We start from the raw sequence: 287,494 nt of genomic DNA on the forward strand, positions 1-287,494 counted from the left end.
CTGATTTACATGGTTCAAACCAATAACTGTCATGCTTTTGAATAGTTCATGCTGTGGTTGGGCTCATAAAGAGGGGGACATCATACCCAAGTAGATCCTGGTTATGGCAGGCAGGAAACCAAATGTATACCCCACCTTCACAGCACAGGCTCCTCAAGTTCTATTTTGTACACAGGAACATTTGAAAATGATGGCTTGATATAGACCAGCAGGTGCAGCAAGCCTAACATCTGGAGAATCTTGATTAAAACCTTCAGGGGTACAATAGCATAATGGTTAAGTTAACTTGTTACTAACCCAAAGGTCTAGACAAATGATTGGACACATGGTTTCAAATTCCACCAGCACAGCTGGGGAATTTAAATTGAATTAATGGAACTAAAAGTGAGTAGCAGTAATGGACTCCATTAAATTAAGAGGTTGTCGTATAAACCCATCTGGTTCACTCATGTCTTTTAGGGAAAGAAATCTGCACTCCTTGTCCCGTCTGGCTTGTATTTCTTCTTATTCATTTCTGGCATCTGAATGTCACTGGCAAGGCCAGCAACTGTTGTCCATCCCTATGTCTCCTTGAGAAGGTGGTGGTGAGCTGCCCTCTTGAACCGCTACAGTCCATGTGGTGTAGGTACACCCACAGTGCTGTTAGGAAGGGAGCTTCAGGATTTTGACCCAGTGACAGTGAAGGAATGGCGATATATTTCCCAAGTCAGGATGGTGAGTGACTTGGAGGGAAACTTGCAGGTGGTGGTGTTCCCATGCAGCTGCTGCCTTTGTCCTTCTAGGTGGTAGAGGTTGCGGGTTTGGAAGGTGCTGTCGAAGGAGCCTTAGTGAATTGCTGCAGTGCATCTTGTAGATGGTACACACTGCTGCTACTGTGCTTCAGTGGTGGAGAGAGTGAATGTTTAAGGTGGTGGATGGGGTGCCAATCAAGCGGGCTGCTTTGTCCTAGATGGTGTCAAGCTTCTTGAGTGTGGTGGGAGCTACACTCATCCAGGCAAGTGGAGAGTATTCCATCACACTCCTGACTTGTGCTTTGTAGATGGCGGACAGGCTTTGGGGAGTCAGGAGATGAGTTACTTTCCACAGAATTCCCAGCCTCTGCTCTGCTCTTGTAGCCACGGTATTCGTATGGCTGTTCCAGTTCAGTGTCTGGTCAATGGTAACCCCTCAAATGTTGACAGTGGGGGATTCAGTGATGGTAATACTATTGAAATTCAAGGAGAGATAGTTTCGTTCTGTCTTGGGTCATTGCCTTTCACTTTTGAGGCACGAATGTTACTTGGCACTTAATCCTGAGTGTTGTCCAGGCCTTGTTACGTTTGGACACAGATTGCTTTAATATCTGAGGAGTTGTGAATGGCACTGAACATTGTGCAATCATCAGCGAACATCCCCACTTCAAACCTATGCTGGGGGGGTGGGGGAAGTCATTGATGAAGCAGCTGAAGATGATTGGGCCTGGGTCACTAACCTGAGGAACTCCTGCAGTGATGGCCTGGGGTTGAGACGATTGGCCCTCAACACGCACATCCATCTCCCTTTGTACTACGTACGACACCAACCAGTGGAGAGTTTTCCCCTTGATTCTCATTGAGTTCAAATTTGCTATATGTGACTCCAGGCCTAGGTGATTGACTTTTAACTGCCCTTTGAAATGGCCTAGCAAGGCACTCAGTTAGGTTCAAGAAAGCAACTCAACGCCACCTTCTCAAGAGCAATTAAGAACAGGTAATAAACCCAGAGAAAAGCACAAGATTCAGAAAAACAAAAATACCATCAATTACACAGCGGGCAGGGTTCTTAGGTTGATGCCGGGCGTGATCAGCGGGCCCAGGATCGACCGGGGAACAGACCACCGACCGCGATTCCACGCTTGCCGGCCAATGAACGGCCGGCCAGTGTGAAGCACGCGCCGAAATGCTCAGCGCTGCCGGGGTGCCCGACGTCATCTTGCGCGATTTCGCGTCCGATCGGGTCAGGCGCGCGCTCGCTCGCCAATGTCAAAATTCTGCCCGGTGAGAAAAGCTTCACGATTTAGCGTTTTTTAAAAATTCGGTGGGGAGGGCGAGCGCTGAACGAGAGCTCCCTGGAGGCAGAAAGCTCCCTCGGGGGGAGGTTAAGACTTGAAATCAATTGAATGAAGTTTTTAAAATCAGGAGAAAATGGGACAAGCATCACAATCGGTCACCTGAACGTATACGTGATAAAAATGCTGTCCATAGATTTTTTTTTTAATTTAATAATGGAGACCTCATTCCCACCCCTGGATGAGGCTTCATGGAAAATGCAAACGCCGCTCGGCCAATTCGCCCGTCCACCAACCTTAAGGCTGGATGGACCACGGAAAATCGGAGACAATCGCAACTTTAATTACACTAATTGGCCTCTTAATTGTCGGCAGGCGAGCCTCCAACTTTTGCCCGCGCCCGCCGACCTAAATATCACGCAAGCACTGGGTGGCGTTGGGACGCTCGCCCGACCTCCTATTGCCCGATTCCACGTCCATCAGTTCAGGCGCGTGCCCACATGCTAACGTAAACATTTTGCCCAGTGAGAAAAGCTTCACGATTTAATGTTTTTTTTTTATCCATTCATGAGATGTGGGCGTCGCTGGCTAAGCCAGCATTTGTTGCCCATCCCTAATTGCCCTTGTTCAGGGGGCATTTAAGAGTCAACCACATTGCTGTGGGTCTGGAGTCACGTGTAGGCCAGACTGGGTAAGGACGGCAGATTTCCTTCCCTATAGGACATTAGTGAACCAGGTGGGTTTTTACGACAATCGGCAATGGTCATCATCAGACTTTTAATTCCAGGTTTTTTATTGAATTCAAATTTCACCACCTGCTGTGGTGGGATTTGAACCCAGGCCTGCAGAGAATTACCTTGGTGGGGGGGGTGGTCACTGGAATACTAGTCCAGTGACAATACCGCTATGTCACCGCCTCCCCATAAACATGATGCGAAAACACTTTGGACATTTTCAAAGCCTCAAATAACGTTGAGAGGCTGCCAGTGTATCCTGTGATTTGGAATCTATATTTTGAAAACCACGTGATTTTAATGTTTGGGGCTGAAAATGAATTTTTTTTGTCAAATTGTCCAACAGGCCTTGGCTGCAAATTGGCTAAGCTGTCATTTTGGACTCTTAGGAAAGGATTTAGAACACTGCAGCATCTAATTCTGTTAAAGACTAAAGCTGTCCCCTCAGTAATTGATGAAGAGATGATCAGGCAAGCTTCCCTGCGCAATTTAATATCGGAGGGTGCATTTTAAAGACTTGGCCTCAGCACAGGCCTGTATTAGACATCTCGTGTCATGTGAACGCCAGTCGCTTGCTCTGACCCACAAGCAACCTGCTCTCCTTCATGTTGCACCTGTCAAAGGGCAGTCTTACAAATCCCCAGGAATGTCGGCTATGTCTTAAGCCTCTGCTTCGGGTTCGAGCGAGTGCACGGGACGAGCGTTTAAAAATAGCCAGGCCCCTGTCAGAAAGAGGGCTGTTGCCTGATTTAGGAGCTCCTGTCAGATTACTGATACCTTTTTCTCCTGGCAGTTATGATTGGAAAGTCTTCACCTGTCAAGCGGATGGTGCGAAGAAAAGAAGCACGGGGCAAATAAATTCACAGGCATCGAGTTTGACAAGTGACACCGGCAAGTGCCCATGAAAAACAAGTTAGACCATCACCATCGTAAATTATTCCAGATCAAGTACCATTTATTTTCGTTGCTTATTAAACTGGGTGAAGGAATGAGACAAAGCTAGAGAGAGAGAGACATGTATTTAAATAGCACTTCTTATGACCTCAGGGTGGCCTAAGGCCCTTCAGCTCCAATGAAATGCTTTTAATTTTAAGTAGTCACTGTAGGAAACATGACCGCCCTTTAGTGCACAGCACAATGTTCTTACAAACAGCAGAGATAAAGGTCATATAATCTGTTTTAGTGATGCTGAGGGATAAATATAGACCAAGATCTCTTGTGTATTCACCTGAGAGGGCAGGTGGGTTTAATAAGTCAGTTTAATAATTCATCTGAACAGAACGGGATCTCTGACACTGCAGCACTCCTTCAGTCCTACAGTAGGAGTGTCAACCACCTCAGGGATTGGGCTTGAACCCCCAGCTTTGAGACTTACAGGTGAGGTTGGCACCCATTGAGGCACAGCTGACAATGATGCAACAGCTCAGAGTACAGACCCTTTCTTAAACTCCAGACCCACAAGGTTTTCAACTGGACAACAGCAGCAAATAATAAAATAAAGGTGAAAACTAGACTGTCTTGCCTGGGTTCTCAAGGGCAGGTTACAGGGGCCATAAAGCACAGCAATGAGATCTGAACAGTTTCCAGCCCCACTTTATGAACCACAGCTCAAATTACGGTCCATCTTAAAAACGTTTATCCTTGTTTTCAGATCCCTTCCAGGACTCACCCCCTCCCTATCTCAGTAATCTCCTCCAGTCACGCAACACCCAGAGAAATCTGCACTCATCTAATTTCGGCTTCTTGTGCATCCTCGATTTTAATTGCTCCACCATTAGTGCCGTACCTTCGGCTGCCAAGATTCTAAGCTCTGGAATTCCCTCCCTAAACCTCCCTGCCTCTCGACTCCTGTTTCCTCCTTTAAGGTACGCCTTAAAACTGACATCTTTGGCCAGCGTTTTGGCTAGCTGTCCCATCACTTACGTGTCTCAGTGTTAAATATAGCTTTATAATGCTCCTGCGTCTCACATGACATTAAACCTGAGTCGTAAATTCAAGTGATTGTTAAAATAATTCTGCAGCTGCATCTATTTTAATTAATGTTTCCAATCCTGTTCGCGGACACTTTTGGAATCCAGAGTTGTGACAACTCTGCTGCCGGCTGAAGATGCAGATGTTGATGGTGTATATGGTGCATTTTATCTTACAAGCGGAGCATTGCTGAGACAATGTACCTCAATCAATTCATTCCCACCCTCTCCTTCCGGCAAGTCCAAAATGAGTTCCAGGTGCTGAGAATGGTTCCAGGGACGAGGAACTTCATTGGAAAAGTTGGGGCTGTTCTCCTTGGAGAAGAGAATGTTGAGAGATTGGATAGAGGCTTTCAAAACCATAAGGGGCCCGGGCAGACCAGAGGCAGGGAGAAACTGCTTCTACTGGTGGAAGGGTTGAGAACGAGAGGGCACAGATTTAAGATAATTGCCAAAAGAAGCGAGGGAGATATGAGGAGAAATATTTTGACGCAGCGAGTGATTAGGGCCTGGAATGCGCTGCCTGAGATGTGTGGTGGTAGCAGGTCCAACTGAGGTATTCAAGATGAAATTGGATCGTTGTCTGAAAAGGAAGAATGTGCAGGGTCACGGGGTCAAGGTGGGAGTTGCACTAGGTGAATTGCTCTCACGGGGGGGCCAGCAGAGACTCAATGGGCCGAATGGCCTCCGTCTGTGCTGTGACCATTCTCCAGTTACAACAGTGACTACACTTCTGAAGCCCTTCATTGGCTCTGAAGGGCTTTGGGATCTTGATAAATTATGAAAAACATTAAATGAATGAAAGTTTTCCTGTGCGGTGAAGAATGTGGAGTTTAATGTAAAATGTTACTTCACAGAAAGCAGCCACAGCACAAGGTACAGTTCTCCAAACAACTCACTCCAATCAGTTGATAAACATTGACATATCCCGAGGAATCATTACAGATAATTAGCGCCTCCAATTCTGCATTGCCAATTACCCACTATCTTTTTTTGTCTTTTGCTACAGTCACAACTGGAAATAAGGAAGTCTGAAAGCCATACCTTTAAGAAGCTAGACTGTTCTTTGGCATGCTGCTGTTAATTAGATTCTGCAAAATTGTTTAACAAATGCACGGGGTCCCAAGTGTTAAAACTTATTTCATTTGGCTCATGTGTAGTGTGAGTTGAAAAGAAATAGACAATCTTTGAGCAGGAACACATCACAGAAGCATGTCTATAATTCACAGAAGAATAGAATTAAAGCAGGAATTCAATAATTTTACTTAAACGATACTCATTTGCCCCTAAAACTCTGAGGCGAGTTGCAAGGTCTCCCTATTTTCGGAAAATTTTACAAGCGCATCATGACCGTTCTCTGGTCATGATGAGCCTACGCTGCCCTCTACTGGTTAATGCGCATACCCATGTGTCATTATGAAACTTCACAAAGCTGTGAATTTTGTTCCCTTATTCACGTCCTGGTTAAGAGTTGGCAACTCTGTTTCAGTGTGTGCCAGGAGGGTTCGTTGTGTGATCGCCCACATCTACTGCCCTTCCTCTGCCCCTCCACCCCCCCACAACATTCACACCTTTGGCTGCCTGGTAATTCCGTCATTGCGATGAACTGCCCGCCAATGCCATTTGGAAAGTAAACAAGAGGAAAGATTCTTCACCACCTGATTGGCGGTCCAGGATCACCCAACCAGCCTTACCCCCCAACTCAGGTATTTTTATTAGTAACAAACAAAGAAGTGTTCAAAGGTAATTTAAGTGAAGACACACAACAACATTCAAGACCTGGACACCATCTGGAACAACACAGTCTGCTTGACTGGCACCCCCATCAACCGCCTTCAACATTCACTCCCTCCACCACCGACGCACAGTAGCAACAGTGTGTACCATCTACAAGATGCACTGCAGGAATTTACCAAGGCTCCTCAGACAGCACCTTCCAAACCCACAACCACAACCATCTAGAAGGACAAGGGCAGCAGACACATGGGAACACCACCAACTGGAAGCTCCCCTCCAAGTCACTCACCATCCTGACATGGAAATATATCGCCGTTCCTTCACTGTCGCTGGGTCAAAATCCTGGAACTCCCTCCCTAACAGCACTGTGGGTGTACCTACACCACAGGAACTGCAGCGGTTCAAGAAGGCAGCTCACCATAACCTTCTCAAGGACAACTAGGGATGGGTAATAAATGGTGGCATAGTCAGCAATACGAAGACATCCTGTGAATGAATTACAAAAACACACAAATACACACAATAAATGTTTTTTCTCCTTGGATTACTCACAGTAATGCCTTGGGGATTAATCACTGATTCCTGGAGTTACCTGGAGTAAAAAGGGGTGGAAACTCCAATCCTGAAGTCACTTGATATTGGTGAAATTTGGAGCCATTGGCATTAGCGATGCTGCAGCATGTTCCCCATATGTGAACCTGGAGAGCTGGGTTCAAATCCCTCCATGGCAGATGGTGAAATTTGAATTTTAAAAAAATCTAGAATTAAATGTTTGATGATGACCATGAGACCATTGCCGATTGTTGTAAAAACCCATCTGGTTCACTAATGTCCTTTAGGGGAGGAAATTTGCCATCCTTACCTGGTCTGTCCTATATGTGACTCCCAATCCACAGCCATGTGCCTAACTCTTAAAAATGCCCTCTCAACCAGAGCAATTAGGGATGGGCAATAAATGCTGGCCTAGCCAGTGATGCCCACATCCCATGAATGAATATATTTTTAAAAACCGCGAGTCTATTTGTCACGGCAAATCCAAATAATTCTCACCACCAACATTTACACTTTTCAGCAAGGTTACAATCAGGAAAGGCAGGTTTGCCCGTCTCAAGCCCATGGGCACCGACTCCATCTCCAGCGGACATGACACTTTAAGAGAAGAGTACACTGCACCATTTATACACTGCAGCCACTAAACACGTTTGGTTTACATCGCATTGTTTATCTACAGAAAGTCACCAGTGTTTCTTCAGTGACACCTCCCTGCCACCTGGAAAAACAAGGGCAGCAAGTGCAAGGGAACATCGCCTCCTCCCAGTTCCCATCCAAGGCTCACGCCATTCTGACTTAGGAAGGTGTTGCTGTTGTGCCATCGATGCTGGGCACAATCCCAGAGCTCCCTTTGCCATAGCACTGCGGTAATACCTTCACCACAAAGACTCCAACAGTTCAAAAAGGTGGCTTATCATCTTCTCGAGCGCAACTAGAGATGGACAACCAAAACTGGACTTGACAATGGTGCCCGAGCTGAGAAGGGGTAATAACAAAAAGCTGCACAGTGAGCAAGCTCTATACCCACCAACGCAGAGGAGCCAATACTTAAGTGCAGGGCTGAGTGGCAAAAATGATGGCGGAGCGGGCATTTACATGAATCATTTTGCAGTTAACAGTGGCAACCAAATAGCAAGTCATCCAAACTCCATTGGCAGTGTAAAGGGAGCACTTTTATCTCCAAGTTCCTCTCTGAGTCACAGACCATTCCAGATGGACATATATCAATTTCATTCATCCTCACTTGTAGAGTAACCTGCTTCACTTCAGCAGTCCCCATCTCCTTTGCCAGCCCAACCAAAGTCCACATATATATCTCTGCCCGTAAACCTCTCTTCAGCTGCCTGAATAGTGCAGTGCATGACCTCACATCTCATATGATATGATCGTACCTCTTCAGGATTCACGACTCTGTAGAACAGGAGGTTTATAAAATACAACACAAACTCCTAACTAAGCTGTCATTACAATTAAGTTCCCATTGACAACTATTGAGACAACACTGAGTTGAATTTTTGGCTCAGGCTTATGAAGGATTTCATCGCTAGGACACATTTTCACATGTGGAAACAGTGACTTCCAGCTCTACACTTCCTTAATCCCTAATCCCACGGGCCGAAAATTCACCATTCCCACCTCTGAATCAGAAGGTTGTAGGTTTTAATCCCACATCAAAGGCTTGAGTGCATAATCTAGGATGATATTCCACTGCAGTACTGAGGGAGTGCTGCACGCGCGAGGCACTGTCTTTCAGAGGAGACACTAAAACCGAGGTCCCAACTTCCCTCATGGGTGGACATGAAGGATCCTGTGACACTACCTCAAAGATGAGTAGGGAAGGGCTCTGTGGTACCCTGATCAATACTTATCCCTCAACCAACATCACTGATACAAGAGACATGTTGAAGCTTTTCACCTCGCACTTCTCATCAGGACACCTGCAAGAATATCAATATAAGCAGGCAACCAAAAATTATACTGTGAGGATAGTGCTGATCAGTTAGCAAGTGGCATTGCCATGGAGAATGCACCATTGACGGTGGCTGACAATTAACTGCCAAGCATTGTTTGAAATTTAGACCAGGCAGCTTGACTCTGATTGGTCGAGGCATTGCCCTGAGGAATGAGTCAGTGAATGGCTGTCACTTATTGTTGTTTAGCTGAAACAGGCGCAATGTGTGTACATGTCTTTCTGTCTGCAAAGAACAGGGCCCTGTGTATTTATATGTGTAGCTTCCAGTACACGCAATTGAGCCACACTGCAAGCCCGACTGATAATCTTAAATTGGTTGTCAGTGTAATTCTTAGCACACTGAGGATTATTTAGCAAATGTTATCCAATCGCGGAATCACATCTAATGTTGGACACTGTGTTTTGAGTTTTGCAAGCACGGGCTGGTTGGGTACAGTCTGTACCCTGCCCATTGCGAACAGCGACTGGGACATGCTGTTTGATACAATCCGCCAGTCTTTGGGATGTACGGCTTACATACCTTTTGTTTTAACGGCAGCATCCTGTTGGTGGCGAATACCACTCATGTTGCTACTGCATAGTAGCAGCGTGAAACATAAGTGAGCAATGTGGTATATGAATTTCAGTGCCAGTGTGATGCTAGGCCGTACATCCACATCCATCAACTCCAAGGGCTCAGCCAGCGAGATGTCTCTGTTGCTCTTTGGTTTTGCGATAAATATATCATTTAAACGTCACACTAGTTCTTCCTCCCACCCCCCCTGCCCCAACCTCACTTCCTCAAAAGCTCACCTGGTTGATAAGATGAATAGTGCTTGTTCACTGTGCAGTTTATTATTATCACTCTTTCTCAGGCTGGGCACCACTGGCAAGTCCAGCTTTGATTGCCCATCTCTGAAGGTCCCTAGGTGATGGTGACATGGTAAAAGCAAAAAAATCTGTGAAGAAGGGTCAGACAGGCTCAAAACATTAACTTTTTTCCCTCTCTCCTCAGATGCTGTCAGACCTGCTGGGTTTTTCCAGCATTTTCCGTTTTTATTATCGTGGCATGGTTGTCTGGCTTCTGTTAAGTTAGTTGATATTATCTGGGTCAATTGGTTTCAGCACTTTTGGGCTTAGGCTTGTTTCAAACAGAGCTCTTGAACAGTTCGAATGATCACTTTCCGAACAGAGTAGATTTCATCCCTGAAACTTGGTTTTGCTAATTAGAATATGGTAAGACGACCAATCACAAATATCTAAATTAGCATATGGAGTCACCCCCACTTAAAAGGATAAAAGCAAAATACTGCAGATGTTAGGAATCTGAAATAAAAACAAAAAATGCTGAAAAAACTCAGTACGTCTAACAGGAGCGCCTCCCTCTGCAAGATCTGCAAACAGGAAGGGCACCAGACAAAAGACTGCAAACAGGCCAAGTGCTGCAACCTGTGTGGCGAGGCAAGTCACCTCTACAGGACCTGCCCCAAACGCTGCCGTACTTACGCACAGGCAGCCAAAGCCGACCACGGGGAAGCAGAAGAAATGTTCCGTGTCACTCCAACCACCAAGGCCCCCAGGGAGCTCAACGGGACAAAGGAGGACACAGAGAGAGACAAGGTGGAGAAAGAGATTGAGGCAACAGAGAGCCAATCAACAGCACCACCCCCTGAACCTTCCAGTCCTCAGGACAGCGAATCAATGGAGGAGGAGGCAGCAGTGGGAAAGCAGCAGGGGGAGTGGCGGACGGTGAAGAACAAGAAAAGTAAGAGGGAGCGAAGAAGAAGCAAAGGCGTTTCCCAGAGAAGCGGCAAGAGGCGTCTCCCATCCGACACGGATGACAAGGGCAGCAGCTCTTCGGATGAGGAAGTGCCAGAGCGGCACCGACAGAAGAGGCGGCAAAGCTCCAGGGCGTTGGAGGACGAGACACCCGAGCTCCAGAAAATTGGAGACAACAAGGAGACCAACGCACCCCAACTTTGCCTGCAACCTGAGGAGGCCAGTGCACCACAGCCCCTGGAATCTGGGAGCAGTGAGGCAATCATCGCACCCCAGCTCCAGGAAGCCGGGAACAGCAACCCCCCAGAGGGGGTGAGTTTTGGAGAAGCTTCTCCAGCAAAGGTCATCTCAAAATCCGCTCACTACGTGAACCTCCAGATGCCACTGGAGCAGAACACGGCCAAGGAGATCTACCTCAGCCCATCCAAAGTGAAGGAATTTGAGCTCACTACGGGTATGAAGGAGCAGACTAAAGGTCTGGGACTCTCAGAGACAGTGGGTTTGGTAGGAGAATAAATGCTTTAATATGGGTTTAAAGATTGTATCCATAAATGTGCGTAGCATTAAATCTACTACGCGATGTGTTGCGACCTTGGACTACCTAGCCAAGGTCAAAGCTGACCTGTTGTTTCTGCAGGAGTGTGCGATACCGCACCTCAGCTCCTACAGGCAATGGTCACGATGGTGGTCCCACGGGCCATCGATCTGGTCGGGCGGAAACGACTCTCGTTCCTCCGGCCTGGGTATTCTGCTGCGGGGAGGCAACTTCACCGTCTCCGAGGTCAAGGAGGTGGTGGGCGGGCGACTCCTGGTAGCAGACGTAATGTACAAGAACGCTCCACTCCGGTTAATTAACGTGTACGGCCCGGCACAAGGGGCTGAGCGGCTGGAGGTTTTTCAGCAGCTCCCACTGCTGCTGGCGACCTCCAGGCCGGTCATTCTGGGCGGGGACTTCAACTGCATCATCGATGCGGCTGGACGATCCGGCAGGGCCGGAAGCAGATTGGACGCTACGTCCAGATCCCTGATGGAAACAGTTAAGGATGCCAAGCTGCACGACGTCTTCAGCAACCCTGCAGACGGAGCGCAGCGTAGATACACCTGGTCGCGGCCAGACGGGTCCATTCGTTCCAGGATAGACTTCCTGTTTGTGTCCCGTGCATTCACAGTCAGATCCACCGACGTCAAGCCGGTGTTCTTCTCTGACCACTGCCTCCTACTGGCGGACTGCCACTTGGAGGAAGACCTGAGGGTGGGCAGGGGGGCATGGAAGCTAAATGTGCAACTGCTGACCCCAGAGAACATTGAGGAGCTCAAGAGGGATTACAAAGGTTGGAGAACCGTGAAACCCCTCTTTGAGTCCCTGACACACTGGTGGGAAGTGATCAAGGGAAGCATCAAGAGGTTTTTCATCCTCAAAGGCACCCAGAAAGCTAGAAAGGAACAGAGGGAAATGTCCCGACTCCAGGAAAAGATGCAGAATCTGCTCCGGCTGCGGTCGATGGGGGTCGATGTCAAGGAGGAGCTCCAAGAGGTGAAGGGCCAGCAAGCCTCGCACTTTGCCTCGGAGGCCTCCAAGATCATCTTCCGTTCCAGAGTCCGCTCCGTGGAGCAGGATGAGACGTGCTCACGTTTCTTCTTCCAAAAGGTACACAGAGAGCGCTCTGTGATCAGCAGCCTGAAGGAAGAAGACGGCTCAGTAAAGTCATCACGGTCCGACATTCTGAGGATCAGCAAATCCTTTTATGCCGGACTGTATGACGTGAAGCCCACGGACAGCACGGCCTCCCAGTCCTTCCTGTCCTCTATCACGGAGGTCCTAGACCACAGTACGCGGGAGAGCCTAGACAAACCGCTAACTCCTGACGAACTGACTAAGGCCCTCGAGTCCTTCGAGAAGAGTAAAACCCCCGGAAGCGACGGCCTGCCGGCGGAGTTGTATTGGGCTCTGTGGGACTTGATCGGCCCAGACCTGCTAGAAGTGTACGAGAGTATGCTCCTGGCCGGCAGCATGTCAGAATCCATGAGGAAAGGCATCATCACCCTCATCTACAAGCACAAGGGGGAAAGGGAGGAAATTAGAAATTGGCGACCCATTTCACTGTTGAATATGGACTATAAGATTCTGTCCAAGGTCATCGCCAACCGGGTCAAATCCGCTCTGGAATTGGTGATTCACCCTGACCAGACCTGCTCTGTGCCAGGCAGGAAGATCTCTGACAGCCTGGCGCTGCTCAGGGATACGATTGCCTATGTACAGGACAGGGGTGTGGATACCTGCCTCATCAGCTTGGATCAGGAGAAGGCCTTTGACAGAATATCGCACACCTACATGGGGGATGTGCTCTCCAAAATGGGGTTTGGGGAGGGAATTCGAAATTGGATCCAACTGCTCTACACTAACATCAGTAGCGCAGTCTCAATCAATGGGTGGGAAACAGATAGCTTTCCGATTAAATCTGGAGTCAGGCAGGGCTGCCCTCTCTCGCCTGTCCTTTTTGTGTGCTGCATAGAACCCTTTGCCGAGTCCATCAGGAAGGATCCGGGCATAAGAGGAGTGACGATCCCAGGCAGTGGAGGCACTCAGGTAAAAGCCTCCCTGTACATGGACGACGTCGCCGTCTTCTGCTCGGATCCGCTGTCGGTGCGCAGACTGATGCACGTCTGCGACCAGTTCGAACTGGCCTCGGGAGCCAAGGTAAATCGTGGGAAGAGCGAGGCCATGTTCTTTGGGAACTGGGCTGACCGATCCTTTGTCCCCTTCACTGTCAGGGCTGACGGCCTGAAGGTGCTGGGGATATGGTTCGGAGGGACCGGGGCATGCGTTAGAAACTGGAAGGAGCGAGTGTCTATGGTGAAAAGGAAACTGGGCATGTGGGAGCGACGCTCCCTCTCCATTGCGGGTAAGAACCTGGTCATCAGGTGTGAGGTACTCTCGCTGTTGCTGTACGTGGCGCAGGTCTGGCCCATTCCACACTCCTGCGCGATGGCGATCACTCGAGCCATCTTCCGCTTTATCTGGAGGTCGAAAATGGATCGTGTCTGCAGGGACGCGATGTACAAGCCTCTAGATAAAGGGGGAAAAAACGTGCCCAACATCGCCCTCATACTGATGGCCACCTTTGTGTGCGGCTGCATCAAGCGGTGCGTAGACCCTCAGTACGCAAACACCAAGTGTCACTACGTGCTGAGGTTCTACCTGTCCCCGGTGTTGCGAAGGATGGGTCTGGCCACGCTGCCGCGGAACGCTCCAAGTAGTTGGACCGTGCCGTACCACCTGTCCCTGGTGGAAAAATTTATGCAGAAAAACACCTTTGACCACAAGTCCATCAGGCAGTGGTCAGCACGTAACGTCCTAGAGGCCCTGAGGGATAAGGAGAGGGTGGACCCTGTGGGATGGTTCCCCGAGCAGACTGTTAAAGTCATTTGGCAGAATGCCTCATCGCCAGAACTTTCCAACAAGCACCAAGACGTAGCTTGGCTGGTGGTGAGAAAGGCCCTCCCCGTCAGATCCTTCCTACACGCCAGGAGTCTCACCCCCTCTGCACGATGCCCTCGAGGTGGCTGTGGTGGGGAAGAGACTGTTGTTCACCTCCTTGTGGATTGTGCCTTTGCAAAGAAAGTCTGGAGAGAGATGCAGTGGTTGCTGTCGAGGTTCATCCCGAGCAGTTCTGTGACACAGGACTCTGTGCTCTACGGGCTGTTCCCAGGGACACACACCGAGACAAACATCAACTGCAGCTGGAGGATCATCAACTCGGTGAAAGACGCGCTTTGGTCTGCCCGAAACTTGTTGGTCTTCCAGCACAAAGAGTTGTCCCCGACCGATTGTTGCGGACTGGCACAATCCAAAGTCCAGGACTACGTGCTGAGGGACGCACTAAAGCTTGGGGCAGCTGCCGCAAAGGCGCAATGGGGAAGGGTCGCTGTCTAAGACCTTTCTACCACAGCGCACCGAGAGACTGGGAACTGTTTAGAGCCCCTCGGGCTGTACAGATCAAAATGAAAGGCTGTAAATGACTGTAATATTGTTTGTACTGATGCACCTGGTGATACATTTTGTAAAAGTTTAACCTGGATTGTACCCTTGTAATGTTGTTTTTGAAATGGTTTTGAATGTGATTGAAGATTTTTATGAATAAAGTATATTTTTACAAAAAAAAAAAAAAAAAAAATCTATGGAGAGAGAGAGACCCTTTTTCAGAGGATTTAAGAGGAGCTAGTTTGTAACTGAGTCACTTTCTTTCCTAAGTAGTTGAGAGAAGAACTTCAAAGAGGTGGGAGTATGTTTTTTTTATATCCAGTGGGGAAACAGTAATCTGGAATTCACTGGTGAAGGAGTGGTGGAAGATGATTCATATTAAAGCTCAAAAGAAAGCTAATTTGTATTTGAAAAGGAAAGTTATGCAGGGCTCTGGGTAATGAGTGGGGCGTAGCAGGACTAATTGAATAGCAGAGAGCCAGCATAGGGACGATGGGCTGAATGATCTCATTTACTGCTGTAAGGTCCTTGGACAACAGTTCCTTTCCTGTTAGAAACCAACACCTTAGGTGTGAAAACCAACACTTATGTTAATCCCTTGAGGTAGATAACACCAACCAAACATGTTTGGCCATTAAAATTGGAAACCAGGTGCCAATGACACACATCAAAGGTCATCACGGGAGAGATAAGAAAAGGATATATTAAAGGCACACTCCTTTTCAAAGGAAAAATGCAGCTCATTAATTCTTGGAAATAAGCCAATTTGTTTGCTTGACCTAAAGCGTTTTCTGATCTTTATGCAAATGAAACAAATGATTCAAAATCTGTGACTTTCCCGGATAGGTGCTGTTTGTCTCTGTGTTTGCTGACCCACAGTTTTTTGGCCCATTTACTTTATTGGGCAGGAAATCTCTCTCGTAAAACCAGCCCCTGTCTTCACCACTCTACGATAGGCAGGCACCAATGTGTAGGTGGCATCAAATTTGGGTTTTCACATTTGTACATTGTAAGAGAACGGGAATATTGAAAACAGTTTTTGTTGCTGAAGTCCTGGGAAATAATGACAGAGTCGGCAACAGCTACAGTCATACATTACAGGCTGGCTTTACCCAGAGAGGTGGAGATCCCGCGCACCTTCAAAAATGACAGCCGGGACCTGATTCCGGGATTCCCAAACCCCATTCCCGGGGTTCCTGATTTTTAACAGTGCCTTTTAAGGCTGCGGCCTGGTGCGGTTCAGGTTGTGAGCCCACATCCTGCATTCCCGACCAGGCCGGCTCCATGGTGAGGATAAGCATGTTCTAGTCCTCCACAGTTTCCATGGAATCGGGCCGGCTTTTCAAAGAGTCGTGGTTCACGGCACCTCAGAGATGTCATGAACCATACTGTGCATGAGGAAACCTTTTGAAAGGTAGGTTCAAAAGGTCCTTCTCATGCCTCCCCCCCACTCCCCCATGCCAAGCTTTAGCACCTGCATGCCTGTTCACCCATTATACACTAAATAGAATCAATGAACCTATAACGAAAATAAGATATGTAAAAAAAGCTTTAAAAAAATAGCCATTCATTGGTAACTTTCCACTTCCTTAAAGAGAACTCTTTTCACTACAGTCCAATAAAAGTATTAATCATCCAGAACCTTTAAAGTATCAATAGCAGAAACTGCAAGCACTTGAAACCTCTTTATCCAAAGTAAATACACATTGTGCAATTGATAAGAGAGGTTGGAGAGCCTGTGCTGTCAATCAAACAATGACTGTTGTTTGCCCAGGGATCTGCTGTCTCTGTACTCTAACTGATTTCTGGGATCTCAGCTAAACCTCATTTTGCATTCATTATGCATTGGGAAAACATTGCTTGATTGACAGCTCTGGGTCTTTGATCTATGCTGTCAATTGCACAATGTTTATTTACACAAGATGAAGCGGTTTCAGCTGCTTGCAGTTTCTTATATTGATACTTTAAAGGGCCTGGATGATTGACACTTTTATTGGCCTGTAGTTAAAAAGTGTTTTTAAGAAAGTGGGAAGTCATCAACGAATTACTGCATTTTAAGAGCTTTTCTTTTTACAAATCCTGTGGTCCCCATAGGGTTCATTGGTTCGATAAAGTGCATGGTGGGTAAATGGGCAGTTAAGTGACATATCTTGGCATGGGGGCATTAGGGGCCAAAGGGAGTGGGTGCAGGGTACACTTTGGCATGAAGCCATGAGGGGCCATGGGGGTGGGTAGAGGGCATGAGATGGCATGGGTAGGGAATGGGGAGTGTGCGCGGGGTGAGGGAGTGTGCGCGGGGTGAGGGAGTGTGCGCGGGGTGAGGGAGTGTGAGCGGGGTGAGGGAGTGTGCGCGGGGTGAGGGGGTGTGAGGGGTGAGGACTGGAGAGCTTTTCTGTTTTAATTTTAACTGTTTAACTTTTAAGCCGTCTGCCTTGGCTGCCTGGGAACTTTTCCTTGGATTGGCCGGCCCAACCGTAGCCCCAGACTGGGAATGAACATTCCGTCTTTGCCGGCACTTCCTCCCGAGGCAGACGGGCAGAGGAGGGAATTTTCCTGACTCCTGCTACCCACCTCGAGGCTGGAAATGCAGCCCTACGTTGTCGCTTGTACCACCGGCTTGCCAACCAACTGGTAGCTGTTCATTCTCTGAAAGTATCCATGCCTAGTTTTGCTGAGACATGTCATGTATTCCCTATTGGTAGTGCCGCGCAAAAGGTTACAAATGTCCTACGGATGGTTAGAAGGGCTGTAACGCATGGCGGCGTTAAGGGCAAGGATCAGGTGCAGATACCAAGAGCTCTGTCATGAAATTATTTCTTCAAATGGGATTCTTAACATTGGGCAGAGAGTAGCAAAAGGTGAGCCGATTATAAGGTGCAGGTGATGGGTAACGTTCACCGCAAATGCCCCAAGGAATCAGGCCTTTGAAGCCAGGAGACAGAATTATTTTGCAGTTATTCTCGGATTTGTTCCATTTGAATTGCATGGGCCCACGATTTGAGATGGACTGGTGTTGATATACCTTTGCTTCATTAGTGGACAGATCCTCAGTTAGATCATCAAAATGTCTTTCTACCAGTATCCTATGATGTCTGTAAGTTAATGTAAACGTGTACTTAAATTTTATACATAACCTCACCGAGGCTCCATCAAGCAGCCCTACTGGCTCCAACGATGTTACATGATTGACTTGTCTAATGGTCAGCCATTGTAGCATGACCTTCCTAAGTCAATTGGATCATATTGGGGGCTGACTGGAGCTCGGTGAATGTAACCTCATCATTTAAAAAAGGAGGGAAGGAAAAAAAAAACAGGGAATTACAGACCGATTAGCCTAACATCAGCAGTGGGGAAAATGCTAGAGTCTATTATAAAGGATGTGATAACAGGACACTTAGAAAATATCAATGGGATTAGACAAAGTAAACATGGATTTATGAAAGGGAAATCATATTTGACAAACCTACTGGAGTTTATTTGAGGACGTAACTAGCAGAATGGATATAAGGGAGAACCAGTGGATGTGGTGTATTTGGATTTTCAGAAATCTTTTGATACTGTCCCACATAAGATAAAATAAAGCACATGGGCTTGGGGGTAATATATTGGCATAGATTGAGAATTCATTAGCAGACAGGAAACACAGAGTAGGAATAAATGGGTCTTATTCAGAATGGCAGGCAGTAACTAGTGGGGTACCACAGGGATCAGTGCTTGGGCTTTTGCTGAATGCATATTGGATGCTGTGTTTCCCTACATTACAATTCTGACTATGTTACTCAAAAATACTTAATTGCCTGTGAAACACTGTGGGGCAAAGGATATGGAGGACAATTTTTAAGGATTTAACAGCAGAATAGATAAGGGAGAACCAGTAGATGTGGTGTATTTGGATTTTCAGAAAGCTTTTGATAAAGTCCCATATAAGAGGTTAATGTGTAAAATTAAACCACATGGGAGTGGGGGTAATATATTGGCATGGATTGAGAGTTAGTTAGTAGACAGGCAACAGAGAGTAAGAATAAACCACTAAGATAAAAGCAAAATACTGCACATGCTGGAAATCTGAAACAAAAACAAAAATTGCTGGAAAAACTCAGCAGGTCTAACAGCATCTGTGGAGGGAAAGAGAGAGTTAATGTTTTGAGTCCGTATGACTCTTCTTCAGAACTAAAGAGAAGTAAAAATGTGGTGAAATATATTCTGTTTAAGGGGGGTGGGACAGGTGAAGCTGGACAGAAGGCCAGTGATAGGTGGAGGCAAGGGAGAGATTGCAAAAGATGTCATAAACAAAAGGTCGAAGGGGTGTTGATGGTGGTGATACTGGCTAAAGGAGGTGCTAATGGTGACATTAAGAGTAGAAAGCAGGATGAGCAAGTGACAGATGGCCCTAGTGGGGCTGGGGTGGGGGGAGGGGACGGTGTGGGAGAAAAGATTGAAATAGGATAAAAGGTGGGGATAAAACAATGAATGGAAATAATTTTTTTAAAAAATAATAATAAAAATAGGTGGGGAAAAATATGCATATAAAAATTAGAAAATAAATATTTGATAAAAAGAGGTCAAAAAGGGGTGAGGATGGAGGAGAGGGTTCATGGTCTGAAGTTGTTGAACTCAATGTTAAGTCGCAAAGCTGTAAATTGTTTTATTGGAAGATGAGGTGCTGTTCCTCTGCAAGCATTACCCAGACCTCCCTGTCGCTTGCCATTTCAACACTCCACCCTGATCTCATGCCCACATGTCCGTCCTTGGCCTGCTGCATTGTTCCAGTGAAGCCCAACGCAAACTGGAGGAACAGCACCTCATCTTCCGACTAGGCACTTTACAGCCTTTTACCTGTCCCACCCCCCACTTAAACAATATATATTTCACCACATTTTTACTTCTCTTTGGTTCTGAAGAAGAGTCATATGGACTCGAAACGTTAACTCTGTTTTTCTCCCCACAGATGCTGTCAGACCTACTGAGCTTTTCCAGCAATTTTTGTTTTTGTCGTAGGAATAAACCAGCCTTTTCCAGAGTGGCAGGTGGTGACTAGTGGGGTACCGTAGGGATCGGTGGTTGGGCCCCAGCAACTCACTATATATATCAATGATTTGAATGAGAGAGCCAAATATAATATTTCCAAGGGCAGAAGTTTTCGCTCGGTGGGCAGGCGTTTACCCGACCCGCTCGAGCGTGAAATGAGGTGAATTGACGTCGGCTGAGCGTGTCGACATCACCGTGCAGTCCCGCGGTCAGCGGATGTGCACCAGAGTCAGCAGCGTGTCCGCCGACAATTAAAAGGCCTGTTAAGGCCATTAAATAGTCCATTAAGCTTCATTTTTCACTGCCCGTCCAACCTAACGATTGGCAGACAGGCGCAAGGGGGGGATGAGGCTTCCAAAAGCAAATAAAAATAAAATAAAAGGTTTACAATTGAATTAATAAATGTCCCAGCTCAGGGGCATGTTTTACTACATTTCTATTTTCTTTATTTTATATCTCTTCAGCTCCCTGAGGCACGTAAAGTAGCAGCGCACAGCTGATTGTGGGCGGCAATCAGCTGTATGCCCGCCCACGCCCGCTCCCGCCCATCCCCCACCCCCCCACCGACGGGAAGAAAATTTTTCCCCCAAGGAGAACAGTCCCAACCTCTACAATCTACCCTCATAGCTGAAGTTTCTCATCCCAGGGACCATTCTTGTAAACCTCTTCTGCATTCTCTCCAATGTGTTCACATCCTTCCTATAATGTGGCGCCCAGAACTGTACACAGTATTCCAGCTGAGGTCTAACGAATGTCTTATATATAAGTTCAGCATAATCTCCTTGCTCCTGTACCTATTAATAAAGCCCAGGATACTATATGCTTTATTAACTCTCCCCACCTGTCCTGCCACCTTCAATGGCCTTTGCACATATACACCCAAGTCTTTCTGCTCCTGCACCCCCTTCAAAATGTCACCCCTTATTTTATATTGTCTGTCCATGTTCTTCCTACCAAGATGCATCACCCCACACTTCTCCCTATTGAACTTCATCTGCCACCTATTTGCCCACTCCACCAATTTGTCTATGTCCCCTTGAAGTTCCACACCATCCTCCTCACAGTTCACAACACCCCCAAGCCTCGTATCATCCACAAACTTTGAAATTGTCGTCTGCACATTAAGATCTAGATCATTAATATATATCAGTAAAAGCAAGGGTCCCAATACCAACCCCTGGGGCACTCCACTACAAACCTTCCTCTAGCCCAAAAATTATCCATTGATCATTACCCTCTGCTTCCTATTTCTCAGCCAGTTTTGTATTCATGTTGCATGAGCAATAACTTTTCTCACAAGGATGTTCTGTGGCACTGTGTCAAATGCCTTTTGAAAGTCCATGTACACCACATCAACAGCCTCATCGACCTTTTCTGTTACCTCTTCAAAAAACTCCAGCAAGTAAATTTCCCCATGTTAGCTCTTCTTTATCAACCCATATTTTTCCATGTGACTAATAATTCTACACTAAATTGTTTCTAGAATCTTGCCCACCACTGAAGTTAAACTGACTGGTCTGTAATTGCTGGGCTTGTCCTTACAGCTTTTTTTGAACAAGGGCGTAACATTTGCAATCCTCCAGTCCTCTGACATCACCCCTGAGTCTAGGGAAGACTGAAAGATTATGGCCAGCGCCCCTGCAATTTCTACTTCCTTCAATATCCTTGGATGCATCTCATTCGGTCCCGGTGCCTTGTCAACTTTAAGTGCCGTCAGTCTATTCAACACTTCCTCCTTGTCAATTCTGAACCCTTCTATTGACAGAGTTTCCTCATCTGTCACGATGGCCTGGATAGCATTTACCCCCTTGGTAAAGACGGATGTAAAGTACTCATTTAATACCTCAGCCATGGCCCCTTCATCCATGTGTAAATTCCCTTTTAGGTCCCTAATCGGCTCTACTCCTCCTTTGACCACCCTTTTGCTATTTATATGCCTGTGAAACTTTGGGATTCCCCTTTATGTTGGCTGCCAGTCTTTTCTCATAATCCCTCTTCGCTTCTCTAATATGCTTTTTCACCTCCCCTCTGAACCTCTTGTATTCCTCTTGGTTCTCAAATGTATTTTCTACCTGACACCTGCCATAAGTGCACTTTTCCTTCTTTATCTTAATTTCAATCTCCTCTTTCATCCAGGGGACTCTGGATTTATTTGCCCTACATTTCCCTTTCGATGGAATACACTTTGACTGTGCCCAAACCAATTCTTTTTTGTCGGTAGCCCATTGTTCAGCTACAGATTTTCCCGCCCATCTTTTGTTCCAGTCCACCTGGCCCAGCTCCGTTCTTGCCCCATCGAAATTGGTTCTGGTCCAGTGAATTATTCTCACTCTGGATTGCCTATCGTCCTTTTCTATCATTATCCTAAAATGTACAATACAATGATCACCGTCTCCTAAATGTTCCTAAAAGCCATGATCATATTGAATGGCGGAGCAGGCTTGGAGGGCTGAATGACCTACTCCTGCTTCTATTTTTCTATGTTTCTACAATAAGGCATTCTAGAACACCTACTGACAACAGAGCTGTCTGCATCACGCTTAATGACTACCCAGAATTTCAAGATTGATCTTATTAGCTGTCCTGTCAGTGCATGCGTATGTCAGTATAAACACACAAGAAAGAGGAGCATACGGCCATTCTAACCTGCTTCGCCTCATGACACCTTTCCCCAATATCCCCATATTCCTTGATTCCCTCAATACCCAAATGTCTATCGGTGTCATTCTTGGACGGAGATCTCCTGGGTAGGGAATTCCAAAGATTTGCCACATTTTGAGTGAAGAGATTTCTCCTCATCTCAGTCCTAAGTGGCTGACCCGTTATTCTAATGGGTCCATTAGATCTAGTTTCCCCAGCCAGAGGGGAAAACGTCACCCCATCATCCACCTGTCAAGCCCCTTAAAAATGTAATATTTTTCAATAAGATCACCTCTCATTCTTCTAAATTCTAGGTGACCTAGTCAACGCAATCTCTTCTCACAAAACAATCCTCTCACCCGTGCAACCAGTTGAGTAAACTTTCACTGGCTTTGTACACCCTCCCTTAGGTCAGGAGACCAAAATGCTACACAGTACTCCAATTGTGGTTTCGCCAAGGCCTTGTACAATTGCAGAGAGAATTCTTCACTCTTAAACGCCAATCCTTTTGCAATAAAATTTAACGTCTCATTTGCTTTTCATGACTGCTGGCTGTGCCTAGCCGTTAGCTTTCTGTGAATTGTGTAGAAGGATACTCGGGTCCCTCCGCACACCAACATTTCCCAATTTCTCACCTTGAAAAAAAAAATACTCTGCTTTCCTATTTCCCTTCCAAAGTGGATAACTGCACACTTTCCCACATTAGGGGCTGAATTTTACAATCCCGCGCGGTGGGGGGTGGGTCCAGGAAAGTGCGGCAAGCTGTTCAAAAGTCCGTTGACTTCGGCGAAACAGGAAAATCCCGCCGGCAGGAGGAGGGCCGTAAAATTCCGCCCCACATCTTGTTGCAGTGTATTTTTTTTAATCTCTTCAGGCACCTCAACGTTTGTCCGTGTTTCACACTATCATTCCATCAGCACGTCAACAATGAAGGAAGTGTAGACCCACTCTTCTTCTTCACTCTTCTGCCATCTGCCAATGTGCCTTTACAGACCTTTTGTGGATGGTATTGCCCCTTTAAGCACCAATTAGGTGGATATAAATGTTCCACACTGTACACAGGCTTGTTACTTATATTTATTACTGGCACAGTGGAAAGGATATTGAAATGCTTTGATTAATTATTAACAATTCCCAATTACTGGGAAAATACCAGAAACCGTAAATGAGCTTAGTAGTGAAGTGAAGTTGTAAATAAGTAATTTTATTGTTTGGCTTGCGTTATATTTACGGTTAATAGATTATCTGGTATAATAGCATTCCATAAATAATTCATAGATTGTAGGGCTCTGTCAACAGTGAAGTTAACTCTCCAACAACAGCCCCTCAGCCTAACCTAGTTAAACAGCCCACCAAATTTCACCACAGCAGATGGTGAAATTTGAATTCAATAAAAATCTGGAATTATAAGTGTTTTAATGATGACCATGAAAACCATTGCCGATTGTTGTAAAAACCCATCTGGTTCACTAATGTCCTTTAGGGAAGGAAATCTACCGTCCTTACCTGGTCTGGCCCACATGTGACTCCAGACCCACAGCAATGGGGTTGACTCTTAAATGCCCCCTGAACAAGGGCCATTAGAGATGGGCAATAAATGCTGGCCTAGCCAGCGACACCCACATCCTACGAATGAATAAAAAAAGCTTGACATCAAACAGGACAACATTTGCATCCAATATGCAGTGTAAGTTTGCAAATTTCACAAATTGAAATACTGTTAAGTTGTCAGTGATACCACCTCGATACCCGTGCAACTTGAACCTCAAGGTGTCAGCTGTGGCTCAGTTCATAGCACCCTTGCCTTTGAATCAGAGGGTTGTGGGTTCATGTCCCACTCCCAGAAAACCAAGAACTGTGATTGTACTCGAAAGAGTTGCAATCTGTGACTGTTGATAACTCGAAAGAGTTTGAACTAGACCTCAGCTGGAGAAATGCTGGAAGTGATTACCCTCCTGACCCAGCACACCGCCTCTCACCCTAACTACCTATCCCCTCTACCCCCCTGTCCCTACCCCCATCCCCCTCTATCTCCACAAAACCTACTGCTCTACCTTCCAACTCCCTGCCTTGCTCCCTAGCCCAGCCCCTCTACACCCCCACCAACTACCCACCTACCCCCTCTAGATCCCTATTTGCCCCATTCCTTTGAGTTATCCAATCCCCTCCTACACCCCACAATCTTCTAGACCCCCACCACCAACGCCCCACCTGCCCACCACCACCAACAACAAACACACCGTACCCCTCCGCCCAACCACCCCCACCCCGCCCCCAACTGGAAAAGACCCGTCAAAATCTGGCAGCGACACATTGCTGAAGTTTTCTGAAGGTGGCCTGGCCAGCAATTGCATCCATTTTTGTGGGTGTGAAGGGGTGGGAGCATCAGAGATTCGAAGAAACAATGGAGGTGATATGATCCCTTCCATCTCTCACCTCCAGTTGACCTGAGAAGGTGCTGGGTGGCGAACCTTCATACTCCTGTGGTGCTGATGGTGTTTGACGGTGTTAGATAGGGAATTCCATAACGTAATGAGGCAGGAGCAATGAATGGCTGACAACACACATAAAACCAGTCCTCCCAGCAGCAATACACCATTCAATCAATCAGTAACACAGCCATAGAATCATCCTGGAATCTTATAGCACAGGAAGAGGCCATTTAGTCCATTGTGCTGTACCGGTTTTGTGAAAGAACTGTCCCCTCTTCTTTCCCCTGTTCACTCCTCACACCCCTGCACCCTGTTTTCTTTCCATGTATTTATCCAATTCCCTTTTGGAAGTTACTGTTGAATCTGTTTCCTTTCAGACATTTCAGAGTTTTCAGGATCATCTCAAATTGCTGCTTAAAATTGTCCTTTCCCCTGATCCTTTTCCCAATTATATCCTCTGATAACCAACCTTCTGCCAGTGGTAACATTATCTCCCTATATACTGCATCAAAGCACTTCATAATTTTGAATACTTCTGTTGAATCTCCCCTGAAACTTCTCTGCATTAAAGAGTCAAATCCTAGCTTCTGCAGTCTCTCCAAGTAACTAACGGCTATCATTCTAGTAAATCCCCTTTTCCACTTATTCCAAAGCCTTAACATCCTAATCAAGCTATCAACCTCAATATCCAAAACAACAGAGCAGAATTAGCCCAACAATAAACCAGCGTAGGAAACATTCCTGAAGTGACCAGAAACATTGGGATTAAAATTTTTAAAAAAACATAAGCTGTATTAATGGGGACATGGGGCACAGGAGCAGGGAGGTTATATCGATTGAATTTATGTCAAACACTGGGTTGGCCTCAGATGGGGCATTGCGTTCAATTCTGGGCTCCGCGCTTTGGGAAGGATGTGCAGGCATTGGAGAGAGTACAGGAGGAATTTGCGGGAATGGTTCCAGGGATGGAGAACTTCGGTTTTGGGGATGAATTGGAGAGGTTGGGACTGTTTTCCCTGGAGATGGGGTGGGGGTTTAGGCTGGGTATGTTGTGTTGATGGGAGTGTTCAAGGTCATGAGGGACCTGAACGGAATAGATAGGGAGAAACTGTTCACTCTCATGAAAGGATCAAGGGCACAAATTTGATGTAGTTGGCACGGGAGGCGGGGGTGATGCGAGAAGATGCCTTTTCGTGCAGCGAGTCATTGGAGTCTGGAATGTGCTGCCTGGTAGCATGTCGGAGGCAGGATTAATCAGAACATTCAAGAAGGAATTGGACTGTTAAAAAGGGAGAGTGTGTAGGGTTAGAGGGACAAGGCAGGGGAATTGCACTAAGTGAATTGCTCATTTGGAAAACCAGTGCAGGCATGATGGGCCCAATGGCCTATTTCGGTGATTCTGTGGCATGTGCTTTGTGAAAGCTACTGTAAGGTTACTGCTCTAGCAGTAATGATCTTTAGATCCACAAGGTGGCAGCATTAAAAAGCTTTTTGAACTAATCTTCGATCCGGGTTTGGACAAAAAACAAATTATTCTTTCTCCCTGCCCATCATTATTTACTTTACTTTTTTTTTAAACCACTATTATTACTTTTTTCCACAGAGTTGAGAATTCAATGTAGGGTTAGAGAACAGCAGCTGAGTGGGACTTTTTACAAGGCTAACTAACAGGGCTGTATTCCAAGGTTGTAATCTACCTGAAGAGGACTAAGGTGCTGTTATAAACAAGCAAGAGAGCAGCTAAAGTGGTTGATCAAAACCACGAGGTTAGATTGGATTACAATCTTCAATCCATTTGCTGGTATCTATTTTTGACATTATATTGTTTGCACTTAACCTGCTTTTCCCAGAGAACATCTGTCAACATTCTTCAAGACTTAAACTAAGCAAAACCGTATTACACACTGGTGACATTATATAAAAGGAGATTAACAGATTGCAGTCCTTAATGAACTGAGTTCCATTTTATGTTCTGTTGAAGGGTCATGAGGTATTTCTGTTTCTGTTTTTGTTTTCCATTTCATGTCTTCCTTTTCAGGTTAACCTTTAATTTGCAGGGTAGAGACCCGGCACCATGACCCCCAACACCATACCCACGAGGCTGACTGGATTATAAAGGAGAGAAAATGACTTGCACTTATATGGAGCTCTTGACCCTCAGGACATCCCAAAGCACTTCACAGCCAATTGCATACTTTCGAGGTGTAGCTGCTGTCGTAATGTTAGGAAACGCGTCAGCCCTTTTGCGCACAGCAAGATCCTACAAATAGCAGGGAACTCAATGACCGGTTAAACTGGTTTAATGACGCTGGTTGATCTCCAGAATCAGGGGCTATCCTGACTGGGGACCAAAGGGGAGAGACTTTCCCTGGATACCATTTCATACTGACGCTAAGATATTTGTGTACATGCATCTCTTCACCGTAGATTTTTCAATTTCTTTTTTGTTTCTGAGCTCCAAGCTCCTTAACTGCAAAAACAGTGGAATACAACAATAAAAACCTCGAGGCTTGTAGATAACCTTGAACACCCACATACTTAGCTAGAACCATAGAATCATAGAACACTACAGCACAGATAACAGGCCATTTGGCCCTTCTAGTCTGTGCCGAAATATTATTCCGCTTGTCCCATTGACCTGCACCTAGTCCATAACCCTCCAGACCTCTCCCATCCATGTATCTATCCAATTTATTCTTAAAACTTAAGAGTGAGCCCGCATTTACCACGCCAGATGGTAGCTCGTTCCACACTCCCACCACTCTCTGAGTGAAGAAGTTCCCCCTAATGTTCCCCCTAAACCTTTCCCCTTTCACCCTAAAGCCATGTCCTCTCGTGTTTATCTCTCCTAATCTAAGTGGAAAGAGCCTACTCGCATTTACTCTGTCTATACCCCTCATAATTTTGTAAACTTCTATCAAATCTCCCCTCATTCTTCTACGCTCCAAGGAATAAAGTCCTCACCTGTTTAATCTTTCCCTGTAACTCAACTCCTTAAGACCCGGCAACATCCTAGTAAATCTTCTCTGCACACTCTCAATCTTACTGATATCCTTCCTGTAGTTAGGCGACCAGAACTGCACACAATACTCCAAAGTTGGCCTCACTAATGTCTTATACAACCTCACCATAACATCCCAACTCCTATACTCAATATTTTGATTTATGAAGGCCAGTATGCCAAAAGCTTTCTTTACAACCTTGTCTACCTGTGACGCCACTTTCAGGGAATTAAGTATCTGAACTCCCAGATCCCTTTGTTCCTCCGCACTCCTCAGTGCCCTACCGTTTACTGTGTATGTCCTACCTTGGTTTGACCTTCCAAAATGTAATACCTCACACTTTTCCGCATTAAATTTCATCTGCCATTTTCTGGCCCATTTTTCCAGTTGGTCCAGATCTCTCTGCAAGCTTTGAAAGCCTTCCTCGCTGTCCACAATGCCTCCAATCTTAGTGTCATCAGCAAACTTGCTGATCCAATTTTCCACATTATCATCCAAATCATTGATATAGACAACAAACAACAATGGTCCCAGTACAGATCCCTGAGGCACACCACAGCTACTTACACGATTGAGAGACAGGAGACTTCAGAATTGAAAATGGTCCTAGGTACTGAAGCCAAACACAATGTCTGCCTAATATCTAGGGGCTCCAGTCATAACTCATAAATCTTAGGTGACTCTTAGTTAGCTGCTGAAGTTGACCAGTCAAGAAGCCAAGAATTAATTGGCGTCCGGTTTGTGGAAAAGTGAGGAATCCAGTCCATCTTCAATGTTATTGACATTTTGGTTTTTTTTATTATTCGTTCACAGGATGTGGGCATCAGTGGCTAGACCAGCATGTTTAGAAGGCATTTAAGAGTCAACCACATTGCTGTGGGCCTGGAGTCACATGGCCAGGCCAGATAAGGACATTAGTGAACCGGATGGGTTTTTACAACAATCAGCAATGGTTTCATGGTCATCATTAGACTTTTTAATTTACTTGTGACCTTTCTTTTCCTTTTAAGAGTATCCAACATGTCACAAAGACCTGGCCTCAGATCCCTAAACTGCAAGACAACCCTGGTATAACCTTTTTAGTTGTATTAACCAACATTTGCGGCTCTGTTCATCGACCAGAATGTGGCTGCAGATTAAACTGAACTTTCACTCCCTGAATTCTTACCACCATCCCAACATAATTATAGGTTTGCAAATGTTTATTTTTACAATCCAAACACAGAAGGAAAGCCACATTTTACCAACCAAAATGAATACTTTAGGGTTTAAAGCACAGAATGTATGACATCCTTCACTGTTTGTCAGTTTTCTTGTGGAGTGAAGGAGATATTGCTGAGATTATCATCAGTGGCTAATATACCAAGAAATGGATCCACAAACACATTTAACAAGGTTTGGATCGTACTCAGCACAGCTTGATTTCTTGGGCTATCTGTTGTGTTTGAGGTAACTACTGTAGTCTGTATGTTTTGTTCCCTCGTCCTCATTATGCTTTTTTTTATGATTTGAGAGGCATCTTTCCCTCTGCGAGGTTACTCAAATATTCAAAGCACTGTGAACCGAGGGAACCCGAGTCTGGTAATAAACTCCCACGCTGTCTGGCATCCAACTGGATGCTTTGGATTGCATTGCACAGTGAGATAGTCTCTCCATGAGAAAGCGTCACCTGTCGCAATTCTTTAATTCAGCACTTTTGTCTCCTCTGATTTGAAGAATTCAACAAATATTTCACCTTCAGTCTAGGTATGTGAATTTGGCATGTTTGTGACTCTTGGAATCAAACAAAGAAACTAAAAAGGAAATATTACAAAACAGAAACAAAATAAAATGGAAAAACTCAGCAGGTCTGACAGCATCTGCGGAGAGGGACACAGTTAACGTTTCGAGTCCATATGACTCTTCATCAGAACTAAGGAAAAATAGCAGAGAGGTGAAATATAAGCTGGTTTAAGGGGGGGTGGGACAGGTAGAGCTGGATAGAGGGCCAGTGATAGGTGGAGGCAAAAAAGTGATTGCCAAAGATGTCATAGACAAAAGGATAAAGAGGTGTTGACGGTGGTGATATTAGCTAAGAAATGTGCTAACAGGTGACATTAAGGGTAGAAAGTAGGATGAGCAAGGTACAGGTAGCCCTAGTGGGGGTGGGGTGGGGGGAAGGAATCGAAAAAGGCTAAAAAGTGGAGATAAAACAATGGATGGAAATACATTTAAAAATAATGGAAATAGGTGGGAAAAGAAAAATCTATATAAATTATTGGAAAAAGGGGGATCGGAAAGGGGGTGGGGATGGATGAGAGAGTGCATGATCTAAAATTGTTGAACTCAATATTCAGTCCGGAAGGCTGTAAAGTGCCTAGTCGGAAGATGAGGTGCTGTTCCTCCAGTTTGCGTTGAGCTTCACTGGAACAATGCAGCAAGCCAAGGACAGACATGTGGGCATGAGAGCAGGGTGGAGTGTTGAAATGGCAAGCGACAGGGAGGTCTGGATCATGCTTGCGGACAGACTGGAAAAGGGAAATATTACCTCTTTCTCCTTTTCCCCCCGCAGCAGTCAGGCACAATATACTTGTTTGGCATGTTAGGATTATGAGAAAGCAGTTCCCTTCACATATCTTGTCTCTCAGAACCATCCAAAACAGGTTGCGCCATAAGTTATAGTGACTGTGGTTAGGCAGGTAGCTACAGCAGTCAGTTTGCAGAAGCAAGGATCCACAAACAACCAGTTATCCTGGTTGAAGTGTAGAGGGGGTTCAAACCCCATCTCATCGATCTGGTATCATTCCACATTGCAGGGGAGAAATTAAAATTCCACGCAGTTATCCTAGGTACTTTTCTCACCCATTGAATCATGGAATCACAAATGGTAACAGCACAAAAGGAAGCCATTCACCCCATTGAGTCCGTGCTGACTCTCTGCAAGAGCAATTCAGCTAGTCCCAATCCTCTGCCTTTTCTTTGTACCCCAGCAATTTGTTTTTTTTTTAAATCTTCAGGTGCTTATCCAATGTCCTTTTGGAGTCCACAATGGAATCTGTCTCCATCGCGCTCTCAGGTAGTGCATTCCAGATCCTAACCACTCGCTGCATAAAGTAATCTTTTCTCACGTTGCCTTGGGTTCTTTTGCCATTCACCTTAAATCGGTGTCCTCTCGTTCAACCCTTAGGAACATAGGAAGATAGGTGAAGGAGTGGGCCATTTGGCACTTTGAACCTGCTCAATAAGATCATGGCTGATCTGGTTGTGATCTTAGCAGGACTGAAAGTACCTTACGTTTCTTATTAGTACTGTCATGTCACAACTCCCCTTCCCACCTCTGCTCCTAGACACTTCACTTGATGGATCCCTTTAAATGACTTTGATATTATAGCGATGACCAATAATCTAGAATCGAACTTTAATGTTGGAATAAAAGCCTGAACTAACCTTATAGGAACTCCCACATTGGCCCATACAGCTGATCTCGCTGCTCTCCCTGTTCCTGTTGTGCCAAGCCACAATTTCACACATGGCATTGGATTCCACTGAACATAAGGAGATCCCACACATGAAATGAATAGCAAGTCCACAGTTCTTTTTGGCTGACATACCCACATTTCCTCACTTTTATGTTTAAACATACCTGTTAAGGTCTGTCGAATGTGCCTCTTCTTAGGTGGCATTTTTTTTTTCATTTACTTTCTACTGTAAATTGCACACCTGACACGACAGACTTGGCCAGTAAGAAGTAAGAGGTTACCATGGCACTCAAAAGCTTTTTTTATTCCTAATTGGGATGTGGACATCACTGGCTAGGCCACCATTTATTGTCCATCACTGATTGTCCTTGAGAAGGTAGTGGTGAGCTGCCTTCTTGAGCTGCTGCAGCCCATGTGGTGTAGGTACACCCACAGTGCTGTTAGAGAGGAACTCAACGACAGTGAAGGAACGGCGATATATTTCCAAGTCAGGATGGTGTGTGGCTTGGAGGGGAACTTCCAGGCGGTAGTGTTTCCATGCATCCGCTGCCCTTATCGTTCTAAATGATAGTAGTCGTGGGTTTGGAAGGTGCTGCCTAAGGAACCTTGGTGAATTCCTGCAGTGCATCTTGTAGACGGTACACACTGCTGCTACTGTGTGTCGGTAGTGGAGGGAGTGAATGTGTGTAGATGGGGTGCCTATCAAGTGGGCTGCTTTGTCCTGGATGATGTCAAACTTCTTGAGTGTGGATGGAGCTGCACTCATCCAGTCAAATGGAGAATATTCCATCACATTCCTGACTTGTGCCTTGAAGATGGTGGGCAGGCTTTGGAGAGTCAGGAGGTGAGTTACTCACCACAGGATTCCTAGCCTCTGACCTGCTCTTGTAGGCATTGTATTTATATGGCTAGTCCAATTTGTTTTCTGGTCAATGGTAACCTCCAGGATGTTGATAGTGAGGGATTCAGCAATTGTAATGCCATTGAATGAAAAAGGGTGATGGCTAGATTCTCTCTTGTTGGATCTGGTCATTGCCTAGCACTTGTGTGGCACAAATGTTACTTGCCACTTGTCAGCCCAAGCCTGGATATTGTCCAGGTCTTGCTGCATTTGGATTTGGACTACTTCAGTATCTGAGGAGTCGCGAATTGTGTTGAACATTGTGCAATCATCAGCGAACATCCCTAGTACTGACCTTATGATGGAAGGAAGATCATTGATGAAGCAGCTGAGGATGGTTGGGCCAAGGACACTACCCTGAGGAACTCCTGCAGTGATGTCCTGGAGCTGAGATGACTGACCTCCAACAACCACAATTATCTTCCATTGTACTGGGTATGACTCCAACCAGTAGTTCTCCTCCAATTCCTATAGTTTTGCTCCCTGATGCCACACTCGGTCAAATGCTGCCTTGATATCAAGGGCAGTCACTCTCACCTCACCTCGGGAGTTCAGCTCTTTTGTCCATGTTTGAAACCAAGGCTGTAATGAGGTCAGGAGCTGAGTGGCCCTGGCAGAACCCAAACTGGGCATCAGTGAACAGGTTATTGCTAAGCAAGTGCCACTTGATAGCACTGTTGATGATCTCTTACATCACTTACTGATGATCGAGAGTAGACTGATGGGACAATAATTGGCTGGGTCGGATTTGTCCTGCTTTTTGTGTACAGGAAGTACCTGGACAATTTTCTACATTTCCAGGTAGATGCCAGTGTTGTAGCTGTACTGGAACAGCTTAGCTAGGAGCACGCAAGTTCTGGAGCACAAGTCTTCAGTACTATTGCCAGAATATTGTCTGGGTCCATAGCCTTTGCAGTATCCAGTGCCTTCAGCCATTTCTTGATGTCACGTGGAGTGAATTGAATTAGCTGAAGGCTGGCATCTGTGATGCTGGGAATCTCCGGAGGAGGCCGAGATGGATCATCCACCCGGCACTTCTGGCTGAAGATTGTTGTAAATGCTTCAGACTTATCCTTTGCACTGCTGTGCTGAGCTCCTCCATCATTGAGGATGTGGATATTTGTGGAGCTTCCTCCTCCAGTAAGTCATCTAATTGTCCATCATCATTCACAACTGGATGTGGCAGGACTGTGGAACTTCAGTCTAATCTGTTGATTGTGGAATCTCTTAGCTCTGTCCATCACTTGCTGCTTATGCTGTTTGGCACGCAAGTAGTCCTGCGTTGTAACTTCACAAGGTTGACGCCTCATTTTTAGGTATACTTGGTGCTGCTCCTGGCATGCTCTCCTACACTCTTCATTGAACCAGTGTTGATCCCCTGGCTTGATGGTAATGGTAGAGTGGGGGATATGCCAGGCCATGAGGTTGCAGATTGTAGTCGAGTACAATTCTGCTGCTGTTGATGGCCCACAGTGCCTCATGGTTGCTCAGTCTCGAGTTGCTGGATCTGTTTGAAATCTATCCCATTTAGCACGGTGGTAGTGCCACACAACACAATGGAGGGTATCCTCAATGTGAAGATGGGACTTCATCTCCACAAGGGTTGTGTGGTGGTTATTCTTACCGATACTGTCATGAACAGATGCATCTGCAGCAGGCAGGTTTGTGAGGATGATGACAAGTATGTTTCTCCCTCCCAGTGTAGCAGCTTTGTCCTTTAGGTCTCAGCCTTCTCGGTCTGCGCTTGTGCTACCGAGCCACTCTTGGTGATGGACACTGAAGTCCCCCACCCAGAGTACATTCTGCATCCTTACCACCCTCAGTGCTTCTTCTGGGTGTGTTTAACATGGAGGAGCACTGATTCATCAACTGAGGGGGTACAGTTCATGATAATCAGCAGGAGGTTTCCTTGCCCATGTTTGACCTGATACCATGAGACTTCATGAGGCCCAGAGTCGATGTTGAGAACTCCCAAGGCAATTCCCTCCCGACTGTATACCACTCTGCCACCACCTCTGCTGGGCCTGTCCTGCCTGTGGGACAGGACATACCCAGGGATGGCGAGGGTGGTGTCTGTGATATTGTCTGGAAGGTATGATTCCATGAGGATGACTATGTCAGGCTGTTGCTTGACTAGTGTGTGAGGCAGCTCTCCCAATTTTGGCACAAGCCCCCAGATGTTAGTGAGGAGGGCTATGCACGGTTGACAGGACTGAGTTCTCCGTTGTAATTTCCACTGCCTAAATCGATGCCGGGAGGTCCATCCGGTTTCCACGAACATTCAGAATCATGTCAATGTCTTCCACCTGGGAAGAAGTAAAAACTGAAAACTGAAGGGGAACATTTTGTTTCTAAAGAATGTAAAATATGTTTAATTCAAGCAATAAATCCGATTTTCTGTTATCAATACTGTTAAACCTAGCCTATTTTACCCATTTACACTGAATGCTTTGGCCACTTTATTACCAGTACACGTAACGGGCCGTACCGGACTGTACTGTACCGGACTATACTGTACCGGACTGTACCATACCATACCAGACCGTAGTGGACCATAGCGGGCCGTACCGGACTGTACTAGACTGTACCGGATTACTTTCACCTCTGGGTCTCAGCTCCACTTTCCTGTCTGCCCCCCACCGTAACCCTTGACTTCCTTGTCTAACAAAAATCTGTCTAACACTGCCTTGAATAAATCCAATGACCCAGCTTCTGTTATTTTCTGGTGAAGAGAATGCCACACAGCAACGACACTTTGGGAGAAAAAAGTTTCTCCTCATCTGCTATCTGTGCACTTCTTTTAAGACCCTAGGATGCAGGCCATCTGATCCTGGGGTCTTGTCAGCCCTTAGGTCTCAACAGTTTCCTAGCACCCTATCCCTGGTAATGGTGACTGTTCTAAGTTCATTCCTCCCTATTGTCTCTTGATTTTCAAGAACCTTTGGGAAGTTTTCTAAGTTGTCTCCCATGAAGGCAGACACAAAATACCTCTTCAACACCTCAACCAGTTCCTTGTTTTCCATTACCAATCCACAGACTCACTCTCTCGAGAACCAACACTAGTTTTAGTTACTCTTTTCCTATTCAAATACTTGTAGAAACTTTTACTGTCTGTTTTTATATCACCAGCTGGCTTTCTCTCATACTCTGCTTTCTGCCTCTTTATTATCTTTTTAGTCATCCTTTGTTGGTTATTAAAATCTGTCCAATCCTTTAACCTATCATTAATCTTTGCAGATTTGTACAGAGTTTCCTTCAATACAATACTCCCCTTAACCTCCTTATTTAGCCACGGATGATGCATCTTTCTCAAAGAGCTTTTCTTTCTCACTGGGATAAATAATTTCTGAGTGCTATTAAATATCTCCTTAAAAGTGCCACTGCAACTCTGCTGTGCTACAATTTAACCCAGTTTCCCAGTTCACCTTAGCTAACTCTGCTTTCATACTCCCATCGTTACCTTTACTTAGGTTTAAAACATTAGTCAAGGACCCATACTTCTCCATTTCAAACGGAACATGAAATTTTATCATGTTGTGATCGCTGTCACCTAAAGGCTCCTTTACCATAAGGAAATTTATTAATCCTGTCTCATTGAGGATTACCAGGTCTAGGATACCCAGCTCCCTGGTTGGCTCGACAATGTACTGCTCTAAGAAATTGTCCCAAAAACACTCTATGAACTAATTTTCCAAGCTACCTTTCAAAATCTGATTTTCCCACTTTACATGTAGATTAAAGTCACCCATGGTTAACTCAGTACCGTTCTTACAAATCCCATTTATTTCTCCCTGTATGCTCTGTCCTACAGTGTAACTGCTGTTAGGGGGCCTATAAACCACTCCCAAAAGTGACTTATTTCCTTTGCTATTTCTTATCTCTACCCAAACTGATTCTGCACCTTGCCCTTTCAAGCTAAGGTCTTCTCTCAGTAATGAACTAATGCCATCCGTAATTAACAGAGCTATCCCACCACCTTTTCCTAGCTTCCTGTCATTCTGATATGTCAAAAACCCTTCAACATTTAGGTCTTAGTCTTGGTCACCTTTCAACCCTGTCTCTGTAATGCTTATCAGGTTATACATATTTATCTCTTTTTGTGTTAACAATTCACCCCTTTTGTTACAAATGCTACATACATTCAGGTACAGGGCCTTCAATTCTTTTTTTTTAAACTGTTTTTGGATTTACCTGCTGGTGCACTCTTACGATTGTATGTTCTGTCTTTTCCTGTCACACTCTGAAACTCCATAGAACCATAGAATCATAGAACACAGGCCATTCGGCCCTTCTAGTCTGTGCCAAAATATTATTCCACTAATCCCATTGACCTGCACCCAGTCCATAACCCTCCAGACCTCTCCCATCCATGTATCTATCTAATTTATTCCTAAAACTTAAGAGTGAGCCCGTATTTACCACGTCAGATGGCAGCTCGTTCCACACTCCCACCACTCTCTGAGTGAAGAAGTTCCCCCTAATGTTCCCCCTAAACCTTTCCCCTTTCACCCTAAAGCCATGTCCTCTCATGTTTATCTCTCCTAATCTAAGTGGAAAGAGCCTACTCGCATTTACTCTGTCTATACCCCTCATAATTTTGTAAACTTCTATCAAATCTCCCCTCATTCTTCTACGCTCCAAGGAATAAAGTCCTCACCTGTTTAATCTTTCCCTGTAACTCAACTCCTTAAGACCCGGCAACATCCTAGTAAATCTTCTCTGCACTCTCTCAATCTTACTGATATCCTTCCTGTAGTTAGGCGACCAGAACTGCACACAATACTCCAAAGTTGGCCTCACCAATGTCTTATACAACCTCACCATAACATCCCAACTCCTATACTCAATACTTTGATTTATGAAGGTCAGTATGCCAAAAGCTTTCTTTACAACCCTGTCTACCTGTGACGCCACTTTCAGCGAATTATGTATCTGAGCTCCCAGATCCCTTTGTTCCTCCGCACTCCTCCGTGCCCTACCATTTACTTTGTATGTCCTACCTTGGTTTGTCCTTCCAAAATGCAACACCTCACACTTTTCTGCATTAAATTCCATCTGCCATTTTCTGGCCCATTATTTCAGTTGGTCCAGATCCCTCTGCAAGCTTTGAAAGCCTTCCTCGCTGTCCACAACGCCTCCAATCTTAGTGTCATCAGCAAACTTGCTGATCCAATTCACCACATTATCATCCAAATCATTGATATAGACAACAAACAACAATGGTCCCAGTACAGATCCCTGAGGCACACCACTCGTTACCCAAATTTCTGCCCTGCTCCATTACTTTGTTGTTTTACTTTACTATATCTCTTCTCACTTGATCCCTTCCCCCTATTTAATTTAAAGCTCTTTCTACTGCCCTAGTTATACGATTCACCAGAACACTGGTCCCAGCACCGTTCAGGTGTAGACTACCGCAAAGTTCCAGCTCCCACTTTCCCCAGTACTGGTGCCAGTGCCCCATGAACCGAAGCCCATTTCTCCCACACCAATCTTTGAGCCACTTCTGCCAATGGGAACAGTTTATCTCTATCTACTCTGTTCAGACCCCTCCTGATTTTGAGCACCTCTATCAAATCTCCTCACTGCCTTCTCTTCTCTAAGGAGAACAGCCCCAGCTTCTCCAATCTAACTTCAAATCTCTCATCCCTGGAACCATTCTCGTAAACCTTTTCTGCACCTCTCTAAAGCCTTTACATCCTCTTAAAGTGTAGTGCTCCGAATTGACCGCAATACTCCAGTTGAGACTGAACCAGTGTTTTCTGAAGGCTCATCATAACTTTCGTGCTTTTGTACTCTGTGCCTCAATTTAAAAAGCCCAGCATCCTGTATGCCTTCTTAGCCACATTCTCAACCTGTCCTGCCAACTTCAATGATTTATGCACATATACCCCTAGGTCTCTGTTCCTGGACCCTGCTTAGAATTGTACCTGCTACTTTCTTCAGATCCGCTTGACCCACCTCATTTCCCAGAACCAGATCCAACAATGCCTTTCTCCTTGATGGGTTGGAAATGTACCAGTCAAGAAAATTCTCCAGAACACACTTGAGAAACTCTTCTCCCTCTCTGCTCTGTACACTATTACTATCCCACTTTATATTAGGATAATCAGCAACAAGGCTCCTTCGACAGCACCTCCAACCTCTAGAAGAACAATATTCGCATGGGAACACCACCACCTGAAAGTTCCCCTCTAAGCCACACACCATCCTGACTTGGAGATATATCGCCATTCCTTCACTGTCACTGGGTCAAAATCCTGGAACTCCCTTCCTAACAGCACTGTGGGTGTACCTACACCACATGGACTGCAGTAGTTCAAGAAGGCAGCTCAGCACCATCTTCCCAAGGGAAATTAGCGATGGGAAATAAATGCTGGTATAGCCAATGACTATATGAATAATGACAATGACATCCTATGAATAAGTAAAACCAGTCACTCTTATCACAATTCTATAGTTCTTGCATCTGTCTGTAATTTCTCTGCAAATTTGCTCCTCTATACCTTTCCCACCATTGGCTGGCCTATGGAATACATCCAATAGTGTAATGGCATCTCTATTCTTTCTTAACTCAAACTAAATAAATCTGTCCTTGACCGCTCCAGGACACCCTCTCTCCAACACTGTAATATTCTCCATGATGAATATTGCCACCCTTCCTCTTTCTCTCCTTCTCTACATTCGCTGAAAACTTTGTATCCAGGTTTATTTAGTAACTAGGCCTTCCCTTTTTGAGCCAAGTCTTTGTTATTGCCAAAACATCATGGCCAGAATTTTTACCTTGATGGGTGGGCGGGCCCCACCGGCTTGGTGGCGGGCGGGCAGCCGAACTCTGCTGCCGAAACGGGGCCCGCCGCCATTTTGAGTGGGCGGGCCAATTAAGGCCCCGCCCAGCGGCCTGCCCGACAGGAAGCGCTATTGTGCGGGGGGGGTGGTTCCCCATCTGTCAAAGAGCACACATCTCCCTGAGACTAAGTGCTGTCTCAGGGAGATTACTGACAGTATAAAAATCTTTAAAAATAGAAAAATATTGAAATTATTAACATGTTCCCCTCATGTGACAATGTTAATAATTAGCACATAAACTTTATTGAAGTTTTTAAAAATGCACATGAAACCTCTTCCCGCCAGTGGATGAGATTTCATGTTTTTTCTATTCTCCGCTGGGGCTCCTGGTCTGCCCGCCAGCCTTAAGGTTGGACGGGCAGGGCCTTTAATTGGCTTAATTATCCTGTCAATGGCCTCAATTGGCCATTGACAGGTCGGCGGGCGGACAGCTGATTTCGCTGTGCCCCCACCTTCCTCAATATTTAAATGGATCGGGATGACGTCGGGGATTCCCCCTGACATCATCCCGCGTCATTTTCCCGTCATCGAGTGGGCCCCGCCCCCAAATTGCCGACGGGAAAATTCTGCCCCATGTTTCTATATGGTTATTTGCGGCCACAACTTACCAGCCTTATGTACCATGATCCATGCATTTACATATATGCACCGTAAACCTGAATTAGATCTTAATGTATTTCCTCTTAGTCTGACCCCGCTTAATGCCTTACCATTTCTTAATCTAGAGAAAGCTGTCTCTCCCAATCCTTTGTGCATCCTGTTTGTCCTTCTTAATGGTACATCCTGGTTCCCATCCCCTGTCAAGTTAATGTAAATCGTCCCATGAAGACCCTGGTTCCAGCCCTGTTGAGGCCAACTCATCTGGGTCTGTCAAGGTCCACCTTCTCCAAAACTAGTCCCAATGCCCCAAGAATCTAAAGCCCTTCCCTCATGCACCATCTCTCCAGCCACACATTTACCTGCTCTATCTTCCTATACTCAGTAGTGTGTGGCTACCAGGGGTAATCCAAAGATGACTACCATTAAGGTCTTGCTTGCTACTTTCACGGTATAAGGGCATTGCTGGCAAGACCCATCATTTCTTGCCTATCCCTAATTACCCTTGAATTGAGTGGCTTGCTAGGCCATTTCAGAGAGCATCTAACATTGCTGTGAGTCTGGGGTCATGTGTAAGCCAGACCAGGTAAGGATGACAGGTTTCCTTCCCTAAAGGGACAGTCGTGAACTAGATGGATTTTTACGACAATTGATGGTGGTTTCATGGTCATCATTCCTGATGCTATCTTTTAATTCCAGATTTTTATTTATTGAATTTAAATTCCACCAGCTGCCACAATGGGATTTGAGCTCATGTCCCCACAACATTAGCCTGGGTCTATGTACTACTAGTCCAGTGACATTACCACTATACCACTATGCCACCATCCCCCTCCCCCCTAAACTACTCTCATTCTTGGCTCACTAAAATCTACCAGCAGGACCTCATCCCTCTTTCTACCTATGTCATTGGTACTGATATAGACCACGACTCTGGCTGCCCTCCCTCAGGGCTCTGCAGTTGCTCAGTGACATCCTTGACCCTCATTGTCCGAGGCATTCTCTTGGCCAATCAGTGGCAGCCATGATGCGGGGACATTGGGGGTGATGGGGGGGGTGGGGGTGGTGAGGGCATTCTCAGGATAGCTGATGACACTTCTCTGCACGATAAGGAGAAGGGTCCTTTATCAGGCTGACACACAAAACATTTGAAGATGCAACAACAGACAAAAGTCCATGTGACTGCGGAAAGAGCCATTCGAGAATTGACTGAGTTGGTGGTTTTGAATGCCCTCCTCAAAAGATCAAGGAATAGGATGGCTGCAGCAGGATTAATCAAAATGTGGCAGAAACTGCAGATTTGGGTGGCGCGTGTGCCATGTATCTGAAAGATGTAATTAATTTCCTCGGTTTATTCCAGAATTAACAACGTAGAGCTAACTCATTCTGACTGACTGCACAGAGGTCTAATAAGATGTTATGAGTGTACCAGCTGGGCCTCATTACATCGGAATTGAACACAAGGAAAAATTCACTTTCATCAGACAAAGTCTGCACAGCAATGGCAAAAGTCCACTAATTAAAGGTACGTCTTTTTTTTAAAAAATGACCGCAGTTTGTGAAACAGGACGACTTAGACAAAGGGATCAAGACTCTCCCTGTTTGTCGTCGATGGATCTGCCCTCAGCCAGGTAGGAATGTGCAAATTGCACGTTAACAGAAGCTCATGGTTGCTTAGCTCTGACCTCTCGTCCCCTACCAACACTCCCACCCCCCCTCCCTCCACCCCCACTCCCAAGCAAGGAGGAACAGACGTAACGTGGGTTAGGGAATTGTGCATTAATCGGAACTGGCACATGTCCCCCGCGACACTGGAAACACTTCAGCAAATATGTTTCTACTCATCCACGATTTCAAGTCTGGTTAGTCAGCAGCACTTTTGAATCCCTTGGTGTATGAATAGAGTGGTCTGCCTGATGTTGTTGATGTCAAACAGTCACACACTCGAGATTGCCAATGTTACATCAAGGACTGATTATGTACTAAAATTTTGCCTATAAATTAACTTGCTGCTAAATTGCTCCATCACTTTTTACTCTTCCTCCTTACCTTAATTAGTGCTTGAAGTAGTCCACAGTGTATTGAGCATTACAAATTAATATGAACTTGAATTGCTTGGTGAAATTTGTTGAATTTATGAAACTCTGGCAGCCTATTCAAATAACCTTTTTGAGTGTCAGGGTGATGCAATTTATTTTCTTTTTAACTCATTGCATCTTCCATTAGCCGCCCAAGAACCAAGCTGCAAATCACCTAGGATGCCCCATCAGTGCAACTGGCCTGTAATAGCGTCGGGAGAAAGTTATTTACATTTCTTTCGGGTTGTTGTTGCAAGCCGCATCAGAAATGTTGTCATTTGCATGTGAGGATGTGTAAAGTGTGGAGGAAGAATGCTGCATCCCAGGAGGCCATTTGGCCCATCGTACCTGTGCTATCTAACCATGCTTGGTTGATTCAGAATCTATGTATGTAAACCGGGCACTCTCCTTCCCCTCCACCACCTCAAACTGTTAATCCACAACTTTTAGGAAGCATTAAATTCCTTCCCTTCTGTCGACCTTCCCCACAGGGCTGCTCCAGAACCCTCCCTTTCCTAAGTGTTGTTAGTTATATACTGTAGATAAATAAATTCAAGAAAAGTATTGGTGTCCAGTTTCATCCTGTACCAACTGACTGGGGATCAAGTTACCATTGTTATCACTTTATTTATATACTGTTCTTAGTTCCCTACTTCCTATTACTGCTCCTAGAAGCATGCCCCTATGGGGGCAATTGTGATTATGGGTGATACTGTGCAAAATGTGATACCGGATCAGCCCAGCCTTATAATTCTCTCCCGATTAAATCAACGTTCCCCATTTTATGCTATCGGCCAAAATTACCCTCATGAGTGGAAATTGCTTTTCTCACCAGAATTTTCACCCCCATTTTGTAGAGACCTTCAGTCCCTTGGAGCAGGAGCAGGAGGAAGGATACCGAGCTTGGAGCCAAGGAGAACTATACCCAATACTGGAGCTCGGGACTTCTGTTAAGGTTGCGGTGGGGAGCAGCACTAAGAAAGAAAGACAAAGGTTGTGTCAATGGGAAATTGGGTGTAAGAAGGAAAACAAAATAGAATTGAAGAGGGAGATAGAGGGAAGACTGTCAATACAAACGGAAGATATTGGAGGGAAAGAGCTTTGTGGTGAGCTGAGGTGGGCTTGGAGAGAGAGAGAGAGAGAGAGGCACTGTGAACTGGAGGTAGTTGTAAGGGAAATTTATTTTTCAGCTGTGTGGGAGGAAATAGCGAAAATGTCACTGGAGGACATGATTATCTGCTTTTTCCAATTTTATTTAGATTTACAGTTTAACAATTGGGGGCAGTACTGCTAACCACTGCACCACGGTGCTGCCCCACAGCTCCAGGGACCCCGGTTCGATCCTGACCTCCGGTGTCTGTGTGGGGTTTGCATGCTCTCCCAGTGTCTGTGTGGGTTTCCGCCAGGTGCTCCGGTTTCCCCCCACCGCCCAAAGATGTGCTGGTTAGGTCGATGGGCTACGGTAAGTTGTCCCCCATTGTGTGTGCGTGCGTGTGAGTGTGTGCCCTGTGATGGGCTGGTCATCATGGTTGTAGCCCGCCTAGTGCCCATTGCCTGTCGGGATAGGTACTGAATCCCTGTGACCCTGAATCAGATCAAGTGGTTCTGGGAAAGTGAGTGAGTGAGTTTAATATTTGTGACATATAAAGTGATAACAATTGACCCCAGTCAGTTGGTACAGGATGAAACTGGACACCAATACTTTTCTTGAATTTATTTATATACAGAATGCAGCATTACCTATGTCTGCCTTCTACCCACCGCTCCCCTGAACCAGCTGTCTCTCTTTATACCCTTTTAAGTATCTGTAAAACAAATTTAATAATTTAACAAATTAACCAATTGAAAAAGCCAATTAAACCAATTGATAGCCCCAAAGGGGCACTGTAACCAAGGAAAAACCTTAAAGGAACCTTATCAAATGAAACTGAAATGTAATTTTGGGGACTAATGATGCACTCCAGCCCCCATGGTGCCCATCAGTTGCAGAAGGCCTCCATCGTGCCAGTGGACACTGCCTGCTCCCTTTCCAGGGGCACCTGGCTGCGAACATAGCCGTGGAAGAGGGGCAGATGTTCCAGCCAGACAGCCCCTTCGACCGCCTCAAGCGTGCCAGTGGACACCACGCGCTCCCTTTCCGTAGCTGCAGAATTGGGCAGACAATTGGCTGGATGACCACCCGCTGCCTGAACCTGTTAATGATCAGTGTGGCCAGGCCCAGGAGCAGGCTTACAAGGAGCTCCTCCTCCCTGCCTGCCCCCCACTCCACACCAGGCAGTGTCTCTTTGTACTCTTTTGAATATATCAATCAAACAAATTAATAAATTAACCAATCGGGGGGAAATAAGCCAATTAAACCAATTGATAGCCCTTAAAGGGTTCTGTAACCAAAGACAAATTTACTGAATTAAATTACAATGTCATTACAATGTCAGCTGTGGTTGGCCTGGAGTGTGCCAGCGGACTCCGCGCGCTCTCCCCAGGGCACCTGGCCATGACTGTATCCACGGAAGAGGGGCGGACAGTCAGGAGATGCAACCCCCTTGACCAGTGCTGCCTGGACCTGTTAATGGCCAGCTTTGCCAGGCCCAGGAGCAGGTTTTCAAGGAGCTCCTCCTCCCTGCCTGCTCCCCTCTCCGCACCAGGCAGTCTCTTTTTATACTCTTTTGAGCATTTCAAATAAAGAAAAGGTCAAATTGACAAGTTAACAAAGTCAGTCTCTCTTTATACTCTTTTGAGCACAACTATAAATGAAGAACAATTAATCAAATAAACGAATTTAAACAAATTGACAGAACCTTAAAGGGGCACTATAACTAAGGAAAATATTTAAAGGAAACTTTCCAAATTGAATCAAAATGTCGTTTGGGGGTCGATGATGCACTCCAGTCTCCGCGGTGCCTACCAGCCAGGGAAGGCCTCAGGTGTGCCAGCTGACACCGCGTGCTCCCTCTCCAGGGACACCTGGCTGTGAACATAGCCGCAGAAAGGGGCAGACAGTCAGGCTGGACAACAGCCCCCAACCGGCCGCTGCCTGGACTTATCAATAGCCCGCTTGGCCAGGCCCAGGAGCAGGCTTACAGGGAGGTCCTCCCTCCCTGCCTTCTTCCCTTCACACTGGGCAGTTTCTCTTTATACTCTTTTGAATATATCAAATAAACAAAAGATCAAATTAACAAGTTAACAAAGTCAGTCTCTCTTTATAAATACTCGAGGTACTTAATTAAACATTTTCCTTCACCTGTGTATCTTAACAATATAATTAACATACCGCAGCCACCAATGGTGGATTGAAAGAAATTAGGGATGTGCAAGAGGCCAGAATTAGAGAAACAAAGAGATTGTGGAAGCTTAAAAGTTACAGCGTGAAGGAGAGAATGACGCCATGAGGGATTTTAAAATCAGCTACTGTAGGATCGCAAGGTCTGGCCAAGTACTCTCCCAGGCCCTGGTCAACCAAACTTCAAAGTCTAGACAACTTAGTTCCCGGTGTATCTAGATTTCTTATTTGCTGGTTTCTCCATTTGCATTTCTTCACCCCAGTGTAGGCTTTTCACCCTATTCCAGAATAACAGGACAGGTCAGTATCAGCAACTTGAGATGTAAATAAAACAAACCTTGCATTTATATAATTTCTTTCATGATCTCCGCCTCCTCCGGAGGTCCCCAGCATCACAGATGCCAATCTTCAGCCAACTCGATTCACTCCACGTGATATCATGAAACAGCTGGAGGCACTGGATACTGCAAAGTCAGGGGCCCTGACAACATTCTAGTAATAGTACTGAAGACTTGCGCTCTGGATTCAGCTGTGTCCGTAGCCAAGCTGTTCCAGTCCAGCTACAACACTGGCATCTACCCAGCAATGTGGAAAACTGCCCAGGTATGTCCTGTCCACAAAACGTAGGACAAATCCAACAGGGCCAATTACCGCCCCAATAGTTTAATCTCGATCATCAGCAAAATGATGGAAGGTGTCTTCGACAGTGCTATTAAGTGACACTTACTCAGCAATAGCTGACACTCAGTTTGGGTTTTGCCAGGGCCATTTGGCTCCTGACCTCATTACAGCCATAGTACAAACATGGACAGAAGAGCTGAACTCAAGAGGTGCACTGAGAGTGGCTGTCCTTGACATCAAGGCAGCATTTTACCGAGTAGCTTCAAGGAGTCCTAGCTAAACTGGAGTCAAGGAGAATCGGGGGAAAAACTCTCCACTGGTTGGAGTCATACCTAGCACATGAAAGATGGTTGTGGTTGTTGGAGGTCAATCATCTCAGTCCCACGACATTACTGCAGGAGTTCCTCAGGGTAGTGTCTGAGGCCCAACCATCTTCCGTTGCTTCTTCAATAACCTTCCTTCTATCATAAGGTCAGAAGTGAGGATGTTCACTGTTGCTTGCACAATGTTCAGCACCATTCATGACTCCTCAGAAACTGAAATAAATAATGAAGAAGAGTCATACGGACTCGAAACGTTAACTCTGTTTCTTTCTACATAGATGCTGCCAGACCTGCTCAGTTTTTCCAGCATTTTCTGTTTTTATTTCCCCAGATACTGAAGCAGGCTGTGCCCATGTGCAGCAAGACCTGGACAATATTCAGCTTTGGGCTGATAAGTGGCAAGTAACACTCGTGACACACACTTGTCAGGCAATGATCATCTCCAACAAGAGAGAATCCAACCATCTGCCCTTGACATTCAATGGCATTACCATTGCTGAATCACCCATTATCAACATCCTGGGGGTTACCATTGACCAGAAACTGAACTGGACTAGCCTCTAAATACTGTGGCTACAAAACCAGGTCAGAGGCTGGGAATTCTGCAGGGAGTAGCTCACCTCCTGACTCCCCAAAGCCTGCCTACCATCTACAAGGCTCAAGTCAGGAGTGTGATGGAATACTCCCCACTTGCCTGGATGAGTGCAGCTCCAACAACACTCAAGAAGTTTGATACCATCCAGGACAAAGCAGCCTGCTTGATTGGCACCCCATCCACAAACATTCACTCCCTCCACCACAGACACACAGGAGCAAGTGTGTACCATCTACAAGATGCACTGCAGGAATTCACCAAGGCTCCTTCGACAGCACCTTCCAAACCCACAACCTCTGCCATCTAGAAGGACAAGGGTAGTAGATCCATGGGAACAGCACCACCTGGAAGTTCCTTTCCAAGCCACTCACCATTCTGACTTGGAAATATATTACCTTTCCTTCACCATCATTCGGTCAAAATTCTGGAACTCCCTCCCGAACAGCACTGTGGGTGTACCTACACCACATGGACTGCAGCAGTTCAAGAAGGCAGCTCACCACCACCTTCTCAAGGGCAGCTAGGGATGGGCAATTGAAATGCTGGCCTAGCCAGCGACACCCACATCCCATGAAACAATAAAAAAAAAATTAAAAAACAGCTGAAGGTACTGGATACAGCAAAGGCTATGGGTCCTAACAATATCCAGGCAGTAGTGCTGAAAACCTGTGCTCCAGAACTAGCTGTTCCCCTAGCCAAGCTGTTCCAGTACAGCTACAATACTGGCATCTATCCGACAATGTGGAAAATTGTCCAGGTATGTCCTGTCCACAAGAAACAGGACAAATCCAATCCAGCCAATTTCTGTCCCATCTGTCTACGCTCGATTATCAGCAAAGTGAGGGATGGTGCCAATAACAGCACTTACACAGCAATAACCTACTCAACGATGCTCACTTTGGGTTCCGCAAGGCCCACTCGACTCCTGACCACATTACAAGCTTGGTCCAAACATGGACAAAAGAGTTGAACTCCAGAAGTGAGGTCAAAGTAATAGCCCTTGATAACAAGGTGGCATTTGACCGAGTGTGGCAACAAGGAGCCCGAGCAAAACCGAAGTCAATGTGAATCAAGGGGAAAACTCTCTGCTTGCTGAAGTCATACCTAGCATAAAGGAAGATAGTTGTGGTTGTTGGCGGCCAATCATCTCAGTCCCAGGACAACACTACAGGAGTTCCTCATCCAACCACCTTCAGGTACTTCATCAATGACCTTCCCTCCATCATAAGGTCAGAGGTGGGAATGTTCACTGATGATTCCACAATGTTCAGCACCATTCATCAGTCCTCAGATACTGGAACCCCCCATATTCATACGCAGCTAGATTTGCACAACGTTCAGACCTGGGCTGAAAGGTGGCAAGTAACATTTGCACTACGCAAGTACCAGGCAAACAGCATTTCCAACAAGAGAGATTTGAACCATCTCCCCATTACCTTCAACAGCATTACCATCACTAAATCCACCACCTTCAACATCCTGGGGGTCATCATTGACCAGAAGGTTAACTGGACCAGCCACATGAACACTGCAGGTACAAGAACAGGTCAGAGGCGAGAAATTCTGTGTTGAGTAACTCACCTGACTCACCAAAGTCTGTCCACAACAAGACACAAGCCAGGAGTTTTATTTTCCACTTGCCAGGATGAGGGCAGCTCCAACAACACTCAAGAAGCTTGACAATCCAGATAAAGCTTATGGGAAAAGAGGAGGTGAGATGGATTATTTTCACAGCTCTTTCAAAGAGGCAGCACAGGTAAGATGGGCCAAAAGGCTTCCTTTTGCGCTGTAGGATTCTAACTAGTGTGTAAATTTGTGTGAAGGTAACCCAAATAATGAAACTTCTGACTATTTTACAATTAGATTGTCAGGTCAACAGTGCATACCTTCAAAACTGAAATTAGTGCACAAATTATTATGGGCTGTAAGAGATCATGAAAGTGTTTCAGAATACTCCCATATCATGTTAAATCAATTTGCACAGAAGCCTGCACTTGGTTCTGTGCGTTGATTTAGCACACATAGGCCTGGCCCACAGCTGGCTCCATTAATTTAGCCGAAATAAGGTTCAGCCTGTAGTTGGTTTTGCACATTAACTTAGTTGATCTTGGTCATTTTTCAGCTATCTCTGTGATTTAGCTGAAAATGGACTTGGTTACTGGATCCATTCTATCACTCAAAGCTCCATCAGGTATTACATAGAGACTATAGCACAGAAACGGGCCATTCGGCCTAACTAACCTTTGTTGGTGTTTATGTTCCACACAAGCCCCCTCCCAACCAACTTCATGTAACTCCATCAGCAAAATGTTATCTTCCTTTCTCCCTCATGTATGTATCTAGCTTCCTCTTCAATGCATCTCTGCTGTTCACCTCAACCAGTCTTTGCAGTGGCAAGTTCCACATTCTGACTGCTCTCTGGTTAAAGAAGTTTCTCCTGAATTCCCAATTGTTTTCATTAGTGACTGTCCTAGATTTATAACACCTAGTTTTGCTTTTCCCCCACAAGCAGAAACATTTTCTCTGCGTCTACCCTATCAAACCCCTTCAGAATTTTAAAGAGCTCTATTAAGTCCCACCTTCTCCGTTCCAGAGAAATGAGCCCCAGCCTATTCAATCTTTCCTGATAGCAATAAGCTCTCAGTTCTGGTGTCATCCTTGACATTTTTTTTTTTGCTTCTTCCCTAGTGCCTCTAAATCCTTCAGTAAAATGGAAACCGGAACTGTGCACAAGACTCCAAGTGTGGCCCGGCCTAAGTACAATATAAGTTTAGCTTCTCTAATTTTAAATTCTATTCCCTTGGAGATGAACCTCAGTGCTTTGTTTGCATAGGAGCTAAAATCCAGGCCTAACTATCCCAGAGGCTGCTTCACCTATTTACCAGGTCTAGTGAAGTTGGGTCCTTTCACCCACAGTGCTACTACTGATGATCCCAAAATGAAGGAATATTTACAACCAATTAAACAAACCTGAAAAAGCAATCTAAAGCACACACAAAAAAAATCAAACCAACATGGAAAGAACATTCTGAGATTAAACAATATTTCAGTGAATGAGTAGCCAATCTATGGAACATGCTCTCTAAGAAAATAGTGGAAACTGTTGGTATTGATTCATTCAAGTGCAAATTAAATAGATTTTTTTTCAGAAAGTAACATTTTGGGACACAATATATGAGTAACTTGTCATGTGGTAAGTGTCACCTGCTTTGGGAGGACTGGGTGGATTTGGACCAATAATTCCCAATAATTCACCAATGGGGGTTTTCCTTGCTCAGACCTGGGTTCTGTTGTAGACTGGTTGATAAAGATTGGTTGCTCTAATTGGTCAACCACTCCATTAACATGTGTCATGTGACCACAAGGATGATAGAAGGCAAACTAGACGGGCGTTCATCTCTTATCATCCAGCGGCTCCAATGTTCCTCTTTTTTTTTAAGATAAGCCATAATTTTGCATTTGTTCAAAAAGGAAGGAGTTGTACGCATGATGAGAGACATGGGTCAGAATCTCCTCGACATAGATAACTTTCGGCCACTGGGACTATCCCTGGGTCCTGATCCCATTAACGTCCGGGTCAATTTTCTGGAAGGAAGGCAAGTAAGACCCCGCCCCCAGGATTGCCAGCCTATGTGGGATGGTGGGTGGGTCCAGGAGGCAGGAGTTTGATTCAGCACATCCCGTTTCAAGGGTGACCAGCACCCTTGGAGAGTGCAGCAGGGGCAAGACGACCCCAAGGTGGCATAATCAGTTTGACGGAAGCCGTTGCCACTGCAGCACCCCCAGCAGCGCTATCAGGGGCATCAGCCTCCAGGAACGTAATGGCAAGCCTCTGTCAGCGGAATGCATCAGCTTTGCCATTTTTTTGCCATTAAACTCTTGAACTCTCTCACCGATCTGATCTGCTGCTGTGCAGCTGCTCCCTCTGAGCTGCTGAGGTGCTGACACAGCATGGGGCCCAGCGTGTAACGCTGGGAAAATTGCAACGTCAGTGGAAGATTGCAATTAAATACCTGATTATCCACCTCAGGCCCACCCCTGGGAAAACTGGAGGAGGCTGAATTACGTCAACAAAGTAGCCCAATGGCATATTCTCAAATTGTGCTCACCCTCCCACTCCCGGAGCCACTGCCAAGAGGCCGTAAAATTCTCCCCCTTGGTAACAGACTGGCATGAAACAGGTATCTAGGACACAAACAGGCTTTTCTGAACCCTCACGTGATTAGTTCCATGCTTTGGCTGTAAGAAAATTCCCTTTGAAGAATGCATGATTAATTAAATCATTAAAAGGAAATTAAGAAAGTCATGACATTTTAATGGTTACAGTGGGGAAACAAGCTAATGGTGAGTTCCTGAAGGGTTGTTTAAACCATGCCCAGATTAATCCCAAGTAACTAATTGCCTGTTTGGCATCTAAATATAGAAACTGGAGATCACTTTTGTTAGGAAAGGTCTCTTATAAAAGCTACACTAATTGTGAAGGTTGTCATGAAAACAAGCTTTATGTCAAATAATGAGTTTTGAATCCACGGTTGGAAACCCGAATCGAGATTTTTTAAAAAGAGACTAAAAAAACACATTCAAGTGATGTGAGCATGAAGCCAAAGATGGCTGCACGATTTATATCACTGTACCTTCCGCATTCCGACCCCATTGAGATAGAGACCATATAGCTGCAAAAACCCATCAAAGAAATATTCCCTCGGGGGAATATGAGTAAATCACATATCTTGTCCCATTAGCAAAGCATCAAGGGATGCCCAGACATGATGTAACCAAGCTACAATTGGAATACACTAGCTACGAACATGTTTGAATCATTGAGCCATGGTCATGTAACATGCCCACCCTTTGCCTGTTTAAGCACCTGCTTTCTCTGCAGGACAGGACAAGCAATTGAAATGCTGATGGAACAAAACTTGAGTGGATTACTGTCGTAACTGTAGCTTTAAGGAATGTAGTGACTGTAGCTTTAAGACTTGTTGTACTGTGTAGTATCTGGTGACAGTGTGAACGAATCAGCCCTAAGTGCGGGGAACCTTAGGGGTGAAGTTTTGTTTCCAGTTGTGGACCTTAATCGAAGCATGTAACTGCTGCTGAAGCCCTGTAAATAAAGTTCACTGTTTCTTAAGAGAAACCTGCCTGGAAAAACAAGTCTATAACAACTGGCGACGAGGATAGGATTGGTTCTGATGCTGCCCCTCGCCCAGTGAATGTGGCTATCTTGTTTTAAACAGAAGAAAGGGAAAGTATGTTTACCAGGTATGTCACTTTATGGCAGGATCGACCCCTTTGACTCATCCACAGAGGATTGGAGTCAATATATAGAACGCTTCAGTTTCTTTTTCCAAGCAAACTAAGTAATGGTGGAGGAGAAAAGGAAAGCAATTCTCCTAAGTGTCTGTGAGAGTAAAATTTATAATTTAATCCATAGCTTGGTGGCCCAGAACGCTTCTGATTCGAAGACCTTCAGTGAATTGGTAGACCTCGTAAAAGGTCATTTTCAACCCAAACCCTCCTTAATCATGCAGATGTTCAAATTTAATTTGAGAATAAGAGCCCCGGGGGAGACCATAGCAATATAAGCAGCGGAGTTGAAACAGCTAACTGAACATTGTGACTTCGGGGAGACCCTAAACGATAGGTTAAGGGATCGTTTGGTCTGCGGTGAGCATGATGATACCATTCAACGACGGTTATTAGCTGAAGTGTATATCAATTTTTAAAGAGCATTGGAAATAACGCTTGCAATGGAAAGCACCGAGTGGGATTCGTAGACCTTACAGGGTGTACAAAATGGCGCCGTTTTCCAGTTGGGGTAGGAACAGACCACCAGGCATGGCGCGAAAACCAGGGAGTCAGCCGCGAAGCAAGAAACAGTCCCTGCTACCCGAAAATTTAAAAAAATGTACAGGAGACAGCTCAGCAGCAAATCTGAAAATTAACTGTTACCGATGTGGAAGTAACTATATCCCTGAAACTTGCTGTTTTAAAGAGATGGAGTGCCATTATTGTCAAAAAAAGAGGGCACATACTGAAGTAACGTAAAGCAAGATTGACACAGACTCCCAGGCAGCAAACTAAACTGATTGAAGTACATAATATGGTAGAACCAGAAACCACTAATTCCGATGTTTATTCTCTATTTAATGTGAATGTAAGGAAAACAAAGGCAACCCCTGTTACTCTGCAGGTCAATGGAAAACCTTTGATTATGGAAATGGAGTCCAATGCATCAAGTACTGTAGTGGGGGAGCACAATGCAAATATTTAAACAGGGATACTCATCAAGTTAATATGGAGCAGATTTCAACCAAATTGAAAACATATACTGGTGAAGCAATACAAGTGAAAGGAATTACCACTGTACCTGTTTATTACAAACACCTGACGCACAACTCCCTGAGTTTGTAGTAGAAGGTGAAGGACCAAACCTTCTAGGTTGTGATTGGTTAAAAGAAATTAAACTAAATTGGTCTGAAATTTTCCAGCAAATTGAGAGCTGGAGGACTGCCAGAGCTGCTAAAGAAATATGTTAAGGTCTTTCGAGAGAAACTGGGGAAAATCAAGGGCCTGAAGGCTAAGATCTATGTTGACTCTGAAGCAACTCCTCTTATTTTTAAAATCAGGCCTGTGCCTTATGCCCTGAGAGAGAAAGTTGACACCAAAATAAACTGTTTAGAGAAGCTGGGTATTATTCAGCTGGTTCAATTTTCGGAATGGGCAGCACTCAGTCCCTGTCTTGAAACTGGAACAGACCATCTGTATCTGTGGGGATTACAAGTTAACAGTAAACAAGGCTGCCAAGTTGAACAGGTACCCTATCCCCAGGATCGAGGATCTGTATGTCAAATTAGCAGGAGGGAGAACTTACACTAAATTAGGTATGAGCCGCGCATATCAGCAGCTGGAGCTGGATGATACATCCAGAGGATCTGTAACCATAAACACACACAAAGGGCAGGATTATTTGCTTGGTGTGCGGGTGCACACCTGACATGCCTAAGCGTGAAATATAACGCGATGACATTGGGCGAGCGTCCTGATGTTATCGCGTACTCACGCAATATTTTGGTCGTCGGGTGTGTGAAAGAGCCAGCAGTGCGACTGTCGACAATTAAGAGGCCTATTAAGGCCATTAAAGTATTAATTAACTGCTATTTTTCCCTGCCCGTCCAACTTTACAATGAGGTTTCTGACGTTAATTTAAAAAAAATGTTTGACGTAATTTTTATTATTTTTCTGTTCAGGTGAGTCAGTCCTACGTGGGGATATTTTTTTCCGATTTTCAAAATCTTTATATTTGATTTTAAAATTTGTCAGCTCCCTACCTTAAGGGAGCTTTCAGTGCGTGCTCTCCTGTACATGCACAGGCTTCTGCGCTCGCCCTCCTTCCACTCCCAACCTGGCTGTGCTGAGCTTCTCAGCGTGCTTTTCATGCTGGTTGGCCGTTACTTGGCCAGCCAGCTTGGAATCACAGGCAGGGGGCCAATCGTGGGCAGCGGGTCATTTCCCAGCCACTCCCAGGCCTGCCCACCTGATGACCCGAAGTTCCTGCCCAAAAGCTTGTGTCAAAACACGCACCTGCCTTTCGGTGTTTCTTCAGCCTGTGTGATTTTCCAGAGGACAATGGAGAGCTTGCTGCAAGGACTACCTCAAGTCGTGGTTTACCTGGACGACTTCCTAATAACTGGGTTAACAGAAGTGGAACACTTGGATAACTTGGAAGAACTCTTGTAACAATTATTGGAAGCAGGAGTGAGCTTGAAAAAGGAAAAGTGTACCTTTCAGGCAGGTGAAGTCATTTACTTGGGCCACCGGGTGGATGCCCAAGGGCTACAGCTATTAAGGAGGCACCCTTGCCTAGAAATGTCTCAGAGCTCAAATCATTCTTGGGTATGGTAAATTACTATGGTTGATTTCTACCCAACTTATTAACAGTCCTAGCCCCTCTACACTCATTATTAAAGAAAAACCAACGTTTTTGGAAGTCACCTCAGAAGAACCCTTCACAAAAGTTAAACAGGTCTTGCACTCTTCGAACTTGTTAGTACACTACGACCTGACAAAAGAATTGGTGCTAACTTGCGATGCATCAGCCTATGGCGTGGGAAAGGTACTATCTCACAAGATGGACAACGATGCAGAAAGGCCAAGGTTATGTATCCAGAACCCTCTCTGTGGCCAAGAGGGGTTATTCACAAATTGAGAAAGAAGGATTATTGATTATTTTTGGAGTTAAAAATTCCATCAGTATGTACATGGCTGACACTTTACTATTGTATCTGATCACAAACTGCTCTTGCATCTGTTTAGCGAAGAAAAAACTATTCCTCCCATAGCTTCCGCAGGAGTTCAAAGATGGGCTTTGATTTTATCAGCATATGAATGTACTTTTATGTAATGACCAGGGATGCATATAGCCAATGCAGATGCCGTAAGTCACCTTCCTTTGCAGTAGAGCATTGACCATGCTCCAACTCTCAAAGAGATCGTATTAATGATGAATTTCCCGGATTCTTTGCCAGTCTGTGCAAGACAAATAGGAAACTGGACGGACCGTGATCCAGCTTTGTCCAGAGTATGAGACCCAGTATCGAAAGGATGGTCCCAGGAACCAGTCCCCAAAGAATTGAAGCCATTCTTCTCTTGAAGGAATGAATTGAGTAGTCAGAATGGTATCCTATTATAGGCTGTACAAGTTGTCATTCCTTCACAAGGAAGGGAACTGGTCTTAACTGAGTTGCATAGTGCGCATCCTAGAATTTCCAAAATAAAAATGCTTACAAGGAGCGATATCTGGTGGCCAGGTATAGAGAGTGATATAGAAAAAATGGTTAAGCACTGTCTCCAGTGCCAGCAACTACAGAAGTTGCCCATTGCAACCCCACTGCACCGGTGGGAATGGCCTGGTCAACCCTGGGTAAGACTGCCTATAGATCAAGTAGGTCCATTTCTAGGCACCATGTTTCTACTAATAATTGATGCACATTCCAAATGGTTAGACACGTACGAAGTTAGATCGCTAATGTCAGGTGCGACTATAGGAAGGTTACGCCAAAGATTTCCTATACATGGATTGCCAGAAGTCATTGTCTCAGACAATGGTACTGCACTTACTAGCACTGAATTTCAAAGATTTGTGAACCTGAATGGTATCAAACACATACAGACATCACTGTATCATCCGTCGTCTAATGGATTGGCTGAGAGAGCAGAACAAACTTTTAAAGTTGGGATGAAAAAATTATTGGGAGGATCATTGAAGACTAAACTTTCATGTTTCCTGTTTCATTATTGAATGACCACCCCCCCACACTACTACAGGTTCAACAGCTTCAGAATTATTTATGAAGCACTGCCTTCATACGAGATTAACCTTGGTACTTACCAACATGGAGGGGAAGGTAGACAATAGTCAAGGGATTCAAAAAGTGACTCATGATTTGCATAATTGAGAGTGAGGATTTACTGTTGGTGAAACAGTATTTGTACAAAACTTTGGTGGTGGATTGAGTTGGTAACCTGATGTAATAGTTTCTGTGACCGGACCGTTGTCGTATCATGTAGAAGGAGAGGGCCGGCTCACCCAAAAATACATGGATTGTTTGAGAACAGGGGAGATACCTCAACAAACTGAGGATCCACCTGTAACCATTTTGGAACCTTTGGTCCCCGTTGTGATTGGTCAACCAAGGACAGACATGCCAGTTGTCTCTGTCGAAGTGAATAACACTGAACTGCCTGTGCCTAAGGAGGTACCTGCTGATGCTGCAGTTCCGGGATATGAAGGTTCAGTAAGAGCTTCTAAAGTCGTGGAGCTATGACATCTCACCCGGATCAGGAAACCACCTGAAAGACTGAACTTATAATTTCCTAACCCCTGTATATATTTGTAATGTCATGAATGTAGTTATTCTTGTAAATACAATTTGTAAAAAACAAATAAAGGGGGAGGAATGTATTAATTGTAGCTTTAAGAAATATAGTGACTGTAGCTTTAAGGCTTATTGTACTGTGTAGAATCACATGACAGTGTGAATGAATCAGCCCTAAGTGTGGGAATCTCAGGGGTAGAATTTGTATCTGGTTGTGGATCTTCATGGAAGCATGTACCTACTGCTGAAGCCCTGTAAATAAAATTCACTGTTTCTCATGAGAAATTTGTCTGTAAAATCAAGTCCCTCTTGACAGATCCCTCCCTCTCTTCTCTCTCTCTTCACCCAAATTGCAACCTTTTAAACCCTGTTTGCTGATTTTTTTTTATTCATTCATGGGATGTGGGCATTGCTGGCCAGCATTTATTGCCCAACCCTAATTGCCCTTGAGAAGTGGTGAGCTGCCTTCTTGAACTGCTGCAGTCCACGTGGTGTAGGTACAATCACAGTGTTGTTAGGGGGGGGGAGTTCCAGGACTTGACCTAGCGATAGTGAAGGAACAGTGGCATATTTCCAAGTCAGGATGGTGAGTGGCTTGGAGGGGAGCTTCCAGGTGGTGGTGTTCCCATGTGTCTGCTGCCCTTGTCCTTCTAGATGGTAGTGGTCGTGGGTTTGGAAGGTGCTGTCTAAGGAGCCTTGTTGAGTTCCTGCAGTGCATCTTGTAGATGGTACACGCTGCTGTTACTGTGCATCTGTGGTGGAGGGAGTGAATGTTTGTGGATGTGGTGCCAATCAAGTGGGCTGCTTTGTCGTGGATGGTGTCAAGCTTCTTGAGTGTGCTTGGAGCTGGACTTATCCAGTGTAATTGACCAGGTGTTGTAGACAGAGACTTCTTAAAAGAATTCAACCCAGCACTACAGTCTCCAAAAGAACAGACAAATTGTAACTCTATAATCATCTTTAAATCGCCACGACACTGGGAGCATCAGGACCACTAAATTCAGCCTGAGGCCGGCCAAGTCATCAACGTCAGGGTGTGTGGGTGTGAGCGTGTGTGTGTGTGTGTGTAAATTGGAGCATATTTTATTATTTTACTTAGACCAGGTTAAGTACAATAAAAACTATCCTCTTTTCTTTGTTAAAACTCAAGAAAACTCGTCTGCTTGTGTCTTTCATGGTCACAGCATGTAAACTGTTAAACACTCACTGAATTGGCAAACATACTCTTTTTTAAAAAAACCTGTTGCAGTCAAATAGGGAGTGGGAAAAGAAGGGAGCCATCTGACCCCTCCTTACCTGATTGTAACAAGGTCAACGGGTGGATTTTGATTCATGCTACCATCTTTGATTTCACAATTGTTGTTCTCATTGTAATAGCAAGAATAGAGCTATTCTTTTTAGCCAATCTCTTTTGGAACTGCTATATATTGGAAATAAATATTCTAGTGCTAGTCGCAAACAATGTTCCCTCTTTGCTGCGTGCAACCTGTTTGTTATGCCGCAAAGTGTCTTTAAGGGGTAACTTTGGTTCTCAGCCTCTCACTTTTTAGGCCCCATCACATTAACTTGACGTCAGTGAACCACACACCCGGCCTGCCCAAGACAATCTGAAGTAACTGGAACCGCAATTAAGAGAGTTGCGATTGAGATCTATGGCGGAAGTTGGACAAATTTCCGCTCCTAGCCCTTGTAAATAAACACATGCAACTCTCTTGTGCCACAGGCTGGTACAGTGGGACTTGGGTGTCCTTGTACATGAATCACAAAAAGTTAACATGGAGGTACAGCAGGAAATTAGGAAGGCAAACGGAATGCTGGCCCTTATTGCAAGAGAGAGATCGTGCAATAACTGTACAAGGCATTGGTGAGACGACAACTAGAGAACTGTGGGCAGTTTTGGTCTCCTTACTTAAAAAAGGATATACTTGCATTGGAAACAGTTCAAAGAAAGTGCACTAGGCAGATTACTGGGATGAGGGGGGTTGTCTTATAGAAAGGGTTTAGCGAGTTGGGCCTATACTGGCTGGAGCTTAGTAGAATGAGAGGTGAGCTTATTGGAACGTATAACATTCTGAGGAGGTTTTGCAGGATAGGTGCTGACAGGATGTTTCCCCTAATGAGGGAATCTAAAACTAGGGGCACAGTTTAAATATAAGGTGTTTCCTATTTAAGACAGAGATGAGGAGGATTTTGTTTCTCTGAGAATGTCGCTAGCCCTGGGAATTCTCTTCCACAGAGAGCAGTGGAGGCTGAATCAATGAATGCATTTAAGGCTGAGTTAGATTTCTGATTGACAAGGGAGTTATGGGTGCAGGCAGGAAAGTGGAGAAAGGGCATGCACGGATCAACTATGATCTTATTGAATTGCAGAACAGGCTCAATGGTTGAACGGCCTACTCCTGCTCCTATTTCTTATGAAGAACGCACTGCATTTTTTTGCCTTATGTTTCCTGAAATGCAGTCATTGATCCACCCATCAATAGAAACAGTTGATCAGTTTATGGAAAATGAATGGGGGGTTATTTTGATGTTGGACAATTGTGTATAATGGGTGGCATTGGATCATTTTCTTCACATTATAATATGTCCATTCATCAATGTGTGCTCTACCCAAAGGTAGATCTTTGACTCATTGTCTGCTGATGCATCATTCTGAGCTGTTTTCATGACAGTTTTTGTCAGTGGTGATTTGCCATTGTTTTCCACTCTCAGGGGCAGGGAAAGGAAGCAGGTCCTAAGTCTACTTCAGCTGGAACATGATTCAAACCCTCGCTGTTGCCTTTATTTTGAACCACAAACTAGCTTTCTAATCAAATGAGCTAACTGGCACATATTATAGCATTTTTAATGTAGTAAGACCCTCTCTCCTGGTTTTTATTTCTATTGACTTCAATAATGATTTAAAATTGGGAGAGGTGGACAATTGTTTGGAATTTGCAAATGTTGCATAATTCATCAAAATCAAATGTACCCTCAGCAAGTCTGTCTCTGCTTTTATTCTTGGCCCATGCATTGGTGTTTTGCAGAGTGGGGAGATGCAAATAATTGCCAAGATGGGACCGAGTAGGGAAAGCAGCTGTTGCGGTGACCTGTCTGCACAGTCCTCACTGCATATCCTGGGAAAAAGTACAAAGTGATGAGATGTAGGAGCTGAATGGCTCAGTGCTTTTACTGAAATCAGTATGAAGACAGATAGATGTGTGTCATTTTAGGAGTGAGGGCTGTAATACTTTTAGTGATGTTGGTGTGACTTTTTGTACCTGTTAAAATATGTTAAAAGCCAGCTGCACAGTCTGATTGGAGATCAATGAAATTCCTGAATAATGCGGATGAGAGAATGGGAGAATGGGAGAGTGGGAGAGTGAGAGAGTGGGAGAGCGAGAGAGGGCTGCATTTTCATGGAGCTGGCTGACTCCAGAAGCCTTTAGAAAGGATGGTGGGACCTGGTTCCAGAATACCCCCCCACTCCCCCACCCCCACCCCCCCCAAATGGGCCATATATTAGCAATGGAAAGTCTTGAGAAGCATTTAAAAACACCCATTCAGAAATTTGTTTTGTCCGCCTTACAACCCTACAAAAGTGTCAATCAGATAGCATCATTATAATATCAATAACAGAAGCTTTAGATCACTTCACACCTTTTACACTTATCTAAATAAACAATATATTGAAAGAAAGAGTTCAAAGAAAGAATAACTTATTATAATCTCATAAAGATGTCAATCAAAGCAAATACTTCACTTCCACCTGTGCGAACAGACGCTGCTGAGTTAATCAAATAGTGAGTCTTGGAGCTCAGCCAAGCATTCATAATAAGACCCTCTGAGGAAACAGATGTCTGACCATCTGGTACTGTTGATTCACTTCACAGATGGCCTCATTATGAATGCTTCCATGGGAGGAATCTTGTGAAGGGGATGGGGTTTTGGCCAATGGCTGGAGAGCTGGCAAGAGTTCCACGTTGCCCTTTCGGAAAGATCTGTTGCATCTTATGCCAGCAGCAGGCATTCCCCCAGGATCAAGGGCCCTGGGGGAAAAAGTCCTGTGAACTGAGAGTGGCCGGTCAATCAGAGGCTCACAGCTCTTCTGTACTCAGCAGTGCCATCAGGCAGGCGGTGGCCACTGTTGGTACTATACCCACCTGAGGCCTTGGATCGAAGAGCGGCCCAGCCATAGGTGAGTGATGGTGGGATGGAGGTTGCGGGGTGGGGGGAAGGGGTTTGGCAGCAAATGTAGGGGAGTGGCTTTCAGAAGCTCCCCTTCCTGATGCCTAGTCACTTGATCAGGCACTTGGTGCCTTTAAATGAAGGGCCCCCCCCCCAGGAGTCTATAAGCAAACACGTGAAGATTTGCTTGTCGTGCTCCCCGTGTGGAGCGTCCCCCACCCGCCATTAGGTTAATACCAGTGGTGGCGGGATGAGCCCCTTAAGTTGGGCATTAAGTGCCCTCTTAAGGGCTTCAATTGGCAGCAGGAAGACAGGGGGGATCCCACCTACCATCCTCCCACCTGATTAAATGTCTCTCCACCACCAAACTCGTCATGGGAAGAGCACAAGATTCTCTCCTATGATTGTAAACCGATTTGATTCCAGACCCTGTGGCATGGCATTTTTTAAGAAGCTGAGAAAAGAATAATACTGAACACAAAGGTTAGCCTTAAACTGTTAAATATTTAAAAGAGCTTAGCTAGAAATAAATAGGAACATTTTTGTTTTAATTTTGTTTGGCAGTGAAAAGGATCATGGCCCTTTAAGAAGAAAGCAAAATCCATGCTGTTTACTCAACTTTGTCAAAAACATTCCTAACTAGGTACCAGTTGACCAACGTACCACACACTGAGGGACTTCACATGTCAACTGTAAAACTGGCAAAGGATTTATACTAACTTAGGGACATCATTGAGAACACGCTGACCTCCGGGAACACTCAATGTCCAAATATTTTTTTTTTCTTTACTTAAAGGTTTTGTAAAGTTCATTCATTATGTCAACCATGAGAGTTCTAACCACAATCTGACATCTTCCCAAAACGAACAGTCAAATCTTGGACAGATTGGATCAGCTTAAGGTGATGAGAAACCAAACGTAGAGTCCTTGGTATAAACAATGTATGTTGACATTCAGTGGTATTATGTGCATGTCACAGAATTCCATTTGAATAAATTCATTATTTTTTTTCATATAGATTATGTCTACTTGCCCCTTTCCCACCATTCCTAGCTACTTCACGTTGAATAAAATTGATTCCATTGTATTTGAGTATTTTTAATGTTTCCTGAACTCCATTTTGAATTGTTTATCAAGTAAAAGGCCAAAGCCTCAATTGTCCTCACAGAAGGAAAAAAAACCGTTCGGACCAGTACTCGTACTTCCCAGTTATTACTGTTTTTTCCTTCTAGGCTCTCGGCTTGTATGAAGCTTGCTTTTTAATAGCTGTTTCTGAATCATGTATATTTGAGCTGCTTGCACATATGAATTAGGAGCAGGAGTAGGCTATTCGGCCGCTTGTGCCTGCTCCAGCTTTTGAGAAGGTCATGGCTGATCTGATTGTGGCCTCAGCTCTACCTTCCTGCCTGACCTCTATTCCCTTTTGACTCCCTTGTCAATTAATAATCTATCTAACCCAACCTTAAAATATTCAATGTCCCTACATCCACTGCTCTCTGGGGAAAAGGATTCCACAGACTACCGACACTGAGTGAAAAAAAATCTCCTCCTCTCCACCTTAAATGGGTGAGCCCTTATTTTAAAACTGCATTCCTCAGTTCTAGTCTCTCCCACAAGGGAAAACAATCCACTCTGTCAAGTCCTCTTGGGATCTTATACGCTTCAATAAGATCACTCTCATTCTTTTAAACTCCAATGGACACAGGCCCAACCTGTACACCCTTCCCTGATAGAATAGTCTCTTAATCCCGGAATCAGCTGAGTGAACCTCTCCGAACTGCTTCCAATGCAATTATATCCCTTCTTGAGTAAGTGCACCAAAACTGTATACAGTACTCTAAATGTAGTCTCACCAACACCAACAACTGTAGTAAAACTTGCTTACTTTTATACTCCATTCCCCTTGTAATAAATGACAACATTCCATTTTCCTTCCTAATCACTTGCTGTTCTTGCATACTAACATTTTGTGATTCATGTACCAGGACACGCAGACCCCTCTGTACCTCAGAATTCTGCAATCTCTCTCCATTTAAATAATATGCTGCTTTTCTATTCTTCCTACCAAAGTGGACAACCTCACATTTTCCCACATTATACTCCATCTGCCAAATGTTTGTCCACTCACTATATTCCTTTGCAGACTCCTTTGTCCTCTTCACAACTTATTCTCCTACCTATCTTTGATCAGCAAATTTAGCAACAATATTTTTGGTCCCTTCAGCCAAGTCATTGATATAGATTGTAAATAGTTGAGACTGCAGCACTGATCCCTGTGGCACTCCACTAGCTACAACTTGCCAAACTGAAAATTATTTATCCATTTATGCCTAACCTCAGCTGCCTGTTAGCTAACCAATCCTTTATCCGTTGCTAATATGCTACCCTCTATACCATGAGCTCATACTTTGTGTCATAACCCTTTTGACCAGTTAAAAGAATAATATTCATCACAACTCATCTATGGCAACTTATTGCCAATGCTTAACTAAAAACCATTGAATTGGAAAGGGGTTTCAGTAACTAACTTTACTTTCTCTCAATAAGTTCCTTGGTCCCTATGAGCTATATTTAAGTAAACTTAAGGAAATGTTATTATGGTCTATTTTTAGGTACAGAGGTCATGATGTGCAGTTACCCTGTATCCAATCACACTGAGGAAGGCATCACGCAACTTTGTGCTTCTTACTCATCTAAATGATTTCAGAATGCCGCTCATCACAGAATGCACTGCTGACTGGCTGCACGATCAAAAGGAGGCCCAGCAGTGTCAATTCCTGGAGTCTCTCCCAAGACCTAGCTACAGTGTCGGAAGAAGTTCAATGACCTCACACGAGCAGTCAAGGTCACTGAATGCATCTTCGCATCACATCCCCTATCCACCACACCACCAACTCTCATGCAATCAATGCACCTCATCCTCACCACCCACCCATCAGAAATCTCAAGCTATTAGGATTTATGCCTAGTATATAGATACTTCACCTCATTTTCAGACATCTACCAATGCTGCCATCCTCACACTCAACTCCTGCTGCATCTACGTATGTCCAGTTATTCAGCTATGGCAGAGACATCATCCAAAGATTGGAACACACTCACTGATATTTTTCCCTCACTCCTGCAGGACAAGGTCATACATAAGCGGAGGAAGCACAACCTGCTCTGCCATTCAATAAGATCCTGGCTGATATGTTTATGTTTTGAATTCCACATTCCCATCTATCCCTGATAACCTTTGATTCCTTTGCCTAACAAGAATCTATCTACTTCAACCTTAAAGATATTCAATGACCCTGCCTCCACCGCTTTCTGAGGCAGAGTTCCAAATCCTCTAAGAGAAAAAAATTCTCATCTCTGTCCTAAAAGTGCAATCCCGAATTTTAAAACAGTGCCCCCTAGTTCTAGACTCACCCACCAGATAAAACATCCTTTCCACATCCACCTTGTTAATACCATTCAGGATCTTGTATACTTCAATCAAGCCACCCCTCACTCTTCTAAACTCCAGTCTGTCTATCTTTCCTTATAAGACAACCAGCTCATTCCAGGTAGCAATCTAGTAAACCTCCTCTGAACCGCCTCCAACACATTTACATCCTTCTTTAAACAAGGAGACCTAAATTGCACACAGTATTCAAGATGTGGTCTCACCAATGCCCTGTATAACTGAAGCATAACATCCTTACTTTACTTTTATCTGCACCCTTTGGTGGAGGTGGTGTTCCACACCATTGCGCCAGCTGTGAATGAGGCTGGAACATCTCTGATATTGTTGAGGGCATTCAGGATAATGGTACGTTCCTGCCTATGTTCTTTCTCAAATTCCACCTGTCATCCTGTAACCTGGCATAAAGCGCAGGCTGCAGGCAGTGTGAGAAGGACCTTCTGCTTTCCACCCAACCTACCTCCCTCACCCAACCCCCGCCTTCTGCATTGCTACTTTCAGCTTCCCAATAGCTGCCACCTGGTCAGCCAGTGAGGCCTCATGATGACGGGTGACAGTTACACTTGACCTCTGAAGAATGAGGACCATTACTCAATGCCACAAAACCCAGCTCACTTATCGCTGCAGCAGAACTCTAGGAGGTAATTTTAACTTAACATTGCCTGTTTTGCACTCTACCCAATTTAGGACTTACCATCCTATACTGAGGATTTGATTGTGCTACTTGGTTGCTAAATTTGCTGATGACACAAAGATAGATAGGAAATTAAGTTGTGAAGAGGACATGAGGAAGCTACAAGATGATATAGATAGGTTAGGTGAATGGGAAAAGACCTGGCAGATGGAGTTTAATGCGGCAAAATGTGAAATTGTCCATTTTGGCAGGAAGAGCAAAAAGAGAAGCATGTTACCTAAATGGTGAGATCTTGCTGAGCTCTGAGGTGCAGAGGGATCTGGGTGTCCTAGTGCATGAATCACAAAAGGTTAGTATGCAGGTACAGCAGGTAATTAGCAAACCTAATAGAATGTTATTGTTTCTTGCAAAGGGAATAGAATACCAGAGTAGGGATGTTATGCTTCAGGTATACAGGGCATCAGTTAGACCACATTGGCAGCATTGTGTGAGTACTTATTTAAAGAAAAGATATAAATGCATTAGAAGTAGTTCAGAGAAGATTTACTAGATTAATACCTAGAATGGGCAGATTGTCTTATGAGGAAAGGTTGGACAGGCTAGGCTTGTATCCGCTGGAGTTTGTAAGAGTAAAAGACAACTTGACTGAAACATATAATGCCCTAAGGGATGTGGAGACGATGTTTCCTCTTGTGGGAGAATCTAGAACTGGGACCACTGTTTAAAAATACGGGGTCGCCCACTTAAGGAAAACTTTTTTCTCTCTGAGGGTTGAGACACTTTGGAATTGTCTTCCTCAAAAGGTGGTTGAGGCAGAGTCTTTAAATATCTTTAGGGCAGGAAGTAGATAGATTCTTGATAAGCAAGGGAGTGAAAGGCTATTGGGGGTAGGCAAGAAAGTAGAGTTTAAAATTAGATTAGCCATGATCTTATTGAACGGTGGACCAGGCTCGAGAGGCCAAGTGGCCTACACCTGATCCTAATTCATAGGCTCGTATGTTCTTGAAGTAGTGCCATGGATCTTTTATATCTACCTGAGAGGGTAGACATGCCCAATAAGCAATGATAATGAGTTTACCATCCACTAAGTAACTAACACCAGTGATTCTCATTTAAGTCCATCAGGCTCAACACACTTACTGATATCTTATTCAAATTAGGGACAATCCTGTCATGTTCCTCTTTGATCCCAATTATATATAATTAGTTTCAAAACTCTATTTAGCCCAGTGTTTTTCAATAGTTCCCTTTAGGGAAGGTTAGGAGGCAATTTGATAAAATTGTTCAAAATCATGAATGGTTTTGACAGAGTAAATAAGGAGAAACTGTTTCTGGTACCAGAAGACTCGATGGCCAGAGGACAGAGATCTAAGGTGATAGACAAAAATAAAACAGAGACAAAAGGAGGAAACTTCTGTTTCACACATTAGGCAGTTATGAACTGGATTTGACTAACTGAAAAGGTGGTGGAAGTAGAATCAATAGTCATATTCAAAAGAAAATTGAATAAATACTTGAAGGGAAAGAAATGGCAAGACTATGAGGAAAGAGCAGAAGAGTGGGATTAATTGGATAGCTCTATGAAAGGGCTAGCACAAGCTCAATGGGTTGAATGTCCTTCTTCTGCACTGTCATTCAATTATTTTATGGCTACCTTAGCTACGAGCAACATATGGTTAATTGTATTTCTGATTAGCAAGTAAAAAAATGAGTAACCATTATTGGGCATGTGATCTCAATACTCATTCAAATGTTGTGTGCACACATCTTAACATTTTTGTGTATTTGTTGATACAATAAGGCATAAAGTAGTGTGCATTTTTATTTGCTTATTGCAACTGCTTTACTTCCTTAGTTACTAAAAGGCAGTAGATGTTCGTTAAGTGAATATACTCACGTGAACCACAGTTGGTTGTGTTGTGTTAATGTGTATAGGATGTCTTCCCCTAAAATTAGTACATGTGGCTAAAACAGTGTTGATGTAGCCACATCTGTGGCTGGTGTTATAAAGCTATGCTTTATATTGAACATTACTTTGTTCAATTACTTGGCTGAAAATTCCGGTTGACTTTTAAAAGATTGAAATAACATTCCAGAGACTTAAACAACAGCTTCTAAGATGGCTGAACATTTTCATGACTGTACCTTACACGCTCCAAGGCCATTAAAATATAATCAGCCTGTCTGGAAGGATCCATGAAAAACAATCATCTTGGAGGAATGTGAATGACCACATCTCTAGACCCATTCACAAAACATCCAAACAACACCTGGGAATTCAATTGGATGGGGGACAAACCATTAGACATAATCACTTTGGACAATGAACACTGGCTGGAAAAGGAACTCATCCAGCCTTACTCTAATTATGTCTAAACCATGGACTTACAATCATATTGCTATAACTATGTTTGGGTAACTGGTCATGTGGTGAGGGTATCATGTGATGAGCCAAGTAACACTCTTTTGTGCTTTAAGAAATTGCTTTCCTCCAATATAGTGTACAGAGGTGCTGAAGAGGCAGGATCCCTGAATGGGTATAGTCTCTCTCCCTTGCTCTCTGTCTCTCCACCGTCCTGCCGGCGAGAGTCCTGCCTGATATTTGACCATCCACTCACTGTGTTTTATGAATCAACCCAGCAGCTGTTACCTCCAGTAGAACAGATAAATCATCCGTCAACTACTTCAAACCATCTTGATGCCAAATCCAGAGGGACCATTGAGCCCAGCCTGAAACCATCCAAGTCATCAATCTACAAAAGCTTTTAGAACTAACTTTTATAGGACTTTAAAAAACCTGCTTAATTTATCCTCCTACTTTGTAACTTACATGTGTGTGTTTGGTGTGTGCATGTGAGAGTGTGCGTGCACACACAATTGAATGCATGTGAGAGAGACAGTGAGAGCATTTTTATTATTTTTATTCAGACCGGGTGTTTTAAAAGCTTACAAGGAAATATGCCCGTGTCTTTTACAGTCACAGCACCTCAACACTCACTGTTTGGAAAGTGTATTCTTCTAAAAAAAAAATGCTGTTGTGGTCAAATGAGGATCCTCACCTGATCGTAACACCAGGCAGCGATTTCTATTGGACAACATTGGTTTAAAGTTATTTAACCTAGCAGTGGGATCTAGAACACGGATAACCGATAAGTAGAATTTCAACCTACCAGTTATCTAAACCTTTGATGTCATTAGTAGGATGACTTTGAAATTGACAGCTGGCTCTGGGAGAAGGTGACATTATTAATGCCAGAAGTCTTGCAAAAACACCTTCAAACCACTTTGGGCTAGATCTTTGCCCACTGCTTCAGTGCCCACTCAAGTGAATTATAGATTTCTTAACCCTCTAACTGGAAGCTAAATGGCCACAAACCCAGCCAGCAACAGGACCCAGCAACCACATAGCAGGAGAAAGGAGTCAAGGCAAAAAATGATGTTTAAAATTTGTCTTGTGATGGAATGACTGATACCTAATGTTGAACTAGCTCCCATTGGTATATACTTGCAGCTAATGGTTACACTTCATGCAGTATTAACAAAATATAATGGGAGCACTGTGACATATCAATGGCTTATTATGCACTGGTATTTCAATAGGATATTTCAGGAATTCTTTGATGTACAATCTGACAAGAAAACATGTCAAGTAAACTGATTGAATGAGTAGCTTAGTTAATGGTTCAGGTCAATGACCTTTCATCAGAACAGAATTCCCAAAGGAATTTACTCCTATTCCAAAGTGCAGTTCCATAATAAGCTGTCACCCTCTTGCACTTTGCCCATGGCCATTGTGCTAGTGCAGGCCTTGAACGTGAGCACAGGTAGGCTATTCACCTGTGGGGGGCGTCATACCTGAACCCCGCCCAGATCTCTCCCAGTTTGCACTTGGGGCAGGGAATCCTGGCTCATGATCAGGAAACTGGGAAATGTTTATTTCCCTAACCCAAGAACATCTAAGCTAATTTTATCTCTCCTGCGTGGGGAAAACCTGAGATTAGCTAACCCATAGAGGCCGGGCCTTAGATTATCTTAAAGCATCAATGGCAAAGACATTGAGGCCAATTAATGGCTGCATACTTCCAGAATGAAGGCTTGCCAGCAACCGTCCTGTAGTATTGGAGGTAAAGTTTTGGCCAACGTCATGACTTCCTGATTTGTGTGGATAGGGAATGATATTGCCACAGTGCTAGTCTAGTTCTAAGATTTTCCTGAATATTAAAGAAATATCTGGAACCAATTTTTTTCTGAATAATTTCATTTCTTTACATGCATGTTTACAGGAATGTGCCATTTTGTATTTATGTACCTCTATTTACCATATAAAATTTTCTTAGCCTATGCTGGCTAGGCCGACATTTGTTGCCCATCCCAATGGAATATGTCCATGACTCTTATGCTTCTGTTAATCTACTTGTGTTACTTTAGAGGCAAGTGGATTCCACATGAACCTATCTGGTGTGACTTACAACTATTAACCTCATCACCAACCAGTTATTGAGAGGTTTTGGGAAAATGTTACACTTCCAGTGTTGTATTCATTTGGACTCAATTCCTGGATCATCAATTTTCACCTCATTCGGTGATGCAATCCAAGAATATGCAGCCTGGTCCCTGCAGTATTGTTCTGTAACTACACAAAGCCAAACAAAATAGGAATAGTAGCCCAGAAGTTTGACTGCTGGGATTGAACATGAGAGACAAGCTCAAATTCCCACCACAACAACTGGGGAATTTAAATTCAATTAAATAAACCTGGGATTAAGATGATACTATTGGTAATGGTGGCCATGTAACTACCAGGTTGTCATAAAAATCCATCAAGTTTACAACTGCCATTTAAGGAAGGAAATCTGCCATCATTACTTGAACGGGTCTATATGTGACTCCAGACTCTCGGCCTTGCAAAATGGCCTAGCAAGCCATTCCGTTGTCAAGAAAGTGACTCACGGTCAGCTTAAGAGCAATTAGAGATGGGCAATAAACGTTGGGTTTGCCAGCGACACCCACAGACTGTGAAAGCATTAAGAGGGGACCGCTGGCTAACTTGCATATCCCCATCTTCTCTCTGCTATTCCCTTGGGCAGTGACTTGCCCAGGCAACCTCACTGAGATTGGAAACCAGTTCTTCTGGAAATTTGGGTGGAAAAGGTGCATTCCAAAAGGGATCATGTTTTTACCAACTTATTCCAAGTACATTCCAGCTCGTAATTTAAATTCTTTCTCTGTTAAAGTATAGGGAGGAGCTTCAATATACAATTCTGTCTGCCAGGGACAGCTTTGTAAAACTTTTGTTTTATAGGAACATGTTACATTTAGTTCTTTACCAGGTCCAGATCTAGAACTTAATGGGAGACAAAGACATGAAATCATTAGTTCACGATTTGTGAGCATCGTTGGCTAGGCCAGCATTTGCCCTTGAGAAGATGGTGAGCTGCCTTCTTGAACCGCTGTAGTCCACGTGGTGTAGGTACACCCACAGCGCTGTTAGGAAGGAAATGATAATTGACAGCTTTTTCTGTCATGCATGCTAATTGCAAGGCATCCGAAGTCTTAAAATTCAAAACCACAGTGGTAAATTGACAGAAGATCATGCTACAGGTCAATGATTTATAGCAGCATTTGAAAGAATACACAAAACTCCCATATTCACATGTAATAAAAATGGATGATTTGTGTAGCTATCCTATCAAAAACCACCTTTGGACTAAGAATTCATGGAATGTGACTTCCAAGATACCACAGTCCCATATACTAAACACATAATTTGCATTATTCAGCCACTGTGAGCCAATGGTCCTGAGTGTTTTTGGTTCAGATTAGGTACATACCTCATCCCAATACCAGTCTCACCTTCTTTAATCTACACTTCAACAAGGCTGGGTGCAAAATCCCTACCCCTAAATTTGACACTGATCTTAAGGCCAGGATTTTTCCTATGGTGGGCGGGCAGGGTGGACGTGGAGCCAATCGCCGCCCGCAATTGGCTCAGCACCGCCGTTTTACACAGGCGGGCCAATTAAGGCCCGCCCAGCGTAATACACGGCCGATAGTGCTCAGTGCTACCTATGCGGGCAGGGGGAGGAGGGAGAGTCGGGGCCAGCGCTCTTTCATGCGCTGCAATCTCCAAGGCACGGAGCTGCCTCAGGGAGATTGAATGAACATTAAAATAATTAAAGAATTGAGTTAAAAATGTATTTAAACATGAGTGGAGACATGTTTTAATATTTATGAAAAATTAATTTATTTAATAAAAGTTTCAGGAAACCTCATCCCGCTCGTGAAAAACGCGAAGGCTGCTTGGGCTTTCCGCCCGCCCAACCTTAAGGCACGCCGGCTGAACGAAATATCGCAATGGCGCGCGATGACGTTGGGACGTACGTATGATGTCATCGCGCGTCAACGTGTCGTGCACACCCCCGCATGCTAACCGGAAAATTCTGCCCTAAAATTTAATTCAAGATAATCTTGAGGGGAAGAGTGGAGATGCAATCCAAGGGCACCATGTTGTCAAATTAGGAATTTAATTAATTAACACACATTTTTGCAATGAAAGTACCATTTAATATTCAGCATGTTATTGCCATGGCATCACCATCGATAGTAGGTCTACATTTTGTTTAATTCTGATAGTTTGTACCTTCCAGGATCTAACATCTGGCCCTCGAATCCATCTGCATTCACGTTCCCGTAAGCAGGCAATGACTTACCTTCACTGAAATAAACACTTCTCACTTTCGTAAAAGGATCACATGAAATGAGTAATATTTAAACGAGACTCTAAAATGATTTATTATATTTAATGGGAATGCTTCTGGCCAAGCAAGTTTGCTTAGCTAAAAAAAGGCCAATTATACCCAGCTTTCTAAAAAGATGTTCTATATTTGCAGATGAACTTTATCCATCAAGCATTTTAATGGCTCTTTTCTTCTGATCTGTGGCTAGCCTACAGCCCTCCATTCAATACAATAATGCTGCACCTACTCATCCGCTCCAATAACTCTATTTGGATGCCTCATTACTTGCAAAACTTTTATTCTCTCCCAGCTGAGCCAATCACCATGGTATGGCTCCCATTTTCACTCCCTTGATTTCAAATGTGTTCAGGCATGTGACTATCTGGTGCTCAATTAATCAACCTCACCCATCTCCAAATCAGATGCTTCAAACACCACTGTGTGTTGATCTCCTCTGCCTGAACATTTCATTCCAAGATTATCCAGGAAAGCAAAGATAACCCAAACTTCTTTTCTTCATTACCAACCCTTTCCTAAATCCATTCCCTCTTCTACTCTCCACCAGAACCCCAATCAAATATGAAGAGCTTATCAACTTATTTGTCACTAAATCGAGGCCATGTCTCCTGATGCCTCAACTGCTTCCCTTTGCTTACCAACCCAAAACTTCCTCCAGGCTTCCTCCCATTCTAGCCATGAACTGGGATATTTCTTTAGTTTCTCACTGCTTCCTTGACCCCATTCCCACTAAACCGCTGACAACCCAACTTCTCTTCCTGATCCCCACTCTAGCGGGTAAAGCCATCACCTTTGGTATCTGCCACAAACACCATATCCTAGCCACTGTCTCAGGCTGAGCTAGAACCAGACTGTTTGCCATCTTGAAATCCTATTCTAAACTGAGATTTATTTTTAATTTATGCATTCAAAGGATGAGCACATTTCCGGCAAGGCCAGCAGTTATTGCCCACCTTTGATTTCCCTTAAGGTGGTGTAGATGAGCAATCTTTTTGAACTGCTGCAGTCCATGTGGTGAAGGTGGCCCCACATTGCCGTTAAGTAGAGGGTTCCAGCACTTTGGTCCAGTGCTGAATGAACGTGACTGATGGGGGTAAATCCATATCATTCACAGCACAAAAGCAACCTATTTTCACACCCATAACATTACCAGCTTCAATCATAGTTTTGTTTCTCCCAGACTCAATGTTCTAATGCTCTTCTTGCTGGCTTCCCATCTTCCACCTTCTGCAAACTGCAGCTGATCAGTTACTTGTACCCTATTCCATCACTTCTATCCTCATTGACCTATAGTGGCTCCCATGTTCTTGTATTGTCTTTCTCCCTTCACCACCCCTCCCCCACCTCCTCCTCCAACCATTCAACCCCTCGTAGAACCTTCCATCCTCCCAATACTGGCTTCTTGTACATCTTCCTCTTCCTTTTTTCCCACCATTGGCAACATCCCTTCAGCTGTCTCAACTGGAATTCTTTCCTCAAATCCTCTATCACCCTATCTCCAAGGCCCAGATCATCCACCAAAATTTCAGTCACCTCTGTTAGCGGTGTTATTAAAGGACGGGATCAGTCCATTAATGAAAAAGCGTCTTAGATCAAAAGGTCAAGATGCAGAATCAGTTTTGCTGGAGCTAAGAAACATCAAGGGCAAGTAAACATTGGTGGGGGTTGTTTATAGGCCACCAAATAGTGATGGTAATGTAGGGCATGGTATAAATCAGGAACTTAGAGGTACATGTTACAAGGGCAATAGAGTAATCACAAGGGACTTCAATTTACATGTAGACTAGTTAAGCTTAAATAGCACTAATGCTGTGGAGGATGAGTCCTGGAATGCATACGAGGTGGTTCTCTAGAACAGTATGTTGAGGAGCCAAATAGAGAACAGGTTGTTTTATATCTAGTATTGTGCAATGGTAAAGGGCTAATTAATATTCTCATTGTACTTGAGCCTCTAGGGAAAGAGTGACCATAATATGATAGAATTTTACATTAAGTTTGAAAGTGATGTAGCTCAAGCGAAACTAGGGTCTTAAATCTAAGCAAAGGAAACTACGAAGGTGAAGGCAAGTTGGCTGTGGTAGATTGTGAAAACAATACTAAAAAGGTATGATGGTAGATAGGCAATGGCTAGCATTTTGAGAATTAAAACATGGCTTACAACAAAGATATATTGCTTTGAAGCACAAAAACCCAACAGGAAAAGTGATACAACCAAATTAAAGATTGTATTAGATCAAAGAAAGAGGCTTATAAAGTTGCTAAGAAAACGCAGTAAGCCTGAGGACTGGGATATTTTTAGAATTCAGCAAAGGAGGACCAAGAAACTGGTAAAATTAAAAATGAGAATGAGAATAAACTAGTGAGAAACATAAAAAAACAGACTGTAAAAGCTCCCATGGCTATATCTTCCTGATGGCTGACGAAGGTGGTGATGTCGTGGTATTGTTGCTGGACTAGTAATCCAGAGACCAAGGTGATACTCTGGGGACCAGGGTTCAAGTGGAACTCCACCATGGTGGAATTTGAATTCAATAAAAATCTAGAATTAAAAAATTCAAATACGGCCATGAAACCATTGTTGTAAAAAAATCTGGGAAGGAAATCTGCCATCTGGCCTACATGAGACTCCAGACCCACAGCAATAGGGTTGACTCTTAAATGCCCTCTGAACAATTAGGGATGGGCAATAAATGTTGGCCTAGCCAGTGAAGCCCACATCCCATGCATGAATAAAAAAAATGTAAAAGGGAAAAGATTAGCAAGACAAATGTGCGGCCAGTACAGGCAAGAGACATGAAAATTTATAACGCGGAATAAGGAAATGGCAAAGAAATCAAACAAATACTTTGCACCTGTCTTCACAGAGGATACTAGAGAACCAAAAGACTAATGAGAATGAGGAACTGAAAGTGTTAGCAAAAATGTAGTACTGGAGACATTAATGGGACCGAAAGTTGATAAATCCCCTGGACCTGAAGGTCTACATCCCAGAGTGTTGAAAGATGTGTCTGTAGAGATAGTGGATGCATTGATATTCATCTTCCAAAATTCTGTAGACTCGAACAATTCCTACAGATTGGAAAGTAGCAAATGTAACCCCACTATTTAAGAAAGGAGGAAGAGAGAAAATGGGAGTTGCAGGCCTGCTAGACGACATCAGTGGTAGGGAAAGTACTGGAATCCATTATAAAGGATGTGGTAACTGGACACTTTAGAAAATAATATGATTGGACAGAGTCAACATGGATTAATGAGAGGGAAATCATGTTTGACAAACCTGTTGAAGTTTTTTTTGAGTATGTAACTAGCAGAATAGATAAGCAGGAAACAGTGGATGTGGTGTGTTTGGATTTTCAGAAGACTTTTGACAAGGCCCCTTACAGGAAATTAATTTTTTTTAAATTAGAGCACATGGGATTGGTGGTAATACATTGACATGGATTGAGAATTGGTTAACAGACAGAAAACAGAGCAGGAATAAATGGGTCATTCTGAGGTTGGCAGGCAATGGCTAGTGGGGTGCCAGAAGGATCAGTGCTTGGGCCCCAGCTAGTCACAATCTATATAAACGATTTGGATGTGAAGACCAAATGTAATATTTCCAAGTTTGATGTCACAAAACTAGTTAGGAATGTGAGTTGTGAGGAGGATGCAAAGAGGCTTCAAGGGGGATTTAGAAAGGCTAAGTGAGTGGGTATGAACATCGCAGATGGAATATAATGTGGAAAAATATGAAGTTGGGCAGTGTTGAAGTCCAGGGGATCTGGTGTCCTTGTTCAAAAGTCACTGAAAGCTAACATTCAGGTGCAGCAACAATCAGGGAGGCAAATGGTGTGTTGGCCTTAATTGCAAGAAGATTTGAGTACAGGGGTAAAGATGACTTGCTGCAATTGTGTAGCGCCTTGGTGAGACTGCACCTGGAGTATTGTGTACAGTTTTAGTCTGCTTACCCAAGGAAAGATATACTTGTCATAGAGGGAGTGCAACAAAGGTTCGCCAGACTAATTTCTGGGATGGTGAGATTATCCTATGAGGAGAGATATGGAGGCTGCAGTCACTGAGTATATTCAAGACAGGGATCAATACATTTCTAAATATTAAAGATAATTTCTAGATATTAAAAGAAGATATGGAAAATGCCAGTTTCTTGCATTATCATGTACAAGATCAACCACGATCTAACTAAATAGTGGAGTGCTTCAGGGAGTTAAGCGGAGGAAGGGAAAGAGGTTTTTGGTTACTCTTATCTAAACTTTTTCAGCCTTCAGGAATTGCTTCTTACTCAGCTATAGAAGAAGCTGGTTAATTGGTGAGTATCTGGTAAGTGATTAAGGTTTATTCTTTTCCTAAGGCTCAAAATAGTATATTTTGAACAAGAGGTGAGTGGGAGGGGATAAAAGGCACAGATTGAAAGGCCTACCTGCAGTGAGACCAGCGGCAGTGTCATGAACCACAATGTGACATGGGACAGAGTGCAGGGAAAGCAGCTGATTTGAGAGTAGGATTGGTGAGTATTTTGAGTCTTTAAAGTAAAAGTAAGGTCTTTAGTTTGTGCTTAAGTTTCTCTTTCATACCAAGTTATTTTTAAGAAAAAGATTGATATTATAATTAATTTTTTACACCAATAAAGTGTAAAGAGCAGGTGAGTCTTCATGTATAAAGAGCAGGGATGGTACAGTAATTAGTTAATAGATTAAATAAAATACAATAATGATGGCAGGATGGGTGGTGTGTTGCTGCTGCAACATGTGGGAACTGCTGGACACCAAGGTGATCCAGAGTGAACACATCTGCAGTAAACGTTTGCAGCTAGAGGAAGTTCGGTATGAGTTGAGCAGCTGGAATCCGAGCTGCAAACATTGCACCAGGTCAGGGAGGGGGAAAGTTACCTGGACACTTTGCTCCAGAAGGCGGTCACGCAGCTCAGGTTAGGTCATTCAAATTTTGTCTGTGATCAGGGACAGGAGGATGTGACTGCGGATGAGGCCAGCATGGGGACCCAGGGGGTAGCGTTCAAGGTGCCTCGACCTGCAACAGTTCCAAGGTTCTTGAAATCTGTGTGGATAAGAGCAGGAACTGCAGGGAGGATGAGCGAACTGACCACAGCACCATGGTACAGGGGGCCATTCAAGTGGGGGGGTGGAAATAGGAACGTGGTAGTGGTAGGGGTAGGGGACAGTATAATTAGGGAGAAAGATACTGCTTTTGCAGCTGTGAGCATGGGTCCCAAAGGCCATGTTGCCTGCCCGGTGCTAGGGTTAAGGACATCTCCTCAGGGCTGGAGAGGGGAGGGATCCAGTTGTCATCGTCCAACGACTAGAAAGGAGATTCTGCTGAAAGAATTTGAACAGTTAGGAGCTAAATTAGAAAGCAGAACCTCGAAGGTAATAATCTCGGGATTACTACCTGAGCCACAGGCAAACTGGCATAGGGTAAGTAAAGGCAAGGAGTTAAATGCATGGCTCAAAGATTGGTGTCGGAGGAATGGGTTTCAGTTCATGCGGTACTGGCACCAGTACTGGGATAGAAGGGAGCTGTTCCGGTGGGACAGGCTTCACTTGAACCGTGCCGGGACCAGTGTCCTGGCAAATCGAATAACTAGGGGTGTAGAGAGGGCTTTAAACTAAATGGGGGTACGGGGGAGGAAAGGGTTCTGGAGAGGGGATATGTAAGCTTACAAAGCAAAAGGAAATGGCAACATTGCAGGGCAGCTATTTTTACCTTAGCGTGACAGGAAGGGACAGAGTGCTCAAAATGAAAAACAGCAGCAAATAGGGTCAAGGGGGGAAAAAAAATGGTAAAAAGGCAAAATTAATGGCTCTTTACTTAAACACACGTAGTATTGGGAACAAAATAAATGAATTAACGGCACAAATACAACAGTCTAACAGGTATGATCTTGGAGCCATTACGGAGACATGGGGCAGAATTTACACCTCGGCAGGTAGGCATGCGCCCGACCCTCTCGAGCGTTAATATGACACGCGTTGACATCAGGCAGGCATCTCGATGTCAATGCACAGTTGTGCGATATTTCAGTCGGCGGGCACAGGAAATGGCAGCGCGCCCGCCAACAATTAAAAGGCCCATTAAGGCCATTAAAAAGATAATTAACTGAAACTTTTCACTACCTGTCCAACCTTACAGTTGGCATGCAGGCAACAAGACCAGGCGGCCTTTGCATTTTTTTTTTAAGGAAATCTCATCCATGGGCAGGATGAGTTTTCCAACAGCAAATAAAAATAAGATAAAACATTTTGCCTTTCATTTATAACATGTCCCTGCTCATGTGGCAGTCATATGGGGGGACATGTTTTATAACATTTTTAAAGTCTTTATTTTTTTGAAAACTGTTCATCTCCCTGAGGCAGCTCTGTGCCTCGGAGATTTTCAAGTGCGCACTCACACGCATGCACAAAGTTGCCCTCCTCCCCCGCCCGCCAAGCAGCTGTCACTCGTATTTCACGCCGGGCAGGCCTTAATTGGCTCACCTGCGTGAAATCGCAGTCCGGCTTAGATTGCGAGCGGCAGTCTGCTCCCTGACCGTCCCTGCCTGCCCCTACCGAGCCCACCCGACAAGGGTTATAAGGAGATCAGAGCTGGGAACTAAATATTCAGGGGTATGTGGCTTTTCAAAATGATAGGCAGGAAGGAAAGGGTGGTGGGGTAGCTTTGTTAGTATGAGATGGAATAAGTACAATAGCAATAAATGATCTTGGATTGGAAGATGTTATTTCCTACCTCCACTCAATATAGGTGGACGTAAGAAATAACAAGGGGAAGATGATGCTGGTGGGAGTAGTCTATAGGCCCCTTAGCAGTAGCTATACTGTAGGACAGTGAATAAATCAGGAGATGATGAGGGCATGTAAAAAAGGCAGTACATTAATCCAGGGTGACTTTAATCTTCATGTAGATTGGGAAAATCAAATTGGCAGAGGTGGTTACGAGCAAGAATTTATGGAGTGTATTCAGGGACAGTTTCCTAGAACAATATGTTGTGGATCCAACAATGGAGCAGGTTATTTTGGATCTAGTAATGTGTAATGAGGCAGGTTTAATAAATGATCTCAGAGTAAAAGATCCCCTAGGAAACAGTGACCATAACATGGTAGAATTTAGCATTCAGTTCGAGTGTAAGAAATTTGGGTCGGAAACAACTGTGCAAAACTTAGATAAGTGTAATTACAAAGGAATTAGGGCAGAGTTGGCTGGAGTGGACTGGGAAAGGAGTTTAGCAGAAAGGGTGGTTGATGAACAATGGCAGATGTTTAAGAAAATAGTTCACAACTTACAACAAAGATATATCCAAGTGAAGAAAAGGGATTCTAGGGAGGGAGTAAACCAACCATGGTTAACCAAGGAAGTTAAAGACAGTATCTAATTGAAAGAAAAAACATACAATGTGGCAAAGATTAGTGGTAAGCCAGAGGATCGGGCAAGTTTTAAAAACCAACAAGTGATGACCATAAAAATAATAAAGACGGAGAAAATAAACTTTGAGGGTAAAATAGCAAGTAATATAAAAACAGACAGTAAGAGCTTCCTTAAAAATATAAAAAAGGAAGAAAGAGGCCAATGTGGACATAGGCCTCTTAGGGAATGAGGCTGGGGAAATAATATTGGGGAACCAGAAAATGGCAGAGGTGTTAAATAAATAAATTGCATCAGTCTTCACAGTGGAAGGCACTAATAGCATTCCAAAAATACTAAATAATCAAGGGATGTAAGGGGGATGGGAGAGAAAGAGGAAATAAATACAATAACTATCACTAGAGAAAAAAGTGCTAGGGAAAATAATTGGGCTAAAGGCCGATAAGTCCCCTGGACCTGATGTGTCGCATCCTAGGATATTAAAGGAAGTAGCTACAGAGATAGTGGATGCACTGGTAGTAATCTTCCAAGAGTCCTTAGATTCTGGAAAAGTCCCAGAGAATTGGAAACATGCCAATGTAACACCATTATTCAAAAAAGGAGGGAGACAGAAAAAAAACATAACTATCGTTTAGTTAGCTTAACATCTGTCATTGGGAAAATGTTAAGGGTCTATTATAAAGAATGTAATAGCAGACCGTTTAGAAATGCATAATGTAATCAAGAGGAGTCAGCATGGCTCCATGAAGGGGAAATCATGACTGACAAATTTATTAGAATTCTTCAAGGAGGTAACAAGCAGGATAGAAAAGGGGGAAACCAGAAGATGTAATATATTTGGATTTCAAAAAGACGTTTGATAAAGTACCATGGATAAGGCTACGTAGTAAGATAAGAGCCCATGGTGTTGGGGGTAGTATATAGCATGGATAGAGGATTGGCTAACTAATAGAAGACAGAGTTGGAATAATGGGGGCATTTTCAGGATGGCAGCCTATAACTAGTGGAGTGCCACAGGGATCAGTGCTGGGGCCACAATTATTTACAACATATTAATGACTTGGATGAGGGAAGTGAATGCACTATCACCAAGTTTGCAGGTGACACAAAAATAGGTGGGAAGGCAAGTGGTGAGGATGACACTAAGAGTCTACAGAGGGATTATAAACAAGTTAAGTGAGTGGGCAAAAACTTGGCAGATGGAATATAATGTGGGAAAATGCGAGGCCATGCACTTTGGCAGGAAGAATGGAGGAGCTGAATATTATTTAAATGGAGAAAGACTGCAGAAAGCTGCAGCACAGAGGGATTTGGGGATCTTCATGCATGAATCACAAAAAGCTAGCATCAGTTCAGCAAGTACTAGGGAAGGCAAATGGAATGTTGGCCTTTATTTCAAAAGGGAATGGAGTACAAAAATAGTGAAGTCTTGCTAAAACTATACAAGGCACTAGTTAGACCACACCAAGAATACTGAACAGTTTTGGTCCCCTTATCTAAGGAAAGATATACTGGCATTGGAGGCAGTCCAGAGAAGGTTCACTAGGTTAATCCTGGGTATGGAGGGATTTTCTTCTGAGGAAAGGTTGAGTAGGTTGGGCCTGCACTCATTGGAGTTTAGAAGAACGAGAGGCGACCTTATTGAAACCCAAGGTTCTTCGGTGCCTTGGCAGGGTCGATGTTGGGAGGTTGTTTCCCCTTGTGGGAGAGTTTAAGACCAGAGGACATAAATGGGCGACCCCTTACTCTGAGATTGAGAGAGAGATGAGGAGGAATTTCTTCTGAGGGCAGTGAATTTGTGGAATTCTCCACCGCAGAGGGCTGTAGAGGTTGGGTTGGTAAGTATATTCAAGGCTGAGATAGACAGATATTTAATCAGTAAGGGAATCAAGGGTTATGGGGAAAAGACAGGAAAGTGGAATTCAGCATTATCAGGTCAGCCATCATCTCATTGAATGGCAGAGCAGACTCGATGGGCTGAATGGCCTGCTTCTTCTCCTATGTCTTATGGCCTTGTAGGCTCAAGGGTCTGAATGGCCTACTTCTGCCCCTATTTCCTATGTGCCTACATGCTTTCCAATGTCTCCTTTGACTCTGTGTCCATTTCTCTGTATGCCTGCAAAATGTCTTGGTACATTTCATGATGCAGGCGCTATATAAATGCAAACTATTGGTGTGCTGTGCAGCATTTATAATAATAGAAAAGTACTATAAGTTACTCATAAGTAATCTCCATATTCAAGCACATAGGGAACTGCTTAAGCAAGCATAGAATCCCATGAACTAGTGCGCCCTAATACATAACAACACTGTAGACAGGCCCAATGTTCTTGACCACACCATAATCCATGATGCTAATTTCGCATAACCTTGAGTTTGATAAATACACCATAAAACTCCTCGACCTTAATTCACATGGGCATCCCATTAGAGTTTATAAGTTAGATTCTCTTGGATATACCACAGATCTATATCTTGGAATACTCAAGCTCCTGTTACATCAGCGCCTTACAAATAGTCAGCAGGACCACACTGTTAATACAGAGGTGTACAGATTTTTAGAATAAGGGTTAGCGGCTGCCAATGCTTTGTTACTGATTGATCTAATTCATGAGCACTAGAGATTATGATTCAGAAATTCTCAAATACTGATGATTTTTCATGAACTAATCATTGGGGAACTGTGTGTAGAGAATGTATTTTTATTCGCAAGTGGAATTATAATGTAAACTATGAAAAATCTCAGTTTAAAGCACTTTATGACTGATGCTCTACTGCAACCGGATATAGACATGAATAATTCTGTGTTTCCAACAATTATTTCCTTAGTTTTGTGCTCTTTACCCAAAATGGAGCCTCTAAACTTAATTATACTTTTGCCAAACCTGGCCCACTCTATAGTAACCACTTCTATCGATAGAGTAAATGTCCTCTACCAACAGTCTCTCATGAGCCACACAGCAAAGAGCTCAAAGGATTCTTGCATGTTACTCATTCTTGGTCCATCCATGCAGTTGTGATATCTCCAGAGACATTTTGCTCCCCACAGTCTCATTGAAACATGGTCATGGTCAAGCCATTAAGGCGGAAGTCCTCCGCAATTTGCTTCGAGTGTCTTATCTTTTCAGAGAGTGCTTCAAAAACGTCGTTTTGGTCAACTGCTGTTGCCATTTTGTAAATAAATTCATCCAAGGACTCCAGGCCCTTCAGCCCAAGGTTAACTCCACAGCCTGCAAGCAAGCAGAAAGATATTGTGGCTACATCAAATCAAAACCAAAACGACACCAATTATCAGGTACATGCAGCACATGACAATATCCATAAACACAAAACCAGTTCATCAAGACGTTTGAATCAAAACTTTACTTTAATTCAGATTTTATTCATTGCATTCTACACAGTTAATATTATTGCACCTACTTATCCTCAGGCAAGTCCAAATTGACTCCACGGGAAATTGCTTTTTTACATGTATAGTCACAGTTGTAAATTGAACAAATGTGGTAGATAACTCCTACCAAGCAAAGTCGCACAAACAGCAATGAGATAAATGACTACCAGATCCGTTTTAGTGACGTTACATAACTAATGGCCAAGAAACCAGGGTAATTCTCCTTATCTTCTTCGAGAAGTACAATGGGTTCTAATACGGCTCCCTGAATGGGTGATGAGACCTCAGTTTAACAACACAGTTTAAAAGTGCTTTAGATTTTAATTTTGTCACCATCTTAGTGCACTGATCCCAAATATCTCAGTAACTCAAAAATATCCTTCCTCACCAAGGGGCTAACTGACTCATGCTCAGGCACTCTAATCCAGATATTTGTGGGGAGGGAGGAGTTCAGGACTAGAAATCCAGGAGTATGGGCTTCCCAGACATCCTGCAAGACTCCTGCTCCTTCTGACCCAAGAGCAGCGCTGTAAATCCACACACCTGATGGATCCAGCCCTCCTTGCCTCCTTTTACCCAACAGGTTTCCTGGGAAACCCGGTCAAAGTCATAGAACCATAGAATGGTTACAGCACAGAGAGCCATTTGGCCCCTCATATCCATGCCAGCTCTTTGCAAGAGCAACTCACGTAGTCCCACTGCCTCTCTTCAGAAAATTATTCAATTCACTTTTGAAGGCTTCCATCACCCCTCGGGCAAGTGCATTCTAGATCCTAACAACTGACTGCATTAATTTTTCATGTTACCATTGCTTTGTTTGCCAACCACCTTAATCAGTGGCCTCTGGTTTGGACATTTTTTTTTTCTCCATGTGTGGACCTAGGATGGTGCAGGTCAGTAAGTCACTTGATTTTTTGGAACCAAGCCAAATCCTGTCCTCAAGTGACATCCATAGTTCCCAGAAAGGCAGAGTCACTGGGTGAAGTCTGGACTGGTGCAAGGGGGTGGGAAAAGAGGCAAATTAACCATTGCTTGAGCCAACTATAGAATTCTAACCTCATCAGCTGAGACAGACCAATCCAGAGACTCAGGGATTGTCCCTGGAATCTTCTAGTGGTGCATTTACCCACAGAACTCCTGGGAAACCATGACAGAACAATTATGAGGAATTTCACCTTCATTGCACAGTCACCGCTTTACCTGTGTCAAAGTTTAGCACTCTAGCTGCTTCTCCCTCTATGGTGACTGCAACATTATCTCCTTCGATGTAGGCTGCTGTGACCCTTCTGTGTGACAACATGATCTCGAATAGTCTTCGGCTGCATTGCAAGAGGTGGATTGTCAAGTCATTCACCCTGGGCTCTATATCTGTTTTGTATGCATTGAAAGATTGATGAAATATATTCTTCATTATCTGCAAGAAGGAAAAGAGTGTTTTCTTTGTGAGCTTATCTCTCAGTAGCACCTCCCGTAGATCTACAAGTGATAACACGAACCTATATCAGGACAACTCGCATGATTTCCAGAATGGTAGCTGTTCACAGCAGTGGCTGTCACAATATATGTCTCACAATGTACATTTTCAAGTCAACTCTATGCCACTCATAGCCCTTGGTAGTCTCTTGCCATATCAGGAGTATTAAGATTTTGTTATTCACACATCACTTTACGACCAGAATTTGTGCCAAACTGGGCTGACTCGAGAGCCCTTTAAAAAATGGTGGACAGGACTCGATTCTCACCCCCATTCCCCACAATTTTCGCTGGGGCAGGATAAAGCTGCAGGCTTCTGCCCTCGCTGGCTCCATTGCAGGGGGAGAGAAGTTCAAACCTGCCTACAATTTTAGTGGAGTCGGGCCCTTCATATAAGTAGACATGATTTACGGACTCTCAGGGGAATTGTGAGCCACTGAGGAACTCCAGTCCCAAATGGAGAACCAAAAAGATAAAGCAGCCACCTGCATCTGGAATTCTGTCATTGGCAAACTTCAAAATGAGAAAACATTCTGCCAGCTTCACTATATGATAGGAACATGGCTGGAAGAGGAATAACATTGTATGCCCCTGCCAACTGGAGAAAAACTCCCAATCAACATGTGGGTTCAGTAGCACTGAGGTAAATTGTACCATGGAAACCATCAAGGCCAGCTTGAAGCCCACTCCCACTGCCTATGTGGGAGAAGGGACGTAGTGTGTCACCACAGGGGAAGAAGCCTATATGTATGGGGAAAGAGAGATACTTGGTGCCCACTACCCCAGCCAACCTTTTGCTTCACCAAAGAGCTATAAGAATAGCCAACGGGAAGTTTGTAAATATTTACCACCACAACAGAAACAAAATTAAAAAGTCGGATGAGCTAACTGCGTTATATGTTGAGAAGTTTGGGTATGACATACTTCCTGAGCAGGTGACAGGGTTGCAGAAGTCTATTGAGGGACCACAAAAGATGTATCATCAGTTACAACAGATAAACAGTCAAATATTGGTGAAAGTTAGAAATACCCCAGAAACTCATTGGTAGGACATTGGAACCAGTATTGAAATACACCCTTCGATAAGAATAGTATCTCATGTATTAGTGGTGATTCAATTCATGATTGTAATCCTTCTGGTATTTGAGTCACATTGATGATGTAAAAGACAACAGATGAAATGATGATTAAGATGACAAGAAGGGAATAAGATGTGACCCAGTGACAAAATGTAAAACCTTTTTAAAAAATAAAGCACTTAAGGGTGGATGCTGTAAGTTAACTTAAAAATGCTGAAACAGATGTATTGTGTAAAAGCTGGTTGTGGTGTGACCACGCATGCAATGAGCAGGGAGGGTGGACTGTGGAATATTGAGATTGGAAAAGGCATCGGACTGAAGAACTTACAAAAGCCACAGGTGCCAAAACAAGTTGAAACTTGCAACAAACTGGGCTGATCTGCTCAGTGTTGAGATGAGGGAAAGCGCCGTCAGTAGAGTCTGGCCTGCGATGGACAATGAGATGATCGAAAGCAAACCCGGTGAGCTGAAAATTGGCTTTTGGCCAAATACGGTCAAAGACAGCAGACCTGCTGACATCATGGTAATTGGAATGTAGCCAAGAATTGAAAAGTTGCAGTGGGAGGAAATCTGTACTGCAGTTCAGAAGGAGTGGCCCGATCAGTCACTGGAAGATGTGCAAGAAGTTGTTGGGGGATTGGCGTGCTCCAGAACGCAGTCATGCTCAGCAACCAGTACTTATTGCTTTCTGTTAACTTGAAAATAAGGCTGAGTAAAGGCACTACCACATGCGAACGGTAACAATGAATGCCTTCATTGTCTGTCAATCTAGAAGGAGGGCTCCAAACCAAAGTAATTGCCCTACACAGAATGCTGACAAAAAAATCAAACCTGCCACACCTCCTCCAATCAGACTTCCGGGTGACTCTATTCCACATTTCATAGTTGAATCGATGCAAAGACAAATTTCTATGAGGTGGCAGTAGCACCCCTCGAAAGCACCCAGAAATCTTCCACATCCAAAGAGCATGCAAAAGGCGTAGAGATATGCAGGCGTAGGACATCACACTGCCACAAGAGGGTCCCTATAATCCACCAATTTGAATCGGAGAATGACCACTCAAAGAGGGTACACAGCTGTCTGGATGAGAAAAAAAAAATCCTAAGAAAATTGGAGGCTTTTAACTTCAGTTCGAGTTGTCCGAATCAAAACTTTGGTAGGAAATCTGTAGAAAACCAGTGGAAATGGCCCTGTCAAAATTCAGGGCCAGAAATGGGTTAAAAAAAGAAAGAGGCATTGAGAGGGCTAAGAGGTTTAAAAATATTTCTGAGAATTATCAAAGGGAGGTTATTTTCTTTTATTAAAAGGTTTTATTTACATTTCCATAATAAAGCTTGGTCAGAGATAAGGCACTCCCAGGCTGCTTTTGAACATTCTGGAGTGAGCTAGCACATGCTGAGAGCTTCTTCACCTCTCGATTGGACGTGAGAATCTGTCATCATCATGACCTGAATTTTACGCACACTGTGTCCACGCGATAGGTGAACCTGGAGGTGGATGAGTTATCCACTCTCCACCCGTGATTGCAACCCGGACGTGATTTCACACTGGCTGGCCAATTAAGGGCCAGTCAGTGTGAAGCACAGCGGGACATTGGCTCAGAGCTGCTGGCAGGGGCGGGAGTGTGACAAGCGTCGGGTGCAATGGTGACCTGTGGGGGTGTGGGGGGGGCTTTAATAGAGCACAGGCCGCTCCCTGAATGCTGCCAGGTGTTGGGGAGGAGCTGTCAATGAGAGAGTGTGCAAGATCATATGCTTGGCTGGAATGATGGCCTCAGCACCTGCTGGGCATGCCAGGTGGGAGGCAATGCCAGTGGGTACTCTGCCCCCAGTTCCCTGACATGTGCCTGTGCACTCTGGTGGAGGCAGCGAGTGCCTGGTGTGACATACTCATGCTGCAGGATGGCAAGAGGAGGCCACCCCACCAGGAGGCGGCAGCCTGGATGGAGGTGGCTGCCCAGGTGTGTTGCTGAGCAGCACACATGGATCCAGTGCCGGAAACGTTTCAATGATCTTCTGCACTCCACAGGGGTGAGTACCGACTTGACATGGGAAATGTACAGATCTCTTGGAGGGTGGCCATTCGCTGTGGTCCTCAGGGCTGTAAGATGCAGAGAGCCAAATGGCATATATCCCTGTGTGCGCCAAGGCTGAAAGATGTTCCCACTTGCCTTGCATGTATAGAATGGCGAGTTGTGTTAATCTGACAGGCACCTCAATCTGCATTTCCTTGGGGGTGGGGGATGCAAGGCTGGAAAGGTGAGACAGATAGCGGTGCACTAATGAATGCACTTTTGGCCTGTACAGAAGAGAAGCCATAATGCTCTGGAGCGCACATGAACGGGTGGATACTGATAATTTCCACGCTCTTAAAAAGTCATTTTTGTTAATAAATGTCTGATCTAGTTTTGTAAAAACCTATGAGACTTAGTGGTCTTACTACTACTGAATTCAAAGCCCACCTCTTGAAACATACAAATTGCAAAATTAGTTGTGGTAGCTGTTTCAAGTTTCCCTCTGGGATTTGAACAAATCAGCATTTACCTTCGGCTGTGCCATAACCTATGGCACGATGGCGCAATGACTTCGGGACACACACCCGACGCTTTCTCGCATGATTTCACGAGAAGTCAGGTCGGCCGCGCACCCGACCCTGCAACATAAAATTCTGGTCATGTGATAATCAAAAACACACGATGACAGCAGAATAAAGAAAACCCACCATTTATCATGAAGAATGCATTGCAAACTATGCTGCTCCTACATCAAAGCAGCTTTGCAACTGCTCAGAATGTGCCACTTAGCTAGCAGTGTGGCACTATGTCATCAGCAGACTGAAGGACTTCCATTCATGTCAATGTCAGGAAAACACCAAGGCTCCTTAGACAGCACCTCCAGCACTGCCACTATCATCTAGAAGGAAAAGGGCAGCAGACAGAATGGAACGCCAATGCCTTGAAATTCCCCTTCAAGCCACTCACCATCCTGAATAAAACAGCAGACTATAATTATAGAGGACACCCTTCCCTTTAAACATAGGAATCTAGGAGTGACTTCTGACCAACCTTCTGCTGCTCCTCTGTAAATGTCTTGCATTGTACCAAAATCTAGAATGATTTGGTAGATGAATACAGTCTACACTTTCAGATCTGCATTCATAAGGTTCAAAATTTAGAGTTTCCCATAGTCAAACTATGCAGAAATGGAGCTTAGGAACTTGATTACACACAACCAGTAGACCACTGGACATATGGCTCCCTCGGTTTCCTCAAGGGTTGTCAACATCCCTGGGTTGTGTAATATGGTAGGGCTGGGAAATAAGGCAGAACCCAGTACATGTCCCCCTACTCCAAAACTGATGGAGAGGGAATTGCTGCTGAGGAAGGTGACTAGAGGTTCCACTTACCTCATGGAGGCTTGCCAGTAAAGGAGGAGGCAATGATAGTGGGGCATTGATTGCTCCCACTTCCTCTGCCGTGATGAGGTGTCAACTGTGGCTCAGTTCATAGCACCCTCGCCTTTGAATCAGAGGGTTGTGGGTTCATGTCCCACTCCCGGAAACCAAGAACTGTGATTGTACTCGAAAGAGTTGCAATCTGTGACTGTTGATAACTCGAAAGAGTTTCCTCTGCTGTGATCATGCTGGACAACATAAGATACCAGTGCTCAGTAGAGAGATGAAAGTGGGATCTGCAAGGCCATTCCAATGACCTGGAGCATGCAAGAATAAAGGCCACCAAATCTCAAAAGGCACGGGGATACAGATACTACAGAGCCCTTGGGTTCAAGATGTTTTCCACTGCTACATTTTGCTCCCTTTCTCCACCGCCCTCTTGAATTATTGCTCAGCCTTATCCTGTCCCTGGAAACTCCAGTCAACACAGGGTGTCACTCCATTGGTGCATTGAGATTACTGTGCTGCCACATCTATTTCAAATAGGTCATGGGTATTCAAATCTTCAGTCCTCAAACAGCTCACCTTTTTGCATCAGTGCAATAAAAGCAGCATGATAGAGATGAGGAGGTGAACATTTAGCTGATGGATTCCGATGTTCAAATATTTGGAAAAATCCAAAATGGACCAAGCTTTAGCATTTGGTGCTTCCATTTTTTTTTGTTCAGTAAACAATCTCTCGTGTTTGAGGTAACAATGAAAATAGATCCACAAACAAGCTAAATACAGAATCTGTGGTTACAGGTATTTTTTTAATGCTATATTCCTGCATTTGTATCCAATTGCTGGCAGCTCTGTGAATCCAAGGGAACATTCAATGGATCTGCTCCCTGATGTCATGAAGACATTCATTCAACCTCCGCTAGCTCAGAGGTGGGTTAGCACTCCAAATATTGGTGGCCGAGCAATGAAAGCATCTGCTTCCTTGCACTCCAATAGGAGTTGGGGTTGGGGGGTGGTGGCAGGGTTAGCTCCTTGCATGGTTACATTTGCTACCAACTCACCACTTTAATGCACCTTTTATTTCATATCCCGTGCTTATCCATAGTCTTTTGTTAAGCGGACAATTTCTCCAAAAGCCCAACTTATCCTTCTGCTCATTTCTCTGGAAACCCTACCCTGCAAAGTGCAGGAAACTTATGGCAGGTTGAACTATACGATAGTTGAAAGCTGCTGGAGGAGTTACAGGTCAGTACATGTGGGACAGAGTGTTTCAGTTGCACAAGCTGCCAGCAGCCATTGGGTACCTCATCCAATGGCAGCAACACTTCTATATTCACCTGTTGAGTTCCACTACTTCCATGATGTGTGGTGCCCCTCTGTCGGCAGAAAATAACCACTCTATAAAATGTTTCAAATGTCTAAATACAAGATTTTAATGCAACACCATCGGAATCAGCGATTAATAACTTGCATTCTAATGCGCCTTTCATAACTTCCGGATACCCCAAAGGGTTTTTACAGCCAATGTAGTAATATTTTTGGAAGTGTAGACACTGTTGTAAAGTAGGATGAGTGAGAGCCAATTTGCACTCAGCAGACTCCCACAAATAGCAACGAGATAGGTAATTTGGCTATTAACAGATAAACTACCCAATTTGGTAATGCTGGTTGAGGGATAATGACTGGAACTGCAGAGGGCTGCCCTGCCCTTCAGATAGCATCATGTGGGAATATGTACAAATTGGGAAGATGGGGCCTTGATTTAAAACCTCATTTGAGGGACATATGAAATTTACTGCTGTATAAAGTGATTTAATACTCATGACGCAATGAAATGGAAGTTTCTGTATCTGGGAGATTTCATTCATTACATCATCAGATCATTTCTGCAGAGAAAGCTTCCAAATTTCTGCAGAGAAAGCTTCCACTTTACTCCCTGGGCATCAAAACAAACTGCAGGCATATTTTACAATAATGACCACTTAAGATACGCCTTTGGAGAGAGAAAATTAAATTTACCCTGCAGGCAAAAAAAAAAGTTTATTTTCCAGTTGATATTCTCTCTCATGCCTGAACTGATGCCACTACTCACTACGTACTGACACGTATAATCCAGTAAGGCCTCAGTCTAAGCCCCTGAACTTTACTGAAGTCACCCGATTTCAGCTAGGGTGGCAGGAGGGAGTGCTGCAACTGGTCTCAGTGTCCATGGGCCAGAAAATAAAATGGTGGGGGGGAGGGGGGTGGCGGGGGGAGGAAATAAGTTTCATTAGGGTTGCTGGAAAGTTGCCATATGTTGGTGGCAGGTGGGCTATGTCCAGCCTTCATGGAAAACAATTGCAGATATTTATTGTGTGCAGTTCTGGTCGCCTAACTACAGGAAGGATATCAGTAAGATTGAGAGTGCACAGAGAAAATTTACTAGGATGTTGCCGGGTCTTAAGGAGTTGAGTTACAGGGAAAGGTTAAACAGGTTAGGACTTTATTCCTTGGAGCGTAGAAGAATGAGGAGATTTGATAGAAGTTTACAAAATTGTGAGGGATATAGACAGAGTAAATGCGAGTAGGCTCTTTCCACTTAGATTAGGAGAAATAAACATGAGAGGACATGGCTTTAGGGTGAAAGGGGAAAGGTTTAGGGGGAACTTCTTCACTCAGAGAGTGGTGAGAGTGTGGAACGAGCTACCATCTGACGTGGTAAATGCGGGCTCACTCTTAAGTTTTAAGAATAAATTAGATAGATACATGGATGGGAGAGGTCTGGAGGGTTATGGACGAGGTGCAGGTCAATGGGACCAGCGGAATAATATTTCGGCACAGACTAGAAGGGCCGAATGGCCTGTTTTCTGTGCTATAGTGTTCTATGGTTCTATGGTTCTATATCAACTTACAGCATAAAATGAGGCCCTTAGAACTTGTCATGTCAACGCTGGCTCTTTGAAAAAGGGCAACCATGTTTAGTCATTTTTTGACCTTAACTCTGTAAACCTCTCACCCTGAATTATCTGTCCAATTCTCTTAAAATTATGGAATCAACTTCCTCTACATTTTCAAGTTGAGCATTCTAACCAAGTGAAAAAAAGAGAGTCTAATCTTCTCCTCCAGACCCTTTGCCAACTGTTTTAAAACAATGACTTCTGGGGGTGGTTTCCCTGGTGTTCTAGCCAACATTTATCCCTTAACCAAGATCACAAACAGTTCTTATGGCCTTTATCACATTGTGGTTTCTGGGACCATGCTGTGCGCAGATTGGCTGCCACATTTCTATAATATGGCGATAATTACACTTCAAAAGTACTTCATTTTCTGTAAAGCACTTTGGAATGGCTCGAGGTCATGAAAGCTGTTGTACAAACGCGAGGCTTTCTTTATTGTTTGAAGATTTGCAAGATTAAAAGTTTTATTTTGGTGCTGTTTGTAATCCAGGATTGGATGAAAATGTTGATCCTAAAACTATATATAGCTGTTCAGCCAACTTAGCTAGAGCAGTCTGACAAAAAACCAATTGTTTAAAACAATGTTTAATTGATAATTTGTGTCAAAGCTGATAGTAAAGTCTCCACCGACTTAAATTGACACTAACGCAAGGAACATTTGTAATGACAAGTTACTATATAATTACATCTATCTCTGGAAGCTCCATGTCTGGCATGAGTCAGCAGAGGGAAGCAAAGAAAATTGAAAAGCAAACAATTACTTGCAAAACAAAGCAAGTTGCTTGCTTGCTTTTTTTACCCCCCACAATAGTGCAACAGAGAATCAGCTGCGTGTCCTTGTGAAGCTATTTCAGTTGCTGTCAAACAAGGAAGGATACATAAACAGAGGTCACTTCTATGACAACCTGTTGTCATTGCCAATTGCTGGAACAACTACAAGAACAGAAGTCTTTGCCTGTTGCTCTGACTGAACTTAATATTTCTCTGCTCCCAGTCAATGGGTCGATGTGAAAGATATACATCCATTTTTATAAACTTGATATCACGTTGCATTGGATGATGCCAATACTATCGCATCAAACTAACTGTGTGTTAGGTTAGCTGACTGGGCCCTAAACAGTGAAATTCTCTACCTAAACTTACTCTCAGTCCTCCTTTAAATTTGCCATTTTGATCAAACCTTTCCCAATATCTTAAGTGACTACCAAACTTTGTCTAAAAGCACCTTGGGACATTTTACTACATTAAAGGCACTGTATAAAGACACTATATAAAGTAAACACACATTGAAAAGCAAATAAAGAATGCATGTAGGCAGGCCAAAGAGAAATGATATAATGAGATGCATGATGCAGTATTAGAACTGGAAAGAAATCACAAAATGAGACTTGTGCATCAGAAGGTGAAATCTTTGACAGACAGAAAGAAAGGGATAAGAGATAGTGGGTGCTTAAAAGACAACACTGATAAAATATTGTTTGAAAGGACGGCAGTAGCAAAAAGGATGGACAGAATATATAAGCAAATTGTGAGACAATCCGAATTGAGGGAATCCTCAAGATAGAGGAAAACAATGGACAAACATTACAATATCTGAGATAAAGAATGATTTGAATTTGATGAGTACAGGAAAAGCCCCAGGCATAGATGAAGTAACAACAGAACATCTAAAAACCCTTGGAGAAACAGAATTAGAAGTAATAACAGAAATTTGTGATCAAATCTATACCAAAGGATACATCCCAAGTGAATTGAGAAATTCACTATTTGTGATTATCCAAGAAACCTAAAGCAATGGAGTGCAATCAACTTAGAACTATAAGCTTAATGAGTCATCTCGTTAAACGGGTCTTGAAAATCATAACAAAGAACTAACATATTTGAAGCAGAAATGGTGAAAGAGTCTGGATTTACACCTGGAGTAGGAACAAGTGAATATTTAACCTAACAGACACATTGTTGAAGTGTGACATTGACAGTAAAGATGTGCGATTTATCCAGAGCCTATATTGGGACCAAAGATTGAGCATCAGGCTAGATGATGGACAGCGAGGTTTCAAGTCAAGAGAGGAGCACGACAAGGCTGTGTACTGTCGCCAAAATTATTCTATCTGTACACAGAACAAATATTCAAATAATCAGATGTATTTCTAGGGGTTAAAAATTGGAGGCAAGAACATAGTAAATTTGTGGTACACTGACAACACAGCACTACTTTCAGGATCAGAAGAGGCCCTACACAATATCATAGATCAAATAAAATCTAGAAGTTTAGAATATGGATTGAATATGAGCACCAAAAAGACAAAAACAATGGCAGTTCGAAGGAATATATTAGAAGAAACTAGAGTGGAGATTGAAGTGGATGGTGTCACACTGGAACAAGAAGATAAGTTTGCCTATTTAAGACAAATGATAACAGAAGATGACAGATGCAATGTCAGAATTAGAAGAAGGATAGGGATAGTCAGAAGTGTAATTTTGTGAAGATGATGGATGTGTTAACAACGAGAACGCTCAATTTTGTAACAAGAAAAAAACTCTTAAGATGCTACATTCTATCCACTTTTCTGTATACTTCAGAAACCTGGACAATTAATAAAGATCTGTGGAAAAAAATAGAGGCCTTTGAAATATGGAATGCCAAGATGTGTTCAAAATTCCAGATACAAACCATAAGACCGATGAAGGAGTGCTTGAAATTGCAAGAAAAAGAAAACTCTAAAAAGTGAAATCCAGAAAAGCAAATGTCAGTATTTGGCCCATTTGGTCAGAGCTGAAAAATTACAAAGATCTCTTCGAGGGCATAGTGGAGGGCAGCGGGAAAAAAAAGGAGTGACCTAGGCAAAGTTGGATAATGGATACCACAGAATGGTCGAAGACGAGCTACAGTGGGTGTGTAAGGATGGCGCAAGACAAATGAGTGAGACATACCATGACAGCAAATCTCCTGTCAGGCGTAGCTCCAAGCAGCATCAGCAGCATAAATGGAGGTGGTTGTTGTTGTTAGTGTGTATTTATTGGGTTTAGCTATAACATCCATTGACAATCGAAGGTGGGGTGGGGGAGAGTGGGAGGTGCTTTGCTATGATGTGCATGTACTTTTAAGGGTGCATTTCTTAAACTACCGTCAATCATTACATACCTCACCAGGAGATGATGTTAGTCCCATGGTTTGTAGGCAGGCAGCAAACAGTAGGGTAGAAGTCAGACATGCCTCACAGTTTCCCAGTGAACATTATCTATATATAGTCTTACCTTCAAATAAAGAGCCCACATTATTGTTTCACTAATCTGTGTGTTTGGTTAATACATTTATGTTGAACAGAAGAACATAATGGGAGTTGGGGGGGCGCGTGTTTAACTCCTTCCATTTGGTGGAAGGCAGGAAAAATGACTGTTTAGAACTAAGCAACTCTTTTTGCCATGGGGTATGAGTCACCTGGGTGGCTGAGGTGTTTATCTGAGTTAGGTAGATGCCTCATTAACATATGCTAGTTGGGGTCCTGTGCTCAAGTAGGGGCCAAGTAGGGGCCACAGGAAATTTCAATGAGCTACTAGGCTGAATGTCAACCAGCAAAACCTGCCATACACCCAGCAGGTGCTATAGAAGGGTCAGCACTAACTTTTCTTTGTGGGCCAGGAGAAGCAAGAATGTCATCCCTGACTCCTACAAGGATATCATGGGCCTCCGTTGCCTTGGGCAACACCCACTTCCTCTCAAAGACTGGCCTTCACCTGTGTCTTTATATGATAGCCATATCAGGATAGGGGAATCTAGTAAAGTACATGAAGGAACAAGGAACAGTGGGGTATGCTGATTGAGTGAGATGAAGTAGGGTGGGGAAAATGCTCATGTCGGGTATTAGGAGGTGGCAATGGCATAGTGGTATTGTTGCTGGACTAGAAATCCAGAGGCCCAGGGTAATGCTCTGGGGACTCTGGTTTGAATCCTGCCACAGAAGATGGTGGAATTGGAATTCAATAAAAATCTGGAATTAAAAGTCTAATAAGGACCATAAAACCATTGTTGATTGTTGTAAAAACCCATCTGGTTCACTAATGTCCTTTAGGGAAAGGAAATCTGCTGTCCTTACCTGGTCTGGCCTACATATGACTCCAGACCCACAACAGTATGGTTGACTCTTGAATGCCCTCTGAACAAGGGCAATTAGGGATGGTCAATAAATGCTGGCCTAGCCAGTGACACCCACATCCCATAAGTAAAACAAAAAAAGGATCAGAACAGATGATTTGGGCCAAATTGCCTGCTTATGTGCTTTATGCAGTTCTGGGTATCATTAGCAGGGCCAGCATTTACTTCTGAGTTACCCTCGAGAAGGTGATGGTGATGCCTTCTTGAACTGTTGCAGTCCGTGCGGTGTAGGTACACAGCACTCCAGGACTTTGACTAAGCAACACTGAAAGAATGGGGCTATATTTCTAAGTCAGGATGGTGTGTTGAAGGGGAACTTGCGTGCGGTGGTGTTCCCATGTGACTGCTGCCCCTGTCCTTCTAAGGGGTAAAGGTCAAGGGCTTGGAAGGTGCCGTTGAAGGAGGCTTGGCAAATTCTTGCAGTGCACCTTGTAGATGGCACACACTGCAGCCATGTTGCCTTGGTTGTGGAGGGAGTGAATGTTAAAGCAGGACTTGCCAATGATGATTAGCATTATGATTAGCAGCAGCAAAAATTAACTTTGTTCAGGAATACCTAAAATTAAAGATCTCTCAAACGGAGGAGGAAGAGTTAATCTCAATTTTGGTTTGAGGCTACTTTTGTCCTCCTAATTGACATACTATTTCGATTTTTCTAAAAACAATTCACTTCCAGATGTGGTTTCACTGGGAACAGGGTCAAGATGCCCCAAAGTCAAATGATGAGCAATTGGAGAATGGTTTCAGCCCCACCTTTTGGTCCAATTTCAAACAAACGCAGGTCTAAAGTTCATACTTATGGAAATATTGGGATTTTTCCTATTGTTTTAAAGCTCCTTAAAAGTGGAAATATCACTTCATTATTGGCAGGCCAGTTGTTAAGGATCGTTTCACATTGCAGTGAACACTTACCATTCCAATTCAAACTGTGTACAGTCTGCAATATGCTATGTTAGTTCTTAAGCATTTCACTAAAGTGGATTGAAAGCCTATCTGGTACAATCATGACGCATTTTACATTCTCAACCCAGTTCCTCGTGATGGGCCCACTGCACCAAGTTAACTTCAAGTGCCAGATTCACTCAAACAGACCGCAATGACAGATGGTGTGAAAATTAGTAAAATCTCACACTGGAACGATCAGAACTAAAAATGGGGCAATAACGCCAATTTTGTGCATCAAGCAGACATTGAATTGCAGCTGAATAATTTTACATGCCATTACATCTTACAAATTGATGATATTAAACCTTTTTGCTGCATTTTTAAAGGAAGGCATTCACCCTGAAGAGCCGGTCTGAATGGAACCATATGCCCAGTCTGAAGGGTCATTAACAGAAGAGGGATAGAACTTTATTTTGAGGTAATGTCAAACAGACGACCATGAGTTGTGGCAGCCAGTCAACGGAAACAAAGTAAGGAGGGATGTAAAACAGACTTCCAACTCCTTATAGGCTGCTTTACACAATTGCACAAAGTTGAGATCTACCCCGGGGGGGACCTCAGCACTTGTGGGGAATCATTCCCAGATCGAGAAGCTAGGGTCTTGCTTCCGTAAGAAGTGACGATGGCATTGTGGTTCTTGCTGAACTAGCAATCCAGAGACCCAGGGTAATGCTCTAAGGACCTGGGTTCAAATCCTGCCACAACAGATGGTGGTATTTGAATTCAATAAAAATCTGGAATTAAAAAGTCTGATGATGACCATGAAACCATTGTCAATTGTTGTAAAAACCCATCTGGTTCACTAATGTCCTTTAGGGAAGGAAATCTGCTGTCCTTACCTGGCTTGGCCTACATGTGACCCCAGACCCACAGCGATGTGGTTGACTCTTAAAAATACCCTCTGAACTAAGAATGGGTAATAAATGCTAGCCTAGTGAGTGACGAGTGATGCCCACATCCCATGAACAAATTTTAAAAAGAGAAATTGGCAGCCAGTGAGGTGCCCAGCTCATTTACTTTACACCGTTAAAACACTGGTTTCTACTAATAGGTGCTTGTGCAGGACAGTGTTCTGAAAGCCACTCTGTAGGCCCATCTACAGGATCAGCCCCAAGCCTTCTTCCATTTTGAGCTCAATCATTGGGCACTGGGGTCTGACAGGCAGGCCCTTGCATACAACATTCGTATAGTGCAAGAATAATAAGAGCGAGCATTTATTTGCCATGTGCCTGCCAACATATAAGTCAGTGCTTTCCCTCACACAACAGGCTGGTCAACAAAAAATTGAGCGAATGCAATTCCGTTCTTCCCTAAGTTCTTTTCTGCCTCTGTATAACACAGATCCTCCCCGAAAAGAAAATAAATCACCAGGGGTGAGGCCACCTATACATAAAGAACATAAGAAACAGGAACAGAAGTAATTCATAGGGCCACTCACACCCACTCTGCCATTCAGTGCCATGGCTGATCTACTTAAACTCCACTTTCTCATCCTGTCCCCTTTACCTACTCATTAGTTATTGCGACGTGCCAACAATACATTTGATTTATTAATTATATATTAATAGTCCCATCTTCTATTGGAATTAAGGTTATAAGCTAAGAATCTAGTAAGGAGGCTAAAATTATTGGTGGTTGCCCAGGCTGAGCATTTGGTTTTCCACATTAAGAGAAATACTCTGTCTGAAGCTATTGGTTTCTTTGTGAACATGACACAATTCTGGAAGAACAATTGACTTTGTTTAATATATTGTCTAATATATTTGCTGTTGTAAATTTAGTTATATATAAATCTGAGTAGTCATCTTAGCCTGTATATAAAATAGCTCTTACAGTAAAATTTTGCCTCGATAATGCTCCCAGAGTGCCTGAAGACGTTTTACAAAGTTAAAGTTGCTACATAAATGCAAGTTATAGTTGTTGGGCTAGCATGCGATATTTGGAAAAAAAAAGGGACATGTTGAAGCTTCTCATTTTGCACTGTTCAGGACATTCATAAGAATACCAAATCTAAAGGAAACAACAATTTATACTTCATGAGAAGAGAGTGCAGATTGGTTGGCAAGTGAACTCTGGTAGAGGCATTGCCATGGAGAATGCACCAGTTAACTGATGGCTGACAGTTAACTGTCAAGCTTTGTTTAAAGTAAAACCAGGCAGTTTGACTCTGATTGGTAAAGGCATTGCCCTGGGGAATGAACCAGGGCATGGCTGTCACCTATTTTGTTCAGTCGAAACAGGCACAATGAATGTATATGTTCTTTCTTTACATCTGGTATTCTTGCAAATGTCCTGATGAATGCAAGACAAAAACCTTCCACATGTCTCTTTTTTCAGTGACACTCTAGTGCTGTACCACCGAATGACTAAACCAAGGCTATAATTAGTTCTACAGCAGGATTTTAAAAGAACAAAAGGTATCAATTTGAGATCGTAGAGGACGAAGTGCTCTTACAGAAACTGGCAGCAAGCAAATGATGTTGAAAAAAGTCTTGACTGTAACAACATTAGATGCACTTGAGGGAAAAGTCAAATTTGTAAGCATTGGATATTCATGTGCATACATCCTCTGCAACTCAATCACTTCTACATAATGATTAAACAAATGGTGTCAATGATAACTTGCAGTGGCAATGTAATCTCACAATTAATCATTTTTAATGTCTCTACTCAATGAGAAGAACATTAACCTGATCTGCCTCACATGGCAGGCAACATGCACTTCTGTCCTGGAACAGGTCAGACTGAAAATGTCATCAGGATTCAACAAGCCTCATTAGCAATGCTGAGCTTTGTCATTGTAACAATGAAAAATGGGTCCCAACGGCAATTATCACCATTACTTTGTAATTTATCTTCTAAATGTAAATAGAGTTCTGCTACTTTATTAATTGAAGAAGCAATGTTTTCACTAAAATGTATTTGGCAAACTTTTGCAGAGGACAAGAGCCATGCATTATTTTAGACATATGAGCACCTCGATGAATGATGCATTCTAATGTGATTTATATTAAGCACACTGAGCGAAATACGAGAGGATTTGTCATTTATTCTCGTCAGTGTCCCTTTAATGTCATTGAAAAGGCGAGAAGCCTATATGGACCAGCCTACTCTCCCAGGTCAACAACATACAAATTAGGAGCAGGAGTAGGCCACTCGGCCCCTCGAGCCTGCTCCACCATTCAATAAGATCAAGGATGATCTGATTTTAACCTCAACTCTGCTTTCCCACCTACCCTCGATAACCTTTCACCCCCTTGTTAATCAAGAATCTACCTAGCTCTGCCTTAAAGATATTCAAAGACTCTGTTTCCACCGCCTTTTGAGGAAGAGAGTTCCAAATATTCATGACTCTCAAAGAAAAAGTTTTTCCTCATCTCTCAAATGGGCGACCCCCTAATTTTTAAACAGTGACCCCTAGTTCTTGATTCTCCCACAAGAGGAAACATCCTCTCCACATCCACTCTGTCAAGACCCCTTTGGATCTTATATGTTTGAATCAAGTTGCTCTTACTCTTCTAAACTCCAGCAACTACAAGCCTAGCCTGCCCAACCTTCCCTCATAAAACAACCCACCCATTTCAGGTATTAGTCTTGTAAATAATAAAACAGACACAAGACTGATCACCGAACCATGAGGAACAAAGAACTTTCATTATACAGCACCTTTCACAATGTTAGGATGTTCCAAGTGCTTCATAGCCAACAATGTACTTTTGAAGTGTAGCCAATGCTGTAATGTAGCAAATGCAGCAGCCAATTTGCAGACAAAGTCCCACAAATAACAACTGACGTAATAACTAGAAAATCTGTATAGCCAGTTAAACTAACCAAATGAGAGATATATATTGACCAGGACACAAAGAACTCTCTTGCCCTTCTTCAGAATAGTGTCACGGGATATTTTACATCCACCTAAGATAGATGGCTTTCAGTTTAGCATTTCATACAAAAGATAAATCATGGGTTATTTTTTTCTAATTCTCCCAGCAAGGAGCTGTGTCACTAGTGTTTTGCCACAGGGAAAGAGAGAAAAGAGGAAAGGCACATTGCAACACAAAAGAAAGGATGCGGCATTGCAGAGCGCAGAATAAAATCATGAGAATGGTTCCAGGGATAAGGAACCTCAGTTACGTAGAGGGATTGGAGAAGTTGGGACTGTTTTCCTTGGGGAAGAGGGGGTTGAGGGGAGATTTGATAGAGGGATTCAAAATCATGAGGGGTCTGTACAGAGTTGATATGGAGAATCTGTTCCCATTGGTGGAAGGATTGGAAACAGAGGGCACATATTTAAGATAATTGGCAGAAGAAACAATGGCAACGTGAGGAAAAGTTCTCACACAGCAAGTGGTAAGGATCTGGAATGCACTGCCTGAGAGTGTGGTGGAGGCAGGATCAACTGAGGCTTTCAAAAGGGAAATTGGATCATTATCTGAAAAGGAAAAAAAAATTAACGCAGGCTACGGGGAGAAGGCAGAGGGTGGGGGGGGTGGTGGAATGGCACTAGGTGAATTGCTCTTTCAGGGAGACAGCACAGGCACCAGAGGGTCGAGTGGCTGCCTGTTGTACTGTAACCATTGTGATTTTATCAAGCCAGCTCTTCACCCCTTTGCTCACATCCCTTTCCCTGTTTTACATTTTCACCATCTGATGCACCAACTCACCTGAATACACCCGATTAAATATTAAGATATAAGTTATTGCAGTAAGTTTGATACGAATTCCAGCTCCATACAAACTGCGTGTTTGGAATTCATAGACCTGAAACTTGACATGGTCACCGTGACCAAATCGAACTTTGTTTTTTTTTTGCACATTAAACGAGAAGCAGATGGCAAAAATCACAACATGATACAGTGCAGAAGGAGGCCATTCGGCCCATTGTGCCTGTGGTGCAACAGATGAATAAACTGCCTGGCATGTCCCCGTGGCTCCCTGTAGATGTTCAATTAGGTAAAAGGATGCAATCAAACCAGTCCATCAATCTCAGGATCGGAAAATTTGTCAAACACAGCCAGTTTCAGTTCAGGCCTAAATGCGACTCAAATCGCAACACCCTTTTTGGATTAGAAAGCAAATGATGTGTGAGAGACACATGAATTTGAGACTTAATTGTCGACCACCTATGCAAAGAAAGTGTTTCATACCAAATGACCTTCACCTTAAAAAAAGTGTTTATCATCTTAGTGATCCAACCAAATCAAGTCACAGGAAATTGCTTCAAATGTTCCACCACTTAAATGGGTCTAAAAATGGCGTCCTGAATTATCCTGTGCACAAGTCATGTTACTTCAAATCTTTGAGCAGCAACATTCCCACACTTGGGCAATTTAGCACTCCTCTGCAATAACCATGGCTTTTTTTTTTAAATGGGGCTGTAATGGAAGACCACACACAGATTGAACATTTTAAGCCACTCATTTGTAGCAATCACAATAGAATAGGCAGAACTGCTATTTTCAACAAGTTTCTCTTGGGGTGGCGGGGGGCCCTTTAATCTTAATCCACAAGAGTTACAGGAACATTCAACATGAAATAATAACTGGGCATCATCTGCTATTTTGCCCAGATTCAACTGACCAGTGTACATAGATAAACTACAGAAAGGTCCAAGGATTACAACAGAGAACCCTGACTCCGTACACTAAATATGCGCTATGTGCCACCATGTGAATTGCCCTCTTTCTGTGGAGTGGAAAAATATTAATTGAATTGGGACAAAGATTTCAACCAATAAGTGGTTTTACTTACACACAATGAACAGTACAAACAGTTATTATACACTAAAGGTATCTATGAAGTAATAATGATGCAACTGTTGAAACACAGACCATTAAACATTGGTAACTTACTGAAGCCTCAAAAAAAAAAAGACTGACCTTACATGTCAGGCTGACATGGAACTTAATAACAAAAAGCCTCTCAGATCCTGATGTGGCCATCTTTTTATTGGGAACTGCTAATACCAATCTTCGAGATGAAGCCTCTGCCTACCAAGCTCTCAATGCTAGAGGGCACAAGCAAATCAAGGACTCTGCCCTCCTTTGACGTAACTCAAATACTGTCACACTGATAGAGCTTGAAGGCCTTTTCTTTAACGTTTGACTCAAGTTTCTTGTAGTTGGTCGTTACACTGGGCGAATTGAAGACTGATATTTTAAGCAGTGAGACGTCCAACAGCCTAAGGTGCACAGCCTAGCTGACAAGAACCCAAAACATTCAGGGTTGCAGCTCATAGACCTCCTCCCCTCACCAGCCAATTAACTCCATTGTGGGGCCCAAAATAAATATACGCTTGGAAGGTCGCTATAGGCCATTAAGCCCCTCAAACTTGTTCCAGCATTCAATAAGATTATGGCTGATTTACAGCCCAACTCCACCTACCTGGCTTGCCTCCAAATCCTTTGTACCCTTATTGAGCAAATGCTCATCAGTTTCAGATTTAAAATGGAGTTACCATGTACAGCTTTTTTCAGGAGTGATTCCACAATTCTACAACATCTCTCCTGAATGGCCCAGCTCTGATTTTAAGGTTATGTTCTGTTGTTCTGGACCCACTCACTAGTAAAAAAAAAGTCTCCCTCTATTTCCCACCAATTCCTCACAAAATCCTAAAATCCTCAAATCAAATCATCCCCTAACCTATAGCCCAAGGATACAAGTCCTAGTTTATGTAGTCCAACATCAGACACTTGGGAGCCTTGAATCTGCATTACACTCCTTCCAAGGTCAATATACCCTCTTGAGGTGTGATCCTAGACTGTACAGAGTACTCCGGATTTAGTCTAATCAGGGCTTTGTGTAGCTGCAGCAAAAAACCTCACCTTTATATTCCAGCCTTCTGTCAAAGGCTAACCTTCCAGTAGTCTTTTTGATTATATTTTGTAGCTGACTACAATATTTCAGTGATCAGTATACCATGGAGAGATGGCAGCATAGTGGTTATGTCACTGAACTAGTAACTAGGCATACCCTGGGGATATAGGCTCAAATCCCACTGCTTTTGGTGGAATTTAAGTTCAATTAACTCGTAAAAACTTGCAATTGAAAACCGTAACAGTGAGATTGTCCAGTAACGATTGTCTAAATCTGGTTCACTAATGCCCTTCAGGGAAGGAAATCCACCATCCTTACCCGGCCTGGATGTAACTCCAGACCCACAGCAATATGGTTGACTCTTAACTGCCCTCTGAAATGGCCTACCTACCCAGTTTAATGCCAATTAAGGATAGACAACAAATCCTAGCCTCACCAGAGATGCCCACATCCCTTGATAGAATAAAAAGGCTCCTTGGACTCCCACTGTTAATATGTAATTTTCCTATGTCTGATTATGAGTGTCTGATGACTGATCTATGCTCACTATGCTGATTAGTTAAGCATGGGTACGCACTTAGGAAAAAGTAAGCAAATCTGTAGAAGTTACTTGGAAGAATGAGCTAAAACATGGGCATGGAGTCAACATTTTAAAAACACTTGAATAAAACCCATTACACTAGTGTCATCTTTGTACCTCTATCACTTAAAGAATACTCATTATTGCAAACAAGAATTTGCTTTTATCAATAGCTTCTGTTGAAGAAATACTTCATGTGACCTTGGAAGTTAACCTCTTGGATGTTGATTTTAGCAACACTATACAAATTCAAAATTCAACAGAGGCAAAAAATACCCACATCACTACAATTATAAAAAGGAATCCTCTGCATGTAATAAAATCACTCAATTAAAACCAATGGGAAAATAGAAAACCAAAAACATTAAATTAGAATTAATTTCACTACTTATTTTTATGCAAGTTACAAGGTATATTTACTCAGAGCTGAAATCAGAGGATGAGGTTCATAAATAGGCACCATCCTCATGAAATAATGTGATAAGTTTTTTATTAACCATTTAAGATCTAGAAAGTGATAGTTATGACACAATGTGGAGATCCTAACAGGTAACCAATTAATTAATTAATGGGCATCAATTGTAGACCCGAAGTGCAGCAAATCCATGCATCTAAAACTTTAACATTTCACTCATGTTAAAACCTGATACTTGCTTTAGCAAGTTGCCATGACAAAAAAGGTGAATAATTTATATCACAGAACCTTAATGGCACAAAAGGGGGCCATTTGGCCCATCATGCCTTCACTAGCTTTCCAAAGGAGCATTATGACCTAGTGCCATTGCCCTACCTTTTCCCCGTACCCTTACACATTGTCTCCATTCAAATAATCATCTCATGTCCTCTTGAATGCCTCAATTGAACCTGCCTCTGCCACACATCCAAACAGTGCATCCTAGACCCGAGCAACTCATTGTGTGAAAAAGTTTTTCTCACGTCATACTTGCTTCTTTTGCAAATCATTTTAAACCTGTGCCCTCTCGTTCTTGATCCTTTTATGAGCAGGAGCAGCTTCTCCCTATCTCCCCTGTCCAGCCCCATGATTTTGAGGATCTCTATCAAAAATTCTCTCAGCCGCCTTCTCTCCGAGGAGAACAGTCCCAACCTCTCCAATCTATCCTCATAACAAGTTTCTCATCCCTGGAACCATTCTTGTAAACCTCTTCTGCACTCGCTCCAATGTGTTCAAATACTTTCTATAACTTGGTGCCCAGGACTGTACGCAATACTCCAGCTGAAGTCTGAGTGTCTTATATAAATTCAGCATGACCTCCCTGCTCTTGTACTTTATGCCCCTATTAATAAAGCCCAGGAACTATATGCTTTATTAACTGCTCTCCCCACCCGTCCTCCCATCTTCAATGATCTATGCACATATACACCCAAGTCTTTCTGCTCCTGCAACCCCTTCAAAATTTCACCCCTTATTTTATATTGTCTGTCCATGTTCTTTCTACCAAAGCACATCACCTCACACTTCTCCACATTGAACTTCATCCACCTATCTGCCCACTCCACCAACTTGTCTATGTTCTCTTGAAGTTCCGCACCATAGTCCTCGCAGTTCACAACCAAGCTTTGTATTTCAGTTTTCACCACTGGCATTTATTTCCCAAATTTTATACTTTGCAAAACAGGTCATAGGTATTCTTTTAAAATGTGATGCCAGCGAAAAGCACCATCATCTAAAAGGACAAGGGTACCTCTATTATAAAAGAAAATGCTGCAGGTACTGGAAATCTGGAATAAAAATAGAAAGTGCTGGAAAAAAACTCAACAGGTCTGGCAGTATCTATGGAGAGAGAAACAGAGTTAATGCATCAAGTCCAATATGACTCTTCTTCAGGATCTGTAAGGCTCCTCTAAGTTTCTTTCCAAGTCAAAGACTACTCCGACTTGGACATTTATTGTCATTCCTTGATCACTCCAGGGTCAAAATCCTGAAACTCTTTACCTAACAGCGCTAGTAGCAGATCACTGCTGATTGAATACCTTTTAGCAGAGTTATTCTAGCTGAGAGCATACATGGTGGTACATGGGACCAACTCCATGGATCTTATTGCTATAGTCCTGCCACATCCTTGCAAGCGGAGAGACAGGTATATTTTCATTTTATTGAAACATACAGCAGTAAAGGAGGCCATTTGGCCCATTGTGCCCATTTTTTCTCTTTGAAAGAAGAGTTGTGCTTAGTCCCACAGCCCCGCTTTTTGTCCATTATGAAGGAAGATGGTTGTGGTTGTTGGAGGTCAATCATCTCGGTCCCGGGACATTACAGCAGGAGCTCCTCAGGGTATGTCCCAGGCCGAATTATCTTCAGCTGCTTAATTAGTGACCTTCCCTCCATCATATGGTTAGAAGTGGGGATGTTTGCTGATGATTGTACAATGTTCAGCACCATTCGTGATTCCACAGGTACTGAGCAGTCCTTGTCCATATGCAACACGACCTGGACAATATCCAGGCTTGGGCTGATAAATTATAAGTAATATTCCCGCAACACAAATTTCAGACAATGAACATCGCCAACAAGAGAATCTAATTATCTCCCCCTGACATTCAGTGGCATGACCATCACTGAATCCCCCACTAACATCCTGGGGTTACCATTGACCAGAAACTGAACTGTGCCAGCCATATAAATACTGTGGCTACAAGAGCAGGGCAGAGGCTGGGAATTTTGTGGAGGGTAACTCACCTCCTGGCTCCACAAAGCCTGTCCAATATCTACAAGGCACAAGTCAGGAGTGTGATGGAATACTCTCCACTTGCCTGGATGAGTGCAGCTCCCACAACACTCAAGAAGCTTGACACCATCCAGGGCAAAGCAGCCTGCTTGATTGTTTAAGGTGGCAGTTGGGGTGCCATTCACCCCCTCCACCACTGATGCACAGTGGCAGTGTGTACCTTCTACAAGATGCACTGCAGTAACTCACCAAGGCTCCTTCGACAGCATATTCCAAACCCATGACCTCTACCACCTAGAAGGTCAAGGGCAGCGGACACATGGGAACACCACCTGGAAGTTCCCCGACAAGCCACTCGCTATCCTGACTTGGAACTATATCACCATTCCTTCACTGTCTCTGGGTCAAAATTGGAACTTCATCCCTAACGCACTATGGGTGTACATACACTTTATGGACTACGTTGGTTCAAGGAGGCAGCTCACCATCATCTTCTCAAGGGCAATTATGGATTAGTGATAAATGGCAATGCCCATCCCATGAATGAATATAAAATAAAAAATCTTTCCTGGTGCCCAGAATTGCCTGCAATACATTAGCTGAGGCCTAATCAGTGCTTTGGAAAATTCTAATGATTCTAGTGACCAAGTAGCTCAAATACTGTTTTAAACACTTTACCCTATCACCATTGAAGATATGTGCATTTGAACACCAAAGTCTATGTTCATCTACACTTTCAAAATTGTGCCAATTATTTTTGTATTTCTATATTATTCCTCCCAAAATGCATCACTTCAAACTGCTATCCACTGAACTCCATCTGCCATGCTTCTGCCCATTTCACCACCCTGCTTACATCATTGAAGTTTATAAATATTATCAACATGTACTACTTTACCAAGATTTGTTTCATCTGCAATCTTTATAATGTCAGTTCCTACACTTGAGTCTAGGTCATTTATAATAATTGCAAAGAGCAATTGCAAGGTGGAGGCAGTGGTTTTGTTGCTGGACTGGTATTCCAGAGACCCAGGGTAATGCTCTGGGGACATGGGTTCAAATCCCACCACGGCAGATAGTGGAATTTGAATTCAATTTAAAAAACTTGGAATTAAAAGTCTAATGACGACTATGAAAACCATTGTCGTTTGTCATAAAAGTTCACTAACGTCTCTTATGGAAGGAAATCTGCCGTCCTTACCTGGTCAGGCCTACATGTGACTCCAGACCCATAGCAATGTGGTTGGCTCTTAAAATGCTCCCTGAACAAGGGAAATTAGGGATGGGCAATAAATACCGGCCTAGCCAGCGATGCCCACATCCCATGAATGAATAATAAAAAAATGAACCCAAAGGAAAACCGTTGCAAAGCACCTTCAAGTCTGAAGATTTTCTATCCACTACCACCTTTTGCTTCTCGTCACAGTGCCAATGTTTTAATCCATCCTGCCACTTACTGCTGAATGGCATGGACTATCATCTTCATCAGTCTCCCATGTGGCACTTTGTTGAATACCTTCCCAAAGTCCCAAAATTATTTGGAGAATTAATTTTCTCATGACCTAGTTTCACTCCAGTGTTGGGTTTCTAATCACAACAAAATACTGGAAAACCATATGTATATGTGCACACAATCATGTGAGTGGGTGGTCTGAGAGAAGTCACAGTGGATGACTAAAGGCTCAGTCAACTAGATTTGAAGTATCTTTTGAGGATGAAGATGGAATTATGAAGGGGCTCAGAGTAGACATGGAGATGTTTCCTCCTGTGCAGGAGACCAACACTTGGGGCCATAATTAGAAAGTAGTCACTAATAAATCCAATAGGGGGATTCAGAAGAAACTTTTTTCATCCCGAGAGCAATTTGAATGTGGAAAATTCTATCACATGAAGCAGTTGAGATGAATAACATAAGTGCATTCAAAGTAAGGATAGATAAATATAAGGGAGAAAGGAACAGAAGAATCTATGTTTAAATAGACTGAGATAAAGCAAGGTAGGAAGTGGCTCATCTGGAGCATAAAACTAACCTTGGCCAGTTGGGTAAAATGGCCTGCTTCTGTGCTGAAATTTCTAGGGCCAGGATTTTAGAGTCAGCATGTGGGGGCGGGCCCAACATGCCGGCAAGTAAAATGACGCGCGATGACATTGGGCGTGCATCCCGACGTCATCGCGCTCTTTCATTTGGCAGGCACGCACTGGAGTCAGCTGCGCACCCACCGATAATTGATGGGTCTATTAAGGCCATTAACAAAGTAATTAATGTCAAGTTTACTCTGCCCGTCCAACCTTACGGTTGGCGGGCAGGCGAAAAGGCCAGGCAGCCTTTAGGTTTTTTTAGGAAACCTCATCCACGAGCGGGATGAGGTTTCCTAAAGCTTTTACTACTTAAATAAAAAGTTCCTATGAAAAATAAAAACATGTCTCATCTCACGTGACACAGTCACATGAGGGGTATGTTTCATTAAACTTTTAATGTCTTAAAAACATTTTTTAAAAAATCGCTTCAATCTCCCTGAGGCAACTCTGTGCATGTGCGTGAAAGGGCACTGGACCTGACTCTCCCTCCTTCCTCCTCCCCCTGCCCACACACGTAGCGCTCAGCACTACCGCTCGCATATTATACTGGGTGGGCCTTAATTGGCCCGCCCACGTAAAATGGCGGTGCTGAGCCGACTGCCCCGCCCGCCCGACACGGGAAAAATTCAGGCCTAGGTATTTCTACACAATATCAACCCTGTAAACTGGAAGGGAGAGGATAGAAGTGAAAATTATCGTATTAAAATCAGACTTCATAATTCATTCCTGTTGGTAATATAAACGTATTTACTGTGGATGGAATTTTTTTTTTTGATGTTCATGAATGGGTAGTTTTACTAGTGAAGCATGCAGCAAGCACATCGAGAATAGGTCTGCAATATTTAATAGACAGAATCTATTTATTGCAATGGCCTTGGGCAGATATGTCCTGAGACAGATTAGGCCTTTGTCATTCAGCGGTGATGAAACTAGTGTAGCTTATTCAGTAACATAAGGAACCTTTTACTTAATGAAGCATTTATATAACACTTCGTTACTGAGTCACACCATTCGAGTGGCGAGAGACAGAAGACTGGTTTCTGGTCCTCTGTTACCACAGCTCTGGCTCAGGAAAACCTTCTATATAAATGATTAAGTAATTAATTCACATGAGAATTGCAGAGTGTGCTAAGACCAGTAGTATGTTGTACCACTTCTATGCCACTCGTGGCTGCTCTTAAATTTCAACTTCTCCTAAGGTATTTAATGAGGTTTCCTTAATTTCTCTTTACTGTAGAGCAAGCAGACTTAGAGGTGACCTGATAGTGGTCCATATAATAATTAAAGGGCTAGATAGCATGCCAATTGATAGAGTATTCCAGTTTAACAGATTAAGGAGGACACTAGTTCAAACTGTGCAATAGCAGAAATAGATTGAGCCATCAGGAGAGTTTTCTTCCCCAGTATACAATGGAACCATCTGGAATATATTACCAACTGATGTGGTGGATGCGGACTCTGTTTTTGACGAGGAAAGGCATTGCGTCATATCAAAGCTAAGTAAAGAAATTCCTCATCTCTGCCCCAAAAGGGAGACCTCTTATTTTGAAACTGTGCCTCCAATTTCTAGATTTCCCCATGAGGGGAAACATCCTCTCACCATCGACCCTGTTGAGTCCTATCAGAATCTTGTGTTTCAATAAGCTTCTAAACTCCAATGTGTATTTGCCTAGCTAACCTGTTCAACCTTTCCTCATAAGACACTCCCTTCATCCCAGGAATCAACTTGGTGAACCTTCTCTGGAATGCCCTCAATGCAAGTATATCCCTCCCAAATTAAGGTGGCCAAAACTTTACACTACAAGTCGTTAGGACCAAATAATTAATTTAAATGTGGCTGAAACCGCATGATCTTGGGAGAGGAGGGGGGGGTGGGGAAGCCCGAATAGAGTTCAAATCACTCTGTTATAAACAGGTCCTGAAAATGAAGGATCACAAAAATATCTTCCAAGTGGGTAGCTTTGTCCTCGGATCTTCATCTCGACCCTTGGGATTTAAACAGCTGTTTTTGGGCCGGGCATTGATTGCAGCTTCTTCAATGCACACAGGAAGGGGCCTTTCAAGATCTAGGCACCGCCAGCTAGGACAAGAAAATCCTCTCTCTGACTTACGACGGAATTGACAGTCTGCAGGTCGGCTGACCTCAGCTCAGTTGAGCCCATGCATGACTCGGACCCCGTGATCCGCAGCGCGGACTAGAACTGCATCGCTGTCCCTTTATTGGCTTTGCTTGCTATGTTTAGTAGGGTTACCAGAGTGTAATGTGCTGCCATTGTGCATTGAAGCACTGTGAGTTGTTTGTTCTCATTTGAACACTGATCATTAGCCATGTACATCACCGTCCCACTGCTGTCAAGCATAGACTCAGGCACATCGAAGATAAAATCAGTGCGTGGCATGAAGAACATCAATCACAGAGGCTCTGAAAAGGCGACTGGGAACAAAGCCAATGCCAGGGTCACAACGCATGTCTTTAAAAATCAAGGCCAGTGGTTAATTTGTTGAGTAAGAGTTGGGTATACTTCAGATGTCAAAAGGGCTACAGCATAAAGTTCTGAGCATCCCTCCACAAGAGACTCCGATCAGGTTTTTTGGGTAATTGATCAAATGAAAGATAAACCAATTCTTGTTGCCTACAAAGAGGCCAAACTCCTCCATGCTCACCAAAGCATTGGCCATTGGTTGCTTCTTCCTTCAGGATCATTTCCCTAAGATCGATTTGTTCAGTGGTAACTAGGTAACTGGTATATCAATAACTTACTACTGAATGGGCTGGAAGATATCATCATCAGTACTTCAAATGAATAGCAGATTTGACAAGTTGGATGGATGGAGATAAGCTACATTTACTTTTTATGTGCATCAGTGAGTAAAATGAAAAGAAAAAGAACCAGTCTTTAATCAATTCATTATGCATTAGCGTCACATTAGCTTAACAGTGGGAGTTGAAATTAAAATTAGGCAGGCCTCCAACAAAAGCCAAGTTGCAGCTGCAATGTTTATTGAACTGAAGGCAGTTGTTGTGTTAACTCCCGTCGGCCACTTTCTATTCACGCTACTGCCCACAAGAATTATCCAAAACGCATCAAAGCTTGACACAAGGTGTAGCAACGCCAAATGTCAAGCTGTTCCTGTGGCAGTGGGTGCATCAGTTCAATTTCCTTCATCTAAATAGGGAAAGAGGGCAAGAAAAATAAATGTTAACCTGTTATGCAATGAGAATATCCACCTCACGCGGACAACAACTGCTTGTGTTTTATTGTGCCCCTTCACTTAAAGCGTGCTAGAAGAGAGCGAGGCCCAGGTCAAACAAGAAACAGGGAGTGCTCAATGGTGCAAGATCAAAGTAACAGACTTTTAAAGTTGCTTTATAATGAGGGAAAGGAAGCAAGATGAAACAGAGTTGGGAGAGTCGATGAAGCAGCAGCCAACAATGGTGGAGTAGACGGAGCAAGGCGGGGTGAGCCATCTTATAGTGCCAAGATGAGTGGAGGCTGGAGCAGAGCGTGAAGAGGTTTGAAGACATAAATCTTAAATCCACTGGGCAGGGGAAGTCATCAAGAATAGAGCGGATGGGTGTGCAAGAGAGGACTCTGGATGTGAACTTTGGATTAACTGACAAGCTGATGGAGAGACTATTAGAAAAACCAAAAACCTCCAATGAGGGACCATCAACCTGAAATGTTAACTGAGTTTCTCTCTCTACAGATGCTCCCTGAACTGCATTTTCTACATTTCATAGTGGAGAAACCAAAAGGAATTCCCGTGGTACAGTGGATAGTATCCCTACCTCATGGAAATGGAATAGTGGCTGTCCTGGCAATTGGCCAGACCATTGGCTAAGTTACTGACTTTTCTGTCCTGATTTCTTACCAGTGTCACCCAAGTCAGACAAATTGACTACAGGTCTTGAATAAGGTCAAGAAACCTTATTCTATTGCTGCTTCTTGGTCAGCTATCAGAGAGGATGGAAGGGTAGCTCCAGTGGAAGCTCTCCTTCTAATTCCCCTTTCTGTCACGAGGCAGTGACTGGGCACTTCTGAGTAGCACCTTATCAAGACTGGGAGTTCCACATAGATAACTGTACCAGTATTTTCCTGCTGCATCACACTCCATTGAGCTGCTCTGATCCATTGCACTTAGCAAACACCCAACTTAAGACACTTCAGAATTTTTTTTTTAAATGAAAAGGAGTGAATCTCTCTGATCACCATGGCAAGAGATGTCATGACTGGTAAAATGATAACTACTTGATGTTTAATTTGAGTTGGACAGCAACGAGAGAAATGCAAATGTGGGTTCCAGCCCGCTATTCCAGGGCTATGAACAATCACTCACACAGGGTTATGAATCCCTGGAATCTTCAATTCCAGAAGTGCCGGTGAGAAGATTCAAGACTGAGGTTGCCTCGTTTTCAACTTCTTCATGGCCTTACCTCTCCCTATTTCTAATCTTCTTCAGCCCTACAAAGCTCATATCTGTGCTCCTCCAATTCTAGTTTTGAGCTCCCAAATTTTAATCTGTGCATAATTGATGGCTCTGCCTTCAGCTGCCCAGGCCTTAACTTGTGGGATTCCCTCCCTGAACCTCTCTTTCATCCTTTAAGCTGATCCTCAAATTCTGGCTTGTTGATCTGCCCTAACATCCCCTGATGTGACTCAATGTCAAGTTTTGTTAGATAATTGTTCCTGTGAAGTGTCTTGGGACATTTTATGTTAAATGCACTGTATAAATGAAAATTGTTGTTATTGTCAGGTGACAAGGGAATCAAGGGACATGGGGATAGAGTGGGAAAATGCATTTGAGCTAGAAGGTTGACCATGATTGTACTGAACAGCGGAGTAACTGGTGGCCATGTGTCTTGCTCCTGCTCCACCTTTTATGTTCTTAATGTGCATTTGGATATGCTACCCACCCATCAACAAAATGACTTATTATTGAAGAGCACATCAGCTAGTATTAAAGATTATGAAGTAGACTGCATCATAGAACCAACTCAGCTGTAAAGTGGCAATACAAAGATGTCTATATTGGGGAAGCTCAGGGGATGGTATCCAGGATAACTCCTCCTTACTTGTAATAGAAATGAAAATTGGGCAAAGTAATTTGAAGTTTAAGTGATGAATATTTTTACAAAAAAAGAACACCTCAACTACTAAGTGGGACAACCTTCATCCGACCACGAATGTTAATGTTCTGGTCTATGGGATGATATTTATCTGCAGTGGTGGGCTCTCATAACATTGCTGCATTCTGGGGTAACCGCTGCTACCTTCAAATTCAAGAAATGCATCGAAGTCCTTGGAGAACAGAATGAAAAATAGCCTCTTGGAATCAAAGGACAGGTCACACCATAGTATGTAATGAATAGACCTTCACCCACAACACCATAACTGTCTTCAGATTGATACATGCTCAAGGGCAAAGCAGTGCAGAATAGCAGACAAGCAAAAGGTCAACCATTAACCACTGCGTGATTTGTTTATGTCATGTTTACATTCATAGCAAGGAGATGATTTTCATTCAGAGAAACGCACACAAGACTAAGCAACCACCAACTGTACTCCTCCAACACTAATAATTTCAAGTTATGAACACAGTTAGGAGGCATGGATTAAAGCCAATCTCAACATTTTAACTCAAGCATTTTACGGATTCTTAGAGCTGGATTGTTTAGAATTACAGAACAGAATCATAAAATGGTTGTAACACAGGAGGCCATTCAGCCTATCAAACATGTGCTGGTTCTCTGCAAGATCAGTTCAGCCAGTTCCACTCCCTCAACCTTTTCCCCTACAACACTGTAAAGCTTTTGCCTTCAAGTGCTTATCCAATTCCCTTTTGAAAGCCACGACTGAATCTGCCTCCACCAGGCTCTCGAGCAGCACATTCCAGATCGAAACCACTAACGGCTTAAAAGATTTTCCTCATGTTGGCATTTGATTCTTTTGCCAAACACCTCAAGACGATATCCTCTAGTTCATGACCCTTCCACCAAGGGGAACAGAGCTTCTCTATAATCTGTTCAGACACCTCGTGATTTTGAACACCTCTACCAAATCGCCTCTCAACCTTGCAAAGGCAATATACTGTAGACACTGGAAATCTGAAAGATTACAGAAGTGCTGAAAATGTGCAGGTCTGGCAGTGCCCATGGAGAGGGAAAGGGCCAATGGATCACAGACCTGAAATTTCATCTGAACTCGTTTCTCTCTCCACAAACGCTGGCAACTCAGTAGTCCCAGCATTTTGATTTCACTCTTTTCAACCTTCTCGGCTCTGAGAACCCTGGCTTTCTCCAATCAATTACATAACTCATCCCTGGAACTATTAATATATTTTCTGCACCCTAAGGGCCTTCACATCCTTCCTGAAGCATAGGACTCAAAATTGGACACAATAGTCCAGTTGAAGCCGAATGGGTGTCCCATAAAAGTTCAACTTAACTTTGCTTACTCTTGAATGCCATGTCTCTAGTTTAAAGCCCAGGATCCTGTGCCCTTTTTCAGCTGCCTTCTCAAACTTGTCCTGCCACCTTCAACAACATGTGCACATATACCCACACCGTACCTGTTCCTGCGCCTTCTTTAGAATTGAACCCTGCAGCCAGAATTTTACGCTTCCCTTACCCCACCCCCAGTGGGCTCTGAGCTGGGGGTGGGGAGCAGGAAATTGCAGAGACTGGATTCCCTCAAGATTTCCTGCCCGCCCTGATCTTAGAGCGATTTCACGCTGGGCGGGCAGGGCCTCAGACAAAAAGCCCGCCCATGCCCCACTCAAGCCTCTTAAGGGCCATTTTAAATTTTAGGCTGGCAGGCAGATGACAGCTCAGTTTGGGAGGGGGTGGGGGTGGGGAGGATTGGAGGCTGGAAATGAAGTGAGTTAGATCTCAGGTGCGAAGGTTGGGGGTGGCGGGGGGAGGTGGGGCAGGAATGTAGTGGTGGGTGGGCACCTCCGTCAGAAGCCCCCTTCTGACTGGGGGCACCCTCCCCTTGAGTGCTGGTGACCTGCGGACCTCCCTCGCCCACCCAGACCTATCCCCCAGGACCCCAACCACCCCCCACCCCCCCTCGTGACTCCAGGCCTTCCCTATCCTCCCCACCTAGACCCCCAACACTTACCTTTACCTCTGGTTCCCAGGACTTAGCCTTAGGAAGCCTCTTCCAGCCATTGCAGCGCTGTTCCTGGTTGGACTGGAGAGCTACCTGCCAATGATTGGCCAGCAGCTCTCCAAGGTGGGACTTCCTCCCAAGGGAGGAGTTGGAATCCCCACCTACTGCCAACCAACATTTGTTAGAGCAAAGAATGGCAGCAAGACTGCGTCAGCGGGGATGTGTTCCTCACTGACTCTTCAGATGGCAGAGGCCAAGCCCCCCCACAATCTTAAACATTCTGGCCTTAATTTTATATTGCTTCCCCTCATTCTTCTTCCAAAATGTATCACGTTGTACTTACTTGCGTGAAATTTTATCCGCCAGGAACTGGGACGTACTCATCATTTTCCTGTAAAGGCAAACAACTAAGGGCATTGGACTTTGCGCTTTGATTGCCAGGCCTATGTACAAATGCGTATTCATCTGCTGCCAGAATTAAGGCCCATCATTGTATCCCTGCTGAGGCTATGGGTGGTATAGCCTTGTCCTCACCAAACAATCCTAGCAATGGGTTATGGTCTGAAATGGTTGTAAAATGGCAGCCCTCTATATACTGGTGATATTTCTTGACACCAAAGACGATTGACATGCCTTTGTTTTCTATTTGCAAGTATTCCTTTTCTGCTGTGGCGAGCACTCTTGATATGTAACCTATTGGCCTATCTGAGCCGTCATCCACCCGATGAGAAAGCACTGCTTCCACTCAGTCGGGAGATGCATCACGTTGTCAGCACCAATTCTTTCGTCTGGCCATAATGCACTAATAGATTGGACGAGTGCAGCAATTGTTTCACCTTTATGAAAGCTTCTTTCTGGGGCGCCTCCCAAGACCAAAGTTGGTTCTTTGAGTAGAGAATGAAGGGGGGCCAGCACTGTAGACAAATTGGGTAAGGACCGCCGATAATAGCTGATCATTCCTAGGAACAATTTGAGCTCTAAGGCTTTCTTTGATACAGGTGCCTCATTTTCTCCTCAACCGGGTGGAGGCCCTGTGAATCTACCCAGTGACCCAAATAGATTACCTCCCTCACTTGGAACGTGCACTTTTTTAAAAAAAAAAAATGTTTCTTGCAAGCTGCAGTGTAAGACTTCGAAGTTTGCCAAACGCTCTTTTCCAGTGAATCCTGCGACCAATACATCGTCTAAATAGACTACAACCTGGGGCAGTCTCTGCAGGAAGCTTTCCATTGTTCTCTGAAAGATGGCACAAGCTGAGGAGACACTGAAAGGCAATCGTGTATATTGATAAAAACCCTTTGTGGATATTAATTAAGACAAATTCCCGGGAAGCATTATGCAACTCTAGTTGTTGATAAGCTTGACTCATGTCAAGCTTTGTGTACGTTGTCCCTCCTGCCAGCTTGGCATACAGGTCTTCGATTTTGGGAATGGGGTGCCTGTCTAGCTTAGCTACTTTATTAATTGTCAGTTTGTGGTCTCCATAAATTTGGAGACTTTGATCAGGTTTAAGGATGGGTGCTGCCCATTGAGAGCTGTATGGGTTGTATAACGCCCAGTTGCTCTAGTCTGTTTGATCCAATGTTGACTTTTTCTTGCAGGGCATGTGGCACCGGTCTCACCTTCACAAAGCGAAGGTTTGTTTCCAGATCCACATAAATCTTGGTCTGCAGGCCCTGGATTTTCCCCGGTTCATCCTTAAATATGGTGGCACACTTTCCAAGTGCAACAAAAACACAAAATGCTGGAAAAACTCAGCAGGTCTAACAGCATCGGAGAGGAAAACAGGTTAATGTTGAGTCCGTATGACTCTTCTTCAGAGCTTTTGCTTTTATACTTTCTAAGTAGCTCTGGTAGCCCACTTGCACTCAACTGGAAAATTTCAGACCATTCTAAGTTAAATCGCCTTCAGCCAATTTCATCCCAGGAGATTTAGCCCTTCATCTGCTGCCACCATCAAGGGTAGCTTTGCTGATTGACTTCCATAATGGACAGTTACTCTGCTTATGCCTTTTACTTGAATGTCGTCACTCATATGTTTTTAGCTTGGCGGTTGTTTCTTCTAAATTTAATTGACGTTCACCGTTATTCAGATATCTGAAGGTATGTTCCCTAATTACTGTAGTGGAAGCTCCCATGTCCACTTCCATTCTAATAGGTCTGCCATTTATTTTCACTATGACAAATATTGGTTCCGTCTTTCCAACTTTCAGATTAAACAACGAGTAAATGCCTGAATTTGTTGTTTCAGGCTCGTCTACATTGTAGATTTCATTGGGCTTCTTTTGTTTATAAGCCAGCTTGAATCTCTCCTTGCATTGCCCCATTACATATCCATTTCTGTGACAATTGTAGCATTCAATTTTTTTTTTAAACTGCCAATCGCTAAAAGACTGCTCGTTTCCAACTCTTAAAATTATTCTTCAGTTTCACTGATAAGTTATTTTTCTTTATTCTTTGGCGGAGTCTCGATTTTTCACGCCTCGTTCAGCTGAGATTTCCCGCCCAATGTGGAGGACGGCACCATTTTGCACACCCTGTATTGGTTGTGAATCTCCTGTGCTTTCCATGGCCAATGCTATCTCTAGCGCCTTCTTGAAATCCAGATTCACTTCAGCCAATAACCTTTTCTGAATAGTGTCCTCTTTCACACACTAAACAAGCTCTGAGCACGTTATCCAGAGTTGTACCAAATGCACAATGTTCCGTTAGTTGCTTCAGATTTGCCAGGTAGCGTGCAATTGTTTCACTAGGCCTCTATTTTGTGAATTAAACCTGAACTGCTGCATTTTGACTGAGGGCTTGGGTTGAAAGTGACCCTTCACGAGGTCCACTAATTCACCAAAATTCTTAGAATCTGGAGCTCTGGGTGCCGTCAAACTTCGAATCAGACAGTAGGTTTTGCTCCTCAAGAGGATCACTAGCATCTTCTCTTTCCCCATAATCTCATTTGCTTGGAAAAAAAGGTAAGATGTTCTATGTATTGAGACCAATAGTGTATGGCTGGTTCAAAAGGATTAATTCTCCAAAATTGTGGCATTTTGAGACAGGATAACTTCTTCAATGCTACTTACAATCACTGGGTGAGATATAGTACCAATTTCTTTTTAACATTGATTTCTTCTGTTAAATTGATTTTATCCTTGTCGCCAGTTTGTTGTAGGGTGGCCAAGTTGTACTATTAGTGATAGAGGTGATCTGCAGACACTTCTTGGGTGGAAACGTAATGTTTATTTACAAATGTACTCAACAGCATCTGCACGTGTGCTTTCAACTCCAACTCATCTCTACACTGACTGCTGAGGTAGCCCGCACTACTCTTCTATTGGTTACTGCAGATCATGTGATCTTGCCTAACAAGTATTATTCTTAAAGGTACATTACATGCTAACTAAAGCCATAATTGCTACAAGCCTCCTTAAAATCTTTGGGTGCGAGGGCGGGAAAGGGTGAGCCTGTGGTGAAAATTGAGATGAATGGTTAATCAAGGTCAGTCAGCACAGGGTCAAATTGGATTTTCAGAAAGCATTTTGGGAATCAAGCGTGTGGTATTACATGGAATGTAGCAGTATGCAATAGATAGTTGGCTGACAGAAAAAAAGTTAGAGTAAAGGGGTATTGGCCAAACTGGAGAAGAAGTGTTGGAAATAGTGCAGCTCAGGGGTGAATGCCATATTCACTTTAGTTAGGTACAGACACCACTGATGCACAGTAGCAGCAGTGTGTACCATCTACAAGATTCCCTGCAGGAATTCACCAAGACTCCTTAGGCAGCACACCTTCCAAACCCGCAACCATTACTATCTAGAAGGACAAGGGAAGCAGGTACAAGGGAACATCACCACCTGGAAGGTCCCCTCCAAGCCATTCACCATATTGACTTGGAAATATATCGCTGTTCCTTTACTGTCGCTGGGTCAAAATCCTGGAACTCCCTTCCTAACAGCACTGTGGGTGTACCTACACCACATGGACTACAGCAGCTCACCACCACCATCTCAGTGGCAATTTGAGATGGGCAATAAATGCTGGCCTAGCCAGTGACGTCCACATCCCGTGAATGAATAATAATTAAAAAAAAGACATGATTCAGGCTTGGGCATAGGGAATGCAATCTGACAAAGTTTGATAAACACAAAATAGATAGTGGATTGGAAAAACAGCGAGGATTGTAAAAGACGAAGACACAAAGTAGCAGAATGAGCAAATGAGTAGCCTAGCGTAAAGTCTTGGCTAAGTTTGAAACGAGCTCCTTGACATTCCACTCACCGACGAGTTAGGCGTATGACGGAGAAACTTGACTACTTTGGAGTCAGACACCGGGCAGGCCAGAGCCATGTAACGGTTGCGGAAAGTACCGTAAATTTTCAAGTGGGAGCCTGGCCTCAAGGCGGAGGGCTCGGAGCTTTCCTTGTTGGCAGAGGAGGAGAACTCTATCCCATAAGCGGAAAGGTCAAAGTACAAACTGTGAGCACGGATTTCCGGGGTTGGGACCTGCACGACAAACAGAAAAAGAAGAAAAAAAAGTGTTTGAGCTAGTTGCAGTCTTGTGGTTTCTTGCTGCATTTTTGTACCGAAAATATTATTTTTGCCAAAGCTTCCAGTCTCTTCAAAAGCTAAAGTTGCAAGCAGACGTGTTGTTGCTTTCTCCAAGTCTGCTCAGTAACATTTTGTGCTACAGCCATCTGTAAAATTAAATTAATTTCTCGTGGTTATTTGCCAGGCATAAAGCCTGCTGTAGTACAACGTGGACTATAATGCAATATATATGACGTTTGCAACAAATGGACTCTTTTAAGACTGCTTAAAGAACAGATGGAGAACATCTGGACTGGATCAGTATTTGTTGAGATGGATTAAGGGATATTAGAATATTATTGTTTCTGCTTAATCTTCGTCAGAGGTAGGTGTGGGCACGATCTTAACAACCATATTAAAAAAAAGAGTATTTGACCAACAAGTGGTATGGAAAGAAAGCCAAGAATGACCATACACAGTTTCTTCTCATTATTGAATCCAAAATCAGTACTCCTGACCTAAGCTCAGGGAAATCTTTGAGAAGGATCTCGCAACACGTAACAACCATCTTGGGAGTTCCTCCATAAAATGTTCCCTAAAGTTTTCCCAGCTCCATGTGTAAGTGCTGGCAGAAATGTGTCAGTGGACTACTGGGTCACTAGGGCAGGGAGGAGACATTATAGGCAAGTTGAAAACACCCATCGTGTCGCCTTAAACCAGGTAGCGCACTCACCTCTGAGTCAGGAGGTCATGGGTTAAAGTCTCACTCTAGAGATTTGAGCACATAACCTAAACTGATAGTTCAATGCAATACTGCGGGAATGCTGCACTCAGGAGGTGCCATCAGACGAGAAGTTAAAACTAAATCCTGTTTCCCTCCTCACGTGCACGTTATAGATCGTATGGCACTCTTTTGCAGAAGAGCAGGGACATTCACTGCTGGCCAATTTTTAATCGCTCAATCTACATTACTGCAAAAAAAAAGATATTCTGATCAATATCTTATTATGATGGTGAAACTTTACTGTATTCAACTGGCTGCTGCACTTCCTACACCACAGAGTGACTCAAAAAGTCCTTTGGGACATCCTGAGGTTGTCAAGCGTTTTTATAAATACAAGGCTTTCTTTCTTTAACAGCCACACACATGTACTTTCCGGCAGGGAGGAACTGGATAGCAATCAGGACTAGGAATCACTGGCAAGATTTTTTTTGCTGGCATCAGGATCAAATTGGGGTCAAACGTGGGGAACAGTCAAGCTGTGATTTTCCACGAAATTAGCCAATTAATGGCCGTACTGTGTGCTCACTTGTCCATTTAAGAATGGCAGATGGATTCTTGAAGCTAGGGGGCCAATAGGAGGCACTACAGCTCAGTAGCAGCAAGCTCTCTCTTCAGGTGAGGGAGAGGGCACCCCAAGATGGAGGTGCCCAACCGCTTTAAGTTTAAAATAAGCAAAATCTCCTTAGCAGCTGTGCCATTGTGGAGGAAGAGCTTCTCCACAGGGCGACCTGCGGCTTTACCTGAAGCCTAGACAGGTGTGTTGGGCCTCTAAGCCTTTCTGGAGTGCTGGCACCCCTTGGAGGCAGTCTCCAGGCAGCTACACTGTTCCTTGGTGTCTCTGCGAACCTGAAGGTCAATTGGAAAATTCCAGTTGGCCTCTGACAGTAGGCCTCCATTAAATTAGCTGCCTGCCACTTGCAGGCTGGTAACTCTGCCACCATGCACTCACCTCTCCCCATCCACCAACAACTTCCAGGAAAGTGACCCAGGGCTAGGATGGTGCTGGGAAACTAGCACATCAGTCAGCAGCACGAATTTATGCGCCCATCCAACTGTGGCCAGCCTCAAATTGGGGCCTAAAAATTCAGCCCCACATCTCATTTTTGGTTGAATAGAAGCCAAGATCCTCATTAGCATCAGCCCATCTAGCATTGATTGGGGATTGAATGGCAGAACAGACAAGGGGCTGAATGGCTATTCTGTTCCTATGATCACTAAACTCAGTTCCATCACTGAGGGCGTTTTTGTTTGGTTTTATACTGAAATACTTTAGTGTCATAAACTGGATTGGAACACCATCTCCTACCACGAGTTACATTTTATTTTTCTTCCATGTTTTACTCTCAGATATTCAGGTACAAGTTATTTAGGAACTGGAATCATTTTTATGGTGGTTCTTAAAGAGATATATTGATTGCATTGAATCTATTAAAAAGGCAAACTGGATAATAATTGCATTAATATTTATGAAGTATTTATTGAAGCAGAAAATATTCTGGAACCATTGCTAGCAAAATAAACATCGGAGTAAATTACGCTCGATGAAATTGAAATTTGTGCATTTTGTCAGAATCTAGACCATTAAGTCATTCATTTATAAATATGAATAACTGCTTCTCCCGACCAAAAATTGTCATTGGTGTGTTACAGTGGAGTCAGTGTTGCTGCAGAAACTTGCACTTTTTAAACATGCATATTGTAGTCTGGGGTTATGAAAAGTGATGGTATCGGCTCCATCATTCTTTCCATCACATGGCTGATCAGGAGTCTCTCCCACTCTTAATTGTCTGTGTGTGTCAGCATGTGTTGAAAGCATTTGCAGGTTGACATACTCATCTCTTTGGCTGCATTATGAACCCACCTTCCCTGAGGCGGGACTCAACCCTGGAGCATCTGGCTCAGAGGCAGAGACGCTATCCACCGTGCCACACAAGACCACCAAACTATCATTACATCCAGATGAAGTGGTTGGAATGCTCACTCCATCTGAAACTGGCATGAAATCAAATCCTGTTAATGCACCGTCTTCATCCAAGGCTCACTCCAGTGCTCTCAGGTTTGAAACAGTAGGCTTCTACTATTTTTCTTTTCTTTCTCTACCCCCACCCCCCACCACCACCCCCTCCCCTTCCTCCTCACTCACTACTGGACATCTTACTCCAGTCAGAACAACAAGATGGCAAACTCTACAGCTAGTGTTACCCATCTCAGGTCAGCCATCTGCTCGCTGATGCTCAGCTAGGTTCTGCCTGGGCCACTAACTCCAGGTGGGATCTTCTGGTCCCCTCAAAGTCAATGAAGTTTTGAGTGGCTCACCGCCTCCGCTGCAGGGAAACACCCCATGGTGGGGCTGGAAAATCCCAGCCTCCAGAACTCCTTACAGCCTCAGTCCTGTTTGACCAGGAGACACTGTGCGTTAGAGAGCACCAGAGTGATAAAGGAACAAGGTTTGTTGAGAATTAAGAAACATGGCAGTAGAGTTTTGGATGACTGCAAGTTTACAGAGGGTAGAATGTGGGAGACCAACCAGGAGGGTGTTGAAATAGCTGAGTCTAGAGGTAACAAGGGCATAAATGAGGTTTTCAGCAGATGAGTTGCTACAGGGTCAAAGTTAGAAAGGGGAAAATAGGCAGTTTTAGTGATGGTGTGAACGTGTTATTGGCAGCTCATCTTGGGATCAAACATGACACCAGGGTCGTGCACAGTCTAGCCTAGTCTCAGAGACACGAGGGAGGAATGGAATCAGTAGTTAGGGAACAGGGTTTACAGCGCAAGCCTAAAACAATGGCTTCAATCTTCTCTATTTAATTGGAGGAAAGTTTTGCTCATGCAGGATCAGGTGTCAGATAAACCAGTCTGATAATTTAGTGGAGAAGGTGGGAAAGGTGGTGGTGAGGTAGCGCTGGATGCCATCAGTGTACATGTGAAACTAATGTGCTTTCAGGTGATGTCACCAAGGGGCAGCACATAGGTGAGAAATAGGAGGGGCAAGGACAAATCCTTCAGGGACACCAGGGGGTACTGTGCAGTACCAGGAAGAGAAGCCATTGTAAGTGATACTCAGGATACAGTTAGACATATAAGAATAGAACCAGATGAATGCAGTTCCACCCAATTGGACAACAGTGACGAGGCAGTGGTAGAGAATGGTCAACTATGCACACAGATGGAAAAGGATAAGGAGGATTAGTTTACCTCATCTTATATGACTGTTGCAGTCACTTTTGAAATCAATTAGAGCCACTTTGTGGCAGAGGCAGTAAGCCGATTGGAGCCATTAAAACATGGAGTTCTGGGTAAGATGCCCATGGATTTGAGCGAGGGAAACACATTCAAGGACTATGGAGAGGAAAGGGAGGTTGGAGATCAGGTGATAGCTTGCAAGGGTGGTGGGCTCAAGGGTTGGTTTTTGAGATGGTGATGGCAGCAAATTTAAAGGACGGGGGAACAATACCTGAAGAGAATGGTTTACAGTGTCAGCTAACATTGGATCCATGAGGGGAAGTTTGGTAGTCAGCGGTTTAGTGGGAATAGGGTCTAGGGAGCAGGCGGTGGGGGTCATGAACGAGATGAGCACAGAGAGGGCATGACAGGAGATACGGGAGAGAAACTAGAGAATGATGCAAGTTCAAGGCTAGGGCAGAGGGTGAGCTTAAGAGAAAGCTTGGCCCTATGGGCTATTGGAAGGGAGGGGAGGGATGTGGCAGATGCAACTGATCAGATGGCCTCTATCTTGGTGACCAAATAGTCCATGTGCTTCATGCATGTATCAACATCCTGGGGGGTTACCACTGACCAGAAATTGAAATAGACTAGCCATACTGTAGCTACAACAAAGAGGTCAGGAATTCTGCAGTGAGTAACTCATCTCCTGACTCTCCAAAGCCTGTCCACCTTCTGCATGGCACAAGTCAGGAGTGTGATGGAATCGTCTCCACTTGCCTGGATGAGTGCAGCTCCAACAATACATGAAGCTTGACACCATCTAGGACAAAACAGCCCGCTTGATTGGAACCTCTTCCACTACCTTCAACATTCACTCCCTCCACCACCGACAAACAGTGGGAGCATTATGTACCATCTACAAGATGCACTGCAGCAACTCACCAAGGCTCCTTGGGAAGCATCTTCCAAACCCACAGCCTCTATGACCAAGGACAAGGGCAGCAGATTGATGGAAACACCACCACCTGCAAGTTCCTCTCCAAGCCACTCGCCATCCTGTCTTGGAAATATATCGCCGTTCCTTCACTGTCACTTGGCCAAAATCCTGTGACTCCCTTTCTAACAGCACTGTGGGTGTACCGACACCACATGGGGCGGGGGCAGTTCAAGGCAGTGGCTCACCACCACCTTCCCAAGGTCAAATAGGGGTGGGCAATCGATGCTGGCCTAGCCAGCAACGCCCACATCCCATGAAAGAATTTAAAAAAGTGAGGGTGGAGGAAACAGGGGAGAGAGATTTTTTAAAAAGTGTTTGCAAAGAAAAAGGAGCTGTGGGCTATCTTTGCATTCCAGAACGATCCTGGAATAGCGAGCGGCTTTAGCAGATGAAAGCAGGAGCCTATAGTGCTTTATGTGGTTCAGCCAGACCTGGCAGTGGATAGCTAAACCAATTGTCTGTGATATTCTTTCAAGTCAAACCTTCAATCTCTACTGCCTAGAAGGTCAGGGATAGGGTCAGCACATGGAAACACCGCCATCTGCAAGTTCCCCTCCAAGTCTCACGCCGTCCCTCAGTCACTGGGTTAAAATCTTGGAATTGCCTGCCTAACAGCACCATGGGAGTATCTTCATACAGATTGTAGTGATTAAAAAAAATGGCTCCCAGCACATTTGCGAGGGCAATTAGTGATAGGCAATAAGTGTTGGACCTGCCAGCAATGCCCACATTCCATAATGAATTAAAACCAGCAGGAGATGCAGCTCCAGATAATTGATTCGAATCATTGTCAGCTGTTTGACTGTGTCAGTGCCCATGTTACTTACGCAGATATTTGATCAGGGAAACATTGCACCATTTGTGTCAAAAAGCAGCCCACTTAGAAGCACTGGATATCACACAGGCTTAAAGTGATCAGCATTACAAATGGGACTAGGTCATATCTACATTTGGCTCTGTGTAAATATTACGTTGCTTTTAGATCTGTGTAATGTCCCATAAGTATGATCTATTTGTTGTTTCTGTTCTATAAATAATCTGGACAAGAAATAATGTCTCTTCTTACGAGCGCTATCTTGTTTGGCACATGTGGATGAATGGGCTGCCAAGATCATCATTGCATTGACTGGGATGCAGAAGATATGCTGAGTCGAGCAGTGCAGGTGTAGAGAAGGGACATCAAATATCAAATAAGAAATGATAAGGAGAGCACTTGTGAGCATGTACAATGGGCACATGATAAATGTTTGGAGACTGTCCAATTAAGCCAAAGAGGGAATAAACATGGAAAAAGATCTTATTTAAAAATCCTGCAAAAATCTGCTTCATATTTATTTCTGGGATGCAAGAGGTTACTTAAACTTGGCTGAAAGCATAATTGGCAAGCTTCAAATATGATTAGAGATTCAAAGAATTTCTTCCCCCACAAAATCAATATTATATTGGTTAAATACTAAGTGTAGCTGGATAAATTATTATTTTAAAAAAAAAGGATTAAAAGTGGAGCTACAGAATTTTCCAAAAAAGCATTTTGGCCCATTGTGACTGTCAGGCCTATGCAACAGCAATGCAAAACTTCATGGGCAGCACCTACTGAACAATCCTGAATGTGCAAATAACTACACTAGCAAACAACTTAAATAGCTACATTATCAATTTAAGCTGATCAGTCAAGCTGATAACATGGCTCATTTATGCTTAATAGAAGTGATATACATCCATATGCAGGGGGCCGTTCTCTGCAAACAAAAGGAAAATGTTCAAACCTTGCGCATTTTTGAATTAACTGGGAGCCTGGGGAGCCTATCATTTTCCATTTATTTCTCCATCACAATGTTTCAGCTAGAGTTGACTTGCCAATCATTCGGCAACCTTTTCTCCTGTATTATAAATTGTGATTGTTTGAAATTTGGCATTTTTACATTTGTCCTGATGGGTGCAAAGTGAGAAGATTTGACAACACGTCTCTTTTCAGCAATATTTCCACTTTCTTGCACTCTCGCCCATGGCCCTGTACCTTATTCTGCTTCAACTATTTCTATATCATTGATCAAATATACTCTGCAACACAAAAGTTGAGACCAGCAATGGCTCCAGGAGCAGTTGAGGTTAGCAACAGGTGACACAATGAGGAAAGATCGTCCATCAGCTTTCAACAGCACAGACGGCAACATTAGGTCAGCGTGGTTATTCAGAGGTTAAAAAGCCCCCAAAGTTTTGAGGTGGCGTTGCAGTAGTTCAGAATACAATGGTTTTGCCAACATTATCCATCCACCTTTGAGGCCTAGCTTCATACCCAGTTCTGAATGACAAGATGGAGGTTTCTTTCCTACATTTTGTATATTTTATATATCTCAGAGCAATGAAGAGATGACACTAGTTTCTGAGTGTGCAATGGGTTTATTTAAAAGCTTTATATCTCTGCAATCACGTTTGCATCACGCTTGCAGCTCAGCTTCTCGTAGCTTCTGTGGTGTCTACTTTACTTTAAGTCCACACCCAGGCTTAACCAATCAAGCAGTGAACATGGATCAGTTACCAGTCTCTTATAAATCAACATAAAACAATGAAATCATTGAACACTATACCCAGTCCCCAGGCACAGTGAAGTAATAAAGGATTCAGGGATACAGGGCATTCCAAAAAGCTGCCAGTGGGATACCTGAAAGAGCAAGCAATGCTAAGTATGCCTATAGCAACCCGAAGAGGCAGTCATAACAGATAATTTGATCTTGCGCTGCTACCACTTGCTTCCAAACATTGGGGCACCCCCCGCCTGGCTGCTGCTCTACCAGCAGCCAGGGGCTAAGTTGCAGGTCACTTGGGCCTGCGGATCAGCTCCTGTTCCATGATCCAATTCCCAATGCAATTCCTCACAAACGGACAAGAAACTGGACAATTTGTACTCTTCACAGATTAAACACAACTTGGATAACGCTACACTGATCTGGAGCACGCACAGCAGCAGGTGGAGAGAGAAGAAAATCACCTTTCACCTTGTCTGCAGATGGCAACTTCATAAAATGAGTTTAGCGAACATCGGTCCAGGGCACAACATCCTTCTTCGGTTCTCTGTCTGAAAGCAGATCCTTTGGCGATTATTCACTGAAACATGGCAAAGTGCTGTGATTTTTTGTTTTTTAACTACTGGTAGGCTGAGGAGGCAGGCCCTAAGTCTGTTTCAGGCTGAATGAGGATTGAACCCCAGGCTGTTGGCATTAATCTGATCCACATGCTGGCCATCTAGCCAACTGAGCTCACCAGTCCCCAACACGGAAGTGGTAAACTCACATATTGCAGGATGGCTGTTGTGGGAGATGGATTGCCCCATACTACCATAGCATGGGATACTATTATGAAGTTGTGGCAAGGCAGAAAACACAAACACTTTACTCAGAGCAGACTGGTGGTCAAACCGGAGAAGTTTCTGAATTACTGCAACACCTTCACTGGGGAATCCATGAGAAGAACAGAGACCTTTAACACTATTTTAAAAAATCCCTGGGCTATTTTTTTTTTGAAGGGATGGTAGTGTAGCAGGGCTAGATTTCAATCTACTACATTGGCCAACTACTGACACCATTCCAAATTGTGGAGATGGGGTCATTTAAGCAGCATATACCTGTAATCTACTTTGTGGAAGTGGGGTAGACATCAGAGAACTGCATACCTAAAGGGGGTTATAGAGGACAAATCCAGGGTGAAGACAGAGCATAGAAAAACAGAACTATTTACACCAAGTAGGCAATTTGTCCCTTGGAGTTTATCTCCAACAGCATGGGAGTGCCTTAGGATCTCAGCATGGGGCCCACACAGTGCAAAATTCCAGGCATGCGCATCAAATTATCTATGGATGGAACAGGGGTGGATCAGATAAATGTCCACTGTCTTTTATGCCCATTATCCCACCTTGCCCTGCTACCCTTACACCTCCCCAAACACATCTCAAAAAGCTTACCTTCACTCAAAAAGGTGGTGGAAATTTGGAAATTTCTTCCCAAAAAGTAGGGAGATGAAGATCAATTGAAAAATTCGCATCTGAGATCAAAAGATTTTTTTTTACAAGGGATATGGAACGAAGGTGAGTAGATGGAGTTGAGAAACAGATCAGCCGTGATCTGATTAATCGTCAGAACTGGCACAAAGTGCTGAATGGTCTACTCCTGTTTCCATTATTTCCCCAAACCCTTACATTCAAAACTTGGGTTTAGACCAAGAATACAAACAGTTAGTTTTGGAGATAGTATCTTCAGTCTGCACATACAGGTCAAACACTTCACACTATTTTGCTGTCACAGCTGGTGATGATTTAAAAATTCTTTCCATTCTTCAACGGTCTCCGATGTGAATTCTGACCTTAGGGCTGTTAAGCTTTCATCTCTCTCCCTCTAGCTATCCCTCCTGACTATTAATGTTCTTTTCTCCAGCCTGTAGACAATACATGATACCTCGCAGTTCACTATACATCAATCAATTTGCATTGCCTCCACTTTCACAGAAATTGGTTACGTGTCTTTACTGACGTAATGAGAGTCAAGCGTCCATGAATTCTGAAAGCACCATCCTCTCTCAATCAAAGGCACAGCTATTTAATGCAAATCCAAATGCTCAGGAACAATCATGGTCAAGTTGCTCTTGTTTGTGATCTTTTCCTATAATTAACTTTTTATTCTTTCACAAGATGTGGGCGACACTGGCTGGGCTAGCAATTTTTGACCACCTCCAATTGCCTTTGAGAAGGTGGTGGTGAACTGACTTCTTGAACCGCTGCAGTCCATGTGGTGCAGGTACACCCACAGTGCTGTTAGGAAGGGAGTTGCAGGATTTTGACCCAGCGACAGTGAAGGAACGGCGATATATTTCCTAGAGATAAAAACAAAAAGCTAAAAGCTACTGCGGATGCTGGAAATCCAAAACAAAAACAGAATTACCTGGAAAAACTCAGCAGGTCTGGCAGCATCGGTGGAGAAGAAATCAGTTAACGTTTCGAGTCCTCATGACCCTTCGGCAGAGTTCTGCCGAAGGGTCATGAGGACTCGAAACGTTAACTGATTTCTTCTCCACTGATGCTGCCAGACCTGCTGAGTTTTTCCAGGTAATTTTGTTTTTGTGATATATTTCCTAGTCGGGATGGTGAATGACTTGAAGCAGATCTTGCAGGTGATGATTATTAGGCAGATGACAATTAAGATCCCAGCCAAAATAATCACATGCTTATTTTAAAAAGCCTTTTTAAAAGAGTCTTTTCTCACCTTTCTTCACCATAGTAAAACACCTCAAAGAGGTGGATATGTGTACTTTAATGTCAGCCTTCCTCTAGCTTTAACCAGCTTTCCTCTGAACTTCATGTCATATCTTGGTGTAGCACTACTTGGGTCACAAGTTAGCTTTCACAATGCCAATTTCTGTAGTTTTCCTGGGCTGGCCAACCTTGTTGTAAAATATATTCACCCCAACCAGTGAGGTTCTTTTTCAGATTTGGTGCTGGTTTAGCACACCATAAAACTGCAAGATCCAAAATTAAAACATATAAAAAAAACCCCTAAGCCCAGTTACATGGCTTCCATTCTTTGGGGGCTAACAGGCCTACTAAGCCCCCAAAAAGCATGGCGAACAGGAGGTACGTGCATATTTCCAACCAATGGTACACTATATTGGAAAAAGGACAAAAAAACTTCTAATTCCAAAATGTGAAGCAGGTGGTAGGCCATTACTGATATAATGGAAGCCTCCAAAACCTCCAAGACCCTCCCTTTTCCAGCACCCACCCCCTCCCCCTGCAAGATTAGTTTTGTCCTGGGCACTCCTGAGAAACAGACCTTCGGATCACCACTACTAACAAGCTAAGCTTTTGAAGGAATACTTTCTGGAACGCGGACCTTGCTGGGCATAAAATGGCTGCTGCATTTCCTACATTAAAAACAGAGACTATACTTCAAAAGTATTTCATTGGTTGTAAAGTGCTTTGGGGCATCCGGAGGTCATAAAGGTGCCTGAAATTCCAGCTCGCTCTTTCGTGGAACCCTCAAGACCTCCACCTCTCTCAGGTCCTTTAAAGGCCTTCCTTGAAACTCACCTCTTTAACACAGCTTTTGGCCACTGCAGATATTTCCCCTGTCAACCTGTGTCCCCAATTTTGTTTAATTACAACTCAGACATTTTTAGGTGTTTTCTGCATTAAAAGTGCTGCATAAATGCAAGTTGTGGATGCTGCAGTGGAGGGTAAATTCCACCTCCGTACGTTGCAGCATTGCATTCAATAAGACAGCAATTAGTCAACTGGAACCATGGAAAAAACAAAATTGTTCACTACATCCTTCAAGGTCCTACTCTGGCCCCTGACTCCAGTCCCTCATGACATGGTTGCATCTTAAAGCTTCAGAGCAACTAGGGATCGATAAGGAATGCTGCCTGGTTAGTGTTACCCACATTCCAAGAATAAAGTTTCTCCCTCAGAACCTACTGCACCAATTCTGGGTTTTTTTTTCCCTCCACTTTCACACACCAGTCATCTTGTGGTATTTCAATAAAGTAGCTTTATACAGTGCCAAATAATAAGCATTTGTTGCTGTAGCCCTCTATTGAGACTAAGAGTGCTCAAACCTCATTTATTCACATAGGAGTCTCAGAACTCCGTATTTCAATTCCGATCTTTGAGTTTAAAAAAACCTTTTTATGCCAAGTTATAATAAAGTACACAACGATTCTGTGAAAATCACATCACATTTTCCCACAGCTCTAACAATCTTCAGTATTGTTGAGTTCTCAAACCCTTAGAGTTCAGAGGACTGGGGGCAAAGCTGATGGACGAGTCATCCCATGTGGGTGCAATGTAATGTGTTATATTGGATATTGGGTTTTAATGGGTTGATTCTAGTCATTAAATACGCTCATCACCTGCTGTGTGCATTGTTGAAACACACTCTGGGAGGCCCCTTGGTTAAACAAAACAAACTTTATTTACACGAGAGTTTCCCTGGCTGCTTGTATCCAGTCAGCCCCTCATACAGCCATTTTTCCCCAAGGAAGCCCCTCCCTAGAATTTATTCCTCTGCACTTGCCACACATTGGTCGAATGAATCACGTGACCCCTACTCAGTTAAATTGATCTTAAAGTGACAGTTACCACAGGAAGTGATGCAACATCACTTCATTTGATCTCTCGCACAGCCCTGTGGAAGGTGTTGGCGAGAGCAGTTAAGCTGTGTTCCAATAAAGCTCTTGTTTCATTTACCTCTACAGAGGCAAGCATTTTGCATTAGTCTAACAATACCAAGAATATTGTAGTTTGTACCGGTGTACCTGTTTTAGTGTGTTTGGCAATGGCCTGGGGGCTTAGCATTGAAGAAAGGCCTGAAAATAATTCAAAGGGAGATTGTGTTTGCCTCCTGAAAAGTCATAGTAAGCAATAAAATAAACTACAGAAATAAAAGCTTTAATACGCAACTGTGTGGCTGCTTTAATACATTGCAGGATGAAGTGTCCACATGTGTATCCATGTGTGGAGAGGGTTAAGTCCTGAGACAGCTAACAAATAGGACTCTGTATTGCTAGCTGGTTAATATCCCCATGTTGTCTTTGATCTTCCAGCAGTAGGACATCTGGGGTGGGAGATCAAAGGAACAGCAATCCACTTTGTTGAGAGTATTAGAACCAGCCTCATGCGCTAAAAACAGACTGCAACTAGGTTCCCTTCAGTCTGTCCCAAGGTGGCCATGAACTATATGGATAGTTATGTTGTTCCCTAGCCATCCCACTTATAACATCCAGTGGTAGGCATTTCATGGGATTGAATACAACAACATATTTTGGAAGCTGTGGAAGACGCTAAGTACTCAACACATTTAGGTTAGAACTGCTTGACCCATTTTAGCAGGGCAAAATGTTACAGTTTTGGCAAAAGTTGCTTCAAACTTAAAGACACTCAAGCTCAAATCTTAGTCATGTATTTTTGCATGCTCCTCCAAGGAATCAGTCTGACAATCTCTTTATCTAACTTTACTCCCTTGCTCCTACGAAAACAACAGCTCTTGAAAAGGGAGTTTCCCCAAGGCATTGCCATCAACAGCTTGCATGCATATCGTGCCTTTAATGTAGTAACACAACCCAAATGCCTCACAGGAGCATTATCAGGTTAAAAAAAAAAGATGCCAAGCCACAAAGGAAATATTAGGACAAGTGGCCAAAAGCTTGGTCAAAGATGCAGGTTTCAAGGAGTAACTTTAATGGAGAAGATGGGGCTCAAGAGAAGAATAGAGAGGGACTTCCAGAACTTGGGGTGTAGGCAGTTGAAGGCACAGCCATCAAATGGTGGAGGAATTAAAAATCAGTGAAGAGCCCAGAATTGGGGAGTGCAGAAATCTGATGGTTGTCGGGCTGGGAGGTTACAGAGATAGGGAGGGCAAGGTCATAGAGGGTGTTGAACACAAGGATGAGAATTTATAAAAAGAGCCAAGGAATTGCCAGGCTGGGAGCCAACTTAGGTCAGTGAACACAGGGGTGCTGGGCAAGTCCAGTGACTGGCCCAAATCTTCATGCAACAGCTTAAGTGTTGACTGGCGATTTGATCTCCACTTGCCAGTCAGAGGGTTATTGGATAATGATCAGGGGTAAGGATCCTAGTTGAATCACTCCTGTACTCTATGCCCACCCTCTTTTCTAATATAGAGGCACTAGGGGAAAATATTGCACCCATTTACAAGCTGTCCTGTTGAAATCATGGAGCTTCAGAAGCCAGGGATCAAAACTTGCAGGTCTAAACCAGCTCATTACCACAGACGGCATAATTAGCCACCCAATCTTCCAAATGGCAACTTATCCCACCACTGCATTACAGAATTAGGTGTTTCATCAGCTGATCTACGCAAGCAATAGCCACCATGTAAATTGTCAAGATTCATGTGACTCGCGTGATTCATATTCTTAGAAAGATTGAACAGAGATAATATAACTTTTTTTTTTATAAATTCATTCATGTGGTGTCAACATTGCTGGCCAGGCCAGCATTTATTGTCCATCCCTAATTACCCTTGTTTAGAGGCCATTTAAGAGTCAACCACATTGCTGTGGGGCTGGAGTCACATGTGGGCCAGACCTAAGGACAGCAGATTTCCTTCCCTAAAAGACATTGGTGAACCAGATGGGTTTTTACAACAATTGACAATAGTTTCATGGTCATCAATAGACTTAAATTCCAGATTTCTTTTATTGAATTAAAATTCCAACATCTGCCATGGTGGGATTTGAATGCAAGTCCCCAGAGCATTACCCTAGGTCTCTGGATTACTAGTCCAGCGACAATATCACTATTCCATCACCTCCGTGGAAAGATATAACTAACGTGGGTGCACAAGGACTTGGGTGTATGTGTGTGTGTGTATGTAAGTCATTGAAGGTGGCAGGGCAAGTTGACAGAGTGGTTAATAAAGCATACAATCCTAGGCTGTGCTGTATTAATAGGGGCAAAGAGTACAAGAGCAAGGATGTTGAACTTGTATAAGACAGTAGTTCATACTCAAGCTGGAATATTGCATTCAGTTCTGGACATCGCACTTTAGGAAAGATGTGAAGGCATTGGAGAGACTGAAGAAAAGATTCATGAAAATGGTTCCAAGGATGAGGAACTTCAAGTTACAAAAGATAGATTGAAGTTGGGACTGTTTTCTTTGGAGCAGAAAATGTTGAGAGGAGATTTGATAGAGGTATTAAAAATCATGAGGGCTCTGGACAGAGTCGATAGGGAGAAATTGTTACCACTTGTGAAAGAATCGAGAGCAAGGGGGAGCAGATTTAAAGTAATTGGCAAAAGAAGCAATGGCGACCTGAGGAGAAACATTTTCATTCAGCGAGTGGTTAGGATCTGGAATGCTCTGCCTGAGAGTGTGTGGTGGAGGCAGGTTCAATCAAGGCATTCAAAAAGGAATTAGACTTATCTGAAAAGGAAGAATGTTACAGGGAGAAGGCAGAGGAATGGCACTAGGTGAATTTCTCATTCGAGGAGCTGGTGCAAACATGCGAACCGAATGGCCTCCTTCAGCTTTAACAATTCTGTGCTTTTGTGACTCGCATACTCACTGGCATTGACCAAGCGAAACTCTCATGTATCCCAGGATACTGTGCTGGCAATGACACAGCTAGGTTGGAAATGTTAAATGCATCTCCTTTTAAGAAAAAAAAAATGTCTCAAAGCTTTCAACGGTAAGCTGGGTGAAGCAGCAGCTATGTAGCAAACTTTGTGTAAGGCTAGAGTTGACTATCAGGTAGTTGTAATAGATGTTTCCAATGAGATTTCCAATGAGCAATAGGTCAGGGCACACTAAAGTATGCACACAGGTATTCAGCCCACCTGGTCTTTACTAGTGTTTATGCTTCCACACCCCTCTTTGTCTAACCCAATCAGGATAATCTTCTATCATCTTGTCTCATGTTTATTTAGCATCCCCCTTAAACACATATACTATTCAGCTCAGTGGTGCAGGACATTGAAGAGGAAGGAAAGGAGAGAAAAAGTTTGATGCCAACCTACAAACCCTATTGGATGAAATGCACAAAAAGGGAGCGTTGCTGGGTGTCCTTGTAAAGAAATGTCAAAAAGTGTTTGGTTTGTCTTGAGGAAAGAGGTGGTTGTGACATAATGCCAACTCTCACCACCAAAACAGCTGACCAATTCAGAAAAAGTTCAACAACCTGATCAAATTAGACAAGGTAACACTAGACATGCTGTTTTTCTACTTTGGGCACCATTGTCATCAACATGCTGTTTGCCCTTAAAATGAATAGTTGCACAAAAAACTCTACACACTGAACTATGGTTAGAAAATATATTGCCGAATTTTCTAACATGGATTGCTTACAAGTGGAACCAAAATCTTTGCTACAAAACAAACTGTTACCAACAAAATCTATTACTTCAACTATTTTATACCATCTTGGAAACAGCTCTCAAATGCCATCTTAGTGTCAGGCATGACTTAGCTAGTAGCACTCTTGCCTCAGAGTCAGAAGTAATAGGTTAAGTGCCACTGCAGAGATTGGAGCACATTATTTCAGCCAACACTCTAATGCAGTACTGAAGGAGTGCTTCACTGTCAGACTTACTGTCATTCAGATGAGACATTAAGCTGAGGAGCAGGTGAAATGTCAGCTGGATGTTGAAAAATTCATGGCACTATTTCGAAACAGAACAGGGAGGGACCAATATTTATCCCTTAACCAATATCATTTAGACACTATTTGGGCATCATATTGCCATTTGTGGGAGCTTGTTGTGCACAAATTGACTGCTGTTTTCCCTACATTACAACTGACTACACTCCAAAAGTATTTCATTGCATGTAACGTGCTTTGGACATCCAGCAGTTATGAAAGGCACTCCTTTAATTAATGAAAATCTTTCTTTTGACACCATTTATTTTATTAGTTGGGCCAAAGGACATGGATCAATTGCAGGTACATGGAGTTGAAGTACAGATCACCATAACCTAACTATATAGTGGAACAGGCTGACCTAGAGTGGCATGGTCTGCACTTGATCCCATGTTTCTATCTAGAACTCAACACTGAACAAATAGTCTGACAATATAGGTGGAGTGTTGAGATCAGAGAAGCCCATGGCAGTGAGGTAGAGTTTTAAATTATCAAACATCATATCCTTGGATAATTGTTGCTGAGGGAGAGCGATTGAGGAGAACCAGGAGGCGGCCAAGAATATATCCAACTAGAAATATCGTGTGGGGGCAGCAGAAGAGAAGCCTTGAGAGATTCTCTGGTGATGATGGGACAGATAAAAGTGGAACCAGGCAAGGACAATCCTACTCAGCTGGATAACAAATGAGGCATTGGAGGAAGATGGTGTAGTCAGCTATGACAAAGGTGGAGGAGAGATCTGAGCAGATGACAAAGAATGGTGCACCAAGGTCACAGAGGACATCAATCGTGAATTAGATTAGGGCTATTTCAGGAATAGGATCATAAAAACTCCAGTGAGTGAATCATCACTCTTCAAAGCTCATTTTAAGCAGCAAAAGTAAACACTTCCAAGATTATCTTTTATTTCATTCTAATCATGGTGCATTGGAGATTTAAACCTAGGTTTTAGCCAAGGCAGAGCTGAAATCAGGGCCAATAGTTTAATCCTCTAGCAAACATTATTGGATTTTATTTAAAACCAAGTTCCCAATAAGCAAAAAAGAGATTGGGTATAAATCAATGAGGCACAAAATGTGATAATAATCACTAGTCCGAAAATCGCAGTATTATAGAAGTTTCTAGACACTCTGCCTCATGTTGCTGTTTGCCACTCTCCTGAAATGCAGCAGTAACCATCCAAAAGAAAATAGCAACATGAGTGCAAAGTCATTTTGTTTGATAAAGCTAGGCTGAAGTTTATGCTTTTATTTGTATACTATCTCCTGGGTTCCTCCGGTTACCGCTGCTCGACTTCTACGCGCTTTGGGAGGTTAAAGCGGCAGCAGCTGGGTAATAAGTTATTCTTAACTGAATCTTGGGAGCCAAAGTACTTGCTTTTCACCTCAGTTCTGCCAGGGGGTCGTGCAACAGAAGCTTCCAATAAAAGAAATCTCTGTAGATTTCAGTTAAACTTAATGTTGGGTCAGAATATATGACTGCAGGACAGTCTAGTTAAACTTTTGATGGCTGATCAAGACAAAAGGAGGCCGAAAGGGCTTATGGTTATACTTTGACAAACTCATTGTGTCCCACAGCACTTTGCAACCAATTTAGAGTACTTTTATTTTTCAACTGTAGTCACTGCTGTAATGTAAGAAATGCAGCAGTCAATTGACACATAGCAAGGTCTCTCAAACATCCATCTGATAATGACTGCCTAACCTGTTTTAGTGATGACAGTTGAGGGATAAATATTGGCCAAGAGACTGGAGATAACCCTGCTGTTCTTCAAATAGTGCCATAGGATCTTTTACATCTACCCGAGGGAACAGACAGGGTTGGCGTGAAAGACAACACCTCAGCAAGTGCAGAACTCCAACAGTGTATTATAAACGTGCAGTGGAACGTTTGCGCGGAGTGAGGGAGTAGCATTCTATTTCGTGCACCCGAAGGATGATTTGTGAAGGTTAGAAAGGACCTAACGAGATCGAGTTGCACTGAAATCATCCTTCGACTTAATAACAAAGGATGGATGAATGCACTTGTGATCTACCACATATTTCAGTTCCAGCATGAAGAGAATGGAATATATTAAAAGCAATCCATTCTAATCACATTATGGGTGATTGCTATATTTACACATAAAATGGGAACTAGATATCTGATTGACAGCACCAATTGAGCAGGTACAGTCTACCCTTGCCTCAAAATCTAGATGGGATGGGCTATTTTCCATAGATGGAAAATTGTACTGGCAGAAAATTGAACCCACCAGCTTTCCTGCCCAAATTTGATTTCTACACCAGGCATGTAAAGCTTTGCACCAAAAGTACAGAAAGATAAATTTTATCTCAGATCCTTTTTCTGACCGATTCAGTTGTGAAAATCCAAAACTGGATTACTCATGGAGCTGAAGTAGCAGAAATATATGCAGCTTTGTCCGAGTGCAGCAAGGCCAAATGCTTAACCCTGGGAATTTGCTAAGCGAGGTGGGTGTTGCTGTCTGGTCTGTTTAGAAAAAAGATCATTACATGAGAGGAAGCCAAAGACAGTGAGACCAGGTAGTTGAAGGCCAGAGACATTAATTAGGTGAGCAGATCGGCGATTGGTGAGTTCTTTTTTAAAGATTTTTCCCACTCACTCTCTCTGAACTGGGCAGTAGATACTGGGTCAATACAAGTACTGCATTTATAATGTAACTCGTTAAACTCTAACATAACTATAATCGTTGGGTAATATTTCTAAACTTGAAACTTAATTAGTTAAACAAACACAGTAAAGATGGCAAGGCAGGTGAGGTGTTGCAGCTGTAGCATGTGGGAACAATGGGCTCCGGTGTGATCTAAGTCAACCACATCTGTAAGTGTCTGCAGCTTGAGGAACTTCAAGAGTTAATGAACAGAAGTCTGAACTTCAGATACTGTGATGCATCAGAGAGGGAGGAAAGTTACCTGGATACTTTGAGCTGGGTTTCTATGGAGTTGTGGAGACTCTGCAGACTTTTAAAAATGGCAGCCGGGACCAGATTCCAGGATTCTTGGTCCCATTTCCAGTGCCCCAAATTTTTATCAAAGGCTGGATAAGGGTGCAGGCTGGTATGACTCTTATGCCAACACCCTGCACTCCTGACCTGTCTAGCTTCATTGTGGGGATAGGCATTTCCTTGCCCAGCACAATTTTTGTGGAGTCAGCCCAGCTTTACAAGGGGTTATGGTTCAAGGCCCTCAGAATTAGTGTCAAGAACCATAGTCTGGATGAGGGAACATTTTGAAAGGCAAGTACAAAAGGTCTTATCCATACCAACTTGTCTGGCCACTCACACCCCATGGCCCCTTATACCTGCCCCCATACCATGCCCATTCACCCAGTGTATAACACTACATTAGAACTCAAACCCTATAGTAACAATGTCATGTGTGAAAAAGCTTTAAAAAATGTCATTCATTCATAACCTTATATTTTAAAAAAACAGCTTTTACTACAGCCCAGAATCATAGGTTCAATCAACACCAGAAACTGTAAGTACTTGACACCACTATCTTGTCTAAATAAAGATTGAGCAATTGAGAAATAGATCTAAGAGAAAAAGCTATTAATCAAGCCAATGTTTTCCCTTGGGTGCAACTGTTTCAACAGACCAATGGATGTCTAGGCTCCCAGCCAATAATGCATAATGAGGCTCTCGTTATATTGTAACATTAATCTCTGGATTACTACCTGAGCCGCGAGAAAACTGGCATAGGGTAATTAGGATCCCCAACTTCTGGAAAGGCCCTAGAGAATGCGAAAATCACTAATGCAACACCTTTATTCAAGAAAGGAGGGAGACAAAGCAAATAACTACAGGCCAGTTAGTGTAACATCTGTCAAAGGGAAAATGCTAGAATCCATTATTAAGGATATTATATCAGGACATTTAGAAAATCATAATACACAAAACCATATTGATGCTGCCTGAATGTAAGGGAAATCATGTTTAACTAATTTATTAGAGTTCTTTGAGGAAGTAACAAAGAAGGTAAATAAAGGGGAACATGTAGATGTGGCATACTTGGATTTCCAAAAGGCAATCTACATCGACACTCATTGCAATATTGAGGGGGCGCATAGCATACTCCAAGGCTCCACCTGCCCACTCAAGTGGATGTAAAAGATCCCTTGGCACTATTCAAAGAAGAGCAGGAGAATTTGCTACAGAGTTCTGGCCAATATTTGTCCTTCAACCAGCATGACTAAAATAGATTAGTGTGTCATTATCACATTATTGTGAATGTGGGATCTTGCAGAGGTCAAATTAGCTCCTGATACCAACCCTTCAAACATACATCATTGATTAGAAAACACTTTGGGAAGATCCTGAGATCAGTGTTATATATGCTACCTTCTGCATTGTAGTGTCAACCTAGATTTTGGGCTCGAGGCAAAATTTCTTTTTCCACAACATTATGGAATTCCTCTACAATTTTGAGTTATAGCTTTGTCTATTTATCACTTTTCCTCTATACAGAATTCAACAGGAGCTGCTGACCACTAACTAGAAACATTTTCAATAGACCAATAACAGTGTGAGCTGTTATTAATGCACCAAATCAACCTGCAACTTGTGGCAAGGAAGAGATACCCTGTGAATTGTAACTAGTCGCTGAACCATTTGCACCAGTCCACCATTAGCTCTGAAAAATGGAAACTTGCTCGAAACTAACCCACGAGTTTCATGAAGTTGATGTATTAGCATATTAATTTCCCATTAAACATGTCCACAGAAAGGTAGGCCTACTATTTAACAGTGCAAGTACACAGTGATGAATGTCAATGGCTACAAATCAACCTCTTTCCCAGAAAGTACATTGTGTGAAGTATAATGTGATTGTAGTCAATTGCTTCTTCCTTTTCTCTTTTGCTTAATCTAAACTTCAACTCCCACCCCCCTCTATCTCTTTCTGCACCAGATTGAATTCTCCCTCCTCCTCAGTTCTTCCTCTGTCTATTTCCCAATCCTCAAATCTCATTGGTTAAGGAGATACACTGTTGGTCCCATTGTTTATCAAGGTCACAAATATGTTGTTCTCGCCACACTTAGCAGCTCCCACCTCCAGCAACTCAGGCAAAAATATTTTTGGAGCTGAAGGGTGCAGAACAATTCCAACATGGAATGTTGCAAAATGCCTCATTCCAGCAAATTCTGGACCTAGATAGGTCTCACGTTTCTTTGTACACCTTAAAGTGATTAACTGAAAAAAATCATAAGCAAACCAGAGTCTCTTTTGATAAACAATTAACTCCTTGGTTATAATTATCTTTTCCTATAATTCCTCAAATGTCCTAAATTTTATACAAATTTAATACTTAAATTACCTCAATTTTCCACTAAATTACAAGGAAGCTCTGATGACAAAAGTCATCTCCCAGCACAATAAATTGCCTCATGGAGCCAATATAGAGCGAGCAGTTACTTGCGTCATAAGGGACTGGAACAATAACCGATCAGGAGGAATCAAACAATTCACAAGAAAGATAGTTTGCAAATCTGAACAATATTTGAAGCTCACGCCAAGGCTCAATGGTACCAATTTCACCTCCGAATTTGAAGATAATGGGTTCAAGACTCACTCTAGGACTTCAGTGCAGTACTGAGGGAGTGCTGCACCAGAGGTGCTATCTTTTGGACGAGATGTTAAAGTAATGCCCCATCTCAGCCCTTCAAGTGAGAACACAAGAGGTAATGGCACTAGTTGTAAAACAGAGGAGCTCTCCCCAGTGCCTGGGTTAATATTTGTCCTTCAACCAACAACACAAACCGATAATCTGGTCATTAGTGTTTGTGGGGCTTTGCTGAATGCAAGTCAGGTACTGCTTTTCCCTACATTACAATTCTGACTATGCTACTCAAACATACTTAATTGCCTGTGAAGCACCATGGGACAAAAGTCATGAAAGGCAATTTTCACGGACGTAACTAGCAGAATAGATAAGGGAGATGTGGTGTATTTGGGTTTTCAGAAAGCTTCAAGTCCCACATAAGAGGTTAGTATGTAAAATTAAAGCACATGGGATTGGGGGTAATATATTGGCATGGATTGAAAATTAGTTAGCAGACAGGAAACAGAGTAGGAATAAATGAGTCTTTTTCAGAGTGGCAGGTGGCGACTAATGGGTACTGCAGGGATCGGTGATTGTGCCCCAGCAACTCACAATGTATGTCAATGATTTGGATGAGAGAACCAAATGTAATATTTCCAAGTTTGCTGACAACACAAAACTTGGTAGGGATGAACGCAGTGTGGAGGGTGTTAAGGAGCTTCAAGACAATTTAGACAGATTGAATGGGTGGGCAAATACATGGCAGATGCAGTATAATGTGGATAAGTGTGAAGTTATCCACTTTGATAGGAAAAACAGAATGGTAGAATATTGTTTAAATGGTGATAGATTGGGAAATCTTGATGTGCAAAGGGACCTGGGTGTCCTTGTACACCAATCACTGAAAGCAAGCATGAAGGTGCAGCAAGCAGTTAAGGAGGCAAATGGTATGCTGGCGAGTGGCGAGAGGACTTAAGTACAGGAGTAAGATTGTCCTACTGCAGCTGTACAGGACCTTTAGTGAGACCACACCTGGATTATTGTGTGCAGTTTTGGTCTCCTTACTGAAGAAAGGATATACTTGCCATAGAGGGAGTGCAGCAAAGTTTCACTAGATTGATTCCTGGGATGGCAGGATTGTTGTAGGAGAGGTTGGGCTGACTAGGCCTGGATTCACTGGAGTTTAGAAGAATGAAAGTGGATCTCATTGAAATATATAAAATTCTGACAGGGATTGACAGACTGGATGTGGGGATGATGTTTCTTCTGGCTTAGGAGCAGGGGGGTATTGCCTAGAACAAGGGGTCACAGTCTCAGGATATGGGGTATATCATTTAGGACTGAGATGAGGAGAAACTTCTTCACTCAGAAGGTGGTGAACCTGTGGAATTCTCTACCACCGAGGGCTGTGGAGGCCAAGTGACTGGATATATATTTGAGGAGGAAATAAACAGTTTCTGGACTCTAAAGGTGCCAAAGGGTATGGGGAGAGCACGGTAGTATGACATTGAGATAGAGGATCAGCCATGATCATTGTGAATGGTGGAGCAGGCTCGAAGGGCCAAATGAGTTCCTCCTGCTCCTATTTTCTCTTTCTATTTTTCTATGCTCCATATAGAAGTCAGTTTGTTCTTTCCCCTCAATTTTGGCTTGAAGCAGAATGAATCTGAGAGAATGTGTTTCAGGCTATAGTATCAAAACAGGCCACTCAACATAAAATGGTTACTTTTATTCAGAGTTGGCTCTTTAAAAAAAATAATATAAATTCCATAATCTGTAAATTTTCAACTGGGGAGAAGGGATTAATTCTCATGACAGCTCTAACTAGATGCAGGAATTTGATCGATTTAGTTATGTGTTATCGGTAGACGGTCCCAACGTGCCATTTCTGATCAGGATCTTTCTTCATTTTCATGCTTGCTCACTGACAGCACATCACTGCTCAGTTTATCACCAATTTATGAATACAGAATTAATTAATGAAGAGCTAGTCTGACAACTTTCCACATGATTACAGTCATAAAAGTCAATGTTGGCTCTTTGGAAAGAGCTATCAGTCAGTCCCACTTGCCCTGCTCTTACCCCTTGGCCGGCAAATGTTAAATGTTGTCTTTTCACGAATACACCAAATTTCCTTTTTAAAGTTACAATTTAAACTGCTTCCACCACCCTTTCAAACTGTGCCTTGCAGAATTATCCATCCCCTTAGGAAATTGTCACTGAATGTCAGTTTCCAATAATGTGATCGTCAATGCCAGTTTACTGAACCACATGAACATGGAGGGGGAGGGGGAAAAAAGCATAAAGGGAATGTCACTTATTTTTAAATTTGTTCATGGGTTGGCAAAGCCAGCACTGGTTGCTCATCCTTAACTTCCCTCGGGAAGGTGTTGGTGAGCCACCTTCTTGAACCGCTGCATGGGGTTCAGGTACACCCACAGTGCTGTTAAGGGAGTTCCAAGACTTGGATCTAGTGACAGTGAAGGAATGGTGCTACAGTTCCAAGTCAGGATGGTGTGCCTAGGAGGGGAGCTTACAGGTGGTGGTGTTCCTATGTGTCTGCTGCCCTTCTCCTTCTAAGTGGCAGAGGTTGCAGGTTTGAAAGGTGCTGTTGAAGGAGGCTTGGTGAGTTGCTGCAATCTTGTCCTGCCAGCTGAGTGGCATTTGCTCGAATGAATCATGCCAGCTCATTACACATTAAATTGAGATTAAGCCAAGAAATCACATGTGAAAACAGTTTGCAATGTTTGGATGCGTGTCAGACACAGACCTTAAGTATTTGTGCAAGTATGGAAAGCCTAGGAGCATTTTTCTTTTGAGAACTTTTTAGTCTTGTATCAAATTTGATTAAAAGTTCAGTTGAGTCCCAGACAGAATGCTACGAGAGGGAGGGTAGAAAGAAACGTTTCTCATGAGAGCTAGGACTTCATGAATAAATGCTGAGCACCGAGGTGAATTAAACCAGAACAAATAAAAACAGCTAAAATAGCCATTGCTGTGATCTCTTACAGGCCATAGTGTAGCTTCCATTGGGCCATGGAAGACCTTATTATTAAAAAAAGTGATTAATGAAAAAATGTACAAAATGGGCAATAGTGATGTGGTTGCTAAATTACCTTGTCGTCTATTAATGTTCATCTACAATAATATCATCCTTTCTACAGAGGCTAACTTGATGATCAAATGACAAGGTAAGAACATGCAATCGCACAAAAAAAAATATCCGTTTGTTGGATTAAATGGACTTCAGTTTCTAATTTCTCCAGGATTAATAGGTTCAAAATGGCAGCCAGTTTCACTGACAAGCTTCATTTGATCAAGCTCAGAATAGAGTGTTCCTTTTAAATCTTGCACAGATCAATTTAACAGGGGCCATTGGGAAACAATTGACCTTTCAATGATGGGCCAACCCAAGTTTGTCCATATGCCTTTAGTGATAGTGAATTCTAACTTGTTCATTCGCTTGGTGGAACAGAACTTGAATTCTGCTGAGAGAGACACGTTGCCAAAGCTTTTTTTGTCTTGCACTCATCAGGACAGATGCAATGTCAAATTCCAAACATATCCACAATTTTTTGATTAATTCATGGGATGTGGGCATCACTGGCTAGGCCAACATTTATTTCCCTTTCCAAATTGCCCTTGAGAAGGTGGTGGTGAGCTGCCTTCTTGAGCCGCTGCAGTCCATGTTGTGTAGGTACACCCACAGTGCTGTTAGGGAGAGTGTTCCAGGATTTTGACCCAGCGACAGTGAAGGAATGGCTGATATATTTCCAAGTCAGGGTAGCAAGTGGCTTGGAGGGGAACTTCCAGGTGGTGACATTCCATGTGTCTACTGCTCTTGTCCTTCTAGATAGTAGCGGTCATGGGTTTGGAAGGTGCTGTTTCAGGACCCTTGGTGAGTTCCTGCAGTGCATCTTCCACTGCTGCCACTGTGCTTCTGTGGTACAGGGAATGAATGTTTGTGGATGGGGTGCCAAACAAGCAGGCTGCTTTGTCCTGGATGGTGTCAAGCTTCTTGAGTGTTGTTGGAGCTGTACTCATCCAGGCAAGTGGAGGGTATTCATGGAGGGGGGACAGGCTTTGGGGGTCAGGGGGTGGGGGGAGTCAGGAGGCCACAGGATTCCTAACCTCTGACCAGCTCTTGTAGGCAGTATTTACATGGTATTCATATGGCTAGTCCAGTTCAGTTTCTGGTCAATAGTAACCCCCAGGGTGTTGATAGTGGGGGACTCAGCGATGGTAAGACCAGGTCTTGCTGCATTTGGACATGGACTGTGTCAGTATCTGCGCAGTTACAAATGATGCTGAACATTGTTTGCTGCTGATGATTGCACATCAGCGAACATGCCCACTTTCGACCTTACGATGGAAGGAGGGTCATTTGTGAAGCAGCTGAAGATGGTTGGGCTTAGGGCACTATCCTGAGGTAGTGTCATCCACTCAGCACTGCTGGCTGAAATATCGTTGCAAATGCTCCAGCCTTATCCTTTGCACTGATGTGCTGGGCTCCCTCATCATTAAGGATAGGGATTTGTGGAGCCACTTCCTCCACTGAATTGTTTAATTGTCCACAACCATTTGCGACTGGGTGTGGCAGAACTGCAGAGCTTAGATCGGATCTGTTGGTTGTGGAATTGCACAGCTTTGTAGATCACTTGCTGTGTACTCAAGTCGTCCTGTTGTAGCTTCACTGTTGACACCTCATTTTTAGGTATGCCTGGTGTTGCTCCTGACATGTCCTCCTGCATTCTTCATTAAACCAGGGTTGATCCCCTGGCTTGGTGGTAATGGCAGATTGGGAGATATGCCAAACCATGAGGTTAGATTGTATTTGAAAACAATTCTGCTGCTGATGGCCCACAGCGCCTCATGGTTGCTCAGTCTTGAGTTGCTAGACCTGCTCAATCTATCCCAATTAGCATGGTGGTAATGTCAATCACAATGGAGGATATTGCTGATGTAAAATCAGGACTTCGACTTAGTCTCCACAAGGACTGTGCAATGGTCACTTCTACTGATACTGTCAAGGAGAGATGTATCTGTGGCAAGCAGGTTGGAGGATTAAGTCAAGTATGTTTTTCCCTCATTGGTTTCCTCACCACCTGCCCCAGGCCCAGCTGCTAGCAGTTATGTCCTTTAGAACTTAGCCAGCTCAGTCTGTAGTGGTGCTACCGAGCCACTCACAGGTGTTGGACATTCTAAACCCCCACCCAGAGTACATTCTGCATCCTTGCCACTCTCAGGTGTTCAACATGGAGGAATACAGATTAATCAGCTGAGGTGGTAATTAAACAGGAGGTTTCCTTGCCCATGTTTGACCTGATGCCATGAGACTTCATGGGGTCTGGAGTCGATATTGGAGGACTCCTAGGGCAACTCCCTCCAGAGTGTATACCAGTGTGCCACCACCTTTGCTGGGTCTGTCCAGTCAGTGGGACAGGACATACCCAAGAATGGTGATGGTAGTGTCTGGCGTGTTATCTGTAAGGTATGATTCTGTATTACAGTCAGGCTGTTGCTCAACTAGTCTACAAGACAGCTCTCCCAATTTTGGCACGAGCCTCCAGATGTTACCAAGGAGGACTTTACCCAATCTGTACTATAGGACAGTAAATTGTGGAAATTATTTGAAATTTGGCATTCTGGAATTTGTCCTGATTGTCATGTTATAATGATATAATACCTTGGGCTTACTGTACAAGACAACAATCACTCATAAGGCATTAGGTAAACACGCTGTGGGTTAGACACATGAAAGCAGCTATATATAGGTATAAAAATTGAAGGCATCAGAGCTGTGTGCTCTGCTCAAAGCAGAAGCAAAACTAAGACTTGATCAAATGACATTTCCCTTCTGGAGGTGTCATGTTGATATCCCTTAAAGACTCATTACAATGCTGATGAGTGTAAGACAAAAAGTTTCAGCACCATATCCCTTTCAGCAATATTCAGCTTCTTCATTGCTGTAATTTGCAATATGGAACAGTCCACTCCAATGAACTATCCAGTTTCTCAAGAGCTGAACTTTAACCAAAATCAGTTCTGCTGGGGATGGGGTGGGCGGGGGCCTGTGTGTAGTTATGTGCCAAAGACTAAAATACATTGTGAGAATTAGATTACTACTCTGATTGCAAAACATTAATCTTTGAACTCCAGTCAATTAGCTGTAGTCTGAGCCCTTATACAGGCTAAAAGAACAATTAACCTCTGGCCCTTCTTTCTTTCTGAAGATAGAAGTGTACACAACTCGAGACTAATGCCTCTTTCTTGCTCAGATACTCCGATAATGATTCTATCTGGTCTTCCTTTTATCTACCTTCTTTTCTCTAATATTCCCCCTCCAACCTTCCACTCAAAAATAGTGACCCATCCCAGGGTATATTTCTTCAGACAATAGTGGTAGTGTGTCCATTTATTCTTTACCAAAAATAATTGTAACATTCCAACCATCCCTTCAGTAGATGAGTAAACATATTATAGCACACGCCCCCAATCTGGATCTCACTGGTCTGCATGCCAAGCCACACAATACATTTACTCCTCACTGCTACATTAAATGGGCGAAGACATTATTTTTAATGCCTTCCAAGTGAGCTGTTCTTTTTCTCCCCTAAAACCTCTGCACGCTAAAGCACGATTTAATAATAAGCATATCTTCTAACAGTTAAGCAAAGTGTTGATGTAGAAACATATAAGTTACTTGAACATTAATTTTGGGCAATGTGAAATTGGCGACGTTGGACCAGTCGCCTTTTGTAAGTTTTCACCTCCAAGAGATCCCAAAGCCCTTAAAGGCCAATGAAGTTTTGTCATTGTTGCGATGTAGCAAACATGGCAGCCAATGTGGTGCCACAAACAGCAATAAGTTACTGGCCACGTCATCTGTTTTTCATGAAATTGCTTGAGGGAGAAAATGTTGGCCAGGACACCATTATGAACTCCTTTGCTCATCTTTGAAATAGTGTCATGGATTTTATTTATGTCCATCTAAGGGGGGGCCAAGGGGACCTTAGAATAATTTTTCATTAAAAAAAAACAGCACCTCTGATATTATAGCATTCACTCAGCAGGGCAATGGAGTGTCAGCAGTGGCTCAGTTGGTAGCACCCTTGCCTCAGGCACAAGGTTCTTGGCACTAGTCCTACTCCAGGGTTTGTACAAAAATCAAAGCTGACATACCGGTGTAGCGCTGGGCGAGTGCTGCACTGTTGCTGGTTAACATCTCATCTGAAATTCACAGGCCCAATCTGCCTTCCTGGGTGATGTAAAAGATCCCATGGCATTACCTTGTTTTTTTGTAAGAGTTTGTTGTAAGCGTATTGGCTGCCACGTTACCCACATTACAATAGTGTTTACGCTTCAAAAGTACTACCTTGGTTGTAAAGCACTTTAAGACATCTGGTAGTCATGGAAAGTGCTATATAAATGCAAGTGCTTTCTTTTTTAAAGCCTAGGTTTTGTGTTCAAGATCTGGAGTGTAGCTTGAACCCATGATCTAACTCAGAAACAAGAGAGCTACCAACAAGCCACTGTTGACACCTAATTAGAATATCTGTAGGTCAGAAGTGACCACAGGAAAATAGGAAATGTTTCAAAGTAGATTTTTTGATGTCAGACTATATATTGAACTGAACAGGCAACTACTCAATTTTTCAGAAAGCATTACACATATGTATATTATTCCACAATTTCCTCTTGTATACAATAGCAGAAAATTCCTGCTCATTTCTTCAACTTCAGTAACAAAAATCTCACCCAAAGCTGTTTGTGATTCAGGACTAGAGATAGACGAGAATGTTTCAGTTCATATTTAATCATTGGTTAAACATTGGTCTGCATCCATTACAAACAAATAAAGTAAACTTGAACTCGTGTCATACAAATTCAGCTTCATGGAGTTTCTAATGTATCAACCATTCAGATCAAACTCAGGAAAGAAAAAACTATCAGATTTGCTGCACAGTCTAATTTTACATTACTCAAACTGTTCAGAGCCTTGCCAAGTTCACAAGTTTACATCAGGGTGTGATACTGCTGCACTTCAATTGTAATGCTTTGCTGTGGGCTCGGACAATTCTATTTTTCTTTGGTTAATAGATATGTTAAAATGGCATACAAAGGAAATTTGATCTAAACTTGTTAACCTATGCATGGTTAAGGATGACATTAGTACAAGAGAGATGACCTTAGTTCTAAAGGTCAAGGTGTAGAATCAGTTTGGGTAGAGATGAGGTAACTAGCATACGAAATAAATCAATTGTGACATTAGTTTATAGGCCTCCTAACAGTAATGATGCTGTAGGATGGGATGCAAGGAAGAAATAATGGGGGCTTCTTAAAAAAGGCACCGCAATTATCATGGGTGATTTTAATCTACATATTAGGTGGGACAGATTGGATCTGCAAAGGTAACTTGGAAGTTGAGTTCATAGAGTGCTTTCGAGACAGTTTCTTAGAGCAGTACATTCCAGAGTTGACCAGAGAGTAGACTATTCTAGGCATGGTAGTGTGCAATAACTACATAGTAAAGGAACCTCTAGGTAGCAGTTATCGTACAATTTTGCATGTAGTTCGAAGAAGAGAAGTGTTGGTCTAAGACTAGTGTTTTATCTTAAATAAAGGCAAATATAGGCAATTATAAGGGTGTGAAGATAGAGCTGGATAAAATAAACTAGGAAAATAGATTAAGGGTAGGTCAGTAGAAATGCAGCGGGAGACAAAAATGAGATAAGTCATAACACTCAAAGATATATTCCATTGAGAAATAAAGGCTATGGGAAGAATGCACCATCTGTGGCTAAGTAAGAAAGATAAGGATAGTATCAAATTGAAAGAAAAAGCATACAATACTGCAAAGATTAGTGGTGGGTCAGAAGATTGCTGGTTTCTAAAATCTGCACAAAGAAAGACTAAAAATATAATATGGTTGGAGAAATTAGAATATAAGAGAAAGCTAGCTAGAAATATAAAAACAGATAAGCAAAGGTTTCTGCAAGTACCTCTTATATTTGAAAAGGGAAAGAGTAACTGAAGTAGGTGTGGGTCCTCTAGAGTGTGTCTCCAGGAATTAATGGGAAATAAGGAATTGACAGAAGCATTGAACAGATATTTTGCATCTTGTCTTCACTGTAGAAGGCACAAGTAACATCCCAGGATTACTTGTAAATCAAGAGGTGAAAGGAGGAAGGAACTTAAAAACACTTACAATCTTGAGGGAAAGGCTGAGAAAATTATTAGAATTAAAGGCTGACAAGTTACCAGGACCTGATGGACTTCATCTTAGGATCCTAAAGAAGTGGCTGCAAAGATAGTAGGGGCATTGGTTTTAATTTTACAAATTACCTCAATTCTGGAAAGGTCCCATCAGATTGGAAAATAGCATTTATGTAACTCCTCTATTCAAGTAAGAAAGGAGACAAAGCAGGAAACTACAGGCCACTTAGCCTAATGTTTGCCGTAGTGAAAATGCTAGAATCTATTATGAAGATTGGTATAGCAGAGCACTGAGAAAATCATAATACAATCAGGAAGAGTCAACATGGTTTTGAGAAAGGGTAATCATGTTTGACTAAATTTTAATTGGAGTTCTTTGAGGAAGTAACAAGCAACATGGATAAAAGGGGAACCTGTAGATGTGGTGCATTTGGATTTCCAAAAGCCAGTTGACAAGGGCTCACAAAGGTTACTACACACGAGCTAATGGTGTGGGGGGGTGAGTAACATATTGCCATTGATAAAGGATCAGTTAGCTAACAGGAAGCAAAGAGTAGGGATAGTTGGGTCTTTCTTGGGTCAGCAAGTTGTAACTAGTGAAGTGCCACAGGGATCAATGCTATGGCCTCAACTATTTATAATCTATATTAATGACTGAGTTGAAGGGACCAAATGTATGATAGCTAAATTTGCTGATGACACAAAGATAGGTAGAAGAGCAAGTTGTGAGGATGTCATAATGAGCCTACCAAGGGATTTGTATAGGATAAGGGAGTGGGCAAAAATGTCCGATGGAGTAGGATGTAAACTCATCCACTTAGCAGGAAAGATAGAAAAGCAGTATATTATTTAAATGTAAATAGATTGCAAAGCTCTGGAGAAGAGGGACCTGGGTGCCCTGGTACATGTGTCACAGGTACATCAAGTAATTAGGAAGACAAATGGAACATTGGAGTTTATTGAAAGGGGAATGGAATATAAAAGTAGGCAAATTTTGCTACAATTGTGTTGGTGAAACCATATCTAGAGGATTGTGTAGAGTTTCGGTCTCCTTACTTGAGAAAGGATATAAAAGCATTAGAAGCAGTTCAGAGTAGGTTCACTCGATTGATTCCTTGAGTGAAGTTGAACAAGTTGGGCCCATACCCATTGGAGTTTAGAAGAATGAGAGGTGACCTTATTGAAACATACGATCCTGAGGGGACTTGACAGGTTGGATGCTGAGAAAAGGTTTCCCCTTGCGGGAGAGACTAGAACTAGAAGATAGAGTTCAAAAGATAAGAGGTCTCCCACTTGAGAGATGAGGAAAAATCTTCTCTCCGGGGGTCATTAGTCAGTGGAATTCTCTTTCCCCAGAGACTAGTGGAGGCAGGTCATTGAATATTTTTAGGGCCAAGTTTGATAAGTTCTTGATTGACAAGAGAATCATAGATTATAGGGGGGTAGAAAGGAAAATGAAGTGGAGGCCACAAGCAAATCAGCCACATCTTATCAAGTGGTAGAGAAGGCTCAAGGGGCTGAATGGCCTATTCTGGTTCCCACTTATGTTTGCATGCATCACCTAAGAAAGTTAAATTCATTGAATAACCTCACCCATTTGTTACCTCTAGATTTGACTATTCCAATGCTCTCCTGGTTGGCCTCCCATCTTCCACTCAAGCCTGAGCTCCTCCAAAACTCTACTGTACAATCCAATCTTGCATCAATCTCAATCAGCACCCTACCCAATCTACACTGGGGCATTGCCTGACCAGGAAGCACTTTAAAAATTCTCGTCCTTGTGTCATGTCCAATACAGGCACAAAGCTATTACAAACTTCATATTAGTTCTTTTAAAAAAAAAGACAAAAAATGTCAAGATGACTGCAGCATACCATGTAACTTTTTGGCATTTGAACTGTTAACAGAACTGTCTGCAGCCAATACCTGATCAAGTATGGGCCTGATTAAAAAAATCTCAACCACGTGAGATTCACACATCTTATTGTTTAGAATGGACCAAAACCTACAGAGAATGGGTTTGCAGACAACTCATCTCCATGTTTCACCAGGGATAAAGAGACATCGAAATGTCATGGGTGGTAGACAAATAGGAGAAGGATCCCATCGACCTTTCATTGGATGTGGAGCCATCACAATACAAACACAAAAAAACTTGGATGTGTCAAACTCCCAAGGTGTTATGAGCCAATACACAGAACGTTCACTGACCTAACACACCACCTTATTTGGAAAAGAACTTTGGACTTGAAACAGGTCACATAGGTTGCCATGTATATGTTACCTGCTTTTAAAAATAACAGCAGTAACTGTTCTGGGACAAATACCATCAGAAACACCATCTAAGCTTTGGAACTAGTGCAAGACAACTACACAGCTAAGGCCATATATAGCCATACCTTGAAAGTGGGAGGAGGAGGACTCCACCACCCCCTAACCTGTTCCAACTTCAATTTCACCCGAGAGCCAAACTTCTGGCAATTCAACTATAAGCAGCTTACTGAGAATCCTCTGCTTTTGCAAGGCCTCCGCCCCAGCTAAAGCATCAACTTACCCAAGAAACTACATGTCTGCCATGAACGAGACCAAAGTAATTCCAGATTGCAGTTGCACTTTTTTCCTTCATTTGTATCTACTCTTTGAGACACACAGCACGTTTTTAAACCTCAGGGGCAAGTGAATGATAAAAATATTTTTAAATTCACTAAAGCTTGCTGCTGAAAATCATTTAAATTGGGAGAAATGACTGAGCCTAAGGAACACTAACCTCACATTAACACATTTTGGACATCAATAACACAAATTCAGTCCATGACACTTTAAAAAAAAAAAAAAATCCTTACCTAGCCTTACCCATCCCTATCTCTAACCTCCAATCCTACAACTCAAATTAGTATGCTCCTCCAATTCTGGCCTCCTGCACATTCCCATTCTTAATCTTTCTACTATTGGCAGCCATGCCTTCAGCTGCCAAGGCCTCAAACTCTGGAATTTCCTCACTAACCCGCTCAGCTTTGCTCTCCTCATTTAAGATGCTCCATAAAACCTCTCTTTTAGTCAGGTGTCCTAACACCTTGTGGCTCAGTTTAAACTTTATTTGATAACTTGTTAAGCATCTTGGGATTGTTCATTACTTTAAAACGTGCCATATACATGCAAATTGTTGTGGGAGAAATGAATCTTCAGCTACTTTGGCCCCACTCTCCAGAACTCAGCAATCTCTCCTGGTTAGTACTCTCCTCAATTTCAAAACCTTCAATCATCTATTCTAGCTCTTCCCAACCATTGATCAGTGTCCATTAATTTCCCAAAGTGTCCATCAATTGTCTTCTGTGAAGCTTTGGCAAGTTTGTTAAAAGGGGCTAGATAAATGCAAGTTGTTGCCATTCATATAAATTTATATATGATTAGTTATCCATTTTAAGTAACTAATGACTTCACATGGTGGGATTCAGAAGTGGACAAAATGAATCATTATACAACAGGATTGAACTCAATGAACATTTTATAGTGCAATTGTAATGCCTTTTGTCCCAACAGATTGATTTTAGATATGGATCAAGACAAAGCAGAATTGTATACAACAGTAACTGGTATTTATATTGTGCCTTTTAACATTGTAAAGTCTTCCAAGATGCTTTGTAGAGCCAGAATCAATAAATATTGACATCAAACCAAAAGTAGTATTGGGAGGGGTCACTTAATGCACAGAGATGGGAACTATATTAGAATACAGGCAGTAGAATTTTAGATGTGCTGAGGTTTGGAGAGTGGGATACCCTCTCCCATTCTCATAGGAAAGCATTGGACTAGTCATGTCTGAAGGTGATAAAGACATGGATGAGTGATTCGACAGCAGTTGGCTGAGCCTGGGGCCAAGAAGTCCACTGCCACTTAAGTGGAAATAGTTGGCAATTTCCAATGTAGAGGGTGAGGTCAGAAACTCAGTTCAGCCTCAGATAAGACACCGAGGTCCGAGTGATCCGAGACACTGAGCAGCTTGAGGGATAGACTCAGTGACAAGGGTACAGGGTTTTTGATATGAACCAAAGACATCGTCTTTGGCCTTTCCAAGTTTAACTGGAGGCAACAGCAGTCCATGCAAGACTGGATGCCAGACAAGTAGGCAGATCACAAGGACAATGGAGGGGATGAGTGAGGTGGCAGAGAGCTGGAGATGGGCACTGTAAGTCTACGTATGGAACGTGATGCTAGGTGAGATAAATACTCCCAGGATGATCGCTCATCAATTTCAGTTCACAGTGCAGTTTAATTCCAGCTGTAATGAGCAATCAACTCACAAACTGGACTTTCTGGTCCAAATGTCAACCAGCAGCAATTCTATACCTTCTCACTCTGAATGAAACACCTATAATGCAAGGAGACTAAACGAGCAGTGGGATCCACGTGTCAGAGTCCTGAGAAACCAGGTTTGCTACTACAGACCGTGTGTTCATGCAAATATTTTTGAAAATGCATCTTCAAAGCTGGAGTGGGCATTCCATTTTAAAGAGCCCAGGCTTGATGGAAATAAAAGGTGTTCTGTAAAACACTTTTCTTCAGAGAAAGCAGCACCATTTCCAACTTACGAATACAATTGGCACAAAAAAACATCAGGCTCAACAAACGGCCAGAAGGAAATGATCATGAGCATTGTTTGAATGTCATGAAAATCCAACTTGGCTCATTAAAGCCCTGCCACTGCTACCTGTCTGGGCCTACAAGTGACTTCAGTCCACATTATGGTGTTAACACTTGACGCCCTCCAAAGTGGCCTAGTCAGCTATGGAGTCTGAACATTTCAAGCAGTCGGCCCTCCACCACTTTCCCAGAGCAACAATAGGCAATAAGATGTGTGTCAGAAATGTTTTAAGAACAAAGAAAATAGTAATCCTTTAATGCAATTGATGTCAGTTGTTCAGCTTCGTGGTTTAAAACAAAGAAAAGTTTGCCAAACATTTGTTTATCCCCTGGATCAGGAGATTGTGGTTTCAAGCCCCACAGCAGGAATGCAGAATATAAACTGAAGTGATGTTTCAGCACAGTACTGGTAGAACAATGCACTGTTAGAAATGTTGGCTAGAATTCTCCTCACAGCTGCATTGTCCCAATGGGGAACTTTGATTCAGTTTCTTGGTTGATGATCAGCTAATATGTAGGGCCGGTTCCTGCTGGCACAGGATTTAGGCACACGAAGGCATGGCAAACAATTCTGGGGTGAAAGGACCTGGGGGTGTTTCACGAGAGGCTGGAATTAGAGGAATGGGGAGTTGCAGGGAAGGGAAAAACAAAAAAGAATTGTTTTAGGGCAGGAGTAAATTCAAAAAAAGGAGGGGGTGGGATTTAAAATTCCTGCTTTGGCTTTAATTTTGAGACAGTGGTCAAGTTTAGAGCCAACATAGGTCAACATGCACACACAATGGGCAAGGATTTGGTGTGAGATAAAATATGGTGCAAGTTTTTGTTGGGGTAAAGTTTGTGGAAGGTGAAGGATGGTAAAATCGATGAGATCATTAGGCAATTGTTATCACGTTCAGTGGCATATTGGGAAGGAGGAAAGTATATGCCAGAGATGGAAGACTTTGTGATGGAGGGAATGTGGCATTAGAAATTTTCTTTACAGCTTTGGGGTTCTGTTGAACTACCTGGTTCAGCCAGAGCCAACGGCCAGTATGGGCAGGTAGGGAATGAAACTGGAAGCAAGGGTATGGAATTTGCAGTAGGGGAAGATGACAATGGCTTTGTTCTTCATATTTATCTGGAATAAATTATTGCTTAAAGACTAAATGTTGGGCAGAGGCAATGGAGGGGTCAAAAATGTTACAGATACAGCTAGGATTCAGTGTACATTAGAAGCTGATCTTATATCTCTCAAAGTGGAATCTTCAGGGGAACCCAAAGCGAGAGTTTCCTCACTTCAAACAAAGGACATGTCCTCTGCCAGTATTGCATTGAAGTGTTAACCAAGGTATGAACTTAGGTTCTCGAACCCACAACTTTCTGATTGGAGAGCAGGGTAGAAAGGAGGAATGTGCATCGAGAAACTGTAGGGTGAAATTTAAATGAACATTTATATTAACAGTATTGCTGACTCTCTCATTGCTTCATTATACCACTATCTGGAACTCCTGCTCTAACCCCTCTTTCCAACACTTTCCCTTCTGTTTTCTCTCTGCAAGGCCCCTTAAAACAATTTGGCCCAACAACAATGGCCTGGTGATATGCAAGGCTTTGTATTGACACTGTTTAAACACACTTTCTCAACCAAATAATTCATCTTTATTGTTCCAATAGACTTCCTTCTTTTAGTGATTATGGAAGGCGGTATTTGCTAGTGACCAAATCCTTGAGGGAAACTTGGCCACGCTTTCACAACTATTTTGCAATTTGTATTTATTCCAAGGTGGCTTGACCGAAGTCAGAGGCCATGAGTCCACTACCACTTTGAGATTTTAATGATTGAATTAAAACATTAAAAAACTTAAATGCACACAAGATTACACCTACAGTTCCCAAAATTCTACTTAACTAGATTGACAACTACACACCCACTTTATGGGAACAGTCCAAATAGATTTCAAATGTATAAAGTCACCCAGCAATTCAACCACAAGCACCAACTGGATCATGGATTTCCAAAGGCTTCTAGTGCAACTTTGGTTACTGGAACAGCAAACTTCTGCAGGCCCCTCCCACCCCAAGCCTGTTTCACACAGACACAGGTCCATTAATGAGGTTAATTACTTTTTCAATGGCCTCAATAGGTCATTGACAGGCCGACGGGCGTGCAGCTGACTCGACTGCGCCCCCGCCGACCTGAAAATGGAAATGACGTGGGGTGACATCAGGAGTTCCACCCAACATCATCCTGCGTGGTGAGTGGGCCCCACCCCTGCTCGCCGATGGGAAAACTTTTCCCCCATGTATACTTGAAACAGTGAGAGATGCCACCTCCCGAAGCAAGTTACAAGGACCCAGACAGCACCCTTAGAAAGACAGTTCCACAAGGGCGAAGACTGGACACAAGTACATTCTTTGGGACAAATCCTGATTTCAATGCACTGTCTTTTTTAGCAGAAAACAGAAATAACCAAACAGTATATATGTGGAGACACAGGATTGATAAACGTCCAAAGCTCATTGTTTTTCTCCTGTAATTAGTTACAGGCGAAAAACATTCAAAAATACGGATGTGGTCATAATTTTATTAATGGATCTAAATTAAATTATTTTGATTTGACCGAGGTTACTGGACGTAGAACATCTCCTCTCCTTCCCCCTCCACACAACTAGATAATATTATTTCCCACAGCAACTTTCAAAACATCAGATTAAATCGAGGAACCTAGGTAGTGTTTTGTGTTCTGGAATATTTCAAAGTTGCTAGAACAAATTTCATAGATCAAGAATTATGAGAGAAACATGAAAATAAAGTTCAGTGGCTCATGCATTTTGTCTACCTTTGATTTCACGTCATTTATTTGCCAAAAGCCAAGTGCAAATTCTGTTTTCCTCTTGCCAGCATTGATTGGAACCAGACAAGAGGCCATTCAGCCCCACCCATTTGTATCAGCTCTTTTGAAAGAGCTATCCAATTAGTCCTATTCCACTCCTGATAGCCCTGTAATGTTAAGAAAATGTGCCAGAGCTCAACATTTTGAAAACTCCAATAGGTGTGATTAAAAGGAATGCATACTACAGACTACTGTAGTATATAGGGTTAACTGGTGGGATATGCTAATGTATGACCTATCATTGACAGAGTCACGTGTTGGACTCTCAAGAGAGAGACACATTGAAACACAATGCTCAGGAACAAAACGCTTACTCTAACCTGGTTAGAAGTGATGCCAAGTGTCAAGCAAGTACCAGAGTGTAACTACAGTCTATTTAGTAATCAGGTACCATGCCTAGGGTCCACAGATAAGGACCATCTCAGAACTACCATCCTACTTACCCGCCATATCCCTCAATAAAGGATCTGAGCCCACCCGAAAGCAAAATTAGAAAGGCTAATTAGATCAGTTTTCAGCTTGGCCACTATTCACTGCTCACCCTAATTCAACATAAAACTGCCACAAGACACCACATGTTCACTAATGAGGAAATGCTAACCATTGTACTAACTCATGAAATTATTATTTGATATGTTGCTTTATCAAGAACACTTGTTTGAAAATAATGTAATGAATTGAAGCATCAAAAATAATTGACATAGTTAAGAATCGTATTTAGATATCAACTCTCACGACCTCAACATATCCCCAAAGTGAGTCACAACCAGAGAGCACTTGTTAAATTATAATCACTCTTGTAATGTAGGAAATGCAACCAATTTTCACACAGAAGGGGTTAGAACTGACAGACCACTGACTGGCAGGAAAACGGCTGGTTGGACCCATAAAAGAGGCACCATGCCATTGTTGGGCATACCTACCACCATTTTAGGGGTGGTGGGGGGAGGTGTCAGTGAGCCTACTGTCTGTGACCCATATGGGGGCCGTAAGTGGGCAATTAAAGCCCAATTAAGGATCTCATCCAAGCAGCGCTCAGATTTAACAAGCACGAGGACAGGCCTGCACCGAACAAACATTCAGCCTGGCAGGTTTGCCTCAGAGGGCTGATGGCCAGTGAGAAAGGCAGGAATGCCTTCTGTGCCCCATTGCCACCCTCCTCCCACGACAGATTTCCCTCCATGTCCACCCAACGCCCTGCCTTGTCCAACACGCTCCACTGCCCTTTCTGGGTGTTGCCAACCTGGCCCCGGTGAGATCCCAGACTTACTTGCTGGTCGGAATTCGTCACTGAATGCCTCTTTCTTGGCCACTGTCTCGTGTTGCTGCCAGTACTGCAGAGTAGCTGGCCTCCAATTGGCTGGCAGTTCTATGAGTCAGGACTTCCTGACCTGAATATATGGCAGCTAAATTTGCTGATGACACCAAGATGGGTAGGAAAATAAATTTAAGAGGTGCTTAAGGGTCTACAGAGGAATATAGAAAGGTTAAGTGAGTGGGCAAAAAAATGGCACATGGAGTAGAATGTGGGAAAATGTGAGGTTGTCCACTCTGGCAGGAATAGAAAAGCGGTATACTATTTAAAATGGAGAAAGATTGCAGAACTTTGTGGTACAGAGGGATCTGGATGTCCTGGTACATGAATCACAAAATGTTAGTATGCAGGTACAACAAGTGAGTAGGAAGGCAAATGGAATGTTGGTGTCTATTGCAAGGGGAGTGGATTAAAAAAGTAGGGAAGTTGTACTGGGCATTGGTGAGACCACATCTGGAGTACTGTGTACAGTTTTGCATTAGGAACAGTCCCCAGAGAAGGTGCATCCAATTCATTACAGGGATGAGGGGCTTTATCCTATGAAGAAAGGTTGGACAGACTGGAACTGTACCCATTGGAGTTTAGAAGAATGAGAAGTGATCTCATTGAAACATACAAGATCCTGAGGGGACTTTAAAAGGGCAGATACAAGGAGGATGTTTCCCCTTGTGGGGGAGACTAGAAATAGGAGGCACACTAAGAATAAGGTGTCTCCCTTTTAAGATAGAGAGGAGGAGAATTTTTTTTCTGAGGGTCATTAGTCTGTGGAATTCTCTTCCCCAGAAAGCAGTGGAGGCTGGCTCATTGAATGTTCAAAACCATGTTAGATGGATTGTTGATAGACAAGGGAGTCAATGGTTATGGAGGCAGTCAGGAAAGTGGAGTTGAGGCTACAATCAGATCAGCCATGATCTTATTGAATAGAGGAGCAGGCTTGAAGGGCCAAATAGCCTACTCCTGCTCCAATGTTCCCATTTGGCTGGGCTTCATACAATGCTGTGTGCTACCTTGGGACATTTTCCTACATTAAAAAGGAGAGACGGGACTTGCCCTTGTGTGCAGATGCTACCTCATTTGCAACCAAACAGCTTCAATTTATTTAAAGATGAGGCAGATAAGATGGAGCGTGAACTAGTTCAGGGTTGCTTTGTCTAGAATGTGTTGAAATGTAGACCATAGATCACCCAAGTGTCCCATTTTCTTCCTGCAGCCCTTGCACCATCACACTTCACACTTTATTGATAGTATACTGACTCATTGAGCAACGCCATGGGAGACCCAATGCATTAGATAGTGACTAAAAGAATAAGTGGTGGTGTCTTTGTGAAGGGCAGTCTTCATCTGCTATGTGTGGGGGATAGGGTGGGGAGAGAAGCCAATATAAACTAGCCGAAAATAAATCACAAGGAAATTAAATTGTACCTGTCGCTGGTCTGCTCTTTCTATGGCTGCATTAGCACCATAAGCATTGCAGGACTCCACAATGTAGTCTGAGCTGACTCCAAGCACAGAGCTCGACCCACCACATGAACCATCACAAACTACAATCACACGGGGCAAGTCAGATGATGGGATCTTCTTCAGGTATTCCTCGTTGAACTGGCAGGAGCAGGGTGGGGGAAAAAAGGAAAAGACAGACGTTACCTACACAATTCCACCAAGTCAATAGGATTAAAATGTGATTTGCTACCTTGTTAACAAAACATGGATCCAGTCAGCAGTCAAAATAAATTATCAAATTTCACTGCAGTCCCTGGAAACAGAAGGTCAAACTTGGATCCAAATCTCCATAGCAACCATACCAGAGGCATATATTATTAAAATTAATCAGCATTTGCTTTGGTTACAAAAGGAAGACGGCAATCAGACAATGTTAGTATTGTCTTTTATCAAAAGGGTTATCAGCTAATGCAAAACAGGCCAATCACTTAAAGGGGATTAGATTTACAATTGGAAGATGCTGAAAAATTAATATGGTATTTTAGTTCTTCAGACTAAGCATTTTTTTTTTATAAAGGTCTCTGTCTTTTGCAGAGTTAAGTTCAAAAGCAAGTCTTCAAGATCGAGGTAAAAAAAAAAAATTAATTACACCATTGAGAGCAGGGGAGTTTTCCCTCTTTGCCCTGGTTAATATTTCTCCTTCAACTAACATCAATAAAGAAAACACATTATAACATTTTTGTTTGTGGGAGTTTGCTGTGCCTAAATTGGCTGTTACATTTCTTACATTACAAGAATGACTATATTGTTTGTAAATCGCTCTGGGATGTCTCAAGATTGTGAATGGCACGACATAAATATGCAAACCTTTCATTCTGTCTAGTGCAAAAGATAGAACAGAGGAAATAATAACATTCAGAAGCTAAAGCAGGTTTACTGCATAGCGCAGGGAAGGAGTGAGGCTTCAACAAGAGAGAGATCTCATTCAAAAACACAGATTAGTTAAGTGTCAGTAGGAAAAACTCTATTTGAAGTATTTATAATTTTGCAACTCCGAGCATGAAAACCAATTCTTCCCCAATGGTTGTGCATTTATCTTCTGAGAGTGATTGAGATAGCTTTATTAAAAATGTTCCTCTAAAATGAGTGAAAGCCAATCACTGATTAAAAAGCAATATTAAAGGGAAAATCATCCTCATCAGCACAATCTGGTCATTTTTGGTGGGAAATTCTCATTCCCCCTCTATTCAGGGTACCGTTTATATTTAAATGTGATTAACCACCATGAATAAACTAGCCATCTAATAAATTGGTTGAAACTATGCAAGTTTTCAATTTTTAGCTATTAGAAATGCTCTACTTCATTAGTATGTTCTCAGAAAGGACACAAGAAAACTGAACTCAATTTATATGCATTAAAAAATATAACAGAGGAATTACCAGACAAAAAAGGTTCATCTAGTTTACCTTTTACCATTCTTATTGACATATGATACAGGAATAAATACAAAATACTGTAAATACTCAGCAGCTTTGGCAGCATTAGGAGGAGCGAGAGGAGAAAGAGAGTTCATTTTTCAAGTCGATGACCTTCCATCAAGGTCAAAAGATGATCTATCCTAAGCTTCAAAACGTTTTCTCCTTTCACAGATGCTGTCAGACCTGCTATTTGCTGCATTTTTTAAATTTCAGATTTATCATCTGCCATGTTTTATTTCTGTGCTGTGATAATGGAATTGTTGACTAATCATGGCCATCAATGAGTCTACAACAGATCTAGACAGGAGACAAGGAAAAACCCCAGTTGTGGGGCACTCTAGATTCAAAGTCAGCCTTCTTTCCCACATGCATGATTTCACAGTCTTATTCACCAGGAGATGTTCAAATACACATGTAAAACTTGCCTGAATTGTCAACAAAATACCTCATGTTCCCGGGTTATAACAGCAAGTCTCATAATGGATAGAAAACTTGGGTGGGTTCCCTTATGGGCATGTGTTCTAACCCAGTATTTCACTGTAGCCAGTGAGATCTGCCATTTATCTCTTGGGTAACAATTTTTAAATGCATACACACAAAGTAGGTTTATATGATACGAGTTAAACGTGAAGCTGATGTCAATTTGCCTCATTGTGTCATGTACTGAAACCAAAATGGTTATGATCAAAGATCACCCATCATTTACAACAAGGGACAATTAAGGAGTTTCATTCTACAGGATAAAAAGGAGGCAGTTGCATAAATCATAGATTTATATCGGAAAATTAAAATCATGGCTAATTGTTGTAATTTCCAATTATTAAAAGCCAGAAAATAAGTAGAGGATTGGGAGCCAGCGAAAGGAGGACCAAGAAACAAATTAAGAAAGGGAAAAGAGAATATGAATGCAAACTAGCAAGGAACATAAAGACGGACTGTAAAAGCTTTTAGGTCTGTGAAAGGAAAAGATTAACAAGGACAAATGTGGGCCCATTACAAGTGGGGACAGGAGAATTTATAATGGAGAACAGGGAAATGGTGGAGACTAAACAGTTACTTCGCACCTCTCTTCACGGAAGGAGAGATAGAAAATCTCCCAGAAATACTCGGCGACCAAGGGGCTTGTGAAACCGAGGAACTGAAAGAAATTACTATTAGTAAAGAGGTAGTACTTGAAAAGTTAACTGGATTGAAGGTTGATAAATCCCCCTGGACCAGAGAAGCTTCATCCCAGAGTGTTGAAGGTGGCAGCTAGGAGAGTTAGTGGATGCATTGGTAGTTATCTTTCAAAATTATATAGATTCTGGAAAGATACTGCAGAATGTGCCTCCACTGTTTAAGGAGGGAGGAAAAAAGGGAAAATGGAGAACTACAAACCTATTAGTTTGATGTCAAAGGTAAGGAAAATGCTAAAATCTATTATAAAGGATGTGATAACATTTAGAAAAGAATGGTAACATTGGGCAGAGTCCACATGGATTTATGAAAGGAAAAATCATATTTGACAAACTTGGAGCTTTTTGATGTTACTTGTAGCATAGATAAAGCAGAAATCAGTGGATGTGGTGTATTTGGAATTTCAGAAGGCTTTTGATAAGGTCCCACACAGGAGGTTAGTAAATAAAATTTGAGTGCATGGGATTGGGGAAAACATACTAGTATGGATTGAGAATTGATTAGCAGACAAAAAGAAAGTAGGAATAAATGGATTATTCTCAGGATGGCAGGCTGTTATTAGTGGGGTACCACAAGAATCAATGCTAGGTCCAGTTATTCACAACCTATATAAAAATTATTTGGATGTGGGGGCCAATTGTAATATTTCCAAATTTGCTGATGACACTAAACTGGGTGGGAAGGTAAATTGTGAGGAGGATGCAAGAGTACTTGGACAGGCTAAGTAAATGGGCTAGAACATGGCAAATGGAATATAATGTGAATACGTGTGAAGTTATTCACTTTGGCAGAAAAAACAAAAGCAAAATATTTCTTAAAATGGAGAGGGGTTGGGCAGTATGGGTATCCAAAGGGACCTGGGTGTCCTTGTTCATGAGTCACTAAAAGCTAGCATACTGGTGCAGCAAGCAATTAGGAAGGCAAATGGTATGTTGGCTTTCATGAGGGGATTTGCATACAAGAGTGAAAAGATGTCTTGCATTTGTATAGAGCCTTGATGCGACATCACCTGGAGTATGGTGTAGAGTTTTAGTCCGCTTATGCTTTCCATATAAGGAGTGCAATGGAGGTTCATCAGATTAATCCTTGGGATGGCGGGACTATCTTATGAGGAGAGATCGAGCAGACAGTCTGTATTCCCTGAAGAATGAGGGGTGATCTCATTGAAACATACAAAATTCTTTCAGGGCATGACAGGATGGATGTAGACAAGATGTTTCCCCTGGCTGGTGAATCTAAAACCAGGGGACATCTCAGGATAAGGGGTAGGCAATTTAAGACAGATGAGGAGGAATTTCTTCACTCAGAGGGTGGTGAATCTTTGGAATTCTCTTCCCCAGAGAACTGTAAAAGCTCAATAATTGAGCATGTTCAAAACAAAGATAGATTTCTGGAGACTAACGACATCAAAGGATATGGGGATAACGGTAAAGTTGAGGTAGATGATCAGCCATGATCTAATTGAATGGTGGAGTAGGCTCGACAGGCTGAATGGCCTACTCCTGCTCCCATGTTCCTATTGTGTGTTTAATAAAGTTTGTCAGTTTACTATTGATGCTCACTGTGCTTGATTAATTAAGCCTGTGTGTTTACTTTACTCTGCTTCCATCAACATCTACAGTTTGTGGACTAAGTGCTGTAAGCATGGAGCAGACATTTAAAAACAACTCTTGTAAGTAAAGTTCCTACACACACAAATTAGTGTCATGCCTATGGCATAAAATACACAACAACACTTCAGTTATTGAGTAGGAAAGTGCAGTCATACACTTTGATAGGTCTGCTGCCCTTATCCTTCTAGATGGTAGTGATCATGAGTTTGGAAGGTGCTGTCTAAGGCGCCTTAGTGAATTCCTGTAGTGCATCTTGTAGATGGTACACACTGCTGCTACTGTGTGTCAGTGGTGGAGGGAGTGAATGTTTGCAGATGGGGTGCCAATCAAGCAGCCTTTGTCCTGGATGGTGGTGTTGTGGGAGATGCACTCATCCAGGCAACTAGGGAGTATTCCATCACACCCCTATCTTGTGCCTCGTAGGTGGACAGGCTTTGGGGAGTCAGGTGAAGGACTACTTATCACAGGATTCCTAGCCTCTGACCTGCTCTTGTAGCCATAGTATTTATATGGCTAGTCCAGTTCAGTTCCTGGTCAATGGTACCCCCACAATGTTGATAGTGGGGGATTCAGTTATGGTAATTCCATTGAGTGTCAAGGGCAATAGTTAGATTCTCTCTTGTTGGAGATAGTCCTTGCTTGACACTTGTGTGGCATGAATGTTACTTGTCAGCCCAAGCCTGGATATTGTCCAGGTCTTGCTGCATTTGGACATGGACTGCTTCAGTATCTGAGGAGTTACGAATGGTGAACATTGTGAAATAATCAGTGAACATCCCCACTTCTGACCTTATGGTGGAATGAAGATCATTGATGAAGCATCTGAAGATGGCTGGGCTGAGGACACTACCCTGAGGAACCCCTATAGTGATGTCCTGGAACTGAGATGACTGACCAACAACCACAACCACCTTCCTTTGTACTGGGTATAAATCCAACCAGTGGAGAGCATTCCCCCTGATTCCCATTGACTCCAGTTTTGCTGGGGTTCCTTGATGCCACACTGTCAAATGCAGCCTTGATGTCAAGGGCAGTCACTCACACCTCACCTCTGGAGTTCAGCTCTTTTGTTCATGTTTGAACCAAGGCTGTAATGAGGTCAGGAGCTGAGTGACCCTGGCAGAACACAAACTGGGTGTCAGTGAGCAGGTTATTGTTAAGCAAGTGCTGTTTGATAGCATTGATGATGACCCCTTCCATTACATTACTGATAGAGTGTAGACTGATGGGGCGGTAATTGGTCAGGCAGGACATACGTGGGCAATTTTTCACATTGCGGAGTAGATGCCAGTGTTGTAGCTGTACCAGAACAGCTTGGCTAGGGATGTGGCATGCTCTGGAGCACAAATCTTCAGTACTGTTGCCAGAATATTGTCAGGGCCCATAGCCTTTTCGGTATACAGTGCCTTTAGCAGTTTTGATATCACATGGAGTGAATGGAATTGGCTGAATACTGGCATCTGATGCTGGGGACCTCTGGAGGAGGCTGAGATGGATCATCCACTCGGCACTTCTGGCTGAAGATTGTTGTAAATGCTTCAGCCTTATCTTTTGCACTGATGTGCTGGGCTCCCCCATCATTGAGGATGGGGATATTTGTGGAGCCTCCTCCTCCAGGTGAGTTGCTTAGATCTGATCCATTGGTTGTGGGATCACTTAGCTCCGTCTATCACTTGCTGCTTATGCGGTTTGACACGCAAGTATTCCTGTTATAGCTTCATCAGGTTGACACCTCATTTTTAGGTATGCCTGGGTTGATCCCCTGGCTTGATGGTAATGGTAGATTGGGGAAGATGCCAGACCATGAGGTTACAAATCGTGTTCGAGTACAATTCTGCTGCTGCTCATGGCCCACAGTGCCTCATGGATGCCCAGTCTCGAGTTGCTAGATCTGTTCGAAATCTATCCCTTTTAGCACAGTGGTAATGCCACACACCACGATGGAGGGTATCCTCAGTATGAAGGCGGGACTTCATCTCCACAAGGACTGTGCAATGGTCATCGTACTGATACTGTCATGGACAGATGCATCTGGTGAGATGAGGTCAAGTATATTTTTCCCTCTTGATTCCCTCACTACATGCCACAGACCCAGTCTAGCAGCTACATCCTTTAGAACTCTGTCAGCTGTGGTGCAACCGAGCCACTCTTGGTGATGGACATTGAATTCCCCCAGAGTACATTCTGTGCCCTTGCCACCCTTGGTCCTTCCTCCAAGGTGGTGTTCAACATGGAGGAACATTGATTCATCAGGTGAGGGAGGGCAGTACATGGTAATCAGCAGGAGGGTTTCTTGCCCATGTTTGACCTTATGCCATGAGACTTCATGGGGTCCAGAGTCAATGTTGAAGACTCCCAGGGAAATGCCCTCCTGATTGTTTACTGCTGTGCCGCCACCTCTGCTGGGTCTGCCCTGCTGATGGGACAGGACGTACCCAGGGATGATTTTGGTGTCTGGGACATTATCTAAGATATGATTGTGAGGATGTCAATGTCAGGCTGTTGCTTGACTAGTCTGTGAGATAGCTGTCCCAATTTTGGCACCAATCCCCAGGTGTTAGTAAGGAGGACTTTCCAGGTCGGCAGGGCTGGATTTGCCGTTGTCGTTTCTGGTGCCTAGGTTGATGCTAGTTGGTCCGTCCTGTTTCATTCTTTTTTTTTGACAACTGAGTTGTTTGCTAGGCCATTTCAGAGGGCATTTAAGAGTCAACCACATTGCTGTGGGTCTGGAGCCAAACCCCAGAAAGAGTTCCAAACTGCTAACATGTTTTGCATTTAGAAATGTTTCTAATTTTGCTCCTGAAGTCTGGCTCTAGTTTTTACACTATGTCCCTAGTCCTATGCTCTCCAAGCAGCAGATACAGTTTCTCTCTAACCCATTTGTGCCCTTAATATCTATGGCTAAGTCACCACTTAAATTTCTAAACTTAAAGGACTACAAACCCACTTACAATTTCAGCAGGTAATAGGGAAGGCAAATGGAATGTTGGCCTTTATTTCAAAGGAGATGGAGTATAACAATAGGGAAGTCTTGGCAAAACACCTAGAATATTGTGAACAGTTTTATTCCCCTTATCCAAGGAAAGATATACTGGCATTGGAGGCAGTCCAGAGAAGGTTCATTAAATTGATCCTAGCTATGGAGGGATTTTATGAGGAGAGGTTGAGTAGGTTGTGCCTGTACTCATTGGAGTTTAGAAGAATGAGAGGTGACCTTATTGAAACAAAAGATTCTTAGGAGGCTTGACAGGGTAGATGCTGAGAGGTTGTTTCCCCTTGTGGGAAAGCCTAGGGCCAGAGGGCATAATCTCAGATTAAGGGGTCACCCAATTAAGACAGATGGAGGAATTTCTTCTGAGGGTAGTGAATCTGCGGAATTCTTTACCAGAGGGCTGCAGAGTCTGGGTCATTAAGTCTATTCAAGGCTGAGATAGAGAGATTTTTTAATCAGTATGGGAATCAAGGGTTACGGGGAAAAAGCAGGAGTGGAGTTGAGGATTCAGATCAGCCATGATCTCATTGAATGAGAGCAGACTCTATGGGCCAAATGGCCTATTCCTGCTCCTATGTTTTATGGTCTTATTTAATCCTTGGAGTGCAGGTATCATTCTGGTAAATCTATGCTGCACTCCCTCCAAGTCTAATATTACCTTACCACACTGTAGCCTGGAGTTATGGATAGCTATGGTAGAGGTTCCAATTCCTTTCCGTCACTTACAGAGCCAGGGAGACAAGTCATAGGGTCCTAGTGCTTGTCCTGTTTCTGGGCCCCTTATTCACACTGTTACCTGCCCTGGCCACCCCTGCTCCACTTTAACCTTCTCCCTCAATCATGCTAGTTATTTTTTCTCTTTTCAAGATTCACCAAACAAACAATCACAATGAGAAACTATTAAAAACTATGCCCATTGTTGGCAGCTGGTTACAAATATTGTCCCACATATAGGCAGCATGGGTCATTAACATTAAGAGCAGCAGCAATATAATGCAGCATTAGTTTGTGCACCCTTAAGGTGATCCCACTGCAACTATTAAAAAAAAAAAAGTTGTACAAATTTTACTTTAACAGCATTAACAATATTGTGAATTTGACAGGAAATATTCCTATTAGTTATTTTTAACACCGTGCAGACATTAACACTGATATCAGTGACTGCCTTAGCCGTCATCAACATTCCTGCACACTGCACCATATGTACATGGTGACAGTACATTTCATATTTGGGAGACGGAATCAATACTTGCAACCCAGATTGCAAGAAAACCTCAGGTTTTGTTTCCTATTTCAACTACCTGTTCTGTAAAGAAAAGACAGACCATCTCCGTGCTGCAGCTCACAACTGGGGAGTTGTACAAGGGAAAGGAAGGGAGGCATGAGGGGAGAAGAGGGGACAGTCCCACTCACTTGCTGCTGTCTAAGCTCCCTCCTGCCTCCCCGAAGACTGGCTCTTTCCAGAAGGTATTTGAATAAGTTGCAACATCAAAGGTTATTATGAAAAAATAAAAACTCATGGTGTAGAGGGTAACATATTGGCATGGATAGAAGATTGGCTAGCTAACAGGAAACAGAAGGAAGGCATTAAAGGGTCTTTTTCTGGTTGGCAAGATGTAACAAATGGTATGCCAGAAGGATCAGTGCTGAGGCCCTCAATTATTCGCAATTTATACAAATGACTTGGACGAAGGGACCAAAGATGTGTCTCATCAGCAAATTTAGCAACCAGAGATAGGTAAGTAATAAGACGACGACACAAGGAGGCCACAAAGGGATATAGATTGGTTAAGTGGATGGGCAAAGATCTGGCAAACAGAGTATAATGTGGGAAAGTGTGAAATTGTCCATTTTGGCAGGAAAAGAAAACTCATTATCTAAATGTTGAGAGGTTGCAGAGCAAAGGGATCGAGGGGTCCTAATGCATGAATTGCAAGACACTAGTATGCAGATACAGCAAGTAATTAGGAAAGCTAACAGAATGTTATTGTTTATTGTGAGGGGTGTTGAATACAATAGTAGGACTGTTATACTTCAGCTATCCAGTGCATTGGTGAAGCCACATCTGGAGTATCGTGTACAGTATTGGTCTCCTTATTTAAGGAGGGATGTAAATGCATTGGAAGCAGTTCAGAGAAGGTTTACTAAACCAATACCTGTATTGGGTGGGCTGTCTAATGAGGAAAGGTTGGACAGGCTAGACTGCTGAAGTTTAGAAGAATAGAGGTGACTTGGTTGAAACAAAGATCCTGGGGGGTCTTGACTGGATCAAGATGGAGAGGATGTTTCCAATTGTGGGAGAATCTAGTACTAGGAGCCACTGTTTAAATATAAGGGGTTGCCCATTTAAGACATTTAAGAGATGTCTCAAAAGGCAGTGAAAGCAGAGTTTTTGAATATCTTTAAGGCAGAGGTAGATAGATTCTTGATAAGCAAGGAGGTGAAGCACTATTGGGGGTAGGTGGGAATGGAGTTGAGGTTACAATCTGATCAGCCATGATCTCAATGAATTGTGGAACAGGCTCGAAGGGCCAAGTGGCCTATTCCTGCTCCTAATTCGTACGTTCTTATGACACAGCACTCACTTCTCACTCAAGACAACTGGTATCACGAGAAGCAAAGTTTGAGTTCCCTGGGGTGGCTGGTGTTGCAGTTGTGGATGACGAGCTGGCCTGGCCTAAGGCGGAGTGACAGTACTCCCGGCCTGCTCTGGTCTCAATACCAGCAGAGACTGCCTCCTGTTCTTTCATTTATTTTTCTACCCCTTACCCTCCCAGAATAAGTCACCACAAATCATTCAATGCAGCTGAAAGACTCTAGCCAGAGGTAACAGCCAGAATAAGTGTTCCAGCTTCTCCAATCATAGGTTCCCTATCTCCCACTCTTGCTTCTCCTCCAATCATAGATTCTATCTCTGGAGGTGGGTCAAGAGGGAGGGAAGGAACCTGGGATCGGAAGAGCTGGGGCAATGACTAACTTGAGCACTGAATGCAAAGCCTGGTCTTATCTTTTGCTTTTCCTAATAGAATACATTCAATAGGTCTTAGCAACTTCAAGTGAAGGTAACATGAGCTTCAAAAAGAAAGCGCTCAGCAGTACACCCACATTTGCAGATTCGTTCACACATTATAACTTCCTTTTCCATACATAAAATGAAGTGCATTGCTAGACAACCTTTACAGACCAATGGACAAAGAAAAGCAGCTAAAAGGCTCCTGAATGGTGGCTAGGAATCGTGCAATGAGTAAATCACCTCCTGACTCCCCAAAGCCTGTCTACCATCTACAAGGCTCAACCGAAGGGATCTGTACCATTGGGACGGTCTCCACCTGAACCGATCTAGGACCAATGTTCTAGTGAAAAGAGTAAATAGGGTGCTCAACAGGACTTTAAACTAGAAAGTGGGGTGGGGGGAGGGAAGGGTAAAACTCCAAGAAGTATGACTAACAAAGCAGCAGGTTAGCGTGTGGGGGGCGGATTCAACTTCATGGAAAATTATGAAAAAACTGAAAAGAAAGGAGAGCCCAGGAGAGGCTATTAAATTCTCCAGAACACAAAATAGGACAGTGTTTGAAAAGGGCTAGGAATCTAACTTCAAGCACATCAGATAAAGGGACAACAATGAGAAAGGGGACGGGAAATACAGGACTGAAGGTGTTGTATCTGAATGCACGCAGTATACGAAATAAGGTAAATGAGCTTGTGGCGCAGATTGAAATTGGCAGGTATGATGTGGTGGGCATCACGGAGACATGGCTACAAGGGGATCAGGACTGGGAGCTAAATATCCAAGGATATACATCCTATCGAAAAGATAGGCAGGTTGGCAGAGGGGGTGGGGTTGCTTTGTTAGTAAGAAATGAAATTAGATCGATAGCAAGAAATGACGTAGGGTCAGATGATGTAGAATCTGTGTGGGTAGAGTTGAGGAATTGCAAAGATAAAAAAACCATAATGGGAGTTATGTACAGGCCTCTGAACAGTAGTCAGGATGTGGGGCACAAGATACACCAGGAGTTAGAAAATGCGTATAAGAAAGGCAAGGTTACAGTGATCATGGGGGATTTCAATATGCAGGTAGACTGGGAAAATCAGGTTGGTAGTGGATCCCAAGAAAAGGAATTTGTGGAATGTCTACGAGATGGCTTTTTGGAGCAGCTTGTTGTGGAGCCCACTAGGGAACAGGCAATTCTAGATTTAGTGATGTGTAATGAGGCAGATTTGATAAGGGAGATTAAGGTGAAGGAACCCTTAGGAGGAAGTAACCAGAATATGATAGAATTTACCCTGCAATTTGAGAGGAAAAAGCTGGAATCAGATGTAACGGTATTAAAGTTGAATAAAGGCAACTACAGAGGCATGAGGGAGGAGCTGGCCAGAATTGACTGGGAGATGAGCCTAGCAGGAAAGACAGTGGAACAGCAATGGCAGGAGTTTCTGTGAGTAATTTGGGAGACACAGCAAAAATTCATCCCTAGGAAGAAGAAGCATACTAGAGGGAGGACGAGGCAACCATGGCTGACAAGGGAAGTCAGGGACTGCATAAAAGCTAAAGAGAAAGTATACAACGCAGCGAAGAGCAATGGGAAACCAGGGGATTGGGAAGCCTACAAAGACCAACAGAGGACAACTAAAAAAGAAATAAGGAGGGAGAAGATTAAATATGAAGGTAAACTAGCCAGTAATATAAAAGATGATTGCAAGAGTTCTGTTAGATATATAAAGGGTAAGAGAGAGGCAAAAGTGGAGATTGGGCTGCTGGAAAATGACGCTGAAGAAATAGTAGTGGGGAACAAAGAAATGGCGGAGGAACTGAATAGGAACTTTGCATCAGTCTTCACGGTGGAAGACACGAGTAACATCCCCAAAATTCAAGAAAGTCGGGGGGCAGAGGTGAGTATGGTGGCCATTACCAGGGAGAAGGTGCTAGGAAAACTGAAAGGTCTGAAGGTGGATAAATCACCTGGACCAGATGGATTACACCCCAGAGTCCTGAAGGAGATAGCTGAGGAGATAGTGGAGGCATTAGTGGTGATCGTCCAAGAATCACTGGAGTCAGGGAGGGTCCCAGAGGACTGGAAAATCGCTAATGTAACCCTCCTGTTTAAGAAGGGAGTGAGGCAAAAGACGGGAAATTACAGGCCGATTAGCCTGACCTCAGTCATTGGTAAGATTATAGAGTCCATTATTAAGGATGAGATTTCAGAATACTTGGAAGTGCATGGTAAAATAGGGCAAAGTCAGCATGGTTTCATCAAGGGGAGGTCATGCCTGACAAATCTGTTAAAATTCTTTGAGGAGGTAACGAGTAGGTTAGACAAAGGAGAGCCAATGGATGTTACCTAGTTGGACTTCCAGAAGGCTTTTGACAAGGTGCTGCACAGGAGGCTGCTCAGTAAGATAAGAGCCCATGGCGTTAGAGGCAAGGTACTAGCATGGATAGAAGATTGGCTGTCTGGCAGGAGGCAGAGAGTGGGGATAGGGGGGTCCTTCTCAGGATGGTGGCCGGTGACTAGTGGAGTTCTGCAAAGGTCAGTGTTGGGACCACAACTTTTTACTTTATACATTAATGATCTAGATGAAGGAACTGAGGTCATCCTGGCTAAGTTTGCAGATGATACAAAGATAGGTGGAGGGACAGGTAGTATTGAGGAGATGGGGAGGCTGCAGAAGGGTTTGGACATTTTAGGAGAATGGGCAAAGAAGTGGCAGATGGAAAACAATGTGGGGAAGTGTGAGGTCATGCACTTTGGTAGGAAGAATAGAGGCATAGACTATTTTCTAAATGGGGAGAGAATTCAGAAATCTGGAGTGCAAAGGGACTTGGGAGTCCTAGTCCAGGATTCTCTTATGGTTAACTTGCAGGTTGACGCGGTAGTTAGGAAGGCAAATGCAATGTTAGCATTTATTTCGAGAGGACTAGAATATAAAAGCAGGGATGTGCTGCTGAGGCTTTATAAGGCTCTGGTCAGACCACATTTAGAATATTTAGAATTTAGAATTTAGAATGTGAGCAATTTTGGGCCCCATATCTCAGGAAGGATGTGCTGGCCCTGGAGAGGGTCCAGAGGAGGCTCACAAGAACGATCCCAGGAATGAAAGGCTTAACATATGAGGAATGTTTGAGGACTCTGGGTCTATAATAGATGGAGTTTAGAAGGTTGAGGGGGGATCTGATTGAAACTTACAGAATACTGAAAGGCCTGGATAGAGTGGACGTGGGGACGATGTTTCCATTTGTAGGAGAGACTAGGACCCGAGGGCACAGCCTTAGAGTAAAGGGAAGACCTTTTAGAACAGAGTTGAGGAGAAACTTCTTTAGCCAGAGAGTGGTAAATCTATGGAATTCATTGCCACAGAAGGCTGTGGAGGCCAGGTCATTGAGTGTATTTAAGACTGAGATAGATAGGTTCTTGATTGGTAAGGGGATCAAAGGTTACGGGGAGAAGGCGGGAAAATGTGGTTGAGAAACTTATCAGCCATGATTGAATGGCGGAGCAGACTCAATGGGCCGAATGGCCTAATTTCTGCTCCTATGTCTTATGGTCTTAAACCGGGAGTGTGATGGAATATTCCCCAATTGCCTGGATGATTGCAGCTCCCACAACACAAGAAGCTTGACACCGTCCAGGACAAAGCAATCCGCTTGATTGGCACCACATCCACAAACATTCACTCCTTCCACCACCAACGCACAGTAGCAGCAGTGTGTACCATTTAGAAGATGAACTGCAGGAATTCACCAAGGCTTCTTAGGCAGCACCTTCCAAACCCACGACAACCACCATCTAGAAGGACAAGAGCAGCTGATACATGGGAACATCACCACATTGAAGTTCCCCTCCAAGTCACTCACCATCCTGACTTGGAAATATATTACTGTTCCTTCACTGTCACTGGGTCAAAATCCTGGAACTCCCCAACAGCACTGTGGGTGTACCTACACCACATGGACTGCAGAGGTTCAAGGCGGCAGCTCACCTTCTCATGGGCAACTAGGGATGGGCAATAAATGCTGGCCTAGCCAGCGAAGCCCACATCTCATGAATGAATAAAAAAACGCTAGCAAATAGCCAAAGAGAAGCTGCTCAATACTTAGAAAAAACAGCTGGTCCTGAACTGCCAATGAAATGGGAATAAAGATAAGCCAATTAAACATACAAAAGTTGTGTGTTAGTATATTGAAATTTCTAAGATCCGAAATAAGGTTTTGAACAAAATATTTAAAATTACATATTTCACAGCAACATGTTTGCCAGCTTTTAATACCTATGGGGTCAAATTACCACAGCTGGTAGCCCTCTAGTCAGATGGTTATGGATTTGAGCTGCACTTCAGTGTAACACCAAGGGAGGGCTGCATTATCAGAAATGCCATATTTTGGTTGTGATGTTACATGGAGACTGTCTGCTCATCTGGACATAAACGCTTGAACTAGACAGTTTCTAGTGTTGTGTGTGTCATACTTCTCCCACAACCAGCATGGCCAAAGCAGATCTTCTGATCATTCATTTCCTGTTTATGCAATTTGTATTTGTCTGCCACTGGTTTGCCACTGGTTCCCGGACAACAGGGACCACAGCAAGTCGCTGGTCAGAAAGCATTTTGGGATTTTGACGACTTAATAATGTGCATTTATATATATGACTTATTTTTTCCTGTCACCCTTCACTTGAAGGCTTCAGCCTCACCCAAAGCCCTGACACGAATATAGTATTTTTCCCTCGAGCTGTGATGCAGCCAGCCAAAGGCAGATTCAACAGTCTGAGCAGTATTGCTCATTAGTGCCCAGGATGAGTCAATAGCAAATAGCGAGTTCAACAGATGCTACTCTTCAGTTCCTTCATTTTTTTGGGTTCTTTCAAATTCTGAAAATTTGAACGGCAAATTATGAGAAAACCAACATTACCTAGATCAAAAACAAAAATACCTGGAACAACTCAGCAGGTCTGACAGCATCTGCGGAGAGGGATACAGTTGACGTTTCGAGTCCGTGTGACCCTTCATCAGATCTGATGAAGGGTCATACGGACTCGAAACGTCAACTGTATCCCTCTCCGCAGATGCTGTCAGACCTGCTGAGTTGTTCCAGGTATTTTTGTTTTTGTTCTAGATTTCCAGCATCCGCAGTATTTTGCTTTCATATTACCTAGATCAAGTTTAGATGAGCGAGAGCACACGGCATTTGAAATATGACAGACTTATACATGGCAGTTGTTTGTGTTCATATTATAAACAAACCATCTATAAACTTGGAACTATGGATTGGGGGACCCAATTTTATCCCAGCTACCAGGTAGAGACAGGCTTAGGTTGGATATTTGCTTTACACCCTTGCTAAATTTACCCTTCAAATGAAGTATTTACCTCTGATCAACCTTTCCAAATGTCCAGAACCAGCTCGGAACATTTATAAAAAGGTATTATTTCAGGCTGCTACTGACCTTCGGGCAACTTTTGTGGTTTGCTGGTGGACTTTTAAAAGAAAAAAATCAAAACCATGAAGCTGCCCAAAAGGCCAGAAGCAGCAGAGCAGCAACGGTCAGTGAAACACACCTGACAGCTCCAATCTTTTTTTTTGTTAAGTTGTCTTTCAAGTCTGAAGCTCTTGACGTTCAGTCTGGGCAAAAATGAGAACTCCATTTACACCTCAGTGTTTTGCACCCCTCTCTCCTGGGCCTCATCACATGGCCGAACAGGAATCTCTGCCACTCTTCCTGCCTGCCACTGGTACATGTTGGAAGGGTTTAGAAGTTGACCCTCAACCTCTCTGGCCATGATATGAACAAACCTTTCTTTGGCCACTAAGTCCTGGAATCGGACTGGAATATGGAGCTTCTGGCTCAGAGGCAGACACGCTACCCACTGTGCCACACTACCTCCCTTGTATTCTAGTTCTCTAGATCTAGAGGCTTTCCATGAGACTTTTTGATTATTTCAGTACCTGTTCATGGCATTTTAATGATCCACCTACCTAGATCCTCAAGTCTGCAGAGACCTCTACTGTCTCTAACATTTCACTATTTAAAAAGTAACCTGTTCTACCATATTTGGGTCCAAAGTGGATGAACTCACACTTTACCTACATGGAAATCGATTTGAGAGTCTAACCTAATCACTTAACTTATAAAAGATGTCTTTGTAATGTAACACTTCTGCCTAAATTAGTGACAGATCTTTGTGTCCTTGTCAAATATGGATATATGGCTTTCTATCCCATTATCTAAGTTGCTCAAACATGGCGAATGGCGAATAGTTGAAGCCACAGCAGAATTTCTTATGGGACACCATTAGTCACATGTTTTGAATTGGAATACATGCTCCTTATCTTGACTGTCTCCTGCCACAAAAATCAACTTTCTAACCAGGCCAAGAATGGGCTTTCAATTCCATGAGTTTCAACTTTAGCTAACAGTCTTTTATGAGGAACTTTATCAAATGCCTTCTGGAAGTCCATATAAATGACATCTATGACATTTCCCTGTCCTCTCTTTGGCTACCTCTTCAAAATAAAGAATGAGTCTAGTTGCAATGACAATATAAACCAACAGTAGGTAGGGTATTAACATGAATTACATATAATCTAAACATGTTGGCACAACCAGACTGTATTGATATTGTTCTGTAAAGGAAATGCAGCTGCTATTTTGTGCACAGCAGGATCTCAAGTAAGCGATGGAGACATGACCAATTAAAGCAATGTTTCCAGAGGGAGGAATGCTGGTCGGGAATACAGATTTTCTCCCCTCCCTCTTTGATTGGCACTGTTGACCAAATTAGTGGAGCGATTACTGAAATCTTGTGCTCATCCTGCTTGGTCAGAGGCACAAATTACCAATGGAGCCAGGCTGACATTTTTGAATCTCAGCCAATACCCTCATTGTTTGTTTATTCAGCTGAAACCAGTTCAGTGATTCAGCTCATTTGAGAAAAGAACAATCTTTCTCTGCCAATAAACTGTCTAAAAAGTAGATTCAGGATACTAACTTTTCCAACTCTATTTTTGTTTATTAAAATCCTATGTTGTTCTCTCCACATCTTCTCATATCTCCCCATGAGCTGAGCAGACTTCACATACAAAACCCACTCTCTAAACATGCATTCATTGCTGAGGGGGATATCGAAGAGTCTTTATTTCCAGGCCCTCTAGAACATTCCTGTCAACGTATAGCAAAATAATACAGGGGAGAATTTAAGTGCAATTGCTGCAAGTGCTTACTCCCATCCTTGACCCTACTCATGTTTAGTTAATAATATGCCAGCAATATACACATCACAGACATCTTCAAAACTTCAGGAAGTGTGGGTCTGTGTAACCCAAGTCAGTCCATTGGAGTATTAACACTATTGCCCTGGATTTTCCTTTCCCAATTGCAGTGAATGCGGAAATGTTCACTGCCATTGAGGGATGCAATGGCACTAAAGCTTCTGATGCTCTCACTCATGAGTTGTGGTGCCTTGCAATGGGTTCCACCCATGCTGATGTTCCCACCATTCTGATGATTAAAGCAGCAGGGACCATTAGTGGGAGAATTTTTGCCCATTTTCCTACAACTTGCGGGGATTACGACAAGCAAGGAGCTAGGGTTGACAATCACAGGCACACAGGGCCCAGGCAAAGGACTGACATTCACTCGAGGGGGCAAGTAGAGCCTTGATTTAATGTTGCATCTGAATGGCAGCATCTCTAGCAGCGCAGTACAGCCTAGGAATGCCAGCCTCGAATTTGCACTGACATCCGGAGCGGGACTGGAATCCATAAACTTCTGACAGAGACGACAGGGTGCCAGCAAGGAACCACAGCCGACACTTACAGGGGTACCTCACAACATTTCAAACCTTATGATTCTGCACAGGGGAAGGGTGGGACTGGGTAAATTGGGCCCAAAAAAGGGGATTTTAGTCTTCATTTAATATTTGTCTTACAAATATATTAGGAGTATTTTAAATTCAATTTCAAATTTCTCTCCTGCTCATCTACACAGTTTAAATATCGATTCCCCCACTTCACAACACATTTTCCCGTGGTTTGATCCATTACTCTACTCAGTTCCATCATCATGTCATCCCCATTTAGCTGAAGCTTCTTTAAGGAAAAAACACTTGATCTCGTGGCGTCCTGTGTTAGTGAAAGGGATTTGACTGTTTTTCCACACCGAGAATACCAAGCTAACCTGACTGCCATCGTGCTGTTTTGCAAAGACTGTCAGAGCACAAGAGAACAGAGATGGAATGAAAGGGGGTGATTGAAAAGGCTGATACGGAGAGTAAACAGGGGGGTGAGGGAGCAGCAGGGATGGAGTCCAGAAGCGAGAGATTTTGGACAGGGATTAAATTTCTGTCTTCACTGCCTGGATGGTAACGTGGTAGAGCCGATCATCCAAAATCCCCCAATTTATATTCCATTAATATACGTATTATATATTGGTCACATGAGCTGCAATTCTTATATTTACCTCCAAATTCTATACAAACCTCTCCTGGGTTCTAAGCTAAATAAAAATAAATACCACTGGTGTAACCCATACACATACACACAAACACACACACGCACCAAGCCACAGAAGGTGGCTGTTCTTTTCCAGCTTTCAATGGAGGTCGACCAGCTGGACCAGCTCCAGGTTGTAAGGGAAGATCTGCTGGAAGCTTGTCTGACCTTATTGTGCAAGGGGCCACGTTTTAATTTTCTCTCACTCACGGAACTGGCGAGTAAATTTCGGAACCATAAGGTATTAGAAATTGCGCTATTAATCAAAACGACAGCAAAAAAAGGTGCATTTTTATGAGCAGGCTTCAAACAAGAGTAATTTATCAGCTTACTTCGTCACAATATCGAACATTGATTTAGCGAGGTATCTAGCACTGTGGCTGCTGCAGCTACACCAAGGTCGTAGGCAATTCTTAAATAACCAACACTACTAAAAATTGTCCATCATGCATCACGTTTTTGCAGGAAATCATAGAGGACACTTATCAACCTATTGCCACCCCGGCGGGCAACCTCTCCCCACCAGACACCCCCTCCACCTCTCCACGCAGACGCACCACCACCACCGTTCTAGTGCTTAAGACCCCCCTGGCTGAAATAAAACAGAGCTCTATACAAAAAGCAGTTTTCTTTTTGCCTAGTTTCCATCTCTGGGCACACTGTTCAAATACCAGCATATTTAACCCAAAACCGGATAGGGTGGAAGTGCTTGACCTACCTGAGGGAGGGTCTGCTTTTGAGATGTTGTCACGGGACACTGCACAGCTGAGTGTTGCCATTTTTGGCTGCAAAGCTCTGAGTTCTGAAATGTGGCCTTCATGAGCAAGAACTTGTGGGTCAGCTCAGGCCTCAGGCTGAGTGCCGCTATGCACCTTCCCACTGCTCATTGCTCCTCCAATCACGGACTGTCTCTCTCTCACTAGTGACCTATCAGCAAACACAGGAAGAGAAATAGCCTGTGTTTGGAGGAACAGTTCCCTTCAGAATCTCCCACTTCCACTTGTACTTTGACACTGGTCCATGGGCCAGATAGAAACCATTGGCAGGCTGGACTCTGGCCTATGGGCTACATGTTAGACAAGCTTGGTCTCTTGTTTCTATTTAGATCCCTTAACTGGGAGGATAGAACAAAGAATTGTTGTAGGGCTCATTAGGCTAGGGCACCACACATTGCACCATATAGAACCCATCACTGATGGATCTTCAGTCAAAAAACTCCCTCAAGAAAATAAAAAATGTTCAAACAACAACAACAACAACAACTACTCTTGGCCCACAGTCAGATCTATTCTAGTTATGATTTTCCCACCTTCCCCCATTGACCTGCTGTACATTTCTATTCAGACTTTGATCATTCTGGAACTGGTTTCTCTCTTGATCTGACAGAATAGCCAACATACTAAAGCCAAGTGTTACTACTCTCTTAAGTGTCCATATAATATCTTACTGGGGGCTTTTCCAGTCAAACACCCAAGGATTTCTGAGTCCTGTATAGACACCAGCAAATATGGGTGTCTCCTGACTGGTGATTTGAAACATATTGTAAGGCATTTTATTTTTAAACACTTTAAATCACTAATATAAAATTCAAACTTTTAAAAGCAAAAAAAATTTCCCCCCTTCAAGTTCTCTCCAAGACACTTCTTAAAACGTACCTCTCTGACCAAGCTTTTGGCCATCTGCCCTAGTATGGTCTTACGTGGCCCAGGTCAAATTTTGCTTTTAATGCCCATGAAAGCACTTGGGACTAATATTTTTAAAGTAACTTCTTACCCAACACCAGATGTTGCTGCGTCACCCCCCATGTCATACAGTTTAATCCAACCAAGCGGTCTGGCAAATGCCTCAATCTTTAGCCTTTGTCAACACCAATCCTGAATTGACCACGCTGAGGAGTGGTAGAGTTGGGTGCATTGAGTGATTATCCAAGTTACTTTTCCTGTAGGGGATGGAGAATGGAAGGGCCTGGTCTGCATCCTTATTAGAGCTAGAATTAGTAGCTTTTAGAATCACAAATGCAGTCCTGCCTCCTTATGATTCTGTGATGCAGCTCATTAGAGGTCGAACGTAATCCAACTCCTTCTCAGTAGCGTCTACTCACTCAGACTTGAGAAACAGACTGCATTAAATGGTCATTTTAGTCCTGCAGTTTCAAAGGGGCAAATTATTGATTCTGTCTACACATTCCTTACACAAATGCATTCAAAGCAGATGGGTCATACAGAAACTGCTATGCATTTCCATTACAATGGGCATGTGTGCACTTTTGTGAATCAGATAACTGGGATATATGCCCAGGAACTCTGACTGAATCAACTTCTTTTAGGTTTATATGGCTACCTTTTGGGTGCACAAAGTAATCTTCACAAATTTGACCGATGAACAGCAAATGGAATGTATTAAACTTCAAAATAATTCTAAGCCTCCAGTTAAATAACGAAGGTCATGTCAACCAAAAAAAAAGGACAAAACACAAAGTGTCCATTTAAAAAAAGTCCCCAGTTGTGTCAAAAATAAGCTTTAAAAGATAGCTTTCACAAACTCCATTTCCCAGACCTTCCGGTCTCCAGAGCATCAGACGTACACCCAAGGGGCGTGCACCTGACCCGATTGGGTGTGAAATCGTGCGGGATGACGTCAGGCAAGCATCCAGATGTCATCCCGCGCTCACACGATAATTTTGGTCAGTGGGCACGCGCCAAAGCCAGACGTGCGCCCGCTGACAATTAACCCCATTTACGGCGCAGTTGTCTTGTCATTTTACATAGCCTGTCCAACCTTAAGGTTGGCGGGCGGGCAAATCAGCCATTTTTCAACGAACATCATCCACAGGTGGGATGAGATTTCCACGATGATGAAATAAAAATAAATAAATTTCGGTGGACAGCATTTTCATAAGCTAAATTTTCAGGTGACTAATGCATGGGCACTTATTTTCAGCTTTTGAAACCTTTATTTTTGCTGTTTCAGGTCTTCAGCTCTGAGGCAGCTCTCTGCCAGCACTGGGCCACGCTCATGTTGGCGTCATTGCCTGCTCTCTTCCCAACCCCCACCCCAGCAGCGCTGAGCTTATTACTGTGCGTTCCACGCCGGCTGGCTGGCCATTAATTGGCCAGCCAGCATGAAATCGCAGTCGGGGGCTGGTCAGTGGTCCGTTTGCCAGCTGATCCCAGGCCCACCCACCAAGCTGAAAATTCAGGCCAAGATGTGCTTTGGGACACTGCGGAAGTCCTGGCGCACTGACTGTGGGAATTTCCCCAGAACTTCCCACGGGCAATTCCACCACTCCGAGACCCTCCAAAAAAAACAAACAGTCTCCGACTTGAGAGTTATAGTTGGAGGCCTCAGACAACTTGAACTTACCATCCTGGATAGTTACCAAAGAAATATTAAGACAGAAAATTCCTAGCCTAACACCTGGATAACTATAGAACTGACTCCCCAATAACTCTTACTGACAGGCCTGACAACCCCTCACCACCTATTCACTCACCTACCTACCCACCACCCACCCCGTGAATATATACCCTTGAACCAAAGAACTCCTTCAGGTTCCAAAGGTTCCACCTGTGAGCGTAGGTCTAGGAATAAATGATCATCCTGACTCAGCTCCCAAATAGTTTTACATTTAACCCAATTTAAATCAAAATGAATTGAATTTACCAGTTGGGATATCCTCAAGTTGCTGAGTGAATTAACTCTTGCCCAATTTTCCAGGAAAAATTCAGATGCATGGCATACACTGTTTATTGGTTGCAATTCTTAATTTTTGGTAAAGCTTTCGTCCTACATAAAAAGCTCAGTTTGGGTTCCGCCAGGGCCACTCAGCTCCTGACCTCATCAGCCTTGATTCAAACATGGACAAAGAGAAAAAGAGCTGAACTCCTGAGGTGAGGAGGTGGGGGGCGGGGGGTGGGGGGGGGGGGTGCGGTCAGTGACTGCCCTTGACATCAAGGCCACATTTGACTAAGTATGGCATCAAGGACCCCTAGCAAAACTGGAGCCAATGGGAATCAGGAGGAAAGCTCTCGGCTGGTTGGAGTCATACCTAGCACAAAGGAAGATGGTTGTGGTTGTTGGGGGTCAGTCACTTCAGCTCCAGGACATCACTGCAGGAGTTCCATCATAAGTGTTATGTTTTTTCTGTAGGGTCACTTTGCTCGCGAACATAGTTGCACGCCTATCTACAGGTGATTGAGATGTCAATATGCTGCAGATGTAGCGACCAATACAGGATGAAGTACATGCTGTTTATTTACACAAGTTAACAGAGCACTAACACAATGTGTGCTTCTTCAACCAGACACTACCCTAAACAACCGATTAACATGTTAGCCCACACCACATAGCGGTTGGGTAATACAGTCACATGGCCAATCTGCTCACATTCTCTTAAAAAGGTGTATTGCACCTCAGATTACCACAATAAAAAAGGTTAGAAGTGGGGATGTTCGCTGATGAATGCATAATGTTCAACACCGTTCACAACTCCTCAGATACTGCAGCAGTCCATGTCCAAATGCAGCAAGACCTGAACAACATTCAGGCTTGGGCTGACAAGTGGGAAGTATCATTCACACCATACAAATGCCAGGCAATGATGATCTCCAACAAGTGAGAATATAAACATCGCCCCTTGACATTTAACGGCGTTACCATCACTGAAACCCCCACTATCAAAATCCTGGGGGTTACCATTGATCAGAAACTGAACAACAAGCCATATAAATGGCTTTTATATGAACAACAAGCCATATAAATGGCTTTTATATGAACAACAAGCCATATAAATGGCTTTTATATGAACAACAAGCCATATAAATGGCTTTTATATGAACAACAAGCCATATAAATGGCTACAAGAGCTGGTCAGAGGCTAGGAATCCTGTGGAGAGTGACTCACTTCCTGATTTCCTAAAACCTGTTCACCATTTACAAGGCTGAAGTCAGGGGTGCGATGGAAAAGTCCCCGCTTCCCTGGATGAATGCAGTTCCAACACTTAAGAAGCTTGACATCATCCAGAACAAAGCAGCCCACTTGATTGGCACCCCTTTCAGAAATGTTTACTCCTACCACCAACGAACAGTGGCAGCAGTGTGTACTATCTACAAGATGCACTTAGAGAGCACCTTCCAAACCCATGACAACCATTATCTAGAAGGACAAGGGCAGCAGATAGATGGGAACACCATCTCCTGGAAGTTCCCCTCCAAGCCGCTCACCATCCTGGCTTGGAAATATAGCACCATTCTTTCACTGTCACTGGGTCAAAATCCTGGAACTCCTTCCCTAATAGCACGGTGGGTGTAACTACACCACAGAAACTGCTGTAATTCAAGAAGGCAGCTCACCACTACCTTCTCAAGGACAATTAGGGATGGGCAATAAATGCTGGGCCAGTCAGCGACACCCACATCCCATAAATGAATAAAAAGAATCTAATTACTGAGCAAGCAACTTAAAACGAGTAGCAACAGCATAGGCAATTCAATGCACCATTTAAAATCAACACCAATGAATGCTGGGCATTAATGACAGCAGCAGCCAAAGTCTGAGGTCATAAAATTGTGATATTATTTTAAAGGGTAATTCTTTAGAAGATAGCTGACAAGTTAAAAGCTTTGAATATTAAGATGTATTAAATAGCCTAGCTATGTATGGTTAATGATATTCAGAGCTTACATTCCCCCACATTAGGCAACAGTGTGGTTGAGCCAAGCCCTTTCCTTCCTAGGTTGCAGGTATTAGCCCCTGGAGCGTTCAGTCAATGAAACCTTGGACTATCCTTTCCACTTTGATATTCAGTTACAACCAAACCCATTTTATGCACAAATGAGTTGATACCCAAGCTAGTTTTCCCCTCTAAGATGAGAGCATTGAACCCTTTCACCTTGTCAATTCTAATTCACGTCATTCATCTCCCATAGGTCCTTCAAATGTCAGAGGCACTGGTACCAGAGAAGCTGGAAGTCTGCTCAGAGGAGGTCTCACATTCTTGAGGAAGCAACACTATTCAGCAGCTCAGATACATGTTTGTGGGGCCTCCGGGACATGTAGCTGGGTTGACACATGATGAGCTACACACCGCAAGCAAGAGCAGGCGTTGGTAACAGGGACATCAGTGGAGAGCCCCCATTGGAGAATGAAGGTACCTCCAAGACCTGCTCAGCTGGACACAGATATTGAGCCTCACGGGCCATCGGCAGAGAAGACTGTTCTGGAGAAACAGCGGAAAAAGTAACAGTGAATGTTTCCAGAGACGCTGCGCATGATTGATGGAGTGTCTCGAACTTGAGTGCCGAGATGTCTACATCCATGGAAAGAATGGTCACCTGCATGGAGCACCAGGTGAGGCTGTTAGTGGAGCCGGCTAGCCTCTACCCAACAACCTGCACACTCAATGTCACCTTAGCGACAATGGAGACAGACCTCACCTTGACCGTTCAGAATCTCACTAAACTGCAGCAAAGCACTCTCCAGCTTTTGGCTAGCAGGAAGTGTGGGTGGATAATGATGGAGAAAGGGCACTTGGAATCGGGGTCACTGCTCAGGGTGCGCCCACTTCCCCCCTCCACCCCCAACCCCGTTCAGTCAGAGCCCCACATGCTGCCTCCTGTCCCGAAGACAGGGCCTCTTCTGCATAAGGGAGACAGCATACGCAGGCCCTTCAGGTGCTCCAAGACAGAGGATGTCATCCACAAGTATCTCAGCAGTCAGCCCAGGGAAATGAGCAGCCCGTCTCTAACTCTGAAGCCACCAGGGGTAGCAGCATGTAGGAACAAGAAAAGGAAGAGAGCGATTTTGTAGTTTCAACTGGGAAAGTACTTGGAGGTTTAAAAAAAAATGCATCTGATTGTCACTTTTGCTAGCAATATTTATACAGCATAAAGTTTATTTCAAATCTCCTTTGTCCAGTCATCTCCATCGTGGCTTCTCGCCTGTCAAGTGGCCAGTCTGGAGGAAATTGGGAAAGTAGAAGACAGGCAGAGAGTCAGTGAGATGGAAGAATTATCAACGGTGGGAATGCTTGTTTTCTTGAGGGGGCGGTGGGGCGGGTAGGGAGCATTGATATTCTGTATGGCTGCATGTCCGCAGATTAACTCAATTGTGCATGTATGAGTCCATCAGGGATCCCTGGCAGCTAGGTGAACAGATGATGAAGGAACTCTGGCCACATCAGCCCCCTCCTCCAAAAGGTACTGGGTAGTTGTCACCTTCCTCCTCCTGAAGGTCTGGCCCTCACTGCTGTGTTAAGTTGTGTAACGCGCTGCACGCCGCTATGATCATGGATACCCTTACTCGTGTATACTGAAAAAAGGTACCCCCAGATTCATCCAGCCACCTGAATAGCATCAGCAAACAAATGGCTTGTTCAAATGTGCTATGTGGCACTGGTGGTACTTTTCCTGTGCATTTGTGACAGCAGTTCTCAGGGGTGTCATCAGCCACATACTTAAGAGGAACCATCTACTGACTCTGCTTAGAGGTATGAATGTTTGTGGTGGACTTCCAACTGGCAGAATTAAGGCATCATGGCACATTTCATGGATATCATGCTCACACAGGCATGTGGTGGTTAGCTACTAGCTGAACATTAATGCAGTGGAATCGCTTTCAAGTGATGAATACTGCTCGGTGATCCAAGGTCACCTTGATTGTCACATGGGTGCAGCCCACGACTCTTCGATCTGGGGGAATCCAGTCATTGCAGTAAATCAGAGGGCCCCTCTCATTCTGGCTGACTTTGGTCGGTAACAAAGTGGATGTAACTGGCAGTCATAGCAGACACCTGGGAGATGTGCACATGCACAGCCAGTTGTCAAAATCTGAAAACGTCACCAGAAAATCTCTGGAAAGAGCCAGGAGGCATAGTACTTCAGAGCTAAGATGACATTGACGGTCTCCACCGTCCTTGGCCTGCTGCATTGTTCCAGTGAAGCTCAACGCAAACTGGAGGAACAGCACCTCATCTTCCGACTAGGCACTTTACAGCCTTCCAGACTGAATATTGAGTTCAACAACTTTAGATCATGAACTCTCTCCTTCATCCCCACCCCCTTTCCAATCCTCCCCTTTTTTTCCCCCCACAATAATTTATATATATTTTTCTTTTCCCACCTATTTCCATTATTTTTAAATATATTTCCATCCATTGTTTTATCTCTACCTTCTAGCCTATTTCGATCCCTTCCCTTCACCCCACCCCCACTAGGGCTATCTGTACCTTGCTTGTCCTGCTTTCTACCCTTAATCAGCACATTCCTTAGATAATATCACCACCTTCAACACCTCTTTGTCCTTTTGTCTATCTCCACCTATCACTGGCCCTCTATCCAGCTCTACCTGTCCCATCACCCCCCCCTTAAACCAGCTTATATTTCACCTCTTTTCTATTTTTACTTAGTTCTGTTGAAGAGTCATATGGACTCAAAACGTTAACTGTGTCCCTCTCCGCAGATGCTGCCAGACCTGCTGAGTTTTTCCAGGTATTTTTATTTTTGTCTTATGACATTGGCAGTCACTGTTAATGTGCCCATTTTGGAAGGAGGCCTTGTTCAAGGGGGCTGCATTCATGGATGCACAAATACTCAAGTCCTGTCCAGAAATCCTCCATCTGTACACCCAGCGTTCACCTTCTATGAGCTGGAGCTCTGCCCTAGGAAGCGGCAGGTGCCTGAGAAGGCACATGCTAGTGTTGTTCCTCTAGTTCCTCATTAGGATAGAGATGCATTGTGCTTCCTTGAAAGCCAAGAGCTGGAAAGCACAGAACACAAGCCAAACAGAAATGACAGCATTTTGAAATCACTTCCAAGCTATGAAATAAACACATCTGCCCAGAATGAGTCCCATGAACAAAAAACCATTCCCATAAGGAAAGCAGCAGCTTGTCTTGCTCTATATTTAAATGTTTCCCAGCCTGTTAATTACTCAGCCCCATCAATCTCTGCTGTGCTCCCATCTTGAATTTGGAGAATTTCAAACAGTTTGCAAAGTTAAAGCCAGAATCCAGGGCTAAAGCTGCAGCCAATTTAGTTTCTGCACACTTCAATCTCCGATGCTTCAGTTCGAGGTTTTCCAGCATTCTTAGGAACGTATTGCAGTTAAATATGGAAATCTTTGGGTTCTTGACACATTAGCTTTTTTTTTTTAAAAACTTCTTCAACACTTTGTCTGTACCACAACCTGCCCACCCTCCTTGTAGATTAACACCCACCCCACCCCTCACCACTCCAATGTGGAGTGCAACGGTTCTGAACTGCGCTGCATTTGGCAGGAGACTTAAATGTGGAATTGCAATCGGCTGCTGACCTGCATGTTTACACTGTGCCACTAACTTTCAAGCGTATCTGCTCTCAGTGCAAAGCAAAAGAGACCATCGTAAGGTTATCCCAGCATGGTCTGGAGACACTAAAAGCCATCTTTGAAAACTCATTTTCTCCCAGAGTGCAGCAGAGAGAAAAAACACAATCTGTTTTTCTCCATAAATTTTGAAGAAAAGTTGAAGGCGATTATGTTGTGCCCATTGATTCATGCCTTCAGATAAAGAACGGAGAAAACAGTGCTCTCTTGCCCACATGTCTGTCCTTGGCTTGCTGCATTGTTCCAGTGAAGCCCAACGCAAACTGGAGGAACAGCACCTCATCTTCCGACTAGGCACTTTACAGCCTTCTGGGCTGAATATTGAATTCAACAACTTTAGATCTTAAACTCCCTCCCCCCATCCCCACCCTGTTTCTTCCCCCTCCCTTTTGTTTTTTTCAATAATTTATATAGATTTTTCTTTTCCCACCTATTTCCATTATTTTTACATCTACAACTAATACCTCGTCAGTCTTTCCACCCCACCCCCACTAGAGCTGTACCTTGAGTATCCTGCCATCCATTCTTAATTAGCACATTTTCTTAGATAATATCACCACCTTCAACACCTCTTTGATCCTTTTGTCTGTGACATCTTTTGATTATCTGCTCCTATCACTGCTTGCTTGTCCCTACAACCACCCCCCCTCCCCTCAACTTCTCTCCACCCCCCTCCCCACCTTAAACCAGCTTATATTTCACCCCTCTCCTAACTATATTCAGTCCTGCTGAAGGGTCATGAGGGCTCGAAATGTCAACTCTTTTCTTCTCTGCTGATGCTGCCAGACCTGCTGAGTTTTTCCAGGTAATTCTGTTTCTGCAGATACTGAAAAATCTCAAATACTCAGGTCAGGCAGCATCTATGGAGAGAGAAAGTTCAACATTTCAGTTCTGATGAAGGGTCACAGGTCTGAAACGTTAACTCTTTCTCTCCACAGATGTTGCCAGGTGTGCTGGGTATTTCCAGCATTTTGCTTTTTTTTTTTAAATATTGTGAAAGGTTAAGTATTTATTCCATTAAATGCAGACACACTCCTGGCTGCACTAGAGGTTGCTTCTAACAGTGGCAGGAGATAAAGAGGGATACGTTTGTCAGCAGTAAATACAAACACTGGGGCATTGTTCATGGCCATTAATAAATCATGAGTGTTTGTCAAGTGAAAAAAGCAGTACAGAGATATTGTTTTTCCACTGGTGCTTATTTTGATCAGGTTCGGGGCATACAGCAGGTGTCTGCTAGCTCCATGAATTTACATAATGGAATCAGTCTCTTATCCTGACAGATGGGCTCAGAAAGGAAGGACTAAGACAACAGCAAAAAAACTCCAGATGCTGGAAATCCAAAACAAAAACAAAAATAAATACCTGGAAAAACTCAGCAGGTCTGACAGCATCTGTGGAGAGGAACACAGTAAACGTTAACTGTATTCCTCTCCGCAGATGCTGTCAGACCTGCTGGGTTTTTCCAGGTATTTTTATTTACGGATTTAATTCGATTGGTATAAAGGATTAGAAGGGACATGAGAAAAAACTTTTTCAGAGGGCATCTGGAATTCACTGCCTATGTTGGTGATTGAGGCTGAAACACAAACTCATTTAAAAAAGGCGCCTGGATCTTCACCTGAAGTGATGTCACCTGCAAAGGCTACAGACCATATCCTGGAAAGTGGGATTAAGAATGAATGAGTGGCTAGTAATTTTTCCTCTTATCTTGGCCGGCACAGGCACGATGGGCTGAATGATCTCTTTCTGCACCGTAACTTTTCTCCGATTCTATGGAATGTCAGCGAGCTTTAAGTTTTCTAATTGATTTTCAGTGTCCACCACAACACCACACATGAGAAATGGGCATAGCCAGCTAGTGTTGACTGTATTGTACTAGTAACCCGGTGGTCGAGAGTTCTAATCTCACCATGGAACATTGGGAACATGAACTTATTAAAAATCTGTGCTTATATAAAGTAACCATGAAAGCTGCCAGGTTAGTACAGAAACCCACTAATGTCCTTCAGGGAAGAGAAGCTGCCATCTTTATACAGTAAAGCGTACAAGACCCTGGTACCACACTACACAATCGGCTCAATACATTCACGACAGTTAGGAACCAAATACAGCCGTTCCAGCAACACTTGCATTCTGAGAGCAAGCATATGGTCACTGGAGGAGAATGACTGGGCAACTGAATAATTTGCCAATAGTCACTATTCAAGCTCACATAGGAAGAATCTAACAATAACTGGGAAAAAAGTGCTATTGGATCCTGTCATTTTTCAGAGAAAGGAGGTGAAGGAAATTGGAAGGAATGTAGAGAAAAAATAAAAGGACTCAACCTTTAGGAGAGGGAAGAAGTCAGAAGCAGTTCTCTGCTAAATTTACTCCTTCCAACTCATGGAAAGAACAGGCATCAATTGCAGAATCAGATAACATGGCACTTTCAGGCTTCAAAATCCAGAAGGATAATGATTACAAGGTGCCAGGGTGTACTTATCAAATTGTTAAACCAAGTTCAAGATCTATTCAGCTAATGCTTCAAGTCAGTTCCCTGAAGTGTAGGGTGGTCCCAGTTGGACTAACAGCTAGGCCTATACTTGTAAGCTGCTCTGTTCATTCTAGCTAAACGCCGCACAGTTTATGAAGGTCCCAAACACCAGCTCCTGCTTGAATTTGCTGGATTTAGTTAAATAAGGTGTACCCTTTAAGGAAGACCATGCACTCCACATGAAGATGGGGAGCTTTTGTCTATGGGCTTCTCAGCAGCTTGGTTTGGATTCTCTAAGGGTATGGTTAAGGGTCTCAGGACATCCTGTCTGATTGAGAAACTGGTGTCATTTGGTCAATGGGAATTTCTGCTGAAGTACTAGATTTCAAACAAACACGAGATAGGCTGTTTAATTTGTAGTTAAATTGCCATACTTCATTTAAACACCATATAACCTTTGCAAAATGGAAATTACATTCTCCCAGATACCTGCCACTAACAGGAATGAAGCTAGAGAGAAATACAAAGTGATAAAACACTACCAACTTGAAATTATTGGTTATGAGCTGCATTGTTAGCTACTCAGATTTCACCCCCTCTTCACCATGGAGGCACCCAGTTTGCTGCTTAACTATCAACTTGTAATAAAACTGGTATTGAACTGTGATTATAGTTTTTATTCATCTGTGAAATAGGCTGCTAAATCATCTAGTTCCAAAATGATCAGACATTCAAGTCGGAAGGTTGAGGGTTCATATCCAACTCTAATATCCGAGCAGAAATCTAGGCTGATACTACTGAGGGAGTGCTGCACAGTCAGAGGTACTGGGCTGGATTTTCATGTTAGAGGCAGGTTGCAGGAGTCAGGAAATTTCCCAGCTTGGCACACTGGCCACAGGAAAAAGTGCCCTGAAGTGAGATTTTTGTTCTGAAGGGAGGGTGCAGAGAGTCGGACCCACCGCCCCCAGGAACAGCATGGATGTGGCCGCAGGGGATGCCAGGTGCCAAAGCGAGCTGATTAAAAGGCCTGCCATAGTTGTCTGGAACTTCCTCCTGGTTGTTTTGTTCAATATTAGACCCACTAACACCACTTCGCCCACCCTCACCCACTCCCCATCCATGCCAACTCATGCCTCCCAAACCCCAATGGCTCCTCATACGTTTCACCCAAATCCATGTCCCTCCAAGCTTACATGCTTGGCTGAGAGCTGAAACTTCCATTAGTTTGTCAAAACAGAGGTGCACACTTAGGCAAACATTGCTTGATTGACAGCGTTTTTCTTTGAGCCATTGTCAAAATCGATCCATGTTTATTTGTACAAGATAGAGATTTCAAGTGCTTACAGTTATTGCTATTTAAACTTTAAAAGGTCTGGTTGATTGAGACTTTTATAGTATTTCAATAGTTGATTTCAAGAAAATTATGAATGGATGCTTTTTAAGCTCTTCCATACATGCCTTTGGTTCTGTACAGATGTGTATACTAACGGCCTTTTGAAGTTCTCTTTCAAACGGGTTCCCTCATCTAGATTGTGGCTCACGGCCCCTTGGAAGAATCTTGGACCAAGAGCCCTTGAGAAGCTGGCCTAACTTCATGAAAATTGCAGGGAGCTAGGAGATCCTCACAGAAAGGTAGCCAGGTCAGGACTGCAGGGTGCGGGCTCACTGTCCACACCCTTCTCCCGTGCTAGCAAAAGTTGGGGCCACAAGGAATGGGGGTGGGAATGGCAGAATTGGGTCCCGTCCACCATTTTTAAAGGTCTGTGGAGTTGGGGAGACTCTGCAAAAACCCAGTCTGCTGTATCAGAGGAGCTATTAAAATCAAGGCCTGGTCTTCCTTTCTAGATGAATACAAAAGGTCATGTGGTACTCAAAAAAAGAGGGCAGGAGAGTTCTTGATGGTGTGTTGCCCAATATCCATCCCTCAAACAAAACCAGTAAAATAATCAAATTAGGTGGCCTCTTATCCCATTGCCGGTTGTGGAACCTTGGTATGCAAACTATCTGCTACATTTCGTACATCACTATAGAGACTACTCTCAAAAAGAAGTTTTTTTGGCTGTGAAGTGCTTTGGAATATCCTGAAGTTGTGAATGACATTATATGAAACTCTTTCCTTCCTAATATCAGGAAACTTTTGATCAGACTCTTACCCAAGTTCTGTGATGTAGGCAAGACACCATCAGGAGAAGGGGAACCAAGAGTTCTTACATGATTTTTGCTTCAGTATTAAAAATGTACACAGTCAGTCAATATCCCTCAGCAGTTGCTGGACAAGCGTATTACTCTATTTGTAAGCTGCAGTGGAATTGGTACTCAAATGAAGGAGACGGTTACCTCCTAACCCCCAACAGGTCTGTAATGAACTGCTACCACAAAGAATCAAAATATCCTCCTACAACATATTACATCTTAAAACAAACCATTAGATGTTCTCTAGTTCAGCACGTGTTACAGGATATCCAACGGCGAGGCTGGCTTCTAGTCAGCCCAAGTCTTTCAGTGTGACTGACCATTTCAGCATTTAATTCTTCTACTTTACTACACTGGCACTTACCCACCTTGACTATAAAAATATATTTCTTAAAACGGGAGATTGTTTAGTCACATCATGCTAAAACCTTGGTTATCTTTTGTTTTCTAACCAGACTGCACACATGTTTCTAGTTGAATGCATTCTTTCAGGATAGCAAAGCTGTAAAATATGAGTTGATCTCGGGGAGTTTTAACAACACAGAAGGTGCAGCCACATGCAAAGTGCCTCCAAGCCTCACCCATCACTCCAAGTATAAGCCACAACTCCCACAGAACGCTGATGACAGTCTGGATTGTGAAACTATGTGCCCACAAATCTGCCTGTTCCAGCAGGATAAAACAAGGGAAGTTTCTTCTCTTCATCCTCACTGGAGTTGATTTCAACTCCCATTGTCTGGCCTGCGTTCACTTAGGTGGATCCTTGTAATGGGCTTCAGGGGAAGAAAGGCCCATGTGCCAATAGGACCCTGGAACCGTTTTCTGGTTAACTCGTACAAGAAAGCGTTCTCCTAGTCCAAAGGGACATAAGTAGCCCAAATAAGGATGTGCTCCCAGCTTGTTCTCCAAGTCAGCCCACCACAGAACAACAGCAATTGGAATAAATAAAGCAGTGGTATAAATAAGAATGCAGGAGTTTATCCCCAGACCATAGTGAGGCAACACAAAACGGCTTTATCTTTTCAAACATTCTACAGAACTAAAACACTTTCAACAGTCAAAACACAAACATTTCGAAATTATCTTTTTGCTGACTTTTGGGTAAATGTAACACGAATATTTCGACTTCACGGAGCTGTGCCTCAATGCCTGGTAGAACAATAACTCAGTAAAAGTAAACCAAAGATACAACACAATCAAAACACTTGTGCCCAAACAAAAGAAAAATACTGGTGGATGCTGGAAATGAAAGAAAAGCAGCAAAGGCTGGAAATCCTCAGTCTGTCAAGCAGAATCCAGAAGGAACAGAAGTTAATGGGCAGGATTTCCTGGCTGGTGTGCAGTGGGGGGGTTGCAGAGGAGGGGGTTGGGTGGGGGGGCAGGGGGACCTGCACACCGACGTGCAAGATGACGTCGGGCGGAACTCCCGACATCACCCCACATCACTTCACTTTTCAGGTTGGCAGGGGCGCAGCCAAAGTCAGCTGTGCGCCCGCCAACCAGCCAACAGCCAACTGAAGCCATTTAAAAAGTAATTGCAGTAGTTAAAGGACCTGGTGAGGTTCAGAGAAAGCATGTGCTGAATTTTCCCGCCGTTGGGTGGGGGGTGAAGTTCAGGAGCAGGCGCACCTCTGATGGGGGCGCGCCGCCATTTTATGTGGGCGGGCCAATTAAGGCCCGCCCAGTGTGACGTCTGCCAGGAAGTGCTATGCGCTCCTGGTGCGGGCGGGTGGGGGGTGGGGGGGGGGGGGGAGAAATTCCCTCAGCCAGGAGTGCGCTCTTTTGCGCATATGTGCGAGAAAAAGAGTGCACTCATCTCCCTGAGGCTAAGTGCTGCCTCAGGGAGATCAGTGCCAAATTCAAAAATGTTAAAAATAGAAAAAAGAATTTCCCTGACATGTCCCCTCATGCGACAGTCACGCTGAGCGGGCCTTAATTGCCACGTAAAATGGCAGCACACCCCCGATCAGGGGCACGCCTGCACATACCCACTCCTCAACTCCTCCCCCCACCCCCCCACCTCCCTCCATTTCTTCCCATTTGTTTCAGGTCTTAAACCCCCCAAAATCTAAAAAACGATCCTGCATCTACAACATTAACCAAGGCAGATCACAGTAGGAGATCTCACACTTTACTGTTCATCAGCATTAACACCCAGCACCAAAACCATGTTTTGAAGGATATTATTTGCATCTAGCAGCTCTTGTGAAACCACAATGTCAACGGACCAAAATGACACTTCTGACAATGCAGCACACTCAATACTGCATTGGAATGTCAACATAGGTCCCTGGAATGGGACCTGAGCCCACAACCTTTTAACTCCAAGGTGAGAAAGTGCTACTACTGAACCACGGTCAAAACAACATCCTTCAATGAGTCCATAAATTGGTCAGTCAAGAGATCAAATCCCAGCAGTGAATATTGTTAGGAATTAACACAAGTGACTCGAGATAGAGCTTGGCATTCATTCTCCCCTGCTTCTCAAACAAAAATGAACAAAACCAAGGGAGAAGTTGATTGATATCAGCTTAAAATTTACCACACTTACTCCAAAATTCCTGGTGAATAGATTCAGAAATAATGATACAGAACAATGCACAAGTCTAACACATCTTTCATCCAGAAGCTTCTATAAATGTCTCTAAATTAGGCATTTTATTTCTTCAACAAATTTTGACAATGCTCAGCTGGTAAACTGAGGTGGTGTCATAGTGGTATTGTCACTAGTATTCCAGGCAACCCAGGGTAATACTCTGGAGAACAGGGTTTGAATCCCACCATGGCAAAGTCAAATTTGAATTTAATAAAAATCTGGGATTAAAAGCCCAATGACCATGAAATAATTGCTGATTGTTGTAAAAAAGAAAAAAACATCTGGTTCACTATTGTCCTTTCCTTTTAGGGAAGGAAATCTGCCCTCCTTACCTGGTCTGGCCTACATGCGACTCCAGACCCACAGCAATGTGGTTGACTCTTAACTGCCCTCTGAACAAGGGCAATTAGGGATGGGCAATACCAATACACGCTAGCCTAGCCAGCAACACCCACATCCCATGAATGACTAATTTTTAAAAGTGATCCATAGAGGTGTGCAGATAAGAACGTGCCCATTCTGATCCTTGGCCTGTGGTGAACTAGTTACCCTTAGCTGAGGCAGCAATTGACCCACTAAAATTGACCAGCACCCCTACCTAGGAAATAGGGAGGCAAGGAAAATGGAAAAAAAAAACTAAAATTCATAATCCTCATCCAGCAGCTCAGATAGGCAGATACGCATTTGTGCAAATATCAAGTGAGAACACAAACAGATTCAGCAAGCTACCACACTGGTCATCAGCAACAGATCCAGCGCCAATGAGACAAGAAAATTGGAAAGGAAAAAGTTAAAACTAAAAAATTTACAATCCTGAGAGTCTTTGAAAAGAGTCTCTAACAGAGCGACAGTTGTTTTTAACAATGGTATTTCACATATAGGATAGGCAATTTCATAATCCCCCCTCACTCAGATATCTCTCAAGAGTATTTAGTGAAATGGGATTAAAATAGGAGTATGCCACTTGGCCTCTTGAACCTGCTTCACCATTCACGTAGATCATGGCTGATCTACTTCAGCACTATTTTCCCACACTATTCCTATTTCTAGGGTATAAGATATCAAGGCATAAAGATTGCGGAATTGGAATTGAGATCCTGAGGCCTGGAGATTTTTGGCCCCCTCCCACTTTGCTATGGTAGGGTGATGGGTCAGGATCGCCAACTGTTCTTGTCTCAAGCTGAAGACCCCATTCCAAATTCCTAGAACAGGGTCATTGTCCTAGCTGGAGTGGGCCAGTTTCTGCAGGGGTGAGTCAGCTAACTCAACACCGACCTGGCAGTAACCTTGAAAACTTCCTAATCTGTTATGTCTTAGCAACTTGCTCTAAATTTGCTGAGTCATTGGAGGAAGTTAACTGATTTTGGTTTAGACAACAGAAGTCGCCTTTTGAGGAGTTAGACTTGGATATTCCTTCCAAGTCTAAGTCTATTGACGGGAGATGCTTGAACTAACAATTTAAATGGCAAACATTGTTGGGGTCAACCGTTATGTACACAAACACTGATGATAGTTCATCTTCCCATCAGAATCAGGAACTCTTTGAAGTCAATTTGTTGGGAAATTTCATCAGCTCTCAATTATTTATTTACAAGAATTAGAAACTGCAGATAAATCTACATGATGAGAAAACAGAAAAGCTACTAAAATTAAATAAGTGTTTTGCCATTATGATCCTTTGTAACCATAGTAACATCTTGAGTTTAATTACTACATCACATGGCCTCACACTCCACCTCATCCTTTCCTTCAATCTCATCACTCAATTGCCCTTTTTTTCCTACAATCTGCAGGCTAAACCCCAAGTGTAGCATTGTTTAAACACAGGTGAACTGGTCATTCACCTCATTACTGTTTGTAGGACTTGCTTGAGACCAAAACACTGCTGTGTTTGGCTATATAAGAACTACAGCCCAGAATTCACTACATTGAGATGTTGGCATTGAAGGCCATAAATTAGACTATTGGGCACCCCAATCCTCCTGGTGTCAAAAATTCAGAGCACAATTTGCTGAAAATATAATTAGAATACGCCACAGCAGCTACAGCACAGAATGGGGAGCAGTGTGGCCAATGTCTGATACAAATCCAAGCCCCAAGGACCTACGAAACAGTTTATTTAACAGAGAATCTTTTTAAAGAGGTAATTGCTCAGATCCGATCACATGAGGACGTGCTACACCGTCCGAGGTTCTGTCCTTTGGATATGATGTTAAGCCCAGGTGCTATTTCAAAGAAGAGCGATGGAGTTAGATCTGGCGTTATTCCCTCAATCAACATCATTTAAATACAAATGGTTTGTTCATCATCACATTGCTGTGTGCAAATTGGTTGGTACATATCACAATAGTGATGGGAGTTCAAAAAGTATTTAATTAGCTGTAAAGTGCTTTGGGACTTTGAGGGGTATTCAAAGGCAAGTTCTTTATTTTGAATTTCTCTATTAGTCTTCTGCCATTCTGGGTATATAAAAAAAAATAGGGAACTCAGGTTAACACTGATAATCTTGTGCGCCAAGAAATAAGTTGACCATCTCGAACTTTCACAGGGATGCTACAAGGGATTGCTATTGGTAACACTCGTTTAATCAAACATAACAGCCTTTCTGTACCATAGCCCCTCAAACAGCAATGAGATAAATCGTCCATCTGATTTTTTTTATATAAGTAAGTGGTATTATTTGAAAGAGTATTGTTGGTTTGGCAAACATCCTTCAAAATGCCACATCAACAGGCTGATAGAAGCTCGGTTTAAAATCTCATCCAAAGGACAGGATCTCAACCATTAAAGTGCTCAGTGTGGATAGAATTATAAAGTGGCACAGCTCAGAAGGTGGTCATTTGGCCCATCATTTGTGCGCCAGCTCTTGGTAGAGTTATCCAATTTATCCACCCCCCCACTCCTCCCTTTCCTCACTGTCCTCTGAATACTTAGCGAATTCTCTTTTGAATGTTCCCATTGAATGTGCTTCCATCATGGTTTCAGGCAGTGCATTCTAAACCACAACAACACACTGCATTAAAAATAGTTTCTTCCTGTTACCTCTGGTACTTTTGCCTATCATCAAGTGTTAGCCTCAATGATTCATTTAAGCCCCAGTGTGGGGTCCAAACAATCGGCTCAAAGCAACAAGAAAATTTCATTAGAATCAAGGTTAATTACATACAAACATAGGAAATAGCAGCAGGAGTTGGCCATCTGGTTCCTCAAGCCTGCTATTTGATAAGATCTTGGCTGATCTGATTGTGGCCTCAACTCTACTTTCCTGTCTACCTCCTATAACTTTCAACTGCCTTAAATCTATCTAACTCAGCCTTAAAAATATTCAATGATCCTTTCTGGGGGGTAGAGAATTCCACAGACTAATGACCCTCAGAAAAAAAATCCTCCTTATCTTCACCTTAAAAGTGGGGATTCTTATTCTCAAACTGTGTCCCTTAGTTCTAGCCTCCCCCACAAGGGGTACACCCTCCCTATCTCTGCCCTATCAAGTCCCCTCAGAGCCTTGTATGCTTCAATAAGATCACCTCTCATTCTTCTAAACTTCAATGGGTATAGGCCCAACCTGTCCAACTTTTCTTCATAAGAAAAGCCGTTCATCCCAGGACTGAGTGGAGTGAACCTTCCCTGGACTGTTTCTAATACAATCATATCATTTTTCAAGTGAGAGCAAAACTGTACACAATATTCCAGATGTGGCCTCACCAATGCCACGTACAACTGCAACACAACTTCCCTACTTTTATTGCAAGGGGAATGGAATATAAACCACCCATTTGCCTTCCTAATAACTTGCTGTACCTGCAGGTTAACATTGAGATTCATGTATCAGGACACCCAGATCCCTCTGTACCACAGAGTTCTGCATTCTCTCTCAGAGACTATAGTCTGATTTCAAATATATGTCTTAAATTTTATTTTTGCAGGACAATTTGACATACATCCTGACCTCTTCACCTGTACCGCTATTCATTTTTTAAGATCCCACCACATCCTACCTAATGAATACATATATCTTTTACATATTCTGCTTCTATCTCAAAGTGCCATAAGAAAGCAAATAATTTGAATTTATGGACACCTATTTCTGCAGATGTTTTGCAGAAAGTAAACCAGTTTATTTTGGGCTAAAAATTTTTAAAAAACTGACAATAATGTCAACATCCTCAAGAGCTCAATTAGATGTAATCAGATTAGCTGTAATACTGACAGAAAGGATACACTCAAATCACATTCTTCACTTTAGCTGATGTCATTACAGCATGCCAATATTTGAGGTTGCTGAAATCATGATTAATGCCTATCTTTTTTTGGATTTCCAGAATATTTTTGTCTTATTTCACACACTGTTTAAACTTGAAATAAATTGCACGTCACAAAATGGATCATTTACTCAACAAACACACAATCGATGGCAAAATACTGCAACAATGAGACACGTCTAGGGTCCATTGGATTGGGGGAGGCGCAAACAATTTACACAACATTGGTCACACCAAATGACTGCTGAATTTCAAGTGCAAATCGAGTTTCCCAGCTCAAATTCATCATCATTGCATATTCCACAAATTGCTTGTTTGCAGGTGTCCAAATTAAGCTGGTCATTTGGCATAAGGATACAAACAGGGACTTGTAACAGGAAAAGCTTGTAAATACTTTTTTTAGTTAAGGGAGAAGCTGACTACTGCATGCCAATATAACTAGCAAATGGTTCTGTATAGTTTTTTTGAAGTTATTTAAAATCAGGTTACTCTGGTGGACCAGATTGTTATTAACATTGTTTTTGAGATTAACCCATTTTCTGTTGGGATAAATAAAACTGCATCAGGTACCATTTAAAATATAAAAAGGATTAATTTTCAAATACTTTTGATAGTACAGAAAAAGTATTGCTGAAAACAAGGGACATGCTGTCAAAGCTTTTCATCTTGCACTCATCAGGACAGAGCTGCAAAAATACAAAATCTAAAAGGAACAATTTATACTGCATGATAAAAAGAGGGTGCTGATTAGTTGGTAAGTGGACTCTGATTGGTAAAAGCAAAACACTGCAAATCAGAAATAAAAACAGAAAATGCTGGAAAGACTCAGGTCTGGCAGCATCTGTGGAGATAAACAGCATTAACATTGAGTCCAAGATGATTCTTCTTCAGAGCTCTGGAGCATCTGAAATTCATAATGCCACATTACTCATTTGTGTGATAGGCAGAACATCTTTTTGGCTTGATGAAAGCATCCTATTAGTGGAGAATACCACTTGTGTTGCTACTGCATAGTAGCAGGGTGAACCTGCTAGCTTCACTTGTTGCACAATTTTCTGAGACCCCCTTACCCTTCCAGGATAATCAGAGGTAGACTGGGCATTTTTCAGGACTGAAAGTGGCAGCCTTAGGCCCATTCACAAGTGCGAGATATACACAGGGAGCAATGATCTGATCAGGGGAGCCATTATCCCACAGCATAGTTTTGACATGCCCTATTTCAGCATCAAGCTTGCATGGGGAGCAAATGGCTCAGGCCCTCTTATGGGGTTGCCGATAAGGCAAATCTTATAGTGTATGGAATATATACCCCAATGGAAAAGTAGAATGTTTTTAAGAGAATGTGTTTTATGTTCAAAAGAAAGGGAGTAGAGCAAATAGGACTTTTGAGATTTAAGGAACAGGAAGTTGCCAAGGTGGGCTTTGCTAGTGAATGTCAAACCTGCAAGATTCAGGCCAAGTGGAATGATTTTCGAAGGACACCGGAAGTTTTGACCAAGAGTGACAGAGACGTGAAACTGCTGGAGAGCTGGGAGCAACTTTGGACTTATTCTTGTGTAGTGCACCACACTAGTGTCAGATCGTTAGCATTACAAGGGGTTGTAAGGCATTTCTCGGCTGTTATTTAATGCAAAAGCCCCTTTTCCTTAATTCAATGCGTTACTCATCTGTTAAGCAATGTTCGGTTTAGTTGATTTTGTGGCTTACGCTTAAAAGTATTAAAACGTGAAATCTTGTCCTCCGGTTATTTCTGTTTGTTGCTAATGAAATTCATTTCTTTTTGAAAGTTATTGGTCACCACGGGGATCATAACGTACTGGATGGGAATGACAGCTTCAATTCCTGTGCTTGATGAATAGTCAATGGATTGTTATTCAAGGCTCCAGGAGCACCACAAAATCAATCTCTTGATCAAAGTGAGTGGAGTGCCTCTGCTTAAATGTAATGCTAAATTGTTCATCCATGCTCAACTAACGTCAATTTTTTCTTTCAGCCACAAAGGTTAGAACTATCAGGCCCTCAACCATGAAAGATCAGACGCTGTATGCGTTGAAAATGAATGAAAATAACAAAACTGCACACTCAAAAAACCACTCAACTTGCTGCCCAGCCTATTCCGAATTAGAATTGGCAAGGACACAACATCACAAGAACAGGAGAGAGTGAAGAATGAACAGAAACGACAGAGAAACATTGGCACTTTTGCCGAGAGCAATTATTTGAAAGAAGTAATGAGTCAGCCAATGAGCTGGAGGCACGGCAGTACTTAGTTACATGAATTATTTGCATAGAATCAATCCCGGTCATGTCTAGTGTTATTTCTAGGAGTGATTGACAGGAGAATTACCCAACCCCTCCATTCTGACCAGGACTTGTAATGTCACTACATACAGCCTTATTTTAAGCCAGCCTGGTGCCATTAGAGCCACTTTGCAAGACCAAATCGCTATCTTCAGGGTATAAGTGGGCCCCGGAGTGAAGAAAAACAAATTAACTCTCCTGCTTCCGATTGGTATCCAGCCACATGCAGGCATGTCATTCCAGCAAAGGATTGAACACAGCTGTGATGCCCCTAGTAGTCAAATAGCCTGTTGACACTGTCAAAGTAAACCTTATAGTATAACTAAAATAATTAATGTCATCTCAAATACAAAAGTCAATTAGATTCCATGCCATCTTTAATTCTGCTCTCCCGCACCACCAGGTTCAATTGCATTCCACAAGTCAGGCCTGCTTATCTCAAGTCAGCATTCACTCAAGATAATTATAGTAAAAAGCAGTGGACAATCAGGATAACCAAAATGAAGCTCACATTAATGGAATTGCTTTTCTTTTTTTCAATTGTCTGAATGAACATTGATTGAAGATCACCACAGCCACTGCCACATTCTCACTCAAATGGTCTTCACAACCTGAAATTTCTGTCATTTGGTCTCTGTCCTCAAATTAATTGGCCCACATCTAATAATGCAATAGATTGTGGATATTAGAATTCATGTAGGCTTTCCACCATGCCTTCAGGTTTTTATGGATCATTACATGCCAAAACCAGATTTTCAGTGTAAAACAATTCATTCAATTTATTTACACACAAGTACAGATGAAGTAAATAATATTGGACATTATAAAATGAAAGACAACCATAGGGGACATTTTCCATTTCATCACTCCTGACAATATAAGAGTGCATATTGGGAAGCTTTGCATCCCCAAGCTATAATTTCCTATCCAATAAAAATATTGGTGTGGAAATGGTAGCCTGGGCTGCAGAATTTCACAGTATGAGTTCCCACTGTGTGCTGGGAAGACTAAAATTGAAAATTCTTTTTTTTTTTTCCCCCATTTTAAAATAAAATCACAAATGCAAACAATGCCTTTACTGCTCAAAGTTCCTGCTAAGCTGCGCACATGTGCATCAACCTAGAAGATACCACACATGCCTTGTTCCGTACTAAATACCACAAGTGTGTGGTCGTGCAGAAAAATTTTAAAGTACGGCGCATTGGTAAAGTCTAGCCGTGCACACCAGCATTTTAAAAGGAACATTGATTTCTGGTGAGAAACCATCATGCCCTGCCTTATGGAGAGACTACCACATAGTCCATACGGCTAAAGCTCATTAGAAGTTTGTTCAGACTCAAAGTAATACTGCAGAAAACTCTGATTCTTATCTACTTCCTTCTTAGTAATTAAGGTAGTAATGTTGTTTATGTAGAAACTTAGGAATTCCATAATGATAATACTCAGTGATAAAGGAGTGTTCTGGCAGAATCAGAACCTATGCATGTTTCCATGCACATTATGACACGTGACAACAATTAGGACTCTCATTCCTTCTTGACAGCAATTGTAATGCACAAGAACATGTATTAGAAGTACAGGAAGCACGGTTTCACATGGCATCCTGCTACCAGATAGCAGAATTGGATGTTCATCGCCCCTTAAACATTTTAAAATTAGCTCCATCGTCTTATTTCACCAGATGAAAAAAATTCAACTAATCCTCTGAAGTGAAGAAAGACTTCAATATTTGTGTATCCAGCACAAACTCCACAATGTGCAACTAAAAAGATCAACATCGACATTCATCAGTTTAAATGAATCCCATCTTAACATTTCAGAAAGACAGGCTCACCCGACCTATTAATATCAGTCTCAATTACGATCAATAATATGATGAACTGTCAGAACTTCCAAAGGTTCATCACTGTGGATTGTCTCAATGTGTTGTACAGAGATCAATGTTTACACACTGGAGAGAGACTTCAGGGATCAGTGTAGATACCTCTTGAAGGAAAGTATATGATCAGAAGTCTGCTTATTCCAGCCAACCTCAGCTTCAAGCACTCCCAGGTATATCACAGCCAGATTCGGAGTCTCTAGAGTCTGCTAACACGCCCGAATACTAGCATCAGATAACTACTCCCAATTACATGCATCCTACCCAAACAATCCTAAGAGTCATCTGAATGAAATGGATTGGAGGCAGACCACACTCACTTCACCTTGAAACTTTGCAGCTAGTAGGCACAGGAGACTTATTATCCCACGTCTGACATGAACCCAGATCCCAGTGGTTAAAGGCCATTGTCTCATTCTTTCTCCGCCCAATTTCCCATATTCCATCCTAACTCTAACATGGTCAGCTGGGTTTTACCAGACCTCCAGGAATGGGTATTGGGGAGGGGGGGGTGGTGGGGGAGGGTGCAAGGGAAGAGGGAATGCACATCATCCTCCCACCACCATGCCATGTTACCAGCAAAGGAAGATGGAGGAGCCCCTTCCTGCCCAAGGGCCAATAGAGCCACTTGTGGCCAATTAAGGGTCACGTCCCACAGAGGGCAGGAATCTGCCAGCTCAGGCGAAGGGCCCTCCTTTCTGGGCACACGGTGAACCCTAGAGGGGCTGCACTCTACCCTACCCCAGCTCTTACCAATCACCTCCTCCCTGATTTCTAAAAAAATGCATGTAGCATTTTCATGGAACACCTTTCAACACTCCAGGATGTCTCAATGCTTTATAGCTAATGATATCTTTTTGAAGTTCAAAACAGAAAATGCTGACTTAGTGTCAACTGTTTTCCGTCCCAATTACTCTGTGACCTGAACACTTCCAACGTTTTCCTCCAATTTCAGATTTCCAGCATCTGCAATATTTTACTTGAAGCACTTTGGAAAATGCAGTCACTGCTGCAATGCAGGAATCCCAGCAGCCAATCTCCAGGCATCAAGGTCTCAAAAAGATAGCAATTTGATAGGCTGATTTAGCAAGGCTGATCGATGGATAAAATGTTGGTCAGGACACTGGGGAGAACTCCATACCCTCCTCCAAAATTGTGCCACAGAATATTTACCCTTAACACTGCATTAAACACACAGACAAGGAGAGTAGGCCATTCGGCCCCTCGAGCCTGCTCCACCATTCAATAGGATCATGGCTGATCTGATAGTAACCTCAAATCTGCATCCTGCCTACCCCTGATAACCTATCACCCCTTTGCTTACCAAGAATCTATCCACCTCTGCCTTAAAAATATTCAAAGGCTCTCCTTCCACCACCTTTTCATAAAGAAAGAGTTCCAAAGACTCAATCCTTAGAAAAAATTTCACCTAGTCTCAGTTTTAAATGGGCGACCCCCTTATTTTCAAACAGTGACCCCTGGTTCTAGATTCTAGAGGAAACATCCTCGCCACATCCATCCTGTCAAGTCCCCGCAGGATCCTAAAGGTTTCAATCAAGTTGCCTCTAGTGCACACAAGCCTAGCCTGTCCAACCTTTCCTCATAAGACAACCCACCCATTCCAGGTATTAGTCTGGTAAACCTTCTCTGAACTGCTTCCAACACACTTACATCATTCCTTAAATAAGGTGATTAATGCTGTACACAGTACTCCAGATGGTTTGACTAGTGCTCTGTATAACTGAAGCATAACCTTCCTAATTTTGTATTTAATGCCCCTTGCAGTAAATGATAGCCTTCTATTAGCTTTCCTAATTACTTGCTTTATCTGCATACTTGTCTTTTCTGATTCAAGCACTAAAACACCCAAACCCCTCTGCATTCTCTTACCATTTAAATAATATGCCTCTTTTATTCTTCCTGCCAAAATGGACAATTTTCACATTTTCCAATACTATACTCCATTTATCAGATCTTTGCCCACTCAACCTATAATCTTTATGTAGCTTCCTTATGCCCTCATCACAAATTACTTGCCTACCTCTCTTCATGTCATCAGCAAATTTGGAAGCCACCCCATCCATCCCTTCATCCCAGGGATTTATCTAAATTGTAAACAATTGAGGTCCCAGCACCTATCCCTGTGGATCAGACCATTCATTATATCTTGCCAGCCTGAAAAGTTATGCCTACTCTCTGGTTCCTGTTAGCCAGCCAATCTTCTATCCATGCCAATATGTTACCCCACTATACCATGAGCTTTTACTTTCTGCAATCAGTCCAGGTTATGCACTGTAGTCTCCAATCGTCTGACTTGGAGGGGGAGGGGGAGCCAATGAGCAAAGGCTGACAGCAAATTTTCTATTGGAAGCATGCCAGTATAAACATCAGAAGACAGGACCAGGCTTGGCAGAAATGCCCGCCCATTTTCCTAACAGTTAAAACAAAGTCCGGTAGCATTTACAGTCTGAATTCACATGTGGGCAATTGTTGTTTCACCAAGTAGCAGAGGGAATTTGAGATATCTCCAAGCAAGGGGTCAATGGCCTCAAAGAATTGGGGAGGAAGAAAATGGGAGACAACAAAGCTGAAAGAGAGAATTGTGTGTGTTCCCTGATGCAACAAAGAAATAATTGTTCAAACGAATAACGGGTCTTTCCTGGACTTTCAAGCAAAAATAAAAAAGTGATGAATGGACCTCTCAGGACTGACATTTTGGGTAAAAATAGCACAGGAAAGAAATCTAAACTCCTTTCAAATGGACATGCTGGGTCACAAGCAAAGATTTTTGCTTGAAGAAAGTACATTTGCTCAGCAGGTCTTGACCATACAGTGAAGAGCTTTCTCCCCCTCAGATTCCAGAGAAAATTCATGGGTGAGGATGGGGCTAATTTTACTGAAATGCTTCAAGAACTTATAAATATTGATTCATAAACGCAACATAGGATATTCCAATCACAGGAAGTTTGAGGGAGGGGCATTTAAGATGAATCTCAGTTGAGGGATGAAATATATTCAAATCAATTTTGTCACCCAGTTTCAGCATCAGCCACTACCAGTTCAAGCACTAACCCCTCCAACAATGTGCCCCGGCACTGGTCTCTGAGGCCACCCTTGCTGTATCAATGGAATTTCTGTCCCTCTATTACCAGCAGCCACAAACCTCAAGATCCCTTATAGCAAGAGTTGGCTACTCTAGAGTTGAATATGGAGCTATTTAGGTGCCAATCACCAAGAATTGGGCTGAAATCTCTGCAAAACAGCTTGGCAAGTATCATGATGTTAAAGACTCTATATAGATAAAGGGTGTCAGTGTTGAGTTGCAAATTATTTTACATAGGATCTTCACAGCCAAAAAGGTGGTAGAAATATTTCTCCCATCAGTTGGCTTCACCATTTACTATGGGTCTTATATCAATATTATTCATTTTGGGGGAATATTAATTCATACATGATCCTACTTGGACAAGTTATCGAGGAACTCCAAAACTCAATGAGACCAAGTTTCTTTGGGGAGGAGAAGAAAGCAGATAGGTGGAGGAGGTGGGGCATGTGGGAGGGGGTAGGGGTTGGAGAATCGGTACAGGCTCAATTTTATAGGTATGAAAACCTATTAGAGATATGAAATTAAAAAGAACGCAGGACGTTGCAAAACACTTCAGCCGATGAGGTACTTTATACCTGAATCCTATCCCCTACCAAAGCACTTTACAGCTAATGAAGTTATTTTGAAATACATTCACCTTTGTAATGTAGGAAACATAAGTCAATTTGGACCAAGCAAGCTCTCAAGCAGCAGTATGATAATGCCCAGATAATTAGGTTCTCATGATGTTGGTTGAGAGATAAATACTGGCTCTGGACATCAGGGATAACTCTCCAAAGAATTATCTACTCTGAAAGTGCCATTGGATCTTTTAAATTCTCCTGAGAGCAGCAGCCAGGCCTTTACAAAAGAAGGTAACTCCAACAATGCAGCACTCCTTCAGTATTGCACTGGAATGTCAGAGGTTTTTTTGCTCAAGTTCTTGGATGAGGAATTGAACCCACAAACCTCTGACTCAAGTGTTACCAACCAAGCCACACTTTTGAGGCCAAAAATATGTTGATGTTAAAATTATGCCACCAAGAAAGTATGTTGGAGTGTATAGCAGATTTACTTCTGACTAAGCTAAACCCTTCAGGAAGCTTCAATGGGCATAGTGACATTGTGTAAAACCAAACTGGTTATTTCCTCTGTACATAAAACTGTTGCCTAATGCATTAGAATATTAATGACTTCTTCATCTCCCAATCTTGAGCAGTGCATTAGCATATTGCTAGTTCAATCCTACTAATCCTTGCAGAGGGCAAAACAGTTACGTTCCTAGAACAAACATTGTCACAGTTCAATAGTACATCACAGCCCAGCACTAATGCTTAGAAAAATGTATCCAAGTATTTTATTTTAGCAGAGACAGCTTTAAAATTGAGAAATAGAGGTCCCAGTGGAATACCACCAAGGACAGATGAAGTAGTGGTAAATAATGCAAAACTGGAATTTTAAGTAGCTTGTAGATTTTAAGAGGAAGAGAAGGCTAGGTACAGTAAAAAAAAGTTCCACTCTTGAAATCCTGGAAAGGAAATTAAAAAGAAGAACACGGGATGTTGCAAAACACTTCAGTCGATGAGGTACTTCACTGCAATGTAGGGGAATATGGCAGGCAATTTGTGCTCAAAAACAGTAATAAGACAAGTGACCAGTTTTTTTTTAAAAGAAAGGAATACTGATTGAAGGATAATTGTTAAACAGAATATGAAGTAAGGTCCTCTTTTCTTCTTCAAGAAGTGCTATGGCATCTTTTGCATCCACCAAGGGTGCAAACACAGCCTTTGTTTAATGTCTTATCTGAAAGGAGTGTGATACAAGGAGAACAAAGTACATGCATTACAGCATATCTACAATTCAGAGGGGAGTGAAGTGTCAGGCTTGGCTTAATGATAGGATGTGCGCCTCTGAGCCAGCAGGTGGTGGGTTCAAATTCAAGAATAGGCACTTGTATCACAATCTAGGTTGATTCACTCCAGCATTGTCAGAGGAGCTTTACTTAGCATGAGATGTCAAACCAAACTCTGATCAGGAGAGTGTAGAGCAAGGGAGATCTCAGTGACCTACCTCTTCTTGACCAACAACAAAATGGATTAACTGGCCTTTTATCCCATTTACTGAATGTCAAATCTTGCTAATATAAAACTGTAGCTACACAACAACAGTAATTCATTACAACAAAAATACCTGGAAAAACTCAGCAGGTCTGACAGCATCTGTGGAGAGGAATACAGTTAACGTTTTGAGTCCGTATGACTCTTCAACAGTACTAAGGAAAAATAGAAAAAAAGAGGTGAAATATAAGCTGGTTTAAGGTGGGGTGGGGCAGGTAGAGTTGGATAGATGGCCAGTGATAGGTGGAGATAGCCAAAAGATGTCATAGACAAAAGGGCAAAGAGGTGCTGATGGCGCTGATATTAGCTAAGAAATGTGCAAATGGTGACATTAAGGGTAGAAAGCAAGACGAGCAAGGTACAGATAGCCCTAGTGGGGGTGGGTGGGGGGAAGGGGCCAAAATAGGCTAAAAGGTAGAGATAAAACAATGGATGGAAATACATTTAAAAATAACGGAAATAGGTGGGAAAAGAAAAATCAATATAAATTATTGGGAAAAGGGGAATCAGAAAGGGGGTGGGGATGGAGGAGAGAGTTCATTGATCTAAAGTTGTTGAACTCAATATTCAGTCCAAAGGCTGTAAAGTGCCTAGTCGGAAGATGAGGTGCTGTTCCTCCAGTTTGCGTTGAGCTTCACTGGAATATTGCAGCAGGCCAAGGACAGACATGTGGGCATGAGAGCAGGGTGGTGTGTTCAAATAGCAAGCGACAGGGAGGTCTGGGTCATGCTTGCAGACAGACCGAAGGTGTTCCGCAAAGCGGTCACCCAGTCTGCATTTGGTCTCTCCAATGTAGAGGAAACCGCATTGGGAGCAACGAATGCAGTAGACTAAATTGAGGGAAGTGCAAGTGAAATGCTGCTTCACTTGAAAGGAGTGTTTGGGCCTTCCGTCAGGGATCATTCCCTCCGGGACACCCTGGTCCACTCCTCCATCACCCCCTACTCCTCAACCCCCACTTATGGCACCTCCTCATGCCCACGCAGAAGATGCAACACCTGCCCCTTCACTTCCTCTCTCCTCACCGTCCAAGGGCCCAAACACTCCTTTCAAGTGAAGCAGCATTTCACTTGCATTTCCCCTAACTTAGTCTACTGCATTCGTTGCTCCCAATGCGGTCTCCTCTACATTGGAGAGACCAAACGCAAACTGGGCGACCGTTTTGCGGAACACCTGCGGTCTGTCCGCAAGAAAGACCCAAACCTCCCTGTCGCTTGCCATTTTAACACTCCACCCTGTTCTCTTGCCCACATGTCTGTCCTTGGCTTGCTGCATTGTTCCAGTGAAGCCCAACGCAAACTGGAGGAACAGCATCTCATCTTCCGACTAGGCACTTTACAGCCTTCCGGGCTGAATATTGAATTCAACAACTTTAGATCTTAAACTCCCCCTCCCCCCATCCCCACCCCATTTCTCCCCCTCCCACCTTTTTTTTCAATAATTTATATAGATTCTTCTTTCCCCACCTATTTCCATTATTTTTAAATCTAAAACTAAAACCTTGTTAGTCTGCCCACCCCACCCCCACTAGAGCTGTACTTTGAATATCCTGTCTTCCATTCTTAATTAGCACTTTTCTTAGACAAATATCACCACCTTCAACACCTCTTTGACCCTTTTGTCTGTGACATCTTTTGATTATCTGTTCCTATCACTGCTTATCTCCACAATCACCACACCCTCAACGTCTCTCTTCCCCCCCCCCCAGCTCCCCCCACCCCCCTTAAACCAGTTTATATTTCTCCCTTCTCCTAACTATGCTTCAGTTCTGCCGAAGGGCCATGAAGGCTCGAAACGTTAACTGATTTCTTCTCCGCCGATGCTGCCAGACCTGCTGAGTTTTTCCAGGTAATTCTGTTTTTGTTTTGGATTTCCAGCATCCGCAGTAGCTTTTAGCTTTTTTGTTTTTATGTTTGGGCCCTTAATCCATTGTAATTCATTGCCTGTGAAGAACTTTGGGATATACTGATAATGCGAAAGACACTATATAATTGCAAGTTCCTCTTGGAGTCCATTTGGAATGAGTTAATTAGAACCTTGTAGCAGCACAGAGTATGTTTTGGGGGCTGGTTAGAAAATAAAATGAATGACGCTGGCTGCAAAGTGCCAATAAAATAAAATATAATACCATAACAGGAGGCTAAATCTCCATAAGTTTCACGCTTCAGTTTTACAAGGCAAGACCACAGAGGGTTATCTAAATAAAATATTGGAAGCTCAAAGAAGAAAATAAAACTGGCTAGAATTATGGCTTGCAATGCTTAGCCAGAACTTACACACAAAACCTTAAAACTGTCCCACTGTGCATTTAGAGCAGGGCATCGCATAGCATGGCCCCTTTTTAATTAGATATTTTCCTTAGGCTCGAGCTCAAAATTTTTGCACCACAAATTGCAGGAAGTGCAATCCGATAACAGCACAGCAAGCTCAATAAGTCTTCTGGGACCATGGTGAATGTTCAAAGCAACAGGGTATCTCCTTAACTAATAAGGTTTAAGAAATAAAAAAAAACAGGAACAAGGGGATAGGGAATTGAGTGAAATCAGTCAAATTAGATACAGAAAGGGAAAGATAGACTGAATTAGGAGTGGTGGTGGTGGGGGGGGTGGCGGGGGGAGAGAAATTAAATGAAATATTTTAAGCTCTTGAAATCCACAGGAATGAAACTCCACAACTTAAAATTGTTCCCTTTCCCAATTTCAAAACTCTTATCCATGTTTTCAAATTCTTCCCTGGCCTCAACCCCTCCTTAACTCAGTAATCTTCTCCAGGCCCACAACTCTCAGATATCTTGTGCTTATCTAATACTGGCCTCTTGAGCATCCCCAATTTAATCTCTCCACCACTGGGGGCTATGCCTTCAGTTGCAAAGGCCCTAATCTCTGGAATTTCCTCCTTACACATCTCCACCCCACATTCCTCCTTTAGACATTCCTCAAAAATCACTCTTGGACCAAGCCATTGGACAGCTGGCTAAGTTCCTCTTTATGTGGCTGAGTGTTATATTTTGTTTTATTAGTGCTTCTCTGAAGTAATTTGGGACTTATTACAGTGAAAGGCATTATAAATATTACAGTAAAAACATTACACAAATGAGTTGTTCTTGTTTCTAGGCTGAGGAAGAGTGACATTGCAGGAACTTAAATCTCATCATAAACGGTTCTTATATTGTCAGATACCTGCCCTAGCTTCCTGTGAAATATTTACTGGCCAAATGCAGCAACTTCTTGAAACTCACAGGAATATGGTCAAAGAGCTCCCCTATTCACAAGGTTAATGGCAGAGTAGCACAAACCATTCAACAAATTGTGATGATTTGTAACTCACGGAGTCTCTTTTTCCTCCTGCACATTAAACCCACATTTATTTCCCAACAAATTCTACATCACAATTCTATTGTGTTTCCAGCATTTGTCCTTTTCCCCACTACAGAAGAGCGAATTGATTATGAACACAATGAATTGCTCCACTAGATAGCTATGACAATGCATGAACAAAGTAATATACTGAAATCTCAATATAATGATGATGTAGCAAATGCAATTGAACATTTTTTTTGCTTTATATCCATTCATGGGATGTGGGCATTTCTGGCAAGGCCAGCATTTGTTGCCCATCCCTAATTACCCTCAAGGTGGTGGTTATGAGTCACCTTCTTGAACCGTTACTGTTTTCCCTGGCGTTAGTACACCCACAGTGCTCTTAAGAAGAGAGCTCCAAGATTTTGACCCAACAACAGTGAAGGAACTGTGATGCATCTTAACTAGCTAGAGATGAACATAAATACTGCCACTTTACTGTAAATAAGTTGAAAGTTATGCTTTAAGAGAGTCTTATAACATGAGAAAAACAGCACATTTTGAATGGGCTTATAGCATGGAGAAGTTTGAAATTAACTGAGCAAAAACTTGTAAAGAGTGAAACATCAGCATTAAAGCAGGGCATAACTTTTACTAGCAGAGAAACCTTGCATAGCGTCACAGGACATCAGAAGAAATTTAGGCAGTTGGTGTGGGTTACAGCAAAGATGGAGTCATAGCCCAGGTCAAATAAAGGGGGGAGGCAAAACACATCCAGTCAAAATCACCCCATGCCCTCAGTATCAGACTTGGCACTGAGGGAACCTGCAGATAGGGCGCACTTAACATCTACTTTGCCTGCATGCACAGATCCCAGAACAACTCCTGGTTTAAAATAGATTTTAGCTAATCTGAGAGAAGCAATGCTGCTGAGGCTTTATAAGGCTCTGGCCAGACCACATTTAGAATATTGAGAGCAATTTTGGGCCCCGTATCTCAGGAAGGATGTGCTGGCCCTGGAGAGGGTCCAGAGCAGGTTCACGAGAACGATCCCAGGAATGAAAGGCTTAACACAATCCAGTATATGTGGCAGTGGTTAATGAGCAAGACAAGTGTGACTTGTACCGAACTTATCTTTAAAAACAAAATGATAATGTGGTTGTCATCTTATAAAACAAACTGGGTTCTATAGTCACAAGACAAGAACATGGCAAGGATATAAAAAAAGTGCCTGTGTATTGAAATATGAAATTTTTAAAAAAGAAAAATTGCTAGTTTAAGAATAATTGAAATAAAAGGAAAGAAAATCGGAACAGAAACCAACGTGTCACATGGCAAGGCCACTTGGCATTACAATTGAATCAAATGTTTCAGATTTTAAAAAAATGTCAACAAGACTTCACCATTGATAGTTTAACTTTTTTTGTAAGGGAAACACGGCTAATTTACACACTCCTGGAGGACCCCCCGTAAATATTATCTCTCTCTCTCGGACCCCAAGAGAACATGAAGCACACTTTAAAAGACCAACTTCTTTGGGGGTTGGGGGTAACGCAAGGAGAAAATGCTTTAATTAAGAAACATCGAGCAGTGGGTGTGATAGTCACCAAATCTGTCATCAATTAAGGGTCCCATGCACTGACCCCCTCCCCCCAGACTGACAGTCTCCCTTCTCGGCTGTAGATGACTAGTAAGCGGTGACCAACCTTTTGCCTCACTTACCTTGGTGCCCAGGTGGATCTGGATGTCCATCTCCTGTTTCCTTTTCTCCAGGAGGCTAAGCACGTACTCCTGGAAGACCCCGACCTTGGTGAAGAAGTGCTCGTTGTGCCAGCACCCTTCCATGTTATCGAAGTCCACGCCGAGCCCCAGGAGGAAGCGGACGCTGCCGGGGTCCAGGGCGATCTGCTGGGGTCTGGCCAGCAGCGCCGTCCGGCTGCGCTCCTCCAGCAGCACCAGGCGCTGCACTTTGCCCGAGCGGGCGGCGATCAGAGCGGCCGTCAGCCCCACGGGACCCGAGCCCACGATCAGCACCCTCACCCGGGCTCGCCACTGCCGGTAGCCATCGACGCTCACTTTCAGCAGGACATAGACCAGGACCGCCACCAAGGTGCTCAGGGCTGTGTCATACGCTAGAGTCTCGTACTCCTCCATCGCCCGCGTTGTTACATTGAACCAGCCCTTGTTAGTTTCAGCGCATCGCATGTCAATTTCAGGAGGAACCCAGCGCTCGCAGTGTCTAAGCGCTCTCTCTGTGTGTGTGTGTGTGTGTGTCTGTGCCTCAATTGCAGATTCTACAGAACCGCTCCAATTTCTTGGCTTCTCTGGTAGCTAAGGTAACTCACGAATGAGACTTGAGAGAAAAGGTAAACCTCACTGCGCTTTCTTTCTATCTCTCTCTCTCTCTCTCTCTCTCTCTCTCTATCTATCTATCTATCTCTCTATCTCTCTCTCTCTCTCTCTCTCTCTCTCTATCTATCTATCTCTCTCTCTATCTATCTCTCTCTCGCTCCCTCTCCCTCTCTCTTTCTCTTTAAACGTCAACTCTTGCTGACCGGAGGTGTAAAACACCAGCTGACGCATAGACAGCCTTAACAAACTTTCAATGAGGGGTTTCAGTGCATTCAAACTCCAGGCACGAATGTAAAATCCACCATTCGAAGCGATCGATTGGCGGAATTGAACCCACTTGCAAAATTACGTTTCTTTTCACGTCACCTGGCGGTCATGAAGTCAGGCGATTAAAAGACCAGTGAGGAATGTTAATGACAGCCCTTCGCCACCCCTCTTCTTATCATCACTGGATGTATTGCAAAATTCTGTGACACTTTGTGTTTTAAAAATTCTAGTGTTTTTTTTTTCCCCCCCCTCTGCCCGGGAATGTGGTGGTGGAGGCAGGTTCAATCGAGACATCCAAGAGGGCAATGGGATGATTATTCAAATAGAAACAATGTGCAGGGGTTACGGGGAAAAAGGCAGGCGACTGGCACTAAGTGAAACTGCTCAGAGAGCCAGTGCAGACACGATGGGCCGAATGGCCTCCGCCTACACCATAGCTATTCTGTCATCCTCTCTCGAATTCATCCGAGATTCTCAACAATGTTTCGGAATTATTCCCAGTGGGCGCCACTTGCACCAATTCAAATCTGTCCGGATGTTAGAAGTGGACAGGCCAGGGTGGCAAGAATCACAGATTCACAGACCAGACCCCTTCTGAAGCCCAGTATGTATGCATCATGTATCTAACCCAGCCAGGCTAGTTTGCCAAGAAATGTTATACTTGCATTAGGATTCCAAAGGGCTTGCTTGCACAGAGATTTCACAAAATTATATGCTCCAGCTAGCTTAACCCCACAGGTGGGAGATTTTTTTCAATTCATTAATACTGTTGCCTACATCACTGTCAATGTGATAGTAAATGGTTCCACGCGAACTGCAGCTATACCACTCGGGTGATGCACCGTCCAGTGGGGCTGGTATATGAGATTAAGGGGAGGGGAGGGAACAATGGGAGGAATCCCAACATTCTCACAGAAGGAAAAACCAGGAATTTAGAATACCGGTCCAAACTGGTCTTGTATACCTTAAAATGGAACACCATTAAAACCTGGGGATTTAGAATACTGGTCCAAACTGTTTTTTGCCCTTCTGGCTGAGAAGATAAGAAGCATGTCCCATGTTTTTTTTTTTGGTTTACTGTTTCATGGGATGTGGGCATTGCTGGCAAGGCCAGCCTTTGTTGCCCCTCCCCAATTGCCCTTGAACTGAAAGACTTGCTAGGCCATTTCAGAGGGTAGTTAAGAGTCAAGCACATTACTGTGGATCTGGAGTCACATGTAGGCCAGACCAGATAAGAACAGCAAATTTCCTTCCCTAAAGGACATTAATGAACCAGATGGGTTTATACAACAATCAATGATTGTTGCTGCAGTCCCCATTACTGAGACGAGCTTTATATTCCAGGCTTATTGCACCTCCTTCACCACCCCACCCCCATGACCCTCTAACACTAATAGATTGACAGTTCATTATCTTGCACACCACAGTTTTAATTGCATCACTGTGACGTGCAAACGGTTTCAGTGATGTGAAACTTTATTGGAGTGCTGAGATAATGGTGAGCAGAAAGGTGTTAGCCATGGCTCACCTGCTAGCGCCTATGCCTCTGACTATAAGATTGTGGGATTCAAGTCCCCACTTCAGACACCTGAGCCTAAAATCTCAGCTGAGGCTCCAATGCAATACTGGGGGAGTGCTACACTGTCAGAGGTGCTGACTTTCAAGTGACATGTTAACCTGAGGACCCTCTCAGATGGATATGGCATCTCTCATGGCACTATTTCGAAGAGGAAGAGGGGAGTCCTCTCCAGTGCCCTGTCTAATATTTATCCTTCAACCAACATCACTGAAAACAGATTATCTGGGCATTACCACATTTGCAATTTTTGAGATCTTGCTGTGCACAAATTGGCTCTCACTTTTCCTACATTACAACAAAAACCACATTTCAAAAAGCTAGTTGGGTTGTAAAATGCTTTGGGACAGCCTGAGATTGTGAAAGTTGCTATATAAATGCAAGTCTTTCTTTCAGATGGAGGCAATAGCAATTAAGAATACCTTTTGCTTTAGGAGTTTTACAACAGGAGTGAATAGTTGGAAATCTGTGCAAAGCTTTATATATATATATTTTATAATTGATTATTTTACTCAAACAATTTTGCCCCTTCAGTTGAGAATATAGGATAATGTAGGCTGCAGCCTCCATCATCACCGTCATGAGTTCCACGTCAGAACATGGAAATCAGGGGAAAGTTGGCATTGCATGCACACCCTATTTGTGATGCACAACGTCAACTTCACATGATCTTTTCTGCCTGTTCCTCACAAGAAAGAAACTGTTTAGATGGAGCTCCACCTATTATGCCCGCTGAGAACTGACAAAGTTCGTCTAGCCTGGGCAAACAAACTCAAGGGAGTGGCAACCACAGAATGGTTCTCCATTCATTGACATTCCCTTAAAGCAGCTATGCTTCACTTGTTAGGGCCAGGCTCCCTCACTGAAAAGTATTTGCCTTGTCTGGAGAAAGTGTTAATCAGCAAAATCTGTTATAAATATACAAGCTGCCCAATTATATATTTTCACCTTAATTACATCTTATAGGTGGGTTATTTCACACAAGTTGCCTTGATACGGATACAATAAATAGCACTTTAAATAGATATGCAGCTCCCACAGCGCAACACCTCCTTACATCCTGAAAAAGGTGGGCCATTTTCTATCCTGTGAGCCTCCTCTAGACAAAGGCAGACATAGGTAATAAAATTCATCATTGCCTCCAGTGTGTCAGTTCAGCCTTCAGCCGACAGAGGAAAGGGGTATTTGAGGACCAGGATATCAAACCCAAAACTGAGGCCATGGTTTAATGAGTAGCGTTGATCTCCGTGCTCCTATATGATTTTGTGATTTGGACAACCTACAGCAGGCACCTCAAAGCACTGGAGAAATACCATCGGTGGTGCCGTTGCAAGATTCTCCAAATCCGATGACAAGAAAGGCAGTCTAGCAGCACTGTCCTCTCCCAAGTCAACATGCTCAGCATTGAGGCGGTAATCACACAAAACCAGCTCTGCTGGGCAGGAAATGTCACTTATATGCCTGACACCAGGCTCCCAAAATAACTGTTCTACTCAAAACTTGGTCACGGAAGGAGCCGCCAAGGTGGACCAGAGGCTCTGACTTTTGATACGTTCCGGTTGGGGACCAGTAACTTTTTGTTTAAGGTAGACAAAGTTTGCGATCCAAGAGAATAAAGCTTCAAGATTCCATGGTTTTTGAACCAAAAAAATAAACTTAACCATACGAGGTCAGAAAAATGAAACAATTTACAACATCTATCCGATACTAGCATTCAGGATTAACGGTAAATGTGAATTAACAGGTAAACTGTGGTCGAACACCCGCACTGCACATTGGGCTGAAATTTATGTGCCATGGGCAGGCGTGTGCCCAACCTGATCGGATGTAAAATTGTGCCAGAAGATGTCGGGTGAGCGTCCCAACGTCATCGCGCACCTGCGCGATATTTCGCTCGGCAGGCGCCAGTGAAAGTCTGAAGCGCCCGACGACAATTAAGAGGGCAATTAAGCCCATTAACGGCGCAATTATAGGAAGGATGTGATTGCACTGGAGGGGGTGCAGAGGAGATTCACCAGGATGTTGCCTAGGATGAAGCATTTAAGTTATGAAGAGAGGTTGGATAGACTTGGGTTGTTTTCGTTGGAGCAGAGAAGACTGAGGGGCGACCTGATCGAGGTGTACAAGATTATGAAGGGCATGGACAGGCTGGATAGGGAGCAGCTGTTCCCCTTAGTTGAAGGGTCAGTCTCGAGGGGACACAAGTTCAAGGTGAGGGGCAGGGGGTTTAGGGGGGAATGTGAGGAAAAACTTTTTTACCCAGAGAGTGGCGAGGGTCTGGAATGCACTGCCTGGGAGGGTGGTGGAGACGGGTTCCCTCACAAGTATCTGGATGAGCACTTGGCATGTCGTAACATTCAAGGCTTTGGGCCAAGTGCTGGTAAATGGGATTAGGTAGGTAGGTCAGGTGTTTCTCACGTGTCGGTGCAGACTCGATGGGCCGAAGGGCCTCTTCTGCACTGTGTGATTCTGTGAATTGTCTCCGATTTTTCGTGGCCTGTCCAACCTTATGGCTGGCGAACGGGCGAATCATCCAGGCGGCCTTTACATCAAACTTCATCCAAGGGCGGGATGAGATTTCTGTTATGAAATAAAATTAAAATAAATATCTGCGGACAGCATTTTTATCAACTATAATTTCAGGTGGCTGATTGTGATGCATAGACATTTTTTGGCATCTTTTTAAAACTTTATTTCAAGGTTTTCAGCTCTGCTGTTCCCTGAGGCAGCTGTCTGCATTCAGGGAGCTTTCTCACAGTGCTCACCAGCGCCTGCGGTGACATCATCGCCCACCCTCTTCGGCCCCCAGCCCAGCAGTGCTGAGCTTTTCAGCACGCATTTCATGCTGGCTGGCCCTTAATTGGCCAGCCTGCGTGAAATCATGGCCAGCGGTGGGGGGCAAATCGCTGTCAGCGGTCCGTTTCCCGACCACCCCTGGGCCCGCCGATTGCGCACACCCGCCAAAGGTAAAATTTAGTCCATTAAATAGCAAATGCGACCAAGACAGATCCCAAGGATTTCTCAGCAACCCACTCAGACGTCAGTGAGCACTGTGAGTTAATCAATCTGGTTAAAACTCTGTCTTCCTCATGAGGGATTCCAAACTTTTCACTTTTCAATATCAAGCCTCTGAATTCCCTCAAAGCTGCTCTGAACCAGATCGTCTCAACAACAGGGCTTCAATCTCGTCTTTCGAGACCACATTCCCTTGGATCCCTGAGAATGCACTTCAGCCTCTGATTACTGGTGCAATTTCAGCTCTTTATTAGCCAGCGAGCTTCACTGGGCTGACACTGCCCCTGGATTTCACCCAGCTCCAATCTCTCCAGCTACACCAAGCTACAAATGGCCCTCAGGGCTTCTTCTGAGCCCCAACCCTTTCCAGCATGGAGCCAGTGACCTTTACAGCTCCTCCACGCTTCTTTAGGCCCCAACTATCTGGAATCTTTACCAGCAGTATCTTTTCTGCCTTCACCTTACTTTTCTCCCCTCCCCAGTGATTTCCCTCCCCAGTGGTTTCCCTCCCTAGTGGATTCTACCGGTGGTCACTTCCTCCCGGTGTTCTCCTCTCCAGTGGTTTCCCTCTCTGGATTCTCTCTCTCTCTCTCTCATTCTGGGGCCTCTCCCTTTTCCCTCTCCCTGTGTCCCCTGTCCCTGTTCTCCCTCTCCCTGGGTTCCCTCCTCTCGGTCCCGCAGATCTCCCATCTTCTGGCACCAAAGCCTGGTTCCTGTGATTGGGTTTTCGAGTTGTCTTTCCACACGGGTGTCAGGATGGTTGAACCCTGTAACTGCAGCAGGAGAAACCCAGAACAGAGCATGGGCGGCCAGACACGCTGCTGCGCACTGCGCTTGCACTGAAACTCGTGGCCTTCTGGGAAATGGAGCCCTTGGCTTTTGCCTGGACCAAGGTAAGTTTACCTTTGTTAACACCATCCAAAAAGGGAAATGTTCATTTGGGAAGGCACTGAGCGCATTGAGTAACTTTGTCAGGAACATGCAGTTGAGATTTCAAAGAGACCGTACAAACATCACAACAACTCATCCATCTGAACCTCCGAATGTCACCTCCGACGCGTGTGGCAGAGTCTGCAGATCATGCATTGAACTTATCAGCCCTCTCAGAACCCATTAAACTGGATTGGAAGCAAGTCAGCCTTGATGCCTAAGAAGAAAATAAGAAGGCAACAAATATAGGTGAGCAAAGCTATTGAGGCCTGTTTATCTTAAATGTTAGCTGTGGCTTGGGGGTAGCACTCTCTCCTGTGAGTCTGAATGGGGAGATCCCACTCTAGGTAGTTAAGCACTTAATCTAGAATGACAATGCAGTGTTGTACTGTCAGAGGTGTTCTTTTTCAGATTAAATCACAGTCCTGTCTGCCCTTTCAGACATGAAAGGTCCCATGGTGCTATTTCTAGAAAGAGCAGTGGAGTCCATCCCTGTGTCCTCACCTCATTTATCCTTCAACCAACATCACAAAAACTGATTATCATTGCACAATGTGTGGGAGCTTGCTCTGTACAAATTGGTTTCCGTGTTTCCTATGTTGCAACAGTAACTACACTTCATAAGTTACTTCATTGGCTGTAAAATATTTTGGGAAGACCTGAAAAAAAAACAAAAGATGCTAGGAATGCTCAGCAGGTCTGGCAGAATTGATGGAGAGAGAGAGAAACAGAGTTAACATCTCAGGTTAAGGGGAGACCGTGGCGCAGTGATAATGCTGCTGGATTAGTGATCCAGAGATCCAGCTAATGCTCTGGGATATGGGCTCAAGTCCCATCATGGCAGCTGGTGGAATTTAAACTCAGTCAACAAATGTGGAGCATAAAGCTAGTCTCAGTAACAGTGACCATAACAACTATCATCAATAGGGGGTGGTGTTGGAAGAGGTTGGGAAGAGGGGCTGCTAAGTGAGTGAGTGACTGGGTAGGTTGGGAAGAGGGGCTGCTGAGTGAGTGAGTGACTGGGTGAGGTGGGAAGAGGTTGGGAAGAGGGGCTGCTGAGTGAGTGAGTGACAGGGCTGGGTGGGAAGAGGTTGGGAAGAGGGGCTGCTGAGTGAGTGAGTGACTGGGTGAGGTGGGAAGAGGTTGGGAAGAGGGGCTGCTGAGTGAGTGAGTGACAGGGCTGAGTGGGAAGAGGTTGGGAAGAGGGGCTGCTGAGTGAGTGAGTGGGGTGTGAAGGGGTTGGGAAGAGGGGCTGTGCATGAATGAGGGGATTGGAAGAGAGACTGCTGAGTGAGTGATTGTGTGTGGGGGTGATTGGGAAGAGTTGTGTGTGGGGTGGTGGGGGAGAGGGGGATTGGGAATAAGTGTGTGTGTGCGCGTGTGCATGTGCGTGTGTGTGTGCGTGTGTGCGTGTGTGTGTGTGCGTGCATGCGTGTGTGCGTGTGTAGTGGGAGGAGAGAGGCTAATTATGATGTGGAGTGTAGAGTCGGGGGAGATGGGTTTCACCAGGGAATATGGGGAGCTTGGCTAAAACCTACCTGAGTATCTAAAATAATAACATTTTTAAAAATACTCTTAATACCTCAGGTTTTTTCATACTTATATGAAGTACATTTTATATTATAGGTGTATATTATATGTTGATCTATAATATGCAAACTTTAACAATTACATACTGAATGTTACTATGCTGCTTTATTGGTCTTATGTCTTCATTGGTGTCTGGGGTCACATTCATCTTCAAGTACTAAAATGGGGTCACATTGAAAAATGGTTTGGATAGCACTGGGCTAAGGTCTGTCCACCCCTGGATTTCTATCCGGTGACTCCAGCTAGAAAATGCATTTGTGGGGACATCAGGTGAAAACAGAGCCTTGACTTTCTGATGCCCTCTATGGTCAAATAGCCTGCCAACATTCATCATCTAAAATGAAGCCATATCATACCGAAGGCTCCCTGGGCCTGTGGAAAACAGGCCCTAGCAAAAGGCAGCTCCTTCAGGAGAGGAGGGAACAAACAGTCAAAAGGAAGTTAACAGGGATAAGTATAAATATATGAAAGTAGATTAAATTTAGTAACATTGGTGGTTTTTGAAAAGAAGGGCCTGTGATGTTGAGATTCACTTTTTTTTATTTGTATGTTTTTAATGTACATGCCGATTTTTTGGCAACATGTCAAAAAAGAATTGCTTTTCATTCCATCTGTTTTATTTTCTGGATTTGAAATCTACACTTGGCTTAAATATATCTAGTGCTCACTTCCATTAATGATCTTGACACGGCACGGCTGCATAGAGGGTGGTGGGGGTTTGGTGGTGGGGTGGAGGCGTGGTGTTGTAGGGGTGGGTGGGAATGGTGGTCTAATCCCTGATCCAGGTTGAAGGATCTGATCAAGAGAGGAAGTTTGGGTGGGGGACAGCAGGAGAAGCATTCACCTTCTCAGGTTAAAACAAAGGATGCCAACCTCATTAAAATATTTAATTGGCTGACCCACGTGCTGGGAGTGGGTTAGCTCCCTGCCCCTTGTCCCACCTCTGTTCAACCCAGAAGCGAGCGGGAGGCAGGCAGACTGAGCTCGGGTTTGAGATTTTGAAAGCATTAACATCTCCTCTGAACCCAACCGACCCATCCTTGGGATTAAGAAGCGTTCCAATGTGGCGGCGGGGGGGGTGGGGGGGGCTGCGAAATAAAACGACAGGAAGATATGAACAGAAAAGCTTTTTTGGCAAAGATTTAAGAGGGCCTAGCTATCGTTGTGAAAATTTAAAAGGGTAACTGCTATTATATTGAAGATTTAAATGGGCAACTATATTGTCATTGTGAAAATTTAAGAGGCTATTGCTATCACCATGAAGGTTTGGAAAGCTACTCCTCCCATTGTTGATGATTTAGAAAGACACTTACTATATTGTGGCTTTTACATTGAGGCGATGTAAGTGATACCATCCATGACACAGTCATATAACTCACATCCGTGACCATGACAAGTTACAAGGAAATACAGAGAGAGAAGCCCTGAGGGGTTATTTCTGATTGCTGTAGTGAAGATCCAGCTCAGTCACATTGGGCCAAATGACCTTCCTCTAGTTGTAAACCTCCAAGGTTCAGTGGAAAAAAAAGATGTTCAGTGAAAAAAATCTGTCCCAGAAAAATCCCATTGCAATGAAATTGCACAAGATATCAGTCTAAAATGACTCCATGCTGCATTAACATGAACATCCAACATCTTTGCGCAAAATACCTCTATGCACTGTTTTGATGGAAGCAACTAACTCATTTAAGATAAACTGGTTAATGTGACCTTTGAAATAATGGACAAAATAATTTCAAATGACCATTTACACATGATTATAGTAAAGTGTACTTTACAGCCCCAACTTCCTTTCTGATCCATTTGTACTCTAATCTACACAGCATCTAGAAATAGATAGCTTCATTTCGACTGCCTCTCAAGTATTGATTAACCAGAGAACTCAGCAATGATTTATACCCACACTCCTTACATAATACAAAACTCTCTACCTGCAAATATCCTGGTTGCTGATTCTAGAGGATTCCATGTTCAGGGCATCGGCTTATATTTGGATTTCCAAAAGGGGTTCGATAAGGTACCACACATAAGGCTACCTAATAAGATAAGAGCCCATGGTGTTGGGGGTAGTATATTAACATGGATAGAGGACTGGCTAACTAATAGAAGACAGAGAGTTGGGATAAGGGGGGCATTTTCAGGGTGGTAACCTGTAACTAGTGGAGTGTCACAGGGGTCAGTGCTGGGGCCACAATTATTTACAATATATATTAATGACTTGGATGAGGGAAATGAATCTACTATCACCAAGTTTGCAGATGACACAAAAATAGGTGGGAAGGCAAGTGGTGAGGATGACACAAAGAGTCTTCAGAGGGTTATAGACGGGTCAAGTGAGTGGGCAAAAACGTGGCAGATGGAATATAATGAGGGAAAATGTGAGGTTATACACTTTGGCAGGAAGAATAGAGGAGCTGAATATTACTTAAATGGTGAAAGACTGAAGAAAGCTACAGCACAGAGGATTTGGGGGTCCTCGTGCATGAATCACAAAAAGCTAGCATAGTTCAGCAAGTAATAGGTAAGGCAAATGGAATGTTGGCCTTTATTTCAAAGGGAATGGAGTATAAAAATAGGGAAGCCTTGCTAAAACTATACAAGTCACCAGTTAGATGACACCTCGAATACTGTGAACAGTTTTGGTCCCCTTATGTCAGGAAAGATATACTAGCATTGGAAGCAGTACAGAGAAGGTTCACTAGGTTGATCCCGGGGATGGAGGGATTTTCTTCTGTGGAGAGGTTGAGTAGGTTGGGCCTGTACTCACTGGAGTTTAGAAGAATGAGAGGCGAGCTTATTGCAACATCTGAGATTCTTAGGGGGCTTGACAGGGTAGATGCTGAGAGGCTGTTCCCCCTTGTGAGAGAGTCTAGAACCAGGGGGTATAATCTCAGAGTAAGGTGGGGGGGCCTAATTAAAACAGAGATGAGGAGGAATTTCTTCTCTCAGAGTAATCCTTTGCCACAGAGGGCTGTAGAGGCTGGGTCATTAAGTATATTCAAGGCTGAGTTAGACAGATTTTTAATCAGTAAGGGAATCAAGGGGTATGGGGAAAAGGCAGGAAAGTGGAGTTGAGGGTTATCAGATCTCATTGAATGGCAAAGCAGACTCGATGGGCCAAATGGCCTACTTCTGCTCCTATGTCTTATGGTCCTATGGATAAGATACCACAATTATGGAGACAGAAAGAAATTTAAAGAACCATTGGAAAAAAAAAATGCAACAGCTCAAGGGAAATGCTGAATTGTCCCTAAAACCCACCAGAGCAAAGAAGAAAACACTTGCAATTCTATAGCTCATTCCACAACCTCAGGATATCCTAAAGCACTTCAGAAACATTGGGGTATTTTCAACACATAGTGACTGTTGTAATCTAGGAAAGTTGACAGACAATTTGTGCACAGCAAGATCCCACAAACAGCAATGCGATAATGACCAGATAATCTGTTGTGATGAACTTGGAGTGAGATATCTGACTATCAGTCACATTGTAAAACAAGACTTGGCTCTGTCTTCTATAACACAGACTTGTAAACCTGGGAATTTTCTTTGAATTTGGCGCAATTGCTAATTTAAGCCTTATTGTAGATGAAAAGATGAAAACACATCATCCTGTACACTTGAGTGTCTCTGATAAAAAGAGCTCTATAAATCATACAGCCAGTCCAATATTTTTTCCAGATCTAAGGACTGTAATGATCTCACTGTGTTGAAACAGCAGTTGATAAAGGTTGAGTTGTTTAAATTGCAGAGTGAAACAACTGTCATAACCTATATTTTTCATTCAGTATATATGAGATGGAGTTCTGAATTCAGGAATAAGACCACTGAGCTTCAAGATGATTTTTTTTTATATAAAACTAAATTATACATTTATTAATTTAATAACAAATTAAACACATACACATGTCTACAAATGACTACCGTAATAACTTTTAAACAAATCCCCAAATTAATCACTCCCAGGTAAACCTTCACCAAGGCAACAGTAACCCATAGACTTTAAACAGACACCAGGCAAAGCACGTTTGACCTTACCAATTCAAAATGAGGCTCCTTGCAATTTGGTTCCTTTGCAGACACAGTTTTGGGTTTACAGGTTGGTTAGATCTTTCATGCCTCTGACTTGCACACGCAAACTTATTTCTGCTTATACCTAGTTCTCCTTTGAATGTAAATTTTCCATGGTGTCCTAGGCTTTTAATGTCACATCTTCTAACAATAACATTTTCATCCCACTAATTTCCTTAGGAATATAAACACGTTGCTTGGCATTTCCCAGCTAGGTGCAAGATTTTACTCCCGCTCTTGAATGCTTTATTCAACAAATGAAAATTTACGCTTTACTTTCTATCCTCCTTACTGTTTATCTAACTAACATCTCAAAACTACTATACACCAAAGCACCCAGACTACCTGGCTTTAATCCAATTAAGCCACACATAGTCACACACATAGCCTCGGACCCTACTACAGTTCCATTTTAAAATCATTTCCAATAACATTAGAGACATTAATATCTCTTCATGGCACACTGCAAAAAAAATCTGGTGGAAGCTGCTGACAGCAGCAACAACTCATATCAATGTAGCACCTTTATCATAGTGAAATGAACCAAGACGAAAACTTAATAATGATATTTTTTAACAATGGTAATTTATTCACAGTGAATTGCAGTGTGTAGGGGGTGGTGGTGTGTGTGTCAGCTTCACCTCTGACTTCTGAGCGGTTCGAATCACTGCCACTCCCTGGATTCTAGACCTTGGACTTATTTGGTGGTTGTGACAAAGTGCAGCAGACAACTGGTTTCCGTGCGAGAAAAAAAACTGAGTTTATTGAAGTCACAAATGAATTTATAACATTAGGATTACACTGAGATTATACAGACCTACAAAGTACACTTAGTTAAGAATGGGGAACACACGGCATAACGAGGGAAAATCAGGCTACTAATCCCCTTACCCTTGTCCCACCCCCAAAACCTAACTAAATTGAACTAGGAGAGGTCAGGGGTCATGCTCACCAACCAGGGTTCCTTGACAGTTTGAAATCCAGCCAGGTAAGCCGTTTGCAGTTTTGGGGTACGCTCTTTGTGTCCTCTGGGGCCTGCCATTCCCACGTGGTCCTGGTCTGTGGAACCTGCGAAGGTTCTTCAGCTGGGTGGAGGGCGCGGTTGTGGGTGGTCGATCTTCATGGAGGGCTGCGGTTGCGGCCTTGTTGTCTTCGGTTGAGTCTGCCACCCCGTGCCCCTCACCGCGATGTTGCCTGCGGGCCTGCAAACCTCCAGATCTTCTTCCTCCGCATGGCTCAGCTCCCTGCTTAAACTCTGCTCACCTTCCTATGTCCCTGCTCAAAACTACTCACTTCAGATCTGCTGGCCCAGTTATACTGTTTTTTTTCAAATTTCTTATCTCAATCCAAATCAAGGTTAGTTCTTTGTTTATTTTGGTGGGCTTCCCCAGGTGATTGTTGTCTCGTTGTTTTTAATGGGCTCGCATGATGTTTATCATTGTCTTCCTACCCCCGGAAACTAGTCTTGAACTGAAAGCCATTGTATGTGTGGAGTATTGATGGGTTTGCATAATTGCATTGATTGTCATCTTCCTGCCTTAATAGTTAGTAACGATTATTTATGCAAGATTTTGATGGGCTTTAGTTTAAGTCTTTCTCTGGGTTGATTATTTTAAAGGGAAGAATGCGTATTCTGTCTCCTCTCATTGTCTGGTTTCAGGTAAAAGTCCAAAAGTCATATCCTTGTTAATGATATGAAAAATGTGGGAATTTTGAGAACCCTTCAAGTGTGACTTTCATTTAAAAACCCACAAAGTTCATATCTGGCTAAGTAATCAAGTTAAACACATCAAAACTTTTGAGAATCATATAATAATAAAAGGCACCAAACAACTTCAACAGGTAGCAGGGAAGTAGTGGACAGAATATTAAAATAAGGAATGAAAGCAAAATACTGCGGATGCTTGAAATCTGAAATAAAAACACAAAATGCTAGAAAAACTCAGCAGGTCTGGCAGCATCTGTGGAAAGAGAGAGAGAGAGAGAGAGAGAGAGGGAGTGCAGTGAAGGTTCACTAGGTTGATACCAGGGGTGGCAGGACTGTCATATGAGGAGAGATTGGTTCGACTGGGCCTGTGTTCATGAGAGTTCAGAGGAATGAGAGGGGATCTGATTGAAAAGTGTAAAATTCTAACAGGGCTAGGCAGACTGGATGTAGGGAGGATGCTTCCCCTGGTTGGGGAGTCTAGAACCAAGGGCCGCAGTCTCAGGATAAGGGGCAGGCCATTTAAGACTAAGATGAGGGAAAATGTCTTCACTCAGAGGATGGTCTACCACAGAAGGCTGTGGAGGCTGGGTCACTGAGTATATTCAAGAAAGAAATTGGTAATATTTTGGATATTAGGGACATCAAGGGCTAAGGAGAGAAAGCGGGAATATGCCGTTGAGATGGAGGATCAGCCATGATCATATTGAATGGCGGAGCAGGCTCGAAGGATCAAATGGCCTACTCCTGCTTCTGTGGGCAGGTTTTTCCGGTTGGCGATCGGAGGCGGGTGCTGCTCGCCGACGCATAAAATGATGCGGGGACACAAGATGTTGTTGGTGGGGGACTCATTTAATTTCAAGGGCAGATAGTTAGATGCTCTCTTGTTGTAGATGGCCATTGCCTTGTGTGGCACAAATTTTACTTGCCACTTATCAGCCTAAGCTTGAATGTTGTCCGGATCTTGCTGCATGCGAACACAGACTGTGAGCTGAGAAGTTTCAAATGGAACTGAACACGAGGCAATCACTAGCAAGCATCCCTAATTCTGACCTTATGATGGGGGGGGTAAGATCATTGATGAGCGGTGGAAGATGGTTGGGTATAGAACATAGCCCTGAGGAACTCCTGCTGCGATATCCTGGAGCTGAGATGATTGGCCTCCATCAACCATGGCCATCTTCCTTTATGCTAGGGATGGCTGTAACTATTGCAGAGTTTTCCCTGATTCCTATCGATATGAGTAGGGCTCCTTGATGCACACTTGGTGAAATGCTGCCTTGATGTTGAAGGCAGTCACTCACTTCACATGTGGAATTCAGACTTTTTGTCTGTGTTTGGATCAAGAATCTAATGAGATTTGGAGCTGACTGGTACTGGCAGAACTTAAACTGAGCATCGATGGACAGATTATTGGTGAATAAGTGCCACTTGATAGCACTGTCAACAATCTCTTCTATTACTTTGCTAATGATTGAGAATGGATTGATTGTGCAGATATTGGCTGAGTTGGATCTGTCCTGCTTTTTGTGGATAGAATATAGTTGAGCAATTTTCCACATTGTTGGATAGATGCCGATGTTGTAGCTATACTGTAACTGCTTGGCTCGAGTTGCACCTAGTTTTCAAGCACAAGACTTCAGCACTACACTACAGCAAGGATATTGTTGTGGCTTATAGCCTTTGCTGTATCCAATGTGTTTTGCCTTTTCTTCATATCATGTGGGGTGAATTAAATTGGTTGAAGACTGGCCTCTGTGTCGGGGGGAACCTCAGGAGTAAACCAAGATGGACCATTCACTTGGCACTTCTGGTTGAAGATGGTTGCAATGCTTCGGCTTTGTCTTTTGCATTCATGTGCTGCGTTCCTGCATCACTGAGAATGGAGATGTTCATGGAGCCTCCTCCTCTGGATAGTTATTGAATTGTCCACCACTGTTCAAGACTGGATGCAGCAGAACAGCAGAGCTTTGATCTAATCCATTGATTCCAAACTAAGCTCTCTGTCTCATGCTGCTTTTGCTGTTTAGCACGCAAATAGTCCTGTGTTGTATTTTCACCAAGTTGGCACCTTATTTTGTGCTGCGCCTGGTGCTGCTCCTGGCATGTTCTCCTGCTCTCCGTATTGAACCAGGGTTGGTCCCATGGCTCGATGGGAATGGTAGAATGAGGGATATGCTGGGCCATGGAGTCACAGATTATGGTTGAATACAATTCTACTGATGCTGATCGCCAACAGGGCCTTATGGATGACAGTTTTGAGCTGCTAGATCTGTTCTGACTCTATCCCACTTAGCACAGTGGTAGCGCCACACAGCACAGTGGATGGTGCAACGTGAAGACGGGACTTTGTCTGCAAAAGGGCTGTGGGGTGGTCACTTCTACCAATACTGTCATTGCTAGATATACCTGAGACAAGTAAATTGGTAAGGATGAGGTCAAATAGGATTTTCCCTTGTGCAGTTGCTTGATTACTCACCATAGGCCCTGTCTGGCAGCTATATCCATAGGTCTCAGCCAGTTCAGTCAGTACTGGTGCTACCCTTGGTGATGGACACTCAGCATACATTCTGTGCCCTTGCTACCTTCAATGCCTCTTCCAAATGGAGCTGAACATGGAGGAGTGTTGATTCATCAGCTAAGGGAGGCAGTAGGTTGTAATCAGCAGGAAATTTCCTTGACCATCTTTGACCTGGTGCCATGACACAAGGTAGAGAACACCCAGGCCACTCCCTTGGACTGTTTATCAATGTGCCAGTGCCTCTGGTGGGTTTGTCCTGCCAGTGGGACAGCACATATGTAGGGATGGTGATGGAGGACTCTGGGACATTGGCTGTACTGTGTTATTCCTTGAGTGTGACTATGTCAGGCTATTGTTTGACTAGCCTGTGGGACAGCTCTCCCAAGCTTGGCACAGGTCCTCACATGTTATTTAGAAGAACTTTGCAGTGTTGACTGGGCTGGGTGGGCCTTTGTTCTGTTTGGTCCCTGTGTTTCTTTATCATAGTGATTTTGTACAAATAAGTAGAATGCTAGACCATTTCAGCAGACAGCTAAGAGACATCCACATTGCCGTGGGTCTGGAGTCACATATAGGCCAGGTTGGGTGAGGCTGGTCGATTTCCTTCCCTAAAGGACATCAGTGAACCAGATGAATGCTGTCATGGAAAGATGACATTGGCATTCAGGAAGACTGAGAGGTGTATAGGACCTTCTTCATCCTAAACTCACCCTGTACTCTTGTAAATTAAATCAGTTAACAATGAAGTGCATTTGTGATTCTGTAATATAAACATCAGCATGTATTGATACAGAACCCCTTTGAGACTATGCAGATTCAATCTCTAACTAATAATGTCTCCAATTTTAAAGCGTTGTTAAGGTTTTATAAGTACAGAACATGTTGTCCCATGCATCATAAACTTGTTGCCAAACGGCCCACAAGTGTATTAATTTTAGGAAGGGATTAGTCATGCCGGATTGGTCACAAACCTGCTGAGAAATTAATGATTTCATTTACAAACAAACAGCAGAATTGACAAAGAATGACTTGCATTTATAGGTCACCTTTCATGTCCTCAGGATGTCCCAACCTGCTTTAGAACCAATGAAGCACATATTGTATTGTCGTCACTATTGTAATGTAGGAAAAGTAGATGCCAAACTGTGCACAGCAAGCCCCCACAACCAGCAATGAGACAATGACCAGATAATCGATTTTAGTGATGTCGTTTGAGGGGTAAATATTGACCAGGACACTGGGGAAAACTCACCTGCACTTGTTCGAAATAGTATCACGGCAGCTTTTACATTCACCTGAGAGGGCAATCATCTCATCAGAAAGACAAGATCTGTGACAGTGCGGCACTTCCCCAGTACCACACTGGAGTGTCAGCCTAGATTTTATGCTCAAGTCTTTGGAGTAAGACGATGAACCCACAGCTTTCTGACTCAGAGTCGAGAGTGCTACCCACTGAGCCATGGGTTAGGCAGCCGGTCTCTTATATGAGTGTTGGGTGCAGCTGGTGACAGCCCCAACCAAGACTTGAAAAACAACCTGACAAACTTTCCTTGGGCTTGTACAAAGCTGCATAAGCAGAAAGAAAAAACTCTATCTCATCCATTCTGCAATACAACCCTCACATTTTGACACTGTGACTATTAACAGACAGTTGTATCAGAATGTATTTGCTGCCAGTTTTTATTTTAAATCAATTCCAAGAATTCCTGTTATTCAACATGCTCTGAGCGGGTGGGAGTCCAACTGGAACTTAGTGCCTCTTGGCCAGCCAGTCAGAGTGCCCAAGATTCCTATGAACTGCGTATTAATACTATATTAGTTATTATTAGCTATCTATAGTTGTACTGATGATATATACATAGATATTTAGCTTGTTGCATGTATCTAATTAAATTGCCCACCTTCATGGAGTAAAATCATGTCTGGTGAGCTCAGTGGTTCCAAACCTCCATCCTTGAATCCCCCACCAGAGGGCATAGATCCTTTGTATCTACTTTATCAAACCCTTTTAATATTGCAAAGGCCTCAATTGGCTCACTCCTTGACCTTTTCATCTCAAGGGATTACAAGCCAAATGCATTGAAGGTCATGCAGAGTCTGAGAAATAAATCCTGTCAAGCATTAGTGATAAGGAAGTGTGCATTGGATAAACCCAGGAAGTGTGGTGAAGTGTCTACAGAGAGAAGGAGAGATCAGCAGCCCATGTTCCCGGGATACCCTATCAGTTAATGTTTCCCCATAGTGGCATACTCTCAAATGGCAATAGTTAATCATTATATTTGTTGGAATATGTACAGCCCTGCCTAAATGAAGATTTAATTGACTGATATACATATTGGTGTGTATACCTGTCTGAATCAAGAGTTTGTGAGCCTGAGTTATACTAAAGACTACACACAGGAGCACAGGTTGGCGAACATACCCATTCACAGGTATTTTCTGCTTGGCTGTTGCACGAGTGCCTATGGAGGCTTCGCTTCAGAAGATGTGACATCAGAGTTATTGCAGGTAACCTGCAATCAAACTAGCGGAGGTGAGGTTGAAATACATTTGGTACATGGGACTAATAGGAAGGTCGATAATTGGATCTTTTCCAAAGGAGATTTCAAAGTTGCAAGATAAATATAGGCCATTAAAAAAGTAGGCTACTTCAAGCTTCAGAACACTGTGGCTAAAGAAAGAGGTTAGAGACTAGCTAAGATTAAAGGAGAGGGCATATACAGCTAATCTGTTATAGTGATGCTGGTTGAGAGATGAATATTTAGTCAGGACACCAGGAGGTATCTTCTGTTCCTCTTTGAAATAGTTCCATGTGATTTTTTTTCACCAAAAAAGGTTTTCAGCCGTGATTTTATTGAATGGCAGAGGAGGCTAGAGGCACCAAATGGCCTACTCTTGCTCTTATTTTTTATGTCCTTATGGGGTCTTGTTTTAGCTTCTGATTTGAAAGGCTACACTGTCGACAGTGCAGCACTCCCTCAGTACGTCAGCAAATTGTCAGCCTAGATATTGTGCTCAAGTGTCTGCAGTGAGACAGTAAAATATTATACAAGCTTTCCAGTAAGGGAAGTGTTGTTAGCTGTGAGGAGGGGATGTGTTAGTTGGGGATAAGCAGAAATTGGTGGGGATACTTAACACGTACTTTGTTTGCATTTACAAAAGAGAAGGATATTGAAGAGGTGGTAAATCTGGAATTGGCTGAACACCAGGTGAGAGATATTATAATGAATCACAGGAAAGTATGAGTAATTAATTAACCTAAAGGAGGACAAAGTGCCAAGACTTGATGGAATATAAGCGACGGCCCTGAGGGAAATGGAAAAAGAAATAGCAGAGACCCAAGAAATTATATTTCTGTGTTTTAGTGAGAATGGATTTGTGCCAGAGAGCTGGAAAGTGGCCAATGAAAGACTCATTGTCAAAAAGAGAGACAGAATCAATTTGGGAAATTACAGACCAATTGGATTATGTTCTGTGGGAGAAAAAATTTTGGAATCAAACTAAAGATGAAATTACTAAATATCTAGATGAACAGAAGAATATTTAGGCGAAGCTAATGCAGAGTTTAGCAAGGAGCACCATGCTTAACCAGCCTCAGAGTATTCTTTAAAGAGGTGACAGATATGATGAATAGGGAAATGCAATAAATGTGGTACATATGAATTCTCAAAAATTATTTGACAAGGTCCCATCAAGAAGATTATTAGAGATGATTAAGGGGTACAGATTTAGGTGGGGAGTAACAAGCCAAAGGGCATTGCTGCAGGAGTTTCTCAGGACAGTGTCTTTGATGTAACCATCTTGATCTCCTTAATTGATGACCTTCTCTCCATCATAAAGTTAGTACCGGCAATGTCTATTGATGCCTGCAGTGTTCGGTTCCATTTTCAATCCTTCAGATAATGTAGCAGTTTGTGCCTGCATGCAACAAGACCCGCACAACATTCAGGCTTGGCCTGACAAGTGTCAAGTAACTTTCATGCCACACAAGCATCAGGCAATGACCACCTCCGACAAGCAAGAGTCTAACTGCCTTCCCTTGGCATTCAACTGCATTACCATCACTGAACCCTCCCCCATCAACTTCCTGGAAATCACCATTGACCAGAAACTCAACTAGACCAGCTACATAAATACTGTGGCTACAAGACCAGCCAGAGTCTGGGAATTCTGTGGCAAGTGACCCATCTCCTGACTCCCCATATCAGTTGATTCTCTGAGTGACCAAAAATCTGTCCATCTCAGCCTTGAATATATTCAATGACAGAACATCCATAAGCCTCTGGCTTAGAGAATCCCAACCCTTTAAGTGAAGAAATTTCCCTTCATCTGAGTCCTAAATGATTGATCCCTTATCCTGAGACTGTGCCCCCATGTTTTAGACTCCCCAGCCAACAGAAACAACCTCTCAGTGTCTACCCAGTCAAGCTCCTTTACCAAGTTTTTAACCCTACGTAGCTCAGTGCCAAATTTTGTTTGCTAATACACCTGAGAAGTACTTTGGGATCACTTATTGTGTGAAAGATGCTAGATAAGTGCAAGAGGTTGTTTTTTGTAAATAGGTGATGAAAAGAAAGGAAAACAAAGGCGTAATAAGGCATAATAAGACACATAATATTAAGACTACAACTCAAAACAAACTGTTCCTATGTTATTATTTTTATGTCATTCTTCTATAGGTGGTTGCTGTCAAAGTTACAACCACTTCTGTACTTTGGGATCAATCCAGGTTACCACTTAGGATGTCAGCAACATGAGCCAATCAGCTATTCATCAATGGAAAAGAAAGCAATAACAGTGCCTTGTATCTGCTCAAACATACGTGTATTCCCCATTCCGCTGGATAGCTGGTCCGAGGGCACTGCGCAACTTTACAGAGCGGGTAGGTTCCCGCACGCTCAGGGGATGATAGACTCTACCTGTGTGGCCTTTACTTTCCTCACACAATAATAACATCTAGCTGAATTGGAAGGACTTCCATTCAGTGGATATTTAACTTCTTGTGACCATGCATCAGCGCTGGATTATGCAACTGAATGCTCAATTTCCCTCATCAAATGCAATGTTTTAATTTTAAGCCAATCGATCTTGCTACCAGGATTCGATCTGCAAAGGAAAGGGTTGACAGGGTGACCTCTGGCCAATCAAAGCTTCACTCCAGAGCCCTGTCTCTTAACACCTTATTCAATAGTAATTATCAAAAGAGAATTAGATAAACATTCCAAGGGGCAAAAATTACAGAGCTAAGGGGAAGAGCAGAGGGGTGGGATTAATTGAATAGCTCGATTAAGGAGCTGGCACTGGCTGAATTGGACTAAATTGGTTCCTTCTGTGCAGTATCATTCTACAGTTCTGTTCTGTATCTCTGCAATGTTAAGGACATCTATTAGAAATGGATGTAATGACGTATAAATGAAGAGGAAGATGAAGAGGAGGAGAAGGAGGAGGAGGAGAGAGGAGTCAGCCAATACATCCATGTTCTGGATGGGCTGTCTGTGACCACATTCAACTCTGGTTCCCATGAATAACAACTCCAGATCCTCATTGGGCAACCTTCCCAAGCGTTACCATTCTACTGTCACTGACCATCCCACTCTTTATCCTCTTGGCCACAGCCCTGAAATAAAAGCCATGATAGTACAGCACTGGGCTAAGTCACTGTAAATAGCAGGCATCATGAAGTTTGCGTGCTGGTTACTTCTCTTTGAACAGCCATGGGTAAATCATGCTTGGCGATCTCGTGCCTGATTTCAGGGCCTATCCAATTTAGCTCCCTACTTCTTCTAACCCTTGCGTCATCTGCAATCCTGGAGCTTTCTGGACCCAAGCACTTTAACAACCAGCTTCCTCCAAAGCCCGCACAAAGTGCTTGGGCATGCTGCTGTCCTGACCGCTGGCATCATGAGCTGGATGTATTCAAACAATGATACCCATGGACCTTTCATCAGGACTCCTAGTGGGGGTTGTGATGGGGAGGGGTGCAGTATGTGTTGGGGTCCCATGCAGCTGTAACTGGCATGCCAAACACTCCACAGCGGACTTAAGTGTTGCGAAAGCTGCATGCAGACTGTGTACATGGGGCCAATGGATTGGCATTTCGAGCATGCTACACAAATAGCCCTCAGTGACTGCGCCAAGGTATGGGGCTCAAGAAACACCCTCAATCACATCGGTTTGCAATGTTGGGAGTCCACCCACATTGTGTTACTGGAAATGGATGCAGAGTTAGTGCACCAAAGGTTGAACAGACATATCCTAGCATGTTTAATTGAGGTGTTTAAGATGATCCAAGGTTCCCTATATTACTACAATTACAACACTTCAAAAATACTTCAATTACTATAAATCACTTGGGAATGCTCTGAGGTAATGGAAAGTGCTCTAGAAATAAGTCTTTCTTTTTTCTTTTGGAAGGAGTTAATAAGACAGATAAAGAGAAAATATTTCCTCTGGCATGTGTGTCTGAAAGTAAATGGCATAACCTTAAAATTAGAGAGAGACCTTTCAGGGAGTAGTGTTTTGTGTTTTATTATGTCAGCCTGTTTACTATTGATGCTCATTTTGCTTGAATGGTTAAATTTGTGTGTGGACTCAGAGGAAATAGTTGGAAGCTTGAACTGAAGCATGGAGTAGACATTTTAAAACAGTGAATAAAACCTGTTACACACTAATTTCTAGGTGCGTAACAGGTTTTATTTAAGTGAGTTAAAATGTCTACTCCATGCTTCTGGCTCTAGCTTCCAGCTCTTTCTACAGCTTTGTTTACTTTTCTCTGCCTTCACAACCAGGCTTAACAAATCAAACACAGAACAATTGAACACTACAAGGAGTAATGATCGGAAACACTTCTATAGGGGAAAACTCTTTCCCTCCCCCCCACAACTATCCCACCGCCAACCATCCCCTCACCCACCAAGAAAAAAGCTGACGCTGTGGGTCAATTGCACATTTTAAATCTGAGATTGATAGATTTTTGTCAAGGAAGGATATTAAGGGTTACCAAACCAAGGTGGCTAGATGGTTCAACCAGCTCAACCATGGTCTAATAGGATGGCAGGACAGGCTCAAAGGGCTGAATGGCCTCCTTCTGTTCCCATGTTACATTTTGCCCAAGCTATCCGGCCTCCTGTTGTGTTCTGTGTTGGCAGAATGCTTTTGCTCCTGTTCCATACTTGCTATGCAAGGTTTCATCTTCTGTGAAAAAAGATCTAAGAAAAAGACTCAGGGTGCAAACCGCAAGGGCTCATCGAGTTCAGTGTACAAACTGATCGATCCCGAATAATGGCTCCTCCACAATTCAAATTCCATCAATGAATTCTTGAAAATTCACCATTTCCAGTCCAGCTTCTTCGAATTCATTGAGAGCGTATGCTTGGCAGAATTCTCCGAGCAATAATGGGACAGCTGTTTCACATTTGTGGAAGCTTGGATTAGCTGTGCTTAAATATATACAAGTGCATAAAATATAATGAGCTAGCTGGGATGAAAACAAAAGTTGTAACAATGGTACTTCAATGAAAGCAGAAAAATAAAACTATCTCATTGAGTCCGCACAAAGTAGCATTATGGGCACGAGCCCTACACCAGAATCAGGCGGGGCAAAACCTAACAATTATAGCTAGACTATTCAGGGGCGATGTCAGGAAGCACTTCTTCGTATGAAGCGTGGTAGAAACCTGGAACTCTCTCTCCCCCTAAAAAGCTGTGGAGGCTGGAAGTCGATTGAAAATTTAAAACTGAGACCGACAGATTATTGTTAGGTGAGGGACTGTGGAACCAAAAACAGATGGATAGAGTTAAGAGACAGGACAGCCATAATCTAAGGAAATGCCAGAATAGGCTTAAGAGCATGAATGGCCACTCCTGTTCCTATGTTCATGGTTTCTGATTTGTTAATGATTCTCTGCATTTTTTTATCGTGGGGTTGTGACTTTTCCCAGTATCTGGTTCTGTGGCCTAGTGCCTCAGTGACCTTTAGATTAAATCCTGGCATGGGAAGGTTCAATCCAGATGAACAGAAGAAACAGTTTGCCAACATATTTTTCTTCCTGGAACCAAATTACATTATGTAATAGGACCTTTATTTAGCACCAGATAAAAAATCAGCCATTTGTTTCACAGGGAACTTAATTGGCTATTCAACAATTTAGTCAAATTAAAATAAAAGAATTTGGGTAATTGCACAGAACATGAACATAGACCCAACATGCATCCCTTCTCTCCCAAAAACCTGAAGGGCCATGTTGAAAGAGCAAGAAGGTCAGACTAGTTGTATAGCCCTTTCAAATAGCCAGCAGACATGATGGGCTGAATGGTCTTCTTCTGTGCTGAAAGATTGTATGGGCTAGAAGTTGTCTTTCCTGATTTTTAGGTGCTGGTGGCACGAAATATGATTTGCCTGCGCCCATTCTGATTGAGACTGGAAGCAAAAAAAATTTGTGTACCGACTTCATGTGAATGATTGTGGCACAAACTGGGGCACATTTATCTCGCACTGCTTTCTGCTTCTTAATGCTACTGGTAAGCTCTGTGCACAGCAGGACAGCAGCATTGTTTTCAGACCACTTCAGGCAATTCGGTCAATATAAAGGCAGGCTGTCTCTTAGAAGGTGCACAAAATAATTGCTGCAAAGTAAATTCTTGCAAACTGAACATAAATCTTGTGGCTAGAAGAGCAGGTCAGAGGAGGCTGGGGATTTTGCTGTGGGTAACACATCTCCTGACTCCCCAAACCCTGTCCACTACTTAGAAGACAATGTTAGGAGTGTGATAGAATACTCTCCGCTTGCCTGGAAGAGTGTAATTCCAAAACACTCTAGAAGCTTGATGCCATCCTGGAAGAAGCAACTTACTTGATCGGCACTCCATCCATTACCTTGAACATTCACTTCCTCCACTCCTGGTGCACAGTGGCAGCAGTGTGTGCCATCTACAAAATGCACTGCAGCAACTCACTAAGGTCCTTCAACAGGCCCTCCCACACATGCGACCTCTAACACCTTGTATAATAAAGACAACAGATGCATGGAAACACCACCACCTGCAAGTTCCTCTCCAAGTCAGACACCATTTTGACTTAGAAATATATCATTCCTTCACTGCCTCTGGGTCAAAATCCTGGAACTCCCTCCCTCACCACCAGCTTCTCAAGGGTAATCAGAGATGGGAAATAAATTCTGGCCTTTGCAATGATGCTCACATCCCATGAAAAAATTAGACAAAAATAAAACAGGGCAGACATCCATAGGGATCGATGCAGTGATGGGGGCATTAGTGGTGCAGGAGGAGAGATGCCATGGATCCACAGAGATCAGGGACCCTCAAGGAGCACCCTCAGAAGGCAGTGGGAGCAGGTGGCCAGGAAGGTCAACTCCCAGATTTTGGACCAGATGGTTTGGCAGCAAAGCTAGAAGAAGTCTAATGAACTCAAGCGAGTAGTCTAGGTCAGTGAGTGTATCTTCACATGCCTTCTCCTATCAACCATACCACCAAACTCTCATACAAAAACAAAAATCGTTGGAAAAACTCAGCAGTTCTGACAGCATCTGTGGAGAGAAAGACAGAGTTAATGTTTCGAGTCCGTATGACTCTTCTTCAGAGCGCTACCTCCAACCTCTCATGTTGCTCAGTACAGCACAATCCCATCACTCACCCAGCAGGACGCCCTGCCATTCATGCCTAACATCCAGGTACTTCTCACCTCACACACTTACCAGTCCTGCTAGCCTCACACCCACTCCTCGCTGCACCCACATACCTCCAGCTATTCGGCTATGGCAGGCACATCACCAAAACACAGTGCTACACAAACACTGACATTCTTCCCTCTTTCTTGCAGGACCAGGGTAGAATAGAATAGGAGGGAGCAAAGCAGGTCCAGCAGGGAAAAAGGATGCCAACATCTCCTTTGCCTCACGGAGGAGGTGATTCTCTGCATCATGGTTCACGCTGCAATAGGGGCTGGTGCCATCCAATGTTACTGGGAACATTGGGGATGACAGAATCTTCCTGCATTGTGCCCCTTCCCATCTCTCACTTCATCCTCATCCTCTTATCTGGCATGGTGAGCAAACTGCATGCTGAGACCATGGACCTCTTGCTTCATACCCCACCCTCCCTTTCCTCACCCAACCTTACCCTTCTGAATTCCTGTTTCCAAACACCAAGGAATCACAGGATCCTCAGGAGGAGGAAGGAGAGAAACAACACAGCACTGATGACGAGGTCACCTCATTTGATGTGAAACTCACGGCCACCAGCTCAGATGCTGGCACAGCACGTACCTTGGAGATGAGCGGAGAGTTGGAATTAGCATGCGGTGAGTCACTGTATATGAGTGAGATGCAGTCTGACAAGGGGTAAAGCATGGTTCACTTGCCAGCTGCTCACAGATGAGTTCTGCGACAGTGAACTCAGAACAGGACCACATTACAGGGCCAAAATACAGTAGAGTGCTAAACAGGCAAGCACACCAAGATTCTGGGTGCATTGGCTGGCCCACCAGACACCCTCCTGTCACGGTCAAGATGCACAAAGCATACAATTAGCCGTTTGGTAATGCAGAACATTGAGTATTGCTGAAAGATGACATTGTGTCGAAGCTTTTCATCTTGCATTCAAGACAATTCGCAAGAACTCCAATGTCAGGGGAAACAACAATTTTATACTGTATGAGATGAGAGTGCTGATTGGTTGGCAAGTGGACTCTGATCGGTAGAGGCATTGCCATGGAGAATGTACCAGTTAATGGTGACTGACAGTTAACTGCCAAGCATTGTTTGAAATTTAAACCAGGCAGTTTGACCCTGATTGGTCAAAGCATTGCCCTGAGGAGTGAACCAGCGAATGACTATCACTTATTGTGTTTAGCTGAAACAGGCTTAATGCATGTACATGTTCTTCCTGTCTGCAAAGAACAGGGCCCTGTGTATTAATATATATATCTTCCAGTGCATGCACATGTGCCACACTGTGAGTCCAACTTACAATCTTAAACTTTCAAGTTAATTTTTAGCATATCAGGGATTATTTAGTAAATGCTGTTCAATCGCGGAATCACATCTAATGTTGGACACGGTGTTTGAGTTTTGTAAGCACGGGAAAAAGTTCCAAAAATGGAACCTACCTACATTCAGAGTCCCTGTCCCTTTAACTAATGCTGCTGCAGGTCCCATCCCGCAGCCTCATGCTCCCTTTCTTATGAGTAGACATCGCAGGTGTTGCCTGCAAATGCATCGCCCAACTTTGAGAGTTTGACTGGGCAGCTAAATTTCTCCCTGTGTGATTCTATAATCTGGTCGAAGGGCCCAGTTTTGATGTATGACCCAATGTGTGAAGCTCACCAGGCTGTTCAGTGATAGAAGGGGAAGTATTACATCTATGGTCAAGCCTGTTCCCATGCAATTTCCAGCAGCATTCGCTCGACAGTATTTAGAAGCATATAAATCCCTGTCGATAGTTTCCGTTTCGACCACAAGCTGGGGCTATCCTGATCTCCATGGCTCACTTTAACTGGACAATCAGGTGATGTAATTTCCACTCTTCCCCTCTCTCCTTTCCAGTCCCTACCTCCCAGCTGAGTTTGGATAAAAGTTTCACCGTTACCCGTTCAGCATGCCAACCTATTGCAAATTCCCGAATGGTGTGATGCTTAGGACCACTAGTGGGAGCTGTGTAAGTCGTCAGGCTAGTGTCACAGGCAGAAAGTATCTGCTCTCTTACTGCTCATAATCAGTGGCGGGGGACCCACTGTGGGGAATGCAGTGGCCCAGCCAAAAGTCCATTGACCTTTGGCAGGGCCGGACAATCCTGGCGGTGGGCGTGGCGGAAAACCCTGCCCAGTATGTTTTGTACGGACAGAGTCGTGTATTTTCTTAACTTGGAGTATGTATTTCAGTTAAAAAGTCAGCAGCAAGCTTTTGCAAGTTTAAAATAAAGAAGGTTATTTATTCTCACACACTTACCCCAAATCAGCGCAACATCACACACTCGGCTTTATGTGCTCGTACACACACACACACACACACACACACAAACATACACATAAAGATTGGATACAGATAAAAGTAGTGCACTGGTATAGATTACTGTTAACTCAGCCTCTGATTTACAATTTCCAGTATCCCACATGGCAAGCCTGTGGCTTCTTGAACAGTTTCGATAATCTAAAGTTGGAGTGAGGATCTTCTAAAGTGGGGGGCTCAGAGCAGATTATGGGGTTTCTTGTCATCAAGTTCCCAGGAGGTTTGTTCTCAGGTGTTCTTTGAAACGGAACAGGTCAAGTACTTTGGCTGCTTGCTATCTTGCACCTAGTTTCTCAGTCTGGTTCTCAGACTGGCTGAAGACTGACGGTTCTGATATGCCTAGTGGGTCCTGGGGTGCTAAGAGTGCAGTCCCTGAAACCAGCTTCGATCACATGACTGCTGGGTCAACACTTCTGAGGCCCACCCAATCCAGTTTGAATGGCGGAGGCTATTGTAGTACAATGGGAAGTTGATAGTAGCCACTGAGCTTCATTCTTCCCTTTTGTCCAGTATGTAACATAGAGACAGGCAGTCTGGAAACTCCATACTCTGTGTCATACTTCAACAATAAGATGTGTGAGTTCCACAAATGGCTGTGAGTTACCATCACCTATGTCCATATTTAATTAGGTATTCACAGGAGACATCACATTGTCTGTAGTCCAATTGACAAACGTCACATGATTTGTGGCAGCCACCTTAACCACTCGTTTGTGCCCAATCTTTAAAAGTATTGACTGAAAGTTGATAATAAGATGTGCTTCTGCTGGGTGTGGCACTTGTAAAAAACACCCTTTGGATGAGGTTGTTTGCCACGCATTGGTTCTCACCCTAGACACCTCAAAGTAAATGCTGCTCCATAGGCCAGGATTTTACATTTGTCAGGCGGGCTCGTCGGGAGCGGGCGGGGGCAGTCAGGAACCCAAGCGCTGCCCGCGATTGGCTCAGCGCCGCTATTTTATGTGGGCACGCAAATTAAGGCCCGCCTGGCATAAAACGCGACTCCGGCATCAGTGAGAAGGGGAGGGCGGGGACGGGAGCTCAATGTCCAATGGTAACCCGGCAGCCCATTCAAAAGCAGCCATGCGAAGGATCTGGCGGAGATACATGAGGGAATGAGTGCCATGGTCTCCGTTGTGGAGGAGACCATGAGGAGCATGAGCAATGACCCTCATGGCCGAGCGCACTGCTTCCTCCATGGAGAGACTGGCGATTCTCATGGAGAGGCAGCTCCAGGGGCTGAATCAGGGCTTCCTGGGGATGCACTCGGACCTGCAAGCCCTCACACTGGCAATGACCGTATCTGGTCAGTGTCAGTGTGGGAGATGGATTGGGCACCCAGTATCCCAGCTAGGTGCCCGTCCATCAATGGTGAGCAGGGAGGTCCAAAGCGACCTGGCATTGGCACACGAGCTGTTTGTTGTCTCTGCAGGTTCCTCTCAGGGTGCTCCGGATGACGGCAGTAGCTCCTCCGCCCCTCTGCCAGTGACCATGGCATCCAATGAGGTGGCAACGACTGGGGAGATGCCAGCTATGGCACTGGCTGCCTTCTCCCATGGGCCAGAGGATTCCTGCCAAGGTCATCAAAGCCAAGGGGACAGCAGAGTGAGCAGGCTGTCTCCAATGCCAGTGCCAGCAAGGGGAAAGAACATAGACATCGCACCCACAAACGAAAACTTAAAGCACCTTTAGCACAACATGGGCTTATCACTGGTGATATTTTTTTCCCCCACTTTTACGTTAATTATGAATAGGCGCGATGGAGAACACCTTTCCATTTAACTTGTTTTATGTATGCCAGGCACCGCACCGTGAATGTGTTTGTGTTCAACAAGCCTCTGGGTGCTTCATTAGTTCTGCAGGTGCAGGGTAACCCATGGTGTTATGAGTGACTTGTTTATCATTGAACTTTATTGAAATGGCACGTGGTGCATGTTGTTCACCAAGCAAATGTTCCTGTCAGGTGTCGAGTATGAAGCCTGCAGCCCTGGCATGTGGTGGTGGTTCATCTTTGGTAGGCTAGCTGAAAGAGTGTTGGATCAAAGCCTCCCCGGTGTCCCTGCCTCCCTGGAGGTTTCCCAGGGCAGTGCCTATCCCCTCAGCATTCTCTTGACCATGCTCGTCCTCGGACTCACTACTGGACTCATCGTCTGCTGCCAAAGCAGCTGTGTCAACATCTTCTTCCTCCACTGTGTCCCCCCTTTCCAGCGCCAGATTGTGGAGAGCGCAGCATGCAACCACTATCAGTGACACACAATCTGGGGGGTACTGGAGCACGCCCCCTGAACAGTCCAGGCATCGGAATCGCATCTTGAGAAGACCGATGGTTCTCTCTACCACAGCCCTTGTGGCGCCGTGGCTCCTATTGTACCGCTGCTCAGCTTCTGTTCTTGGATGGCAGAGAAGCGCCAAAAGCCACTTTCTGAGGGGTTAGCCCTTGTCACCCAACAGCCATCCATCCAGCCGGGCTGGAGCACTGAAGAACCTCGGCACCTGGGAGTGTCTCAGGATGTAAGCATCATGGGAGTTGCCTGGGTACCTTGCACAGACTTGCAGAATCTGCATCCTGCGATCACACACTATCTACAAGTTCATGGAGTGGAAGCCCTTCCTGTTAACGAAGGCACCGGGCTCACCCGCTGGTGCCTTGATGGCCACATGTGGGCAGTCGATTGCACCCTGGACGCGGGGAAACCCAGAAATTGCTACAAAGCCTCTGGCTCACTCTGACTGGCTGGCCTCGTCCGTGCAGTAGTGGATGAAAGTCAATGCATGCTTGAATAGAGCAACTGTCACCAGCTTGACACAACTGTGGACAGCTGATTGGGAGACTCCACAAAGATCACCCACCAACCCCTGGAAAGAGCCGGAGGCATAGATGTTAAGGGCCACTATGACCTTCAACGCCACTGGCATGGGGTGTCCACCCACACAGTCGGAGCTGATCTCAGGCCCTATCATCTGACAAATGGATGTCGCTGCCTCCTTTAAGAGGCAGAGTCTCCTTCGGCATTGTACCTCTGACGTATTGAGAGAGCTGCATCGCCGCCTGTAAACCCTGGCAGCAGGATAGTGGCGTCTTCTGCAGCCCCTTCCATCTTGGACTTCCTGTTGGTCTTGCGACCCTTGTGCCTGTGCCTGCCCTCCCAAAGGTGGCTCCCCTGGAGGCTGAATAGGGACACCTGGCCTCCTCCCCCATCTGGCCCTCTCTTCCTCCTCAGAGGAGGTGCCTCCACAATCCCCATTCCCAGGGTAAGGGCAGGCTGTCTGATACCTGGAAGGCCCCAAGTGTTATGACTCCTCCGGAATCCTGAACTGAAGCCTTTTATTTCTGTCAAAGCAGCTCTGAAGTGAAATGAAGTTGTCCTGTTCACAGGCAGTAAGTTATAAGCTAAAGTACTAACAGTAACTCGCATTAGCGAGCCCAGTTAACCCACTTATCCCGCCCGTGGATGAGGTTTTTGAAAATGTGGCCTACCTGCCTGCCCGTTGTGCCCGTGCGACACCCTGAAAATCACACGGGCTGCGTAAAATCACAGACAATTGGTGCCCCAAGTTAATTAATGGCCCATTAATTAATGGCGGGCGCACCTCTGTCATCATTGTGTGCCCGCCTAGCGAAATATCGCGAGGGTGCACGGTGACACCAGGACGCACGCTCGACGTCATCGCGTGTCATTTTACATTCGGGCGTGTCGGGCCCATCCCCACATCGGCACGCTGAATGTAAAATTCCGCCCACAGTCTCAGTCCAGGCCGCTGCTTTAGCTATTGGAACCGTTTACTGAGGATGTGCAAGCAGGCCACATGGTGGGCACTGAACAAAAGTTACCTACCCAACAGAACCCTACCAAACACTCCAGATGATGGACATGATCATCTTTGCCTCGAAGGACGAACAAGACTAAACAAAAGGCCAGTTGTATAGAAAGCGCCTGGCTTGTTGTTCATGTGCATATCCACAATGTTGCCTGCAGGAGGGATGGTGACAGTGTACACCACCTCATTAGTTCCTGCTGATACATGTGGCAGTGCCTGGCAACCAGACAAGTGCGACTGCTTTCTCTTAATTACCAAGGAATCAAAGTCCAAATCTCCAAGATGAGGAGTTTATGTTGTGACGACAAGAAAGACCACTTAAACCCAGAGTTTATTAATCCTTTTAGTTATATTAGTTATACTTTACACTAGATTAGTATTAGCAGTTTGCATTGGAAACATCTTTTTATGTAAATTACTTTACCCAACTGAGCAGATGTTATTTACACAGCTGCCTGTTCCTTGCTGTAAAGTAACAGGATAGCTAATGGCGTGGTATCTGCTAAAAATAATTTCTTCACCCATTTTCTTCCCTTTTCGCTTGTCATTCCCTGAGGTGCTGCTTGGGGGTACTATTGGAATGTGGAGTGGTGCTGGAGGGCAGGGGCAATAGGGCATTACAGCTGACCCTAATTCTGTCTTCACCTGATACCCCTACACTTCATGTCAGGGGTTAACAGACAGCGGTAAGGATTATGAATCCTTAGGCGGTCTTGTCCTTCCTTAACACAGAAGAAAATGAAATTATCCTTTCTACACAGTTCAGCTAACTCAGGACAGACGGAACAGGGGCTGTACCTCGAACACCCTGTCAGCCATCACTCGGTTGGAAACACTCTCACTTTCTGCGTCCCACTTGAGAAACCTGAGTGCAGAATATATGCTAATACCTCAGGTAAGTGGCGAGGGAGTGCTGCACTGTCAGACATATCATCTTTTGGATGAGATGTTAAACCGAGGGCCCGCCTTGCTCCCTCAGGTGAAGGTAAAAGATCTCGTGGCACTATTTTGAAGAAGAATAGGCGAGTTATCGACAATGTCCTGACCAATGTTTATCCCTGAACAAACGTCTAAAAACACTGGGCGGTATTTTCCGATCCTGCCCGCTAAAGTAACCAGATCTTTTGCTAGTTTGTCAAATTTTCCACCCCACCCACAATAATTCCTGTGGTGGGCAGGGCTGGAAAATCCCAGCCACTTCATTTGATCGTCATCACGTTGCTGTTTATGGGATCTTGCTCTATGCAAGTTAGCGGCCACATTTTTCTATACTACAACAGTGATTAGATTAAAAGTACTTAATTGGCTGTAAAGCACTTTGGGACAATTTGAGGTCACTTAAAGTCATTGAGTCTTTCTTTCCCTTCGTGAGTTATGTAAGTTGTATTATTTTTAATCAATCGGGGGCGGGGGGGTCACTTTTTTTAAAATTCAGAATGTAAAGGACAAGAAAGAAAATATGATAAGCTGAAGTTTAGTGTTTGACAATGTCAAATTTCAATTTTAAAAGCTTGCACATTGTAGGAAGAATGAAGAGAGGTAAGAAGTTCCACAGTTTTGAGGATATGGGAAAGAATGAGGGAAAAGGAGACAATGGTAAGTTTTGGTTATGATACAGTGAAGATGCCGGGAAAAAGAAGAATGTGTCCGGTGGGATATCTAGAGCTCAGGGAGAACAAGAGAGGAGCAATGACTATTGTAATACTGATAGAATAGAGAGAGAGAGAGAGAGAAGAGAAAGAAATAAAGGGGAACAAGAGAAGGGAAATGGAGAAGAGAAAGAGATAGGAGGAAGGAAGAAGGGGAGATGGAGAAGGGGATGAGGAGGGAGTAAATGAGAGGGAAGGAGAGGGGGGCTATAGAGGGAAAGCATTGAAGAATAGAGGAAGGAAATGCACCAAGCTGAGACCAAGCATCTGATTTGGACCAGAAAGGGAAAAGCAAGTGGTCAAGTCTCGCTGAGCTCTTGCACACTTTGGTGGAAACGTAGAAAAACACAATGCTTGGAGAAAGTCACCAAATCACACTGACATTTTTGTGATGACAAATGAAATAAATTATACATTGGCATAAGCTGATGACTAGTAGTATTATTGGAAAGTTTATTAACTTTCATGATATTCATGACACTTCAAATGAACCTTAAGTCACACGTAAATAGGTTGCTAGTGATTGCAAGAAACATTTATGAAACATGCTCCCCTTCTGTTAAAATAACTGTTTTCCAACTAATCTCCATTTTTATGTACATTAAAGAAGCAAAGCTAAGAGATGCTGTCCTGCATCAACTCACTTATTTTGAAATATGTTATTTTATATTTGGAATAGAGGGAAATGGGCTGTGTTTTAACTACGTGCAGGTTTCACGTGAGTTGTGAGGTGAACACCAAACCCACTTTTGTGCCACCAGTTTAAGGCTTGGGCAATTTTATTTCCTGGAATTCATTTACATCCTGGCACCCAGCTGATCCCCAAAACGGGTGGAAAGGTGCAGCTAGCTGGCTTCAGGTTGGTCAAAGTTGATGCGTCTCCAGTTAGCACCAAGTTGTGTCTGGGCAGCATGGCCCAGATCTCCCTGTGGGGCCCAGAGGAGCATTTCTACTCCTCAGATCAGAAGCCTCTTCTGTTTTCTTAGTAGGTTTTACACTGACTCCATTCAGTAGGCTGTTAGCATGCCATTGGGGTGCTAATGAAAGAACGAAGAAAAAACTGGATTTATATAGTACCTTTCATGACCCCAAGACGTCTCAGAAGTCCTTAGAGTCAATACAGTACTTTTGAACTATCGTCACTGTTGCAATATAAGAAATGACATCAAAGGACCCCAGTTAATAACTCTAGCGGGCACCTCGGCCACCTAAAATGAGGATCAAGTTAAAATGGCAACAGGCAGGAATTGAGTGGGACAAGGATGGTAAGTCTATGCGCAGCTATCTTAACCATGTACCCATCCCCTATTCTATTGGGCAGGGTGGGTTAAAATTCTTTCCAAAGCTCCCTGATAGCCTGATAGACAAATGAACTGAAAGCGATGGTACAAAACCAAACAGATGAGATAATTTTAGATACAACCCAGGCTGCTCTGAGGCAGTTGCTTCCAGCCAGAATGTTTAGTGGGGTGTATAATCACATCAGCAAAGACCAATGCTTTCCAAAAAAAAGGAGACCAGCGATCCCAAAAGCAAAAGAATAAAAACAAACAAATTCCTATTAGATTTCTTTTATAGTGACCACAGAAAAACTCATCCAAGTGTGGAATTCCAACGTGCTTCCCATTGTATAGATTTCCTCATCCAGTAATAACATCCAAAGATAGAATTCGACCCTGACTTTAAATAGAGCAGGTTTTCCTGGCATTTATGTTGGCTCGTTATATACTCCGGTATTGAATGTTAACAGCACTACCTCCACCCTCTATTACACTTTGCAGAATCTAACCATTTGTACTATATCTTTTTATTTCAACATTGCTTTTGGACATGGAGGGTATGAGTGACCATGGGCGACATAACATAGGTTGGCATGGTGTGAGTAGCCATGAGGAGTGGGTGAAGGGGTATGGGTTGGCATGGAGGGTGTGTGGGGCCATAGAGGATGGTGGGGAGGCATGAGGTGGCATGAGTAGGCATGGATGGTGCAGGGAGAGCATGTGGGGAAAATAGGATATGAGCCTTACTGCACCCGCCCCACACAGCTGATATGTAGCTCGTACAGTTTTACCACTCAGGCAGGCCGCATGTTGGCAGACACACTTGGAGCTGGGAAGATTGCAGGCGAGACAGGAAAAAGTCCTTGAGTGTTCACAAATTGGTCACTTAAGGGGCTCAAGTGGAGGTGAGGCGGAAAGTTCGACCATGGGCTGTCGTTTTTTTTAATGATATAAGGGCACCAATCCCTCATAAGGGATTGGGTAAACACATTTTGGGTTCATTTATTTAGACCAGGCATGCAAGCACATATATACATGGAGAGAAAGCTTGAAGACACAGCAGCAGAGCTGTGTCAGCTGTTTCCTGCTCACAGGCCAAAGTGAAACTGAGACTAGACCACATGACATACTGCCCTTCTAGTGATGGCATGCTGCTATCCCTTAATGGCATTTTACAACAACCCCCTTTCTTTTTAAATATACTTTCCCCCCTTCCAAAGAAGTATGGCTATTTACAATGCATGTTCATGTTTAGTTACCAATACATAAGTATATAGAACTGATGGCTCTATGGTGCTCTAAAGCCTAGAGCTATTCTGCTGGTATGTCCACATCTTGTAATGGTAAACTTGTCTGGAGGTTTCTTTAATTCCTCGAAATGGTCTCTGGGATTGTCATTCTTGGATGTTGTTCCTGGTTTCATTTGGGATCTTGTCCTCCATACAATAGAACCGTACAGTGGTTGAGAAGTTGGAATGGATCTGATCTGTCCTCAGTTACGCCTCACTGATGCACCTTTATATGTAATGACTTCATAGGACCTTGGTTCCAAACAAAACCTTGCCACCTCGGCTGGTTGCCAAGTACCTTTTGTGGGCTCCAGGATGCAAACTTGTTGTCCCAACTGTAAACTTGGCAATTCTGTACCTGCGTTTTTATCATGTGCATTGGTCATCTTCTTTGCAGTTTGAAAAGTTGATCTCTAGTTTCTGAGAGAGTAGAATGGGTAATAGTAGGTAAATAGGCACAGACTGGTCTGCCAAATATGAACTATGCCGGTGATGGAATGGTTGCACTTAAAGGTGTTGATCTCAGATGCAACATTGCAATGTGAGATCTTGCTTGGTTTGTCCACATTTGACAATTAGAGATTCCACCATAAAAACCATTCATTCAGCTAGGCCACTAGAGCTAAGGTAATGAGGAGAAGAAGCAGTGTGATCGATATTCCACTTCTCACACATATCCTGAAATGGTTTACCAATAAATTGCAGACAGTTACCCATAATGATCTCTCTAGGCACACCAAATAAACTGAAAATAGCACTCAGAGTGTGCACGACTGCCGTCCTCGAAGTGTTGTGCAATTGTTGAATAATGTGGTATTGGTACAGTAGTCAATGAAGGCGATGAAGTCAGTGGCATGGACATGAAAGAGGCCGGATGCAATTATGGACCAAGAATGGGTAGGAACTTCATATGTAAGCGGGGTTCTTTGTGCTGACTTGGCATATGTTCTTGACATGCATTGCATTTATTGATGATGACTTCAATATCATTGTTCATACCCGACCAATAGACTGTCGCTCATGTGGGTCTTCTTGTCCGATCTATGCCCGTGTATGAGTGATGAAGTTGTTTAAGACTATCAGGTTGCAAAGATTCAGGTATGATGGCCTGCCTTTAAAAATGACTCCTGGGAGATGTGTAGCTGGTCCCATTAAGGCCAAAATGGTCTGACATGTTCATGGACATGCTGAATTGAATCAGGCCAACCTACAATGATGGTTTTCCACAGTTTCTGTAGTGTGGAATCTTTCATTGCTTGTTATTGTAGCTGCTGATATTTGTGTTGCGCAAATTGGACCAGATCAATTGATGGACTTGCATTCTCCTGCAAGTGTAATGTTGCAGCTCCCTTGAAATTGCAAATTTTGTCACTACCTTCTGGATATTTCAATGTTAGGTTGTGAACTGAGGTGATAAGTTTAGTTTCTGAGGTTGATCTGCTGTGTGAAGTCTGACTGCTTCCATGGATTGTCACTAGTGTGAGGTCACAGCATGCCGGCAGACCTACAATCACTGAGCCTTTAGTCTCCATGATGTAGAACATCTGTGACACCCAGGAAGATTGATTGTACCTGCACTCCAGAACTATGGATCCTGCGCATGCAATTAGTGAACCATTGTACACTGAAAGTTATGCAGTCGTAGCTTTCATCATGGCATTCCATGTCTTTTAGAATTGACAGGGGTAGTATGTTGGCACTTTCCCCTGTGTCAATCTTGGCCAATAATGAGTAGTTGCCAACTTTCTTAGGACAGATAATTTGAATCTTGGCAAACATTTTTTTATGGTGTGATGGTATCTGCTCTTTGTCTTGTGCACATCATCATCATTTACTGGTTTGTCAATCACCCCATGTATGTGTTAATTATGGGATACTGGATGGTTGTTCTCATTGTTTGAAGCTACCTGTTATGGATGGTCTATTTGGATCAGTGCACAGCTCTTTGTAGTTGCATCAGCCCTTGCTCTAGTGCACTGCCACTGCCAATGGCCCTTTTTGCCACATGCTTTGCAGAATTGCTGGAAAGATGGGCATTTCCTTGGTTCATGTAGAAGGCCACACCCTCCACGTGTCTTGCTAGCTTTAGGTGTTCTCATGACTGCATCAACAATTGGGGTTGCTCTTAGGACCTGTAAACTTCGTTGACCTGCGAGGGTCGCTCTATACTTATATCCATCCTTGAGTAGTTCTTCGATGCTATACATTTGGGGCTTGTCCAGCAGATCTTTCTGGAATTCTTCCATGAGAGTGGATGCAATCACCAACTTAACAATTCTGTCCGATAGCTCAGCTTTTGAAAAATCATAGTATATACCCTTTTCTGTGCACCTGTTAACCAAGTAGTCTATGGATCCTGAAGACTGTTGTCGAAATGACATGAACTTTAGTCAATGAATACAGAAGTTTAACCTGTTTCTGAACTGGTCTTCCAATGTAGTCCATATCTTTTGAGGATCCTTTAGCCCTTCTGCTCTTAGCTGATGTCTTCAGCCTGTGTAGACCTTCATTCCCAATTGCTAGGCAAATTTTTATAGCTTGTCTGTCTGGCTCAGACACACCTGAATCAAGAAACCATAGGTAGAAGTTTACACCGGCAGGATTTTATGGTCCCACTGAAGTCAATGGACTTTTGAATGGCACGCCACATTTTACAACCCCACCCCCACTGTAACAGGGCCATTAAATACTGCCCCATAGCTCTGTACACTGCTTTAAACATGTTGAATTCAGATAATAGGTCAGCTGCATCCCAATTCAAACTGGGAAATTTTGTGAACATTTTGACAATATCCTTTTAACCTTCCTCCTTGTTTTATTTAATTTATCGTTCTGCAACTCCTAAAGCCACACATTATAGTTGTAAACTTTTCTTCCTGATTTTTATGACAGCTTTATTTGTTTTATTTTACTTGACTCTCCCTTGCTCAGTAGCGATCTGGCCCACATCCTGGTCACTCACCTCTCTTAACTGAGCTAACCCGGTGCTGGCCCCCTCGAAGCATTGTCCCACTCATGGCACTGACAGGCTATGCACTGCAAATTCACCACAAGGGATTTGTCTGCTTACCAGCTCTTTACTTGAGTCCTATCTCACCGTGTCTTCCAAACTTTTCTGCAGTCAGCATGCTGCATTTGCAACACTCCCTGATGCTATGATTTTGTAGCAGTCTGTCCAAAAGTCAAGGGTCGCCTCATGCCATGTAGCATGATCTAAGGCTGTTCATCATGTTGTTCCTAACACAATCTTGCTGTCACACTGTTTGACCACTGCTGAACACCATGGGGAGTCTCCCATGTGTGTGGTGAAATAGCGCAGAAATCTCCCTCAGGCACAGAGCTGCATCAGGGAGATTAATTTGATTATTATGAATTGAAATAAAGGAAAAAAAACATTCGGACATGTCCCCTCAAGTGACAGTGTCGCATGAGCTGGAACATGTCAATGAGTTTTAATAAAAATTTTTATTCAATTTATAAAGCCTTCTTGAAACCTCATCCCGCCCGTGGATGAGGTTTCATGATAAATGCGAAGGCCGCCTGGGCTCTTCGCCTGCCCACCAACCTTAAGGTCCAGCTTAACTAGATTATTAACGGCCTTATTAGGCCTTTGACAGTTTGGCGTGACAGCATCCATACATGGATAGAAAGCTCGAAGACATCAGCAGTAGAGCTGTTAGTGCTGTCTCCTGCTCACAGGCCAAAGTGAAACTGAGACCTGATCACATGAAACACGTTCTTTTTAGTGATGGCAGGCTGCTACCTCTTAAAATATATATTACAACATGGGCCTTCCTGCCCAGAACTTACTTCCGGTGGAGATGGGAAGGTGTCTGATGTTGGTCCTGACGCCAACCCACCAAATTATCAGGCCCACACCCCTTCTTCCTCATGCAGGGCAGAAGATTCCAGCCTCTGTTTCTCTCTCCGCAGGTGCTGCCAGACTTACTGAGCATTTCCAGTATTTTCTGCTTTTATTTCCAATTTCCAGCATCTTCGCTATTTTCCTTATGCGAATTGATTGGAAGGGGGTCATAACCTCTCTTCCTTCTCCCCGACCTCCACTGGCCCTAAAACCCTCCTAGGGAAATTTGCTAGTGTTGTTGGGGAAGGTTTAAACTAGCTTGTCAGGGAGTTGGGAACCTGAGGGGGAGCTCAAATTAGAAGCAAGCAAAGCTGGTACAGGAAGTAGAAAAGTAGCAAGTGAGATTAGAAGGAAGGCAAAACAAAGGCAAGCATCAACTAGGCTTAGAATGTGGAATCATGTCAAAAAGACCAAGTTAAGGGCTCTACCTGAATGCACGCCACATTCACAACAAGGTAGATGATTTAAAGGCATAAATAAAGGTAAATGGGTTTGACCTAATTGCCAATACAGAAACATGGCTGCAGGGTGACCAAGACTAGGAACTGAATATTCAAGGTTTTGACACTTAGGAAGGACAGGCAAAAAGGGAAGGGAAGTGGTGTTGCACTGATAATAAGGGATGGGATTAGTACATTAGTAAGGGAGGATCTAAAATTGGAAGAACAAAATGTTGAACTTGTGTGGATGGAGCTAAGAAACAGCAAGGGGCAGCAAACATTGGTAGGAGTTGTTTATACGCCACCAAACAGGAGTGGTAGTGTGGGGCATGGTATTAATCAGGAGACTAGAGAAGCATGTAGCATGGGTAATACAGTAAACCTGCATATAGACTGGGTAAGCCTAATGAGCACTAATGCTGTGGAGGCCATCCTCCTCCCATCCTCCGGAAACAAGACATCCCGATGGTTGGACACCTCTTGGAGGAGGACAGCAAGGCAGGAATCTGAGAACCGAGGGACACAGTGACCCCCCGCTGGCCTACCCTGCAGCCTGCCCCACTCCTCCTCCTCTGCCCTCACCTCATGTGCTGCCCGGTGACTGGCCATGGTAAACAGCCTAAAGGAGGCTGCCTGGCCGCTCTTTATACAGGCTGTTGATTCCCCATTGGAACCGACGGTCTGAACACGCCCGCCGCCGATTTAATTTTCCCGATGAACATGGGAGTCGGAACCCCGCTGGGCAGGCCTTAATTGGCCCGCCCGTGCAAAATGGCGGCATGGCCCATTTTGGCGGCGGGGATCAGCTGCCTGCCCTCCACCAAGTCGGTCGGGCCCACCCGCCCGTCAAGCGCAGAATTCTGCCCACTAAGTCTACCAAATCCTCTTGAAGTTGCCTTGCATCTTCCTCAGAGCACACAATCCCACTTAGCCTTGTGTCACCCGCAAACTTGGAAATATTACATTTGGTCCCCACATCAAAATCAATTATATATATTGTGAACAACAGCTGGGGCCCAAGACTGACCCTTCCGGTACCCCATTAGTCACAGCCTGCCAACTTGGGAATGACACAATTATTCCTACTTTCTGTTTTCTGCCTGTTAACCAATCTTTAATCCATGCTAATACATCATCCCCAATCCCATGTGCTTTAATTTTGCTAATCAACATCCCATTGGGAACTTTATCAAAAGTCTTCTGAAAATCTAAGTGTACTACATTCACCGACTCCCCTTTATCAATTCTGTTAATAACATCCCCCAAAAAACTCCAATGGGTTCATCAAACATGATTTCCCTTTCATAAATCCATGTTGCCTACCTCCAATCAGAGCATTATTTCCCAATTATCCATTTATCGCATCCTTTATAACAGATTCTAGCATTTTCCCCACTACTGATGTAAGGCTAACAGGTCATTAGTTCCCTGTTTTTTCTCTCCCTCCCTTCTTAAATAGTGGGGTGACATTTGTTACCTTCCAATCTGCAGGAACCGTTCCAGAATCTATAGAATTTTGGAAAATGATCACCAATGCATCCACTATCTCTATACTTATCTCTTTCAACACTCTGAGGTGTAGAATATCAGGGCCTAGGGACTTATCAACCTACAGTCCCATTAATTTCTCCAATACAGTGCGTCTCACATTACTCTGTCCAAAAGGTCCTCAGCACCTCACCTGTCAACCTCATGGCACTCAACTTAAATAAATGCCACCACGTTAGTTATCCCTGTGCCAAGGGGAAATGTTGCCTTCTGTCCACCCGTTCCATGCCCCTCACAACGGTATGAAGGTCAATAATGTGACCTGTCAATCTCCTGTGATCCACGGCAAATGTCACAAGCGTTTGCGATGTTTCCTCATCACTCCAACTCTCCAGGCCAGCATGCATCCAGGTCAGGAACCTCTGCACTCTCCCCACTCCAATGCCATCCCTCCCATGAAGCGCAGGTCACAACTGAACGCAGAAGTGTAGATGTGACCTCTGCCAGTGACCATTACATCCGTTGAGGCTGTGACAACTGGGGAGGTGCCAGTTCTGGAACTGGCCACTCCCTCCCAGACAGGGCCATCACAGTCTCCACGGGCCAGAGGACGGCCACTAAGGTCATCGAGGCCAACAGGACAGCAGAGTCAGCAGGCTGGCTCACAAGCCACTCCGAGCGATGGGGCGGCACCTAGACGTAGCACCCAGAAACGAAAGCATGAGGCACGTTAGGCACTCCATGGGTTTCTCACTGGTGATTTTGTGTTGGCGCTAGAAAGGGGGGATGCAGTTGACGATGAAGACCTTGACGCAGTGGATCAGGCTGCACATGATGAATCCAGCAGTGGCTCAGAGGATGAGGAAGCAATGATGAGGGACAGCACGCCTCCTTGGTGTAGTAGCGGGTCGGCGTGCTGCCCCTCATCATCACCCTGTGCTTCCTCATCCTCTGAGCCACTGCTGGATCCATAATTTGCAGCCTCATCCACTGCGTCAAGGTCTTCATCATCAACTGTATCCCCCCTTTCCAGTGCAAGATTGTGGAGAGTGCAGCATGCTACCACTATCAGAGGGACACGATCTGGGGGGCACTGGAGTGCGGGGCTCCTGAGCGGTCCAGGCAACGGAAACGCATCTTGAGAAGACCGATGGATCTCTCCATCACAGCCCCTGTGGTGCCCTGGCTCCTATTGTAGCGCTCCTCAGCTTCTGTTCTTGGATGGTGGAGAGGCATCATGAGCCACCTTCTGAGGGGATAGCCCTTATCACTCACTAGCCAACCATCCAGCCGAGCTGGAGCACTGAAGAGCCCCGGCACCTGGGAGTGTCTGAGGATGTAGGCGTCATGGGAGCTGCCTGGGTACCTTGCACAGACTTGCAGAGTCTGCATCCTGTGGTCACACACTATCTGCATGTTCATGGAGTGGAATCCCTTCCTGTTGACGAAGGCACCGGGCTCACCTGCTGGCGCCTTGATGGCCACATGTGTACAGTCTATAGCACCCTGGACACGGGGGAAGCCAGCAATCGCCGCAAAGCCTCTGGCTCACTGTGCCTGACTGGCCTGGTCACAGCGGAAGTGGATGAAGGTCAATGCCCATCTGAACAGAGCGTCTGTAACCTGCTTGACACAAGTGTGGACAGCTGACTGGGAGACACCGCAAAGATCACCCACCGACCCCTGAAAGGAGCCAGAGGCATAGAAGTGGAGGGCAACTGTGAGCTTCAGAGCCGTTGGCATGGGGTGTCCACCCACACAGTTAGGGGAGATCTCAGGGCCAATCATCTGACAGATATAGTTGACTGTCTCCCTTGACAGTCGGAGCCTCCTATGGCACTGCACCTCAGTCATATTGAGGTAGCCTGTATAGCCTGGCATCAGGATAGTGGCGTCTTCTGCAGCCCCTTCCACCTTGGACAACCTCTTGGCCCTGTGCCCCTTGTGTCTGCGCCTGGCCTCCCAAAGGTGGCTCCCCTAGAGGCTGATTGTCGACTCCTGGCCTCCTCCCTATTCTATCCCTCCCTTCCTCCTCAGAGGAGCTGCCTCCAGTGGAGATGTCAGAACCCATACCCCAGGCTAAATGGAGGTCTCTGGAAAGCTGCAGGCCCGATAAAGATTACTGTCTGCAGATTGCTGAGCTGAAGCTTCAAAGTACAGAGAAAGCTATTGGAAATCGATCTGAACTGGTAACAATCACACAGGCAAGTTTAAAACCCTTTCTGCATTAAATACTTCAGAAAAAACATTAGCAACCACTCTGAGCCCACATATCCCGCCCGTGGATGAGGTTTGTTAAAAAATCAGTTACCCGCCTGCCCGTTGGGCCTGTGCGCCAAGGCGAAGATCACACAGGCTCCTCAAAATCAGCTTCAATTGCCGAGTTAAGGGCCTTAACAAGGCCTTTAATTAATTGCGGACACGCGTCGTGCTTCATAGCGCGCCCGGCCAGCTAAATATCGCGATGCCGCGCGCTGACGTCGGGACGTGCGTGCGACATTTTAAGCGCTGATGTGCAGACTCTGCTACCCGCACGTGAGCCATAAAATTCTGTCCAGTGAGTGGGCAAGAACATAGCAGATAGAATATAATGTGGAAAAATGTGAGGTTACCCATGTTGGTAGGAGGAATGGATGTGCAGAGTATTTCTTAAATGGTAAGAGGTTAGAAAGTGTAGAAGCACAAAGGGACCTGGGTGTCAATTCACTGAAAGCTAATATGCAGGTGCAGCAAGCAATTAGGAAGACTCATGGCACATTAGCCTTTATCGCAAGAGGATTTGAGTAGTGAATTCTTGCTTCAGTTGTATAGAACCTTGGTTAGGCCCTACCCGGAGGACCGTGTGAGTTGGCTGGACTGTCCTGTGAAGAGAGCTTGGAGAAACTGAACCTGTATTCTCTAGAGTTTCGAAGAATGAGAGGTGACCTAACTGAAACCTACAAAATACTTAAAGGAATAGAGAGGGTAGATGCAGGTAAGATGTTTCCCTTGGTTGGGGAGTCTAGAACAAGGGAACACAGTTTCAAAATAAGGGGGAAGCCACTTAGGACCAAAATGAGGAGAACTTTTATTTTACTCAGAGAGTTGTATATCTTTCGAATTCTCTACCCAATTTATTAGGATCTCGGACAAGATACCTCAAATTGTTATGCTCCTGGGTGAGGTGGGATGAACTAGCTCCCTTTCTTTATTCATCCCCCTCGGTTAGTCACAACAACATTAATTTTAAAAGGATCCCTTCCCTCGGAGATACCTTTTCCCAGTGGAAATGTATTCATGTTTTAAAAGGAGCCAATTTAACTGGGCTTTCTCGAGTTAAAGGAAGAGTGGGTTTATTAATTGCTAAAATGCGACAGAAAAAAGTAAAAATGCAACACGCTTGCATACAGATTAGAAACGAGAAGTAGGTCCAGGAATAAAAGTTAGAAAGATATACAAATCAGTCTTTGGCTGATTCGTGAGGAGTAGATGATGAATTGCTGTGGCCGTTAAGTTGGATGATTCTGGTAGAACTGACTTTGGCAGTTGAGCAGCTGGTATGGAGATTATTGATTTTGCAGGTTAGCTGAAAGCGGTTCATCTGTTTCCTTTTCGACTGAGGCTTTGCTGACTTGTGACTTGCTTCCAGCAATCAGAGAGAGAAAGGACTTTTATTTTTACCTGCAAGTGCAGGGATGCCTATTTGATGTTCCGCAGTTGTGACTTTAACACAGCACACCCTCGCACACTAGGCCTGGAACACCAAAACTAGCACACAGGGACCAGGGTTTCAGTTGGCTGTTAACCCCTTTTCTTGTGTATTCCTGAAATGGAAAAAAAAACAAACATGCTTTTGCCCAGACCTGCTTTCTTTTCAACTCGCATCATGTCCACAGTCTGGGATAGAGCTCACAGGAAATGGTTTCTGCTAAGATGGTAATCAGCCTTCACTATCTCTGCAACTACAAGACATTCAGTTTTTGTATTTCATCCTTTCTTTTGAAGTGTCTTTGTCTGAAGTAGGTCTCAACACCTTTTTAGGTGTGACATTCCGTTCTCTCTGAGCTAGTTGTTTAAGAGTAACTCACACAGGAATTTTCCAGCAAGCGGTTACTTTATAGTCTCAGCCAGCTTTTGCTTGTGTGTCCTTTGCAAAAAAAAACACATGTCTTACTTAAAAGTTCAATATGTCCGTAAGTATTTTGGGGCTTTGACCCGTTGTCATGGCAATTGCTATGCTAATGCCATATAAATGGTGCTACTGGAGGTTTCTGGAGCAGAAGATTTCCTTTCCCTGAAAATATTTGATGTCAAAATATGTCAGCAAGGTGCCAAATGTGCTCTTGCTCTCTCAAGCGTATCATCCATACCTTACATTGGCTAGTTCCTGCAATATCCCATGATTTAATATTTTTATCATGGGGCTCCATAAACCAAGTGGGTATTTGGCAGAGTTATAGTGGCGTCTTTCAGTTAGAGGTTCATGTTGCTTGACAGCTTCCCATATGGTGTACAAGGGCTTTGAAAAAGTATTTGACACAGTGCCACACAAACGACTTGTGAGATAAGTTATTGCTCTCGGAATTAAAGGGACAGTAGCAATGTGGATACAAAATTGGCTGAAAAATAGGAAGCAGGGAGTATTGGTCCATGGATGTTTTTCAGGCTGGAGGAAGGTTTGTAGTGGAGTTTCCCAGGGGTCGGTATTGGAACCCTTGCTTTTACTGCTATATATTCATGATCTAGATCTTGGTGTGCAGGAGGCAGTTTCAAGGTTTGCGGATGATACGAAGCTTGGGAGTGTTAGGAACTGTGAGGACAATGGTCTGGAACTTCAAAAGGACATAGACAAGTTGGTGGAGTGGGCAGATAGGTGGCAGATGAAGTTCAGTGTGGAGAAGTGTGAGGTGATGCATTTTGGTAGGAAGAACATGGACAGGCAATATAAAATGAGGGGTGAAATTTTGAACAGGTTGCAGGAGCAGAAAGACTTGGGTGTATATGTGCAAGGTGGCAGGACAGGTGAAGAGACCAGTTAATAAAACATATCGTATACTGGGCTTTATTAATAGGGGCATAGAGTACAAGAGCAGGGAGGTTATGTTAAATTTATATAAGACATTCATTAGACCTCATCTGGAATATTGTGTACAGTTCTGGGAGCCACATTATAGGGAGGACGTGAACACACTGGAGACAGTGCAGAAGAGGTTTACAGGAATGGTCCCAGGGAAGAGAAACTTCAGCTATGAGGATAGATTGGAGAGGTTGGGACTGTTTTCCTTGAAGGGGAGAAGGCTGAGAGGAGACTTGATAGAGATGCTCAAAATCATGAGGGGTCTGGACAGAGTAGATAGGGAGAAGCTGTTCCCGCTCATAAACAGGTCGAGAACCAGAGAACGCAAATACAAAATGATTTGCAAAAGAAGCAATTGCGACGTGAGAAAAATCTTTTTCACACAACGAGTGGTTTGGGTCTGGGAATGCACTGCCTGGAAGTGTGGTGGAGGCAGGTTCAACAGAGGCATTCAAGAGGGTACTGGATGATTATTTGAATAGAAACAATGTGCAGGGGTACAGGGAAAAGGCAAGGCAATGGCACTGGGTCATACTGCTCATTGGAGAGCTGGTGCAGACATGATGGGCCAAATGGCCTCCTTCTGTGCTGTCAAGATTCTGCAATTCTGGACGAGGTCACATAAAGTTCAAAATGAACGAGCTTCATTGAAGACAAGAAGCCTGGAAGCTTGTTTCAACTCTCAGAATAGGGGATACGCCAAACAATCTAAGATGTCAATGGGTTTCAGAAAGCAGCAGCCCATTTCGTTCCATCCCTCCAGGATTCCAATGCTGCTCTCTCTCCCCATTACAAGGTCCAGCTTATTCTTAAGTTCAATCTATCTTGCAACCACTATTACTCATCCTCTATGCAAAGAGATACTTTCTGATATCTGTTCCTCTCACTCTGAACTGCTGTCCACTTGTCCAGCTGGCCCAGAGGGCTGAATTTTGAGCCCCCCGCCCCCATGCCTCATGGGCATTCACTAAGGACAGTACTCCTGACCTGTGTGCCGGTTCCCCGGCTCCAGCCCAACCCCCCCACCCCAGGCCGTTTTCCCAGAGGCGGGATGCAGGGAGGAGGCAGCAGGGCGCACCACCCATAAGCTGGCTGGCATGGGGGCCAGTCTAGCTTCCGGGAGGCGGCCCCTGCCAGCAGCTGCCCGGGGGGGGATCAGCACTCCAGCCAGGCTTAGAGGGCCTCCCTGCCCGCCTGGGGGCAGCAGTAGCCACAGGTTGCCCTTTGGCGGGGTTTCGCTCTCCTCCTTAAACCCACCCACAGGGGTGTGGCTCACCTGCAAAGACCATTTATAATTTAATTCTTGAAAAAGTTGAAGGCATGGCCTCCATTTTGAGGCCTGCTCGACCTCACTTGCCCACATTGTCACCCTGCAGCGACTATAAAGCAGGAAGGCCCTAGATTAGCCCTCCAGCTTTGAGAACCCACCCATTGTCCTCAATTGGATGGTGACCTCACCCCCTGTCCGTTAAATGGCCGTTTTGGGGAAAATTGCGGTGAGTGACTGTTTCCACACATTGCAGGCTCCTGATCCACACTTGAGCCTGACAGCAGGCTTCAGAAACTCACGGGGAAAGTCTAGCCCAGAGTATCGGTAAGTATTGTTCTGGATTCACATCCTGTATAAATGTCTGGATGCCGATTGAGAAACCCTTCCATTTACAAAGAGGCTTTCATGGTGTCAGGACACCCCAATGCACTTTACTGCCAATGAAGTACTTTTGAAGTACAGCAGCCAATTTACACACAGCAAGCTCTCACAAACAGCACTGTGATAAAGTGCTCAGTTGGTGGTACAGTCATCTCTAAGTCAGAGGTTGTGAGTTCAAGTCCCAAGAGACTTGAGCTCAAAAGCCTAGGCTGATACTCCAGTGCTTCACCGTTGGAGATGGCTGTCTTTTGGATGAGATGTTAAGCTGAGGTCCTGTGTGCTCCCTAAAAAATACCCTTGGCATGAATTTGAAGCATAGGGGAGTTCCCCTGTGTTGACCTGGCCAAGATTTATCCCTCAACCAACATCCTTAAAACTAATGATCTGGTCATTATCACATTGCTGTTCGTGGGACCTTGCTGTGTGCAAATGGACCGCTGTGTTTTCTACATTTCAAGAGTATTTCATTGCCTGTAAAGCACTTTGGGATGTCCTGAGGTTGCGAAAGGTGCTTTATAAATGAAAGTCTTTCCTTTCAATGTCCAGATAACCTGTGTTTTTTTATGGCCTGGATTTTTCCTATGGTAGGCGGGCTGGCGGGAGCGGGCAGGGGTGGATGTGGAGCCGACCACTGCCCCCGATCGGCTGCGCGCCGCCATTTTACACGGGCTGGCCAATTAAGGGCTGCCCAATGTAATGCTAGGCCAGCAGCGCTACCTGTGCGGGCAGGGGGAGGAGGGAGAGTCGGGGCCAGCACTCTTTGGCGCACGCGTACGAAAGAGTGCAGCAACCTCCCTGAGGTACGGAGCTGCCTCAGGGTTAGATTGAATGGTTATGAAAATGAATAAAGAATGTATTTCAAAATTTATTCAAACATGTCCCCTCGTGTGACAGTGCCACATGAGTTGGGACATGTTTGTATAGATGGGAAAATTAATTTATTGATTTTATAAAAGCTTCAGGAATCCCCACCCTGCCCGTGGATGAGGTTTCCTGAAAAATGTGAAGGCCGCTTGAGCTTTTCGCCTGCCTCCCACCAACCTTAAGGTTGGACGGGCAGCGTTCTTAACTACTTTAATTACTTTCTTAATGGCCTTAATAGGCCGCTGGTATTTCGGCGGGCGCTCAGCCAACTCCGGCACGCGACTGCCGAATGAAATACCGGACACACGCCCGGCATCATCGTGCGTCAGGCCCGCCCCCACATGCTGACCGGAAGATTCTGCCCTCTGTGATTGTGGAGTACAGAGGTAAACAGAGACAATCAAATCAGGCATGGTATAGATATGCAGGATTCCCCATTTGTAAAACGTAGCTGAATTCACTGCAGCATTCGGCATCTGTCGGCCAGGATGTTGCCTGGGATGAAACGTTTAAGTTATGAAGAGAGGTTGGAAAGACTTGGGTTGTTTTTGTTGGAGCAGAGAAGACTGAGGGGCGACCTGATCGAGGTATACAAGATTATGAGGGCTTGGACAGGGTGGATAGGGAGCAGCTGTTCCCCTTAGTTGAAGGGTCAGTCACGAGGGGACATAAGTTCAAGGTGAGGGGCAGGAGGTTTAGGGGGGATGTAAGGAAAAAATTTTTTACCCAGAGGGTGGTGACGGTCTGGAATGCGCTGCCTGGGAGGGTGGTGGAGGCGGGTTGCCTCACATCCTTTAAAAAGTACCTGGATGAGCACATGGCATGTCATAACATTCAAGGCTATGGGCCAAGTGCTGGTAAATGGGATTAGGTAGGTAGGTCAGGTGTTTCTCACGTGTTGGTGCAGACTCAATGGGCCGAAGGGCCTCATCTGCACTGTGTGATTCTGTGATTCTGTGATCTCCAAGTGTTTTCTAACGCACTTTCTAATTTTAAGCCAGAAACGTATTGTGTTTGATATTTAACTAACATTTTCTGTTCCCTTTAGGTCTGCACTTTCTTGTGCCACTGTTTATTTACGCCATTATTTATACGAAGACCATTGTAGAGCATTTAAGAACATTCCTGGCTGTGGGTACATTAGCCCTAGGCAATGCTATACAATGGAAAAGAGATGGTGGCATTCACAGACTAGCTCTTAAATAACATGCATGGTATTTAGCAAACTAATTGGGAAGGAGGACAAACCCAGCCTCTGAAATATTATCAAGTCAATTTAGGCAAAGATTTGTGTATTCGGTTATGTAGCAAATTTTAAGCCGAAGTGATATTTGCATTTACTAGCCCTATTTTAAATAATGGCAAAGACAAAAGGATGTTTTGTCAGTGTGGCCTCATTTTTGTGCACATAAGACTCCTCAAAGGGGCTGGATACCAAATGTTTGTCGGCCGTGTATTTTTTGGATGAGTGAATTAAGATGGGTGAATTGGGCTTTCTCATCTGGAAGTAATCTTATGAATTCTTTCTCATGTTTTCTAGCAGAAAGGGGAAGAGTCTCAACAGATCATGACAGCCTGGTAGGATGTCGCTGCAGGACCATATTTGAGTTGTCTCTATGTCACAAAGAGCCTACATTCTCACTGTCCTCGCTGAATACCTTTCTTACCCCCCACATTTCCCTTTTCCCCACCTATCTGCACTTGCTAAATAAACAGCTCAATCTCTAACTTCTTTGGGTTCTGTTTAAAGTCATAAGCCTGTAATGTTAACTCTGTTTTTCTCTCCACAGTTGCTGTTAGATCTGCTGAGTATTTTCCGGCATTTTCGGTTCTTATATGAGCAGATAAACACGTCAACTAATGAATACTATCGGGTAAATGAAAATCATCTGGCTTAAATCTTTTAGCTGCAATGATAAGAAAATAAATTAGTGCCAGGACCTCAATAAGGGCTTTTATGGCTTAAGCTAAAGTTGGGGAGTTCCACTGAACTATTAATTAAAGCAGGGCACCTGGGTTACAGAGAGGAGTCAGCGCGCAAAAGATATTAGATAGCAGGCCATGAGTTTTGATTAAATAGGCTGTAGATTGCAAACATCAAAATGAATCATGGCTTTTCGCTGAGATAGGTTCCACTTCCATCCTCTGGCCAAAATACAAATAACCCTGAGGTTTGTACGGGGAAGAGAATTGACTGAGACTGAAGTATATACTGTGCTGAAGTACAGAAGGAGCATCGTTGCTTTCTATTTACACAAGTGATTTGGACACAGGAATTGGGTGTATAATTTCAAAATTTGCAGATGACACCAAATTGGGGAATGTAGTGAATACATGGGAGGACCGCAACAAAAACACAGGAAAACATTAAAAAACTTGCAAATGGGCATGAATTGAGAAGCAAATTTCTCTATAGAGTAGCATGAATTAACACATTAGGATTAGAAGACAATTCCTTAGAAAATAAATGGTAAATGGGGCAGAGGAACAGGGGGATCATGTGCACAAACACACAAATCGCTAAAAGTGGAAACTCAGACTAATAAGGCATAAAACAAAAGCAAGCAACACACTTGAGTTCATTTCTAGAGGGATACAATTCTTATGTAGAGAAAGTATGTTAAATGGGTATTAAACTTTGGTTAGACCACACTTGGAGCACTGCAAAGAGTTCTGGTCTCCACAATGTGAAAAGGATATAGAGGCACTGGAAAAAGTGCAAAAAAATGTATTAGAATAATGCCAGAACAGAAAGGTTATACCTATCAGGAAAGATTGAACAGGCTGGAGCTCTTTTCTCTAAAAAAAGAAAGCTAAGTGGTGAACAGATAGAGGTCATCAAGTTTAAGAAATGGCTTGATAGTATAGACAAAAAGAAAATGAGGTGAGAGTGGCTGCCCTTGACATCAAGGCAGCGTTTGACTGAGTGTGGCATCAAGGAGTCCGAGCAAAACTGGAGTCAGTGAGAATCTGGGGGAAAACTCTCCGCTGATCGGAGTCATACCTAGCACAAAGGAAGATGGCTGTGGTTTGTGGAGGTCAATCATCTCAGCTCCAGGACATCACTGCAGGGCTTCCTCATATAGGGTAGTGTCCTTGGCCCAACCGTCTCCAACTGACCTTCCCTCCATCATAAGATCAGAAGTGGGGATGTTCGCTGATAATTGCACAATGTTCAGCACCAACTAGGGATGCGCAATAAATGGGCAATAAATGGGCAATAAATGCTGGCCCAGCCAGTGAAGCCCACTTCCCGTGAATTAATTTTACAAAACCATTTGCGACTCCTCTGATACTGAAGCAGCCATGTCCAAATGCAGCAAGACCTGGACAATATCCAATAACATTTGTGCTATACAAGCGCAAGACAATGACCATCTCCAACAAGACAGAATCTAACCATCACCCTTTGACATTCAATGGCATTGCCATCGCTGAATCCCCCACTATCAACATCCTGGGGGTTACCATTGACCAGAAATTGAATTGGACTAGCCATATAAATACTGTGGCTACAAGAGCGGGTCAGAGGTCTAGGAATCCTGTGGCAAGTAACTCACCTCCTGACTCCCCAAAGTCTGTCCACCATCTACAAGAAACAAGTCAGAAGTGTGATGGAATACTCTCCACTTACATGGGTGAGTGCAGCTCCAACAACACTCAAGAATCTCAAAACCATTCAGGACAAAGCAGCCTGCTTGCCTGACACCCCATCTACAAACATTCACTTCCTCAACCAGATACACAGTGGCAGCAGTGAGTACCATCTACAAGGTGCACTGCAGGAACTCACCAAGGCTCCTTAGACAGCAGCTTCCAAACCCATGACCGTTACCACCTAGAGGGACAAAGGCAGCAGACACATGGGAACGCCACCACCTGGAATTTCCCCTCCAAGTCACACACCTTCCTGACCTGGAAATATATCGTCATTCCTTCAATGTCACTGGGTCAAATTCCTGGAACATCCTCCCTAACAGTACTGTGGGTGTATTTACACCTCATGGACTGCAGTGGTTCAAGAAGGCAGCTCAGCACCACCTCCTCAAGGGCAATTTTAGGAATGGGCAATAAATGCTGGCCTAGCCAGTGAAGTCCATATCCCATGAATGAATAAAAAAAAGCATGTGACTGAGACCAGACAGAGGGGCCATAGATATAAGAGAATCACTAATAAATCCAATAGGGAATTTAGAAGAAACATATTTAGACAGACTGCGCTTAGATTGTGGAACTCGTCGCCACAGAGAGGAACTGAGGTGAATGATATAGATACATTTAAGGAGAAGCTAAAAGAGCCCACAAGGAAGAACGAGATAAAAGGATTTATTGATGGAGTTAGTTGAAAAGGGGTGGAAGGAAGTTTGTGTAGAGCAATAAACACCAACATGGGCCTGTTGGGACACATGGCCTGTTTGTGTGTTACTTCGTACTGCTTTGTAATGAACTCAAAACTGCTCCTCATATCTGAGCTTCCAGGTTCACAGTACATTTTGATACACATCAAACTGCATCACTTGAACCAAAAGAACAAAATCATTTGCAGATTATAGTGCCACAGGCATCAGCCCTTCTCTAATGCTTTGTTTAAGTGGTCTCTCCTTATGTAAGAGTCTGTGTCAGCTGGATATTCAACTATTTAGGCATCACAGTTGAACCAAATCCCTACTCTCAACCAATGTCTTAAGAGGAGCATGCATGCACACAGTTTGACCAGAGCGCTGTAAAGTTTGACTGTAAGTGTGACCAGAGCACTGTTTAATTTTAACAGAGCACTGCACAGCGTGACCAGAGCACTGCACAGTGTGACCAGGGCACTGCACAGTTTGACCAGGGCACTGTACAGCTTGACTAAGTGTGGCCAGAGCACTGTACAGTTTGATCAGAGCACTGCACAGTTTGACCAGGGCACTGCACAGTTTGACCAGGGCACTGTACAGCTTGACCAAGTGTGGCCAGAGCACTGTACAGTTTGATCAGAGTACTGCACAGTGTGACCAGAGCACTGTTTAACTTTAACAGAGCACTGTATAATTTGATCAGAGCACTGAACAGTTTGACCAGAGCACCACAGTTTGGATAGGGCACCTGTCCTTACTTATAAAAGAATAAGCCCCCCAACCAAGTCCTCTTTTAAAATTCAAACTATGCAAACATTTAACATCAATCTCACTTACTTTCAATCCATCGCTGCCAGCTTTGAGCTACTGTTGTGTTGAATTAACGAATGTTGTTGATGTCATTAGGAACACTGACTGAAAAGAATTACTAAGCCTGACAGTCAGGGGCCTGAATGAATATCAGTAGAGATAGAGACATGAACGTAGAGGTGACTCAGCATGAACGTTGTATGTCAATTCATGTTCATCACACTGACATACTTAGTGATCTCAAGATGTCATCACAATTTTAACAAAATCTATTTTTATAGTTCACTGAACAAGTGCTAGAAACAAAAACAGTGAATGTTCGAAATACGTATCAGGACCTTACTTTAAAAAAAAAACTCATTCCCAGGATATGGCCATTGCTGGCAAGGCCGACATTTACTGCCCACCCCTAGTTGCCATTGAGAAGGTGGTAGTGAGTGTTCTGTAAAGAGGGAGGTTAATGTTTCAGGAATAACTTACTGGAAACTGAAAAGTTAAGGATTTTGCTGCTGTTGGGTTAAAAGTAGAGCCATAGAAAATCCCATAAAAGAAAAAGAATTAAACAAAAGAAAACAAAGAAAGGCTCGCATTTACACAGCATTTTTCACAGTCCCAGGGCAGCTGAAACCGCATTATTGCTAATGCATTATTTTTTGAGGTAATCGCTGCAGGAAACACAACAGCCAATTTGCGCACATCAAGATCCCCCAAACAGCAATGTGACAGTGACCAAATCATTTTTTGGTGATTTTCGTTGAACATTAAGTATTTGCCACGACACCTGTTGTGATATAATGTATATGTACCTTTAAGAGGGCATACCTTAAACTGCTGCCAACCACTACCACCTCAACAGGAGGTAATGTAATAACTCCATGATTTGTTACTTAGTCAACAAGCAGCAGCAGCAGGAGTGAGATACACATACTTAGCCTCCTAGTTAACTCTATCTGTGTATCGCCTTATCTTCAAATGAAGAAACCATGTTATATTTTTTAGCCAATCCTTGATATATGATTAGTACTCTAACATTAAATGGAGAAGATTGTATCATGGTGGCAGTATGTATTTAAGATTTGACTGAGCAGAATACGAACCACAGCCTTTCCACATCCAGCAGAAGAACAATTGGTATCACCGAGCGGAACTCCACTACTCTTCTTCAAAATAGTATCATGGGATATTTTATGTCCACCTGAGAGGGCAGACAGGGGTCTTGGTTTAATATCTCATCCTGAAGACAGGGTTGAATGATCTGAAAAGTGAATACCAGGAAAGCAGGGAACTATTAGAGGAGATAAAGAATCATTGTACTGCGGGAATCTGCTTTCTCGTTCAAATTTCTAGCTCCTGTTGGGTGGGGCTTCTTTTTATTTCTACTAGAAGAAAGCTAGAATGGATATGAACCCTCTGCATCTGCTCTTCAGTAGTTCCTTTAAGAGAATTTCCCATGATGGCTCAGCAGGAAATTCTTTGTAGAACGTGATGCTTGACCCTGTAGGATCTCCGTTTCATGCTGCAATGAGAAATAAATTGGCCACAATAAATTGGGCTGAGCTATTAAGAACATAAGAAATAGGAGCAGGAGTAAGCCACATGGCCACTCAAGCCTGTTCCAAAATGGTCTTCTATTTCAACTCTACTTTCCCTCGTGATCTTCATATCCATTGATTTTCCTAAAAATGGGTAAATCTATAAATATTAGGAAGTGTTCAAATACATTTTTGGCACAATGTGAAAAAAATACACACCCCTAAAAGCCAAGAAGATACCCTTGTGCAGTTAAGCAACCATGGCCACCAAACAAGACAACAGATTGGGAGCAATTTTAACCTCACTTGTCAACTGGAACGCTCACTTTTACACTCCATTAAAGTCAAAGAGTAATATTGGGCAGGATCAGCATTCCACCTGATCCTATGGATACCCGACGTGGCAAATTAGGTTAAAATTGCTCCCATTGTATTAAATTCGAAAGAAACCATCACATACATGCAAGAAAGAGTGAAAATCCAAATATATAACAAAGGGGTTCAAAGAAAGAAATAAGCAGGGTTATCAGCCCTGACTGACTTGGCATTCAGTTAATAGAAACACAAAAAGACCTATGGCACAGGAGGTCACCTGGCTCATTCTGTGCATGCTGCCTGAAAAAGAGCTATCCAATCTAATGCCACCTTCTAACTCTTAGTCAGTAGCCCTGCAGTCCCGGCACCTCAAGCACATGTCAATTTTTTTTTAATATGATGCATTTCCATCAACTTATTATACGTACCCTCATTTTTAAAAATGTCAATGATCTCAAAGTAAGCTACAATTTTGCTTGCTCATTGGCTTAGGCTAAAATTTTCAATTATAAGTTTGTTTCCTTAATTTTCATTCACACCACACACTCTACACTATGAGCAACTATCAAAAAGAATGGGAAAAAAAACTTGCATCTACAATTCTAGGACATCCCAGAATGCAATTATTGAAATGTAGTCAATACGCTTCCACAAAAAGCAACATAACAAAGGACCAGAGATCATCTTTCTTTAATGATGTTGGTTGAAGGAAGAATATTGGCTAGGACACCAAGCAGCCCTTCCCTGCTCTTCTTCAAAGTAACACCATAAGATCTTTTATATTCACATGGGAGAGCAGGAGGTTGCCCTGGTTTAATATCTCACCCAAAAATGAAAAATGTTATATCCTTGTTTAAAAATGGTTAAGGATAAACCGAGCAACTACAGGTCTCAACACATTGGCCTCGACTGGAGTATTGTGTCCAATTCTGGGGACCGCACGTTAGGGAGTTTAACTTTAACTTTAAGGAGTTAAAGTTTTTGAGAGGGTGCAGAAAAGATTTATGAGAATGGTTCCAGGAATGAGAGACTTGGGTAGATTGGAGAAACTAGGCTTTTCCCGCCTTGGAGAAGAGGAGGTTGCGAGGAGATGAGATGAAGTTCAAAATCATGAGGGGTCTGGACAGAGCAGACAGAGAGACTGTTCCAGTTGGTGGAAGGATCAAGACCCTGAGGGCACTGACTTAAAGTGATTGACAAAAAAAAGCAATGACCACATGCGGACAACCATTTTTTATGCATTGGGCGGTTAGGACCTGGGATGCACTGCCTGAGAGTGTGGAGAAGGCAGAGTCTATTGCCGCCTTCAGAAGGAAATTGGATAAGCACCTGAAGAGAAAATAATTACAGAACTACGGGGAAAGGGAGGGGGAGAGGGACAATAAATTGCACTTACAGGGGGCTGGCAAGGACACGTCTGGTCAAATGGCCATTTTCTGTGCTGTGACCATTTTACAATTGCATAATTTAATGGAAGATGTGCAGCACTCACTGCACTGGGCTTTTGTTTTTAACTCCCTTGAGTGGGGCTTGAACCCACAACATTTTATTAATCTAACCTGGCTAGGATTAAAAGACTCTGAAGAAGAGTCATACAGAGTCAAAACATTAACTGTGTCTTTAACAGATGTTGTTAGACCTGATGAGCTTTACCAGCATTTTCTGTTTTTGTTTAGGATTAGAAGGTATCTGTCTTCATCATTGATATCAGTGGGTGCCTTTTGTCAAATTCAAGAGGAAATGGAGCATTCGGAGAACAGTTCTTTAGAATCAGTCCCATAGGAGACTCGTCATGGATCCACAAACGACTCAATTTTACACAAGAATGCAAAATTGTGAACTGTTGTGCAGTGACAGCATCAATGTCTATTCCATCTGATGTGGTAGATTTCTAATCAAATCTTACTTAAAAATTCATTTGTTTTAACATGAAAATTCAAGGTCATGGACAAATAAAAACTCTGGAATAAAGAAAACTTTGAGACAACATAAAACGTTTTTAAAATTGCCATGTAAATTGCCAGTAGATATAAGGCTTTATACATGTATAGCGACAAGATGGCAATGAAGTTGCATGTCTAAGGAACCAAGAGGCTAGTGAAAATGAGGAACTGAAATAAATTATTATTAATAAAGAGGTAGTACTTGAAAAATTAATTGGATTGAAGGCTGATAAATCCCCTGGACCAGATGAGTACATCCCAGAGGATCAAACGAGTTGGCTATAGAAATAATGGATGCACTGGGGGGTTCCCTTTCAACATTCTACGATTCTGGAAAGGTTCCTGCAGACTGGAAAGTAGCAAATGTAACCCTACCATTTAAGAAGGGAGGGAGAGAGAACAGGAAGACTGCAGGCTTGTTAGTTTGATGTCAGTAGTAGGGAAAATGTTAGAAGCTGTTATAAAGGACAATATAAAGTGGACAAGGTTGTAAAGAAGGCATATGGAAGGCTCTCCTTCATTGGCAGAGGTATAGAATATAAAAGTAAGTATTAATGTTGGAATTGTATAAGATTGTATACTGATGAGGCCACAACTGGAGTATTGCGTGCGGTTCTGGTCACCACATTACAGGAAGGACGTAATAGCTTTGGAGAGAGTGCAGAGGAGGTTTACAAGAATGTTACCAGGGTTAGAAAAGTGTAGCTATGAGGAGAGATTGGATAGGTTGGGGTTATTTTCCTTAGAACAAAGAAGGCTGAGAGGTGACTTGATTGAGGTGTACAAAATTATGAGGGGAATAGATAGAGTGGACAGGATAAAATGGTTTCCCTTGGTGGAGAATTCTAGAACCAGGGGACATAGATTCAAGATAAGTGGCAGAAGGTGTAGGGGGGACATGAGGAAGAACTTTTTTACGCAGAGGGTAGTGGGTGTCTGGAATTCGCTGCACAAGTTGGTGGTAGAGGCAGAAAGTTTAAACTCTTTTAAAAAGCACCTGGATCTGCACCTTAAGTGCTGTAAGCTGCAGGGCTATGGGCCGGGTGCAGGAAGGTGGGATTAGAAAGGGCACCTGTCATGGACAAGATGGGCCAAATGGCCTCCTTCTGTGCTGTAACTTTTCTATGGTTCTATGGTTTCTAAGGATGTGATAACTGGATGCTTAGAAAATAATGATATGATTGGGCAGAGTCAACATTGATTTATGAAAGGGAAATCATGTTTGACAAACCTGTTGGAGTTTTTTGAGGATGTTACTTGTAGCACAGATGTAGGAGAATCCAGTGGATGTGGTGTATTTGGATTTTCAGAAGGCTTTTGATAAGGTCACACACAGGAGGTTAGTAAACAAAATTAGAGCGCATGGGATTGGGGGTAATCTATTGGTATAGATTGAGGATTGGTTAACAGACAGAAAACAGAGAGTAGGAATAAACAGGTCATTCTCAGCATGGCAGGCTGTTATTAGAGGGGTATTGCAAGGATCAGTGCTGGGGCCATGGCTGTTTGCAATCTATGTAAATGATTTGGATGTGGGGACCAAATGTAATATTTCTAAGTTTGCTGATGACTCCAAACTGGGTGGGAATGTAAGTTATGAGAAGGATGCAAGGAGGCTTCAAGGGCACTTGGACAGGCTAAGTGAATGGGCAAAAAACATGGCGGGCGGAACATAATGTGAATAAGTGTGAAGTTATCCACTTTGGTAGAAAAAACAGAAAGGCGGAGTATTTTTTAAACGGTGAGAGGCTGGGAAGTATTGACTTCCAAAGGTACCTGGGTGTCCCTGTTCATGAATCACTAAAAGCTAGCAGGCAGGTGCAGCAAGCGATTAGGAAGACAAATGGTATGTTGGCTTCATCGCGAGAGGAGTTGAGTACAGGAGTAAAGATGTCTTGCTGCAATTGTACTGAGGCTTGGTACATCTGGAGGTTTCTGTGCAGTTTTAGTCTCCTTATCTAACAAAAGATATACTTGCCATAGAGGGAGTGCAACGGAGATTCACCAGACTGATCCCTGGGATGGTGGGATTGTCTTATGAGGAGAGATTAAGGAACTGGTTCTGCATTCTCCCGAGTTTCTAAGAATAGAGGGGTGATCTCATTGAAGCTTACAAAATTCTTACAGGATGTGACAGGGTAGATGTGGATAGGATGTATCCCCTGGCTGGTGAGTCTAGACCCAGTGGACACAGTCTCAGGATAAGGGACAGGCCACTTAAGACTGAGATGAGGAGGTATTTCTTCACTCAGAGGGCGGCGAATCTTTGGAATTCTCTACCCCAGACGACTGTGGAAGCTCCATCACTGAGCATGTCCAAGGCAGAAATCGATAGATTTCTAGATGCTAATGGCATCAAGGGATTTGGGGTTAGTGGGGAAAAATAGCTTAGGGGTAGATGGTCAGCCATGATCTGTTTGAATGGTGGAGCAGGCTTGATGGGCTGAATGGCCTACTCCTGCCCCTATGTTCCCATGACATACTTCAGGGTCCTGCCTTGGACCATCATACTGGGCAGGGTATTTAACCACAGTGTTACAGGGAACTGTTTTACTGTTTACAGCATATACACCTCTTTGGATTTCTAATCCCTCCCTTCATTCAAAGTGTCGCACCCAACAACCACCCACCCATCACCTTCCATGCCTCCTCCACCCTGCTCCCATTTCCACAGCCCGAGTTATACAATTCGCCAGGATACCAGTCCCCATCCAGTTTAAGTGGAGCTCATCCCAAAGGAATAGCTCTCTCTTTCCTGGTGCAGCTGCAATTGTATAGAGCCTTGGTGAGACCGCATCTGGAGGTTTGTGCACAGTTTTGGTCTCCTTATCTAAGGAAGGAGCCAGTGTACCACGAATCAAAGCACCTTTTCCTCATACCACTCTTTGAATCATGCGTTTAGATCTCCAATCTACTTGACGCTACACCAATTGGCACGTGGCTCAGGTAACAATCAAGAGACGATCCCCTTTAATGTTCTGTGTTTTACTTTGGATCCTAACTCTTCAGCCTCTCTCAGCAGAGCATCGTTCTTAGTTCAACCTGTGTCACTGGTTCCTAAGTGGATCACGAGAGCGTATGAAAAATTCGTGCACTCAGAAGGTTCAATCAGAGTTGACAAATTTGATCCAGGAAGATAATCCCTTTTACCAAAATTCTTTTAAAAAATGAGGATGCAGGTTTAAAACAAAAACCTGTCACAAGAGGAACAGACAGGTAGGATTTCGACATGTTAAGAAGTTTGTGGAATAAGTTTCAAGGGAAGCCCATTTAATTAAAAAGGAATTTTTTTTTTTTGGGGCCTAGTCCTTATGCTTCATACCACAGCATGAAACCTAGCAACCGACATTGCAACATGGCATCACCGTGTTCAGAACACGATGCTCCAGGAGCTGAGGCTGTTCAAAGCTTCCTAATGAGGCAATAATTCCATATTAAGAAAAGCAATAAAGTCAGAATGCCCTATAATATATTTAGAAGCTTTAAGTTTAATATTTTTTAAAAATTATTTTTCTTCAAAGGAATATTAATTTCTCTTCTGCCCGAGACATTACGTTGACAGGTTCCATCTGTTACCTTCTAATTTCTGTTCCAGAAACCCTACACGCACAAATCATTTTAAATCCTTTCTGACAGGGAGTTATCCTGCCAAGGCTGAGTTGTTAGCAACAGAATTGGTAACAGATTACTAGCCTTTTGAAAAAAAAATCAATTTTCCACAACAACTTCCTTGTAACCTTTAGCGTAGGGACAGATGCACTGAGAGAGAGTCTGTGCGGGAGAGGGATCGAGGAGACACAATGAACTATTTCACGTTATTAGTGAAACAAAAACCCCTTTTATTAGAAACTGTATGCAGATCTGAATTCTTTACTTAAGGGGCTCAAAGCTTTTAATTCATCGAGTCACTGTTGTTCTTATTAGTAGCTCTCCCGCCTCTTGCTCATAGCGGTGTGGTTTTAAACCACAGTCCAGTGCTGGACTACGTTACTGGATTGATACCAAGGTGTGAAAAATCTGGCTCAGCCTTATGCTTTGCCAGGGAGAAGGTTGGAGTCGGTAGCTAGAGAACAGAGGGTGGAATCGTCCCAGATTTGCACCAAAGTGCGGCAGCGGGCAGGAAAATGGTGCTTTACCTGCCGGCTGCAATGGCAGCTTTTCATGACGTATCATCCCAAACCTGCTGCATTAATTATGCATTCCCGGGATACACACCGTTTCCATGGGGCGGACTCCAATTCGCCTGCCATATTGTCACCTCGCCACTTCATCATGTCAGGCATCACATTTAAAGTACAGCCATGCTCAGTGCTTCCAGTCTAGGGTTGCTGTGTGGAAGACATAACCACGAAAGGCAAGAAGACTGCAACCCTCAAGTGCCTTTTGGACACCGTGGAGGCCCCGCTGTGATGTCCTCTACCCCCGCTCTGGGCACAGGAAGGGCAGCAACATTACCACTTTGGCTTGGTAGGCGATGGCAGAGAGGATCAGTGCCAATGTTGCACAGAGGAGGTTGGCGATCCAGTGCAGATAGAGGATGAATGATCTCATCCCTGCAGCCAGGGTATGGCAACAATCTCATCACTCTAAACTCACACACTCAAGCCCATCACACATTCACTGACATCTCACTCACTGCCAGCTCAAGGGACATCACCACCCATTCTCACACACACATATCCTCACATGTCCATCTGGCCTCATCTCCTCTGGAGGTTGCCTCCTCAGCCCTCACTATCTTGAGGCCACTTGCACAGATCAGCATGTGCCCCCCACACACACCCTGGGATACCCTCCTTCCCCAGTACAGCCCTCGCCCTGCACCCTCTTCCCTTGACCGAGGCCACTTCTTCCTCTTCTCCAGCAAGCCCTAGCCCTGCAGCCATAGAAAAGCCACCCACATACGGCTGGTCTAGTAGGTAGAGACCTGCTTGTTAGCCCCTCTAAAAGTGATGTGGTGCTGCCTGTGAAGCTTGGTGCTGATGACTGTGAGCGCTGACCGAAGCAAGGTTGACAAACAAATCTTGAAGTCCCGAGTGAAGTGCAGCCCGTCAAGTGCACGCCTTATATATGCTGTTGTGAAACAGGTCGGTGTGTTTTCCTGCTGACATTGGCGGACAATCCAGCGGGCGGTGAGGAATGAGTCCGGCGGGCTGGCCTTATAATGATATACTGATGTATTACAATGAGGCTCCTGATGTCCAATGGTGGAGAACGCAGCCTGCCATCGACGGGCTGAGTGGATGATCGCAAACTGGTTTCACGACGTTGTGAAACTGATTTTTGGCCTTTTCACCGTATTGTCCATTCACACCACCGAACACACCGACACCAGCGGGCATGGAAAACCCCGGCCAGAGTCTGTGGTGGGTTCAAAAAAGATGACTGCGGCCTTCCCCACATTTATTTGGAGCAATTTTATGCTCATCCATTTGTGTATATTGGACAAGCTGTCTGACAATTCAGAGATGGTGGAAGAGTTGAGAGAGGCGGTGGCGAGTTAGAGCTGGGTGTCTCAGCGAATATGTGGAAACTCTGTTTTCAGCTGATGTCACCAAGGTACAGCATGTAGATTTGAAACAGGAGGGGACCAAGGTTAGATCCTTGGAGGACCCTAGAGATAGCAGTGAAGGAGCAGGAAGAGAAGCCAATGAAAGTGATCCGCTGATGTGGTCAACCTTGTCAAAGGTTGCAGACAGGTTGAGAAGGATGAGAAGATAAAGTTCACCTTCATTCCTGTCACATAAGATGTTGAGGGGAGATAGGAGGAAAACTAGAGAAAGATGCGAGTTTGGGGATAATGGAGGAGACAACATTAAGCAGATGTTTGGCCTGGTGGCCTTGGGCAAGGGAGGGAAGGAGCAGAGGCAGTTGGTCAGATGGTCTCAATTTTAGTGGCAAAAAAACCCATGAGTTTCTCACACTTGTTGTAGGAGGTGAGCATGGAGGAAACAAGGGAGAGGGGTTTAAGAAGACGGTTTGCAACAGAGGAAAGAAGACAGAGATTATCTTTGCATCCCAGGGTGATTCTGGTTTAATCATCAATTTTAAATAAGTACAATATTTGTTTCTTCCAACGGTAGCTTTACACGTGCAGTTGCTTTAGGATTTTCGGTTTCTGTCAAAAGTTCGTACATATTGTGAGGGGAGATTTTGATGATAAAATGCAGACATAAGAAGTGGGAAGAGGTGAGAAAGCATTTTATTGAAACTCGCAAACACCAACACAGATATCAACAGGTGTCAAATGCTGAGGGTACTCAACAAATCAAGGTTGAAGGATCAATTCGACTTGGGGAGAGCTTCTTTGCGTTTCTTCTTCAAAATAGTGCCACGATACATTTTATGCTCAATTAAGAGAGCAGATGGAGCCTTGGTTTAACCTCACTTCTGAAAGATGACTTTGGATAATGCAGCACTCCCTCAGCATCGCACTGGGGGAAAATCCAGCGGAATCGTCAAATGAGATGTGGCTGAAAGGTAAAGATTAAAGATAAGAATGGGCCATTAGCCAACAGTTTGCTTCTTGCACTCTGCCCCGAGTAGAAGTATTTTAATAGAAAATAAGGTATTGGCCAGGATTTTGAGTGTGGTGGGCGGGCGCGTTTGGCAGACCTGGGAGCGGGCGGAAAACGGGCCACCGCCCACGATGGGACCCCCACTGCCATTTAACGCTGGCGGGCCTATTAAGGCTCGCCGAGCGTGAACGGCAGCTCCCCAAGGGGCAGGTGGGGGCGGGGGCCTGTTGGCCGCCAGGTCCAATGGCGACCCGGCGGCCGGTTTAAAACTGGCACAGTCAGGTCCTGGAAGGCTGCCAGCAAAGAAGACATCTTCGGTGTTGTCAGCAGGAGAGTAAAAATGATGGATTCAAAGGCGGCTGCAGACGCCAGGCTTGAGGGCAGGTCGTGTGGGCACTCGGCCCCCTCCCAGCAATCTGGTTTTCTGGTGAGTGCCTCGCAGTCCTCCTGGAGGAGGTGGCTGTCGGGAGGGACAGCCTAACCCTAACCCTAACCCTAACCCTAGCCCCTGCACCCAGGGATGGAAAGAGCAGGCCACAGTACCTAACTAAAAGAGCTTAGGAGAAGTTGGCAGTGCTGGTCAGCAGCCTTGATATGGTACGGCGCACCTGGGTTTAGTGCCGCCAGGAGTCTAACGACCTGCTGTGCTCAGGAAGGGTGAGTACTGTGTTGGCATGGATCAGTGTGTTGAAGTGTTAAGGGCTGGTCTGTGGAGCTCAGAGGTGTTAGAGTCTAAGTGCCAATTGTCAATGACGCCGGAACTGGCCAAGGGGGTGAGCCCTGGCTGCTTGGACTGAGTGTTTTGCGGCTCAAGGGCCACGACTCAGATGTGCCGTGCAAGGTGTTTCTCAGCGAGGTTTGGCCAGTTGGAGCTGCAGGACAAGAGTGGACTAATCAATGCTCCTCTATCCCTTCAGGGGAAGATGGCCCATAACAACAGACCTGTGAAGGCCCTGCTAACCTCCTAATCCTATCTAGGTATGAGCAGGAAGCTTTAGAGTTGGAGACACGCCGCTCTCATTGGTCAACTGGCGGCAGAGAGGCTGGGGTTTCAGACGAAGGTAAGAGTGCAATGCACAGAGGTGAGAGCTTCAGATTGTGCAAATATTCTTGTGTAGTCTCATCATTGATGGGAGCCTCAAAATTGGATTCCCCATTGATCATTGAAAGACGATGGCACCATGATGCAGATCTCCATGGTCTCATCAGGGTGCCTGACATGCACAGTGACAGTGTGATGACTTTAATTAATGACATGTCCTTGCTCCCCTCTAGGTTTTCCCCCATGCACCCAGTTGCAACACCCCGTAGACCCACCCCTGATGCCAGAGGACCTCCAGTCTCCACCTGCCTCACACCTGCTCTCTAAACCAGGCAAGTGCCCAGATACCAGCACCTCAGTGGGCATTGGGTCTTCAGCTAGAATGTTGGTGCACAGCGGTGAGGGCATTTCACACTCGCCTGAGGAGCAGGCAGAGGCAGAGAGTGCCCAGGGCGCCAGCAGTCAGAGGATGCTGGAGACCAGGACGATGCTGGGTTGAAGGCAGATGATGAGCCTCTAGAGTCACCCACTAGGTGGCAAATGCTGGATCTCCAGCAAAATGTGCAGGAGGATCTGGCAGAAATCCATGAGGGTCTGTGTGCCATAGTCTCTGTTATGGAGGAGTCCATGCGGAGCATGTGCACTGCGTTGACCCTCATGGCCAAGCGCATTGCCTCCTCCATTGAGAGAGTGGCGACTCTCATGGAGAGGCAGCTCCAGGGACAGAATGAGGGGTTCCTGGGGTTGCACTCGGACCAGCAAGCCCTCACACAGACACTGAGTTCAGGTGGTCAGTGATCATGTGGGAGATGGATAAGGCACCCAGTATCCCAGCTAGGTGCACGTCCATCAATGGTGAGCAGGGAGATCCAGAGCGACCTCACGTTAGTGCACGAGCTGCTTGTCATCTCTGCGGCTCCTCTCAGGACGGTTTCGATGACAGCAGCAGCTCCTCCGTCCCTCTGCCAGTGACCGTGGCATCTGGTGAGGCTGCGATGACTGGGGAGATGCCAGCTGTGGCACTGGCTGCCCCCTCCCAGGCGGGGCCAGCACAGGCTCCAGTAGCCAGAGGGCAACCACCTAAGTCATCAAGGCCGACAGAACAGCAGAGTCAGCAGGCTGCCTCAAGTGCCAGTGCCGGTGAAGGGGGGGGGCACCAAGATGTAACACTCTCAAACGTAAGTTTAAGGCACAATGATCACAAGAGGGACAGGTCATGGGTGATCTTCTGTTGTGAAATGTTTTGTTTATTTTAACTGGTCTGGGGTTGAAGACCAGAGAAGTTTCTGTTAATTTGTTTTGACTGTCAACATAAGATAAATCTTCTTTTGTCGTAATGGCCTGAATATGCTTCACCTTTTTATTTAATGTGGTGCAGGGTACGCCAGTGTGTAATGCTGGATGTGAGTGGCTCTAAACTTTATTGCACAGGCACTGAGCGGACTTTGGGTTCAAAGGAAAGGGTCATTTCAGGCATTGGGATAGAGGCGGCAGCCCTGGCATGAGGTGGGAGCAGTTATTTGCCAGCCTAGCTGACGGAATGTTGGATCAAGGTGTCCCTGGTGTCCCTGCCTCCCTGGAGGTTACAGCGGGCAGCCTCCACACCCTCAGCGTTCTCCTCACCGTGCTCCTCTCCTGACTCACTACTGGAATCATCCTCTGTGGCCTCTGCAGCTGCGACAAGATCCTCTTCCTCCAGTGGGACCCCCTTGCCAGTGCCAGATTGTGGAGAGCACAGTATGCAACCACTATCAGTGACACCCGCTCTGGGGGGTATTGTAGTGCTCCCCCTGAACAGTCCAAGCATCGGAAGCGCATCTTCAGAAGACCTATGATCTTCTCTATCACGCCCTTGTGGAGGCATGGCTCCTGTTATACCACTGTTCTGCCTCCGTTCTTGGGTGGTGGAGAGGTGTCATAAGCCATCTTTTCAAGGGATAGCCCTTGTCACCCAGCAGCCATCCATCCAGTCCGTCTGAAGCACTGAAGAGCCTCGGCACCTAGGAGTGTCTCAGGATGTATACTGCCTGGGTACCTTGCACAGACTTGATAAATCTGCATCCTGTGGCCAGGGGTCACACACTACCTGCACGTTCATGAAGTGGGATCCCTTCCTGTTGACGAAGGCACCCGGCTGACCCGCTGGCATCTTGATGGCCACATGTATGCAGCCAATGGCACCCAGGATGCAGGGGAACTCAGCAATCACTGCAAAGCCTCTGGCTCGCTCAGCCTGACTGGCCCAATACAAATGGAAATGAATGAAAGTCAGTACCCACCTGAACAGAGCTTCTGTCACTAGCTTGATGCAACTGTGGACAGCTGATTGGGAGACTCCACACAGATCCCCCACTGACCCCTGGAAAGAGCCAGAGGCATAGAAGTTGAGGGCCACTGTGACCTTCAGAGCCAGTGGCATGGGGTGTCCACCCACACAGTCAGAACTGATCTCAAGCCCGATCATCTGACAAATGGAGGTCACCTTGTCCATTGAGAGGCGGACCCTCCTTTGGCGTTGCACCTCAGACATATTGAGGTAGCTGGATCGCTGCCTGTAAACCCTGGCAAGAGGCGTCTTCTGCGGCACTTTCCGCCTTGGACTACCAGATGGCCTTACGCCCCTTGTGCCGGCTCCTCTCCTCCCACAGGCCCCTCCCTTGGAAGTTGCATAGGGGCACCTGGCCTCCTCTCCCTTCTGCCCCTCTCTTCCTCTTCCTCAGGAGAAGTCCCTCCAGTGGAGACCACAATCCCATTACCAGGGTAAGGGAAGGCTGTCTAATACCTGGAAGGGTCCACAAGGTCTGAATTCTCTAGGGTCCTTGGAGACACCAAGCAGTCCTGAAATGAAGCCTGGAAATGCTAACAATGAAGCCTCGAACAGAGATGAAGCTGTCATATACCAATAAGTCACCAGCAGCAAACTATCTATCAAACTCCTCACTACTCACACTGGCAATGCTACTGACCCTTTTTAACCTGCCCATGGATGAGGTTTTTGCAATTGTCAGTTGGCTGACGAGCATGAAATCGCACGGGCAACGAAAAATTGGTGTCAATTGACTTTTTCAGGGCCTTACCTGACCTCTTAATTAATGGTGGGCGCAGCTCCGGCACCTGCGCGCGCCCGCCAAGCGAAATATCGCGCAAGTGCGCAATGGCGTCGGGACGCTCACCCAACGACATTGTGCGCGATTTTACACCCGATTGGGACGGGCTTGTGCTTGTCCGTGGGAGGTAAAATTCTGCACATTATAACAGTGAGTGTGATACCCGGGGTATATTATAACAGTGAGTGTGATACCCGGGGTATATTATAACAGTCAGTGTGATACCCGGGGTATATTATAACAGTCAGTGTGATACCCGGGGTATATTATAACAATGAGTGTGATACCCGGGGTATATTATAACAGTCAGTATGATACCCGGGGTATATTATAACAGTCAGTGTGATACCCGGGGTATATTATAACAATGAGTGTGATACCCGGGGTATATTATAACAGTCAGTGTGATACCCGGGGTATATTATAACAGTCAGTGTGATACCCGGGGTATATTATAACAGTCAGTGTGATACCTGGAGTATATTATAACAGTCAGTGTGATACCCGGGGTATATTATAACAGTCAGTGTGATACCCGGGGTATATTATAACAATGAGTGTGATACCCGGGGTATATTATAACAGTCAGTGTGATACCCGGGGTGTATTATAACAGTCAGTGTGATACCCGGGGTATATTATAACAGTCAGTGTGATACCCGGGGTGTACTGTAACAGTCAGTGTGATACCCGGAGTATATTGTAACAGTCAGTGTGATACCCGGGGTGTATTATAACAGTCAGTGTGATACCCGGGGTATATTATAACAGTCAGTGTGATACCCGGGGTATATTATAACAGTCAGTGTGATACCCGGGGTGTATTATAACAGTCAGTGTGATACCCGGGGTGTATTATAACAGTCAGTGTGTTACCCGGGGTGTATTATAACAGTCAGTGTGATACCCGGGGTATATTATAACAGTCAGTGTGATACCCGGGGTGTACTGTAACAGTCAGTGTGATACCCGGGGTATATTATAACAGTCAGTGTGATACCCGGGCTGTATTATAACAGTCAGTGTGATACCCGGGGTATATTATAACAGTCAGTGTGATACCCGGGGTGTATTATAACAGTCAGTGTGATACCCGGGGTATATTATAACAGTCAGTGTGATACCCGGGGTGTACTGTAACAGTCAGTGTGATACCCGGGGTGTATTATAACAGTCAGTGTGATACCCGGGGTGTATTATAACAGTGAGTGTGATACCCGGGGTATATTATAACAGTGGGTGTGATACCCTGGGTATATTATAACAGTCAGTGTGATACCCAGGGTATATTATAACAGTCAGTGTGATACCCGGGGTGTATTATAACAGTCAGTGTGATACCCGTGGTGTATTATGACAGTCAGTATGATACCTGAGGTGTATTATAACAGTCAGTGTGATACCCGGGGTGTACTGTAACAGTCAGTGTGATACCCGGGGTGTACTGTAACAGTCAGTGTGATACCCAGGGTGTATTATAACAGTCAGCGTGATACCCAGGGTATATTATTACAGTCAGTGTGATACCCGGGGTATATTATAACAGTCAGTGTGATACCCGGGGTATATTATAACAGTAAGTGTGATACCCGGGGTGTATTATAACAGTCAGTGTGACACTCAGGGTATATTATAACAGTGAGTGTGATACCCGGGGTGTATCATAACAGTCAGTGTGATACCCAGGGTATATTAAAACAGTCAGTGTGATACCTGGGGTGTACTGTAACAGTCAGTGTGATACCCAGGGTATATTATAACAGTCAGTGTGATACCCGGGGTATATTATAACAGTCAGTATAACACTCGAGGTATATTATCACAGTGAGTGTGATACCCGGGGTGTATTATAACAGTGAATGTGATACCCGGGGTGTATTATAACAGTCAGTGTGACACTTGGAGTATATTATAATAGTGAGTGTGATACCCGGAGTGTATTATAACAGTCAGTGTGATACCCGGGGTGTATTATAACCGTCAGTGTGATACCCGGGGTATATTATAACAGTCAGTGTGATACCCAGGGTGTACTGTAACAGTCAGTGTGACACCCGGGATATATTATAACAGTCAGTGTGATACCCAGGGTATACTGTAACAGTCAGTGTGACACTCGGAGTATATTATAACAGTCAGTGTGACTCCTGTGGTGTACTGTAACAGTCAGTGTGAGACTTGGGGTGTACTATAACAGTCAGTGTGACATTTGGGGTATACTATAACAGTCAGTGTGAGACTTGGGGTGTACTATAACAGTCAGTGTGATATTTGGGGTGTACTATAACAGTCAGTGTGACACTAGGGGCCTACTATAACCCTCGGTGTGACACTCGGATCATATTAGAACAGTCAGTGTGATACTCGGCGTGTCTGAATGAATAGCTATACCTTGCCGTGAATGGCTAAGTCAACTCTCTGCCATATCCATTCAAGTTTGCATCTCAGACTGAAGGGAGCAGAGGACTGCACCAACCAATGTGACCAGGGTGAGAGAGAGTAATGACTTCAATGGGGACTAGGGCGCCAAAAGTGGAGGAGAGGGTGAGATTGAGCAGATCCGTATCTGCAGAGGCGTTGTCGTGAAAGGAGGTTCAAATTCTAAACATTTGGAAAATTGAAAGTGCATTGGGAGAGGTTTTTTTCCACCAGGAACAGGCACAAATGGAATTTGGGTTGGGAAGGAAAAGGGACATGTGGGTCGAGAGCAATTTACGGAAGTGATCAGAGACGGCATTCTGAAATCTGTAGCCTCTGTTACTCTGCACAGTGATAAAACAGTTTGATGTGTTTAATCACCTTTTTCAAAGTGGTATACAAGCAAATTATTTGAGTGTAGGCGAGAAAGTATTAAAATAATTTATTTTCCCACAACTACAATAAGTCATTTTCGATAAAATACTCCTACTCAGGGGTAGAGTATAAGAAGTAAACTGTTGGCTAATGGGCCATTCTTATCTTTAACCTTTACCTTTCCCTCAGCCACATCTCATCTCAGGATTCCTCTGGATGTTCCCC

General features: G+C 43.8%; 1 protein-coding gene across 3 annotated transcripts; it reads right to left on the bottom strand.

Annotated features, from left to right (window-relative positions):
- Positions 1–80,162: 80,162 nt before the first annotated feature.
- LOC144682218 (uncharacterized) lies at positions 80,163–216,089 on the bottom strand. Of its 3 annotated transcripts, XM_078544634.1 has the most exons (6): positions 215,958–216,066; positions 215,141–215,831; positions 161,081–161,257; positions 119,712–119,936; positions 83,383–83,596; positions 80,163–82,021 (listed from the first exon to the last, which is right to left on the bottom strand). In XM_078544634.1, the coding sequence occupies exons 2-6, from the start codon at positions 215,621–215,623 to the stop codon at positions 81,843–81,845; spliced, it is 1,278 nt and encodes a 425-aa protein (XP_078400760.1). In that variant the 5' UTR covers positions 215,624–215,831; positions 215,958–216,066; the 3' UTR covers positions 80,163–81,842. The 3 variants fall into 3 exon arrangements, with proteins under 3 accessions (XP_078400760.1, XP_078400761.1, XP_078400762.1); XM_078544635.1 differs by lacking the exon at positions 119,712–119,936 and having other exon boundaries at positions 215,958–216,089; XM_078544636.1 differs by lacking the exons at positions 80,163–82,021; positions 83,383–83,596 and adding an exon at positions 111,152–111,497 and having other exon boundaries at positions 215,958–216,067.
- Between the last annotated feature and the right edge of the window lie 71,405 nt (positions 216,090–287,494).

Source organism: Cetorhinus maximus, chromosome 6, assembly GCF_964194155.1.
Source record: "Cetorhinus maximus chromosome 6, sCetMax3.hap1.1, whole genome shotgun sequence".
Lineage (NCBI taxonomy): Eukaryota > Metazoa > Chordata > Chondrichthyes > Lamniformes > Cetorhinidae > Cetorhinus > Cetorhinus maximus.

Coding starts and splice junctions, on each gene's coding strand:
- LOC144682218 (XM_078544634.1), bottom strand. CDS start 215,623: ATGCGATGCGCTGAAACTAACAAGGGCTGGTTCAATGTAACAACGCGG. Junction 119,937..161,080: donor AAAGAGCAGACCAGCGACAG/GTACAATTTAAT, acceptor TTTGTCGTGCAG/GTCCCAACCCCGGAAATCCG. Junction 82,022..83,382: donor AGTGCTAAACTTTGACACAG/GTAAAGCGGTGA, acceptor GCTTGCTTGCAG/GCTGTGGAGTTAACCTTGGG.